This window comes from Lonchura striata, chromosome 2 (assembly GCF_050655825.1).
Source record: "Lonchura striata isolate lonStrDom1 chromosome 2, ASM5065582v1, whole genome shotgun sequence".
NCBI lineage: Eukaryota > Metazoa > Chordata > Aves > Passeriformes > Estrildidae > Lonchura > Lonchura striata.
The window spans coordinates 87,220,260-87,508,617 of record NC_140704.1 but is presented as its reverse complement, the minus strand read 5'-3'; the positions used below and the strand labels follow the sequence as shown (position 1 = coordinate 87,508,617).

General features: G+C 38.2%; 5 protein-coding genes across 13 annotated transcripts; all 5 read right to left on the bottom strand.

The window, feature by feature from the left end:
- Positions 1–48,601: 48,601 nt before the first annotated feature.
- Positions 48,602–224,064, bottom strand: ABCA13 (ATP binding cassette subfamily A member 13). The gene is made up of 55 exons (XM_085571713.1): positions 219,647–224,064; positions 214,991–215,084; positions 213,741–213,864; positions 204,845–204,993; positions 203,953–203,981; positions 202,637–202,800; positions 200,404–200,519; positions 199,237–199,370; positions 197,382–197,546; positions 195,712–195,914; positions 189,082–193,770; positions 187,803–187,909; positions 185,853–185,971; positions 184,387–184,559; positions 183,154–183,230; positions 182,805–182,926; positions 179,280–179,474; positions 177,341–177,505; positions 171,622–171,799; positions 169,248–169,387; positions 164,986–165,099; positions 164,275–164,365; positions 158,457–158,633; positions 156,121–156,421; positions 155,188–155,302; positions 153,639–153,968; positions 152,631–152,700; positions 151,460–151,594; positions 149,952–150,083; positions 147,068–147,254; positions 145,964–146,182; positions 143,692–143,888; positions 142,818–142,975; positions 142,190–142,420; positions 136,610–136,700; positions 119,642–119,888; positions 118,630–118,719; positions 117,974–118,046; positions 116,294–116,412; positions 115,217–115,304; positions 108,823–108,931; positions 99,238–99,292; positions 98,430–98,607; positions 95,770–95,885; positions 91,320–91,476; positions 90,155–90,408; positions 89,674–89,866; positions 88,351–88,460; positions 78,334–78,484; positions 70,827–70,961; positions 68,393–68,496; positions 65,768–65,860; positions 52,550–52,655; positions 51,542–51,679; positions 48,602–50,064 (listed from the first exon to the last, which is right to left on the bottom strand). Exons 1-55 carry the CDS (start codon positions 219,713–219,715, stop codon positions 49,975–49,977), a joined length of 12,366 nt encoding a protein of 4,121 aa, XP_085427839.1. The 5' UTR covers positions 219,716–224,064; the 3' UTR covers positions 48,602–49,974.
- A 2,990-nt stretch (positions 224,065–227,054) lies between these two features.
- Positions 227,055–239,039, bottom strand: UPP1 (uridine phosphorylase 1). 6 transcript variants are annotated; one of them, XM_021546888.3, is made up of 8 exons: positions 238,913–239,039; positions 236,356–236,421; positions 233,453–233,570; positions 232,797–232,955; positions 231,464–231,578; positions 230,799–231,008; positions 229,159–229,305; positions 227,055–227,717 (listed from the first exon to the last, which is right to left on the bottom strand). In XM_021546888.3, the coding sequence occupies exons 2-8, from the start codon at positions 236,406–236,408 to the stop codon at positions 227,578–227,580; spliced, it is 942 nt and encodes a 313-aa protein (XP_021402563.1). In that variant the 5' UTR covers positions 236,409–236,421; positions 238,913–239,039; the 3' UTR covers positions 227,055–227,577. The 6 variants fall into 6 exon arrangements, with proteins under 6 accessions (XP_021402563.1, XP_085427842.1, XP_085427841.1 ...); XM_085571716.1 differs by lacking the exon at positions 238,913–239,039 and adding an exon at positions 238,669–238,689; XM_085571715.1 differs by lacking the exon at positions 238,913–239,039 and adding an exon at positions 236,768–238,652.
- Positions 239,040–242,302: 3,263 nt separating this feature from the next.
- C2H7orf57 (chromosome 2 C7orf57 homolog) lies at positions 242,303–252,405 on the bottom strand. The gene is given in 5 exon segments (XM_085561453.1): positions 242,303–245,995; positions 247,073–247,173; positions 248,352–248,364; positions 251,996–252,104; positions 252,321–252,405. Coding segments are annotated over 5 exon segments (534 nt in total). The 3' UTR covers positions 242,303–245,769.
- A 3,271-nt stretch (positions 252,406–255,676) lies between these two features.
- Positions 255,677–270,223, bottom strand: LOC110479532 (myosin-7). Of its 4 annotated transcripts, XM_077789164.2 has the most exons (40): positions 270,189–270,223; positions 269,707–269,743; positions 268,663–268,864; positions 268,015–268,158; positions 267,295–267,451; positions 267,099–267,126; positions 266,894–267,002; positions 266,720–266,812; positions 266,534–266,597; positions 265,901–265,999; positions 265,658–265,761; positions 264,829–264,967; positions 264,475–264,743; positions 264,125–264,295; positions 263,678–263,987; positions 263,500–263,573; positions 263,276–263,363; positions 263,074–263,191; positions 262,869–262,992; positions 262,547–262,683; positions 262,332–262,458; positions 262,095–262,223; positions 261,766–262,008; positions 261,354–261,530; positions 261,108–261,253; positions 260,942–261,032; positions 260,288–260,677; positions 260,072–260,198; positions 259,851–259,969; positions 259,241–259,437; positions 258,857–259,040; positions 258,616–258,781; positions 258,414–258,538; positions 258,024–258,332; positions 257,743–257,946; positions 257,414–257,539; positions 257,036–257,311; positions 256,498–256,593; positions 255,896–256,030; positions 255,677–255,814 (listed from the first exon to the last, which is right to left on the bottom strand). In XM_077789164.2, exons 3-40 carry the CDS (start codon positions 268,861–268,863, stop codon positions 255,794–255,796), a joined length of 5,817 nt encoding a protein of 1,938 aa, XP_077645290.2. In that variant the 5' UTR covers position 268,864; positions 269,707–269,743; positions 270,189–270,223; the 3' UTR covers positions 255,677–255,793. The 4 variants fall into 4 exon arrangements, with proteins under 4 accessions (XP_077645290.2, XP_085427836.1, XP_085427834.1 ...); XM_085571710.1 differs by having other exon boundaries at positions 266,720–267,002; XM_085571708.1 differs by lacking the exon at positions 270,189–270,223 and adding an exon at positions 269,396–269,440 and having other exon boundaries at positions 266,720–267,002; positions 269,707–269,966.
- Positions 270,224–272,096: 1,873 nt separating this feature from the next.
- On the bottom strand, positions 272,097–286,481 carry LOC110479530 (myosin-7). Its single transcript, XM_021546898.4, has 41 exons — positions 286,471–286,481; positions 285,772–285,829; positions 284,958–285,175; positions 284,387–284,530; positions 283,865–284,021; positions 283,716–283,743; positions 283,376–283,487; positions 282,890–282,982; positions 282,702–282,765; positions 282,407–282,505; positions 282,215–282,318; positions 281,997–282,135; positions 281,795–281,913; positions 281,538–281,687; positions 281,195–281,365; positions 280,754–281,063; positions 280,603–280,670; positions 280,377–280,464; positions 280,143–280,260; positions 279,932–280,055; positions 279,603–279,739; positions 279,397–279,523; positions 279,155–279,283; positions 278,842–279,084; positions 278,312–278,488; positions 278,052–278,197; positions 277,876–277,966; positions 276,815–277,204; positions 276,599–276,725; positions 276,378–276,496; positions 275,879–276,075; positions 275,503–275,686; positions 275,099–275,264; positions 274,894–275,018; positions 274,504–274,812; positions 274,166–274,369; positions 273,837–273,962; positions 273,459–273,734; positions 272,895–272,990; positions 272,307–272,441; positions 272,097–272,218 (listed from the first exon to the last, which is right to left on the bottom strand). Exons 3-41 carry the CDS (start codon positions 285,156–285,158, stop codon positions 272,198–272,200), a joined length of 5,814 nt encoding a protein of 1,937 aa, XP_021402573.1. The 5' UTR covers positions 285,159–285,175; positions 285,772–285,829; positions 286,471–286,481; the 3' UTR covers positions 272,097–272,197.
- Between the last annotated feature and the right edge of the window lie 1,877 nt (positions 286,482–288,358).

Below are 288,358 nucleotides of genomic sequence, written 5' to 3'. Positions count from 1 at the left end.
CTCTTAGCAAATTAAAACTCTTGTGCATTTCAGTTTCTGCTGTGTTTTTTTTTTTTCCCTCCTGCCTTCCAGTCCCTTCAAGTCTCTTTAGAAGAAGTCTGGTTCTTTCATCTAGAAAAAAAAGAGAAACATCTGTTCATGTTACATAAACAAAAAGTCTCAATCAGTTGTAAATACAACAGGATCTTGATTATTGACTCTATTTCCAGAAATCAAATAATATGATACCTTTTTGTATACTCAAAGGTTACTCCCACTCAGAAAATACTCTAGTTAGTCACCAATGGCCAAGTCTAACTCAAGAGATATGCTTTAAATTAGGTAATTTGCCATGGCATGTGAATATTTTTTTAAAGCCTAGCTCCCATTTTCAAGTTACTATGGTCAAAAGTCAAGATTTCTTTAATCTAAAAATAGGTTTTCCCATCAAAACTGAAGAACGACTAATAGCAACCACGTCTGTTCTTCTTTTAAAAATAGTAATATTTTATGATTCTTATAATGTCATCATTTATGCAAACACTATAAGTATTTTAGATCTCATGGGCCTGAATCAACAAACACAATTATTTTATATACTGCTCATTAAACAGACTACTTTAACAGGAATTATAGTTATTATTTTTATGATTTCAGCAAGGAATTCTGTGAAAGTGTTATCTACCTTTAATAACACCTTTATTTTCCTTGTACAATTATATCAATTTTCAAATATTACTACTGAGAAAAAATGGCAAGTGGATTTGATAATAAAAAAAGTATTATAGCTGAGCTATATATATTTTATCATGTATTTAAAGCATAGAAAAACCAAGAGGAAATCTGAAGGGAATAGTTTGGGGGCAGGGAAAATGTGTCTATTTTTCTAAGGACAGAGAGAAAAAATTATTTCATCAAAGCTACCATAATTTTCAATTTTTATTCCAAACAGTCATTGTAAGGCATATTACAATTATGCTCTTATGATCTCTCTTGTAAAAAGCAATATAATATATACAAACTACAGAGATTTTTGAGGATTTATTCTACCAGTTGTCTAATTCTATAACAAAAAGGAAAATGAAGCTTGATTCAAGAACACTTGATATCAAAGTATAATAAATTAGAATTAGAAACAAAATATGTCACATTTTTAATTCTCAGAAAAATTATATACTATTTTGGAGTACTGAAGACTAGGGCTGTGCTGCAGACTTTCTAAATCTCAGATTTCACAATTATGAAAAAAAAAGATTAATTCTCTTGCAAGTCTTGTCAAGAGCAAATCCAAACTAGATAGAAATTATGTGCATTTTTATTATGTATCAGTTTAGATCCTATATTTTTTTCAGAATTTGTGTTTAGTGTATATTGTACCTCACATTTGGAGTCACGTTTTTATAGGTTTCTCTAAGAGTATCACCATGGGATGTAAAGAATGTTTATATATGGTGTTAATTTTCAATTATATGCTTACATGGTTTTGTATTATTTATAAAAAAAGAAAAAAAACAGACAGCATGTATTTTTTTACTTGGGAACAATCCTGGAGGTTGTTCCTGAATAAACTCTAGAGCATAAGGCAAAGATAAGAGAATATAATTCCTAGAGAAAATAGAGTGTAGTAAGATAACAAGACATTAATAAATTTCATCTAATAGAAGTAAAGATTATTTGTTTTCATTGTAATTCTAGAATAAAATTAAAGATTATCTATTTTAACTACACTTCTCCTTTGAAAATCAAAAATAAATCCTTTTTATTGGCTTCTTTGTTTATTACCTCCCACCAATTGATTTTCCTACTGAGAAATGATCATTCCACATACAAAATCTTATTTCCTAACTTCAAACACTCTCCATATCCAATCATTTTTTTGGTCCAAATACTGCTCTTATTAGTTAAGATGCAGATAAAAGGGCGAAAAACATTTGAGAAAATCTCATAAAGCTCATCAGAAAAAACTTCTGTGAATGTATCATTATTGGCTTTATACATCTTATATCACCATTCATTTAATTTCATTCTGTACACAAGAGCAGTAGCCTTGAGTGGGAAAATCATACAATGTTCAATTCCTAATCTATGTCATGAGTAGATTGTATTTTTTTTATCTGTCAACTATAGCCTCAAAAAAATAATTTCCTGTTACTAATTTGATTTGACAATGAAAATAATCCAATTAACAATACTCTTAGGGGGAAAGAAGTGTTGAAACCTGGTTCAATTTCAGCTTTGTTGTTTTTTCAGGTTTTTTGTTTGCCTTTTTTTAAGACAAAGACTGAAAATTAATTTCTGAGAATATATTTGCAAATTCATTAGGCAAGGAAAAAACTTACTTTTAAATGGGTGAGCATGACATTTGGTGGACACTTTTGTAAACTCTAGCACATTGTCAAATTGGGTGGTCTTACACAAGCATTGATGAAAGATGGGCTTCTCTCATAAAAAGAAGACTATTCTTTTTTAAAATTCTGTTTAAATATTGCCACAATGAATACAATTAAAATACTTCTTATAGTCAGCACCTATATTTCTTCAAAAGGCAGAACTTTAATATATTATTTGGATGATTCATTAGAACACTATTATATATAAATACAGTAGTGAATGTTTTACAGCCTAATGTTCTTGACTATTTTTTGAGATAATTGATTTTGCAGTTAGCTTCAGTCTTGATCTCACTTGAAAAATTACCACAACTGTTTAGAACTAGCTAGATAAAAGGTATGTAAATTTTCTCATTTAAGTTTGCAATATTCTCCAGAATATCTAAAAACTAGTAACAACATTTTTAAAAACAGTATAAAATATCTTTTTTCTGCTATATTTAAAAACCATTTTTCTTCCTTTGGGTTTAAACATATTAAGAGATTAATACTAGAATTTCATTCCCCACCAATGATTCAGATGGAATGCTTCTGAAGTAAAAGAAGGCCAAAGAGGAAGGATGTATTTAATTTGAACTTTAAGTGAACTGGACCACTGGCCTTTAAAGACAAAAAGGTTGTAAGTGAAAGTTTAAACTGAAGACTGGGGAAAAGCTGAGATATATAAAAGAGTGTGTCTTTTACACAGAACACCATACAAATTGTATGACTCGTAAAGGATAAGAAACAGTCCTATAAGGAATGACAGAATGCCATTTTAATGGAATGCTAAGGGGATCAAAACACATGATTTTACAGCACTGCCAAAAATCTAGGAAATATGACCGCATAAATGGAAAGTTTAGAATGAACACATATGCTGGAAACTTGGTGGAATAAAAACACTCAGAAATAATCAAAGTAAAAGAAAATTGAGAGTGGTCTGTGCTAGTGATGGAACCCTATCTCTTTAAAAGGCTGTTCTTATTATGACATGAGGACGGAGTGTATCTTTGTGCTGCTTTATACATCTACTCACATCTGAGGTTAAAATGAGAGAAGGGCTACAAGATACAGAGTGGCTGCTAAGAAGTAAATTGGGACTCTTTAAATTGGACAAGTAACAGCAGAGTTTTGCACAATCAGAAGAGATAGGAAGCATGCTATAGGATGGACCAACTTGCTTGTGCCCTCTTCAAGGACAAGAACTGAGAGCAAGCTAGCAGCCAGGATCAAATCCAACAGAAAGATTAAATGCTTCATGCAACAGGATGTTAGATAGAGAATATGCAGGGTCATGTTCACACAAATAAATCATTAATAGATAGAGATAAATACAGATTAAAATGAGGTAAGAAATCCAGATGATCATTAAAAGAAACATGCCTGCCTTATCTTATTTTTCCACTATGAGATGCTCATAACCACTGCTGGAAACAGAGTACAGATGGACATGATCATTTGGTGCAGTCTAGTAGAGCTCTTTTTTCAATTGTGATTTGAGGAATATTTTATTCACAATTAGGTACGTGCTATGTGTTCTTCATCGTTCACCTCACAGAGAGCATTGCCTCTGCTTATCAGATAGGTCCAATCTTATGAAATCTGCTTTTAAACTCAAATTCAAGTGTGACTGTAATATACACGCATAAATTACTAGAAACAAAAAATTTGGAACAGAAGAAACAGATGTGCCCACAATGGGAAAAGAAATAAGCTTGTGCACCTCTGGTGTGTGTTTTTTTAAAAAAAAGTCTTATTCTGTTGAGATTTTGATCCATTTCTATTCTTCTGAAACCTACTCCATGACAGCAGAGGGTGAAAAATAAACCAGTCAGAAATAAATGTCACTTTTATTTGTACTAAAAGTAATTTATTATCATTAGATACAAGAAAATTGGAATATAGAACCAAGTGACTGTACTTGTCTTCACTCTTCCTGAGCCTATTTAACCTACACCTGATTTAGCAAAATCAGTGTTTAATACACTATTGGGCATTCCACACAATAGCTCAGATCTTTGAAGGATGTAAAGGAAATCTGATCTTCTGAAGGCTGTGTGAATCAGAAGAGAGTTGTTAAAATCTACTCATTTTTTTAAAGAACCATTGTAATAGATTAGCTTTGTACAAAATTTTTTGTCTCTTATTTTAGGATTAAATACAGACAGCAATGATACAACATTTGTCCTGTCAGAGACTGATAGTTTAATTTTACTAACTATATATGCAACTCCCATTAAGGAGTCACTAAAAGAGACATCAAGCATGCTTTTTTTTAATGTCTAGGTCCCATATATTTGGGAAAATAGTATTATCTATAAGAGTTGCAGAAGCACTAATTGTAGACACCAAATATTACAAGTCAAAACACTGTAGCTGTTTAACCCGAGCCAGCAACCAAGGCCCACTCAGCTGCTCACTCACTCCCCTGCCATTGGGATTTGGGATAGAATCAGAAAGGGAAAAGTTTGAGAACTTTTGGGTCGAGATAATGGCAGTGAACTAGCAGATAATGGCAGATAACTAACAGTTTAATAGGGAAAGCAAAATCCACACACACAAGCAAAGCAAAATCACTGTTTCCCATGAGCAGGCATGTGTTCAATCATCTCCAAGAGAGCAGCACATCCAATGCTTACTTAGGAAGACAAGATCACTCCAAATGTTCTTTTTCCTCCTTCTTCCCCCTGCTTTATATACTGAGTGTGATGTCACATGATTTGCAATATCCCTTTGGTCAGTTTAGGTCACCAGCCCTGGCTGTGTTATGTCCCAACCTCCCATTCATCCCCCACAGACCCCTCAACAGTGTGGCAGTAAAAAAACAGAAAGGCCTTGGCTCTGTCTAAGACCTGCTCAGCAATAACAAAAACATCTTTTTATTATCAACCCTGCGTTCAGCAAAAATCCAAAACATAGCACCATCCCAATCACTGCAAAGAAAATTAACTCTATGCAAGCCAAAACCAGAACAAAAGCAAGACTCAAGGATCAAAAAGATCCAATTGGAAAACAAGCACCTGAGATTAGATAGATCTCATCTCTTTCATCTCCTTTATATTACAAAATAGTCTTTGATGTAAGAGTCACAAGCCACAGGGTGTCAGCTTCAACATGGCAAGAAAATATGTACATGAAAATAAAAACATTAGGTGGTCAAAGGGTGAAAGAAAGCCTTATGTCAACTTTCTGGTCCTGTAGCTCCACTTGGAAAGTCCATATCTGCCACAATCCTGAAAGGTAGAGGAGTACTATGGATTTTTGAATGGGTCATCTGGAGACATCAAGAATTATGAGCAACATGCCTTTCCTCACTCCATGTATTTCTGAGACTGTTGTGCTTTGAGTTTGCAATACCAGCAAAGAATATTCATTAATCTCCCTGAGACACCTTGAGGTGTACTAGTGTTTCCTGAATAACTGTCTTCAATATTGCAATGACTGAAGCATTTTAAATTAATAAATAAAATTTTTAAAAGGAAAATAATTAAACCAAAATCTTCTAAAACACAACCTCCTACAGCCAGGCCACTGAGCTGTTTGAGACCATCCTTCCACACCAGGACTGCAGATACTTTGTGACAAGTGTCTCATTTACCTGAAACTCCAACCTATAATCCCCATCTTCTTTTTAGTTTGACTCCACCAATATTTCCTGACTTGCTCATTAGTTTTCCTAGCTTAATTTAAACTTCTATAATCATAGGGAATAAGGGATGCAATTATCCCACTTATTATTTTCTCAGAATTTTTCTGAGTCCTTCCTTATAGGCGTCCTTAAACCTTCCTTTCATCTGCCATTCATAGTAGGTGAGACGTTGATACAATTATGGTGCCCTTCTTAATTTCAAAGAAAAATAATAACTACATCACAGTAAGTGCCAAGCTTTCCATCACAGGTCCAGCTACTCATGTACTCCTGGCTTTGTATGTTTTGATCATCATAAACCACAGTTAGTGTTGGTTTAACATCTATTCGCCTAGAAAACAATTTCTGAAGACACTCCTGAAAGCCAAGAGAAACTGGAAGAAGACTATGAATAGGAGGATTAAGAGGAGGCACTGAAATGTAACCTGTTCTAATAATGCAGTAAATCAAAATAATGCAATGATGGCTTCTGACACTGAGGTATTGAGAGGAGTAAATTCCTTCTAAGTCACTGTAATTGGTAAATGCATCAACATAATCTTGCTCCTAATGTACAATCACCCACAGAAATAACTGCAAACAATTTACTTCTCCAACTCTTCTAACTCCTCAGTATAAAAGTCCTATGTTTTCATCCTTTACAGACTCTGTTCTTGACCGCTGTTCTACAGATGACTTATTCTCTCTTTCTGTAACACAATCTTTTATTTATATGCAAGAGACTCTATTACAACAACTTGGAACAAAGCCTGATTTTTTTTTAAGTAGTTGATTTAAAGGATTTACATTTCTAAACATTCTGTATGCATTTTAATGCACTTAAATAAGAAAACCATCTGTACATTTCTTTCTTTATTTGAAACTATGCTTGGCAATCATTACAATTATAAGTAGCATACCATTAAGCATATGGTTAAATGACAATGTATTTGCTTATTTCAAGATCAACTCTCTTGAAAGCACTGCTTTGCTTAATATTGAAATCCATAAATCAGAGTTTTATAATAATAAAAGACATACACCTATAAAATAATGCTGCTCTGCCTTGGGAGTAAATACATGACCATTGTGTCTAGAGGTTTAGAGCTGTACATAAAGTTAGGTTGTTGGCACAGTTCAACATCCCACTTGGCCTCCTGCTCAAGGAAACATTAGTTAAATTCTGACAATCTCAGACACAGGACCTGGAAAATATTAACCACTTTTACATGAACTTAAGGAGACCTCATCTGAGCTGCAATATATATTATTGCAGTTCTTGCCAGCCCAAAATGAAATGCCACAGTCTCCAAAAGAAAGATACTGAATGAATATTTGCAATATCCCATTGCCTCACAGTCATCTTTGACTCCCTGCCATTTATCTGTCTTATCTTTAGAACAGATAAAAGGCAGGAGATCAGGAATTATTTAAAAAAAGGAACTGACATACAAAATTAAGCAATTTAGAGGCATAGGTCCCTTTTAAGATTTATTCCTTCTCACTTTTGCCATGGAAGATGATAAAGTTTGCTTGTGAATGCCCAGATAAAAAACATAATTTTGCATGATCTCTCAAGTAATGAAAAAAAACCTGCTTTAATTTGAATTAAAAATGTGATTCCATGAAGCTGTTTGACCTGCAAATTCAATGTGGGATGTCACATTTAGAGTACATGTTTTCTTGCTCCAGCATTACTCCCAGGCTAATATGTTAAAAAAATGAAAGAAAAACGGAAAGTTTCCAATACATTGCCTCAACAATACATTTACTCAACTGAATGAACATGAAAACATATGGAAGTAAGAGAGGAAAATAGATATATGACTGTCTGGTCTCAACTGCATATTTAGGATAGTATTGAATTTTCTTAATTGCACTCTTCACATGTAAAAAATAAATTAACAAAGTTATAAGCAGACATATCACCTTTGGACAGTGCTGAAGAAATTACTCTGTAAAACAGCTTGTTCTGTTTTACCAGTGAAGGTGTGTAGTCACAAACCACAAGGTGTTAGCTTCAATCTGGCAAGAAAATATTTACCTGAAAATAAAAACATAAGGCTATCAAAGAGTAAGAAAAAATTGTATATCATAGCTTTTTGGTCTACAAAAACTTCAGTTAGATCATACATATCTGCCACAATTCTGAAAGCTGGAGGAAGACTATGGAGTTTTAAAAGGGCTGTCTGGAGACATCAAGTAACATGAGAAACATGAGTATTTGTTAATTAGTTACTAGAAATATAAAGAGATCTGGTCCTGTTCTTTTGTATAATTTGCCACAGGAATAATGAGCACTTGATGCAAGCAGAGGTAATGCTCTCCATATTTAGGATTTAAAATCTAGTATGGTGAAGGGCAGTTACAGTTTTCTTTCAACTCAATGAACAGGAGCAACATAGGGTACAAAAAGATCTTCCCTCATGAGGAGGTGTTTTGTACACAGAAAGCAGAAGAAAATATTTTTCCAAGATCAATGCATGAGAGGCTGGAGTAGTCAGCTCTCCTCCATCAAGTAAATCACGCAGCTTTTTTACCTCTCTCTGTGCTTTTCATCAGAACAGGTCTTTGGATCCTCTCCATTCCTGCTCTGACCAATCTTTTAAACTTACTCCATAAGGCAAATGGATTTTTTATTTGTGACAGGATGAAGTCAGGGTATTGACTAAATCCATTTCTCCTCCTTTCTTGTCCTCTGAAAAGGTATTTATTTTTATCACTGGAATACTCTCAGTAGGAGAGTCCAAAAAGCCACCCTCAAACATTGCTATAACTAACCAGATTAGAACCTTACACTCACAGGTAAACCATGGGTTCAGACTCCTTATCAAATCCACTAGGCATCCACACTAAAACAAAACACCAGTATGATGTTTGATTAGATCTCTACCTTATGAACATCAGCAAAAGGACAGTAAATTAATTCTACAATATTTGGCCTGCTTTCCCTGTAATTTTTTTCTCTTAACCCACTGTAGCCTAACAATTGTACTATGCTGCTTTTCACTGCCCTGTCTACTTCTTCTCCATCGCCTCCTTCATAAAACCTTAGAAGAAATGCTATCTTACTTCTGGAGCCTTGATAGTTTTCATTTGTGCTAAATTACTAAATACTTCCACCTCACTGGTCACAAAATAATTCACAGGACTGCATACACAAGTAGTGTCATATGGCATACTTTTCCTGGTCTCTCAAGTAAATACACTGGGAGATGAATCCATGTAATAATATGCTTTATCATTCCTTCCATCTTCTTTTCTAATTCACTCCTGTGATGTTTTAATTTCTTTCTTCTGTGAATTCTGTGGGATTTTTCGCCTAAAAAATAGTCTTGTCTAAGTTTCTATAGGTCTAATTTTAGTTCTCTTCTAATGTATTCTTTTTATAGCATTCAGTATTTAGCTTAAATTCTTTTCATTATTTATATCTTCTTCTGTTGTTTACACTTTTCGCATATCTGTTGACTTTTATTCTTGACTAAATTGGTCTAGTGATTTTATACTATATTTAGTCAGAATTTTTCTTCTGCTGAATAGATATTTATATAAACTAGGATATTTATTACTGAGTCCTTCATATTTCACTCAAGCTCATTTCAGTCCAATAAGAACTTTCAGGTGCTTGTTATGTAAAGGAAGTAAAGGAAGAATACTAATGTCTTGAATCCAGAAAATTATCCAGAGGTTCCATCTCTCCAACCCCAAGTCCGTTTTCTTAGTATTCATAATTTCACTTTCTACTGTAAACTAATTAAAAAATTATTCAACATTTATTACTTCATCATCTCTGAAAGTGATAAATAAAAATATTGTGCCATTTGAATGAGCCAGGCAGGACAAGTAGCCTTCAGAACTATCTCTGACACAAGTTCAACTCCCTAATGTAGCATGCAGGAAGCAGGAGATTTGCAACAATTCAAATGTTTGTTCTGCCTTTTTTGCCACAGGCATGATTATGAGGAACTTGGAGCCAACAAAGATGCTCCATGTCCAGAATTATTCTCTGCACAGTCAGAATAAAAGGTTTTCAAATATACAATGGATCAGGTCTTGAAGGAAGATTTTATGCAAACTGTAAATTATAACAGTTTAGACCCCTTCAGGCTAATCTTTGATGTTGACCATTAGTCCTTTTCTGCTGTAATGTGAGCCATAATAGTTTCATTCACTTTGCTCTTTTAATTATACACATCTAATGAATATTATGAGGCTTTGTTTCCCTGTTGTATTCAGTCTTTTTGAAATATCACATGGCCTGAACTTAGGACCTTGGTGATGGATCTTTAATGATCCATAGGTAATGAGCCTCATAACTTCCTCTTGCCAAATAAGCTTTTATTTCAGGCAATTCTATTACTCCTTAGCAATATAAACACAAGTGTACCTCTTTTGCTTATAAAAGCTTCCATTCTTGGTGTTTTATCCATTCCTCACTCATTTCATTTCTACAGCTATCGCAGATTTTTCAGTCTAAATATCCAGCTAATACACCCTTTAGGATACCCTGTACAAAGAACAATTGAACTGGCCACTCACTGCTGACTCATGCAGGGCATTCAGAAGCAAAGGGTATGTGGATGATGATTTAAAGTGCTTAAAATCATCTTGCACTGAAATGAGCACATCAGTATCTTGTCTTAGCCAGTGTAAGGGTTTCTCTGCTCCCAAAGAAAAGCAAGGACCTTAATTTCCCTCTGCACATTGTGCACTTCTATAGGTCTTACCTTTGCATGTCTCAGGCTGGGAAAGGCTAGTACCCTACTAAGGTCTCCTTTTTGTAGTTTGTTCCCTTTCCCTTCCAAAGCATACACTGGTAACACAGATCTTGGGATGTTGACTTCACCCTATCACCTTCCATTAACTGGGAAAAAATTGTGATTAGAACAGGCAGGGTATAAAAAACAAACAGAAGTCTCCTTCTGAGCCAAAGGCTGAACCACATAGAGAGGAGGAAACATCAAGAATTTCTGTTGATTGACAATTTCAGTTAAGGCTGATAGGTGTGTTGGATATTCAGCAGAAAATCAGTGTTCCAGCCACACTGTGAGTCATAGGAGTGGATGTCATTCTATATTTGCAACAGGACTCACTCACTAAGGCTTTTAATGATGCCAGATATTGGATCCATGCATCAGAGTAGAATATGTGGGCTCCCAGAATCATAGAATATAATCATAGAATATAATAGAATAGACAAGCTTGGAAGAGACTTTTAAGATCATCAAAGCTAACCACCAATCCAGCACCAGCACTATAACCCCTAAACCACTAAACCACATCATCCAGCACCAGATCCAAATGCCTCTTAAACACCAGAAATAGTGACTCCACCACCCACCTGGGAAACTTATTCTAATAACCATCCTAATAGTGATTTTTTTTTTTTTTTTTGAGAGGATTATTTTGTCTGTTGTTTCAACATAAACTAATGACACATATGCAAATTCTGGTCCAAGCTGCAATATTCCATCTCACCTGCTTGAGGATGTTAGCTTTTGTGGTTAACTTGTTCCATAGTGAGCTAAAATATAATGCCACACAAATAGAACTTACTTTAGAATTTTTCTTTGCAGCTATTCTGTGTGTTTCTGTGCCATCATGCAAAAGAATTACACGGTGTACTCATAGTTTCTTAAAAGGGCAGAGAAGTTAATAACCAGATACCTCTCTATGTTCTATAAACAGACCTTTGAAAACAATAAAAGTCTCCCACAGTTCAATTGCAGAAACAGTCCTCACTGAATATATCTGTCCGCAGAAACCCAAGACTCAAGAATATTTGCAATAGCCCTTGCTTTCTTTTTAATGGAAGATTGTAGTACTGACTTTCATGAGCATCAATATATGAATAATACAGAAAAAAAAGGAGCAACAAATGGAGAAATACTGCTGACTTGCTATTGCCAGATGTCAGATTTGTTCTACTAGACAGGGAACAAAGAAAACAAGCAGAAAAATGTCTTTGATATATCTTGATTGCTTAACAGTTTGTTCCTGTCAGCAACCTCTTAGAAACTTCATTGCAGTGAGGAAGCTGTACCCCAGGGACAGATGGTAATATGTTTATTTGGTTGGGAATCACAAAGATTTTTGTGCTGTAGCTATATGCATTCATCCATTAGAGGAACTGCAGTATTGTCATAATCTACTGTTTGCTCTGATTACACCTGCAGCCCTGATTCCAAAATGCTCTGTATGTCTCCAACACAGACTTCTTTGATCTATGCTGCTGTAGGAAGGCACAGTACCATGGCAAAAATTTACAGCAAAAAATGTGTCAATACCCAGGGTATTGGTACAATCTGATACCAATACCCATTAATAGAACTGCTGCCTCCTTTTGGATGATGAATGTCTCTTAGATTAAAAATGTACCTGGATTTATACATGCTACATGAGAACTTTTTTACAAAAGAAAACACTGACTGAAAATTGTAACAAATCATGATAAAGTGAAATCAAAGTGAAAATAGGAAGAGAACACATGGCAAATCAGCCATAAATTTTGGTCACAAATAAAACTGGGACTTTTCATACCATCATCATTGATGGATCCATACAATTTTTCTTATTTATCAGACAGTACTACATCATGTATATGCATGCAAGGCCTTTTATAAAAGTGTTCTTTTTATTATAGATAATATAATTGCATATTTAGAAAGAAATCTACAGCTACATAGAGGAAGGCTAACTTTATCTGCAGGGGAAGAAGATCTACTTATTGTAGTTTTTCTTCTTTTACAAAAAAACTTGAGAAATACAGAAATAAAGAAATACTATAAGACCCACACAGCAGGATAATAGGATGCACTGTTACCTTCCACTGTTACCAGTGTTACTTTCCCTTACAAGTTCACTGAAGTTTAAACTACTATGCTACCTTTTCTGCACACCATCTTTACTGTCTACTGCTTAATAAAGATGCTTAGTAAACAAGAAACTCATTCTTAGACATGAGTTAGGTGAACAAGTTACTGGAGATATCATCAATCCAGTCAGGCAACTACGAAAATCTTTGTGCATACTCTTAACTGACTGGATGAGAGCTTGCTTTCCCTTATCTCCAACATCAGTGTTAGCACACCATTCCACCTGTGTTCCTTCAGGAACACATACTGGAGGCTGAAACAATAGATACATTTAATCATTTGAATTTAGAGTCACCTATTCTAGCAGGCTCCAACAATTCATACAGGTAGGAATCACTCAGCCAGCTCAACCTCAAACTTTTGAAAAGCTTTGTAAATAAACCTGAGATATTTGCTCTGGGACTGATCCTCTATGCAAGGTAAACATACAAATGAATATCACCACTGAAAACACTACTGCTGTAGATTTCACATGAATTTTTATATATCATATCAATCCCTGGAAGTGCTCAAGGACAAGCTGGATGGGGCTTTGTGCAACCTGGTCTAGTGGAAATTGTACCTGCCAAGCAGGAAGGGTGGAACTAGATGAACTTCTACGTTGCTCCTCTTTCAGATGATTATAGACAAAGATTTCAGAAAAAGAATGACCTCCTTCATTCCTCATTTTGTACCTGATGTTAAATATGTAGGTGTCCAGACTCCTTTCATTCAGTACTCTCAAATCTGATTTAAAAGTATTTTATTTCAGAGCTGTGTGACCTCTCCTACTACTCACAACAGGATTAGTAGAGAAATATATGTCATCTTTTACCACTCATCCCTCTACAATCCCTTTTCTTTACTGAAAAGCATTACTGTCACTTTCTCATTCAAGGAGATTATTCTCAAACATCACTGTCAGATCTCAGTTAAAGAAAAAAAAACCTTTGCAATTTGTGCTACCACAAAAAAAGTATATTCTGACATATTTTTAGTGAGATAAAAATGCAATATCATTTTTATAGATGACAAAAGAAAAAGAGCTTTCATTTAAAAGTTAAAAAAATCTGTGACACATAACCTGAAAGATTGAACAACAGTGTCTTCAAGAACATAAATCTGGGATTAACAATGCTTTTCTTTGAGCTTTCCAGTTCACTTTTATAAAAAATTTTTGAACCAGCAACTAGTGAAGTGCAACAACTACTCTGATTATTTGCAGACATCATCTACTGGGAGATGTAGTGATTTCCATGAATGTTTTCTCATGTGGAAGAGAGCATTCTTTTGACTGAACAGCCTCCTGTGAAAATCTTATAAATTTTTTTTTTAAAGATAACCCACTAAAATGATTAAGTATCTTGTATGGATAAAATGCACTTAAACTATCCAGAAAAACATTTTTCAACTATTAGCTGAGTTGTTTCTTGCACATGAATATATAGCTCTGGCCTGGATTATTTCACAGAATCAGAGAATGTTAATAGGTTGGAAGGGATCTTAAAGATCATTTAGTCCCAAATTCCCTGCCATGGACAGGGATGTACTCGACCAGTTTCCCAAGGGTCTTATCAATCTGGTTTTGCCTCACCCTCACAGTAAAAAATTTCTTCCTTATCTAACCTAAATTTCTCTTCTTTTAATTTGTACCCATTACTCCTTGTCCTATCACTTCTGTTCCTGATGACTCTCCAATTTCCCTGTAGGCTCTCTTCAAATACTGAAAGATTGCTGAGGTCTCCATACAACCTTCTCTGCTCCAGGCTGAACAGACCCCACTTTCGCAACCTCTTTTCATATTGGAGATGCTCCAGTGCTCTGGTCAACTTCATGGCCCTTCTCTGAACTTCCTCCCACAGTTCCACATCCTTCTTATTTTGGGAGCATTTTTTTTCAACTTTTTTGACTTTACATAGAGAACCTTGCATTACCTTACATACTTTTTGATGCTGTATTTTCATAACCTCTGTTATACAAACCACAAGACACAAGTGACCAATTTAATATTTCTACTTTAATCACATATGGGAGAACCATTCACACACAGCTGCTGCTAAAAATTCAGTGTCCAGTATGAGTTTCTAGGCCAGTAGTACCTGACATTATACCTTCAATAAGGCAGTTCAAGACAAGCTGGACACTAAAGGGATTAGGAGCCAAGCAGGACATTAGCTTAAGAAGCATTTCTGCTGTTTTCAAAAAAGTAAGCATTGAAAATCCAGTACTTCCCCATAATCTTTATGTGTTCAGTATGACAGCCCTCAGAGGTTGTCTGTCTTAAATCAATCAGCAACTCATAAAGTTGTTGAAAAGAAACAGGCAGCCATTACAAAGTGCTTGTACCCTCCCATGAGAAACCAAAGAATCACAAAAGAAGCTTCTCAAATTCTCTTTTCAAGCTGCAGAGAGCTACAATCAGACCTGCACATGGAGGACAGAGAATGCAACATAAGCCTAAACATATTCCATGTGAATTCAGAAATCCTCAGGTTCTATTCCACCAGAGAATACAAAAGAAAACCCTAGTGATATGAATCTGTTCAGTTGTGCGTGGAGTGGCATGCTCTCACTGAAAACAAAACAATGGTAGGAAAAAAGATTAATAGCTACTCAAAGATTTCAAAGCACTGAAGTCAGATCTAACTTCATGGAGATGTCAAACCATCCAATTGAAAGAGAAAGGGGCAAGTTGAAAACATGAGCCATATTTAGCTGTCAGTTTTTTAGTGATAAAAATGTAATTTTCTTTATGTGCCCTTGGGAAGCTGCAGATAGTTATTGAAGCACATGTTCTTTCCTGTGTAACTCAATTATGTAGAAACACAATATGTGAAAATGCTCTGATAAAATTCTCCTGCTTCACCAACATTCTTTTAGATTTAAAAGTTTTGTTAATTCATCAAACTGAGGATGTCCAAAGTCCAAACTGCCCTTCAAAATTCTGAGAAACCAACAGTGACATTTGTTCTTCCTCAGAATAAGTTTTTGGAGCAGCAATTCATCTCACACCTCATAAAGTCTATGTTAATAATGATCATAATTGTCAACAAGAAAGCACAAGAGCTGTGCATTACTGACTTTCAGGCTTGCAACTCTTACTTTATGAAAGACTAAGGCTCTGTTCAAACTGTTTCTTTGTGAATAAATTATTCTACCCTCACTTTTGATGTAGAGGCTTGATTCTCCTTTGCTTTCACAATTTCAGAACTGAAAATCAAGTTTAGAGACACTGCAGAAAACAATTATGTGAATATTCAAGGCCATGAGCTCCACAGTCAACATAAACCAAGCAAAATAAAAACTAGAGAAACCTGCAGTGAGCTGATGCATGTATAATGGTTGCAGTTTGCTAATGCCCTTTAACTGCTTCATTGAAAGAAAGAAACTTCCTGTAAAAATGCAAATTGCACCTTTCTTTTTGCTTCCTAATGCACTGGAACATCTGTATCTAAGGTATCAGTCTACAAGCAAAGACTCAATTGAATTACAAAGTGTCAGATTAGTAAAATAAACCTAAGATTATTTAGAAGATTATTTTGAACAGTCAGACCTGCGCCATGTCTGAGTTCAAAGCTGGTTTAGCTGCAGTGTTTATTACTGTGAAATTGAAGCAGGTGGTATCTTCAGACAGGGATAAATATATACAAAAATTGTTGATACCTACAAGCTGGAAAAGATATTTGTCATATAACATCTCCTGTTACATGATTCCAAGAGACAAGCAAGCCTGAAACTGTGTCTGGTGATAAGGCATAAAACATCATCCTGAGAGATGATTAATCAGAACATTTGATTCATGTTCTAGGTATCACTTGTTATTCCTGATTTTATCACCAGTGGAGACATCCATGTTTCCTCTCTAACTGCATGGTCCTGAGATTTTCAATATTTTCTAACACAGTAGATTTTCTCTGGGTTTGGGGTGGGTTTCTTTTTTTAATGTCTGGTTTTCAAATTCCTATATTCCTAACATTTCTGTTTATTATGCTTTCCCTCCTTTTTAAGAAGAACTATTACAGAAGACAGCAGCTGCAGGAGGGCAATCCTGCCAATGATTTGCATAATGGCAGCCTACCAGTCTGATTTTTACCTGTTGCTTTATGTTACCAAAGGCACCAAAGTTGTACAGGATGAGTCCATTTGTCCTGTTTACGAGAGTTTTTCTGTCCTCCAGGCTGCCCAAGATGGGAGTGCAGCCTTGCATGTATAACACGTCTGAACCTGCAGATGTGCAGTTTTGGCTGAGGAAGGTACAGTGGTACAGCAGAAGCTATAAAGCCGTCCTGAGAAGCCATGTATGTGTGTATTTAGGCAATCAGGCTAGGCCACACTGCTTCTAAGTGCACTTTGTTGGCACATGTCCAGCCTCTCATCCACCAGCAGCCCCAAGTCCTTCTTAGCAGGGCTGCTGTTGATCCCCTAGGGAACTGACTGATGCTTAGGAATTTACCCACCACACATATCAGGAGGATCCCAGACTGCCTACAGCTTGCCATGACACTTTTCCAGTAGACATCAGGGTGGTGGAAGCCCCCCAGCAGGACAGGAGCCTCCTGTAGCTGGAGCAGGATGGCTTCCTCAATAGGTCCCCTTTGTCAGGCAGCCAGCAGCAGACACCAGTCCCGAGGTTCCCTTTGTTGCAACAGTCTCTGATTCTTACCCACAAGCTTTCAACCCATTCACAGCTAGTCTTCAGACACATCCTCCCAACTGCTCATCCCCAAAACTCAAAAAAAACTCATTGGTGTTTGTACTGGAATTTCATTAGTTGTCCCCTTTGTGTTTCCAAAGATAACACTAACAACACACTGATTGATACAGCATATTTTTGCTTGCTTTGAATTAATTTGAGACAGATAGAAAATGTCTGATTTTGTTTTGGTTTTGTACCTTTTGTATTCAAAGAGTAAGAGCTGTCATTTCTGAGAAGAAGATGCACAGTGGGGATACAATTTCTATTTTAAAAAATGACAAAAAAAATCCCTTCTTTTATATCATTGTTTTGAACTGCTAGTTTAGGAAGTCAGCCTTGATGATGCAATAATAAACAAAGCCTCCAAGCTTAAAAGATAACTTCATCTTGTATTGAACAAAGCACAAACTGAATTTTAAAACAAAAGAGATGGGGCTATACAGTTGTATTGGCAACAAATCTAATTTCCAAGCTGCCCTTTGGCACCAACACTGAAAGAATATTTGAAAGGATTGTGCAGAGGATTATTGTTTGATCCCTGTTTCAAGCTCAGAATTTGCACTGTGCTCCATTCTGTGATGATGAACATCTCAGCTTTCATAGGCAAAGCCAGGAATTTTGCCTCACAACTCCAAATGCCTTCCTGGAGATTAGGTGAGCTTGCAGGGAACAGGATGCAGCTCAGAGGATGTCAAGCTGTGGAAAGGAAACAAAGAACACTTTTGTGCTATGTGGTTTCTTTTGGGTTTTTGGAATTTTTTGTGGTTTTGGTTGTTTTTTTGTTTTTGTTTTTTTTTTTTTAATTAACATTATTTCAGCCAGAAGCACCATGGAATTGAACATGGGGTGTGAGAACAATAGCAAGTCACTTCACCCAAATTTCCTGCATTTGAAAATAGGGCAAATTTACATTTAGGGAAGAAATGCCTGTGATACAAGGTTTATACCTAACTCCATGTGTTTAGGAACCACTGCTTTTGTAAATTTTCTACTATTCATAACATATCTCCATTGCTTCCATGATACCTTTCACCTCCCTTTTGTATTCATCAGGAAATGAAATATTTCTTCTCCAATACTGGTGTGAAGGGAAGGGGAAGAACTGGGGAGCTGGTCATATTTGTAACATATAACACTGGGGTTTTTTGTAAAGGATTCCTTTAGTTCTTCAATTTCAAATATTAGAGGAGACAGTGAAAACTTTGCAATTTTCAGATCAATCCCATGACAATCATTTTCAGAGGAGCACCATTAGTTACAGAAAAAAGAGAACACTAATGAGAAGTTAGCCCTATATAATTCTCATACACTACATAAGCAATTTTTTGAAAACCACACAAATTATTTTCCTTTTTCCTGCTTATTTTTAACAGTGGTTCATTATGGCTGGGGTTTTATATATTTTAATTTTGCACATAATTTTTGCTTTACACATATTTGAGATCTATATTAAAACAGTGCTACTTTGTTGCCTTAGGAATTAGTCTTAACAAGAGTAATCAATCAGTTAATTACTTTTTGTTCATGATTAAACTAGTTTCTATAGTTTATTCTAGCACTTACCTGTACTGCAATTTGAACTTAGACACCTATGAATATTAAATCAATATTTCAGGATTGAACATTTAAGAATAATGAGCAAAAGAATCCAGTGAATATTTTTCACCTTCCATGTTATGTTTAAAATGGAAGTGAATTGACCAGAGATGACCAAATTTGTCCCTTGTTCAGAAAAATAAGTCTGATTATTAACTTCAGGTTATATTTCAGCATTGTGCCATGCTGAGTCTAAAACCTAAAAGTCTTCTGTTCTCTCTAGCAGTATACAAACATTTTTGATTTATGCATACAAGCATGTAGATACATCCATACACCATTGTGAGATCTATTGCTAACTGGAAGACAGAAGGGGAAGTAAAGATTTTAAAGACTGTTCTTAATCTTCACTTTAAACAGAAAAATTCTCTCAGCAGCTGTTGCTACTCATTGAAAAGCACTTTTCATAGCAGTGAAAAGAACTGCTGTTCACTGGACATTCATGAGAAATTCTTTGTAGAAAACAGAATTGGCTTGTGACAAAAGGAGAAAGCTTACAGTAACCAGAAATGGTGAAGGCACAAGCAGGGTCTCCAGTAGCTTTCAGAGGCTCTAATAATAAAAATTACTTAAAAAGAAGCATACTTCTCTCCAAGTGAGCTAGGTCCAATAATTCTATGCTTACTGAGAAGATAGGCTTCATATTTTGTCCAAGAACAAAAGAGGATTCCTATAATAATCCAACTTCATGACATAGAAAGAAAAAAAATATTAGCCTGGACCGAAAAAAATGCCTATATAAAAGGACTTTCAAAGCTAACATAACCCTGTCTACCATAGATACAAACTTCACTGGCAACTCGAGTTGACAGTCACTGTAATTGAAGAGACACAGGTTAAAATCAATGATTGAAATTTAAAGTGCTAATCAGAGCTATAGTGTTGATAAATTTTGAACAATTTTAACCCTACTTATCAAGGTGTCTGGACTGACAATTAAGTAAAATGTTAAAATAATGAGTTCAGGAAGAAATACAGGGTATTGATTGGAAACTGGAAGGGAAAACAGAGAAGAAAAGATAGAACACATGAATTTCAGAAATGTTTATTTCTTAGGTGATGGAAATACAAGTTCACTGCTGCCTAAATATGGACAATAAACAAAAGCTTATTAAAAAAACATCTGTATTAAGTTTAGATGAATGCTGTAACAGAAGAGTGGCAATAGGTATTATTCATCCCGAATAATGTATTCAGAATTAATAAATGTTTCTGTCTGAACATAAATTATCCAAAAAGAGTTCATATATACAGACATTAGCTAGATATTTTTAGATTCAGAAGCCTTTGGAGCTCTGCAATGATATTTTCATGAGTTTTTTTGATATCTTTGACCACCTGTAGTTGACTGCTCCTATTGGGCAAATACCATGCTTCCAACACATTTTCCTGTGCAAATGGAATTCTGGGAGCCCAAGATCTGTCCCAGAAAAATGTACTGCCATTTTGCATTATTGAAGTAACTCTAAGCAACTGCAAGCATAAAGAGAGGGAATTGCCTTGATTTCCACTACCCAAGGAAAAAATATAAGTATGTTAAGCAAACATCTACCAGAGACAATGCAAACAAGTAATGACATCTGAATGCACATGGAGAGAAATTTAACTAGAACCACTGAAACTGCTCAAGTGGTGAATGAGCAGATTAGGACACTTTCTGTCAAACTGATGTGTGTCCACTTAACACAATGCCCTGACTGATGTTGTCCTTTGAAACAATAGGCTGTGAATACAAATAATCTCTAAATAGCAGCAGGTCTGGATTCTGGCTTGCAGACTGGGGAATGAGGTTTAAAAATACAGCCTTAAACCCAAATTAACTCCCATGAGTCATCCCTGTCTGCTCTAGCTAAAAACAGAAGTCACCAGCAGCTTTGAGGAAAAGATTTTTAAAATCTGCAGCACCACACCATATGAATTGCATCATTCTAATAAGACTCATTTTACAGATGATCAGACCAGCTATTTGTGGACAAACATCAACACAACTGCACTTTTGTCATCATATATACAGGAAAGTGACTGATTGAGAAGAGGGGAACAAATTGTCCAGCAAGATATGGTCCAACAAGCTATGCTCTGAATGTTTCCTCTTGTTGCAGTTTCAGACTCTTGACTGCAGCACATATTGCCCTTGTTTATCTCTCTGAAATACAAACAGGCTCCGAACCACTCAATGCTTCTTCCACTTTTAGCTCTATTTTTTGCTGGCTTTGTAGGATAAAGCTCTTCATGGAAATGACAGAGCCTTTAGTACACGCATCACTTATTCTCTGGCTGCATCAGTAGAATCATCCCTGACCTACTTTCCTTTATTTTTTTGCATCTGCACTTTTGATTATGTTCCTATTTACAGGACTGCAACTTGATGCCTTCCATTTCCTGTTTGAAAATGTCTCATATATGGGAACAATTCTGTACTACTGACCTTTCCAGATTTGATTACTTTGAGAATTCCCCACCTGTTATGACAAATAGTCATGCTGCTTAGGCTAGTGATTATAGCAAACCCAGAACAGGACAGCCCTGTAACAGACTATCAAACAGAAACAGAAAATATACAGTTGCCAAGTCTGAATATTTAGATATCAAGCCACAACAGAAATAATTCTCTTTAATATCCAATTTCAAAAGGAAAGGAAGGGACTATAGCTTAACCAAATGGAATACTGTGGGCAAGTTGTTCAGTACAGCTCTGCTACTGCAAAATGTTCTGAAGCAACTAAAAAGAGACATTGGCCTAAAGAGCAGGAACTAGTGGTAGACGCTGAATGGTACTTTTCATAAATTGATAGTAAATACACTTTCAGAATAAATGCCTTATTTTTCTTTTTTCTTTCCCATATCCTTGACATTTGAAACCACAGAGCCCCTTTGTCAGAGTTTAGAAATCACAATATCTGCTCAAAAAAGAACCGTTTGACAAAGTCAATAAAAGTAGATAGTCACTACAGACAGAATTTGGTTAAGTCAGTTTTCCCTTTCCAGTCTAAATTAATAATTTAGGCTTCCTTTAGAGATGACAGAGACATTCTACACCTTTCCAGAGGTTGATTAATCCTCCCTGTTTTATGATGGGAAGCAGGCATCTAGAGATACAATTTACTACAGGGGAAAATAATGTGATTAAAAGAATTTGCATATTCAGAAAACAAGGCAAATAAAAGAGAGAGAACCATAGATTATACTGCCTGAAACAACAAACACACAAAAAACCCCCAGTGCAACAACACCCATGGGAAAAATAAATAACTTTAAGAGTATTCTTGGAATATGGCATAGCCAATAACAACATCCCAATTTTTATTTACATATTCATTTAACACATAATGCAAAATCATCAGCTGTTATAAACTATCATTTTCCCATTAAAGTCAATAAGACTTCATTAATTTACACTAGTAGGATGTTTGCTTAATAAAATGTACAATCAGTGGAAAAATTAGAGCAGATGGGAGACAGAAACTAAGGGAATTTAACTCAAGAACATGAAGAAACAATGTCTTTATTCTTTGAAAAATAAACAGACCTCATTCAGAAAATGCTGAAGGAGCAGGGACAAATGTTTCAACATCATTAGAAAACTGTCACATGAAAGAACTCAAGGTATAGACTGAAACCTGAGGAAGCTTTAGGATTTAATATCAGGAAAGCATTCTTTCCTTCAGGGAACCATACAGAATACAAGTATATACTTGAGCAAATCTATACAGACTTTTCTTCAGCTGATTCCCATAACCCATAATCTCACTGTCCTTTTCGAACCCTGACATGACTACTACTGTACTTTCATGGGACACTGGAATTTTATATTGCTGTTTCAGTACCATGAATATTCACTGAAGAAAAGTTATACACTTCAATATGACACACCTTAAAATTGAGGAAGCAAAGTGCTACACTGCCAAATAATTTTTACAAACAAATTACTGCATAAACTTTTTGGCTTTCAACCTGTGTTTATAAAAATTTGTACAGTAGGAACTATTTTACTTGAAGAACACAAGAGAGTATGAATCTGTGTATCAGGAATATAAATAGTTCTAGAACCAGCTGTTGGCATTCTTGAAATACTTATAACTGTATTTACAAGAATAAAGCATTGTCGCCTGTATTTACTACATGACTTTGTGTACACTAACAAAGGTCTGTGTGAAAACTTGCTTTGAAAGGCATATAAGAAAGTTCAAATATTAAAAGTGCTTTGCTACCCTGGGGACATAGTCTGTTCTCTTCCATTGTAGCTGTAAATTACAGCAGTCAGCTTGTCAAGTATTCATCAGATATACCAACAAAGTTTTTATACAGCTATGCATATCTGACAAACAAGAAGTGTGTTTGTCATCAGCCTATTATACCAGGACTTTCAAGGGGTCACTGAAGTACTAAGGAGTTTTAGTGGTATGCATACTTACATGGCTGGGGCAGAGCTGTGGGCATAGTTACACAAGTATTTTTCTGGTCCAACTCTGAAAAACTCAATAGACTTGATATTTGAAAAGAATTTTAGGTTTGCTGTTTGCTATTATTCAGAAACATTTCTGATGATGCTACAATGGACTTAGGCTATACTTTATTTATCAAACTTTGAATTTAAGCCATTGTGGGCCCTCTTATTAAATCCCACAATACAGAAGGTAAAGATTTTTGCATATCTTTATGCTTTTTAATATATTAGAGAATCTCAAAATAAGTTGAGTTGTAACCACAAGGATCATCAAGTCCAGCTCCTGGCCCTGCACTGCACCATCCCCAGAGTCACACCATGCGCCTAAGGGCATTGTTCAAATGCTTCTTGAACTCTGTCAGGCTGGTGCTGTGACCACTTCCCTGGGGAGCCTGTTCAGTGCCCAAACACCCTCTGGGGGAAGCAACTTTTTCTAATATACAATCTAAACTTCCCCTGACACAATTTCAAGACCTATTATATCTTCCCTCTTTCTCAATCTCATGACATACATAATATGTAAATACGCATGTGTATATATGTATATGAAACTTACATAAAGGCTTCATACTTTCACTTCTATCCTACAAAGAAAAGCCCCAAGCCTACAATACTGCTCACACTAAGCTCCCCTGCTGCATGGTAAGGCCTCCATGTAGAGAAAGAGAGGTGACCTCTGCAGATCATGAAATGCATCAGGAATTAAGAGCAAAGAGAAACACACCCTTCCCATTTTATGTTCCTGAAAAGTCTTTGTATTCTGTCTTTAGTTTTCTATAGACTTTCCCAAAGTAAAGACAGCAACATAAGTCACTCAAACGTGGTCTCAAACTGCTGTGCTTCCACAGGTTTTCCTTGGGTTTCACCTCCTACTATCAGTTCCATCTTCCTGAGTCTTCACATCTTCTCTGTTTGGCAAACAAGACAAGAAAATACAATGTTTGTCTCTGTGTACTAGAGAAAAGTTTTCCACTTCCTCTTCTGCCCAATGGTGATGTTGATGCTCAAAACACAATTTCAAGATTAAAAACCCATAGAAAGCCAGCACACACTACAGAATTTCTGTTCTGTTCCAGAAACTCTGCAGTTACAGAGACATTTTCCCTTGCCATATCACCACTCACAATAGTATTTTTAATGGATCTGATTAAATTCAGCCAATTATTATGTACTCTGAATCTGCCAACAGCTGCGTAAAGTATTCTTTAAATGTTCAGAATTAATTGCTACTGCATATGCAGCGTTCTTGCATATGCAAAGAATTAAACTTTCAAAAACTTGTTATTAACCACCTTAAGCAGTATTCTACATTGACAAACAGAAAATCTGGAGTAGAAAATGTCCCTATGCCTAAGAATAGATAAATCATGCAGAAAAAAAAAACAAACAAAAACCCAAAAAAAAAAAAAAAGAAAAAAGATAAAAAACCCAAAAACAATGCAGTAAAAACTGCCAGTTGTAGGATAGGATTTCATGCCACATGACAAAGTATTGAAGACATGGTTTAAAAGAACATAAACTTAAACCATTGTAGATGGACTTTTCATTGGACTGAAAGAAAGATGTATAAGAGAAATAAAGGAGGATTCTTCTGTTACCTATAAGGTTTCTTGAGAACATATAAAAGCACCTAAACTGACAAGAAAGCTAGCTGAATGTTTATCAATTTATGCATTTGTCAGAACAGCTAGCAGGAGAAATGAGATATTCATCTATATTCTACCTTATAACTTTGTGATCTAGCCTGATGTCACATGGTTTCTTCCCTCTTTTTCATTATTAACTCTCAAGTGCCCTTTCCATAACCAGATTCTTGGGCAAGAAGAAGGTAGAGGTAGCAAAGATGCAGAAATATTTCTGTTTGCATAAAAGTATGGAAGGTAAGTACAGAATGAATTTATAATTAAAGTCTTTATGACATCTTTTTCCTTACCTTTCCTTACCTTTCCTTAGTATTCTTATAGTTTCTAAATACACTATTAACAATTCTGGCATAAGACCTTAAAAGTATTATATTTAAAAATAATAATTTATTTAGCATCAGAATATAGAAAAAAAAATTGCTTTCTCCAATTGAATCACTTCAAGAGGAAGGAATTATACCATTTAATAGAGCAACTGAGAACTGAAGAACGCACAGGCAACACACAATGCCAGAGGCATAGTTGCTGCCAGCAGAGTTCTAATGAAAACATTTCCTGAGATTTTCCACTCCTTAATATTAGAGTTTCTTTAATTTCATTTAAAGGACTAAATGAGGAAAATATAACTATGTCTTAGTGTCTTGCTTTCTTAAGTACAGCTGTAAAGAGAAAATAAAGAGCAATGTTCAAAAATTAGCCCAGAGGGAGGATGATTAGATGAGTGAAAAAAATTACCACCAGTAATGTTAAGCTGAACTCATTTAGTTTAAACCAAGAGGCTTTCTTTGTCATGTTGTGGGTATGTAGCCTGACACCACTGGTGCACTTTATGAGAAATATTATGCTTTCAAGTAGTGCTATGAAATTTGTTAAAATTTAGAATTTTTTTGGGTTTATCTTGGAGTTGAGGTTTTAAAAACAAATAATGCCCAGTGGTAGCTACTTGTATGTTATCATTGCAAATATTTTTTATGAAAAGCTATCCTATGTTCACAAGGGGACAGCTGTTTGTAGCATCTCTTGTGTTCTTCCAGTAAGGGATAACACAGAAATTCTGTTCAGAAGATAGTACTACTGTAAGGACTACTCATCAAGTACACTTGCCCTCTTGCAAATCCTGATAATTCTTGGGGCTCATGCAAGGAGGATTAGGGATTTCTGTAGGGACTTGAATTTTTTTTATTTTTTGTCCAAATAATTCAGAGATGTGCAGCAGCAAATAGAGAAACAGCATGTTATATTCACTTGTGTTCTATGAAAATATAGGGCAGTGTCAGATCTTGTTCTGTAAAAACTATTATTTTGTCTTTACATGACAACAAAAGTTACTCTATACATAAATATCACAGCTTATATTATAGCTGTGGCTTAAACTAGCAAGAGGAGAAAGAGAGCTATTTGCTGCATTTCATTTAACAGTTCCACAAGAGTATACTCTACATGACATTTAACATGCTCTTGCTTTCTTTTTGAATTCAGAAGCACAGCTTATCATGGCATTAAGAGGACTGGACAGGAAAAAGAAATGGAACCAAATTAGAGAAAAAACAACTTGCATTAGGTTGGGAAACATTCACCATTAGTAGTTGAGTAAAGAGATGCAGTATCCCATAATGAAGGCACAGAGCTGACCTTATGACTTTTCTTCAGGCTTTTCTGCAGGTTCCATATGGGATTTATCATAAACAGCCTAATACTGCTAGACTTTAATACATGTATCATCAGTATCCTGAAAATGACAGCTCTTCTGTACCTCACAAAGATATGAGAGCTGAAAGCTGGGTGATAATATGCTGAATCCTGGATATTCTTTTACATCTCCTGTTTCCTTCATTCCTACATTTGAACAGACCTGTTCTAGCTGTAATTACTCAAGAAACAACAAGTAACACCCAGAGACTGTAGTTAATATCAGCCTTGCCCTTCTATGATACACCAAGCATGAAAAGATGAGTGCAAATGTAGAAAATTTTGCCAGTTCAGGAGAGGCTTGCAATCCACACAGTGCCTACTCAAGTAAAACTTTTCTGCATGTAAGTGCTGTCTTTTTCCCTTGCCTGGGGCAGATTGTAAGACAACTTTCTTCTTGTGCAGGCCCCCTCTTGAAGCATTTTCCTCCAGTTGTATTCAGTAGTCTTTTGTAATAAATATCTTACCCATTCCTGGCTGTCTTTGGTTCCTGCATTAACATGGCCATACAACTAGAAATGATATACCTCTAAAAAGAGCCTGTGTCTGAGTAAGTCTGGATGTCTGCAGAACCAAACTATACCTGAAGGTCCATTGGTCCATCCTCAGTTGTTATCTTTTTTTTTTTCCACTCAGGTCTGAAGACAAAAGCAAAGCAATGTGAAGCCAAGGAGATTTGCTGAATTTGGTGTACTGAAGTGGCACCTTTAGGCCTCCTGGTATCCCCTTTTGGCCAATCATAGCTGTGCAATAGCTCTTGGTTTTGCACATTTTTGAAATTTTTGAGTATTGAGTGACTTCCATCCAGAAATTCATTAAAATAACAGAAAATTTGAAGTTGCTCAATGAACATTTTTCCTATCAAAATATAACTCCTACCACCACACTTCTTTCAAGAACATACTAAAAGGAGTGGAAAAAAATCCTAAATCTTTCAAGGGTCTGAAAGTGGGTGAAATAATTAGTAACACTCTGTTTGTAGCAATGTTTGCCCAAGACCGGGTGAAAACATGGACAGACACTTTAGTTTACTTTAGTGAGACAGCAATGTAGGAGCCTAACTGTCCCAAATTCCATATATTAGCTACAGAAAGACAAAGATGGGCTGAATCATTCCTGGGATATTCTTACCCCTTCATACTGATTGCAAGGCACGCTGAGGTGATCATACCTCTAACTCAAGCTTTGCAGCCGAGTGTGTCAAATTAGATTAGGGGAATCTGTGGCAGAGTAAGGAAAGATGTTAGGTTTTCTACTATCACCAGATTAGTACACAATCAAGAGGCAGGTAGAAATCCATATCAAATGTTTCTGATGTGTGTAGTCATGTGGAGCACAGGCTCTACTCCTGGTAATGAGCATTCTTTTGGTCAAGTGATTTAAAGCTGTACCAGCTGTGGAATGCATAAGCATGTGTAGGGTGAATCTACCGGGGTTTTTTGCACTAAAGATTGCAAAAAACTCCTTGGTTATGTAGCAAAGAGAGCATATATTTTTAGGAATGTGTTAGCACACAGTTTAATTTGAAATAGCAGATGAGAATCTAATTTAAACAACAGGGGGAAAAAGAAAACGCACAACAAAAAGAAAGGATTACTTTGTCAGTCAGCAAAATAAAGCCAGTATTTACCTTGCTGATGTGTCACACTGCTTTTTGCTCTTGCATTAGGCCATGCAGTCTCAGATTCATTATTCAAGGACTGAAAATTTCAGTTTAAAAAAAAAAAGACAGAAAAGGTAAATGTATAACATTTTTTCAGGACTCCTGCTCAAGTCATCTTGAAGGTTAAGTCAGATTTGACCCTCAAGCTGTCTCCCACCTACTGAGTTAAAATCCCCTAGTCTGAGTTTCAAGACACAGCTATCCTCCTAACTATTATGCACTAAAGGCAGTGTTTTTTACAGCTAGTTCATAATGCATTCCACATCATATGAACTTCAATTCAAGTGTATCCGGTGATAGCAGCTCCCAGGGCAAGACATCTTTCTTTATTATTGTTTGGCCCATGGGCTGTATTCTGACTCTGTCAGTGTTTTTGTAGTACTGCATTTTATTTTAATTTTCCTATTAAATTATAGTTCTAACTTAATATTTCCCACCGGTTTGCTTTCAAACCAGCAGAGTGAACTAGCGGATCAATAAAAAATGTCTAAGTGATCAGGCTTAGAGTGCCTTGATTAACAGATGATATGGAGCCTGAAGGCCAGAAACAAGCTGTCATGGTTTAGGAATGGTATTTCCCATCTTAGTGCTGCCACTGAAACCTCTCCAGCACTTGCTCTTCTTTTGCCCTACAGTTGGAAGCAAAAAAGTTAAAGATCACAGGTGGAGATAAGAAGAATTTATTGAGAATAGCAATGAGATGAGAGAACAAATAGTAACAGGAACAATACTAATAGCAAAAGTGTACAAAGAGAGGGTGATTTACATGCAAAATGCTCATCAATCCCAGAACAATAAAAAATAATGGTGGACAGACTCTCTGCCCTCCATTCTTTCTCTTCAATGGGAAAGGGTCACCCTTTCTTCTGAAAAATAAATAATCCTTTTCCCTGGCCCTGGCAATGATGTAAGATCAGAATAACATCAGGGTATTGGTCATGCTCACACAGCTCCAGGCTGTGGCAACAGGACATGGTGCTGAAAGGAAAGCAGTGAAAATGTGAATTGGCTGTAGTGCTGAACCAGCAGCTCCTGTGTGGACACTGCCATGGGGAAAGAAGCAGCTGGAAAGAAAGGAGCAACCTGTGCCAAAACTGTGGGTCCAGTGGAAGGCAGCTCAGCTGAACCCAGCTGAACTGGCCAAAAGGAGTGCAGCAGAATGGAAAGCAGCACAGCAGGACTGACCTCCAGCACAGCAGAGCAATAGAGCAGCTGAGGACCCTGTGCAGACCAGAGCTCAGTGAAGTGGTAATGGGATCTAATCAGATGAGCAGCTTTTGCAGGGTTTGTTTGTCATTGATTTTTCATTGGTTTTGGCTAGCAGGGTGGGAAACACTGTCCATGGAAGCCTCTTGTCCCTTTGCCTTTTGCCTTTTTTCTCAATTGCCACATGGGTGGCACATGGGAATAGTCATCCTATTTTCTTTCTCTGGAGAAGCCACTGGATATGACCTACAGGGACCATATGCCATCTTGTTTTTGTTCCCAGTGGTGAATACATTTTTGGGGATAAAATACCTCTCTTTTCATACTTTTGGTATTATTCTTGTTGTTATTTTGCATTTCTTATTCCATTTCTTTTTTTGTTTTCAGTAAATTTTACGTCAATCCATGGTCTCTGCTTTTGTTCCTCCTATATCAGAAGGAAGGAAATAGGAAGATGCTTATTTGGAGTTTAATTTCCTGCTGGCATTAAACAACTACCTGGCTTCAGTGGGGAGGATATCCCAGTATCTACAGGGAGGTCATCCAGGAAACTAATCTAGGCTCTTGATAACAGTGTGTACTGCAAGGAAAAGACACGTCAGGCACAAATTTAAATAAAAGAAGCTCAAACTGCCTATAGGAAAAGCTTTTTCACAGTGAGAATGCTCAGAGGTTAAAGCAAGGTGTACAGAGAGGCTTTTCAAACTTCATCCCTGGAGGTTTTCAAGTCCTGACCAAAACAGTCTTAAGTAACCTGGCCTGAGCTACCTGTTTCTGCTTTGATCAGGAGATTGGGCTGGAGATATCCTGAGGTCTTTTTCAACATAAATTAGGTCCTGAAATATGGATGCATAAAAACAAGAATAGACAAAGCAAGATAGGAGGAAATGCATGTCAAAATAAAGCAAAGCTAAAGCAGTGAAAATATAACTAAGAAAGCATTTATTAGACATTCTTTAGAAGTCTCATCTTCACAGGCCATGTTTCAAAATTTTATCTCTTGCACACATGAAAGGCTTCCCCCTCCCAAACCTTCCTTCTTCTACTAACAGGGATGCCCCCTTGATAATCAAAGGATTACAGAAAGGCAAACAGCTGTGATTCTTACTGACAAATTGAGTCTTTTTACTGATATGCACAAACCAGTAATTTTATCAAAAGTTAAGTTTCTCATTATAGTAGGAACTGTCTTTCCAAATATTTCATGACCCAATCCCTTGATAACTATTCTTCAAGACCCCTGCATAGGACAGGCAGCAAATCAATTACACATAGGGCTACTGTAAGAAAAACAGCTTTAAGGCATTAGTCCTGAACAGTGCTTCCAAGCCTTACCTTTCTGAGGTTTGATCTCTGTTATCTCCATTCACACATGCGAGTGTGAAGTTTCTCTCACAAAGGAACTGTCCATTAATTTCTCAATGCTTTGCTTTGTAATAATAAAGCTGTTTTGAATGTGGAAGATACACTAAGTCATAGAATTAATCAGGTTGGAAAGGACCACAGTGGGACTTGTGGTCCAACCTCATGTCTCAAGCAGGGTCCTATCAGAGCACATTGCACAGAATTGCATGTAGACAGTTCTTGCATATCTCCAGTGAGGGAGACTCCACGACCTCTCTGGACAGTCTGCTCCAGTGCTTGCCCATCTGCACAGTAAAAAAGTTCTTCCTTATCTTCAGGTGAAACTTCCTGTACATCAGTTTCTGCCTGTTGCCTCCTGTCCTATTGGTTGGCACCACTGAGCAGAGCCTGGGTCCACCCTCTTGACCTATTTACCCTTCAGATACTGACAGACACTGATGAGGTCCCCTCACAGTCATCTCTTCTTGAGACTGAACATCCCAAGTTCCCTCAGGTTCTCCTCAAAAAAGAGATGCTCCAGTCCCCTATTCATCTTCGTAGTCCTCTGCCGGACTGATTCCACAAACTCCATGTGTCTCTTGTACTGAGGAACCCAAAACTGGACACAGCACTCCAGATGTGGCCTCATGGGGGCTAGGAGGAGGGTCAGAATCAACACTTTTTACCTGTGAACAATGTTCTTCCTAATGTACCCCATTGCATGCAGCCTGTGAAGGTCCCAAGTGGCACTTGGGATCATCCCTGCTCATGTCTGTCTCGCACACTGGAGATCAAAAAGACAATGCTATCAGACTTAGCCCTGCAAGGACTCATGCAGCATCAGTCAGGCTTCATAGATATTTTGTGAGTGTCATCACTCTTAAAATACTTTGCTTATAGAGAACAGCAATAATCCTCTTGAGATGGACGTGAGAGAGTGCATCCATGCCTGTCAGAATTGGTACTTTTCAGAGAGGATAGAAAATTACTCTTTTCTTAGTAATCTTGTCCCATTATGGAGAAAAGATACTTGAAAAACACTTTGACAGGGAAAGCAATTTCATATCTTCCAACTATCTTCACGTTATTGAATTTTTTTTGCATTATCCTGTATTTTCTCTTTCATATGCTGGTATGGTTTAATTTCTAGTCTTTCAAAAGTTTATTTTTTTATTTATTTTCAAATGACCTCCATATACAAAGTCCTATAAAAAACTTCACAATATTCTGTTTACTACAGAAACAGATAACATTTAAATTGAAATTGTAATGGTTTATCCCAAAAAGTTCTTTCAAGCTCCCACTCCATCTTTCTTCAATTAATCTCTGAGTTTTTTCAATTATTCTGTTTTGAAATTTTGATCAATAAAATTCTCTTATAAAGAGTTCAAATTGTCCTTCTCAGGTTTTTTTCTTTTACAATAACAAGAAGAAAAATACTCTTAAAAGTAAAATAGTTCATTTAATCATCAAGGTGTTTTCTATGTTGCATGTTGCAACACAGTTCACTTTGTTGCTCCTTTACTATGTCAGTATCATATAATTGACAAAGATTTTAGAGATGCAGCAAAAATATCTTCATCATCTACACAGCATAAGTGTTAAACAGATGGCAAAATTGTACAAATTCCAGGTAGCTGTTGCAAAATAAAAAATCATGGGGGATTTCCACACCATACGTTGTTGAGCATTGTTTGGCATATTTCAGATTCTAAGATCTGAAATCTAAGACATGAAGAGAAAAGATAGGTGCATGGATGGAGTATGTAGGTAGTCAGAATGCAGGTGTTTTTGGAGGCAATAAACCCATCTGAATATTTCCACAGTAATGTAGAAATTTTGGAAAACACTGCTAATGCCAGGAAGGTATTTTTTTTCAAGACATATCTAGGCACGAAATAAAGATAATAAAAGCAAAGAAACAGCTCATGTCCTTTATCCAACTAATTCACATATGGAAACACAAAAAAGAATAATGTCCATAACTATTGCAGATTATTTAACAGTGGGATCAATGCATCTTTTAAAGGTATGAAGTAATTTTTTTAATCTCTAAAACTCTAAGTACAGGGAAGCAAAAATAAGTGGAAGTCCATATTCATCTCTCATACATAGACCTGAATTCTTCATGCCTCTTCATACCTGTAGATGCCTAAATGCACCAAAACGCTTAATTGTGCAAATCCCTAACAGGTAAAGTAGTGAGCTAGAGAAATCTTACAGGAGAGTCAGGAATCTGGTCATCTAATCTGGCCAGTCCCTGGCACTGTAGCCTTTTTAAGGTTGACTGAAATCCATGGTTATATTTAATACCTTAAGAACATGATTCTTGATATCATTATCATCAGGGAGTGGTTATCAAATTCATCACTCCAGCCCATCTGAAAAGTCTTTTCTGGGCAGTCTGTAGACAGCAAGTTGATACATGAGCTTGTACTTGATCATCAAAATTCAAGATGCTCAGTTTAGCTTTAATTAAGTCCCACAATTCATTGTAGCTAAATGCATTGCTACTGGTCAGTGAGGGACACAAAGAGTTTCAGATTTGCTCTGATATGCTGGGTGAAAAATCTGGAAGGATTTACCGTTCCAATTACTCACATGCCTTCAGTGTAACTACTCCCACCCTTGCTAGAATAACTGGAGAGAGGAAAAAATAGGCTATTGGGAATTCTGATTTGATTTACTAAACCACTGGAAAAAAAAAAAATCATTTTCTATTGGAGGGCGGTCCATGACAAACTATGGTAAAAATAAGTAAAAAATCACATTCCAAGAACACTGATGTGACTTCAAGCTATTTGCAAGCAACAATACTATCATTTCTTTTCTACAAATTTATAAAATACATCATTTTTTAATCACAGCTAGGTTGCTAATCAATTATATGCAAAGCAAACTTTTGCCTTCAACTATAAACTTAAGATTCCAGACATCTTCTTTTTTGAGAAGCCTGTTTTGTAAAAGCATGCATGAAAATATTTTAAAAAACCCTGACACTCTGGGTTTTCATTTTCATTGCAATCATTAAAGTAAACACAAATTTTTAAGTTTTTCTGCTAATGGTTAGATGTTATCTTATGCTAACTTGATGGGGCTTTGGAAATATGTGATGAACATTAAGAAATCAAAGGTCTTAGCACCAATTTTTAGCAGAAATGGGAAAAAAGCCCCACTAACAATCCTGGTAGAACTGAAACCTTTACTTTAGTAAAAACACTTCAGACTGTGCCTTATTTGATGTCAAAATCAGAGTTCAGGAAAAATTGCTAGTTGCTTTTTTTGTCAAGGTAATTGGTGCATATTGTTTACAAAATATTTATCAATGCTTCCATTGTATAGTGTACCATCATGAGAAAGAGAAAATACAAAATATAATATAAATTACCAGCAATTTCGAGGAGTTGTGTTGGTACTAGATAAATAATAGGCTATTACACAACAGCAAAAGTAAGTATAATATATCAAAATCCCTGCCTACACCTACAAATCTTCATAGCTACTGGAAAAACACAGCACCCAGTCCTGACTCACTCAGAGGTCCAGCTGGGAGGTAAAGCTATTCTTTGTGCAGCTGAAGCACTTCACTCCTACTTTGCAGAAATTTTCACTGGGGTATGACCATTTGCACTTGGGCCTTGAACATCTCATTCCACTTGGGCATGCTGGCAGAGCTTAGAGGCTAAACAAAAATACAAAACACCTGAAGTGTGATCCAAATTAACCCCAAAGCTCGCCTGTTTCCTATGATAAATAGTGCAAATCTGCAGTAATGGCTGACACAGCATCTGAAAGCCAAGGTAGTTCCATGCTTTACAACGTGGGTATTGCACAGACAAAATGTGCTTTTGACACTTTGGGAACAGCTTAAACACTACAGCCCACATTATCCTGTGACTGGTACAGATGAGCCACTTACTTAATTGCCATGAGCTCAGCTGACCATAGAGGTCTCTGCATTTCAAATGAGAAGCAAAGCTCTCTCTCCAGGGAGCTCTGTGCTGCACATGTCAGCCTCTCACTCACTTTCACTCACTCCCTTTATATATCAAAAAGAGGGACAGCAAGTAAAATTTTTACAAGACATACCCAGCTATTGCCTCGAACAAGACAGCAGCTAGAATACTTACCTCGAGGATCTTGCTTACATAAAAAGGTATCCATTTTCCAGCTTGTCATAAGTAGCTGCCAGAGGAAGGCACTACTTCTGACAGCAAATATTCAAGCAGAACTAAGCTAATCCTATCTACAGCTATCTATATGAATACAAAAGAAATCAAGACCTCTTCCTTTCTCTTTCAATAAGTCAAATGGGGCACTGCGCTGGATCTTTGAAGTTTGTTGCAAAACTTTATTCAATATCACATAGAAGTAAAATGGCTGAGCATGTACTTTCTTTGACCACAGATTTACTGCTTGATTTTAATAAGTGCTAAACACCTGCAGCTTTTATACCAATGGAGATTGTCTCTGACAGTAGACACATAATTATTAAAACAGCAGTATATCTGGAATATGAATATGGTGAGCTAAAATACTGCCCAATTTTAAGAAGTCAAATTCCCTTAATCATTGCTCTGTTAGTACATAAAAGGATTACAGAAATCCACATGTTGTTTACCCAGTAGATCTATTTCACTTAGTGCTTCTATGGCTTCTTAGCCCAAGCAGGGAAGCAATAAATTGAGGGCATATGAGCAGGCCAACTTTCCCAATTTCTATTACTTTCAATAAAAATAAATTTCTTAATCTCACAACTTTTATTTTCAGACTTTTCCAGTCTTCAACTTCATGCAAATGCAGAATTACTCCAGAGTTAGCAGCCATGAGCTCATACCAGGATAACTGAAACTCTTCTGTTTTTCTTTTATAATCAGAACATATGAAAGTAAAATATCGTTCTTTTTTTTCCTATATAAGAAATATATAATTTAAAAAGCCCTGCACTTATGAAAAAATATGCAATTAAAATTCTAATGAAAACACATAAAGAAAATGTATTCTCTGGCTTTGAAAAAAGTATGAGAGTCTCTAACTATATTCAAGTAGAGTGCCGTTAATTCTTACCCTGGATAATACACAAATATTGAGACCTATTGCATCTAAGACTTCTCATCCAATGATTTCAATTATTTAATTTTGAAAACTGCTAGGAAGCTAAGATACCTTTTACAGCAAAAACATATGCAGCATACAAGTATTTATAGAGGTTGCCTCCTAGAATAGTTGGAATTCCAGACCTTCACAAAATGAAAAAGAAACCACAAATATTGCAAATTAAAATTCTTATCATTTTAGCTGCATCAAGATTGCTGCCTCCCATTCCAGAAAGAATGGAAGGCAGCAAAAAAAAAACCAAAAAGCAGCACAAAAGAAACATTCATAGCCTATGTTAAGCTGGTCATTTGAACACAGAAGGTAATTAGAGATTGAGAGAGCTCAACAGCTTGGCTGATCCTTTACTCCTAATCACTGGACAGTCAGACATCTTCTTTAGCCTATGGCCTTCTCTGACTCAAAAAACTACTATGGGCTTGGGGTGAAAGTTGAGCTCTGACCTAGAGAAGCTAGATAATGTGATCAAAATAGTCTAAAAACCAGCCCACAGCCTCTGAACCTGGGGCAACTTTGGTCTCTTACTCTGAGAGTTTGGCTTCAGAAGGAGACAAAGGATGGGAGTTAATGTGTCTGGAATCTTGCATCCAACTAAAAGCCTTCCTCATTCACTGAAACATTTTAAGTACATGTAAAATTCCAGGTGTGCATGAAATACTTATTGATCTCAGTGAGATTTAAGATTATTATTGAATATTACTTTCAGTGCTGTCTTCAGGAGCAATATTTTCCTAACCTGGGATATGTAGTGACTAAGTGTCCAGGTTTTGTCCAGAAGAGCATTAATTTTATGCAGTAACCAGGATGGGGGCATGGCAAGGACACAGGGTTTGTTCTGTACTCCCTCATTCATTTTCCATGAAGGGAAGAAAGGGTCACTTTGGGTCAGGCCAGGTGGCAGAGCGAGTGGTCAGGTAATGCTGGTTTCTGAAGAGTGAACAATAATATTTCTTTCCTTATACACTCAGTCATGACTATTGTTGCTGTTACTGTGCATTTTCTTACTTATTGCTGTTTCCAGCAAATTGTTTTTACCTTTTGCGCCCCCAGTTCTCCTCTCCAGCTTACCACAAGAAGCAGAGTGGAGGCATGAAGTAAGAGGGATGGAGCAGAGTGAGCGAGAAATGTGTGTGGTTTAAAGTGGCTTCAGTGGGAACACTAAATTGGAGACTACAGTTCCTATACCACAACACTAAATTAATCTTTAGGGGCAATGTTGTATTGTTAGACTACACTGTGGAGAAATATGCTTCTGTACAAAACTTTCATTGAGTGTTAACAGTAATGCACTTTGGATAAGTAGTAAGAGTAGTTATTCTGCTCTTAACTTCTCAAACAACCCTAATTCAAGAATAGTTTAACCTCAAATTAAGCTTCAAAAGTCTTCTTGATGCCTAACCTCCCACAGATACCACAGATTGGATTTTCGAATAAAGTTTTGTTTTCATAAATAAGGATAATGAGAAATCAATATTGAAGTGTTAGTAGAGGAAAGTTATTAAGGATGTCCACCAAAAGTTTGGGCATCAGAAAAAGTCCTGTAGACTGAATTTCTAGTTCAAAGGAAGAACTCTGTTTATAGGAATGATTTCATCAGTCTGGCAGCTCTCACTCTGCAGCAGGAGCACCCGATTCAGTATATCACTGCTTCACCCAATCATGGAGTGAGCTATAGTAAAATCAGAGCACTGATATAAATGGACCTATTTTTGTCTGTTGTAAAAACAACAGCAAAGAAAACTGGGCTGTAACAAAGATATTAGCAAATATAATCAAGAAATAAACTGAATTTTATACAAAGGGTTGGCACTTCTTTAATTGTCAAGAGAGAATATAATTGCAAGGCAGAAGATATTATAACAAAACTACAAAAGGTGCACAAATATTGAAGTAAAATGTGCTATCATGCAAAAGAGAACTATTAAACAAAGCTCCACATCTCACTGCACACTGGTTTTTCATGCCACCATTATACCTGTGGTTGGGAGGTGGCACTGCTGCTTGACACCTTGTTGGTATATTTAGAAGAAATAGTGCAAGGCAAGGGCCAAAACAATCAACATGGAAATCTTGAAGTGGCTATGCCTGTGTACATAAACCAGATTAAAGAAAGCAGGCGCTGAGTTTCTTCCCACTTCACCTTCAAAAGAGGCAGCTACATATTGGAATTTGTCCTGCCTCTTGCTGGCAGTGTTATAAAGTGCAAACAAAGCATCTCTTGGCAAGCTGGGAGAGACAGAAGTCCAGTTCTCTGTATTGGGAACCTCCTGCTACACACACTCGGCCTCTAAGAGCATTCTGTAGCAAGGGCTGCAGCCACCTGCCCATCCACAGCTCCCCCTAAGCCTTAGGGACAGGTGTCACCTCACACTGTCCTCAGACTGTGCATGAGTTGGCAGATGTCCTAGGCCAAGAGTCTCCAAACTTATCCTGCTCTTCATTTATCTGAAGCAGTGCTTAAAGTTTCCAAGAATCACAAAGGAGAACAAGAAAGAGAGAATTTAAATTATTTACCACCATGACGCTTCTAGTGCTTCATGAAAAACAGGCTTTTTCAGCACTGTAGAATTGTATTTAAAATTCACTGTGCTGCCATTGTTGTTCACAAATCCCAGGAGGAGTCAGCCAGTAATATCCAACATACAAAGATGAGAATATTCTCCCAAATATCTTTGACTTTCCAAAGCTAGTGGCAGATTATAATTGAGACAAACATGCAAGTGGGCTAATCCATTTGGGTAAAACATCTATTTATTGGCTCAGGGTCAGGTCTGTGAATAAACAAAATGAAATGCTGTGTTCACCAGAATGTATTATTTTCTTCTAGAAATAGTTAATATGAGTGGGCAGGGGGACACTAGGGAAAATATTCTCCCATCTGCAATAGTATTTATTGCATATAGTCTCTTTTTTCCATTTTCTTCTTTTTTTTTATTTTTTCCCCTTAGGACAGAAAGATCTAGGTCAGGAAATATTTTTCGTGGAAAACAACTAGTTCATTTGCAAATCCTCCTTGGAATGCACATGCTCTTGGCAGGTTAACATTTGCCTAAAGGGGTCTCTGATGAGGAGAAACAAGGTCTTCTGGTTCTGTTAGAGCCAGCCCTTAGCAGTAGCTTAGGTCAACACACACTCAGCATTTAGAGATATGAAAACAAAAGCATCCCCTCAAAACAATAAACAAAAAAGGAAAGGGGGGTGGGGAGGAGAAGGAGAATGCTGTTATTGTGTGTATGTGGGGGGAAAACAACAGGAAAAAACAATACAAACAAACCAAAGTAAGATATCACTTCAGTTTTGATTATGGTTTATGTTTTGTTGGGGGATTTTTAATGATGTATTAGTTTTATTTACCTGAATGGTAGGGTAGACTTCATCTTAAAGGATTCAACCTCCAAGTAGTTGCATTTTTGAGAACTTTTACCTTCTTGCTCCCTCTAGTGCTCCAAGAAACCTTGCACAATTTTACATTGTTCTAACAAGAATGTTTTCCTCATTATTTCCTTTCCCAGAGTGAGCAACCAAAGCAACTAGATAGGAAAGGACCAAGACTGAATTTCTTGTGGCAATAATTTGAAATATAAGCCTTCACTTGGTATTCTACTATGTAATCCAAAATGTTGTGAGGTCCTTTCCATTGCTTAGATTATTATGGCTTATCTTTTGCAGACAAAGCAATATTCAGATTTGAGGCAAGAAGTACAAATATGCACATCCCTACAATTGCTTTTGAACACTTTTTGAAGTTGATGACGTAGACCTAAGTTGTGATCATCAATTAAACTTTACTATTACCAAAGGGAAAAAAATTGTCTCCACATTGTACTTAGTAACTTGTCTGCATCACAGTGCAGAGCCACTCTTCACTTTAAGCAAACAAGTTAAATAAGTTCCTACAGTTAAAGGAAAAGCCAACTTCTACTAGCTGTCACCATTAATATCTGCCACCCTACAGGCTGCTAGAGATGGCAACAAGCCTGAACTACTTGATTATACATGAGAAGCAGCATTGCTGTGTTTGCACAGGACAGCAGGTAGCAAATTCATCCTATTCCCCAAACACAACTTTAGGAAGTTCAGCTTTTTTATTTTTTTGTTTTAAAGAAAAGTTCTAAAGTTTGGATCTGAAACATGAACACAGCACAACACACTTACTGCCCAGAACTGCAATTGGCCTAAGACAATGCTGCTTACAGGCACCTCAGTGGAACAAGTTAAAGTCTGAAATGCCAAGTTAGCAAGACAAGACAGTGATAATTAGCTTCCTAAGGACTAGAAGCACTTACATTATAGGCATCTACACAATCTGCTGTGGAAAACATTATTTTGTCATCTAGACATGGGCAGAGCCTAAAAAACTAGTACTTCTGTTTTTTCCAGTCTGACTTTTGCCAGTGGCAAGCTAGAAATGTCCTCACAGCAATAGAGCAAAATGAGACCAAATCATCTGCTGCACCAGCACACTCCTGCCATTGTGTAAATTAGAGAAGGGGAACAGTTAAAGCCCTTGGTTCCATTAGTTTTCAAAGACATTTTTAAAGCTATTTTTGCTACAGACAGGAATATCATGCATCAAAACAATATTAAAATAAAATATTTTCTTCTTTTTTTTAATATCTACAGATTACTGTGTCAAGCTTGCCATAGACACAATGGTCTTGATATATAGACATTGTTCCAAGTTTCCATGTCAAATAAACAGTCATATTCTTTAATGATGCATCAAGAGGCCAACATTTTTTGTTTGTATGGATTCAATCGAAATTCTGTCTCCTTCACTATGCAATGTACCCAAGTCTTTGAAGGCAGAATTAAGCCAACTGCTATGTAGAAGGAAAAACTATAATATAGCAATGAATATTGGAGAAAGTTTTATTTACATGTCTAATGTTGATACAATGGCAGATGCTTTTGAACATCTGCCACAGGTATACTTTTTGAGAAATCAGCCCAAAACATTTTAAATGGTACATGTAATTCAAAGTCATATTCCTTTCTTTAGAAAATCAGTTCAATGTGAACCAAGAAAATGAGTCATCCTTGTTTCCTCTAATTCTTTAATGTTTCTGGCTGCTCAGAATTTGGTTTCAGATCAAAGCAAGATAAAAGTGAATTAAAGATTCTTCTAATCTGTTATTCATATCTGATGAAAATATACTTCCTTTTACCTATTGCATAATATGTCATATATTGTGTTTTACTGTGTTTTGGCAAGAGAAAATGGAATATGTTTGAGGAAAATAAAGTTTTATTTAAATTTAGTAAATCCTTTTTCTGCACTTATATCAAAATGTATAAAATCTCTCCAGAGGTAGGTAAATAAGTTAGAACAATCATTAATAAATCTGCCACCAAAATAAATGTTTATACTTAGTTGATCAAGATTTATATGGTAAAAAACAATAAAATTTTCAAAATAATCTAAGCGATTAAATGTCATTTAGGAGACTGAAAAAATAAAAGTATAGGTTTAAGATAATTTAAAAAAATCTACTATATAATTTGAAAAAATTCAGAGCCATAAGTATTTTCTTCATCCACTTGTGCTCCTGGCCATTAACTTTCCTACATGAAAAAAAGAAGATAAAAATTCTACATAAATCCTACACAGAATAAAATATTTTGCTATCACCCAATTAAAAAACCCAAACCAAACATAAAAAACCTCCAAATCAAAACAAAAAAAAAAAAAAACAAAACAAACAAGAAAATACACACACACACATTAAAAAAAAAAACAACCAAAAAACAAACAAACAAAAAAAAAAACCAAAAAAAAAAAACAAAAACAGGAAGAGGAATAGCAAACAAAACCAAGAAGGATGACTTGTATTTCCCTGCCCTCTTATCAAAGACTATTTGCTATTCTTACTGAAAGTTAACTGTTGATGCTTTTGAGTAGATAAAATTCCATGACTGCAGATAATATGTCCCTATAAAAAGAACTTACTTCAATAGAAGGAAAGTCCACATAAGGATTTTTTGTTTCCACAAACCAAACAATAGGGAAAAAGTTCTAATATATCCTCAGTTACAGTAGTATCTTTGCAGCACTGCTAGTTGACATGAATGCTTCTGCTGGAAGAAACTGGATGAAAGGACAGGTCCTTGGTTTTCCATGCTCTCTGGTACACTGCCATTGTTCTCAGGCATTCCTCTATCTATGTTACACCCACCAGAGTGACTTTTCTGGGCAGGTATTTTCTTTGAGATCGCTCTTGCCATAACATAATTGACTTGGACTGCTGCACCCATTCTGGGCTTCATTAATGCCAAAGGACAACATGTAAACATACTATTGCTTTTATTGCTTTATTGTGATGTGTATTAGTGTCATAACTGGTTTATATGCTTCTTGGCAACAGAGGCACAAACTTCAGCAACTGGGGTCACCTTGCAGCATTTTGTATATGTCTCCATGTCCCATTCAGTTCAGAAGGAAAGAGTGGACCTGAGGACACCTGTCAGAAGTCAGACTGGCAACGGCAGCCTCACTATACTAGTATCAGAAGATTCAAACATTGAACAGAAAAAAAAAAAATTGTATAGATTTCCCAACTTTGTTTGGACACACTGAAAAAGCCCTAAAACCTGACCATTGCTTTTGAGATACTTTTACTCTTTGTACCCAAGGATCTCTCTGTAAGACATCCGCATTTTTCACCACTTTCAAAATGACATGAAGAAAGTGGTACAGCTTTCTTCAGTGGATGTGGTAGTCAAGATGATATTTTTCTCTAGCCATGAAACCAAATAAAACTCTAATTTGTAGAGTCAATGAAAAATAGTTGCCAAAAGCCTTCCATAACTTTCTGCAATTATTGAAGAAACATTTTCAAACCTCAGTACTGATTAGGCACATAGAGAAAATCTCACTCCCAGCCTTGAATACTGAATGCTGGCCCAAATAGAATCAAAAGTTGCTTTCTTGATTATTATCTAATATTTTAAGCAGTTGTTCTTGTGAACACAGCTGCTAGGAAACCTTTAATACATAAACCCCCACACACATATTTTTGTAAGTGGTAAAGAGTGTCTGTTTTCTTTAAGGTCTTCCTGAAGCAGGTATTTTTCACCTGACACCTACAGATGCACTCTCTGATGGAGGACATGGAACTGTTGGAGCAAGTCCAGAGGAGATCCACAAAGTTGATTATAGGACTAGAAAATCTCCCTACAAAGACAAGCTGAAAAAGCTGTGGCTGTTCAGCCTGGAGAAGAGAAAATTGTGTGTATACCTCATAGCAACCTTCCAGTATCTGAAGGGGCCTATAGGGAGCCTATTCTTTATCAGGAACTGTAATGATAGACCAAGAGAAAATGGTTTCAGACTGAAAGAATAAGTTTAGATTAGGTATTTGAAAGAAATTCTTTATGGTGAGGGTGGTGAGGCACTGGAATTGATTGTCCCGGAGAAGCCACAGATGCTCCATCCCTGAAGGTGTTCAAGGCTAGGTTTGACCAAAGCCATCTGGTCTAGTGAAAGGTGTCCCTGTCCATGGCAGGGGGTCTGGAACTAGATGATATTTAAAGTCCCTTCCAAACCATTCTACAATTCTAAGATACCAGATAAGTGCAACTGTGAGTTCTGGTAGTGAGGAGAATAGAGGCAAGACATCACTGGTGTCTTTGAACTCTCAGTTTATTTAGAGAAATTGCTCTGATGATTTAGCAGAAGTGAAACAAAAAAAAAGTCCCAGCTCTTCAATACTCCCTAAAGTGACAATTTTGGAGAAGCTTTTCACATCCAAGATCTGGCAACCAATATAGTGAGCAAAAAGCAAAAGATGGACCAAGGGAAATATTTTCCTCAGATGATGAAGCTTTTTCAGCTGGGGTCTATTTAAAGACCTGTGTAACATACAGTATCAAAAAAAATCATTAAATTAGCTGTCACTTTACAGCAAGAGGTAAAAGCCAAGGCCTGAAAACACTGATTGATAACTAAGAACACAAAAGTCTACTAAAAGAATAATCTTGAGCAAAGTCATAGTAAATGGAACTGTGGTTCAGACAAAAATCTTATCCTTCCTGAAAACTTGTGGCAGTTTCTCTGCTACATATAGATAGGATGGATGTATGTGCATCACAGGTATTTATAAGGGATCAAGCCTTGCAACAAGTAGTTTTTCAGTTCTTCCTGAAGTCAATACCTTGAACCGGTTAAAAAGAGGGTTCTTCAAACTTTGTAGAGACATGCACCATTTAGGTACGGAGTTACAGAGTCTGTTGCCAGTCTCCATCCCTGAGATCAGACACACAAGAGATCTTCACTGCTCCCGCTCTTCTCAGCTGAAGGTTGTTGGTTAAAGCTAGATCTATCCATTTCACAATTAGAAACCTATAATTATGGACACCTTTATTTGCACTTAGATTTAAGGTAGAAATCCAAAGAGAAACTCAATATTCTCAAACATTTCTGCAAAGACTATTTTCAAAATTTACTTAACATGTTATATATAGAAACACTTAAATACTTCTATTTTACCCAGTTGCTGGACACTCAGAAAAAACTATTTTTAATTCCACAGCTTGCAAAGACCTCAAAATATAATTTTATGCATTCAATTTAATTGCCAGTTTGTCTACAACATTCAGGTAGTAAAAAAAAAGAGAGACTACTAATTGATCATCATGTAAACAGCCTGAGCTCTGGGCTCAAATAAGCATTTTCAGTGTGTAGCTGACCACTGACAAGTGCCAATTCTAATCATTTAGCTAACTTTGAAAGGGAAAATAAACCCCAACAATACAACACTTCAACATGCTGTGTATGACCTTAATTCTTATCTTTCATATACCGAGAATACTCTTTTAGCTAGATTCAATCTGCTTTATATTCACACATTGCTAACAGAATTATTTATGATAGCAGACTCCTAAAAAAACAATTTCAGGTTCTTCTTATTAGACAATTATCATTAGCTACAAGTTGACTACAACTCCTCAGCTAGAGCATTACATGCATATTCCATTTGGTTCAGCATAAATGTCACATGCTTCTTCACTGACACACTCAACTGTAATTATATAAGTCTTAAAGATCAGTTCTCCATAAAATCTAAGGTAAAAAAACTTCCACAAGCGTTCACATTCTGTTGAATCACATTTCAAAACATTTAGGAAGCACTGAAGGTTTTTGGGGGTCTGGTTATTTCATATAGTAAGGTAAGTAGGCAAGGAATTCGGAGTGATGCAAAAATTATCTGTGAAATAAAGTTTGCATTTCCATGTTTCAGCACACACTGAGGACAAAAGTGTTTCTGATACTTTTCTTGAATTACATGCATTATAATTACTATTAAGCAGCATTTATTGCCTCAATAAGAGGGTGAAAAGGCTCCTGTTTGATCTTACCTTGTACCACTGCATGTTAGAGTATCCTAGCTTTTTCTGCTGGGCACCTCATAGCCAGTTAATCCCAAGGCACTTATTTAAAATTGCCCATGGCATGCATTGGCAGCAAAATTATGTACATAGGGTGTTCTACAGCTGGAATAAATCAGTTGTACATGGAAATCTCACCTAATGCCTTTTCTTTACATAGTTTACAGTTCCTCTTTCTCCACTTGTATATCATAGAAAGCAGATATGAACCTTGCTGCTTTGATCAGCCTAAGCTAAAGATGTGCATACACCTCTACAGTGCAGACTCTGATCATGGCTTTTACAAGGCCATTGTGAAAGGAGCCAGAATTTATCACAGCACATAGCTCCATGTATCAATAAGCATGAGAGTACTGTTGGAACAATATTCGCATGTGGTAGAAAAATTTAATAAGGAAAGATGCTTTGATTTGTTTCAGTGATCCATATCATTATTCAGCATGGAGAACTCATCTGCTAAAACATTCAGCAGTACCTGGCTCGTTGATAGCAGCAGATTGCTGCTTTCTGTGCAAGAATGAGACAGCTGTGATTTCTGCTCTGTACCTGCTGCCCACCCACATTGCACCTGCAACAGCATCAGTTCTACTTGTAATGTAAGGATCTAATACACAACTCAGGAAACATTTTCTCTTTAGCTGTTGTTGGGCTGAGCTAGTCATCTCTCAATCACTTTAAATATGATCTTTTTGCTGCTAGCTTTGATCTCCCTATAGTTAAGAAAGAAAAATTGAAAGTGCTGACATAAAAAGATTAGATAATATTAAACTGAATCAAAGAAAGTGTCAGCTTTACTGCTTACTAGGAAAAGACCAGGAAAGCAATATCCTCACCTAAATTGGTTTTAGACAGATCTAGGAGTTAAGCAGTTCCAGTAAGAGTTCGATTTTGCTTCCAAATTTATGTGATTTCAGACTCCAGTGATTCAAATTTCACAAGGACAAGCAAGCTCAAAAGGCACCCAATTCCTTTCCTGAAAATCATGTTATATGTCTTTCACTACCCTGGGCAAAATTTATCATCCATGGCCATGACTGAACCAAACCAGAGAAATAAGTTCTTTCTGTCCAGAAGAAAAAATCTGCACAAAAATTTAATATGCAGCCATATTCAAAATGGTGATTTGTGAGTTTTGGTATCCTGTTCACTAATATTATCACTCTTCAACCCCCACCGAATTTGTGATACTTTGAGTTAAAGTTCAGACCTACTGTTAATTTTTGGTCACATCATTCTATTACTGTATGAAAATAAAAAGAGGGCCTGAAACTATCTGCTCAAAGGTTGGCCAAAGCCCTTCTTTTGACTTGGGCTGTGGAATAGTCCTTTAGTAGTTTTACTATCATCTGCCCAGTTTTAGCATTGAGTATTTCAGATATTCAGTTGATTTTATAACTTTGAGCTTAATTCTAGTTTATTGTTCAGGGTAAAGGGCTTACTTTCAGTCAGAGAAATTTCCAGCTGAAATAAAATGAAACTTTCCTAACAAGAATCACACAAGAGAAGTATTGTTAAAATCCTCAGCTCTGTTTAATTCCAAATCCAGAGGTGTTAAGAGATATTTCTTCATGAATTATGAATTCAAGGATTCTTTCATCATTAATGTATAATTGACCTTTTCTGTCCAGACTCCTATTTTAGTGATTTATTTTGATAAAAAAAAATAAATGAATGAAACAAACATCTTCAAAATACTTTTGTTGAAACTTGCATACATTAGGAATGCCACAAGTTAAAGAAAGGGAAAATATCTTCTGACATAGAACCTGGTACACTGGCACTCAATTAGATTTTGACCTTCTTTACCTATAAAGGATTGGTAGACAGACATTGTTTGCTGCTGGCCTGAATTAAATTGGGTCTCCTGAGATGCATATGAAGTAATTTTAAAAAACTTGTTAACTGAATTTACTCAACCATCAGTCTGAAGCAAACATTATTTACTGTATTCATCTGTTAAACTAATATAATCTTTCATATTTTAATCAGAAAAAAGTGACATTTAATTAGTGTTACACAGCCAAGACTTGAAGAAGCTCCCCAGTCTGAGCACTCAGCTAGGCTATCATTTTTCAGTCTCACCATAGTGAGTCTTGTATGTTTTATGCTTCCCTTGGTCAAAGCAAACTGCAGGATTGTTTTATTAATTCAACTGCCCTGACACCCTATCTCAGCAGGAATAAGCACTCTTTTCACTATTTCATACAAATCACATATTTTGGCTCAATTGCCTTGCACCGCAAGGATTGGAACCATCTACTTTCCCAAGTCCTTAAATTTACTTGAGTACATTTCATCATTTTTTTAAGAACTTGTGGTGGTTGAGACAGAAATATTAGTTTATAAAAACAAAACAAAAAATCAAAGAAAATCAATCAGTCATAATATCAGTGATCTACAGGTCTAGACACACCAACAAAAATAAAAGAAAAAAGGCAAAAGCCCTGTGCATGTGACTATCATACCTTCCCTTCTACTTTTTCAGTTAAGAGCTATAGAAATATTCTTCTGTTGAGTGGTTTCAGACTATGACTCAGACATCCTTGGCTGTTCAGTTTGCCTGAATGCTCAGTTTCTTCCATCCTGAAGTGCTGAAATTAAGCAGGTTACTTCAATGATGGCATATTTCTATTTCTGCCCAAATTTCCTGTATCTGTCTTCTTTTCCCTTCATGTCTGCTACTTCTCTCACACTCTGCTTTGTAAAACAGACTGCTTTTTGTTCTAATTGGGGACTTTAGAAACCCTCCACTCTCAGCCCCATGAAAAAAATTAAAGATAACTGGTTTCACATCAAATTTGGACAGCTCTTTGGGCTATGGCATTTCTACCAGGGTGGTGGCTGTTGGAGTTTAATGGTTCCTAGGTGCTTTGTGTCCTAAGTAGCTTGGCAGAGTTCTGATACTATATCAAACCCATTCTAATGATAAAGCACTTTCATAAGCTCACTCTCCCATATGCAAAAGCAGACAAAGACTGCAAATCTTTAGGGTTTTATTTATTTTTCAAGGATGTAATTTCATCTTTTATATAGGTAATCTGAATTCTTGATTTTAAAGTAGCATAATGGGCCAAAGCAACATGAAGAAATCAAGCCTCAGTAAATGGTCTTCTGAGTCAGCTTGCAAAGCATAAAACACAAATATATATATATATATTTAATATTTTATCATTGTACAGCAGGGAATGTAATTGCAGCTCTGCAATATTAGCCATTTAAAATCAAATTCTCCCATCTCAAAGTGCACTTCCCTCACCACTGCCTAACCAAAATCATACTGCAGCAAATAACTTCTAAGTCACTGATTCTACAATTTCAGCTATTTGACAGTGTAGTCCAATAAAAGTGGCATGAGCTAATTTCATAGGAGCCATGAAAAAAATTTCGCACATTTTCTTCTCCAAGCACAAAATACAAGGAATTTTTATCCATTAAATATTAATTTATTTTACACAAGTATAGGCTGAAAACTGTGGCCTTGTCTGAAGTATCTAGCATCATAATATATTTATTGAGTTTATTGATCACAGTCTGATTTTCTTATCTTATTTTCCTTTAGCATTCCCATTAACCAGCATTTTGACATTCTTTTTGAAGAAAAAGGAAATAAAAATATGAGAAAAACAAACTAGGTCATTATAAAGGTACTTGAGAACACTTCCAGCAGCAACCTGCAGGCTTAGGATCATTGTCAAGTATGATTTATGAAAATCTGTTAAATTTCCTTAAGGTAACTGGGAGGCAGACTAGGCTAGTAGACTAATAACCTCTATAACATAAAACTTATGGAAAACAGTACATCCTTTATATAATAAAAAGGTTAATTTAGCTTGTCACAACACATAACTGAATTAACAGAGAAGTTGAAAGGCTCTCAATTTGTGTGATTAAATAAAAAATACAGGGTGATAGCCAAGCTATTGCTACCATTCAATTGTTTTTTCTTGCCTCATCATGCAAAAATTAGACATTAAGTGTACATACAAGAAAGTAATATAATCAAATGAATGCAGAGCTACCACCAAAAAAAATCTGCTATACACTCAGATTTCAGATCAGCCTTTTTTTCCTCTGCATTAATTAGGCCATTTGTATTTTAAAATACCAGTTAAATTAAGAAAACATTGCTTTTTTGCAGACTTTTGGTCTGCATATAATCAGTTTCTTGCTTTACCAAGAACTGGTCCCATTCCTTCTGGCCTACAGATGAAAACTCACCTCTCACCTTCTACTATTTGTTGCTCATGCACAAATTGTTCAGAGTTGAAAAGTTATTGCATGTAGCTTGTGTGTACATATGCAAACACACACATATATATATATATGTTATGTTGGAGCTATATCCTGTTCTGAGCCTAGACTGGGAGATGATCATGATGAACAACAGGAGATCCTTGTGAAGAATGCAAGACTCCTTGTTGCTGTGTTGCAAAATTAATGAATACCTGTAAGACATGATAAAAAGTAGGGTTTTCAAAATAAAAGTACTTGACTTTAGGGATATAGGCGATGGTATTTCTTAGCTGCTCTCAGCTTTTTTGACAAAATAAGTAATAACTCATGTTGAGGGAACACCTCTAAAAACATATTTTTATAATCTCTAGAAATAATCCCTCTTCCCCTCTCCAGCTAAGACAGGGTCAATAAATGATAAAAATTATTAATTATTTCATACCAAGGTATGAAAAACACATTTTATGCACAAGTAAATATGAAACAATGTTTTAATTTTCTTTGAATGACATACCTAAAGAATCAGAGTTTGTTGTTTCTGCCAATAAATATTACAGATGAAGGTGCAAATATTTCGAGGTGAAAGCACACTTCTGATTCAACAACTAATGAGCCTCCCTGAATTGGTTTGGTTTTTTGGTTTTTTGGTTTTTTTTTTTTAAACACAGATCTTGGTATGTAAAGGCTTGTTTCATTTTTAATGACACAACTATTTCACAGTAAGTCATGTAGAGGGAAAAATGGCTCTTCTTTATTCAAATAGTCCTCTTCATATGCAAGCAAACTTGGGGTGTATTAAGTGTGTTTGTTACTGCAAAGAACTATTTTCCTGTTTAAAACTGACAGTGAGGGAGAAGAAGTGGTGGTAGGTAACTGAGGTGATGCATCACCATGAAAAATGGAGAGGAAGTAAGCCTGACTGAACAATGCCTGAAGAAACAGGCTGAAATTATCTTATATGCAGTCACTCAGTGAATAGATAATTTACAAGTAGTTAGTAGACCAGCACAGAGGATAATACTTCAATGACTTGCACATGGGAAAAAGGAACAAATTCACACCATCAGTCACAGAAAATTAGTATTTTGACTAGATGTGCCTCTCAGTTTGCAGAACGAATAACAAACAGTTGCATATGATGATGTAACACATCACAATCACCCAGAAATCCCATGCTTGCCATCAACGCATTCTCTTTTTTCTCACAATAGGATTTCACGGTCTTTAGCAGTTGGGTCTCTTCTGTCTGTCTGGGCATTTAAAATTATCACAGGAAAATGTTCTGAAGGTCTAAGGTTTACCACAATTTACAGAGGCCAGTTCAGCCTTTTCAAGGACATTGGTAAGATCCCAACTTTTGGACTGTGGAGGTGGCAGTTCACACTCCCACCTTGTCATCCCACACAGCTCCAGATTCATCTAAGTACAGATTATGTTTGTGCACACTTCAAGTATGTGGCTTGCTGTGTTGCTTTTACTATGCTCACCTCTGGTGTAAAATCAGTGTGGGACATGGAATCACTGTGTGACCTGAGATTGCACACATTTGGGTAACCCAGCAAATGATAGAATATTCCACTACATCAAAACTACAATACATAGCACATTTAGATGACAAAATTTTAAAAAATTAAAAAAAATTAAAAAGCAAGTATGGGGGCAGGGAAATAAAAGAAAATTATAAAATACCTGCTCTAATGTGGTTTGGCTAATGGAGTAGTGTTTGATTTGGAGAAAAGTTTTGTGATTCTCTAGGACGCTGAAGAGCTCTGCTAAGCATCCCAGACTTCTTGGTACATGGTACTCGAGCAGGTTAAGATGTTGTCCCTGAAAACAAGCAAAAATTATAAAAAACAGATAAAAGTGAACGTACTTTGTGATGAAGCTACACTTGCTTATAATCAGGCTACCTTCAATAGGGTCTTATTGCAGATTAATATGGGAAATATGAGCTTTTAAAAAATAACATATTTTGTCTACATTCATAGCACAAAGAGTGGTTCATACTTAGAGCACACATTTTGTGAGGTGATGGTTTGTTAATCTCATAAAAGATATAACACTTTAGGGCAATTTAAATCTAACAGACTAGTGCTGTTTCAATGCCATCTGGGAAAAGGCTGAACATATACAGATGCACAACTGTCTGAGCTCAATACAGACTTATACCCACAAAGAGGTTCATATCTAAGATAGACATTGTTTCCCATGAGTTTTTCCTAAACAAAGTTAAGGTAAAAGCTTTTAAGAGTTTGCATTGAAATGTAATTGCTATAGGTCATTTATAAGACTTTGTATTAAATCAAACAATCTCAGTAAAGTCTGAGACTTATTAACTCTGGGCTTTATCAGAAAGCAATCAAAGCAAATACTCTTAGTGACTACACTGTAGTTCTATTTCAGATGAACACAGATTTGAGTCCAATTTCATCAATAATAAAAGCAAAAGGAAATTTTCAGTCAGAGAAAAGGCCTTTTTATTTGCATTGCCTAAATTCCTGTTTGGAGTTGATTTAAACAACATCACAAGCCAAATTTTTATTAATTGCTTAATAGAAAAACAAAAGGGATTTTTATATGTACTTTTCAAATGTACTTACAATATACCCAAACATGTAAAAATCCAAACATACATACTGTTTTTACCAGCCCCAAATTAATCCTGCCATATACTACAACATGGAATTTTATCTGTACCTTAAACTGTGTTCCTGGAAAATGCATTTGTAGACAGTCCAAAATCATTCTTCCATAACTTATTTCTTTGCTAAGCCACACCTTGACAGAATAACCCTCTCCAAACCTGGGAATGAGACACAGAAACTTAAATCCATAAGAACACTTTGAAGACAAGGAGAACATTTGGTTCAATTGATTTTCCTATAATTATATCAAATATCACACATGCCTACTGCATTATTGCTGTGATTTTACTATAATGCTATGGAACAACAGAACTTCAATGAGAAAGTTTTAAAATTAATAATAACAGAGACAATAGACATGCTATACCTAATTTTAGTTGCTAGCATATTTCACTACTTAATATATCTGAACTTTTGTTAAGTAAACTATGTTTTAATTGCTATATTGCTTTGAGCAGTCAGTATAAAACTATTAATATTACCAAACACATATATAGAAAAAGAGAAAAAATCCTTCAGTTTTTCTAATGAGAAAGAAATGGGCACATAACATTATTTTTCAAATCTGTTAACAAAGCTGCACCTTCAAAAGAAGATTTCAGAAGTGTGAGTACAATGGTATTTTAAAGATATGCAAAGGCAAGTGTAGGGATATTTAGGGATATGGCAAAGTTAACAAATTTTCTTTGACTTCTATGACCCTGCAATCTCTCTCAGAATAATTTAGGAAAATAACTTCTCCTTCTTAATACAAATGTGATAAAATTTAAATACAGGCAATCTCACCAATGCTATATTTTTTTATTAGCTTTACTCGCTGCTGATTGTTATTTGGGAAAGTTGCAATAAACCAGTGAACACTGAAATGACAACTATGTTCTTATGCACATTTCTTACACAGTGGACGTTGTGCTGCACCAGTCCCCTGACTGGGGTGCAGAGACATGGGACAAAAAGGGGCTTTGCTGCACCCTTTCCCTCCTTTGCAGCTACATGTCCTCCTACCTTTGGGTTCTCCTTCTTGGTTAATTGCTAAGGAAAAACATCAGCATGAGCCACATCAGAAGAGCTTTCCATTGCTGTTCCCTGCTGCCAGTGAGCAAGGGAAAGGCAGGGTTGGAAGGGGGACAGGGAGCCTGGTCAGCACAGCCCATGTCTCCCCAGAAACCTGTCACTTCCTCTATCTTTCCACTGACCACCAGTCCCACATCCTTCATTCCAGCATAACTCCCTTCTATTCATTCTCCAGTGTGGCAATTGCTCATTGCCAAACCTTTTATTCCAGTGGTTTGGTTCCTAGTGATTACCTCTGTAATATGCCCTTGTGCCAAAACCCTCCTGCTTTGTGTCTTTCCTCTGTGCAACCCATGATTCAGAGCAGCAGCTGGCTTAATTGGGTCTGACTGGTGAGAGGCACATTTTCATGTCATCAAAGCAGAGGATATCTCACAGCACACTCTACAATGCTGCCCTATTTCAATATATTAAGAAGTGTCTGCAGATTATCAATCAAAAGGTAAAAAAAAATAGAAAGAACTATTTTGAGATATATGTCCAGTTTAACCAGTGCATGAGTGATTCCAAGCAAAATATTCCATATTAAACACCACATTTTCCGCACCTATATTAAGTATATAGCAATGTAAGAGCTTTAACTTTTATTTTGCAATGAGTCAGAAACTCTATTGTTATAAAGAACAATTGACATTTATTTAAGAGCACTGCAAGTCTCCAAAATGAAAAAAAAAAATAGATTGTAGATTTTATTCTATTAAGAATTTCACATTAATTCAAAATACATTTTCCAAGTATCTCAAAAATCCTAATTTTTTATGTAGCACAAGACAGTGGCAGCTTCTGCATAAAAATGAAAAGCCCCATTACAGATATATGAGAGTAGGGGTTTTTAGCTTTTGTTTGCTTGTGGGTTGTTTTTTTGGTTGTTGGGTTTATTTCTTTGGCTTTTTTTTTTTTTTTTACAGTAGTCAAATGCAACCATTGAACTACTTGAAATGGAGTAAGAAACATTCTGATTCAGTGTCCTGTGTGTTAATTCCTGAAAGATGCTTCATGAACTAAATTGTATTGAGTCCAGATAGCAGAGTACTAACTATTTCCTGGAGAGTGTAGCCTGACAAACAAACAGTGCTGATTCATCAGAGATCCAGAATTAGGTGGAATCCAAAGCAGTGTTTGGCAGATTTGCTTTGCAATGATTTACTATGTTTTAACTAGATCTCTAATTAAATGTTTTAAATGCATAGCAGCATCCCTGAAAAAAATACATGTGACAATAAAAAAAGTTGTTACAAAGATGGATATAGTTAACAAGGGTATTCAATTTAGTTGACAGCTAACCCGAGGCCACATTTTACAAGAGATCATTGATTCTGATCAGTTTCTTGGCATTTCTATACAACGACCATTGAATTACAGTTTGAAAAATGCTGGTTTATTGAGACATTCAACAGTCTCATAAAATGAAATTGCTGTATGCAATGAAGTTTCCAAAGAAAATGAATCAAAATTCTGATTAGCAAAGACAGAGGAGTCTGTGCAACTTTGGTTTAGTTCTAAATTATAAATGGCATAAATGCGAGCATGGCACCAATAAAAAACTATAAAAGATTTTCTTCTTTTGGCTAGTCGACATATGATGCTTCTATACCTTGATTTTATACTTCATTTTAGTAGAAGAGCTCCCCATATAGGGTAAGCTGATCAGCAATAAACATTTCCCCCTGCTATAATCAGCAAGCTGCTTTCGGCAGTGCACTGAGGAAATGGAAACTGAGTTGGCCATTTTGTTCACTCTGTTTTCCTCTCTGATTCAGACAATTTAATTAATTCAGAAACCCAAAGTGGAATTACAGAGAAAACCACAAACTGAGTTTGATTAGCACTGTTAGAAACAAACCTTTAGTACCTGATAATTCAAGACCTACAGAGGAAGACATTATTAGAATGGCCTTAGTTGAGCCAGCAGACTCATTCAGCAGCCATCTGCTGCAAAAGATTCTTCATTTCTTCAAAGCTATTCAACAGAGAACAGATTGTACACTGCCATGTTACTTTAATAACACCTGCGTTTCTATTTTTGCATAAACAAACACACAAAAACCACATATTCTGATAAAATTTAATATTTTTCTTCTCTCTATCCTTCCTCTTCCTTAGTCAAACTACTAGCTCATGCTCTACTTTCAGCTTATTAGTGGTTCTGGGAGTACAACTTATTGAGTGTTTTTCTGTTAAAATCCCAACATGAGACTGAAGCTAAAATATAAATTTTCAAATTGACTGTAAATTAATTAACTTGACTATTTAAAGACAGCATCAGCTGCAGAAGCAGGAACTTAGCAAGAACTACAAGTCCACACTTCTAATTTACATAGGTCCTCAAGGTATCTGAGCACTCAGATAACAAGGGAACAAAAGAAACATAAAAAGGTAGCAAGGAATGGAAATATCTCCATACCAGGAATTACTAAATAGGCTAAAATTATTCATCATGAAAGAAAGATGACACGGTTGTCAAAAGGTATTTTTATGGAGTCCAGAATCATGGCTAAGCAACTAAAATAAGAAATAATTCTTCACTCCTGCAAAAGCAAAAGGACATAGAGTTACATTATAGGAAAAGATATGCCGAGTCAGTAAGATCATGTAATCTACCTTACACTATTAAGAGAAAATGTACAACTCGTTGACATGGAATGTTCTAGATGTCAGAACTTGAAATTAGTTCAATAGACACCAGAAAAACTCATGGTGGGGATCCACTAAAATCACTTCTGACTTAAGAAGCCTCTAAAAAGGAAACTGCTGAAGCACTTGAGCAATGTGGTAATGTAACTTCCTGCGCTTAGCTTGCTCCCATTTTCCCTCTTGATCACTTTCAGAGAGGGAATACTGTGCAATCTGATCTCAGGCTTCTTTTGATATAAATATCCCCAAGAGGAGGTAATCTCAGGTAAATCACCCAAATGGTTCCTCAGTTCTCTGAAGAGTTTTGCAGCCCTACAGCCACACTGCCAGCAGTACAAAAATAGTTTATGTAAATCGACTTCAGATATGTTTCTACACAAGCTCCAGTCACACACTGAAATAAAGTGTAACCAAATCTATACTGAGGAAGTCCCCTGGATGCTTTTCAGATCCTCTTTTAACCTTGCAATGGTAATGGGAGTGGATTTAGTAGCCCAAAGGCTGAAAATTCTCATGAATATCAAGGAGAAGAGCTGCCACTTGGGGCAGGGTAGCTTCTCAATGTTCCTTTCTGCCCATTCCTTGGAGGTCCTGGTTCAGAGGCTTGAGTGGGGACAAGAGTTCCTGTTGAAACACAGCTGAGCCTGCATTTGGCCACAAGGAGTCCCTAGAGGAATTACCCCAATGTGTTTTCTTAAACTTGACCCATGAAAACCTCTTTTGTGTGAAGGGTGAAAAAGAAAGTACACTATCAGCAGACTTCTATTTGCTTAAAAAAAAATAAAAATCTGTGTTTTCAATTAAAAGGCTTAAAAGTTTACTCAAATGAACAAAACCAAACTTTGAAACTCCTGTTTTAAGTTACAGCTGGTCCAGCAGAAACAGCTCATCAAATCACACTCTTCCCAAAGCCTATTTACCAACTCTTCTCTCCCCCAGTAAAATTTGCTGAATGTAACCTCAGGAAATGAAGAATATGGCCCCATTTCCTAAACTTTGAGGAATAAGAAAAGCATCTAATCACCCATATGCTTTTCTTCCCCACTAATCAAAAAGTACATTTCCTGGACAATGTTGTGCTATATTTATATATATATATTCACATCAAAGATTGCAGCTCACAGAAAGTTTACTGATTGAAATATAATGTGATACTTTGTATATGCACTAGTTCAATCAAAGGATTGCTTCAAAACAACATTATTGGATAAAAAAAATAAAAATAGTAAAGAGAACATTGGCACTTAATGTCTGCATCTTTTAGAATATGTGCCATAAATCAAAGAGAGGGAATAATATTCTACTGTGCTGTTTATCCCTCTGCTGTGGTTTACATTCATTTGCAGGCAGATATGGCTCTGCCTTCCCTAAGTGAATAGAATCATGGAATCATTTAAGCTAAAATAGGCCTCATCTAGGCAAGATAACTTAGTTACACCAGTATAATTGCTGAAGCATGGGATACATATCCAGGTCACTCCTCTCCCAGCTCTAGACAGAAATGCAATTTACAAACAGAACAAATCTTGAACAACATTGAAAACAAAACACTTTGAAAAACATTGGGGGAAAAAAAATTAAACAAAATTATTAAAACAAATTAATTACAGTTTAAGATAATTTTAAATAATGTAATATATGTAATTGTTTCATCTATTTAAAAAAAGCAGTCAATACTGAGGAAAAAAGATAATTAATTTTTAAATACTTGTTTTTTTAAAAAAAAATGCTAAAATCAAATGCAAATACTCTGTCACTTTTAAAATGGGATTTTCTTTTGCATTTATTTAGAACCTCAGACTTGCTGAACAGATAAACTTGATTAGATGCAAACAAACAGACATAAATAAATTATAAAGTCTCTCTTCCGTGTACTATTCATAGAGTTTGTTTCACCATTTTTAAGTAATCATGACTTTTCCAGGGTAACAATAGAAACACAAAAACAGTTATTAAAATGATGACTAACACTTGTTCAGGTATATTGCACATGCACTATTTGTTCATGTACACTCAGGCTTTCATATCAAACCATCTAAAGTTAATTTCTGTATTCAATAATTTTCATAACAGTGACAATCCCAGATTGTGAGCAGTGCAGGGTACAACTTTGCCTTGCTCTCTGTCCACTTGTAAAGTCTTAGATGTGATTTTCAAATATGTGGTGAAGCCCTCAAAAAAATCTCAATAATTGTTTATATAGGTGCAGAGAAAAAAAATATCTTCATATTTGAACTTTTTTATCTGCCAAGTATCAGAGATTTTTTCATTCTCGCATTATTTATGTATTTCACTCCCAGAGAAACAGGAGCTGCAGTGCTGTAATCCTGTGTAAAGATGATGGTACAGACTATAAAGAACTTAAACTGTTTTCTCAAAGTACTTTCTGGGCTCAACAGTGAAAAAGGCAGGAGTAAGTACCATTGTCATTATGTTGCTATGACTGGGTTTGCATGTACCATTTTAAATAACATAATAACCGTGGTATTACACACTAAAATATCTATTGAAAAACCTTATCAATACCTCAAGGTCAAATCTCAAGGTAAAAAGTTTTTAAAGGAGACAAGACATAAAATTAAAATTTAAACCACAGTTATATTTGCTTTATATAATAAACATTAATTACATTATCACACAGCACCTTGTCCTGAAATCCCTATTATGAATGCCTCACAAGATACACTGGATGTACCTGCTCAGACTAGTGGTCTTATTTACTGCAATGCCTAGAAAATGTTAGAAATAAGACAGCAGATTGATGAGAAAAGGGAAGGAAAAAAAAGGCAAGAAAGTGCTTCATGGCTCTGGACCACCCTGGGGAGCCAAATCTTACCCTTTCATCCTCATACATGTGTGGTCTGTGGTAACTCAGACCACATCTTTCTTTACTGCTTTCCTGTCTTCTTAAGAGCCCACCTGGAGACCAAGGGCTCCAGTTGGCAGGAGGAATTCACAGCACCTTCTGGAACACCTGCAGCTACAGCTGAAGTTAACTGGAGTTTTGATTTGAATGCAATGTTGAACAAATGAAAAATATTTAGTCATAAATTGCTCAAACAACCCAAACCCTTTCAACTTTAACACCAATCTTTCGTTATTCCTCTAAAAAATGGGAATAATTATTTCAAATTAAGTTTCCCAGAGGTGGAAAATAAAGATGTTGATGTTTGTGAAGCCCTGATCCAATAAATTCTCATAATACTGTATTTAAGGACAGTTTTGAAAAATTCCTAGTAAAAAACATACTAGAGAAAGAGGAGAATATGAAATCTTAATTAGCTGCTGATGATTTAATGATTTATTCAGAGATAGAATGCAGCATGCTGTGGAAAACATAGTCTAAAATGACCACAAAAAAAAAGGCATTTTAATGCACATGCACAGTAGGGATGAATTAATATTGTATAAAGCTTTAGGAGAGTCAAATAATTTTATTAATTCCTGAACTCTCAATCTGTGTGTTTCTTAAGTTTTAAGAACTCTTTTCTTCAAGCTTTCCTCTTGAGAGTTAAACTAATAGCTATATTTCATGATTATACATCCACTGCCTTAATACAATTTTCATGTACAAGAGCAAGGCTTTTTTTGGTCAAGAAGAATGAAAATTATTTAAATTTTTATATTTTATAGCATGTAAGAAGTTCATTGCTAGTATGTCAATTAATAACACTGTGTCTACCAAAGGCTGAAATATTGATGAGACCTTTAATTTTAATCCTCTCTTTTCCATTTAAGAAATCTACATGCGTAGATTGAGGAAAGCAATAAAATATTTTCAATCAACCTTTAAAAAAAATGTAAACTATGAATAGTCTGCCAACATATTTTCCATTCTTCCTCTTTCAGTGCACAGATAAGACTTGCAGACCCCTTTAATCCTCCCTTGGCTGAGAGAAAAGGACAGCATGAGAACACATAGAACAACAACATGAAGACACCGAGGTCAGTGAAGGTAGCCCTATAGAGGAGATGCCTTGATTTTAGGGCTGAAATCCCCTTGAAGTCCTCTTTTAAAGCTATGGAGAAGAATGTAATTGATACATCAGACTCTTCTCCCCTGTAACTCATTGAAAGTATGAGAAGATGAAGTGTTCAAATTGTAGATATAGGCAAAGGTCTCCATGCTAAAGTAAGTAGATGTTGAAGCACCTGTGGTCCCATGAGAAGTTTGAACAGAGAGAGAAGAGTGATGAAGACCCTTTGTCCCCAGGGAGAGAAGAAGACCTCTGTTCTCAGAGATGAAGTTGATCTCCAAAATAGATAAAGAGAACCTTTGCTCTTGAACAGTTCATCCTTAAAATAGTACCTCATAAGTTGACATGGCCCATAAAAACAGCTGTGGGAAAGCTGTGAAAGATGGGAGGGACTTTACAATTGCAGATTTCAGGTGGCTGCTATTAGTGGAAATTAAAAGCCATGAGAGAACTGTTTTCTTGTGGAGAAATCTCCATAAATTTACAAGAGAGACTTCCCTCCCCAGATAAACTGAAGGAAAACTATTCTAGAGATGATAAACTGACTGAATTGTTTCTGTACATTGTTAGTGAAAAAAAAATAAGGGAGAAAGGAAGGAGAAAGGAAGAAGTGTTCTGAAGATTTTATTCTAATTTTTATTATTCTTTTAGTTTCCATTAATAAAGTTTTCTTTATAGCCTTCTAAAGTTTTGTGCTTGCTTTACCTTCCTCCTAATCCTATCTTACAGCAGGAAATGAGCAAGTATATTCACTGTTGTTTGGCCAGCACTGAACCCACCAGATTAATTGATGCATTGGGGCTGGGAAATCTCAAATTGGCAAATCAAAACCACTACACAGCTATAGCAAATGAATTAATTGTTGGGTAATTTAATCAGATGGCTTGCTGATAAAATTTGAGAAAAGACTTGATGTCCAGCACCTGACAAATTGGTATGGTTTTTTCTGATATGAGAAAAATATCTGTCCAGATGGCCTTAGAATGAAGGATAATATTCAAAAAGTTGTTCCCAGAGAACTGGCCAGCTGTATCTCACATGAAAATGCTTCTGTGAACTTTTAGATAAAGCATTAAGTATAATGGAGAATACTGAAGAGAGCATTTAAATGTAATCCATTCACAATTTAGAGTAATTGACTCTGTTGGCAGGAGTTGTCTGAAATTAGGTTTTGATGGGCACAACTGTTAACACATCAATCTCAGACAAACTACATCTAGAACTAAGATGATAACTTTTTGAAAATAGTGCTTCATTTTTTTTCTTCTACCTAATAAATTTATTGATATTTTTTATAAATTTGCCACCTACAATAAAAAAGCCTTTTTAAAGAAGCTTTACCCTTATTATTCTGCTGATAAACATCTGCAGATACTTTAAATCTGTTTAAACATATATAAATATAGTCAAGGTTCAGCAGCTGGGAGCAGAAAACTCAAACACTGACATTTGTAGTAAGAAGACATTTTTGGAAAAGCATTTTCTAACAGGCTTACAGAAGGGCCAGAAAAATGGAACAAGTCTCATACATTAGAAGCAGCATCACTTTTTATATCCCTATGAAGCATTTATGTTTCACATTAGCATCTTCCTGGAGTTTACCCATACCCTTCATAGCAGAATTTTGTCCTGCCATCTGATAAAGCTGTACTCAGTCCAACATTATGATCTTTCACATCTGCCAAGGGCTGCAAGTGTAGCCAGAGAGAAAGAGCTGAATCCTTGAACTCCCCACCCAGCAAAGAAGCAAATTTAACAGGGCTCAAAGGAAGACTCATTAAACCTCCATCACATATCCATCAAAAAGGTGATCATAATCTGGACTCTGTAGACTGGAGCAGTACTAAAGAATAAACAAATAAAACAATTTTGAGGACTTCCATTGAGACAGAATTCAACAAGACGGGAAGAAAGAACATCATTTTACAGTGTGTGTCTACCCTTAGAGGAAGAAAAATCTTGAGACATACTAATAGAATAACATGCAATATCAAAATATGCTTCTATTTCTTACAGTATTTGATTTAGTTTTTTATAAATAAAAGCTATATGAAAGTTTTCTTTGGTTTAAGTATTCATATAGTGGTTAGATTTCTCTCCTTGCAATCTTCAAAACCAGACCAGGACACTGGTTGGTTTTAAAATATTTGTTCAATTTGATTTGTAGAAACAAATTGAAAACAGACTTAAGGATGCTTATAAATAAGAACATTTTTTAAAAAAACAAGCTGTAAAATCTAACAAAGAAACCCTGATAATCTACAACTATCACCCCATTAATTTATTTTAGTACCATTCTTCCCTGTTAAGATGAATGTGTATATTACTAGTCGGATTCATTCACACACATAGCAAAAAAATTAAACAAAAAAAAAGATGATCCAAAAATACAAAATTTTAGGGTATTGGCAATTAAATCAGATGCAACAAAACCAGTTTTCTTTATGCTTTCCTTAAATTGCTTCATGGAACATGTTTTTTTTTAAACAAAATGTAAGAGGTGATGGGTTTTTTACTGTGAGATGGTACATGTTCAAATATGATAGACAGTGCTAATTGCCAGAAAACAGTGGAACACTAGGAAAAGACTCATAAATATACCAGTAGAGGTGGCTGTTAAGGAAAGCATCTTTCCTTCCAGGTAGATATTTCCTAATAGTAGCTTAGATTTACTAATTCTTGTGGTCTACCACTTTAGAAGAAACAGTATTTTGCTCTGTATGGCAATGAGAATAATAGAGCTATTGAATCGCAGGAAGGGAAGAAAAACAGGAAGGAAAGTATCACTCAGTACCCCTCCAAGTCCTGGAATCTTTTCAGGATGTTCACAGATGGACCAGAAAGTGAGAAAATTAAGATTTTAAGATTATTTAAAGCTTAATTATTTCAATTTATTTCTTTGGAATTATGCTTCTCTGTTCCTTCCCCATCTCATGTAGATGCAGGAATCCTCCATACCAGGAAATTGTCTTCAAGTAATTTTGGGATTTAAATTGCACAGAACTTACAATGTTTTTTAATCTCTTAACAATTACTTTAAGTGTTAGGTGTGTGATAGCCTGGGTTTTAAGACAAAGGATTATATTTGCATGTGTTGGAGTGATGTTCGAAAGCTAGACTAAGCAACAAAATAACAGGAGTACAGGAACAGTCTTTGACTTCTCCCCAGTACCTGTTAAAAGATTTCCAAAGAAAAACAGAAATGTCTTTTCTGAAAGCTTTAACAGATGTATGTGTGTGTGATGCTTTAAGACTGCACTTTCTACAGTAGTTTTGTTTCTCCAGCCAAGAAAATTTATCAGGCAGAGAAAATTCAGAAAACAGTATGATTTTAATTAAATCCTTTGATAAAGCTCATGGCTATATTTTCTTAAAAATGTTTCTAAAGTTTTTTAAAAATTCAATAGATTCCTGAACAGTTAGCATGGAAAATTTGGAGACCAAAACAATCAATAAGCTGGGAATTAAAGGGATTTTAGTCCTGCCTTAAATGAAAAATCTTCATGCAGCTTGAGCTACACAGTTTGTGTAAAAAGTCTCATCAATATCGATCTCAAGTGAACATATTTTCCCATGTGAATGTCAATGATGGACATGCATTAAAGAACTGCCTCAGAACACAAACCTGCTGACAATATGAAATATTCTTAATATAAAGAAGGTGCACTTTTTACAAAGTTACAGCGATGTTAAAAAAATAATTGCTATGAACATGACTGCTAAATATTTTTAATATGACCTTGCTTTAGAGAATTTGAAAGAGGCCCTCATAAAGCCTTGATCCTGGAATGGCTGATCTGGGACTATATAGTAATAACAGTACTAGTATACATACAATAAGAAGTAATATGATGATACTTCCAGCAGGATACTTCTGCATTGATTTGCTAACTGTGATCTGAAAGAAGTTTATCTACAGAGGCAGTGCAGCAAATTGAGAAATAACTGCCTTATTTATATGAATACGGTGCATACTTATGAGTATGCTTTTGATGTCTTGTTTCCATAAGAGGGAAGATAAAAAGATATTGCTAAAGGAAACATCAGAAGTGTCAAAAAAATTACAAAGTCACTGATAAGATAAAGGGGAAGGTAGCCTTCATGGACTGTCTGATTTTGCCTTCTCAAGGTCAAGCTGACAAGACAGGGACATGTACTTACTCCAGAAGTTCTGAAACATAAAAAGGGAAGACTCAAATTCATCCAGGTAACTTTATACACTGAAATGAAGTTCCTAAGTAAAACTATTTTTTTCCTGAGTGAGGGGACACCTATCTACAAAAAGTATTTTCACCTAAGATCTGCACTGTCCTCTACGTATTATCTGTTTCTCATACAAAAGAAATAAAGGATGACTTCACACTCACTAATCTACTTCAGCCAGTGAGATAACAGGCCATTCTATGCTACAAAATTTGGGAAGAGACAAGATGGCAAAGACCTAGATATGAAAGAGGCAGAAACTGCTGCTGATCAATTGACTTCTCATGCCTCCAGAAATTGAAGCAAATAGGCACTGAAAGGTGTGCACACATGAAAAGAAGCCTACAATCAGACAGAATTTGATCATGATGCAGACATCAATGTTTTTTCCACTATCTGGATTGTAATATCTCTAACTTAAAGTTTATCTTCACAAAGAAAATTTTAAGTAGGGAGATAGTGTGGGTCAGACACATCTTGCTAATGCAGCTGCGAAGCAAGGATTTATGGTTCTACCCAAAGGGGAGGCCAAAAGGGTTGTCATGGCACAAGAAGTTGTCCAAAGCACATAACTTCTGCCTTATAAATATGGCAGACAGTAATTCCAAAGCATTTCTGTAGGGCCTTTTTCCCAATATCAAGTGCATCTGCACTTAAGAGAACTAAGTGCTGAGCTAGTACAAAGCAGTGTAGCTTCACTGCCTGTAAATGAGCGGTATCAACATACACGGCTGACTCTGTGTCCTAACAATCACATTTACAACTGAATATAAATGTTTTAGCTATAAGTTGCAGCAACTTTCCCCTCAGCTTCCAATGCTGTTTCCTTTATGATGGTTTGAACACATCCTCTGAATTAAACATCCTCATTAATAGGGAGTAAATTAACATATGAGCAGAGTTCAAACAGAAAAGAGGCTTATGCACACCAGGAAAAGGATGCAGAAAACAGCATAAATATCTGCAATTGTCAGTGAATTTGGTAGGGAGCAGACAGAGTTCAAAATAGATGCTCTTACTGGCTGCTGACCTGCAAAAAATGTTTCTTTCTGTTATGAAAAACCCTCAGAAGGAACCAAATTGTATTTCATTGCCATGGTGGAGACTCACAATGTATTCCTTAGGTTATGTGCAGAAGTGCTTCATTTTAGATGTAGATGTGTCTCTTTCAATTACCAATGCAGACTACAAAGCATTTTAGCAAAGTCACATGCCAATTTAGCTTGCTAAGTTATCCTAATTGGCTCTTTTTCAACTTCAGTGACAGCAGGAAAAAGATGTTCTTAGCAGTCGTAAGTGCTTATACCTTAGTACTACTAAAGCATCTAGCCAGCTCATGGATAGAATAAACATGCAAAAGATTTGATGTTGATGCATAATACCTGTTTTTAATGTGCTGGGGAGAGCCAAGACACTTGAAAGCTCCATTGACCATAATAGCAAGCCTTGTGCAGAGAGCTTCACATTCTTCCATACTACAAAATAAATTGAGGGGAAAAAACCAAATAATTAGCAGTGAAAACAGAGAACATTTTTATACCTAACTGTAGTTAAAGTGGAAGAATCTGGACAGATGCAAAAATAGGTACACAAAACCTTTGGCTTCAAAGGCTAATAGTCAAAATTGTAACCCTAATCAGTATACACCAGCAGTTATTACCACATGGGAGCTAGAAGAGAGCCTTAAACCATTATTTATATTTTTAGTCCATAACTATTTGGACAATTCTGGTCAGAATATAAAGGTATCATTACCACAGGCAAATGCCTCATAAGCAATGTCAAGAATGTTACTGAGGAAGTCATGAACTCTGTTATTCCCTTTAATATGTGTTTATGATTATTATGAGCTAAAGGATAAAGGATAAAGGGTGAGGAATGAAAATCTTGCTTAGCCTTTCTTTTGCATAGTACAAGACCTTGAAAAAATGTTACCCTTAGCCTGATTGCAAGATAGAAGCCAATCCAAAACACTACAATCTAAACAGAATTTAAGAAATTGAAATGCATCTGAAGAGAAAAGCAGAGTCCTCCTAGATGTGACTTCTTCAGAGGATAAATAGCTTTGACTTATGGCAGATGGGCTGCTACCCTACACATTATGCAGAATTGCAGCTCTTTCAAAGAAGCACTTTAGATATAAGGAACCACTCGGGATGAACTCATCATCCCAAAGAGGACTCAAGGATGTTTGGTGTTCCTACAATTCACTGCGTGCCCTCCCCAGCCCTTCTGAGACAGCTAAACAAGAGATGTCTTGTATGCCTCAGCCATGGACCAGTCCAAATCAAAGTGCGTTGACTGAACAAACATTGGCAATTAAGTACTGCCTTAGGAACAATTTCTTTGTAAAATGACAGGGCTGTAGTGAGAATTGCCAAACTGCTGTGTCTGAGAGAGACAGGGAGAGAGCTGACATGTCTTCCCACAAATCAGGAAATTCATTGAATAACTCCTAATGCTCCCCTTGGCAAAATGCTCCCTAGATGTGGCAAAATTACACAAATTTAGGGCTCTAGGGACAACTGATAAAGCCTCACTCCTCCCCAGTTAAAACAGAAGTTTTGTCTCAGATATGCAAGTAAAAAATTGCCTCAGAAAAGTAGGTAAACAGTCCTCAAAACCTGATTTTTACACAGCAAAACCTTTCTGTACCTTACACATGTATTCACTGACATGTATGAAAGTTCACTTCATATGCAAAATTCCTGTACTTCTAAAAGTAAATAATCTCAAAGCCCCAGTGGCCTTCAGAAAATAGTATAAATAATATAAAATAATTTCTCCTTTCTTCACCCTGGCACAACAATGTGAACAGTATCACTGTACTTTATTGTCTGCTTCAAGTCATTCGTTTGTAGAGCTAAATGTGCAGTTAATGCAATTGGATGAAGTTTGTTTGGTTACGTCATATTAGTAATGGGATCACAGGTCTCCTCTATTTAGTTGGTGTTTGACAGCTAAGGGTTCTTAATCTGGGCTGAAAAGTCAAAGCATATTTTTTCCTGAAAATCACTCAGTTAAATTCACAATGCATAACCCACGGTCCCTAAATGAGTGTGCTGGTCAGCACTTGGCCATCAAACACAGGTATGTAATTTTCAAAATTCAGTTTCCATAAATAAAAAAACTAGAAACCTTTTGGAGAATTTTTTCATCAATAATGGATTGGGACAACAAATACATTTTAAGAATATCTAAAAAAATCTGAAAATAGAAAACATTGGAGGAAGTTTGGCCACATTCCTTTATTAATTCACCTATACTTCAAATTTCATTTGGCCAAAAGTTTGATTGCTGTTTTGATTTTTGAATTTTGTCTTCTCTGGACATGTTTTCATGATATCTCCCTCATTTAAATAAATTTTGTTATATAATTACACATACCATATAGATATAACCTAAGGGAACATTTAATTTATTTCATTTCACTATAGATGTTACAAAACAGAATTGATGTTTTCTCCATTGAACCACTATACCAGTGACCATATCAGAGAACTGACAAGGTATTTAATGTAAATGGAACCTTCTAAGAGGATGGGGTCTCTCCTACTGTTTCCAGTAACTAATAAGAGAATAGCTGACACATCTATTTCTAGGATGCCACGGCTTACTCTTTTCACATACTGATTCAAAGCAAAACTTAATAAAATCAAAAGATTTTTTCACTCATACCTCCCTTTCTAAGGATTTTTAAGGTAGCCAGATACAAAAAAGTAACCTGATGTTCCAAGTAAGGAGAGTAAACTCTGAGTAAAAAGAGCATGGGAAAAGAAGAATCAATTGCATCATCTTTGCTGTGCCTGAAGATCCTTGAGCAACACTCCATTCTTTAAAAATTAAATATGAAAAATATTTAGGATTTTACTAGGTTCCTTTTTTATGAATAGGAAGGAATTACCATAAAATTTCAAGACTTAATTTGTGTTTCACAACAGAGTGAGCATGTCTTCAGAATATACTCCTCTGCAGGAATATGCTGGCTGCTGGGATAAGGGTCTTACCTGTGGGATGTCAGCACAGCTGCACAGCCATCTTGAACTTCCTTCAGGATAGCTTTCCAAAGGTAGCGTTTAGAGCAGGGATCCATCCCAGAGCTGGGCTCATCCTACAAGAAAAATGAAAATGACACAGCAGCATGGAAAAAGCAAACCACAGGTTCTGCCCAGCATGAAAAATTAAAATAATTCACAATAAAATCACATATTTTTCTCTTTAAATGCCACATTTTCAGAGGGCCATATAAGTGATACCCTGAACAATGTTTTGCTTTAACACATACAATTTAAATGTCTAAATTTATGGAAGGCACATTTTAGTAAAGAAGTATAATATTTAAATATAATCTATGCGTATTTATAAATGCTTATCATGTATATAAATTTTATATATCATATATGTATAGCTATAAGAATTTATTATATTATATCTGTTTCCTTATATACATATACTCTTTTTTATAAGAAAGACTTGCAAGCAGTTTTTCTCTTTCTAGAAGGGTTTGGTGACTGTTTCTGATCTGCATACACATCTGTCATGAGCGCAAACAAATGGAGAAGTCCTATAGCTCCCAGATGTCTACACTGCCCATCCCATATCCAGATGTCTGATAAGATGTTAGGATTTGACATCCTATACCAGTTACTCCCACAGCCCTTCTAAGAGGAATTTTCACCCACAGAGGAAAGAATTCACAGTATTAACATTAACTCAGTGCAAACCAACTGGCAAATCCATTTCCTACTTGGATGGCTTTCATGGAGAAAGACATGTTACTAGAAAATGTACATTTCCCCTTCTTGTTTATTCCTCTTTTCCTCCCTAAATCAAAATCTTTACTTCATCTACTCATGGAAACAAAAAGAATTATATTTTATTGACAAATCCAGTCTCTGTCACCACAAAACTGGGAAGAAGAAAACTCTTCTGGTTGCTTTTTATCCAGTGGAATGGGTACTGTCAGCACCTGTTAGACAAGTGTGGCTTTGACCAGAGTATTTTCAGCAAGGAATCCCAGTTGAAACCTGGAAACAAAGTTTTCAAGAAACAAAGCAAAAAAAACCATCCAGTTTGCAGCTAATTTTAGTGCTTTACTACCAATGTCAGAGGTTAAAAAATTCAGTTCAGTCTCCCATTAACTGTGGATTGCTAAGAAAGAAAACATAAAAAGCAATAAACATAAAGCAACCCACAATGTTGCTCAAATTAATAGCTATGAACCTGCATGTAATTTAAAAGCAGATTCAGTAGTTTATATTGCTGTCTTTGCTTTAAGAAAAAATAATAATAAAAAAATCTCCTTTTAAAATGTTGAAAAACTCCTTTAGCTTTCCAAAGCCAGCAAATGTTTTAAAGAATTTGACGTTTAGATAGCTTTCTTTCTTCTTTTTATTCTACATGCAACAGTCTGTGCCCTGCAGCAAGAAGTAGGCTGAAATGGATACTTGCAGTAGTACACTGTCATAAAGGCATTCAAAACCAGTTGGAGCATTTCTTAAGATCAGGAAAACACACTGATTTAAGATAGTCTCCTTTCACTAGCTGAACCAGGGTCAGTTAAAGCATAAAATGCAAATTAAATATCTTCTCTTAGAAGTGAGGCAATGGCAGGCAGTTAGAAGCAGCAAAATGTGTCTAATCTTCTGGAACACAAACCCTAGAGAACATCTATTTTATCTGGTCCTGGTTTACCTGCAATCTTTTCCTGGAAGCCCAGCTATCCCTCTCAGCTCTGAGGAGCAGCTTTCCTGACTGTTTTGAAAGGTTTATTGCACTGGTTTAGCTCTTCCCAGCCAAGTTTTACTAAAGCAAAGTTCAATATTCTCTAGTGAAACAATGGGCAATGGTATGAAAGAGAATGTAGTGTTGTAATGATGCAGTTCTCAAAGTTTTGTCTCTCTGATTTTCAATACAGAAGGAATTGGATACACTGAAGTGGCCAGTGTCAGGTCTAAATGGCCAGTAGTATGCAAGAACCAAAACAACCTGAGATAAGTAATTAAAATTAATATAATTCATAAGTATTGTTTGATTGGGTGACTTGTGAAGGCAAAAAAATATATGAACTACCCAGATTTATGAAGTAAATATAACCTAATAAGAATTAGGAGTATCCTGAAAGAACATGGGTCAATCAAACACATATTTGGACTGTGGAATACTACAATTTTATTTGTGTTGGGGGTTGGTTTTTTTTCTGCTCACCCAATTGCTCCAAGGAAGAAAAAAATAGGAAAAGAAAAGCAATTTAACTTTTTATTTTTGTAAGCACTGGAGAATAAAATTAAAGCCATTCATATAGCAGAACAAAGAAGACAGTTGTACATCTACGTATCAATTACTCCCTGACTGATCAGGAAACTATCTTTAGAGCAACATACATGACAATAAAATTAAATGTAGCCCATTTTTCATAAGCACAATATTACTTTTACTCACCAGTAAAAGTATTTGGGGTTTACCAACTAAAGCCACAGCAGTAGAGAGCTTCCTCTTTGTGCCAGCACTGTACATTCTCACCAGTTTGTCAGCATGGGCGTTGAGGTGCAAGCGGTTAACAAGGTCCTCTGCAACCTGTGGTTTGCAAATTCGAAGGCCAACAAAGATGAGCCAGGTTAGATAGCATTTGTGCACAGATTGAAAGAACATCCTGTTCATGCATGTTAAGAAAATGCACATTTGTTTCCTTATTTACCCACACATGCTGCAAATTACTACTTTTGAATATTCAACAAAGACAAAAATCTGCTCTGGGGCCCCTTTGTTCTTCAAAAATGATAAAGATTTTCTCATATAGAAGTCTGCCTTTGTCACTGCTCAGCACACTCATTTGTATTTGGTTTGTGTCCATGGGTCAATGATCTAAAATGTCTCTCATTTCAACTTATTCTCCACTATTGATTTGGTCAAATACCTGAGTAACTGAAAATTCAAGTTAAAAAGAAAAAAAAAGAAAAAAAAGAAAAAAAAAGTCAGAAAAGTCACATTTGTGGATTTAGAGCTTCTTTAAGACAAAATATAACAGGATTACATTAATACAACTTTTTAATAACTGAGAGGGGTAAGTTGATCCTAGCTGGATTGGTTTTAATTGCTTTAACAGGAATTTATGATCCAAGCAAGCTGGGAAGGCATGTGAGCACAGCTGGAGACAACGCTCATGCTGTCCCCTATGGCCTTTTTCTTTACCCTGTCAGAGACAATCTGACATATAAGGCTCCCTAAAATACTGGTGCTAGAGAATATTAAATGTAGCAATAATATTAATCCATCTATATCAGCTACTACTGCTAGACTGTCCAAGGAGATTCAAAACCATGAGGGACACAGCAGCAACTTTTCTGCTTGCTGCTGGCAAATGCACCCTGCAAAGGAGCAGGTGATTGGCACAAACTGCTGGGGGACTGTGTCATCAAGGAGTGATCAGCTTTGTAACACAGCAGGTGTGCTTTCCACATGTATGTAGGACAGCTGGAAGATTCTTGGAAAACAAGGAGTTGCATGGTGCTCTTATAGCCCAACATTAACTGCCAGAGCTTTCCCAGCAGTATGGTTCATTCTCTTTGCTTCCTCTACATTCCTTCAGCAAAAAGCAAGGAGGGACTTGAAAGCTTAATCATATCAGATGGACAGTCTCCACTTAACTCAAAATTCCAATTGAAGAAAAATTCAATAAACAACATTGTGAATTAATATTCACTCTCCATCATAAACTAACTGCCACAAGTATAACAATACTTTCTATAGAAGATTTTTATGCAAACACCATTGGAAATGATTAAGATATTCATGACCCTTTCAGCGAAATTTTTCAAGTGATACTTATAAAAGTAAGAGATAGCTCTGAGAACAAATTGTCTGTAAGATGGAACAATGCTGCAGCAGTGAGAATTTACAATATTCTTGTGATGATCCTTCGACTGATATCCATAGCCACTGTATTTGGGGTATCTGGATGTATAAGCTGACAGCAGTGCATGCTCTCACACAAAAGCCACATTTCAAAAGTATTGCTCTTAATACATTAGATGCAGAGAGGTTTTCTTTAAAAAAAATAGTCATAACAACTGCAGAACCAGCCACAGGTAATATTATATTGAAAAGTTCAAGGCTTCTGCTGTATCAAAGGTAATTCACAGTAACTTACTTCCAGTTAGATGTTATAGCTGTGGCTTTAAAGATGGTTAATCACCTAAACTATATCCTAATATAAGACAGCTGAGCTTTGCTTTGCTATGTGGTTTTTGTTTTTTTTTTCACTTCCAAGTAAAGGTCTCATTATACACCAAAGCAAAACACAACACTTTGTATTTTGTCCTCTAAAGCATGTGGTAGGCACCTTATCCTGACTTGGCTGCTACCACTTGGAATGCATAAATGTTAGTGACTAAAGGATTATCCACATACATATTCCCCAACAGTTGCACAATTACACAGAAAATCTAAGAAAAACCAGAAAGTGAAAATATATTCAACCCCATGTTTACACCAAATATGTTTTAAACTACAATAAGTTTCAAGAGCTATTAAAAATAATGAAGAGAGGACCTACATTTCAGAGAGCTGAAATGTAGTCAAAGCTATCCTTTAGCTATGACTATAACAATTCTTTCTAAGACTGCTTTGAAGTGTCATCTAAAGTCAGCAAAATGTCTTTTTTTTTTTTTTTTTAAAGTTTTTTGAAGAGACAATGCATGCTGCATGGGGAAGCATTTAGAAGGTCAAGGAACAGTGCCAGAGAGAGAAGAAAGTAACTATTCAAGTTAGATGGGTCTTCTTGTAGTCTATAGTCCCCAAGGAGACTCAGTCATGTCTGGTATGAACATAAAGCTCTTTGTAGGAAGCAACAGTAAAAAGAACTGACTTTGCAAGATTTTTAATTCCTCACATTGAATTCTCCTCTCTGGTGTGTGCTCAAGCATTCATCATGACTCCACAATCTCCCGTTTCATACAAGGAGATAAAGCCTGGCAAGCATCCTGCTATAGAAATCCTTCAAGACAAGGTTTAAAAGTTAAATAGGTAAAAAGAGAGGAGTGGGAATCATTTCATAGTGCCCGCTTTGCTGCTGCTTTAAATGTGGAGAGCTTCCAAAATAAACCTTGCACAGCACAATCTGACTTGATATCTAGATACACTTCTTTGGTGCAAAACATATCAAATTAGAATGGATTTAGAACTGAATCATATCAGCAACAAAAAGGCAGAAGGAAGGGCCAACTTTCTTATTCCTAAATACTTCCCAGTTTCACCTAAAAAAGTCTCTATTCCTGCTTCCCACCTCAAATCTCATATTTTAAAAGAGCAGACTATGGTTCAAATATAACTAAATATAAGAACATAGAGTTCATTATTTCAAGAGATGACCTCAAGACTTTTTTCTTTAATGTATATTATAAGATTTCCAGTAATTTTTCAGCTTTATTAATAATACCTAAGCAACAAACAAAGCAGTAGTTTGAATGAAATTAGAAATTACATATTAGCTATATTGTAGAGGAGCCTGAATATCTCCATTATAACTTCATTTTTCTGTATAGATAGTGGTTTTCATCATAGTACACTCTAAAATAAATACAAAAATCTCTCTTAAACTACTTTAAACGAAAGTCATAATTGAGCATGTGATCAATCTTCAGATACAGATACACATAATTATGCCAGAGAATTACAGTTCTAATGATTTCCTTCCTATAGTGAATGCAATATATTCACAAGCACCTTCTCTACTTCCTTGTCATATTCACCATGATGCTCTATTTGAATACTGTTTCATTGACATTCAGCAGCAAAGAGTGAGGAAATACTTCAATTTATTTAACAAGTTGATAACACTGAAGCCAAATCAAAATATAAAGAGTTATATGCAAATATATACATTGTGAGCACACTTGAACCATGAAAATATTTAATGTCTATTCATGGCTGTAATAATGTATTTAAACTTTTTTCCTTCCTCCCCACACCAGCAGTAAAATTTACAACAGACTTCACATCTATCAGCTAGCTATTCCCTTATTTTCAAATGTTTCTTAAAACTGTTTATTTTTTTCTCATCAACTCTAATATATTTAGCAAAAGATGTTTCCCAAAATTAATTTGGGCTAGTGCATCTAGCTTTAGAACAGGTATTGGAATAAGCCTTTCAATCTGTAGCATCTAAACAAAAATCCCCCAATACTTTGTGGAGTTTCTAAAGACAATATTCATTCCAGAAGAGGCAATAAGATAACGTTTTGCACACGTGCCAATATCTGTGGGAGTAAAGGTCAAAACGGGAATGGTCTCCTCCATCCACCAGAGACGTAAGAGGTACATCCATTCCACTGAAAAGCAGTAATTGTGTAACCACTAATGCCTATGGGCTTCCACTCCCTTTAAAAATTACCTCTAATAGACAAGTAAAACATTAAGTGGTGCTAATGACTTTCAGTCTGTGTGTCTTCCAGAAAAACTTGGAGTTATCAATCTATTGAAAGACTAGAATCAATCTATTCAAAGCTTAGAAACATCATGGTATGTCTACTTTGACTTGAAAGGCTGTATCCATCAGTGCATTAGTTTTCATCATCTCTGACACAATAAATAAAATGAATAACTTCTTGCTATTTATTTAAACAAATCCTAGTAAAGCAAATCTGACCCAATACTGAAAATGTATACCCAGTATAAATGATAATAAACATGGATTGAATTCTAGAGTCATCTGAAAAATAACTTTTTATGTCCAAAGCATTAATTCAAAGTGTCAGTTTCTAAGTGGATATAGTGTAGTTTGAACATCCTAAATAGAAATAATTCATCAATTCCACACAAAACACTATTTATTTGGCTTTCAAGTAAACAGAATTGTTAGATTTCTTACATTTGAAAAGTGCCATGGTCAAGTTTCTGGGGAACAATATTTTTTATCCCAAAATCTCATAAAACTATACACACTAATTTTGCTTGGGGTCCAAAAAAATGTAACATACAAAGAATACAGGAATAGATTCCTATAGAATCTATAGATTCCTATTTCCAGCACCTATAGAATATAACATGTAAGGAAATCACTGAAATTCTAGAATCAAAGCAAAATCTTCCTGGAGAGTTAATGAAAAGAGAAAGGATACTGGCATTCCAAAAAGTTACCTCAAAAGACCTGATAAAGCTTCTTTTGAGATTTGCAACAGAAGTTTTAATGCTAATGAGGCATGCCATTGATTTTGTGTTAATAATTTTAATTTTTTAACAAGCTGAATGCTGTATTTTGAAACAAATTGAGATCTAAGAAGTTGATATATTAAAGAAATAAAAATTAAAAGTACTGTGCTTAATCAATATCCTTCTAAATACCTAAAAGCTTTACTCTATTTTTTTCCAATTTTTAACAAAAAGAAACTTTCAGAGCAGATTTGTAAGGTATAAAAAAACTTCACATTACATGTGAAGCTTAACACTGACAGTAAATGACCCATTTTTCTCCTCCTTTCCCATTCATTTAATTACTGTTTTGGAACATTAAGTGCACTCAACTTTATGTCAGGCACTTAACTCCTGCTGCTGATAAATTTGTCTAGCAAAGGATTTGGTCCTTGAAGTTAGCGCTTCAATAGAAAACTTCAGCAGCAATAGAACCTGTGGGTCACCTGCCTGTTCACCTATTTCTTGAAAAACAAAGTGAATGTACATTTCTTTCCTTATCAAACCAACGTACTCTCTAGAATCTATGTGTCTGTGCATATTAAGCGTAATTAGTTTCTGGTAAATATTCAGAGGCAGACTTGGAGTGCTGTATCATAGGCAGGAGGGAATGATGAGAAAATAACAGCTTATGGTTCCATACAGCTGCTCCTCTAAAGCATTCCAAAGCCTTATTTTCTTTATAGGCAGTTAAAATGCTCACTTTCTCCAGGCACCAGCCATTTCTGAGTTGAAGCACAGCAGCTGTTGAGCGCCTGACAGCCATGCCACACAGTCAGGAGAGCCCGCTGACAAAAACATTTGTTTTCCTCTGATAGCTGCATTTCAGTTCTTGGTGGAGGAAAACCAGAACAGCTAAATTCTATTTGCAGGAGTGCTATGATGCCTTGGTCACAAGCACATGGCAACAAAGTCTGCTCTGCAACCCATGCAGACAGAAAAATTAAGACAATTGAAAAGACAAATGATCTTTCTTTCATAAATGTGATGCTAAGGCACAGAAGGCTGACTATAAAGAATAGTCTAGGCCTGTACCTAGATCATCTGAGATCCAGGAAGGTTCATGTTTGTCTTCTCTCAGTGCACAGAGTAACATAACTCATATCTATATGAATGATTTTCATCCATTTGAAGAGGGACATGTATGTGATGTAACATACCACTTGAGGAACTCTTCCCTAACTGCTATGGAGGAACTGACACTTCATGGAGAAAACAGGTAATTAATTATAGTTGAGTGCTTTAGTGCAATAACAACCATCCCTTAATATATTTCTTTTAGATCAATGGAAATATATGCAAGTTTTCAATACTCTGCTACTAGTCTGAAGTAAAAATTAACACCAATAAGTTATGAAGGGTAAACATTCAAACAAAAGACTGTATAATAATTTCTGAGCAGTCTGCAAGTAACATATTGTTAAAACATGTAAAAGTCCAGGCTTTGTCCTGGACAATGGATACTACCCAAAACAAGGGGCAAAGACATGCAAGAATCACTTATTTTCCCCAGGCTTTCATCCAGAAATACCCAAAGTATCAGCTTAAAACAGTAAAAATTCAAAATATTGCCTGTCCTGATGAATACTCAATGTCCCTTACAGGAATCATACTTATTTCTGAAATAGCACTATTCTGCTGAGGGAAAAGGAAACCCTACAGAGGCTACAGAGAACCAGAAAGCAGCCCTCTCACATACAGTCAAGGAACTGGTTGCAAACCACTTATTAGACCCTGACGCAACAGTCAGAAAAAAAAAAAAAAGCAGCACAGCAGCTATTTCAGTTCATGCAGTTTTGCTTCTGGAAAAATGAAAGGAAAACAACAGGTAGTGTTCTCGAGGTTACAAGGGCCGTGCTAGAGCAATAGCTACTATTTGGGACCAATCTATGCAGCAGGAATTGACAGATACCAATTTCATATGACAGTATAATTTTCTCATGTTAATAGAGATGTAATTAAAGCAGAAAAGACTGAAAGCTCAAGACAGGTCATATTGTAAACTTCCATCCGCTGATACAGAAAATCCCCCCATATTTTACACTGTATCCATTTTATACTTAATTTCTGGTATCAGCTGACTTGTTGCCTCATTGCAGAAAAAAGGTCAGCACAGCTGCACCTGCATCTGTAAATCCGGGAGCTCCCAGTGATATTCCCAGATATTGTCAACTTCTATGCTGGTAAGCCCTCAAGGCATTTTCTTTGGCCTGTTCTCCCTGGACAGCCCAAGCTTTGTGTGGCATCTGGAGCATCTAAAAGACTGCTCCCATCTTGTGATATTTAAGACAGCAGAGTGCTGACAGCTTCTATCCCAGCACCCAGGTGTTTCTTTTATTTATACAGAATCATACAACAATTTTTAGTTCCTTCAAAGTTAAAAAGTATCTCTGAAGAAAAGAGTTTTTCAGAGGTGCAAGACTCAAAGTGTGGTGTTCTCTCACAGTACTTTGTGTGTGATAGTGAAGGCATTGAGTCATTCATAAATTTAATTTATTTTAGGGGTTTTGTGCCCGAGATTTCATTTGCAATAATGTTATTTTACTATCTGCAGTGATGTTACTGTGTTTTGAACCAGCATAACGGACAGAAAATAATCCACATTATTTAAATAAAACTGTGGTAATCAAAAACCTTATTACTAAAGTTGTTAAGGTGAAATATTAGATAGTTTCTCATGTTAAAAAGGTACAATTGTTCTATAAACCCCACAGACTAGCCAGGCAATAGCTCCCCCTGCAAATCTGTTCTAGATAATTACCTTATGGATATTCTGCTTTGGAATTCCACGCAGTGTGCAGTAATAATAAAGATGCTCCCAACCTGTTAAAAGTTCATCCAGGGCATCTTGTTGTGGACAATATCCAATAAGAATACCTTCAGAGCTAGCAGAGAGTATATCCATTTCTGACCTGTTTAAAGAAAAAGAAAAAGATTTGAATGTTGCTTAACAAATCCACAGCCCTGGGTTCCACACTTGGGATACAAGACAAACACACATAACCTCAAGTCTAAAGATAAAGAAGTTTGAGTCTCTTTGCCATGGTTAGTGCAATGCCACTCACAATGCACACCACCCTTTTTGTCCCTTTTGAGTTAGTGCAGCCATCAGCATGTCACTGTTTTGACAGCGTGTGTGTCAACAGACCAACCCATGAAGAAGAGACATCCATGAGAATTAAACCTCACCAGTTTTATTTCTCATATCTTTTTGGTAGTACTTGCTCTAAGGAGACACACTTCAAACCATACAGTGCTCATATTTTATATTATACTATATACAATATTATATTAGTATCAATCACATTGGATATTCAAGAGGAAGGACTCTAGAGACAGGGAAATTTTGCTGTGTATTCTTTGTGTGGCTATGACCACATGTATGCATGCATGCATTCTCTAAACAACAAGAGTAAAAAAATAAACCACTGGATATTAAAGCCAAAAAACTTAAAAGACAATACAGGAAAAAGTATAAAATTATCCTGATTTAAGAGACTTTGGCCTTCACTTTGTAGCTCTACAGCATTACTTGAAATTACACTCATTGCTAAGAAGCAAGCTTGATTGCAAGGGTGTCTCATTATCCATAATAACACTAAATCTAGCCTATTTATTCCAACATCTAATTCAACACTCAACGATGCTGATTTACATGTACAGAAAGACCTATCAAAATGAAGATACTTAATAAGAAAAAAATCTGAGCTTTGAAAGAAAAGTTTTCAAAAGATTCTGAGTAACAGAATGTTTTTCATTTTAGTGGTTTTTCACATTTCTGATTAAAATAACTAAATATATGATTAATCATTTAGACACAAAGTAAATGCATTAACTGCAGGATTTACAAATACTAGCACTAGTGAAAATATAAATATGTATCCCCTGTTAACAAGATTCAGGAGTCTGGGGAGAAAAAAAGTTCTGCATTTTACATAATGAACCACAGCATGAAAATATATTTTAATCCTATCAAAAGATAAATTAACATGATTATGACAAACCTTGTCATGGATTAATTAGAATGTTTCTTTGCTTTTAATGGCAAAGATATAAAATCATGGTATCTTGTCTGGTTTGGATGGTGTTATGTAAGTTGTCTGCCTGTAGACAGCTCTCTAAATAGTTAACAAATTATAGAAGGGTGATAGGGGAAGGAGGGTAACTGAAGTGTTCATCATTAATTTATACCCACTTATATGACATCTTCAATGAAGAAAATACAGAATTTTTACTGTCTCCGTTTCCAACCATATGTGTGGAAAATTAAATCTTTTTTCTATAGCCATCTTTACCACAAGATATGGATTGAATAATGCAGATCTTTTTGTATAACCAGTCAGAAGCAGTGGATTCCTTATTTAATTATTTCTAACATAGCAAAATACTATACACAATGAAATGTTATCTAGATGCTGTTGAACATAGAGACGTGTCTGAGGTTTGTTTTGCTAGGAAGATTCATGCACAGGGTATTCTTTTGGTGCAGCTGCTGTCTTTTGAGAAAAAAAGAGACTGAGCTCTTGATCATATGCCAAGCTCAATCAGAAAAGAACAAATCACACTCAGGGGTAATTTCAGGGACATTTACTCAGCATGAACCCTGTAGCTGGATAGAAACATCTTGTCTGCAATGGGCTCCTACCATGAAGAACAAAAAGTTAAATATGGACAGCTGCAAAAAAACAACAGACATCTAATGTTCCTTAGCTAGAACTATATTAGAGCATTCTTACTCAGTTTGCATCAGGAAATAAAAAGTGTCCTCAGTGCTAATTGTACATACAGGATACTAGTACTCTGCCTATATGAAGCACCCAGCCCTAGGTGAACAGTACCCCACCTACTGACCTTTAGCTTTCATAAAGTGAGGACAAAGTGAGAATACATCCTTTAATATTCTTACTCAGTTTGGTCCCACACCTTGCAACTTTATCCATTAGTGCTGACCCTGAACAGTTCGACTTCCCATTAACTCAGAGATTCTACTGTATTCACTAAAGAACTCATAGACCTTTCCACCTCACTCCTCTCCCTCATCTCTGTATCTGTTAAATTTAAAACAATCCAACCAGAAGATTAAAAAAAATAGCCATATTGGGATTCTTAGCTTTTAAAAGACTCTCTTCTTTTTTTTTTTTTTTTTTTTTTCATAATGGGCAGTTTAATGTCTGATCTTCCCTCATCAACATCACAGAGTAGATTTCCAAATCAAAATTCTGGACATTTTCATTCAGTTTTGTTTAGCCAGCTCCTAAGTTCCTATGTTTTTTCTGATGGCATAAACAATATAAATAAAAAATAGATGAAAGAAAAACACATTATCCTTTTTAATTATAGGAGGTATAGTACAACAGAAAACAAGCTCCTGTCTTAGGAAATTGATTTTCCTTGAAATTCAGTTAATCCATCAGATTTAATTTTTATGGGTCTTAATTAAATTAACATTTTAAGTAGTGATGGCTTGATACCAGAAAATCTTCTCAGTAAATGATACACTGTAAATATTTTTCTCTTTTTTTTAAAATATCTGATTCAATTCTTTAAGCTAATTATAATCCTCTTCTTCCTTAACAAACATCATATTATCAGAACCAAAGTTCAAATATATATTTTTAATATTTTCTGAAATATAGATTAGTATGCAGCAAAATGCTGATTCTTTTTATTGTCAAGCAAGAGAAAAACAGTCATTTGTTTTCTGCCCTATTATTATCAGGATACCATAATTTTTCACTAGACTTCACAATAAAAACAAGACATGCAGGAGGAAAAATCAGCTCATTTTGTAAACAGAGAGAAGAACATGTAAGTATGGATTCCAAGCATTTTAAGGTTATTGTCCATAGTACAGTAGACATAAAATCTAGTGTAAATCTAAAAACTATGGGGAGTAAAACACTTTTACACTAAGATTTTACACTAATACACAACTGTCTGTATCTTTATAATTACACAGAGTACTTGTTATCTTTAAATTATGTTAGTAATTTTGATTACATCATCTGATCAAGTTAAGATATAGAACATATTTTCTCCTTCATTTTTAGACTACATCCTTATGCTCAGTCAATACTTACCCTCATTAGTTATGTTTTCCTTTTGAATGAACAGCTGCAAGAAATGACACCACCAGAATATTTCCAGAAATCTTTATGTTTTAAATATAGTTTTAAAGTTACAGAATTGCATTTCTAGAACTCCTTTAGAAATGGTCAACAGAACATTTAGCATCCTCAAGAAAAATAGTGGAGTCTAGTACTTCAGGCATGGAAGATTTTCTCTTCCATCCCTGTCTATGTACTTTGGTGAGAATCATGATATTTTGGTAAAAGACATCTGGAGAAAATATCCAGGACTCAATAAGAGTTTCCTCACTATGGAGTGTTCATCTTATAGGTTTGTACTATTGAGGAAAGAAATTGCCAGACTTTCAAGATACTGGAATCATAAACTAAAATCATAGTATAAAAAATTCTTGATTCAAAGTTGTTCCTCCACTGACCAATGCAAGGCTTTTTACATTGATCTGTTTATTCTGAGTGCTTAAAGAAAGCCCTGCAATCTAATTACAGGCTATATGAGGGTGGCATGGAGCAGTCCAGTCAGAAAGCCTCTGAATCTGTTTCCTTCTCCTGTATAAACAGGATCTGCAGTTTCCAGAAGGCCAGATCCCAATCTAGTTTGCAGAACTAGATTTGGATCTTGTTTTTTACAATGGTTACTACCAAAATTGCTTATAGGTGGTTGTGGGCTGTAATTCAAAGGTAAACCTCAGTGTTGGGGTCCAGAGACAACTTAGTCCCCCTGATATCAGTCTTATGGCTGGTTTTTGGAAAAAATGTTTTGCTTTTGGTTCCACTGTGCACTTTGTTTCACTTTATGCTTTTCCTGCAGTTTTTAAATGCAATTAAAAGCAGTGATATGTATGGTACTTACAATACCACACACACACATATATATATCTGCTTCTACAGAGAGATAAATTCCATTAATTTGTCAAAATGAAATATAAATATACAAATTGCAAAGTACTTAGACAATTCATTGTACTCATAACTGCATATTCAATTCAGTGCATACTAATGCCCAATTAACATTACAAAAAATCAAGGTTAAAATATAATAAATGTAACTATAGTTTCATTATAATTAGACTAATTATACTGATATACAGTGCAAAAGCAGCCATTTCAGCCATTATATTTATGTAAATTTACTCTTCCTTCCAAGTTAAGCTATTTGAACTACATTTTAATTATTTATCAAGCTGAACATCATACCTATCAAAAGAGTTGAAGTTCTAGCTATAAAAAAATATTTTACTTTTCCCTCTCTGAAGAGTAGCTCTGTGGTCCTATGACTTTGTAATCCAACAGCTGAGATGACTGACACAATTCAAATAGGATGGGGAATTGCTGTCATGGAGGATCTCTGAGCAGAAGGAAAATGGAAATTCATGGGACATAAATTAATTAAATTAGGAAGAGTGTCAAATGTTTCAGTCCTTGATGGGGCAACTTATGAACAAGATGTTACCTGGTTTATCTGGTATTTTGCATATGCATCCTACTACACTCTAAGTATGAACTTAAAGTCATCCCTATTCAGCAAAGTACAACAGAAAAGATTGCAAACTAGAGGGAACCAAAAATGCAAACAAACCACCAGTCACATTATTCATTATTTTACACTGACTTTGCCATGACACTTAAAAGGCTTTTGACACTTTCTCTTCAAAGCTGTGTTCATTTCTTCACTTTAGAGAGGTTTTGTGACAGAGTCACTAAAGAGAGTTTAAACACAAGCATAGAAAGGGAAAGAAAACAAAGCTTGGCCAAAGTATACACAAACACAAAAAAGTGGAACAGATGTACAGTATTTGCTGATATATTAGCCCAGCAGACATTCAAAGACTGTGAAGACTCACTTTGTTCTACTTTGTTATACCACTTTGTTAACTGTCAGCTTTTCTTTGTACATATTTAATGCAGACTTTACTTCTTCAAGCTGTTTGACAGGAAAACTAACTACAAAAATGTTTACAGTTTCATACGCTACCCTTCATTTAAATAGCTCCCACATTGGTGGCAATTAGTTATGGCAGTAGAGCCAAGCATGAGATAATTTTAGTCCATTTTTACACTTGTAGAGCAACAGCTGTGCTACAGAGAACACAAAGAACTCTTCTAATTGTCAAGCAGATCATGCAGTTAATTATTAAACATATTTAAGCTCTGCAATTCTTTAAAACCCTGTTGGTCTCTTAATGTCTTATAAAACCATACTTTCTAAATACAAGTAAACAAACCTTATTCAAATAATCTACTTTCTAGTAATTATTGGGTTTTCTTTTGATATTTCTGCCCTTTATGAAAGGTACTCCTGGAACTTTGCTATCATTATTTTGTTTCCAAGCCTTCTGAAGTAACTGTTTCAATGTTTCTTGTTTCTTTGTCAATACTGAGGTGGCAAATATCCCTAACACGGAGACACACTCTCTAGAAGATAATTACTTCTCTGTTTCTCTTGCACAGCTATGTCTCTGATAGCAGCAATATTAATGAGGCACACAAAACAATAAAAAGTAAAATCCCCTGTGAAAGGCATTATCTTCACGTGATTGGCTCTGGTTGGTGATAAATTCCTATTACTCATCTAACTGGACTGTTTTAATCACATAACAGTAACAACTAGAATGGGTTTACAAAGGTTATATAAATTACCTAAAACATTTTCTGCAAAGGGAAATGAAAATTTAAAAAAACAGGTTTTTTGTAGACCACTCAGCTTGTGTACTATAAATGTGTGTTGGTCACACTAATTGTAAGATACACATTTCAGACATATAATGCATTTAAAATATCTACTTAATTTGTAGTGTATCATAAAGAGAAAACCCCAATTAAAACAGATCAGAAGTCTCTCCACCCTCAGAATAATTTCCCCACCAAAGAAGTCCTGGAAAAACCAATTTGCAGAAAATTATTTCACAAATATTCCCACTTAATGATACCCTGAGTTATGAATCCCAGTGATACTGAAAACTAACATACATAATATTTATCTTCTATGGATTTTATTAGCTTTTGTTATGAAAACAGACACAGATCTCGCTCAGAATCTTAAGAATAAGCTCTTTTTTTTTTTTTTTTTTTGTGGTAATAAGAATTCAGCAAACAACCAACCTAGAGGACAACAAATCTTTAAAAATACTTGAAGATGTGAATCTGCTCTTATGCCCTGTTAAAAAGGGACTTACTTCTCAGAAGCATATTTTTAAAATTTCTTTGAGACTATAGCAGAACTTCCTTGAATACAAGTGATTATTGGTGTGAGGCTCTTTGTCTATAAATCCCTGCACTTCCACGATGTTTTAGGATTACCTTTCGAAAATTCTACTTTACCTTCAACTCATAACTTTGAAAAATTCCATCTTCCATTTCTAGAATTCATGTTGTTCCAAAATACAACAGCTATTCAATAAAATTCAATGTATTATCAGTGCACCTACCTCAAAAAGACATTCCCCATTCCATTTTAAATTCAGTATCAATTAGGAAACTCTGTGCATAGATTTTTGGGGGGTTTTGTTTGGTTTCATTATTTTTTAATTTGTTTTTAAGCCAAAAAACTTTGAAGCATATTTATCCAAAGAAATTGAATCTGTTATGAATTAAGGATTTTCTGCATGTAATAAAATTAGTTAGGTTCTGGAATGTTCATAATAGTAATTTTACATACTCATTTAATTATTTGATCATGATCATCGAGATAGGATTAAATTAGATGCTAGGGAGAAATTCTTTACTGTGAGGGTGGTGAGTCATGGGAATAAGTTTCCTTGAGAAGCTGTGGATGCCGCATCCCTGAAAGTGTTCAATGTTAGATGTAGCTTTGATTAAGCTGGTCTAGTGGAAAGTGTCCCTGCCCATGGAGGTGGGTTGGAACTATATGATCTTAAATGTCCCTTCCAACCCAAACCATTTCATGATTCTGTGAAGGATCCATCAGACTACAGTATCTCATCCTTTCACAGTGACAAAGGACAAAAAACGTGTTCTTTCCAGTCAAACCCAAAAGAGGTGGTATCTACATTGAAGATGCATTATTTATCAGGAATCGGTATCAGAGATAATGTTTTTATGGAATCTCCTTCGCTATGTAAATTTTAAGCAAAAAAATCTAGTTCTATTGACCAAGAAATGTTATGTAGCTGTGATCAGCAGCTGCTTTCTTCTGCTGACTGTAGTCTCTCTGCCAGGAACACCAGGCTTCTGAATACACTACCAGAGTAAGAAAAGGAGAAGCTTGCTTACTATACCTTCCTCTTCATTTATCTGAATCATAAATGAAAATCAATCCACCTAAAATTCCCTGCAATTAGTAATTTTAGTCATTCTTAGGTGTTGAGGAAGGGCTGTCCAGATCTGTTGTGAAGCTCACCCCTGGAAGAGCCAGCAAACTTGTCTTTTAGTAATTTTCAGGAGTACAGCAACACAATGCATGATGAGCTGCTTCAACAGCAGTTTCCAAAATATGAAGCAAGGAATAAAGTCAGGAGGGACAAAAATATCTTCTCACAATCTCAAATTGTTTGTTTCTCTAAGTTTAGCTACTGTATAATAGCAGCCTCTTATTTAAGGTTGCCTTCTTGAATTAGCTTTACATTTTGAAATCTTGGGAATATGGGATTTACACTCACTGCAGCCCCTACAAACACTAAAAATCCACTAACTCGATTGACACCATATTACAGGGTGATAATTAATGTTGTCACGGGTATTTTGTACACTGAAATTCAATTGTCTAAGGCTTTCTCTAAAACCTCCTAAATGTGTCAAATTTCATTACTTATGTTTTAGTATATAGTAAATAACATTGCATCTTAATATATGTTTTCATGTTGGATTTATAAAACACAGTATGGGAAATGAAAGTGACACACACAATGTGCAGGGACAGCATTTAGCCTATTGTCAAAAGCCAGTAGGTGACTAGTTGACCTCAGAATCATTTTCATCCATTTAACCACAGGTACATAGCAACACAACTGACAAAAGGAATCCAGGCATTGATGAATTGTTTTGTAATTTTTTTTTTAATTATCATAGGAGGTTCTAAAAAAATGTAGTAGTCAGCAAACCTACTGTAAGTGTCAATATATATAATAATGAATTGTATTCCTATAACTTTATATTTGCTTTCAAGTAGCTGTTAAAATTATGGAATTTTCACACCAGATCAAATAATTTTCCCAAATACAGACCTGCAATGACATTGCACAGGGATAATCATGTGTGATCCATTAATGCACTGGTGGGACACAAGACAAGTCCCACTAAAATCTACAGCAAAATACTGCTCAGAATCAAAACAAAACATGTGAGTTTAAATGTCCTGATGCCCTAATGGCAATATTTTATTTAAGAAAATTATATAACAGATAATTTTATTTCTCCAAATCTCAAATCCTCTTCCAACTCATGCTATAAACTTCTGACCTCCATCATATTCTCTACCAGGAGGCATAAAGCCATCCATCAGTTGCAAAGAATAATAAATTTTGATTTTTATCTAATTTTAAATCACTTATGTTACTTCTAATTTTGATCGATGTCTGAAAATAATTGTCTTCTGTTTAAGACAAAAAATTATAAAAAAAATGTCTGGAAAATTATAAATGAAAACAACCATCTAAAAGTCCCTCTAACCATTTTAAAGCCTCACTCACACCACTTCTCTTAAGAATAACTAGTCCAAAATCGTTCTTTTGTTAATGTTTTTTAAAAATAGTTTCTGCTTTATGATCAACATTTTTTATAACTTGATATGAAAGATAATGAAAAAACACAGTGAAGTAAAATTATGTTTGATAGTGGTGATATTGTCATTTCAAAAGTGCAAATTTTTCAGAAAACTGAATTTTGCAATGACTGAAGCTACTTGTCTTTGAAGTTAAATCTGATGATCATTATCTTTGTAAAGAAGTAAGGAAACACTGATCTATGAAAGCATTTGGTTTCTAATCTAAAGAAATGTAACTTGCCATTTTGAAAATTCAAAAATGCTTCCTTTAAAAATGTCTTAATGAAACTCTTGACCTGTCCTTGTCCAAAAAAATATTTTGAAATGTACATCATTGAGGACAAGAAAAGAGTCCAAAAGCCATTTGTGTATTTGGATATACATATTTACTACTGACTGAAAAAAAAAAACTTTCTTTCCCATCCAAGTTTGCTAGAAAAAATGAAATGTATTGGTTGTATATAATCCAAAGTCCTTTATTCATCACTTCATCAGAATGATAAATCTCACCAACATTACCTCTTATACATAGCATATTGATCAAGTAATTAATTCATGACTCTGAAGTACATTAGTGTAAGAAAACATTTTAAAATTACATACTTGAAGAACTGCTCATCTACCTAAGCCTGGAAAACTCTCAGTGCAGAACTTGTAGGGGGATATACGTCCATGATTTCAACATATGTTAAGATTTTTTAAAATGCTTTAAAAGTATATATATTAAGTCTTCCTAGAGTTCCTCTTTTGCTACCAGACAAGTTTATTCTCAATTAAAAGAGCTGTCAAACAGAATTAAACAATGCTAAAAAGCTTTTCAACAGAGACTTAACAGAAACAAAGCAATATACATTTAAAAGGGAACATAATAGGTCCCTAGGGTACAGTATAAAGGACTGAAGACATGCTGAGTCTTTGATCATGTGCATTATCAATTAACACTATTCTGATCAAACCCTGTGTTATTTACCCAGTAGGAGTCCTGATAACAGCACATCCTGCAGATGGGATGATATCTCCAGTCAGCATCTTAAATGTTGTGCTTTTCCCTGCTCCATTTGTTCCCAGGAGTCCAAAACACTATCAGAGACATTGGGGAAAAAAAATCAATATGCTATGCTGAAAAAATAAGAAATATTACCCCTTTCCACATTTTCTATTATATGTCTGTAAGAAACTATATATGGATATGTGTGCAAATTCCCTTTCCCACAGAAAATCAGTTTTAAAAAAAACTAGTATATATCATATTTTGATTACCCTTTAATTATCAGAAGTGACTTATTTAGGATTCTAGCCCTCCTCTTAGAACCCTGCCAAACAATCAAACCCATTATTTATCCATATTATTAGTAAATGCTTATTTTGAACAGGAGGATTTTAGGTCCTGCTTCCAAACCCTGGATATCAGTCCATAGAGTGAATATTTCCAAACTTCTCATGAGTTGCTTCACCCTGTACAAGTTAATACCAAACATCCAAGAGACACACTTGAACACTTATTTCTGGTCCCTAGCTGCAATAACTTAATGCTTAAGTCCTGATAGGATTCATATTAAGTCTACACTTAGCATTTTATGATTTCTAAATACATTTTTATTAACTTTCTTATTGATTTATAGGCTATAATCAACAATAACATCTCCCTGGTTGCCTCAGTTACCCAACAGCTGATGGGTAAGTACCAGGAACATCACTGCATCTCTGCATCTACTTTATATTAGTAACCAAGAAAAGTTTTTGCTTTCTCAGTAGTTTAAAAATTAATATCTGTAATTCCCCAAACCATCCAAATAATGAATAAAGCCCCCAAACACAAACATGTTCAGCACTAAATTTCAATTTATTGAAATAGGTTTTTTTGTATATATTCAAATGTATTGTGATGATTTCAGCATGGAACCAAAAATGTACTGTGGTAACAAATTCAGGATGCAGTCCATAGTTTGCTGTTGAGTTGGGTATTCTGTTTTCTCTTTGAACACTAAATTGCTATGCTACCTTACTTGCTTTTTATGTTAGCCTAAAGAACAGTAATTTGGTAAAGATAAGCAAGAAGTAAAAAAATTAAGACTCTCATGAATGTTTAACCAAAAAATAAATGAACAGTTGCTTCTCCAGCACCTCCAGAGTTTCTGCTTTTATCCAGCTATTAATTTTCAGAAATTACTACAACTGATTTTTTTGTGCTGCTATCTGCAGGCCTTTCACTGTGGACACACTGAGTATGTCTCAATAATTGCTCAGCATAAAGCATTACTTTATAAAAGGGGAAAAATAAAGACTCCTTTACCTCTCCCCTTGGTATGCCCAAGCTTATGTTTTCCACAGCTGTGTTCTTCTTACTGAAACCTCCATAACACTTCCTGAGGTTGTACAGAAGTAGGACATCATTACTAGTTCTTCCACCAAAGAGTCTCTGTCGCTCCATTTCTACATCAACATCTTCTGAAGGGCTGTCCATGTTGTTAACTGAGCAATGACCCCTACAACAGAGGATGATAAGTGATACATGGAAAATTGGTCATTGCTGCACTCTGCATAACTCTTATTTTCCTGGTTGTAATCCCTTAGCACTTGGTGATCAATTCTCATCAGAATACAAGGGAAAAACAACTACTTGTATTTTTTCTGTAGTTTGTATTAATTCAGGGACATCATGTTATCAGAGGAATTTATCTTCCATTGTTCAAAGGAACATACTTGAACACACATTTTCTTTCTCCAAAAATTAGTTCAGTGCCCACTCTGGCATAATACAAATGATAACACACCTTGGTTTCCAGAGGAGATCCCAATGAAGGAAAAGACGTAAAAGAAGTAGTAGTGTTCCTTGAAGGGACATCGCCACAAAAATCCAGCCCAGGAAATCCATCTCAAAGGGGCTCACATAAGAATCTATTCCAAAGTTCCTGGTCAAGTCAAACTTGATTTGATTGTATGAAAGCTCCATTAAGCCTTGGCCTAGGCAGAATTGTGGGAATATGATGAATGCCCATTTGAGGATATTGTAGATGTTCTGAAAACTCTGTATTAAGACACAAAAGATAAAACAAAAAAAAAAAAATTAGTCTTCTCCAACAGCCTAATGAGCAGTCTTGCAAAGCTGGATACTGCATTCAAATCTCACTCATGGTAAACTGAATTCTAAAGTGCATATTTTGAGCTATTTTAGGGACAGGGTTCACATTTTATTGCATTTTAGACTTTCTACAGCCACGGCATTCTAATCTTAGTTGAAGTTCACAGATGGTGTCAAAACACATGTAGCCATGATTTTTCTATTTCCTTAACATTTTAATATTCAAATAATATCAAATTTAAATCACCAAGTTAAACCCAAGTGAATACCGAATTTGCTTACACAATTGCATGACAGATAATCCAGATTTGATTTTAAACATCAAGATGTGACCTGTACATAAATAAAGAGTCATACTCATTCTGGAACTCCTTTCCATCAAGTTGTTCAAATACTGTTATAACTAATTAAAAATACATACATGGAGTGAGAATGCATTACATAACTTGCTATTCATAGAGTGCATTAAGGATCCTAGGAATATGCAGCTTATTTCTTATGTCAATATTATTCAAACACATTTTACAATGCATATAATCTCTTTAATCGACCAGAACAGCTCTCATTATGTGCCAATTACAACTTAATGGTCTAGAAAATGTCAAAGTTTCAATTAACACTGTTTTTCCATTATTACAGCATGCTTTTTTGGGTTATAGACAAGTTAAAATTCAAGACGGTAACAGTGAACATAGAAAAATCATGAATATTTAAAAACCATATGTTTTTCTTCCAGAAAAATCTTATCTGTATAAATATATAAACACACATATGAACATTCTTAAATATATATATGCATATATATGTATGTATACATCTCAGTTATGAAAAAGGTAAACCAAAGATTTTATACTGACCTGCACTTTGGAAATTATAGCTAACAAGCGAGGTAAGAGAGTCACCAGCATGGTACATAGGCCAAACACAAAATTTAAGGAGATGTAGGACATAAAAGCTACATCTGAACTTGAGAAGAATCTGGATGCAAAATACATCCAAGGTAAAGTTGCATATCTGAAAGTTTAAAGAAACAAAACTGTCAAAAAAAGTTATGCTTTTCACCCCAAAAAGGTCAGTTATCACACTAGATAAAACCCACAATTATTGTTCCTTTTTTCTAAGACAGGCAAACAATTTTTCAGAGCAAGTGATTTTAAAAAGGGACAAATTTGAGATACATATTCTTTTGCTTATACTTCATAGATATACACATATCTGCTGCCATGTTTTGTGCAGATAAGATCCATTTTTGAATATATCAGCTGCAGATGTTTACTTTGACTGTTCCAGATAGCTCGCAATCCTGATTTCTGAATGATTGCAAATCCATGCACCTTAGCAAGCCTCTTACACAGATATAGAATTAAAATAAAATATTTGAAGCTTAAATCATGGACGCTGAGCAGTTTTTTTTTTTCTGAGAGGCTTTCATAGAAAGAAAGAAAAAAAAAAAGGAAGAAGAAGGGAGAAGAAGGAGCAAACAAAGAGAAGAAAAATAAGTAAAAACCCAATAATTTTCAAACTGAATCTAGTATTTGTGCAGGTGATATGTGAGAATTGAAATATCCTACTGACCATGTTATTACCTTAACCAGGCTGTCAGTAGAGTAATAGCTGTTCAAAAATGGGTGCATAACACTATGAGTATAAGACAGCATGTCCATGGCTACATCATCTGCAATGAGAATCTTTAAAGGAAGGAGGAAGGCACCTCCATTATGAAAAATCAAAGGACGTCTATCAAGAGTGGAGCACGTACATGTTTTTTATTTAAAAAGAGATGTTTATAAAGATTAAAACAAGGGCCAGGTAATCAGTGAGTGCATGCCATGTAAAGAAAACTTCTTTTCCATTCAACATAGTGCAAGATATATCTATCAGACAAGCAGTATATAGACTGCAGGAGCATATGTATCAGCATACAGAATTGCACAACAATAAGTATATATGCAGTGTATATATAAACACTTCCTATATAATTTTAATATGTATAACTGGTTTCATAGTGAGCTCAGTGCAAGAGCAACTAGCCAAAAATCTGTGAATTCCATTCTTCATTGCCTTAAAGTGTAGTTTAGATTACTAAACTAAGTCATAAAAATCATTTTACTAAATGACTTTAGAATACTAAACTAAGTCATTTCCTTTCAAATTCAGTGTTCTGTACTTTATAGATTAATCTTTTAAGATTATTGAGGAATTGAAGAATGCCAGAATCCTTTACCTTAAAAAACAAACTTGCAAACCCTGCTGGAAAGTAATAATAATGTTATCTTCAGTGTACAGGAAGATAAAGGTTAATGACTCAATGTTTGGATCTCAAATGAAATTCTAAGTATTCAAGATCCCACTATACTTTTCAGCATCCTTTTGCCAGTCTTAATCACACAATCTTTTCTTCCTTTGATGCACATACCAAAATCACTGTTCTCAGAATAACAATATCATAAATACAAGTTCATCCTTGGAAACAGCTCAAGAAAGATACATGATTTACAGTGCTGTTGCTCTGCTGTAAATGAAAGCAAAATTTGATTTTTTTTTTCCTTATAGCTGCTAAGAAATAAGTAAGGCTTTCAGAATCCTAAAGTTATATGATGTTCAAATACAGCCTTTAAATTGTGGCTTGTCACACCTACATTTCTATCCTCTTTCTCTTCCTTCAGCTGCAGTTGCAATTTAGTATTTTCTAAGTATAAAAGAGAACATTTTGGACAAAACTGCTTAAGAATTTGGACTAGAATCATCTGCAATCATCTAAAAGAGAAAAATATCTAGTTTAGTTATATTTTTAAAGAAAATAACTTTTAAAGTAGCAAACTAAGAAATTCATTACTCTTTCAAACACACCTTCTTTAATTTTTTGTAAAAATAGGTTAATTTTATCTTTGTTCTAGAGCTGAAATTCTGCACAAATGTACCCTGAAGAGAAAAAACATCTTTTAAGGAAAAAAAAATGCAGATGCTGATGGCATTCAGATGATTGAGGATTATTTGTATAGTACTGAGGGGAAAAAAATGGCCACAATGGGCTTCATCACATTTACAGTACAGTTAGGCTGAATAAAGGGTAGATTAAGAAGTGTGGAAACTCTGAAGTTTATCAATGTCCTTGAGACATGTTAAATTTACAGACAGCTATTGGATCTTTAATATATGTTAATGCACATTGAATACATAGATTTCCTTGTTAAAAATCACTGCAACATCTGTTATGTCAGCCAAAGCTGAACAGAACAGGAGGGATTATATTGAGCTGATTAAGATGCATCTACAGTCAACAAAATAAGACCCATTTTTGTTCAATGACTTTTTTTCTGAGATACTCAAAGTTTAGCCCAACTTTTGGTTAAAACAATGCCAGGATAACTGGCACTTGATAGTACACTATGGGCAGGGTCAAAGCCCATAGCACACTAGAAAAACCCTGTCATGACTTCAGTAGACATACAGGTTTCTACTGTGTGCTTCAGTTGCTGGCTTAGGTTTCTGTAGAAGCTTATGCCTCGCTAATATGACAGCAACTGGATCACAAGAAAGATTCAGTGGTTGTAAAGCTAATAAAAACGGTGTGAGATTCCATAGTGTGAAATCTTTGCTCTAAGACTGGTTAGAATTTGTGCCTTTAACTTGAAGGAATAACTTGATGGAAGTGCAGAAGAAAAGAAGTGAGGGTGGTACCCAAGAAAGATACAGAGAGGAGGAAATTATGAACTTTGGATGCTTCATGCAAGTTATTTACAAAATCCTAGCATCATGACCTCCACAACATTTCATACTAGTTTGGCTATTCACATCCAGGAAAGAGGAGCTCAAACTGGAATTATAAGAAAAAATTATAAATAGAATTATGCAAAGAATTTGGAAGGTTTTACAAGAGAGGACTTGGCATGTTCTGGCTTTCAAAATGCATTTGATGAAGGACAATTCTGAAGTATGGTTCTGAATAAACTTAGGCTAGAATTTCCAAGAAAAGATCCAGCTTTGAGGATACCTAAACAGTTTCCAAAAAATGACTTGCTGGAGGCACAAAACCTTAATCACAGTTTTTAAGGTGCAATATAGTAAATTGGTTTTTTGAAGGGTTTATCTGAGACTCTTCCTGGAATAGAACATATACTGGTCCTAGAGAAGGTCCTTTCTTCTTTCCTTCTTTACCATTGTCTCATGAAGCACCTATATTTCATTATCTAAACATCTCTCTTGTGAGATACACACTCTCCCCTACAAGGGTAGCAATAATTAGTTGCTTGAAATAAGTAATAAACTTCTCAGATGCCTTTTCCTTTAACAATTCATCTTCAGCATTTCTAACATCACTTTAGACTGCACACAGGAAGAGTTATGAGTCCCAGTATGAGTTGAGTCACAGTATGTTTCAACAGACCTGGGGCTTCTCACTTTATATAAATAAATAACTTTAAAGTCAAGCTTTATCAAAAATCTTACCCTGAAATCATGGTGTATTACTAAAGTTGTACATGTACAGCAAAAGAACTTTAATTTTGCCCCTCGAGTGACACAACAGAACGCATTATTAATATGCTTGATCCCAGGACTGAACAGACTTACATTTATAGAGCTATCCTTTGTCAAACCAGTAATTTTAACCTCCTATTACAGGATTGCTTTTTGGTTGTTTTTGTGGTTGTTTGGTTGGTTTTTTCCCATTGGTTGCTTGGGGGTTTTGTTTGGTTTGGGTTTTTTTTGGTTTGGTTTGGTTTTTGTGGGTTTTTTGGTTGGTTTTTTTTGTTGTTGCTGTTGTTTTTCAGGTGAAATTAAGCAAGAAAGTAGCTTGGTAGAACTTTCCTCTCTCACAGTACTATTAGGAGACAAATCTTTATCCACCTGAGTATTTAATATTGGACAGACTTCTCATTGGAAATATACATTCCTGAAGCTATGTTGAATTACAGAAAAAATAGAGCTGGAATAAAAGCTGTTTCTTACCTTCTTGATGAAATTCTGCACAGCTAAGCACTGAAATTCTGACCTATGTTAATATTCCTCATTTTCTAAAAGATAACATACCATTTCTAATAGTAAACTAATGTTATACAGGCTGAGTATCTTCTGAGATGTTTGCACTCCATTTTTTTTTTAAATGTGTGAGTAAATCTCCCTCCATTTTTTGTGTTTAATTTTCAAATTCACGTTTCAGCCTGTTTTCTCACTATGCTTTGCTGAATCATAATTGCTTACAAAGACAGAAAACCATGCATCCAGCAGCAGGTGCAAACTGCACCTAAAGATTTATATTTGTTTCTTGGAAGCTGTAATTCCATAGTAGCATTTCCAATCACATACCCAAAGAGTATCAGCAGGAGAACAGTGGCTGCCAAGTTCTTTCGGAAAGTGAAGGCTGATAGCTGGAAGGCACTAATAACACCAACACACAGGGTGACTGGAACCATGTAAAACAGCTAGAAACATGAGGAAAAAAACACTGAGCAGGTGAGCATCTCTTACTGGTCTTACCTGGATTGCATAGAGGGGTTTTACAAATTAACTTCTTCATCATACTTTCAATACAAATATACTATAAATTAGGAGGAAATAGGCAGAAGAGCTTGGAGATTTGATAGTCTGCACATACTATGAAACTTCCCCATACAAATGAAAAAACTTGACAAGATAAAATGTGACTACAGACTACCCCCCTTAACCCTATTTTTATTGACATTTCCAATACATCCATTTAACAAGCTAACACTTCCAGATAATGAGTCCATGTGGGGCTATTGCTCAAAAACATCAAATTACACTGTGAATACAGAGGCTTGGTTTCAGAAACAGCAGTTTCTCTGATTGGTGCTGCATTCATGTAGGAGAATAAAAATGATGCAATTTTAAAAGAGATTTTTATGAAGGACCATGTGTGCTGATGACACAAATTGCATCTTTTATTTGGAATGGTAAAAATACGTAAAAGCATTACAGCCATTGGGTAACGGGGAAAGCAGTTTCTCTCTTTAGTCTCTTGACATAATGGCAAGCAATATTTAAGGGTCGTAAGGTGTGATTGGTACAGGAGATTCATATCCAAGTATTCAAGAGAGAGGGGTTCTGCTTCCAAAAAGCAATGTCAGAATGTGAAGACCTGTGCTCAGCTCCATTTTCAGTGTCTGCCTGCTCTGTGCATTGAACCTGAGCTCACTAGGGCACTGACTGCCTCCAGTTCTGCTTATGTAATATTTAGCTTTATAGCTTTAACCTAATAGAACTGAGATTTTGAGATACAATTGCAATAGAGGCAACAAATCAAGGTCTAGCTAAATATTCAATGTAGAAGAACAACATACTGTTAAAATTGGACTTTCATACTGAAATACAGGGAAAAACCAAATCAAACCAGAGGCCATCATGTCTTTGCTACTGGGAAATATATTTTTTTAAGAGAAGAGCAATGGAGCAAAATGTAGAAGGATGCAATGTTCCCATTCACAGTGTAACTTTTCTTTACCATATACAAGTATCATAACATACCACCGACAGATATATGTTTCAGTTATCCTGAACTTGTTTAAAAATATTTTAGAGAAGTCACAACACATTTGAATCCTAGTATTTTTCAACAGACCTGGGGCTTTTGTCTAGAAATAAATCAATAACTTTAAAATAAAATTCTATTGGAAGCCTTACCCTGGAATCATGGTATATTACAGAAGTTTTGCGTGTACAACAAAACAGCTTTCATTTTGCCCCTCTGGTGACACAAGTGTAATCTGAACAAAATTTCTTTCTCTTTCAATTTTCCTAACATTTACAATTTTTCCATTTGTTGAACATAGTAATGAATATCATTCATGCCTATAAATACAGTAAGAGCAGCCTGATTCTCATGAGAGCAATTTCATAAATCAAATACTTCTGCAGGCCTAGTAAAGATTCTGCTACCAGTAATACAGGATACAGCCTGTAATATTTAAAATATGTAGAGGGATTTAAAACTTAACAGTTCATATATTCATGTGTTCAGTGTCTCTAAATGATCTGTATCACAATTAGCATTTAAAGCAGTGTCTATTCTTTCCGACATCATGATCGATCATACAGTACTGTGTTGAATTTGTGAGAACATTTTGAGAGATTGGGAGAAAATAATGAGGAGTTGACTTTGCTCACAAGGAGAAACTGAATGATGGACTGTTTTTAACCAAGCCTTCTTATCTGAAGCAGCAGCAAAAAGAAATACCAAGATTGACTGGCCAAGCAAATAACATTTGGAAAAATGTGCTCTTACCTCAAGATTGCTCAAGCATGGATGGGTAAAGATCTAATGTTTCAGAATTAGAAACATTTCATTTTCTAAATGAAAACAGAGTGTTCCAAAAAATTTCTGTTCCTGACCAGGGTGTCATACAATCTAACCTAAATGTTGGAAAGGACCTTAAGAACATCAGGCCCAACCATTAATCCACCACTAAACCATGTTCCTCAGTGCCATATCTATATGGCTTTTAAATACCTCCAGGGATGGTGACTCCACCACTTCCTTGAGCTGCCTCTTCCAGTGACACAAATAAAAGGTACCAATCATAAGTATCATATTATCCACAACAACTCATAACATAATTGTCCCTTAAAGTAGCTGACTACTATTTTCAGTTTTCTCCACTAATTTGTAAGGTTTTGCCAGTGCACAGCAAAATTCAAAGCATAGAAATTCCTGCTGATGTGTGGAAGATTCTTTCTGTCTAGGCTGATTAGCTAACTTTCTTTTCATTGTAAAATAGCTAAAGCTAGCAAATAATTTACAATTCACCTTTGGGAAGAAAGGAACACAATCCCCATCCTGCATTCAAGTAGGAATGGTGACTTAATGCTTGTTGGCATGTCAGCCAAGAGCTGTCACTGTGCCATTCAAATCTTATTCTTTATCTTGTGACCATATCTCATTTTGCTCATTTATAAGAAACTAGCCTAAAATGTACACCTGAGCACGTGCTGCCTCACATAATACATACCATATCACAGCAGAAGTTGGCAAGCCAGTAAGTTTTGTAACCCAGGCCTGTGATGTGTTGCAAGCGCTTTGTCCCAGACACTCTGTCTTTCACTATGGCAGTTCCAATGGATGCAGTAAGGATAGAGAAACCCAGCATGATACACAGTGCTACCCCACACTGGCGAACATTCTCCATTCTAGGGTAAAAAGCAAAATAGTGCAGTGAAAACACAATGGGGAAAACTCCCTCAAATGTTAGCATTTTTCAGGCTAATTTCTCACCAAAACACTAGACATTAGGACCTTAATCCTGATTGCAAACACTGTAGAATCACTGAATGGTTTGGATTGGAAGGGATCTTAAAGATCGTCTAGTTCCAACAGCCTGCAATGAGCAGGGACACAATGTCCCTTCACTGTCAACATCTAATTAAAGAACAGGAATAAAATGTGTTAAGCTACAAAACTATAGGTGAGTTACAGAGCACCACACGTGTCCGAGTTGAAAAGTGAAGCTTATGCAAATATTTCCCTTTTACAGAAAAATAAACTTTAAACCCTTGAAATAATTTGAAACAGTTACCCTGTTTAAAACTCTCATGACACAATCAGCATAAATTCAGTCTTTTTCTTCACGAAATACTGGAACCCTTTTTGGTATAAACAGTGGACTTTACAGACAGACCTCTCTAAAAAATGCTTTACTCAGTAGAACTGAATTGGGCCTATCAATTCACAGCATCTATTCCAGGAAACATATATTATTTAATTGATAGTTTCAATTGTTTGCTGATTGTTGCTGTGAAACATTTTAAGAGGTTGCTCACATTTTGTCCTCATCCAACAAGGCTCCTCCATATGGTTGGCTGTAGAGTGTAATCCCTGTGAAAAGAAAAATAAATAATGAAATATTAAATATTATTAAGGACTTCAAGTTCTGGAGTAGACTGTTAACACTTGTTGCACATATGAATAAAAAGGCTAAATACAGACAGGTCAAATACCAGTCTGCAAAACCAAACACTCTCCCATTGAGTCATTTCCAGAGTCTAGAACCACTGAAAACTAATGAATGAACATAAGTAGTAGTTGTTTTTCTGTGTTCTGAAATTCAGAAATTGGTTCATCAATGCTGTATATTGCTACAGAATCTATATCACAGAAGAGATCAAATATAAAACCTATAGTAGAATTTGTTCATATACCTAATCTTCTGGGGTTAGGTAGATAGTTACTGCAATTTATGCACTTGGCTTAGATTTTAGATTAGATCTTTCAGCAATTTTTAGATTAGACATTTCAGCAATTTTTAGATAACTGATGTTTTGCTGAGAAAAACTGTTTAGCTAAATTCACAGAAGAAAAAATATGTCACACCTTTGATTGAAACTATAGAGCTCTACAATAAAAGAATACCTAGTTTGGGAGACCTAGAAAAATCCTGAGCAGGCAATGAATTCTTAGGCATATTTTGGTTCTTGGTGCAACCAACATGCAGCAATCTAGCAAAATTAACTTTGGAATTGGAAGGTAGTTTATTAACAAAAACTGTGTCTTTTTGCTTCTTTTCTTTTCAAACAAAAGAAAATTTGTGAGTGGGGGGTGAAGGTGCAAAACATTGCCACTGCAAAATTTGCTGTTCCACTGGACTTAATGATGTTTGTGACTGATCACTGCAGGTGTGCCTGACAGATGTGCCAGCTGGGTGGAATTCATTTGCTTCACAGTATGGGGGTATGTTTTGGATTTGTACTGGAAAAAAAATGTAGATAACACAGAGATGTTTGTGCTGCTATTGTTGAGCAGCACTTGGAGCCAAGATATTTTTTGCTCCTCTCACACTCCACCAGTGAGGAGAATGGAGGGTGCACAGGGAGGTGGGAGGGGTTACAGTGGGACAGCTGACCCCAATTGACCAAAAGGACATTCCATACTATGTGGCATCATGCTCAGTATGTAATATGGGGGAAGAAGAGGAATGGGAGGGATGTTTGGCATGATGATGTTTGACTTCCTAAGTCATGATGGGTCCAGCTCTCCTGGGATTGGCTGAACACCTTCCTGCCCACAGGAAAGGGTGAATTAAGTCCTTGCTTTGCTTGTGTGTGTGGCTTTTTTTCTTTATATTAAACTGCCTTTATCTCAACCCATGTGTTTTATCACTTCTAATATTCTCTCTCACATGCCACTGGGGAAGACTGAGGAAGTGGCTGAGTGAGTGGGCCTTAAGATAAACCACACATCAGAACTATTTGATTAGTGTCTAAATAAATCTATGCTGTTCCAAATTAAAACAAAGAAACAAACTTAAGCCTAACAGCAATTAGAATTTTTCCAGTATCTTTGGTAAAGACAGAAATTGTTGGTAGTCTTACATTGACTCTGTGAGGCACCACTTTATTGAATTTGTTAAAGTCCAGATGTATAAAGACAAAAAAAAATTCATTCTAGTAACCAGTGCAATTTGACTAAGAAAGCATTTATTTTGCCCCTTTAATTTTTCATTCCTCATCTTCAAGCCAAAGTAATCTAAATATCACTAAGCAACTGCATGGTAAAAAGCTGAAAAACAGGATGCAGGATGATGATTAACTCACACACAAAACTTGTACAAGGTAGAGATTTTTCAAATAACAGCTAAATGCAGTACACTGAAGCCCAATGTAAAAAACAAAAGAAGATTCAAGCCAATAACTTTTTGATGTATCTAATAAATACCTTGCTACTTGTAGAAGTCTTTCATGTCATATGCCTTCAGGGACTGTTTAAAATTTTCCTTTCTTTTTCTTTTAAAGTATTAATTTTTTAACTAATTGCTGCTATTTATTCTGAAGCAAAACAGGCATATCAAAGAAAATTACTTTTTCCCACTGGAACCACAGAATTTCCATTTATGTAAAGGAGAAGAAGGATGACAGAAAAAAGTTCTGTTTAGTTCCCATAAATTTTTTCTAGGCTTTTCTAATGCTTGAATAAAAGTGGGCATATTAGAAGAAATAATCATAGAATAGGCAGAATTGGAAGGGATCCACCTGGATCATCAGCTCCAGCTCCTAACCCTACACAGGACATTCCAAGAATCACACCATGTGCCTGAAAGCAGTGTCCAAACACTTCTTTAACTCTGTCAGGCTGGTGCTGTGACCCCTTCCCTGGAGAGCCTGTTCCAGTGCCCAGCCACCCTCTTTTCCTTTAGGATATCCAACCTAAACCTTCCCTGGGTCAACTTAAGGCAATTCCTCAAGTCCTGTCACTGGTCACAGATGTGAAGGGATCAGTGCCTGCCTCTCCACTTTCCCTTGTGAGCATGCTGAGCACTGTGCTGAGGTCTCCCTTCAATTTCCTCTCCTCCAGGCTGAGCAAACCAAGTGACCTCAATCTGGTTCTCATTCCCCTCCCAGCCCTTCATTATCCTTGTGGCTCTCCTTTGGGTGCTCTCTAATAGCTTAATGTCTTTTTTATATTGTGGCACCCAAAACTGTATAGAGTGTTGAAGTTGAGGCCACTCCAGTGCAGAGCAGAGCAGGACAATTCCCTCCCTTACCTGGCACCAAGATCTCAGGGGGGAACTAACAAAACTCTCAGATTACTGCATTGGTATTAAACAAAAATCTACAGTAGCTGAATTGGGTTCTATATGTGGAAATGCACTGCTTTAACTTTCTTTTCTATTAACATACAGAATAAAGGGAAACTATGGAAAAGAGATAATTGCAGGGGGAAATAAAAACAATGGCATTAAATAGTATAATGCTTCTTGCAGTATTGTATCATACAATACCAATCAAAAGTCAAAGTCACACTGAATTAACTTCCTTCTATGAATAGTCACAAAAACTAATCACACTTCTTAAGAGTAGTATATATTTTTGACAGTCAATTTCCATTCAAATCATGTATATGAAACAAAAGATTACATTTTCTTTTAACTCACACTCACAACTAAAATTAAATTTCACAAGGTTGTGGATTACAAGTAAGAAAAGTATGACTGTGCTAAACTAAGTTTAATTGTGTTTAGAATTCAAAAATCTACCACTGCATTAAATGTAATACTTGCCTTTTGTTCAGTATTTTAAGTTTCTTCATGGGGCATGACAATCTCTGAATTTGCGACCTTTTTAGTATAATAATTTCTTCACCTCATTGTCAAAAAATAAATGATTTTTAGATAGAGCCCACAAACTGAGCAGTAATTCACAGAGAAAAAAGTTCCCTTGAACTCAATAAATAAGTTATAAATTACCTTCAAATACCAGAAAAAAACCCAACAGAATTAATATATGGTATTTGCTAGTATATATATGTTTTTTATTAAAAAAACCTCTTCCATGTACTTCTATAGCCTATCTTTTCCAACATTTCTTGTAACAACCTAGACTATCTTTTTTTACACACATCTCTGTCCCAATACAGCTGTAAAAATGCTGTAAAATGTACTTATTGATATTTTCTTGCCTTTATATGCCTTTTTACTAACCAAAGCTGCTATAATGATGCTCATTAAGTTGAAAACTATCTGCCATGTTTGAGGACTTAAAAACTATAAATGACAGATAAACTAAGTTCTAAATTATAAAGCTCCTATTAAAGATCCTCCTGATGTTTATGCAAGGATTTTTTTAAGGACTGTACTTGCAAGCCATGTGTAAACAGCCCTCAAGGCAAATTTTACCATATCAGTATGCACAAGGGAAAAGCAAGCCAGGAAATAACACCAAATATTATATGATTCATCACTAACTCTATCTGCTCCTTTTTACAAATTTCTCAGTATAAAAATTATTTCTTCTTCGTCCTTAGCATGCAGTTGGTCATATTATTTTTACAGTGATTACTTGGGCTTTTTTATGGGCAGAGGTGAAAAATTTTAACAGACAACAATTCCAACCTTTCCAAAATCATGTAAAAGCAATTCAGGAATGGGAATATATTTTCTCAGATTTTTTTCAGCTATGAAGCTTCTCTTTCTTTCTTAGTTGTTTTGCCTATAGTTAACTACATTTTTTGTGTATCTCTTTTTTTTCTTAATTATATCTTTCCTTAATTTAAAAGCTCAGTTGTCATCTCTTGTATTGCTCGATGAAATACTTTGTTTTATACAACTGAGAACAAGGGTATTTTTATCAGTCCTGTAAGCCACATTACTATGGAAAAAAGAAGAAGGATGTAGTCAGAGTTTTACAGTTTAACTACAATTTTCAGGAGTAGCACAGTTGGGGCCTAGGCAGGAGAATGTATTTACTTTGAAAATGACACTAGAAGCCCCATGCTACATGCTTAATGTAGAGGTAGTAAACTATTCACTGTACCCTCTTCAGTTTCTCTATGATTTTCCTTTTGTATTCTGCCTTCCAGGTGCAACAATCCTACTCCTTTCCTTACAATGTTCTTGATTAAAAAAATTTTAGATTCTAATTTGTTAAAAAGACATTTCTAACCTAGTGAAATAACTTCTTCATAAAATATTAGAAGGATTGTAACAATTCCTACAACAAAACACTATACTTTTCCAGTCTGGATAGGAAAGCTCACAGGAATAAGAAAACTTGCTGTGAACATTCTGCATCCTGCCCTGCTGCCATTCAGGAGTTGTACAACTCAGGACACCTTTCTCTATACCACCATCTTATTAATGGTCTTCAGTCTGTGCCTTCAAGAGAAAGTGCTCTAGATCTGTTATCTTCCATCTATACTAGTTGGTCCTCTGTCAGAAAATAAAGGCATGCACAATTTGGCATAACTTTAGAGAGCTGGATGTTTCCATCCTGTACATGATAAAGAACAGAAGACATTGGTAGTCCAGTCGATCCTACTTGGGTGCAACTTTCCACATAAACATACTTCAAAATCTGTGGTTTTTCAGTAAAACTGAGAAAAGTGATATGAATCCAGCAATACTTTTTCAGTATCAGTTTGAGAAATCTAGATGAAAAAAAAACTAAAGGTCTTCAAGCTTGTATGCCATCACAGTAGATTAGCCAGAGCTATCCTTTGGTATATTTTCTGGTTCTGTGCTGTATTTTGAGTGTGTGTCTTGGCACTTCTTTGTTCACTGTCTGTTATGTCAAGCTGAATCTTGCGTACATAGCTCAGTTTAGATCTGTGCTACTGATTCTAAATATCATTATTGTGGTAGACTTGAATATAGGATCAGTCTAGCTTTCTTTATTCCAGACATTTTATTTCAGACTAAATAAAATATTATGTATAAGAAAAATAGAGGCAGTACCTATATATGTATGTATATATATATATGCATATATATATGTGACAATATTTCTATTTATATAAAATGAGACATTACTACTAACTGAAAATTACAATTTATATTTTATGGAGAATTTCGCAGACAGCACTATCATTAATGGTTTCTATTTTAGTTTCCCCCACTAACTAGACATGGTTAAGAAGGCTCCACCCAAAGGCCATCTCACGGTTTCCTTTGTAATAAGGTTTAAAGTTATAATTTGCACAGCATTCAGGAAACTGTACAGCCCCTCTCCACCAAAATTCAAAGTTGAAAATTACTCCCTTGATCCCTTCTGCTCTCTTGAAGAATTGAATCGGAAATAAATGAGGATGCTACATGAAAGCTACAATGAATCCTAGTATGAAAGCTTTTTTAAAAAGTCACTGACTTCAATAGGAATCCTAAGATGGGGCAGCTGCATCACAAAAGGCCCTTCTATACTGAGACATTTTTGTTCTTTGAACAATGATGTAATAACTTTTTTTGACCGCTCTGCTTTTCAGACAAAGTTATAAATGACAACCCCTCCTTTTTTCTTTATATAGCCTTACCCTAAGAGCAACATTATAGTCTTTCTCCTATACCCCAGCATAATAAACACATTCTGCGTCAATATTATACAATTAGGTGTGAAAAACAACATTTTTACTTGATCAAAATTTCTATCTTAAGCTTAAGCAAAAAAAAAAAAAAATTGCCTTTTAGTTTTTTATTCTTCTTACTTCATTACTGCATTTTTATTTGCTCACAATTATATTAATTAGTTATAAGAATGCAGCATTTCAGAAAGAGAGTAAAAAACATCATTCATATAAGCTTGAATACCAGTCAGAGGTGAATGGTTTGGACAAAAATCCATCATATCTTACTTTATTTGTTGAAGTGTCTTACTAATTTTTTTTTAATTCATTTATTAACCTGTTCATTTTCATCATCTATCACTGAATTTATAACCCACTAGAAAATAGAATGTATTTGATTTCTTCCACAGTTGAGGCAGATGACTTTTTCCCACAATGGGATCACAGACTTACATGATGTTGAAGGTAGGGGTGAATATCCATGTGATAGACAAAGTGACATATTTTTATACAAGAAGTATTACTGAACTGCTGTTCCAAAAGGGACATCTGATTCATTTACTACAATAAACTGACCTCAACTGATTGGGCCAATTTCTGTTGCTCAATCTAGTTACATGCACCTCCAGCTGGGCACACACATTTGCTTCAACAGACACATCAATATTTACATGAAAATTACAAGAAAAAATATTGTAACTTTCCAAGTATCCTCACAGAGAAATTTACCAATAATCCCAAATTGTTAAGAGATGGGGTGAGGAGAAATCTCTCTACTTGCAGAGAAAGTATCTGAAGATCAGATTACACAATAGCAAAAAGGACAGATTTTTTTAATCACTAAATAGACATAATTTTCTGTTGCTGCATACTGAAGACTCAGTAACTTGGACTGACAGAACAAAAAGCAATAATCAATTTTTTTCAAAGCTTTTTGAACAGATACAAATCCCTAGGGATATAAACCAGTGCAAAGCAGCATACACTTGGGTAATTTCTTTTCCTTTAAACTTCCATACCAAATCATAAGTCTATATTCTCTGTATCCTCATGACTGCAGAAAATACTTTAGACAGAAGCAATTAGTCTTCTGCTCAGCTCCTTTTTATCAAAACCTCTCACGAACTTGGACTAGTGCTACTGATCTTCATTGAAAGTTACTGGATCTGCCCTTGTGGGCTAAGCAGGTAGAACTCAGCATATGCTCTGTGAGAACTCCTACTGGGTTCATGTTCAAGAAATACACATAGGATATAACTGCTAAGTCAAAGGGTTTCTTAGCTTTTGCATGAACACTTAAACAAGTGGTTGATCTTGTTGACCTTGCTCAAGGTTATTTCGATATCGTAATTGCTGCTATTGTGTTTACATCCATGGCAATGCTCTACTCTATTGTAGTAAGCTTCTTCCTGAAAAACAATACATATGTTTTCTTTTGTGAAAGAAGACTTTGTCCTTACAATCCCTTTTAAAGCACCAAATTATTTGTATGTGACTTAAAAGTAATACAGAAGCACTGGTTCTGTTGGAAAAAAAGTTGTTCTGTGAAATAACATGTCATTAATGCGAGGCAGAACTACAAAGCCATGTTTCTGCAACATCTTAACAAGCTTCCTCACAGCAATTTCCAGCAGCATTCTAGAAATGACCTTGCATATAAACAGAGTTTGGAAGAAGAAGAAAAAAATCAAAAATAATAGATTTCAGTCTTGGAACACAGTATGTGGTCTTCTGACTGCTGACTTACAGGACTGCATATAACAATTTGAATAACAAAAGCATATAGTTCTTCTCTGAATAGTTCTTCTCTGTTAGAACTGTATCATTAAATAAGAGAAAGTTAAAAGTCAAAGTGAACTGAATGCCAGTGGCCCATACAGCACTGGAAAACTGTTGAGGTTTTTAGAAGTAAAATATACATATATATTGGTCTCCAAAAACAATACACACACAGACATGTGTGTGCACACACAAACACGAGTACAGAAACAAATACACGCATACAGACATTTAGGTAGGTAACTAGACCCATCTTCCCAAGATGTCTGTGACAGCTCCCTCTGCATTATTCCTCAAGAGCATGATCAGTCCATCTTGAGTGCTCTTGTCCAAATGAACAAATAAATAAATTACTTTCTAGTTCTTAAGCTCTACTTCTGCAGGCAGCTAGCATATTCTGCCACAAGATCATACAATGGTACTGACATACATGATGTCAGTACCAGACTTGAAGTATTTCTTAAGCACTGTTGTGCTTGCTGTGTTTCTGTGTCATGCAGTATCAAAAAACAAATCATTCTCATAATCTTTGGGATAGCTAGCATTTTCTCTGAGTGTAAGGACAGCAAACCCTGATTCTCCGTGATAGATATAAAGGTGAGGGTAAGAAAACATTTAAGTTCCAGAATAGGATATCTAATGGTGTAGTAAAAAAGCTCACTTACTTAAAAAATTAGGACTCATAAAGTGCAGGGAAAGTTGATTAAAAATTTACTTCTATTAAAAATTCTCATTAAAATATCTGACTTCATTTCATTCAAAGTTTCTATGTAAACATATTACCTTTGACCTATTCTCATAATTCATTTAGAAAAATGAAACCCCAGTCATCTTGAAAGCAAGCCATTGCTCCTTTTTCTTGGACATGCCAGAAAGTTTTCTTAATGAATCTCTGGTTTTAGATTCTCAGCATTCCTTCCCCATTTTCAGTGATTTAGTCTTCTTTCTTAATTATAAAACACTTAAAATCATTTTACCATTACAGAAAACTATCCTAAGTTTACAAGAACCCTTAAAAATTGGTCAAAAACTCTTTTTAAATTTCCCTAAACCAAATTCCTATTTAACAGAATTTTTAAGAATGAAAGAAACTGGAATGGATTGAAGTTAACATGAACTTGTGAAGTTAATCAAGCCCAGATTTCAAACTAGATTTCCACATCCTAAAAGTTCATCTGTGTTAACAGCTTAGTCTTTGGCAGCAGTCACTTCATTAGATGTCGGTTTATAAAATTTTTACTTTAACAAATTTTTATAAAGTTCAGGATATATGAATGAGAGCATTCACAAGACAGATATAATAATTTATCTTTTGTTTTGCACAGTAATAATATATAGTAGCCTTTCCTGTTCCTTGAGTAACAGGATGCAATGAAACACACATTGCTCTGTGAATTTACAGGCTAATCTGGATTTACCCTGGATATTTATACAAGGCGATATAGCAAAGTGCCAAAGAAGTTATAAATCCATAGTCTGTTGTGCCTTAGTCATGGCATTTTAGTAAGCCCTAGCAGCAGTTTCAGAGGGACTAATATTCCAAACCAATTTACACTTTCTTATTTCACAGGAATGTCTTTGTAAGGAACTCATATGACATGTTGAGTTTTAATTCAAATTTTACCTTACTGTGTACTATATTCTCCACAAAAACTTTATTTGTAATTAAAATTTTCACTTTTAAGTCCTCTGGAGAAATGGATCTCTGAAATCCTACTGTAAACTGAAAAGTTTTCATACTTATAATAGTTCATTTAAAAACTACTTTCCAAAACATATGAATAAATACAGATTATTACCATACTGTCTCCAATCCACATTAGAAGGTAAATTCAGCCACAGAATGAAGTTATTGAGTTCATTTAAGTAGGATGGCAGCGAATGGAAACCTTTTTGGTTATACCACACCTGGAAGAAAGAATGGAAATTGTCAATCAAAAATTAGTTCAATCTGCATGCTGATCTGAAAGTTCACATACCTTTAAGAACTGCATGAAGGATATCTAATTATTTTGTTATGACATTTATTTATACAAGAAAGTCAACCAGGCAGAACAGAATTTGTTGATTTGCATAAGCCAACAACACGCAGCAGTTTTCTCTTGTTGGAGCTGTACACATATGTTCATTACTTAATTGATATTCTCTGATTTAATGGAACACCGTGTCCCCCTTCCTTTACACACATGGTTGAACAAATAGAGGGATAACAATGTGAAAATAACAATTACCAGTTTGATCAAAAATACAAAAAGATGAGTAAAACTAATGCTAAAATTGGAAGAATCATTGAAATTCAAAAGAGACTTCTTGAAATAATACCTCCAAATGACACACAGCATAAAGTATCTAGGACCAGAATATTCTAGAAAGAGGGGGAAAGAAAGAAACAAGGAGGCACTGTTTACAAGTATGAAGATGTTCCATAGACAAAGTTCTTCACTTTGCATGATGATTCAGAATCCAGCATCAGTGGCTTGTTGATCATGGAGAAAATTGATGCAGACAAACTTTAAGGCAGACAAGACAAGCCAATCTATCTGAAGAACACAGGGAAACAATGTTGTTGTAACATATACTTTTTCTATGCAGATTGACCCTGACTTGAGAAAGTACTTTTAATCCACATTTCCACTTGCTAGAACCATTCTTGAGAGCTTGATATGTCCCAATACCAAATATACCAAGGTTTGAGTTTCCTCTGCAGTTAGAAATTTGTTCTTATCACCCATTATAGTTAATCATAGTGCCTTTGGATCTATATTATCCATACTGAAAATGAAGTCAAATTATTATGGATGTTTGTTTTCAGTCTCAGTGGCATTTAAAACCATCTGATTACTATCCATTTCTCACACCAGAGCACCCTTTCTTCTCCCTTTTTTTTCATAACAGTTGAAAAACTCCTAACCTTTCTGTCTTTGATAGGGCAATCCTCACCATCTTTCTGTCTTTCTGGATTCTGAATCATTATGCAAGGTGAACAGGATTTAATATACATTTTTATTGCCTTAACACTCCTCTCCTAAAATTCCATAAATGCTATAATTACCATCTATACAGTTACATCTTAGAAACTTCCCTAAAGATTCTCTTATCTCTCTTTTGATGCTGTTCTCATTTACTTGCAGATAATTCTGCCCTTTTTTTTTCTGATATTATCCAAATATAAACCTTACTTGGACCCTAATTCCACACTCTGACTGTTTTTTTTCTGACACATTCTCCTCTATATTTTCTAGTGTAGGCTGTCTAATCTTCTGTTCTGTTTCCCTTTCTTAATAATTTTTTTCTGATTAATTCTCGTTAATACCTACTTGTCTGAATCTCCACATTTTTGGGAGGTGAGGTTTACAATACCCTGACTCCATATTATTTGCTCCCATCTATCCTTGATCATGATTCCAAGAACCACTCTGAGGTCCACTGTCATTTCTTCTCTGCCTGTCACCCTTCAATTGTTTTCACCACAAGCTCTGTTAGCCATTTTGAAAAAAATAAGCAGCTTTGACCTGCCATTATGCTTGCCTGCATCACCATTCACATTTTCTATTGTTCTTTATGTGGTATTCACAATTGCTTGAAATCTCAACAGCATCATTGAATCACCGAGGTTTGAAGAGACCTTTAACATCATCAAGTCCAACCACTAACCCAGCACTACCACTGTAACTCCTAGAACAATAAACTACGTCACCCAACATCAGATCCAAACACTTCTTAAACACCTCCAGGGATGACTGCACCAACTCCCTGGGAAAGCTATTCCAATTCCTGACACCCCTCACAGTGAATTTTTTTCTAATAGCTTATCTGAATCTCACCCGTTTCAACTCAAGACAATTTCCTCTCGTTCTCTCTTCAGGCTCAGCAGAAGAGACCAGCAACCACCTCACTGCAGCCTTCTTTCAGGGAGTTGTAGAGAGGAATGAGGTCTACCCTGAGCTTCTTGTTCTCCAGACTAAACAAACCCAGCTCCCTCAGCCATTTCTCATAAGACATGTTCTCTAGACCCTTCACAAGCCTTGCTGCTCTTCGGATATGCTTCAATACCTCACAGTGTTATTTTCAAGTGAGGTGCCCAGAACTGAGCAGAGTACTTGAGGTACAGTCTCACCAATGCTGAATATAAGGTGAAAATCATTGCCCTGGTCCTGCTGTCTATGCTATTCTTGATACAGCCCAAGATGTCATTACTTGGGCACACATTGGCTCATATTCAGCTGGTGGTCCACCAACACCCTCAGGTCCCTTTTCTGCTGAAAAGCCCCCAAGCCACTTCTTCACCAACTAGTAGCACTTCATGGGGTTGCTGGGACACAAGTGCTAGACATAGCATTTCACCTTATAGAACCTCGTGCAGTTGTCCTCAACCCAATGACTGAGTCTGAGAAGCCTTCCTACCTTCAAGCAGATCAACACCCCCATACAGCTTAGTGTCATCTGCATATTCACTGAGGGTGCACTCAATCCCCACATCCAGATCATCAAGAAGAGTGTTACGTAGGACCAGTCCCAAAACTGAGCCCTGGGGAGCACAGCTAGTGACTAACAACCAAAAGGATGTAGCACGACAACTCTCTTGCCCAGCCATACAATCAGATTTTTAGCCATCAAAAAGTCAGCCACCCAAGCCACAAGAAGCCTATTTTACAATGTCAAATGCTTTACTGAAGTCTGGACAGACAAAATCCACAGCCTTTCCCTCATCTGGTAAGCAGGTCACTTTGTCATAGAAGGTCAGATGGGTCATGCAGGACCTGCCTTTCATAAATCCACACAGACTGTGCCTGATCCCCAGGATGTCTTCCATGTCCTAGGTAATGGTACTCAAATGTCTCAAACCCTTATGTCCCCACATTTAAAGAAAAAAAGAACAAACCCTAACGTCTTCCCCTTTTTGCAAAGTCATGAAATTACTTTATTCTTCTCCAGTTCAGTTCCCACAAATTATTCCACAAACTAGATCTCCCATTCATTAATCAACAAGAGCGGTCTTTAACAAAAGGTAGTGAAAGAAAACCTAAGATTCACAAGGAAAACTGAAAATCTTTGCACTGCAGGACCTCCTATGCAAATAGCAATCAGGGCAAAAAACCAGAAACAAGTGCTCAAGGGTAACCTGTCTTTTCACAGCCCCATACAACCATCCCTAATTCTATCAGTTTTTGAAAGTTTATCACAGAACAGAAAGTTTCACATACATATATACATAATGAAACTCCACTGAAATTATGTCTGTTGTGTTGGGGAAAAAAAAAGGCAATTAAAAACAACAAAGCAAAATTCTGACAACACAGCCTCATTTAATTTAAGCAGAGGAAAGGTTGCAAATGTTCAGAGAGCACCTTTGAAATAAAGTAATGCAACCACTATTCAAATGAATAGCACAATAGAGCATTGTGTGTAATGATATATTTCAACATCCAACATGTTAATTTGAATTATCCTCCAAGCTGCATTATGTAACTGAATCAAAGTGTGAGGAAATAACCAAATGGATATTTAATAAATAAATTAAAAAAATAAACACGAAAAAGACTTTTAAGGTTTTTCACTTCACCAGAAGGTATATTTAAGGTCTTTTTCTAAAGACTTGTTTCTTGTTCAAAATTATTAGCAAAGGTAAAATATTAAAAATGGAAATGTACTAGCTCTAGCTGAAACATCTTCCATATTTCTTTTGAGCCACACAGGTAATTATTTACAAAGGGCAGAAAAGAGCTGAGGAACAGAAAACTATATCCATCAATATAACTAATTTTTACTTTATATTCTATCCAGAGTTAGGAAAATTCTTTCCCAAGGAAAAACATAACCCCTCACCACACCATATTGAAGTCCTGTGAAGACATGTTTTACATTATTACATAATCTTTTACTTGCCGTTAATATCCCAGAATAAAGCTAGATTGACATTTCAGCTAACATATGGCCTATCAAGAAAAAAGGATGAGAAGCAGAGAAATCCCTCATAATTGCTGGACCAGATTCATGATTGATATTAAAGTAGAAAGATGTAATTTTTTTCCTCTGGACACTTATACAATTACTGTACTGTAAAGCCTCAAGCCCCACTCTTTGGGATTGAAAAAATGTACTCTTCCAAATGGCATGTGAACAGTACAATTTGCCTTTCGGCAGTATTTAAAATTACCACATATTCTTCCTATATTTCATTATGCTATAAAAAAACAGCAACTCTGAAGCTATTGTGGAACAATTTTTTTGGCCATATTGCCAAAGGAAGCCAAATAATACAATAAAGAATACAGTCAAGAAAATACAAAAATTTGAGAAGTAGTGCTTTTGCTACATAGCACTGATCATCAATGACTGCCAATAATCGATGTTTTTAATTAGCCATATTTATCACGTCATATATATATTTTCTTTCTTATATGCATTCTTCATGTTCATGCATATACCATGCATGTAGCATATACAACACAGTATGATTAGGTACAGTAAACTAGTTACTAAATAAATATTTTTAATTTGAACAAGAAAAATTGTTGGCTTTTCAAGTACTGGAGAAGAATGCATAAAGATTCAGAAATTTTCTAAAATTAAGTGAATCACACAGTAATTCTCTTCAAATGCAAATTTCTTATTTTATTTCATACCAGACTATTTAAATGGCACATTCACGGTCTCATGAACAGACCTGAAAGGTCAAAGTAGAAGTCTGGTCATTAGTTACTGAAAGGTTAATGCAATAACTTGACATTGCATCCCCTGAAAGACATTTTGAGGAGATGCTTTAGCTAACACAGTGCCCTTTATAAATTTACTCCACTATTTGCTTTGGGTCTGAAATATGAAGCTCACTTACTAAGAGTATAACTATAATTTATCCCTGTCCTGATGGCAGGTGGTTCTCTATACCAAACACACTAAAAAAAAAAAAGGCCACAGTGCAAGCATGTCAAAACAGGAATCTAAAATGATTGAAGATACACAGGAAAAAATGGAAGTCAGAAAAAAAAATATTGCTGAAAACTTTCAGGTTTCTCATGAAGGCATGATGGAAGTGGAGTCCAAACATATAAAATACATGGGACTAGAAGAGAGATTACAAATGACCAAAATAAAAGTCTGTGTATGATCAGATTTGTTCTTAAAATAGGGAGATTTCTAACAAATTATATGGGAAAAGCATTAGAAAGAGGAAGTGATTTTGCAAAAGTAAGTATGAAATTGCATTGAATTGGATTAAATCTGTATTTTTTCCTAACACTTTGTCTCAAAATGGATTTTGGGATGGAGCTTATTTATGCTGTTCCTTGTTTTCTCTTTTTTATAAGAGAGAATAAAATATATATTTACTTTAAAAAAATTTAAAGGTAGAAGCATCTTTCTTTCGTGTCCTAATCTAGAATGTAAAAAATGCACAGCTTCCTCTTAACAAATCTTGTTTGCCTCAAATACAAAAATAGAGACCACTCACTGATTTGCATTAATGCTTCTCCAAGACTGCTGTTCCTCTACTTGTAATGCATCTGCATTTGAATGGATCCCAAAAATCAATGAAGGATTATTCTAAGCACAACTGCGATAAAGGGCTTTTCCTTAAGGCCTTTTGGTATGCAGTGGAGAGGTACAGTATCTCCATATTGTGAAAACTTGGGATGAGACCCGGAGGCTAAGAGGCACTTAACAATGTAGGCAATTTTATTTCCCTTGTAACATTTTAAAAAGGATCTTTTGAGAAAATAATAGTATATTTGTTATGCAGAAGGAGTTGTTCCTGGAAGATGTCTTTACTCTTAGGGGGAGGACGGTGAGAGAAATGAAGCAAAGTGAAGTATCCCTTGTAGGCATGAAAAAGCATCAACAGCAAGTCATTACTGTGATGCTCAATGCACTTTAGCCAATTCTGACATCAACTTTTTTGCAGAATACAAACAAAAATATTATTTGGCTGACTATCTAAAAACAACTTTTAAACTTAGATTCTAAAATTAGTTCACTGGGGGAAAAAAAATGTTATACAATTTTACTCATTTAAAACAGTTTATCAAACACAGGAGGTTACTTCAAGAATTACAAACAGAGTTAGACAATAAGAGATTATTCAAGTGCAGGAATTTAATGTAGTGATTTATTATTTACTAAGTGTTTTGATGTCTGAATCCTGAAAAAGTAATCAATACATAAATACGGATGTGCACACATACATGCAACTCTTACCTTAACCAGAGGCTGAGATTTGGTGTTATTCAATTTTTTATCCTGAAGTTCAAATGTTTTTGTCCCTCCAAAAGACCAACCACCATATCTGATAATAAAAATTAAACAAAAAGTTATCTGCCTTAAGCTCTGCAGTTTTCTTGCAAGGGTAAAGTTAAGATAGCTACACTAATGCTTTATTTTTCAGCTGAAAGTAAAACTTCACTCCTCACAAACTCCTTCTTTGTTAAAAAGAAGGGGGACAATGTAGTTTTTAATCAGGTGAATATTACTGGGGTTTTTTCCAGGAAAGGTATTCCCTTAGATAAGAATTATTGCTTTCTGAAAGCTGAAATCTTTGAGCAGCAGGAAGAGTTGTGAGTAAGTGAGGTATTACTGACTTCAGAAGCATCTTGTACAGCTTTATTTCTTCCTAAACCATTCATATATTAGCTCAAATCTTTAATCCAAAGATGCTTGCCTCTATCAAATAAGATGCCCCTTCTTTTAATATATAAGTGGCTAACACTTTCTTCTCCTCGATAAAATCATACATGGTCTAATATTTCCACTTACATTATCAGCAGTGGTTGAGTTGTAAAGGCACATAAACAAATTTCAAAATACAGCAGATAACCTCTATTGCTGATATCACAGAATATAAAGTATTGCCAGGGGCATACCAGCCCATTTTACTTCAAAGAAAATATTAATTGGAGCATAGCCACCTCTATTTGATTGATTCTCTGAGGAATGAAAATTGTTCACCTGGTTTAGATATGCATCTCTGAGATGCTGATATAACTCACTATGTGAAAGAAACTCCAGAGTCTGCCTAGAGGAGATCATCATGCAGCTGCTGGAGGAAGTTCTGAGATGTCACCATTGAAGGCCTTTCACATTACCTTGAATCACAGCCTAACTCTACACCTTGATAACAACCACCAAATAATACCAATGACCCTTTGTATTCTCAGTGAAAAATATCTATGTTTTGGATCAGGAAGGACTATGGGGTTTATACACAAAGTTTAAGCAAAGTTTATACACAAAGTTTAAGCAAATTTTATACACAAAGGTTAGACATTTTAAGGTTACCTTGTTTTGTTGGAAGACCTCACTAAATACTCTTCCACAGGGAACCCTGAAAGATTATGCAAAATATGTCCTTTCTTATTCTTCACATAGGGAGCAGAGGTATTGAAAGTTGGGCATATCTGAAAAAAAGTATACATAAAATAAGTAAAGCACTTCCTAAAAGTAGTGGCACTACATTTGGCCTTATTTTTAGATTCTGATGTAGATTTTACAGTACTTTTTACCTTAATATGCCTTTCCCAGCTTTAGCAGATTTTCAATAAATTATGAATATCTTTATCTTTATAAGGCAGCTCAAGAGATTGTGCCACCTACACATTAGAAATCCCTTTGATTTCCCTTGCAACCCTGTCAGTCAGTTTGTTTTGAAAACATCAAAACTTGTATATAAGCTTAGGAATGTTTACAGCAATGAAAAAGGCAAGACTGCTTTTTATTTGTTTTCCTGAGAAGAAACACAAAATAGGCATCAGATAAATATGAGATAAAAGCAAAATTCTAATTAATATTATAAGCTTCTAAAAATCTCATTGATGAGGTGAAGAGAAGAATAAAGGAAGATGTCTTCTAATGATTCATTGGGGCATTCTCACAACCAAAGAAAAGGTGACAGATATTAGACTCAAGTATATCAGAAGCTTTACAAAGCACTTTATGCCAATCAAATAAAAATTAATGCTTATTTGATGTCTTAAATCTACAGCAAATAAAAATTCACTCTCAAAGATTGCTGTTACATAGCTCACAGATAGAAGTTCTGCCTCTGCTGTCAAGTGATTTCTTTCCGTTTTCATGGTTAATAAACCTCTCTGTGAAAGTTCCCATTTGTATTTTATTCAACCTTCTTGTATTTTAAGTCTCTTTAGTATTAGAGGCAAACTTAATCCTCATCCAGAAAAGTAAAAAATAAGCTTCCTCCTTCCATTTTTCCCCAAATTGTATTGCTATATTTCATATGAAATTCTTATTCTAAATAATTATATTTTTTTAAACAAAATAAACTTCTTTTGGTAGGCTATTCCCTTTTGGGGAAATACATTTGTCACCTCAGACACAGTTTCATATTTTTGTTTATTACTCAACTCAGAGCAAGGCAGCAGGAAAAATAATACATTTAAAAGGTCAGAAATTCTTTATGTTTTTCAAAATCAATCATTTATTGAAGTCTGTTGTATTTTGAAATCCAAAATCCAAACCAAAAGAAAACTCCAACAATTAAATCTCATTTATGTGTAAATTCCCTACTAGGTTCTATCAGCTAGGTTCACCCACCCTTCCCTTTGAAAGTAGGTAGTCTTACAGATGTTATGGAAGTGTTATGTTATAACCATGTTTTACATGGAAGTGTTTCTTAATCAGAGTCCTATAACATATTTAAAGTAAGTTGCATCTGCTGAAAACAGTTCAGCTGTCTCTGATCCTGTTATTTCAGATCAATCTATAGTCATTTCTAGTGCACATATGTATATAAGCATATATTTATATACATATAAACAAGAAAATTGTGTACCATTTCATTGGGTAAAACAGAAATAAATCTCCAATCATAACAAAGTTGGACACTTGAGGATTTATTTTCTCATCACTTTCACCAGCCTTTCAAAAATAGCAGCCAAGGAATTAGAAGTAATATGCACACATACATTTTTCACATACATAAGTAAATATAAAATTACATACCTCCTGTTCAGACATACATCTACATGAATCCTCAGGTGACATAGATTCTGTCTGCCAGCATGAATTATTTTTTCTAATGGGAATAAACATAATAAAAATTATAACTAGGAAATGAAAGGGATATGTCACTTAACAAAAGAAATCCAGAGTAATGACCAGATCTGGCATTGTAACACCTCCTTAGCATGTGATCATAGCAGCAGCTGTGTCTAGAGTGATACAAATTTTACCCACTTTTATCAAAGTTGATTTATTAAAAATATTTATATAGGCATCAAATGAGCTTCATGTCTCATATTTGCAGGAGTTATTAAAGCATTGTCACCACTTCATTCCTGAATTTGGAAATCTAGAATGCTTCCAAACAAATATTTTATTTATTGTATATTCATCCCTCATATGGACACCAGGCTTGATCAAAATCATCCTGAAATTAATCAGAAAGCTGCCACTGACTTTTAAGATGTATGGATCAGACCTTTAACAGTAAAGCCTACTTTGTTCTTCACCTGGATGCCAACTCCTTTATCAGAAACAATTTGTCACTAACTCCATGCTGCCAAAAAAAGGCTAAGATAATCCATTACACAGAAAGAAAAAAAAAATGTAATGTTCAATATTCAAATTAAGGAAATAGTTACATTAGTTACAATTACCCATGTCGTGAATGCATGCATCTGTGGTCCCAATCAGAGAAATATCCCAGTAGAACCTGAGAAAGTTTTCCTAGGTTACCATCTTCAGTGCTGTTTAGAGGGCCATAGGGGTATAAGGAGTGAAGGGGAAAGAAAAATAAAAAAAGAAAATAAAGACATGTTAATATATCAAGCTGTATTAACCTTCAGTCTCAAGGTCCTATGTATTTTCCAAGAAATTAAAGGCCAATAAAATCTATCCATAGGAAACACACCAAAATAATCTCAGTTAAAAAACACTGTGAACATGTAAAGAAAATTCATTACAATTATGGCTAAACAAATCTCAACATCTACCCATAGGCATCCTTCTCCTTATAATCATGCATTTCAAACGGTTAGCATTGCTAGAGTGTTTTTATCTTATACACAAATTTATATTATATTTATAAATTCAAACAGCATCTTGCTATGTTCATCTGTATATTTGCACAGTAGAGAAAATGACTTATATGTATGATTAGCACTGTATATAGATTAGCTCTATAGATACTGCACACTAAAAATATAAATAAATAAATAATCTAGTTAGTTTCAAATCTGGACATATAGAAAATAGGTAGAGTAAAAAGAGCAGCAGTCTTTGTAAATACTGTGCAGCATTTTCAAACCCAATAATTGTTTTGAGAAAATAACTTGTTTTGAAGCGTGCAAAGGCTCGTGCAAATATGCATGTTAAATACACTTGTTCATTTACATATAAATGGTCATGGCTGGTATTGATTTCAGTTCAATCTTCTCCAAAGTCTTTGCCCTTTCTTCCAGAAAATCCTTCACACAAAGCCTTTCTAATTTTATCTTTCCTTATAGTAATCTATAAAAGTGTACTAAACATCTATAAAAACCCCAAATAACTATTCTAAAAAGTAACCTATCATTCTTTCTAGAATACAAGAAGGTCTTTACAATAGGAAAACTCAAGGGTAAAGATCCCAGAACCCTGGATATTGGTGATGATGGAAGAGCCCTTTACCTAAAGAAGGATTCTGCATTGTCATAAAGTCTTGGTGTCAGCTTGAGAGAAGGATAATCAATAGCCAGAGGCTTCACACTAAACAAGGCCATTGCCAGTGCAACAAAGAGGATGGGCAGTAGCACATTTGACAGGCTTCCTCTCCAGTCTCGCCTTGTATGGTGAAACCTCTTCATCAGAAGGGCAACAATCTGTGTGAGAACAAGGTGGGCTCCACGCACACTTGAGGCTCCCGCAAGTGAAATATCTAAGTGAGACAAAGAGAACAACACTTTGACAAACACTAGAAACCAAACTGAACTTTTACATGCTATTTTGTCAAATACAGAACATAATATTCTTTTAGCTCTTATAAAAATCAAACTACATAAACCTAGCATGCTCTCCAGAATGGAAGAGAATAGCCCCATACCACATCGCTTTCAAGTATAACCAATTAACAAATTACCTCTTCCTGTGAGGGAAAACAGATATTCAATTAACACATCTCTTTAGGTTCCCATGCACAACTAATAGCTTACTGAATACTATTTTCCCTATGTGTTGGAAAGGATGGATAAATATAATTGCCTGGCAAAAGATTTACGATAGTACAGCCAGGATGAAAACAATCCCCCCTACTGGCTGGACAATGCCCTTACCTACAGATAGGTCCAAAGGTCAGATGGACTGTTCCATCTCAACCCCCAGAATCTATGGTTCATCCCACACCTGTAACCCTCCCCTGAAACATCAGGTGTCTGTGACCCCATTGACCCAAGTCTTGTTCCAGCCCACCTTGAAGCCCCCTGATAAAGGGTCTCCAAGGAGCCAGAGGCCCTCTTGGAACTTCCCCTCCTCTTGGAACTTCCCCTCTCTTGGATCTTCCCCCCTCTCCTAGAGCATCCTCTCTACCCCTTGTCTCTCCCCTCCCCTGTCTCCTCAGGCCTGGTCACGTGCTGTGTCTGGCAGCTCCAAGCAAGACCTTTCACCATCCCTAATAAACCTGATATTCTAAGAGCAGCCTTCAGAGATCTCTCGTCTCCATTCATCAAAGCCATCCTGGAGCACAGTGTTCTCCACACCTCGGTATTCCCTATGGTCCTGCACTTGATTTGTCCTATGGTTTGTCCATTCCTTGTGCATTGCCACCTTTGTTCCTGGAAAAATTACTCTGATAAACATGGCCTGTATTCACACTAATGTCCTGATCTACCTTGACTGGAATCAGCAGCAACTTCTCCACAGAAATTTCAATGGATCCTATTGAGAGCATCACAGTTGCTAGGCCCATTGATTCTCATAAAAGCATTCCATTTATTTCCCAGCTCATATGGGACTGATAAAATGTTCATATTTGTTAGTCAATTCAGTTTTCAGAGGTCATGGGCTGTCCTTCAGATTCACATGGCAGGGTGTCCACCGCTTATTAACATCTCAAAAATCAATTGGTTTCCAGATAGACTCTCCCTTAATTTTATTTTCTCATTCTGTCAGATATTTGTGAATCACAGCAATCACTCTGCCTCCATTTTAGCCCCTAATGCCTTTTAGGTATGTGCAGGTTCTTATCAAACTCTCTGGCCTGTGGCCTTGTCCACTTGAATGTCCTTCAACCTCTTTCCTTCTTCACATCATAACAGTGTCTGACATATTTACTACCACAGGCATTTGTACCATTGCAAGACTGAACAGCCTGTTTATTACAGTGCTCAAAGTCATGCTATATTTTATGAACACTTGTGATTTGACTCTTATTACCTTCCCTTCTGAGTATTGACAACACTCTAACCATTTAAACAGTTATGTTTATGGAAGTTCTCAAGTAACCTCAAATTAATTGTCCTTAGAACAGTTTTTTTCTGAGATAACAGAATTTTAATCCCAGACCCTTTGTATTGTTCTAAAAAAGTATTTTTAGCCAAGAAGTGAGGCAAACAGAGAGAAAAATTAACCAGATAATAAGCCAAATTTCTGACCATGGTTATTGAACAAACACCTCAAATTCTACACACATTACTCCAGGTAAATTCAGGTTAATCACCCTCAGTCCTGGGAAGGTCACACACCTAATGTGTGATATGACTCCCAGGATATGAAAATTACTAGCAGGATATGAAAAACAAGAAATAACCAGGAATAAACATAATACATTTGAACTGTGTTACCTGAGAGCTCAGCATGAATACAGGACTAGTTTGGTGAATGAAGGATGAGCAGTGTGTGCTGTTTATTTTGATTTAACAAAGCCCGTGACATGATTTCCCACAGTCAAATGGAGTGTGGAGGGGAACAAGGACCACTGGCTGGACCGACAGTCTCTGCCCTGTAGGCTGGGAACAGGGATCCTGGATCCAACTGAGGAGCAGCTAGTTAGTTGGGGTGTCTCTTGGGGGCAAAGATGAGCAAAACACTGACTAACAATACCTTTTAATACAGGTGTGTGTGCAAACTCACACCTGGAGGGGATCCACCCTGTCTGGAGTCACCTTTCTGTCAGGCACTGGGGACAAGGAGAACCTCCTGGCTCCAGAAGCAGCTCTCTGGCAGCACTTAAGAACCCTAGTAGCATCAGGTAGCAAAATCTCTGCTCAGGGAAAGGACAAGTTATAACAGGCACCAGCAAGTACCTGAGAAATTCTGATATCATAAATCAGGAAAATAAATTTCACAGTGAAGACAACAATCAAAACTCAAGACTGGTCTGGACATTGCACTAAGTAACCTGCTCTTGACCTGCTTGACCTGTATTTTCAGCATTAATATTCACTGATTTTAACAGACTATAATTAATTATTTTGAGGGTTATTTTGGGGGGAAATTCCAGTATTTATTCCTTTAACTCTGCAAATTAATTTTATTTCTTTTTTCCCCAGAAAATCCCAGTGAGCAGAAATTCTCTCTTTAAGGCACTCTAATCACAGCCATAGCTTGCTAATTTGACAACTAACACAAATGGGATTTAAGGTTTTGAATCTGTAGAGAGTAAAAGTAGCTTCAGAATTCAGAATCTGATTCAGCTTTCAAGTGCTGTGATCAAGAAGAGTTACTTTAGGCTTGAAATTTTTTGTTCTCTAAATTGTTCTCCAATTTACAGGAGTAGGAGACACTCTTGTTAATTTTTTTTTTTTTTAAGAAATCTTCTTAGGAATGTATTAAGTTCTTCACATTATCATGGTAAGACTATCACAATACAGAAATTGAGACACTCAGAGGCAGAAAAAATTTCAAGGTATGAGTGTCTTTAGACTAAAACACACCCAGTAAGTACTTCCAGCTTAACATTCCTGAAACTGTAAAGTATAACACGTCTCATTTATCTAAGTAGCAAAATGCCAGAAAAGAAGCACAGAATTAGATATTTTTTGTAGTCCCAGACCTGCTTATAGATCATTAACAGGAGATGTGAATGAAAGAGTCTTCAAAATATTTGACCCTTTGAATCTCTGAAAGGCAACTATGACATCTACTTTCTGGGGATAGAAAGGGAAATCAGAGCTGCCATCCATTCTTTTTTCTTGACAGAGCAGAGATAAATTATAAAAACTTAATTCAGCTTGCCAAAGGAAGGGAAATTGCCACCATGAATATAAATAATTGTTTATTTTGTCTAGTATCCTGACTCTTACTCAATATTCATAATGCCAATGAGCCAAGACACACCTCAAGAAGAAGCAATAAACTATTATAGTGGAAGTATATGCTTAACTGCTTGACTCAGGCACTTTAAAGTGATTTATCTTTTCTAAAATCTCATATGTTTACTGTTAAAAATTCTAATTGAAAAGGGTGCCAAATATCTTTATGAATTATCTTAAATTTCCATCTTTGTGACCTTGAATTCTGTCATTTCTTTGTGTTTCAGGTACAAAACAAAATTCTTGTTTATTTGTTTTGAATTTATTCTATTTGATGATACCGGATGAGCTCTTAAATCTTGCTTTAGGAGACAGGTTATAGAAGTTTTAAATCCATCTTCTGCATAAATAATCTCAAACTTTCACTCTCCTCTTATAAAAATCTTTATACTCCTAATCAACCTTGCTGCTTGTCTCAAACCTTATATTGACACGGTATCAGTCTCAAAATATAATGTGTTCAGTGTAGCTGTCTATCTGATGTTGAAACACTACTGATTTATATTATAGTATTATACATGCTTGTACTGATCAATTTGTTTTCTTTATGCATCATACCCCTTCATCTGACTGCAGCCACACTGTGAAAAGTAGCCTGCATTGGGCTTTACATAATAGATTCAATACGGCTTTCAAGATTCCCAAGCTATTAAATCACTCTTTCAACTAGAATCTAAAGAACTAATTTTTGCTCCATAAAGCTTGTAAGTAATTCACCACCTACCTCTGGTATGTATGTCAGGGTGTATAAAACCAGCATACATTTATGGGAAAACAGCTTCTGATTATCACCGAGAATCATAAAGGCTAGAAGACAGGACCAGCTGACCTCTCTGTTATGAAGTCAATTTTTATGCAGAAAGCTTATGAAAATATCCTCATTAATAATTTAGATCACAGAATTAAAAACCTGACCCAAGTGTTAGAAGCTGTCTTGCTTGACTTACAATTGCAATTATCCACCAGAAGTGCAATTATGTCCACAATTAATTTGTACTTCCCAATTCATCCAGACTCTCCTTTGTATTACAGGCAAGACTTTTGCTAGTTTCCAATACATATAGGTTAATATTAGGTACAGGGAAACAGAACAAGGCCTAAAATCCAGAAACAAAAATTATCAAAATCCTTGCCTATAGACTACTCTAGAATTAGGAACAGCAAAAATTATTGTATAAGTCTCTAACTTGGTCTTAGATTATCCTTTTCTCCTGTATATTTCACTTCTAGAAAACAATGTAATTCTAATGTTTTTCATAGTGCAGAAGGAAAGATGGATTATGCAATAGATAAACAAACAGTCAGGAGCATACATTTTCAATTCTACTTCTGTCACTTTGGCTTTTAGGCAAGTCATTTAGCAGAGGTCCAGATTTTGGGAAGGTAATACCTGGAGCTGCAATACCCTGGCAAAACAGTTGAGCTAGCTCATACAAAACTGGTTGCATTCAGAGGCAGCACGTATTTATTGGTTTATCAGAAGTTTTGTGCCGACAAGTAGTTCTAAGCTGAGCAAGTGAACTGACATCATTCTGCATTTCAGCACACACCATACTTGGCCCAGAGGTGGTGTTAGCCCACCAATCTGTGCACAACATTTCATTAGAAGATAAAAAAATGTTCTTCCTCCTATTTCACATTTTTCTACTCATTATACAAACTATTATTATATTTTTTTTTTTTCAGAAGGATGTAGAAGACAGATTTTAATGTGGGGAATGTGAATAAAAGGCACTTTGATTGTGTAAAGTATAAAGGGAATATATCTGGTCTGTGTTTCATACAGTGTCTGATTCTTGCTTATGTCTAATGGAGTAAAGAGTCCTCTCTATCCAAAACTGATCAGAAAAATATTTATTTTGAGGAGAATTTCATGAGAAAAGTTGCCTTGGGGCATTTTTAGATATAAATCCTCCTATTTCTCCCCTCAGGCTATTTTTAATTTTAGGCATTGTGAATATTTCTTTTAAAACATTGATTAAAATTGTTTCTGTTTTAATAATTTCCTGTTTAAGAGTTTCTCCCTACTCCACAGATATTGATTAATCCAATTAAGTAACATTTTTGAATGGAAAACATATGGGGTTGTAATTAAAAATTTAGCTTTACATTCTGAGTGCCAGATCCCAAAATAGTATTCCGCATAGGCCTAAAGACCTTTTAGACAGAGTAATAGAGATCTAGGCAACTGTAGAGTTTATCAATAGAATTAACATGTTTTAAAGCCAAGGAATTGGTGTCTGTCACTCCCCAACCTTGTAAAGAACCCCCTTCACAACTCAGAGCTCCTAAGCTCTTTTCCTCAAGCCAGACAGTTGACTGATTAGACAATTTCCTTCCTTTATCTAAGATAGTATTCTTGTTCAAGATTTGGCATGCTTAATATTTTATTGTACTGAAGACCACTGAAATGATAGTGTGAACAATACATCTGATTCCTATTGAAAAATCAAGAACCAGTGTAACCAAAAAATGTGCTGTATACTATCACTGAAGAAGCTCCAACATCCAAATCTCACAATCTAAAAACCTGTCCCTAGAAAGAATTCTAGCAAACTCATAAAGAAGCCTCTTTAAGCTTTTTATTATTTTTTATTTCCTAGAATAAGGGGTATGAACAAAAGTTCATTCACTTCGGAAAAGAATGGGGCAAAGTCCCTTCAAACTTTTCACTATATTTAAAAGAAATACATCCTAAAATCAGGCCTAAACAGAGTAGGAATTATCTACTCCCAGCAATGTGTAAGGGGGTGAAGAACTGGTGGGATACAATTGCACTTAAATCTTAGAGGGAGAAATGCTTTACAGTACCCTCACACCTGACATGTTGGAGGGGAGATATATCTGACTTTCACTAGTTAAATGAAAGAAAGAAGTGTAAAGTGGGTTTGTGCAGAAGAAAAGTTAAATATCCAGGTGTTAGAGAGCAAAAGGCCTTCATCCATAAAATAATTTTCTTTACTCTTACTTGCTACATTGTTATTCAACAGTGACAGAGGTGTATCTAAGCAAGATTATTTGATCCTGGACATCACTTTGCAGCCAAGATTTTCATTCAGGTTTATCACAGGGTGTAGACGCATTGTACAAATAACATAAGGCACATTATTAAGTGGCAATAGAAAATACAAGTCCAAACAAGGACAATGAATCTGATGAAGGGCCTGGAGCACAAGTCTTATGCAAAGTGGTTGAAGGATTTGGGGTTGCTAAGCCTGCAAACTAAGGAGGCTCAGGGGTAACCTTACCATTCTCTACAACTCTCTGAAAGGAGGCTGTAGCCATGTTGGGGTCAGTCTCTTCTCCCAAGAAACCAGTGACAGGACAAGAGGAGTCTTAAACTGCACTAGGGGAGGTTTAGGTTGGACATTAAGAAGAATTTCTTCACAGAAAGTGTGATGAAACATTGTAATGGGATGCTCAAGGAGGTTGTGGAGTGACTGTCCCAGAGGTGTTTAAGAAAAGACTGGATGTGGCACTCAGAGCCATGGTCTAGTTGATATGGTGGTGTTAGGTCATAGATTGTATTTGATGATCTCTGAGGACTTTTCATTTCTAAATGATTCTGTGATTCTGATTTTGTAAATTTATTAACCAAAATATGAGCTCCACTCTTTTCTTATTATTTTGTTGGGAGAGGAGGGACTGTTAAAACAAGGAATTTTCAGCTTAAAGTTTCACATGAAATATGACTCATACAAACACTTCAAGCACCAACCTAAAATACTCTGCTCCTCTTGGACCTTAACCCTACCATGGGATAGTTTTGGGATAGGTAACTAGCATACTGGGAAATAATTAAAATTAGGACTAATTTTTGAGTACTGAATAACCCAATTGAAGGGAACACATAAGGATACACAACAAGATAGCTCTCAAAATAACCTGAATAGAGTACATGACCTAGATCCTCAAGAGCTCATTAAATGCAGCAAATGACTATTCCTGTCCTCCAAACTCTCCAACTTTTATAGCATTTACAATGTGAACTTGATCAGAATCCCTACCTGAATCTACTTTTTCAACATCCAACCACCATCACATATGCTGCTGCAAAGATCTACAAAATAGTCAGAACAGATTTTAAGTGTAAAAAATAATACAACTCAAGGTCTTTATTTTGTCTCAAGGCATAACATAGCCTCATTCACATTATGAATATCATCCATTAATTTCAATAATTTGCATTTTCTCAAAGTTAGCACATACTAGAGATATGAACAATAGATGAAGAGATGAGCACCACAGAATGCAAGGAAAATATTTCTTCACAATTATAAAAAGTAGATTAAAACAAAAAATTAGATTCTAGTTTTCCCTTCCTTTATATGTTTACAATCACAGCTACTTATAGCCGACATAATTCTATTATATGAAATATTAATTTAGGTATGTGAAACACCCATTCAAGTCAGAAAGAATGTAATCCAGCCTCTTTAATTAACATATAACTAATACTCACATGCCTACAGAATTGCCTGACTGTTTTAACCCTCTATTTAATGCAAGAATACTCAATCTCATATCAATGCAAAAAAAAATAAATATTAAGCTTTGTCATCACTCATATTAAATAACAGAAAATCTTCTAAAAGTAAAAGTGCCACACCATGTGTGGTAGTAGTAAAAGTGTAAAAATGCCACAACATGTGTGGTAGTAGATTAGAACAGATGTGCATCACAACCATACTCTAAATGTAAATTTTAGGAAGCAAGAAAGTCCAAATGGAATTTAGCAAGTAAATAAAATAGTCAGGAAGACAATGATCTGAAATCTCTGCTTTTAATTTGTGGACCTGCTTTACACTCTTGCCTTCCCAAACCTATTTTTCTGTTTTATCTACTCATTGCATTCAGTCTTAAAACTAGACTGCAAGCTGTCAGAGGTGGTAAGGGCCTGGGTTTTTATTCTCACTATTAGTCTGTAGGGTGTCTGGAACAACAGGGCATGACTTTAGATTGGGTTTCCAAGGCACCATGGCTCATACAATAAACAATAATAGCTACCACAGCAGCTAGGAAAAAAAAACACACATGTTGCTGCTCAAGTATGAGCTGGTGTCAAAACACCCCTTGTTTTCACTAGTGTGGAAATAGGCAGAAATGTAGCCATAGCAGAAACCTGACTGAGCATATATTTATTTGGAAATGTAACACTTCCAGGTTATAAAAGCACTGCCATTACTTTCAATTAAGGGAATTAATTTTCTAGTGTAAAATACTGTTTCATTGCCTTCTCCAGCCATAAGAATACAAACAGTACATGAGCATAATGAAATGGGAAACAATGGTGCTGTCTTCCTGTCCATCACCCTACAGACACCGCGGAGAGCCAAATACAGTTGGTACACTGACAGGCAAGCTAATCTGGTGAATGGCCACCTAAAATAATCTGGGTCTGGTGGAAGAGGAGCACACACTGCTGAATGCCCCCTTACAATAATTCATAAATAGAGGGTTTCAACTGTTTCTACATTTGTGATGCCTAAAACAATCTCTTTTGTTACATCTTCAGGTTTTTTTCCCCGCTTTGCCATAATTTATATCTCTTCATCCTAGTTGAGATGTTTGCCAGCTTAAACCATTCTGAAAAAAAAAAGTTGGAATTAAACACCAAGTATTTTTTTAGACTTGTGTGGTGAACTCTACTGTGGCCAGGACAACTTCATCATTATGGGATGGGAATATTCTTTGGAAACAAACAAACCAACAAATGAACAAAAAGACAAATGTTCAGTCAGGTAGACAGGCTATCATGTCTTGGAAAAGAAAATTCCTGCAGATTTGAAAACCCTAAGTCTCTGATTTTGAGTTTCTGCATGGTTAACTTGCAACATTTACAACTATGCTAATTTCAATTTACAGGAGATAATTTTGCAAATAGATGCCCTTTTATTGCAGTACTATCTCCCCTGCAGTGATGCACCTGCAATGAATTGCCACATGGAGGAGGAGGCAAATAAAGGAAGAGCTGAAAAGCACAGACTGTGGCTACAAAAGGGAAGCCTATTTTCACATTCTGTTTGTATTCTTTGAAAGTACAACAGTAGAAAAGAAGCACAGACTATCAGAATTGCAAAAAAATATCCCAATTAATTTCATATGTATCTATATATCTATGCCAACTTGGCCAAGAGAAAGAATACATTTGTGTATGCACAGGCAAGCAACCATCAGATACATCTCGTGCACTAGAATATACCCTCTTATTACAATAAGCAGCACACTTATTGAGGTTGGTTCCTCTTCTTTCTAAATCAATTCTCAGAAAGTTGTTAGAATTGAACCCACTGATTTCAACCTACAGATTCATGTTACAACATTTCAACATTGAATCTGATGCAGACAATATGGCTACCACCAACAGTAGTTTTGCTGTGTTTGGTGAAAAACTGGTGAAAGGGCAGGACAGCAATAAAATCTGAACTTTGCTCTACCACTTCCCATAACATTATGTGTGAGACTTAATGCTAAGTATCTTAGCATTTCCATCTAGACAGATTAAATATAGCAACAGAAGAAAGAACTATATATTCAAACCAGATGTTCCCAAACACTTCCCACTGGTTACTCCCACAAAGGGACCTTTTAAATAACAACTGTCCATTGTTGTACTGCAGATGACTTCTGTCAGCTGCTCAGTTTGCCATGAGTGGCCTTTGAAAACACTGTGTACAGCACACTGGAAGAAGCCTCTTGGAATTGCTCTGAGAAAACTCACACATTAAACAGAGGAAACAGCTTAAGCAGGGCCCAGATTTCATCATGATGGACAAGGACATTCTGACCCACTTTAACTTTCAGAATTTTTGCAAGTATTACCTTAATACAAACAAAGTACTTGGTCTAAAATACTGCAGCTCCCATAATCAGGAATATTTTTAGACCATTATCTCTACTGGAATTATTCTATTAATAAAAAAATCATATCAAAGTTTGTACAGGGAAACAATTCAAAACTGAAAGTTCTGCAGAAGGCTTGTTTTATTCAGACCTGAGGCTATAGCAAACAACTGAAAAATGTGTTTGATGAATAATCTCATTCCTCAGGCATTCAGGTATCTCATAAATAGTAGTATTAAACTGCTTCAAGGATCTGGATTAGCAGAAACAACAGCTCCACTTTTTCTAATGTCTCCAATAAATATGGTAAACTAAATAAACTGTAAAATAGACCTAGAGACAGATAGACAGAGAAAAACTTACATGGCTAAAAATTTCCACCTATACAGAAGTCCAACACCAGATCTACTGTCATGAAGTCCACTTATATTTCAAATTAAGAACTGGTTAGCAACAGTGTAATATAAGTCTTGTATCACCTTGTAACAAGTTTACCATATGAAAAATTGGCAAAAAAGGGTAGTCCTAAGTGCTCCACATACTTCCCTTCATACTGTACTATCTTAAATGTTGTCTCTGTAACTCCTAAACCAGGTTTTTTTGTTTTGAGGAAAATAAACAAACAAACAAAAACCCCAAAACAAACAGAAAACATGTAATACTATAGAAAGTTGCTAGTATTGAGAAAAAAAATGTATGAATATTGCTGAAGTCTTTATGGGCTTTTGTTGCCCAGAAGGAATGTTTTAGCAACGGAGCAGAGGCAAGAATTTCACCAAAGGAAATACTTCTGAGACTGAACTGGACAGGTGAAAATCTAGTTTCATGTAGAAGCATCAGCATCAAAGAGAGTCTTACCAGCACAATTAAGATGCATAGGACACCTTCTACATACCTAGAGTATTTACTGAATAAATGAGGCAAGACGTTAGGAAGATTTCATGAAGCCCCTTCCCTAATCAATGCTCCCTTTCAGAATGAAAAGCAAGCATCTTACTGTTGATAAGCATTTCTTTAAAAAACTCGTCATTTACATTACTTACAAAATTGAAGTTAAAATACGTGTTGCTAGTGCAACATCATTAATAAAGCAAAACTTTTAAAATACTTGTATCCATGTATGTGCATACACACACACTTTCTTCATCTGTAAATATATATATATACAAACACAAAAAGATCTATAAAGTATACACTCCACTTGTAAACTCAAGCAAGGCAAGAAACCATCAGAATTTACTTTCCATATAAAACCTAAAGACTAGCTATTAGCAACAACTACTTTCTCACACCATATGTTTGACTTTGTGTTGATTATCTAAATGAAAATTTTGTCCAACACATAGGCTCCATATTATGAGGGAGAGAAATAACAGTTTATGTAGAATATGAGGTGTGAGGAAGGCAGGTAGGGTTAACCTCCCTTCATGTCTGAAATAGTTACTCCTAAACAGAGAAACTGATGCTTCATGTCTATAATATTCTTCTCATAAATCAAGTTACATTTTGCAAGGTGGAGTATTGAAATAATTCCTAGGTTATTTTATGCAAATTTTACAGGGAATTGAAAGAACTGAGCTGGATTAAAAATGGATGTTAAAATACAACTTCAAGGATATTGCAAAAATCAATGTCAAGACTTTTTATTTGTAATTACAGTTAACTCAATTTGTCATAGTGGATTAAAATATACTGTTTAAGAATAGAAGAAATCACTTGATCACCTACCAAAAGATATCAACTTCCACACTGCAGCTCATGTGAAGAAATCAATAACACCCTTTACTATAGCATATTTTCTGCAAAGACCAAAGTCTTGTGTCAAATGCACCAAGAGAAGCAACACACTTCCCTGGGGAGAATAACTCCAACTGCTAACTAGCTCTTGCCTGTGTCCAAATTACAGCTATTTGCTTACTTTATTGCATTTCTCTCTTCTGCTCGAATAAAAGGTAGAATTTTAGTTTAACAGACAATATTTTCCATGCATTAAAAAAATAGTAGGATTTTTAAGCAAACCACTTCTCTATCTTATTTTTGATAAACTATGTTAAAGGGGCCCTGATGGTGCCTTTATAAGGGCTTCACTGCCAACCTCCTAATATTAATTCTTCTCTGCTCACTTTCTGAATTCTCAATTTCTCCCTAAAGTCATTCAAACTTAAAATTGTGGGCAAAAAGATTGTACTAGTATTGTAGCATCAGTCTCATCAATTTTGAACGGATAGTCAAAATGACCTCTTCACATCATTTTGTACATTCAGCTCAAATATAAATCACCTTAGCTGTCTTAAAATGCTTCTCAACCAGGATCAGCAGATAACTCTGAGTCAGTCCTTTCCAGAATATTACTTCCTGTTACAAAGACATGCCTAGCATTTGGCTTAATTAAAATACCCTTTATTTAAAATGGATTCAGCTTTTCAAGTGATCTAACTCAGTCCTTAGGACTGGTCTTACTTATCACCTTTCAGCAGTTGTCTTTCTTTTTCATCAGCAAGGTTATGTTTACTTCAGTGTCAGTCATGAAGATAATTAAAAGGCAGAGTTGAAACAGCTGAAATTCACAAAAGCTCTTCATTTTGATATTTCACTATTAACAACTGCTTTTTGTCAGCTACGATGTCTTAGTAAATTAGGTTTCAGCTGAACTTTATGAGTATCGTATATTGTTGAGCTCACCAATCCTAACAGGAGCAACATCCCATTTGGCCCAATATGGTTCAAAATGGTTAACACCAGCTGGTTCAGAGAAAGGGTTAAGCAACATCAAAAAGTAGTTATGCATCAACCTGCTTCCACACCCACACTTTCAGAGGCTAACTTATCCAAGAAGTCCAGAGGTATATAAGTTTTAATAGCATTACTGTTACTATAGATGTTCATATTATACATCCATTAATAACCATTCTTTGGCTTTTTAAAATGTATGGCAATACTCTAAGTCTCTGTGTCTGCAATTGTATGACAAGAAAATTCAAATGTTACGTGTTACTGTGTGCAAAAATATAATAATGAATTTTGCATTTTCTACAGTTTAGTTTCATTTTACCTCAAGGTTTCCAGCTGTAGTTTACTGCCAGAAGGGACTAGATCCAAAGTTGGTAACTCCCAGAAATGTCTAAGACAATAAATGCTAGAAAATTAAATAATTTGGCTCTTCAGGAAAACATCTGAGTATCTTAATTCAACAGTATTGCTCCCTGAATGAGCCAATGAGACCACTCCCTAGCCTATTACCTCCTTTTGCATATGTTCAGATTATTTTGTCATTTATCCATGGTTAGCTACTCATATCTTGGACATGCCCTTAGTTCTCCTGATCATTTCTGTATATATATTGCCAGCTGTGTATTATGATAATTTTATTTGCCTCCATAGAGTTGGTTTCTCCATTTTCTCTAGGCTATTTGGCTTCAATGGTCTTGTCAAACAGTCATTTCAAGCTCAGTCTAGCCATTTTTCTGCATGCTCTGTATACATCTACAAAACAATAACTACTGTGTGTTCCAACTGTGTATAAATGAATAATGCATGACTGTATTATATCTATTATAATATATCTATGTACTACGTTTGCATATGCAGTAATCCCTGACTTAAAAACAAAATTTTAACTGTTTTCACAAAAAGATGAGTGTTAGTCTAAGGTTTTTTCATTAAAATAAAATGAAAAATTTTGAGAAAATCATTCACAATGGAAACAAACTCCTATATATTACAGTGTACTTTGCATCTTTAAAATTACCAATATTACAACTGTTACAGCTAATTTAATTAATGGATTGCTACTTACCTATAACATTTGCATTTAGAAATGCTTAAATAATTGAGTTTATTTGCATTATTTTCATTGCTGACCTTAAGCAGCAGCCAATCACCAAACTCCTGCTCGCCTATATTCCCCCTCCCCCAGCAGGATGGGGAAGAGAATAGGAAAAGAGAAAGTGAGAAAAATTGTGGCTCAGAATACAGGCACTTTCAGCATTAAAGGAAAGAGAAATAAACCCAAAACAAAACAACTAAAAACTAAAAAAATCCAACCCAAATAATGCAAAGACAATCACTCACCACCTCCACATGTAGACATGCTCAGCCACTGGTAGCATCAGCTACCTCCTTAAAAAAGCTTTTGTTGCCAAGCATGGCACTCTGTGACATTAAATAACTCTCTGGTCAATTTAGTTCATCTGTCCAGGTCGTGTCCCCTCACACCCTCTTTCTCATCCTCAGCTTACTCATAGCAGGGATGTGGGAAAAGAGAGTGCCTTGGCAAATACTACTCAGTGATAGTCAAAACATTGGTGTACTATCAACACTGTTTCAGTCACAAATCCAAAGCACAGCACCATATAGGCAGCTATGAAGATATTTAACTCAATTCCAATCATACACAGTACTCTAAGACACTAAAACATAACTAGAAATTATCTCAGCTCTGACGTTGTGTGATACTGTCATATTTTGCTGAAATAATGTGTCTTGCATATTTTTGGCATTGGTGGTCAGCCTAAATTGTGTACTGATTTTCTGCAGTTTCATTTAAGAAGAGACATACACACCTCTCTGCTACACCTCCTAGTCCAGAAGATATTAGACAACATTTTGGTTTCTGCACAATCCTGACACCTCAAGGGCTCAACAGCATTAAAGAGTAGACAGCACCCCTGTTTGAGCTCAGATCTGTGCTTTGTGAAAGCATTTTTCTAAATGTCTAAATTCTTTTACAAATCAAATAGCAGCATCCTGTGATCTCAATAATCCCAGCTGCTTGCTCTAAGGGGTTTTGAAAATTCATTTGACTACTTTGACAACAGAAAGTTGGACTGCCTTTGAACCTGCTTTCAAAGACAAAGTTATACAAGTCAAGCTATTACCCATGGAATATTCTGGTTGACTTTGACAATGATGGATACCTTTCATGACCATTTTCCAGATCCCTTATGCCTACACTTCACAACTGTCCTTAATGATGAATGACAGTCATCTGCAATGAATGACAATTGTCCAGTACTCTCATCCTCAAAGAAATGGCATTATCATCACATATTCTCACTATAATTTATAAGGGTGGAAAAATAGAGTCTCTGATTGCTCAATTCTTTATTAATGTAATAACTTAAACAAATACTACTTTATACATTTTGAGATGCAGATGGAAAAGTATGTCAAGTTCTTCAGTAGAATATACTGTCTTCATTACTTTAGTAACTGTAAATCTTACTCTTTAATGAAAATGCAGTGTGGAGAAGACAGATTGTTATGATTTGAAACTAGTTCAGATGTCCTAGCTGAGTCTTGAATAAATAAATTGACTGTCATAAAATAAGGGATATTCAAAACTGTGTTTTGAATAGAAGTCTCATTCTCACCACTGACAAAAGTGGCAATTTTATTTGCTTAGTGAAGTTGTTTTAATTTTATACACTTACATCTTCACTGATTTAGATGGAATAGCCCAGCAAACACACCCCCTGGAAAAAGCCATCTATTCAAGCTTGCACTTTGTGAGAAAAGGTCTCACCTTAGACCACCATTATTGTCAATGATTACTTATTACTGGCAGTATCAATTGAATTTCTCTTAACAAATAAAGAAAGCTTGGCTGAAAATTGTTATTTTTGTTACAGTAACATTAAAGGTCCACAGATCAGGACTTCCCTGTGCCTGTACTTTATAGAAACATACTGAAAAGTAGTTCACATAGAAAAAAGTGCTTGACATCTAATCAAAATGTCAATCTTCAAATAGAAAGAAACATAAGTATAGAAGCATGAAAATCCCAGAACCAATGTGAAAACATTAATCAACTTGATGGGCACTTTCATTAAAGAACTTCTCTTGTATTTTGTAATGGCATCACCTTATGATCATTAGTGATAATTAGTGATTCTTCTTATTAAGAGAATTTTTTAAGACAAAAATCTTCCTGCGTTTTCAGAAGCGTACACAAGGTCCTCCTCCCAGACTTGCAGGGCAGAAAAAGAGAAAGTATGAAGGGTTTTTCTTTAAAACAAGATGTAAAGGAACCTAAAATAACATGCCATTTAAGAAGACAAATGATCTCCTACTACAAGGGGAACCAGCTTTTTTTTCTTCTTTTGAATTTTATGTGGATGAACATGAATGTACTTTTCTTAGAGTGTAGAGATTTTATATCTGTGGTATATGTCTGTAATGTTCATCCATTTTCAGTATGAGGCAAAGAGGATAATTAGTTTCCAGGGACTGGTACAAAGCAGTATGTCAGTGCTGCTGCAGTGAGAGAATGCTCATGTACACAAAAGGGTGGGAAGATGACTGTGAAGGGCTAGAGGTAAATCACAGCAGACATATAAAAACTACTTCCCAAGGCAGACACACAAAAAAGAAATTACCAGATGTTAGCAAGAAGTATTCTCCATTTGCTTGTGCATTCCTCACTTTGGAAACTTTGTGCATGCTTACATTAATGTTTTTGACCTTTATAAATATAGTTGCTTCAGAAGGCACATCAATTTTTACTTACAGACTGACTCAGCACCATTTGTATGGTCCAGGTGTCCTGCCTGTGGAATACAGGACATCTTCTCTGAGTCCTGCAGCAGCTTCAGAAAAACCTTTCATGAAAGTAGAAAAAAGTAATTTAAAATCAATTTTCTAAAACTATTATATAGAGATAGCTATAGATATATACACAGTCAAGAATATAAGCCATTCAGCATGTCAGAAATTACTACTGACTGCTCTAAACACCTTGCTGGAATATGACAATAAAATTAGTCAAGCTCTCCAGTTAAAATCTTGGGGATAAGGGAAATGAAATAAATGTCAATAAATGCAAAAACACCCATGCAAAACATTGCTGACCTACAAACACTACTATCTGCAAAGATTTTTCAAAAGACTGTCTGCCCTTGATTGACTTTTTATGCTTCTAATCCTTGGTATGTGCTGGAACTCAGTTACTGCAGTTTTTATCAAGGAAACAGCTTAATCTCTTCTGATGCTCCAGCTAGAAATCTATGGGCACAACTAGAACTGTTACCAAAGAGTTCTAGTTGTACTAGAACATCTAAATCTAATGAACAAAATCCTACAAAGCTGAGAACCTACAATTTCCAGGGAATTCACAGTGTCTAGGGACACTCAGGAAACATGCCTAGGTATGTGCAAGCACATGGACAATAACATTACTGAAAGACATTGAAAGGACAAGGCAATTATCAGAGATAGCCAAGATAAACGAAGTCTTATAAAACTAATGCTACAGAGAAGATCGGGCAACAATGTGTGTTTTGTAGCAAAACATTCATGTGCATACCCCAAACTGGGTAGAGATGATAGGAACACGTTACCTAAAATCACCATGAGAAAACTGAAATTATTTTTTCATAAAAGCAGCAATCTAAAAATATGCATTAGATTGATGTTGAAAAGATTGAATTTGCTAAAGTAGGGACATGTCAGAAGGGACTTATAGTTAAAATTATAAAACCTGGCAGAATTCACCAACTTCATAATCATGAGGTCTATTTAAATGGTATATACACTTTGCCAAACAGATTTGTGTTCAAACTACTATTTCTTCCTTAAACATGTTTCACAGTTATGTTGTCATAAAGCCCTTTGAATTTCAGAGATGCATTTCATTTATCTATACCAAAGCCTTGCAGAAACTTTCATAGTGAGCCTTATTCACACACTCTCCACTTCTTGTAAGCTTAAACCAAAAACACAATAATAGTTTCTTATCTTAACCTGAACTGCAATTTAAATAGTGATCTAAGAACCTTAGATAAAAATAAATAAAAATTTACAGAAAATACAGGCACCATGAGCATCTCAAATGACACAGAAAAATAGCAACTAAATTTTTCTTTGTCTTGATGAAAGTTTTCTTTTGCTCTTTCCTCTCTGTTTGGATTGAGCTGCAAGATAGATTATACCCACAGTGCAACTTTCTGAAATCATTAAGAAACCATTTATTTCTTCCCACAAAAGAAGATATCAGCTATAACAAAAAATTCCTTGTTTCCAAGGAGCTCATACAATAGACAATAAAAACCAGTCAATGTGAAGTGCTTTATAGCTCTTAAAAGATACTTCTTGACTTTCTAAGGCCTGACTGTTACAAAACCCTATTTTGCTTAGTCAATATAATTGCCATTTAACAGTTATTGATTATGTTTGTTACCTGCCAGCTTTCAGGGAAAAACTTTAGCCATTAACAATTGCAAGGCCTGATATTTCTGTATTAGACCCTGGAGGCAGATCCTGACAGTCTAAAGCCACATTCTAATTTGTTTTCTTGGACCTGCTTGATGATGGCTCTGAACACCAATTCTGTCAAGCAAACCAAAATAAATTGCAACAACTGAATCACAGAATCACTGAATGCCCTGTGTTTGAAGAGACATTTAAGATCATCTAGTTTCAATCCCTCTGCAAACACCTTCCACTGGACTGGATTCCTCAGAACTCCATGCAGCCTAGTCTTGAACACTTCCAAGGATGGGACACCCACAGCTCCTCTGGACAATCTGATCCACTGCCTCACCACCCTCAGAAAATAGAATTTCTTCCTAATGTCTAAATTAAACTTATTCCCCTTTGTCGTGTTACTTCATGCTCTTGTAAAAAGTCCCTCTCTGTCTCATAGGCTCCTTTTAGGTACTAGAAAGTCACAATTATGTCACCTCAAAGCCTTCTCCTCTTACAGCTGAACAAATCTAACTCTCTCAGCCTTTCCTCATAGGAGAGGTTCTCCATCCATGTACTCACCCTGGCGGCCTCCTCTGGACTCGCTCCAACAGGTCCCTGTCCCTTGTGTGCTGGGGACCCCAGAGCTGGGTGCAGCCCTGCAGGTGGGGTCTCACCAGGGAAGAAGGGCAGAATCCCCTCCCTGGCCCTGCTGCCCATGCTGCTTTGGATGCAGCCCAGGACACGTTTGGCTTTCTGGGCTGCGAGTGCTGGGTCATGTGCAGTCTCTCATCCACCAGCACTCCAAAATCCTTCTGAGCAGGGCTGCTCTGATCTGTTCATCCCCAGCCTGTGTTGGTACTGGGGGTTGCCCTGATCCAGGTGCAGCACTTTGAACTTGGTCTTGTTAAACCTCATGAGATTCCCATGGCCCCAGTTCTTGATCCTGTCTAGCTGATTCCAGATGGACTCCTGTCGTTCAGGTCTGTCAACCACTTAGTGAAACCACAAAGTAACTACACATCTGTGGCTAGGACAATGCCTACAGCACAAAACGTTGCCTGCTGATGTTTACTTCAGTGCCAAAATAACAGCAGACAAATTTTCTTATTTAATCTCATTTAGTCACTGTAGAGAGGATGTAGTTATACCTTATAAAAAAAAATCAACAAACCCATCAAATGCTTTTCTAATACATCCTATGTCTGTTGTCAGCTTCATTGACACATACTCTGATACAGCTATAAAGGTAGAAGGCCACCTGCATTGCCCAGTCCTCCCCATGGTATTCAGTTTTCAAACATCCTTTTAAGAACGGGAATCGTTAGGGACTACATTGTACAGAAGATATGACAATTTACTTGATGTTGCACCAGATATTGTGGACAGAAGTGGTATTAGCCTAACAATGTTATCAACAGAGTGAGTGCCCTCTGAAACACACAGCTATGGAAAAGACAGGATTAGGCATCATGACAAAGAGACAGTATGTTCTTGCTACATCTAAATGAAGGTGTGTACTAGACCTCACCAGAGCATCCTTTCCCCACATGCCTTAGTAAATCCTGCTTGCTCAGTTATTCAGGGCATGGTGTTAATGACAGCAAGGTTGTGCGTTCAATCCCCATGTGGGCCATTCACTTAAGACTTGATGACCCTTTTGGGTCCTTTCCAACTCAGAATGTTCTCTGAAATTCTGCAATACTATGAAATTCTGTTTAATTTCTGTTTTGACTAGCAAGTTTATATCTGACTAAGGACTTGTCCTTGTCAAGGACAAAAAGTGATTTTTGTTCTTGAGGAAACAAATCTGGACAAATGACAATATTACAGTGAAATAGATTAATAGTATTGTGCCATCACCAGAATATGTTGGAGCACCCTGCATCTCCCTAGAAGGTGCCCATCATTTCAAGGAGGTATATGGCTTTCCCTGGAAAGTTTTGATGAAAAATCTCAGGTAATTTCAAAGACAATAATTTAAAAACAGTACTCAATTAACAAATTTTGACACACCTTATTTTGAAAAGATGTTGCAATTGTTTTGTTCTCCCCTCAAAGAAAAGCAAGAAAGCAATAAGCTTTGAATCCCAAGAGCTGCCAGAAAGTGAAACAGCATCCTCCAGAGATCTCTTAGTATATGCTGAATTTAATTAACTACCCTTCTATTCTCCTTTTGGTTCTATCAACACTTTGGACTACAAGTATTATAAAATACACAAATACAAATAGTTGGAAAAGATATCTAAAGCCTAAATTTGAGCAAATATAATATTAGTGAGATTTAAAGATGCCAGAAACTGATTCGTTAGAAGTTCAAGATTCCTTTGAAATATGAATGGAAGTCCATTTTCCCTGAGTGAATACAATTTTTAGAGAGTGTTAGTGTCCCTCAGAATGAAAAAGACTTATAGTGAGTGTATAAGAGAACAAAAAGAAAGGATAAAAAAATTAAAATACATTTCTTTCTTTAAGGCCAGGGTTCTTTGTTTCCAGATTGAATTGCTTGAATAGATTAAATAGTGCTATTATGTGCTATTCTTTTAGTGCCCAATGCAAAGAGGCATCTGATAAGATAATAGAGAATTGAGGTTGTAGCAACAACTAATGATGAGATGCAGAGATGACAGAAATCAACTCAAATTAATGCATTAAATCTTCAAGCTGAAGAATGATACATTAATATCTAATACCACATTTTAAAAAGTTTTAAACTTCTTCACAAAACAGCTAAAATCAAACTCTCAACTGAGTCACAGATTCAGCTCACTGAGGAATCTTCCTCATATCCATGACAACTTCACATTTACTTTATACATGTCAGTTCTGGAAAGTCCTGTGTTATCCCATGGAGAAGTAACCCAAAAGTATTCTTAATATATACATTACCTCCAAATCTCTAATGTTTGTCAGTGAAAAATATTCCTTATACCATGTTAATCATCCATCTTCTATAAGAAAATAAAAGCTTTTCAATAATTTTTTTACTTGCTTCATAGAATTGTATCGCAGGAATCTAATTTACTTCATAACATTAAATAAAATGTTTATTAAACTTGTAAACTATGTATGATAGGAGATATTAGACTCCTATCACACAGTTTGAAATCAGTCTCCTACCATCACTTGAAGTTAAAAAATGTATTATTTCTAAAGGATCTATAGTACAGTACTTGGGTAGTGGTGGTTTAGGGAATCTTGTTATTTAGAAATTATAGATGAGGCAAAAAGAGTCCAAGGGAAACAACCACTTGCTGACACGGCTATTTACACAGAGCTAAATTCAGAATTATGAAGATGCATAACAGACTCTCTTCTTCTGATCCATTTAGTACATACACACACACATGTACATATATGTGTGTGTATATGTTGATGTATACATATATCAAAGACTTTCCTGGTACACACAGAAAATATTGTTTAAGTATTTCATCACACAGTTTGGCTAAGTCCTAATCTTAGAACTAGTAATTTGGAATGTGTTCTTAGCTTTTTTTTTTTCTGTCCAAGAGCCACCTGAGCTGAATCACCAGACTTGAAAGCCCAAAGCTTGTTCCAATGCAATGAACCTAGGACAACACTGCTTCTCATAAAGTCAGTGACACATTACAGTTCCCTTAAGTTAATGCAGAAAAAAAAAAAAAAATAAGGGTTACACAGTTCATCAGGCTTCACATTAGATTGTTAAAATAAAAAAATATACCATAGTAAAGTGGGTGCTGAAATTAACAGTAAAGCAAAACTATATGGTATAGATTTTACCTGATTTGGGAGATTTTGTTTGTTTGCTCACTTTTATTTTTAACATGTTTTGCACAAGAAATTGTGCAATATAAAAGACGCAATCATACAATCAAAAGTTTCTAACCAAGAAAATGTCATTACACAGAAAAACTACAAGTACCTCTTCCAAAGTTGTGTCAGAAATGCCATAGCCAGTCACATGTAGATGCTGAAGGCTTTGGTCTAAAGCTTGGAAAAGACCTTTAAAAGAGGTCTTATCTGCCCTTTCTGGGATCACATAGGTCAGCTCAGTCCCACTGTTATCTTTCAAGAAGGCTTCTGGAATGTGGGTCTGTACCAGAGAAGTGACCTGAACAATGTGCTTATGGTCCTGGATTTCAAACACAGAGGGCTATGAAGAAAGAAAGATAACAATGCAGAAAAAAATTTGCAGATTAACAGAAGTATTTGTCTTAATATTAGAATACATGCAGGAAAAATTCTACTGATGAAGATGTATCACAGCAGGGATACAGAGACTACCTCCCAAGAACCAAGGATAGTGAGACAAGCCCATTTTCAGCTAAATACTGATATTCACTATTTTCAAAGATGCCACTGTGTTCATCTAAATAGCAATAATAATACCACCCAGCCAAAAACAACCAAGAAAGCTGATAAAAGCATGTTTTGCTGGTTTTCTAATAATAATATTATTAAATGTATTACTTCCTGGCAGGGACATACACCTTCTTTAAAATATACTCGGCAGGCACGGTCCAGTTCAGTACAGTACATTCTTAACTTACCTTTTTTATGAGTGTTAGACTGTGTCCCTGGCCATATGTCTCCCTCAGGTAAGAGGGAGAGCCACAGCACCTCAACTGGCCCCGCTGCAGGATGGCAATGCGATCACTGAGCGCCTCGGCCTCGTCAAGATGGTGAGTGGTAAAGATCAGTGTGCAACCTGCATGACAAAGATTGGTACATGTCTACAAAACCTGGTTTCTAGAAAAACCCCTCACAAGGATCCTTTAGCCCTAGGGAAACATTTTCAGAACTCTTTAAAATCTTAACTACAGGATTCAAACAAAATATGCTGTCAGAACTAGAACTTGAGTTAAATTTAGTTCTTAAGTTTCTTTGTCCTGTTTTATACATAGCAAACAGTATTAAGGATTTAGAACCTCCACCTGTTTTAAAAGCTTAAGAAATTCCTTAAAATTACATAAAAGCAGAGTCTCTTTCAATGGATAATTCAATGTGAGTTATTACAGCTGAGTGCTCCCCACAATCAATTTTAGAATTAGTGTAGCAGACCGACTGATGAATGTATTTTCATTATAAGTGTGTGAGCATATATATACAGGAATATGCAAAATGGGAAATGAAAACCAGATAGTAATTTTGAGAAGCTGAAGAGAGGGGAGAAACTTTAGCACAGGACTTCAAACTAAGCTCAATTTTTTTTAAGATTGGGTGTCTTTCTGTACAATAGCAGATAATTCTTGTAATGCCATTTGACTTGCCTTAAAGTTACCAAGGTCAGCTTAATGTTTCCTCAGAAATTAATGTATTTAGCTTCTGATAATATTTTGACTACACTTGGACTATTAAATTCATTGAAATAAAAGAAATCCAGAAAAGAAAAGAAGAAGCAAATTATGTGCATAAACTTTGTACCAGCTTTGTACTTCAGAAGAACAGCCCAGATACTACGGCGAGAACATGGATCTACTCCACTTGTGGGCTCATCCAGAACAACTGTCTTTGAGTTTCCAATAAAGGAGATGGCAATTGACAGCCTCCTTTTCATTCCTCCAGAAAGGGTTCCAACAGGTTTGTACTGATGTTCGGATAAATCCACTTCTTCCAGAACTCTGAATAGGAATACAGAAACAGGACCAATTTTGAAGTGGACATTCTAGTCACATTCTGTCCACTCAGAGAACAAGTACTGAAAAGTCACTGTAAATGGAAAGCGATAAAATCACTACTCTGTCTGATTACATACTTTAGTATTAAAAACAAATAGGAAAAAAAACTCTCTACCTACAAAGCATAAATGCTTATCATGCTCAGATGCACAGATTTTAAATAATATTGTAAAGGAATATTTTAAATTAAAGATAATAAAATTAATACTAGTTTGTCCAACAACTTCAGCAAACTACAGATTATAACCCCTTTAAATAATGATAAAGACTGCTAGGTTCATGAAATAAACTGATTAGAGATCCCTGGGTAGAATAATACTATCTAAGCAAATCTAATCTAATTCCTATGTTAAGGACTGGGAGATATCTTACAGATGTTTCCAGTTCAGCCCTTGCTCTTGAAAGATGCTGGTCTTGCATGTGAGCATGGTATGGAAACATGATTAATAAAGGCAATAATATAAGACCTTTAACTTATTTTTCATCACACTGAGCATACAGTCAGTGACCTAAGAGCTTCCAGCTGCTATCAGCTTGGCAAGCAAGACATAGAAGGTTCAACAGTCCTAAGTTAAACTTTTTAGTGAATTTCAGTGAATATGCAGTCTGAGTGAAGAGGCGATGCCATTTACCCTTCTCATTAGAAGCCCACTTTTTTAATTAATAAAAAAGTTTTGCTTCATTCTTTTGTTGCTTTTCTAATTTCTCTGAAGTGCTTTAAAGCATTTGTTGCCTTTAAAAATAATTTTTCTTCGTAGCAAGGCCTGCAGAACTCTGTTTTCACATGCCATTAGTATGACAGACTGCTGCTAGAACTACAATATTCTGTATCTTCAGGTACTTGAAGATACAGAATATTATTTTGTATCAATTCTAACCATTTACTAAGTTTGTTTTGTCTCTGTAGTTCTAGCCAATTCCTTCTGTTGTTTCTGGAGAGAACAGAGTGTCCACACCTGAGTTGGTTCAGATCAAAAAATTTAAAAGTAACAGGCTTTTATGACACTACCAAGGAAAGCCACTTTGCCACAAATGCCTCTGCCTGATTGTACACTTAAGGAGAAGTCCCATCAACTTGACATTTGTTTCCATTGAAGCATGGAAATGCCCAGCCCTTCATAGAGTCTAGCATGAATCAAAAGGTAAACACGATCTATTTACACTGCCACACTGTTTGAAAAGCATACCTTTTATGTCTGAAGTAGAATAAATGCAGTTGGCTATTAATGAACCAGATCTCAGCTTGTACTGTTTACTAGTTAGTTTTATATACTCTAGGAAAAAGCAACATCTAGTCCTACATCAAGGAAGTGTCAGCACAAAAACACTAGCAAGTGTTTTTAACCTGACAAGTGGCAAATCCTCTGCGTTTGTGTCAGAGATCTGACTTATTTTTGCTATTGTATTTTTCGGTTTTAAACCTCTTCATTTATTAAAAACATTTCAAGGCTGGATTTGGAAAGACAAATGAGGTGGCTTATTTTAAAATATTGTGGCAATCACTGCTTTTACTTGGATTTTCTGGTTTTCTAACTTTCCTTCTGCTGCAGGTGAAGGAATACAGGATCACAAATATATAAAATCATTTTGTTAATTTATTTTAAAACTCAGAGCAAGCACAGCAGTTTTCTTTCTATCTGCTTCTCCAGGAAGGATAGAGGTAAGGCAGACAGCATGAGGCAGAACACCTGCAATTTCTACAAGGCCAACCCCCTCCACTCCAGTGAAAACATCATTATTTGATGATTTTGTATACCAGGTTTTTAAACAGTGACAGTTCTCACTACAAATATATTCGAGGAATAGTTAGACACTAGGAAATCTATTTTCAAGTCATGATTTCAGAACATATGTGACAAAAACTCATAAAACCATGCAGTTTCCATTGTTTTTTTCTTGCAAGTTTTGCATTTTCTCTCTCTTTTTTTTTTTTTTTTTTTTTTTTTTTTTTTTGGGTGGCTTGCAACAATCATTACCAATTTCTTTGACAGATTTCAAGAAAAGGAAGGAAAACTTACCCACTGACTCGCTCATTCAACTGCTCTTTTGTCCACCCTGGTGCCTTCACTGACCCGTAAAACAGGAGATGCTCCCGCACCGTCAGCGTGCTGAACAGGACATCGTACTGGGGACAAACACCCAGCTCTGTCCTGATGGCAGCCAGCTCAGTCCGTATGTCCTTCCCATCAACAATAATGGTACCAGAGCTCGGTGGATACAGACCAGTCAACAGGGATCTGATATAAGAAAAGAAAAAAAGAATTCAGCAAGATAATATGCAATTAGCTTTCCCCTTAGATATCCTGAGGCAAGGTTTAACATCCTTAGAGTAACATCAATTCAGTCAAGTATAGTTATAGAGATATCACTAATGGTTTGGGTTTAGCTACTTTTTGCTTTTGGTGGCTTTTTTGGGTTTGGGTTTTGTTTGAGTTTTTTTTGGTTGATTTGTTTGTTGGTAGATTTTTCTGTTTTTGTTTTTTGAATATGATCTCTAGAGTTCTTCATTTCCCTTCTTCCAGAGTAAAATCAATATTTTTTTTCCCAACCAAATCTAACAGGTTATTGTTTCCTTCTTCACATGGGTATTTTGTGAGGAGTATTTCCCAGTTGGTCCCATCCTGTGTCACTGGCTTGATGAAAGCTGATTATAGCTAACAGAAAGGTAGAAACATAGACTTCTTAGTTGAGACATTTTTAAAGGTCATTTTTCATTTTATTACTTTCATTTCTGGTCAACTGCCAAGAAAGAAGTCCCCTGCAACTTCTAGGGACAAAAACACCATAAAACTCCACACTCTCCATATGATAGGTTGCCAAAAAAGAACACTCTTTCAAGATGTATTCAACTCCACCACCAGACATGCCCAAGTCCTACTTAAGCTGTTCCTGAGATATCACATCAAGGTTTCAGTGGCACAGAGGATTCAGTTCTCTACTGGTTACATTCCTTTCATCATAGATATACAACCTTCACTTTCCATGCGCTTTGAGGAGTTTATCAAATATTTATTGGGGAGTGGGGGGGTGGGAAAGCAGAACAAATAGTTCACATAATTTTAAACTGAAAAAGCATAGCAGAGATCAGAGTGGACAGTAACAGTAGCAAAAGTTGGGCTTACATAACTGTTGTCTTTCCAGCTCCATTAGGTCCCAAGAGTGCTGTTATCTGGCCCTTATGGAAAGTGAGGTTGAGATCTTTAACAGCGGCCTTCTGCCCATCCACGTGCTCTTTGGTGAGGGACAGCAGCACGACACCAACGGTGGCTCCTTCAGTGCAAGGGACTTTCCAGCCCTGAGGTGATGGGTCTGCATGGGGGAGAGTAGCAGAACAAGCAGGTTGCTAAATCTAAACACGTGTTTGTGCATAAAAGGAATAACAAAATAACTTCTCCTACCATTTACCAAAGCCTAGAACACATGTTCAAATTGACTAAACTGACACAAACTACACTGAAACGAAAGATACCATGCCAATTAATATTTGCTAAGAATTTGGCCCATTTGTGACACCAAATTATGTGCATGTCTACATATGTCTTGATAATGCCATAAAATAGTTGCTATATTTTATTTGTAGTAAAAAAATACTTATAATAACATTACTTGAATCATTTTTTATACCCATAAGCATTAGAAAATTCTAACTGTGTAAGCTACTTCATATATGTCATCCAGTTTCAGGCACACAATATTGATGTACATTTACAGGTAGTTAATCTCAATTCTCTTCAGTCAACTAAGCAAAGCAGATCTCTAAAATGATTCAGAGCAGCAGCCCAGTCTAAGCATAACTCAAGGTGCTCAAGGCAAGCAGATATCTAACAATCTTCTAGTTGTGAGGTAACATCCTCAGGAAACTGAGATGCCAGATTACACCAATGAAGTTGCCTTCCTTTCCATATCTGGTTTGTACTACTTTCCAAACATGAGCACAGTTTACCAACAGCCCCATTACCTTATTCATGTTTAATATTTTATTGACTCATTACTACTTAGAGATCTGGCAGTGAGTTGGTTTATTTTTAAGCAAAGGCAAGCCAGATTGGAATGTTAGTCCAAAGAAACAAACTTTTATGCCTGAGAATTATGAGAAAAATTATTCTTATGAATATGTGTATACATAAGATATTTATGGTTTATAGTCACATTCTTTGTAATACTTTTTTGTAAATAAAATGCACACGTTACAAGAACAGAGAACTATCCTATGCATAAAAAGCTTGAATTGTACAAATCAAATTAGAAATTAAAAAATACATAATTATTTCAAAGATTGGTTTGTTTACACTGTGAATGAAGAAAATGTTTTGCTGCTTTCACACTCAATTTTAAGCTTCTGGCAAAAATTCTTTCTAAAGTTGAGGTCATTGCTAGCAAGGCACTACCAGCAGTTGGGACAGTACTGAGTTCTCCTAGCCATACACCTCTCTTTTAGGTACCTTTCTCCTGTTTCCGAAATATACATCCTTTAAATTAACAAAAAATCATTCAAGTGCAGAGGGGTCTCAGACAATCTAGCTCAGGAAATTCTCAGAGGGAGAGCTCCAAGTTACTTCCAACTACTAAACTGATTACCCTGGGACTTCTCCAAAGCGGAGCTCCAAGTGGGTACGCAGCGCCCTGGTCACTGCCAGCCCTGATGTAGTTTTAGTTCCAGCAGGTAGGACCTACACTCTCAGCTTCTCCCTCATACACCTCCGATTTCCTAAATGTTCTCTATGCCTCTGGGACCAGCCCTTAACTGGGCTGTATAGAACAAGTGAAGAAATTGCCTGGAAGCAAGTCATTATGCTGTCCTAAAAAATCCTTCATGGCTGCATTTATCCCATCGTCAGTACAATTGCACACAATTCTTTTAAAGGACAGCAAGCTCCTTTGCTGCAGACAGTTTTAGCATTCACACACAGGCAATTTGCTATCAACCACATGACATGAGGAAATCACTGAAATAATTTGAGCCAGACACCACACTAAAACTGGTCAGGCAGAGAAGTTTATGTCTTTGTTTTCTGCAGATTATGTGGTGAACCCAGAGAGAAACACTGGAAATCTTCATTTTATGTAAGGAACAAATGCAATTGTCTTAATAAAATAGAGTTGTTCCAAATTGCAGAAATTCAGATAAAATTCATACAAAAACGTTTTCCCATGAGTGTTTAAAATTAACCTCAAGATATTTTGAAATCTGCTCCAATCTAGGAGACACCTGTATGTAAAACTGCTGAGTTGTTGAGCTTCTTCACCTATGCCATAGACAACTGGATCATTTCTAAGATATTGTACTTCCCAAAAGAAGCACAACACCCCATCATGTTGTTCTAAGGCCCAAGATGGAATACAGGTGAATACTCCTTCATTTTCAAAAAGTAAACTAAATGTGGGAATGTCCTTAAAGGGACTGGAGAGGGGGAAAAAGGTAAAAAAAATCTGAATTAATTATAAGCAAGTGAACATACATAGAAGAGCAGTGAAATTATCTGGAGGCTGATAAAAAATTAGATACAATAACAGCTTTCTAGATAAAAGGCTAAGAAGTAGAGACAGAAAGAGCAGTAATTATAGAAGAGGGAAATTAGAAACAGAAAGGAAAGAAATTAACAAAGTTAATTTTTCCACTGAAACAAGAAGCAAATTTTTTTTAAAGTTAATAAGGTCCAACACATTTCAGATTCATTGAGAATATGAAAGGGTTCAGTGAATTAGAAAAGATCCAAACAAGACAAAGTGGAAATATACTGGACAGGATGAACCCAAGAGATATTTATTTTATATCTTTCAAAGAGTTTTCTTAAATTTTTCTGTAGAGTAGCAGTTTTCACAGAATGAATCAGTCATTACGGGGTTAGCAAAATGTAACAGATATTCATAGTATATACTCCATAATGAAAGAGAGAAAGGGATAAGATCTAAACATATAATACAGGACCAAGCTATGATAGAAGCACATTGACTATGACTAGCACACCATTCAGAAAAAAAAGTTCAAATTCTATTACTGCAAACCTTTTTCTTGGAAGTTTTCATTGAAGAAAAACATATTCGGATAATGTCTTTTCCTTCTTTCTGTACCACACAGGTTCTTCCAGTAGGAAACAGTAAAGGGAAAGTACCACCGGTTCTTCAATCCAAATTTTCCTATATTAGAATTATGATGTAAACTGTTGAAAAATTTATAGTAGTTTTGCATCTGTTTGTAGACTAAAAATGTCCTATTATTGCTTACAATAAATGGTTAGGCCCTTTAATTAGCCCAAATACTTTTCTCTACCTAAAAATTTTAATTAAGTGCAAAAAAAAGTTATTTGGTAATAAAACCAGGTTCTTCATAAAATAATCAAGCCTCAGTTATGCTTTATCCTGTCTCCAAATCAGCTTTTGATAGACCTAATATAATCTGATAACCTATAGGGAAGAAAATGCACCAAACAGCCTGCCAAGAGAAAGAGCCTATTTTTTTTAATTATAAAAATAGTCCATTGCACCAATTCTTCCATTAATATCTGCAAAATGCAAACAAATCAGCCACCAAAAGAAACACTGATTGTGGCACATAAACAAAAAGTGCAAAACCACACTCTTATATACAAACTAATCTTTGGCAGTGCCTGATCTTTTCAGGCATTACTTACCCATCACATAACACACACACTCTCTGTTTGGAGTGTCATTACATTGATTAAAGGGCAAGTGTTAATTGAAGATAAAGTTTTTAAAATTCAGTTGCATATTCCATCCATCCCTATCTTTCAAGGTAAAATTAATTACAATTTAATAAAAAAAAAAGAAATACAAAGTAGTCAGAAGAAAAAGTGACATATGCAAATCAGGGGAAAGGTAAATCATCAGAGGAAAGGTAAAACTACAGTGAGGCATGAGGCTATGATTATAAATACATCAACCAACTCAGTAAGACTGATAAAACTTGTTTCATTAAAAAATCTAAATAAACACACCACTACTTTCTGAAAATATACTTGAAAATCAATTTGTTTTCTCTGTACACTGGACTGTAGACTGACTGAGAACAAGATACAGTTACTGTGCTCTCTGAAGTTTTTTATCTGAAAACATGCTGCTGTTCGTGGGTGTCAGCCCAGGTACTGACAGGAGATTCACCATTTTCCCAGGAAGTTTTGCTATGAGATTACGCTCTCTTACTGTGAAGATCCAATAAACTCCTAATTCTATCAAACATTTGGCCTACCCATCAGCAAACAAAAGATATTTCATGCCTGGCTACAAATTCTAGTCCATGTGTTAGTACTAGTCAGTATTCATATATTTAGGAAGATGTTGTTCCCCAGTCCCTAAGGAAAGTCAGACAGTTTTGCACAACAGAACTATAACTCAGAAAAATACATATTTTTGGTTTATTTGCATAAAAACAAGAAAGACAATGACACAATGTTTCTTATGGTGGCTGAATGTTTATATTGTGAAGATATTAATGGATGAATGATATTAAATAACTTCTTCAAAAACATGAAATAAGAACAAGCCCATGATCTTACCAGGAATAATATTGCTGAAATACCAGCCACCTACAAAATATAAAATGGAGTCAAAGAACATCATCCAGCACATCCATCCAAAGGTCATGTATCCTCCTTGTGCTGTTGACTGGTAGACATTATCCCACTGAATTCCTGGTAGTAATAATAATGATTTTTTAAAGGTCAAAGCTAAATCAACACAGCATTAAAGATCACAAACACATCAACACCACACACTTCTGGGTATTAAAGCACTGGCACAAGACAAAGCATAGTTAATAACAGTAATCCTAATGAACAGAAAAAATTTCTATGCCTCTACAAGCCTGTGTTTAGAACAGCAGGTGGCACTGCTGCTGGGAAAATATAGAGAAGCTGTTGTAGAAAGGGTTGTTTATCAAGTTTTAGCTGGCCCCCTATTTTGGCAAAAGGAAAAGAACTACAACACTGACAAAAGGGGGCACTGACCAGTGAAACAGGCTTTAAGCCATTCTGCTGATATAAAGAAAAGGATTATTTATACAAAGTTTAATATCATTTCTATAATGCTAAATCTGAAGATTTAAATCTGTGAATTCTAACCAAGAAGCATTGTGTACATTGCCTGCATTCAGAGGTAAACATGAATGAACTCACTGAATAATTGCTTCATAAAATTATTACATTGCAGAAGACATGAAAAAAAAAAGGTGCAAACACTAGTGCTACAGATGCTAAATGGAAAACAAAAGTAACAAAGTTGTAAATTTATTAAAAATATTACATTTAACTAAAAATGCCACTTTGTTTGCAGTACAGTGGATCATGATATTACTTATACAATACTTTTTCCACAATTGTCAAGGAAAGTATTTTTTTCCAAAACACATTTTGCCCTTCCTTCAGTAAAGATAAGTCATTTTGATGAAGTGTCTAGTAGGAAATGTATGTAATATATTCTGCAATTGTCTCTTCTACTCTTATAAACTGTTGTACCATTATGACACATTTTCAATAGTTTGAAACATCCACAGTCATCAATATTGGTCTTGCTATAATAGTAAAAAAAAAAAAGATTATATCCCCTTATATACCTGAACTTGATCCAGCTTATGAATTTATTAGAGATAGTTTCAGAACAGATTGAAAAACTTTTTCAATGTTTTTGAAATAATAATTACAAAGCTTTTCTCCTAACCAAAGAGCTTACCTATTTCTTGGCCCTCAAAATATGTAATGAAAAATATTCCTTGCCCAAAGGCAGTTGTAGAAAGAAGACACTACAATATCAGAGGAGAAAAAGTATGTGAACACCAAATAAAAACATTCTGTTAACAAGTTCCATGAAATAAAATATATTGTGATGATAAAATCAAGCACAAACTTAATAGACCTTATTTTTTCCCCTCCACATAGGCTAATGGTTGCTATTTCATTTTATGTTTTAACTATACTCCCTCACAAACCTTAGTAGTATTTGCTCCACCTAACAAGAGCTCCACTGACCTAGTTACTAATACTGGAAAGTGTTATTTTATCTGACCAAATGACACTGAAAAAATATGCATTTTTTAACAGTATATGAATTATTCCACCAGCTTAATTTAGAGAGTTATTTTGAAATAGTGAAGCCAAAATGTGTGAAATATGGTTTTCTTTATATGATGGTGATACTTGATGTCACATTCAGGGATGTAGTATTTTAGGACAAATGTATAAAACAAAACAACTTATGGAATACATAGAACAGTGAAGGACCTGAAAGAACCTACACCAAAGAAACACATACCTCAGATTATATGGTTGAACAAATTTTGGAGCTATTCCCCAATTATATTAACAGAAAATCAATCACTAGGTTTTTTTCCAAACAAATAATGACTTGGACATGTGGCATGTCATCAACTGATCTTGAAAATACACTAATGTTACAAAAATTTTGAGGTCAAGACATTAAGAGAACTCATGAGTATGAGGAATGCAACTTCCTGATATTTTCTGTGGCTTTATAGAACTGCCCTGAAAATTTATTTTTCTTTCCTTTCTAGCTTCTAAATATTTTCTCAGTTGGAGATTTATTAGTGTAATTTATTTCCAATGATCACAAAAGCAAACAGCAACATGGGAAAAAATCAATACATTATGGTCTGAAATTCTGAAACTATAGAAATTCACAGTATAGTTGAAGGAGAAAAATTAGAAAAGAATAAATATTTACCATTATAATCTGGTTGGTGAAACTCAACTGGTTCTGCAAGACCAACAAAACTATGTAGGGTAAAAAGCTGATCATATAGACAAGGCTGGCACACAGAGCTGCTGTATCAGCACTGCTGAAAAATGCTCCCAAAAAATAGCTTAACATAATGACTGTAACTCCAAATTCCAGGAGAAAAAGGAAGACAAGGAAGCCATTGCTATAAGCAAAGATACCACTTGCTTTTAAAATGGTGGCCAGAGCACAGCTGCTTACTGTGAGCACAATGACATTCTCCAAAAACCAAGCAAAGAAATGAATGGCTGGATACACACCCATTGTCCTCATATACTGCAAGACAACAGAGCAGAGAGTTAAAGTTAGGAAACAAACTTTCTTTTTGTTTTTCTGTTTTAAACAAAACATTTTGTCACCAAGATACTGCCAATTTCCTGAAGGATGCAATCTTCCCCTTAAATTTCTTGTTTCTTTGTCCTTGTGCTGTGCTCTCTCCTAGATCAGACATGTTATTGAGCAGGGCAGTCTCTAAGATCATCACACATGATTACAAAGAATCACCATGCTCAGCAAAGCTCTCTTTTGCATAGGGTTTCAAAAACTGAAACTGCTGGTTCTTCCAGCTAGGATTTTGCCTTTTTATACTCTAAAAAACACCGAGAATATACACAGCAACTTTATATACAATTTTGTATACATATAAACATTTTTTTTTCTCAGCCTGTTACTCTTCTGAAAGAGGCATACAGTTTTTTACCTTTATGTATTATCAGGCAAATTATTAGCCAGGTATGAAGTACATCCTTTTTTTTCTAAAACTATGCTTTTAGATACAATCTAATAAAACCTTTGAAGCAGTTTTTATAACATAATCAAAATTAATATTAAGCTGACTTAATATTTTGGAACACTAAAAAGGTTTACCTTACAACAGAAAGATTAGAGAAAATAGATAATTCCTTAATAATTCCCCAAATTAAAAATATTACTCAAGCAGTAATTCTGCTGATACAGTGAAATCAGTGTAATCCTCCAAAATTGCATTTATTACTATAGAAAATGTATCACAAGGACCCTGTCCTTCCAAATGCTTAGCACCTGTGAAGACTAGCTGTTGATAGAAGCAAATAATTGTTTCATCTTTTGTTGGTATAAAAATTCCCTTTTATTTCTGATAATTACACAGTTCATAACAAACTTGTAACAAATTCTTAACTTATTTTAGGTAGTTTTATCATTACAGACTACACAGAGCAAAATATGAAAAAGAATCCAAAACAAAAATCATTCTAACCACAAGGTCTCCCAAATAACACTTTCCAGCTTGAACTTTTGCTAGTTGCTTTTTCTCTCATGGACAGTATTTTCATACTGATGCTCAAAGAATGTTTTGAAACTGAGTTGGCAGCTAGAACTAGAGCCTACTGCCTAGAGGAAACAAGTGAAAACAAAGCCATCTGGATTATGACTACTTAAAAGTACCTCACAACTTTTGTATTTCAGTGCACCTAAAATAATAAATTTTCTTTTCAGAGGTTAATCTGCCTCTTACCTCTTCAAGATTAATTTCTCTTTCATAAACCAGCTTGCGAACCATACCAGCAACTGAAACCATCCATGTTAACATCATCATAAGTGGGAAAAAAAACCCTATGTTATTCAAGAATCTATAAAAGAACAAATATGAAGAGTTGTCAGCCCACAAAGGTAAACTATTTTCTAGAAGAATGTACTGGAACTGTTCTCAAAATATCCAAAAAATATGATCTGACATGAACAATAAGATTTATACCTGTTCTGGTTAGAATTCTTTTTTATGTAACAAGCTAAATGCATGTATTGGACGATATTATTATTTTATTATTACATATTATAATATTTTAAACCATAAAACAGATATAATTATGCTTTAGTGTTCCATTTAAAGTCAAACAAAATTCAGATTTGTGTCAATGGCAAAGAAATCTAGTTGGACAACAAGGAATAGCATGACCCAGTCAATTTTCACTCCACTTTAACAGATTTATTACCACTGAGTAATTTTAAAATTTAGTAGTTGGGATGTTTTGATGGTTTTACAGAGAACAACCCCACACTTTTGCTTCATCAACTTCAACCTTCAAGGCACCAATTTACAGTTTGTGTACAGGACAACTAAGGATTTAAAAGGGATCAATTACAATAATTTAAGCTAAATGCACACTATGTTAACACAGCCTCTGCCCAGAGGACTACTTCACACTATGGCTTCAAACATTTTGTAAGGGGCCTTTTGCCTACAAACACTGTACAACATGTTACGTTAAACACAGCTCTTGGGCACTATTTGCTATGCTGTAATACCCTGGTATTGGATGTACTTGTTTAAGCCTGTGCAGATATACATTCACTCACTGAAAAGTGGGAGCCTAGTAGGATCTCAAGTTCTCTAGAACTAATCTAACAAGGATTATACATCAAATTAAAAAGATGAAATTTTACTTACAGATCACTGGTATGGCAAGGGTAAGGCATGGCTTGCACCTGAATTGATGTATCTGAGATGTCTGTCCCAGTCTGTGCTGAAATAATTGCCCTTTCAATCATGTCTTGAAGAGGAATAAAGACATGGTTGTATTTAAACCCATCAGCTGGCAACTTGTGGGGATGGGATTTCCATGTTGGATTTTTAAGCAAATCTGTTCTCATGCTGTAGAGAACACTGGTTCTAATTGTATATGAAATGTGTCTTGGAAGGAGATTACTAGAATCTTGCTTCTTGTCCTCTGGTGTACTGAAGATTATACCTGACACAATAAGAAAGGAAGCTTCATAACTAATCTTATATAATTTATGCTATTTCCATAGCTAACTCATGGCTAATTACAATGTGATATAGGATGCATTAATCTGTCAGGGCAGGCCTCCAAAATTTCTTGAATCCAAGCCCAAAAATGGCAGGTTTCAGAGACACATTTTTCACGTTCATGAATATGAAATGTAAAAGATGATTCACATGATAAATGGGTTCATAAAAATCATTTTTATCTGAGGTGATTTGTCTTTTTTTGAGCTGCAGTTTTCTCTTTGCATCCACATTTAGCCCTGTTTGAGGGATTGATATCAGTTCCACAGTAAAAGCAAGAGCCATAAAATTTGTGCATCAAAGCATAACAGCCTTCATAAGTAGATGACAAAGTAAACAGTACCAACCCACTAAAATTTATTCTGATATTAATCTTCAAGTCAATTGCAGAACTTCTACTTTAGCACAGTAGAATTTGCATGTTTGTTTTCTCTAGCTCTGTATAAAGGAAATGAAAACCCAACCAAACAGGTTAAAGCTAAACATGTAGCTGTAAAGATGAAGCCAAATACATGAAACTGCTTGTGTTCTCTTTTTATAGGTTCCAGACCTTCTAGGACCTCCAGATAAATGTTAAATGTTGCCCTTTTCTTCCTTGGGAAAAGGGAGAGATATCTTACCTACCATCTGGTTCTGTGAAACATAATAAAATACATAATACTTTACTGCAAACCTGATTTCTTTCAACCAGCCAATCTCATTTTTCCATTTACACAAACAGTTGATTTTCTAAGACATTCCATGAAGCTATGAAGGCTCTGAAGACCACAAAAAAAAAAAAAAAAAAAAAAATTCTATTCCAGTTTAACATCTTTCTATGGAAAGGAATGTATGCCTACATCAGAGAATGTAACATTGACATGTTGGACACATGGACACATTACGTTCCTTAGAACGCATCTTCTTGCTCTCTAAGAATGTGAGGAGATAATAAGGCCAGAGTACTGAAAAATACTTGACTTATATTAGCATATGACCCTTCCCTAGGTAAGTGGAAGAAAAATGAAACTATAATTTGATAATTCAGTTTCCTGAGGGCCAAGACTTATCAGTCCATTTCTTTCCTTAAAGAGACAAACAGCTTGCCTTCTCCAAAGTACTCCTGAGCAATTTTCCTTGTCTCAAGGTATAGCCCGTTTGTTTCATACTGATAGAGGGTGGAAATTGCCAGGGTAGTGTGCAGATCACAAAACAAGCATGAGATTCCAGACTGAACAGTTTCCTTCTTTATAAATGCTCTCTCATGTCTCATGTTGTACACTTATAGGCATAAGGGGAACAAAAAACCCCAAAAAGACAGTGGGAAAATGTTGTGGAACACTTTGTATAGACTTAAGGGGGCCTCTCTTCTGGAAACAATATATGCAATCTACAGCATTTTCTGCAAATCAAGTGTGTATGTTAAGGAAAATATTCTTGCCTCTTAAAGGCTTTTGTAAAATTAATTGATTTTCAGCAATAAGCACATAATGTGGGAAAAAGAGAAAAAGTATAATCCCAGGGAAGAAAATAAATTCCTTAAGAACTTATTTACTCTGAATAAAAAAGCTAATTATTCTGAGGTAATAAGAGTAAATCTTAAAAAAAGCCCTTTCTTTCATCCTTTTTGAAAAGTCAATAATATAAAAAATAAATTTTGAAATTATGTAAACTAGATCATCTTGTCATCTCGTTAAGTTTCCTCAGTATTCCATATTTTTTTATCTTTTTCTTCTTTAAATATTTATGACCATTCTTTTAAACATTTTGATATAAATAAGAGACTCAAAGGATTCATTTGGCCATTCCACAGGTAAAACAATATAATTAGTCTTTCCAGCTTACATTAGAGCATTGAAATGTGCTTTTTGTTGACTGTATTATAATTGATATAATGTATGCATTAAAACTGTGTAACCTTTACCTACCTTATCAATAAACACAGACAACGAAGTCCAAAATTTTCTGTAAAAATACATTTTACATGAGGTACTTACTAGCCAAAAGATTATTTTCCTGCATGAGTTCATGAGCCTTCTCCTCTAATTTCTCTACAGAGTCAAAAGGCTGGAAACGGTCCAGTAACACACAGGAAGAGATATTTACAACAAGCTGTGTCAACAGGTCAATCTGTTTACTTGCTGAGCTGTTAAGCATCTTGTTCATCATAGTTTCTAAGATGAGGAAATAAATTGGACTTGCTTAGTTTTAATTATCAGTACAGAAAGGTTTGTTGTCACTTGCATATCCTAGAAGAGTAAATCCTCTTTGTATTAAAAAAAAAAAAAAAAGGAGTTTAAAAAATACAGAAATTTTAGTGTGAACTTGTGGAAGTGCAGTTCATGTTTCAGTGGCTTTTACAAGCCCTCAGCCAGTCTTTACTTCATTTTCAGAGGAATAAAAATGTAACAAATTCTAGCAAAGTTCTAGAAAGAGCCCATACCCTGGAACATTTTCTTATGTTTCCGTAAATACTCCCACAAATACAAGGGAATTACTGTACTCCAGACATCATTATAGATATTAATCTCTCATTTAGCAACATATTATCCAGTTCTTTTCTCCTTGATATTGTGAATATTTCAAGAACCATGTTAGAGTATAAGCATCTGGACAGGAGTCCTACATTTTAAAAGAATCTGAAAAAAGCTTAATAATCTCTACATTTTTACTTCATATATGGATCCAGGAGGGATATATACCTCAATCAAAACCTGGTTTCTAAAAAAGTCAACCTTTAGAGGAATTCAGATCTTCATCCATTGAAAGAGAGTGTAGGGATAATGCTATATCCTTATGTTAGAAAGAACAATCAGAAGGATAGCATGAGCTAGAAACATGTTATCTAGATTTAATAAAAAACATCCGAATTTCTCAGGTAATAATGTTATAAAATATTCAACACAATTTTCCATCTTAATTTTTTCAGCATTCACTTGAAGATATATTCTTTTAAAAATGATAGGTGATGACCTCCTATGATAAGAGTAGTGACAGACAAATCCTGGATCAGAGACATTACTCAGCATCAGCACAGGAATATTATAATAGGAAGGCAGATAAGTGGAAAATGTATGAAGCAGCCTGAAGAAGAAGCATGATTAACAGTGAGAAGGGTAAAGTGCACAAGGAGAAAAAGCAGGGGAACTGACAGTCTAGAACTCAAAAGATAGGCAAACAATGACAGCGTGAATTCATAGGTTGAAAGAAACCATAACAGAATAGAGATAATAAATGTCTTATTTATGTCTATCCTTGAGTAGGACAATAAAGGAAACACCCATGCTGCCCCTTTTTTTGACAGCATTAGAGAGGAGAGAATATTCCTTAACATTAAGCGTGAATGCCAGGGTTTTCATATACATTTTATATATGTGTATGTAATTATATATAACCCTATATGCATTATTCTGTATGAAGGCAAGCTGAAAGTGTTGGGGTTGTTCAACCTGGAGAAAAGAAAGCTCCAGACAGACCTTATAGCACTTTCCAGATCTTACTGTGGGCTGAAGGGGGCCTACAAAAAACTGGGGACAGACTTTCTACAAGGGCATATACCAGTAGGACAAGGGGGAATGCCTTTAAACTGTAAGACAGTAGGTCTAGATCAGAACAGGTTTCCCAGAGAAGCTGTGAATGCCCCAAGCCTGGAAGTGTTCAAGGTCAGGCTGCACAGAGGGGTTGGAACTATGTAATCTTTAAGGTCCCCTCCTACTGAAAGCATTTTATCATTGAGTGATATATAGACACAAAAGACCTTAATTTGAAATCAATAATTAGCTAAGAAAAGCTTTTCTCAAAGTTAAATTGTTGAATATTTTAGCATAAGAAATATTGCTGTTGGCTTGGAGTGTGGTATAACTAAATATTTCTGGAAAAAAATATTGTCCTAATGTGCATGAACTTCTGTACTCCATTATAGAAATAACACATACATGAAAAATGCAATCTACATTAATATTTTAAAATCAAAATCTGTACAGTTGACTATTTTTTTCCCCCTTTATAAATGTAGCAATTATGAATGAAAAACTTGGTCAATCTGTGTTCAATATTATTATCTTCATATTTCATTAAAAATCAAGTCAGCCCTCATCTTCCACTCAACTTGTTTAACCTATCATTAAGTAACTGGGAGGAAATACAAATGGTTTATGTAAAACCATTGCATAGAAGTGCTACTTAAGTAATAATGAAAACTTGCTGGAAGAATAAATTAGGATAAATCAAGAATAAATAAATTTAGGTCAGAAATTAGAAGAAAGTTTCTAGGTATAAGAAGATTTGGGTGGTGGCACAGTTTTCAGTGATGGCATTACAGCTATTTGTTTCCTGCCTTCTAAATACACACAAAATTATATCACTACAATGAGGGCAGCAGAGGGGTAGCACAAAGGAAAGCTGCTTGTTTTGGTCTTGTTTTTATCACCCTGGCTGTCATACAGTGTCACATGTAGCCCTCTGTAAGGGGAGCCCTTGATAGTGAAAAAAGAAAATGCATGTCTGGGAGAAATCACAGAAGAAGGACAAGAGAAAGACTCAGAAAGCAAGAATTTAAAAGAGGAGCTTGCAGCTCAAATGCCTTCCAGTGCCTCCTGAAGGTTTGTAAGGACTGTGCCCAGCAAGGAGCTCACAAGTTCCAGTGGGTCAGGGTTTATATAAGATCAGTAGGAAATTATTCCAAGTTCCTGGGCTGCAAAGCAAGCATAGAGGAAAACAATTGCTTTGCCCACACACCGCTATCTTAGAAAGTAAAGGGATTAAAAAGAAAACCACAAGTTTTTAGTCATCAGCCTAAATATTTGCCTTGCTCCACGTGAGTAAATATGACACAGTAATCTTGCTAAACAGTTTTAGAAATCTATAACCTTGCAAGCTCTTGCAGCATGATGATTTTATAGAGACATTGGAAGAGTTCTACATCTATCCACTCTGTCCATGACACTTTACAGCAGGAGTAGCACATTAAAAAACATCACTAAATCTGTTAACATTTTTTAATATTATTGTAGAGAAATAAAAAAAAAATACAAAGACAAGCACCTTGTATTTGAGGATAATTAAAAGTCATCTGTATGAGAGTGTAGATGTGATAAAAGAAGATATTTGCTTTAGTTAGAAGACAGTCACAGAGCTCAGGAGATTTTAGAAAGCTGGAGTTTTGGATGAAAATTAAAAAGATTGTGACTGGTAAAACCATTAACATGGATATATTCAAGGCTTTAATTGGATGCAAGCAGGGTAATTACAGGACTGAACAGCTGATGCAATATAATATTAATGAAATTTTAAAAAAAACAAACATAAGAACAGACATTTACAGTTAAGTTACATATGATTATGGTCTAAAAAATGAACAAAAAGTACACAAGCTAAGACAAAAATAAGAGTGCACATAATTTTTCAAGAAGTAAAACAACCAAGTGAATCTATACAAAGAGGCATAATGAATGCAGAGGAGTGCTCTGGTGCTTTGGAAAGATCAGTTTCACACAGGCATAAATGCTCTTGTGATATATAGCCCCTATTGATTTTCAGTTTTTATATGATCCTAATTTTACCAATTGTATTCCCTTAAAATAAGGAAATCCTAGTTTCACAAGCTACACTCACATTAACCATATTCTTTCTTGACCATCCAAACTATTAACCATTTATTGCATATTATCACATGTCCTTAAGTTCTGTGAAAAAGCTATAGCTTGAGAAACACAGGTACAGATTTCTTTGATGTTGTCTGCATCAATAAAGATGGATTTGATAATTCCAGAGATCATGGTATCTATTTAATGGAATATTGTTTGTCCAGAACCTATCACGTAATTCTCAGTGTTAGGTCCACACAAACAAAATCCAGATATTACTCAACTAATAGATTGAGATAGCTATGTTTCCAGCACACCCTGAAGTTTAGTCTTGCTCTTTCTTTCCTCCATCCTGTCTTTCCAACAATGTGATTCCGTGGGCTTGGTATTTAGCTTTATTGTGATCCACCTTCACCTCAAAGGGTGAGCCGTGTACAACTCAGACTAATGAGCAATTCACTGGTCAAGAAAACCATCTGAAGAGAAAGCATATTCATTTGAGTCCCTTGCCTAAGGAGGACACAGAGCCCAGATTCTTTCCAGTTTGAATTCCAGATGCAATTTCTCATTTTTCTTATTGAAAATATGCACAAGAAGTCCTAGCCTTCAAAGAAAGCCTTCAAACCCAGGCCAATTTCAACTAAATCTCACAACCTGTCAGCGAAAGAAAAGCCACAGCAGCTTACATCAGCCATGACTGCACAGCTCAGGGCAGTAGTACAAGTTAAGACTGAGAGCTCACTTCATTTTCGAGCTCTCTGTGGATCTTGGCAGATACTGAAAACCAATAAAAGCTGTATTTCAGGGACATTTATTTATTTTAGCTGTAGTCTTAATGCTTTGTCTGTAAAGCAGACTTAGAGACTTACATTTCTGTAAAGTCAATTTTTTCAAAGCAATTATGGTCACAAAGTTCCTCTGTGGGGGAACCTGAGAGCTCATCACTGCCCTCCACCAGAAAGTGACTGGAACAGATTTTTGTTTGGCTCATGATTACCAAATAGGCACTGACCTGAAACCATACAGATCTGTCCTTTCTACCACAATCCTCCTCTGGGAAGCACTCTGCTCCCTTTGTCCACGATGGCACACTGTCTGTTATTACATTTTATCCCATTTTTCTCTCTTTCTGATTCTAAAAAGCATGAACCTTTCTTAAATGACATTGGAATCTGCTTCAGTAGATTCAGTAGATAAAACTCTGTAGTTTTCCTTCTGGCACATGCTGGCAAGCATTTTAATGATCATGCATCCACCTTACTGACAGCTGGGAATACTGATTTTTTTCCAATTATCAAATTCTTGTAAAATCACTAAGTAACATAAATTTACAGCACAATCCTTTCTCTTCTCCTACTTAAATCCTCAAATATCCCAAATTAGTCAAAATAATAATTCCCCTTCTCCTCCATTAAGAACCATCCCTGTTGGGCTATCTATCTAAGCCTGGAGGCTCTGTGCCTGACTGCCAGGGCTCACCGCCAGTGCAGAAAGGGAGCAGCCAGGGATGGCTGTGCCCAGCGGGAGGCTGCCAGGCAGACCAATGAATCAGGGCCACTCCTTTCCCACCAGAGCTGCACTAAGCTGGGCCTGGGCCTGCTCCTGCTCCAGGCTGCAGCTCCCACCATGTCACACCTGGCTGTGCACCTGGGCCCACACTGCTTCCCATGGGGTGGTGCTCTGCCCTCAGCATCATCCCCGTGGCCCCACTGGGCTATCCCAGGGTTGGGACTGACCCAGGTGCTTTCTTTTGATAGTGCAGCTCCCTGGTTATAATCCTCCCTCAGGCTTTTCTGAGGCTGAAGGACACCACACACAACTGATTCTGAATAAATGGAGAAAAAAAGAGTTTTTTAACAAACACACTGTATCCAACCTCATTGTCTATTTATTTCCATCAAAATTTACTACAAAAATATACTTCTACCTAATGGAACTGTGTCTACAAGGTTTATATCTCCCTTCACTCCTTTTAACTATGGATGATATGTTTGAGACTCTCCCATGACACTTTTCCACTTCTGACTTGTTATCAATATTGTTTCAATATTTGAAATTCAAATTATCCAGTCACTCAAAAGAAAACGGACAATTACATTTGAGACTAACTCAAGAGGATAAAGTCTCTTATTACTTTACTTAAGTATCAGTGATGTAAGTAAAATATTCAATTTCAACTAGAAGTTAAAGTCTGACAAGGCTAACCATTACATGTATTTCATATACGCACCATATGCTTGCATTTTTTTGAGGAGTTTTTCCATGTTGATATCCAAATTACTCTCTATGAAATGCTTTACAAAATTGTTTTGCACTGTTTCCTGAAATTAAAAGCCATAGATGTTACTTCAGGTTTATCTTCTCTGAGAAAATACAAAATATACATATGTATTAATCTTCAATTCCATTACCAAGATTTCCTGCATGACACTGCAGAAGTCATTTAGCTTCTCCATTTCTTTGGTCTTTCCCTGACACATTTCAAATAAATGGGAGCGGGGAGGGGAAGAGATTTAGGAGACGTGACAGAGGAAGGCACAAATATGTACAATGGAAAAACCCCAGTAAGAAGAATGCCTTTCTTGTATAGTCAATATTTCCCTCATCAGTTTTTTGTTTGTTTGTTTTTCATCAGTTTCACATCTTCCTGGCAAAAATAAGCAATGAACAAACAAGTACCAACATAATTGTATTTTCCCTGTTGTTCAGAGGTACTGGAGCAATACTGGAGATAGTAAGGCAACATTACTTTTAATTATTTTCATGTCAGAATTTTCTCAGCATCAGTCTCTAAGTTCATAACCTAAAGCTAATATGCCTCTTTTTCAGCTCTTTTAAAATCTGAAGTCATATATATGGGCGGTTTTGCATGTGTAGAAATACTGTCTAGATCAGACAGCAAAAAGCTGGAAAATAGAAAGATCTCCCACAGTTCACCAACCTGCAGTCGTGAGACTGTGAGAACATTTCCACTGGTCTTGAAAATCTCAGACATCCTAAGCCATGTCTCAGAATAACTCTTCAAGTTTTCCACCAAACCAAAAGTGAAATTAGCCTAGGGAAAAAATACACGAAAACAAATGAAGTGAAACGTGTGCACAGTAAATTTTAAGAGAGAAAAAACTGGCATGCTTTAGATCTTCTGCAACTCCTTTTCATTCCATTTTGATAATCAGCAGAAAGAATATGTTTTAATTTTTTTACCTAAGAAATTAAACATATTTTTTTCCACATCAAAGCTTTTCTGTCCTTTCTGTATGTTTCCCACCTGAAGTATCAATAAAGACTTCTTTATTTTATAGTGTCACCTTCATAGAGAGTATCATGGGGGTGGCTTGAGAAAGACAGAAAAAAGAAATACAGTTTCAAAATAAACCTTCTCAGTTTTGTGTCTTTCATTCAAACTAGTTTGACTGAATACATAACAAAACTGAAATGTGGAAGAACAGTTTGGACAATAAATATAACTGATCAATCAATCTGTTTCAAAATACTCTCACAGGGAAAGACTTGACCTGAGTAAAACAAAGTATTTTCTGTCCCAGTCAAACACAGGTTACAATTTCTCTCTTAGTAAACAACTAGCAATTTTTTCCACCCTGTTTTAAACAGACCATAAGTATACTCATATCAAAATATTGCAGTGTCTTTTTGTTTAAATTGGTGTTATCAGTCACAAAAGTGCATTTAAGAACAATCCAACACAGTTGTTATGATAAAAATGGTGACATTTTCCAGCAAAGAGTGTCTGCAGTGAGCTGTAAACTCCAATTTGGGACCACACTTTTTGCAATAATTCCTGTTGAAAGTATACAATTTCTACCATAGTATCTTAAGTGCCTTTTTCAAAATATCACTTTTAGTACAACATGAGAAAACAATTTCTGGTGGCTCTTTCTTCCTCTTTGTAACACAGTACACCCTAAAGAAACTTTGCACATAATTTTGTTTCCCTGAAAAACATTGTGCATTTAACTTCTATGAGAATCCATATTCCACTTTAAATCATGATCATTCATTAGGATTAAAGAGAAAGTGATCGTAAATGTTAAACTAAATCTGATGTCAAGTAGACTAAATAAGTTCTTCTGGTCAGAAGTAACACAAAAACCTCATAGACTGAAACCCCCAGACCAAGCATTATGGTGACAAGGTGAAGGGAGACCAGGAATGCTGCAAGGGTGGCAAATAGGCAGCCTGGGCAATTGCTTTCTCCCCAGGACAGAGCAACTACAAGTCACACCAGAACACAAGGAGATCAAATTTTCAGACATCGCTAGAAACTATTATACCAAGCAGCTTGTAAGATCTGGGCTCAGTATAGCTTAGTGCTTCTTAAGTGGATTCTGCACAGCACAAATGAATAATAATAATAATAAAAAATGAGTTTGTTTAAAAGTAGTTTTGCTTTTTCACTCATTCATTCATGACCATAGGCATTTGGGAAGTTCTTGTCTCAGAAGCCTTTGGAGAATCTGTCTCTTATCGAAGCAGCAGTAAAAAATAAAGTCCTACAACTTAATGAAGTGAACAATAAGTAGTTTCCTGGAAAAGATAATGTCTAGACAAGAATTTCAAAAGTACTAGAGGATTAAATAGCCAAACTACTCACTGTAGTGTAACCTCCTGATTAAAATTCACTGGTTATGAAGGAAGTGGAAAATAACAAGCGCAAAGTTATTTATAAAGATGCTACTAATGCAGAGTAATAATTCTGAAATGTAAGTTTTAATTTTTTTATACTAATAATAAATTACAATAAAGAGTAGTAGTAAGCAGAAAATAGAATAACTACAGCTGGGACATAAAAACAGAGTATTAAAATAGAAGGTGCCGCAGTCTGAAGCAGAAGAACAAGCAAGTGAGGAAGAAGTGGTTGATGCAGAAATCACCACAGGCATAATAAATACTAGAAATTCATATAACCCAAAAAGCAAGTAGACAAATTATAGCAGCAAAGTCCTTGCAAGCCTGACCCCAATGTTTTTTGGAAATAGCAGAAAATTATTCAAAACTGATTATTGAATATAAGATCAACTCTGAAAATCTTCTGAAATAAGAAATATTTCTATAAGATCAGTTCATCAATGGCAAAAAAACTTAGTTGTGAAAGCAAAAATCAAAGACACCACATGTGGCCTTTGAACTCCTGGATGCAGTGCCTGGTTGGCACTAAATTGTTTTACCCTCAATCACCACCACAGCCTGTTTCTGTGGCTGTCACCACCATCACTCCACACAGTAGAATTACTGCCTTCTCTGAAACTCAAACCCAGCAACTCACAATTTATCAAAGAATGGTCAACTACATGCTTTCAAATTTAATAGTCCATGTGGAAAACTTAGAGAATATGTCAGAGTATACAATTATTGAAGCTGCAATCTGCTACTTTTTTCTTCTAGTAAATAGATGACATGTGGCCACATAGTCTAAAGGAAACTAGAACTGTTCCAGTTTCAGCAGGAGATCAGGTCTGTAAGAGCTACAGGGTTGGGGTTTAGTAGCAACATTTGAGACACTGAGGACAGTATTTTGCATTTAAACTTTGTGTTCAAGCAATAGCTGAGAGATTTCTGTAATAAAAACAATAAAGTTTCCTACTACTTTCATATTTACACATAAACAGATACCCATTCATAACTGCTTGTTAGATTTACAGCTCTGGAAAGAGGGGCGAGAGTGTATTTACAGAGATTTCTGAATAAGCTGATAGAACTTTTGTGAGCCTGAGAATATATAAGTAGAATAAGAGTTTCTACCAAAATCTTTTTATCAATCCAGAGCACTAAACCCCACCATCAAAAAATCAACCAATCAACCAACAAACCGAAAAAAACAGCCCAAAAGCCAGCTTCTTTCTGAACTGTATTACTCAGTCCAGATTTCACTAAAAGGTCTGTGGGGGAATATATTGTATGTGAAGATATTAATTTTTCCTACAGATGTTTTAAGAATGGAGGTTTAGCATATTAATTTGTAAAATAATGCGGAAATATTTTAAGTGTTATATTCTAAATGTCATTGCACCATAGAATATAAGTTCAAAAATATATGTAATATTTATCTTTTTTTTCTAACTCATTCTTTATATAATTTCTATCTAGAAACATCAAGAACAGCTTTATTTTTAACTGACTAGAAATTTTTAATTAATTATACTGTATTCCAGAGCGATAACCGATGTTCCCCAAATTAATTTATTTAACTGCAAAGCATGAAATCTCTCATCTTTTTTTCTGATTCAGAACAGAAACTATAAAGTTACATAGTATCTGCTATCTACAGTGGGGTTTTTGGCTTAGTTTTTTGCTATGTTTTAGAACACAAATCTTAATACCACAAAGTTTTCAATTTACAGAGAATATAGTTACCATCACATTTGAAGTTATTATGGTCTTTTTGTACACTACTTACAAGCTGCATTTTTTTTTTCCAAATTTCTATTCTTGCAATAACTAATACTGCAGGTTAAAAGTCATATATTTAGAAGATCAATGCAAAATTTGCAGAGAAATCTAAAACAAATCATAAACCCTTCATTACAGAAGTGCCTCTAAGCTAGGCATGAAGATACATGTCATTGTCAATAATCACACTCAAGAAAGAACACCAACCATAGTAGAACTGCAGAGATCATAAAACTCTTCAATACCATCATCAGCATCCACACACAGCACCTCAGTTATGACTGGTGCTAGAAACAATCACTGAGAATGAACTACTGATTAAGATTTTTCTTTTTAATTCAGCTCAGTGACTCCCTAAGAACAGGCTTTTTTTTTCCCTGGGGACATCCCTTCCCACAGGTCTCTATGCCACCCCATTACAGTTCCCATGATAAGAAAATGCTGAAGGTAAAATCTTCCCTAGAATATGTGCACCCTACACCTCGATTCAGCATGATTCACAGGACACTTCTGCTATTGTGTTCTTTTTAATCTTTCTATACTTGCTTTAAAGGACTTTGAGAAAGATTCTGCTTTTCACACTGAGTTTGAACCACTGTAACAAGTAGAACAGAAGTTAAGAGAAGCATTAAGTTTAAAGTGGGGACAGGTGAGGCCTCAGGGGGCAGCTTGGATCTATTTTTCTGAAAGGCAATTATCCAATTGCTTCTGCCTACCCTGAAAAAGGTGGACCTTTAAAACAAATTACAAAGACAAAATCAATACCCAGAAATAGTGGCATTTCTTGATACTCACCTTCTCCATCACCAGGTCAATCATGCTGATGTTTGAATTGTACAGTATCTTCCCATGTAATAAAGGTTTCAGGAAAGTCCATAGCAATGCCCCATTAGGAGCTTGCAAAATCTCTTCATAAAGCTTCAAGCAAAAAGGAGCTGCAAAAACAAAGATTCACATTTAAGACTGACAAGACAGGTGAAATTGAAATTTGTTTATTCAAATAAGAGCTTGAGTTTAATTTTGAGTCTACCACAGCACCATGCCAAAAACTGTTACCAGTGCTTTGGTAACACCACCATTCAACCACCACTAAGCAAACAGTACAACCAATCAGTTTAAACACAGTCTATGATAGTGTTGAGGATGCAGAACTCTAAACACTGAATAGGAAAAAGAAACAGAATCTTAAAAGTTCCTCACATTTCTGAAAAGCAACCTGTGAATTCCATCTATCCTAAGTGTTACATCAGTGCATTTTAAAGCAGAAGGATATATGCAAAACCTCTGCCCACACAAGTGAATTCAGAAGGAAAAGTCACCTTAAAAGAGAAAAAAAAATAAATTCCTTCCACATCCTGCATTGTTCTGTAGCTTTGGATTCATATGTAAGAAAGAAGTAGAAATATACAAAATCCTTCAAAAATACAGACTTTTCTTTTTGTATACTCTTACAAGAACCTACCAAAAAAACAAGCAAAAAATTGTTATAACACCAAACTTCTTGATTTGAAAAATCTAATCAATTGTCTTTTCCATTCCTTAATAAAAAGTATATTTCTATATCACATGGGGCTACTAATGCATTAGGGTGTATGTCCTTCAGAACTGAGATCTAAGGAATAGCTTCCAAGATATCCCACTGCAGCTGTACTCATGTAAAGGCAATGATTTCCTATAAGAAACATTAAGATTTTTATTCCCGACTCATGTTTTTGGGTTTTTTTCAATTTATTACAAGTGTTTTCAAAATATCCTGTTTCTAGTACTCTGAAGAAATATTAAATAATATCATTAACTCCTCAAAGAAGACAAATCTTTTTACATAATGGAAAACTAGGCCAAAATCATTTAAACTCCTGACAAAAATTAAAGAAAGAAGTGTCAGAAATGTTTCATCAAGAATGTTTCTTTTCATCACAAAACAGTTCTTTACCCAAATTTTTACTTTCTTGAATGGAACAATCACCAGTAAACATGATCCTTGCTAAAGAACAGCAAAGAATTAAGAGGCTAGAAGCTGGCCAGATATAAATGTCAATAGACTAAAGACACAGAAGATTTGCTAATCTGGGTTTGCTGTGATCTTCAGAAAGTCATCAGGAAGTGTTTGGTATACATAAAATACATACAAGTTAATAACTGCAGTATGAATCAAGTAAGTGGCTTCCAATTTTTTTAATTTTCATTTTCCATTGCCCCATTTACAAATTGGTAAAATATGGGCAACAGTATTAATTCACTCATGGAAATGTTGGAACTAACTTATGCCTTAAATACTGCAGAGTCCCATGGCAAAAAGGTCTCACACACAGCAGAGTTGTGACAACTTGAAAAAAAAAAAAAAAATCAAGAGTGCTTCTGGCCTAACCAGCTTTTAAAGAGACTAAGTTCCAAACAATCCATCTAATCAGCCATCCAGCTGACTTCATTCTTCCAACAGGAAAGAAAAGCAGAGCTGCCTGCTTACCACTACATCACACACATGTAAGTGAAAAGGCCAAAGCAGAGCTCTGGCTCCCTCCCAAGGGTCCCAGCCAAGCCAGGAGCAATTTCTGCCTGTAGAAACCAACAGATGACAGAAGCTTCCCTAGTGATACTCTGTCACTATATTCTTCTCTTGCACAGGGCCACCTGAGGCACTAACAAGGTTATTAACAATATTAAAATTAATCAGGGTAAGTCAAATGTGTATTGAGGAAAGGGAGCAAAGGTGAAACTATATGAGAGCTAAGGGATTTTTGTGAGCACTAGAATAGGAATATCAATGATTTTAAACTCATTCTATCCAAAATAGAATGTATATTTGTATATTTTACTGCTCAATAATATTACAGCTTTGTGCTCACCAAAGAAAGATAAGCAGCAATAAATTCTCTATTTTGTATCTCAAATATATGTTTTTAATACCAAGTGCTTTAAAAATGTTAATAAAACTGTCTCAAACACAGGAATGCTCTTATTTATTATGTGCCAACATAGAAAAAGCAGGATCTGTTATGTCTCACCCACAATTATCTCACAGCCACTTAACATTTATTGATCAACACTTTGTGCTCAAGATGACAGTGTCAACTGAGATGTCAGTGAGTATATAAACATTTCCATTTAAGTGGAAAAACTTCTCTTAACTCTGAGATCATACTGCAACTTGTCAGATACTTTTTCTTACTCGAGTCTTCAGGAATGCCATATTTTGCCATATTTTCTTCCAAAAGTCCCATGATTCTGGGCATGTCTATGAACAGGTTTGCATTGCTGAAAAATGAAGATTCTTCTTTACATACTGCCTTGATTACAGACTCCAGGGATCCAACAGCTGAACTTCTGAACTGTCCACCTTGCAAAAACTAGAACAAATGAATAAAAATACAGATGAATCAAGTTGCTTAAAGTAGCTTCAAGGAGTAGCCCTGGTGTTCTGTCAATATTGACATCTAAGGAGATTGACAAAATTAGGCTGCTGAAACAGCCTATTAGAATGAAGGCCCACTGTGTTAATTTCTTTTCTTCTGATCACCATTATTATGGGGAAAGGTAGTTTTAATTGTCAGGATACTCAATGAAAGAGAGCAGCATAATGCACCACACTGAAACTAGAAAAATACTATGTACTAGATAGGAAGAAAAGGACTGAAAATATCAAGACAACTGGATGACAGATACCCTGATTCCAATGCAAGTTTTCACAAAAAGTGCTTTTCTGGTCGATTATTCCTGTGTCACAAAGGCAGCAGAAACAACTAAAGACATTTTGCTATAAACATTTGCAGTGAAGACAGTTGTTAATAAGAAATATATATATATATTCAGATGCCCTAAAAGCTTATTTTTCAAGTACATCTTTTAACTAGTTAGATGTGCTTACAGTTCTTGCACATCTTGAGTCATACCATCATTTATTATTGCCATTTGTTCAAGACTAGCATACTTATAATGAGGAGGGAGAGCAATCTGACTGCTTTTATGGCTTAAGCACCATCATTCACCACACTCAAAAAAGAAGAAGAACAACAATAGTCTCATCCTCTGTGCAGCTCCACTTTTCAAATAATGGGCTTCGATTGTAAGTGATATCTTATGGAAGGCAGTACAGGTGCACAGCTCTAAGAGGACACAACTGCAAGACATCTTGCTGCCGTGGCACAAATGAAGAATGCACTGGCTCGCCTGATACTCATTACTGCAGCAGATGCCTGTCAAGAAAGGCATAACTAAACTATCAGACATCATTTGAAAACTCCACAACTGGCAAGTAGAAAAAACACTGTGCTATGTCAAACACACACATTAGGCACAGAAAAAAATTAGCATTTTATCACTGGGATTTTTTTAAACAGAAGAGTCAATTTTCAAAGTAATACAGCACTTTACATAAAGACATAATCACAGACAGTTTGGAAATTGCGCTGCTAGAAACAGTTTATCCTGATCAATGCATTTGTTGAAGTGCCAGGTGCTTCTTTAGTAATCCTGGAGGAATATTAGTAAGTGTTGTTTAAAACTCAGTGTTAGTTTCTCCCAAAAATCTTACTTTTAGCAGAGAGTTTCAGCACAGAGAAAAATAAGTAATACCCATATTTCATAATAAAATCATCCACAGCCCTTGAATGAATCTGCTGGCATGGACTTCACTGGAAAAATAAACTTTATTTATACACAATGCTGTATAAAATTGGTTATGAATCTTTATTAGTGACTATTTGCACTAGAGGGATAAATGAGGCTTCTTTCAGTCAAAGAGCACAAACGTGCTAATTAATTCCAGTTCCAATCAAATAATTTGAAATTGAAATAATGAATATTTATGCGGTAAGCTGCCACTACCAGGCTGAATCTACTTGCTGTCTTTAAACTAAATATCCACTGACTCAAAAAGATATGTTTCTTAAAATTTGGCTTTGATAAAGTATGAGGAATATATAGTATGGCTTTCACCAATAAAAGAGTTATCTTTGATCTAATTTAAACTGTATAAAATAGGGCTGTAATTAAGACTGATGAATCCAAACAACCAACCTCCTACAAACTAATCAGTCAAGCAAGTCACTGTAACAAATTCATGGACGAGAAAAGCTGATATGGAAGATTAAAAGGTTATCTGGAACTGGATTTTCAAATCGAGGCAAAAACCTCATAGCATAGGAGCTTCTGACCTAATGGAACAGCTGTATGCCAAAAAAATATTATTAATAAAACCAAATTCACATGGAAGAGAAATACCAGATACTCAGAAAAAGAGAATTAAAAGTCATACTGGGCTACAGCTTGCACATAAATCTAAAATACATTCTGAATTATTACATTAGAGAGAAACAAAGAGAACAAATAATGCAGTTTTCCTGGAAAACTACAAGGAGCTTAAAGATAATTCAAAATTTGGTGAAACCTAAGGGCTATTCAGAGAAATAGATAATCCTAATTCTTGGGAAAAAAAAAATAAAAAGAACAAAGTATTTTTCATCCTGAAATTGACAAATGGGGGGAATAAGAGCAAAATTTCTGATTTGATTAAACAGTTTTCAGAAGCCTATCAAATTAAGATGGCACTATTTGAAGAGTAGAAAAATAATATATGCTCCAGAATGAGAAGTATAGTAATCCAGGAAATAATGGATATCTGATTCTGATGTTTATTAGAGCAAGATATACAGTGAAATTTAAAGGGGAGAACATTAAAGCAAAAAACATTTGAGAAGTAAAATTTAATGGATTCTCGAGTTATCATTCCTGGCCAACACAACATATTTACATGGGAGGGCAAGTCCTTTCTCCACAAGAAAGTTACAAGCTGTCTCAAATTTAGGTGAATTCTAACAACCAATTAATGTCCATGCTCTAGAAAATATTAATCATCAAGTAATCCAATTGATGATTATTAGTGGTGAAGAAAATGGCATTAAGAAGATATTGCAGGGAGTCTGTTAACAGGAAAGAAAGCACAGGATTACAGAGTAGCTATTAGTGTTATTCCTGTGAGCCCTGAAAGAATCAAATTGCCTAAATTTGCCTATCATTGAATATCAGAAGGCATTGCAGGAGAAAAGATGATGAGAATGCAATATGGAAAGAAACCAAATACCTAATTCAAAGCAAATTGAATAGAAAGATACCCAGTTCAAAATCTTATTTATTAACTGAAATCATGAGATGTTGCTATAAAATGTAGTATATCACTATAGTATACATATATAGTGATATAGTATATCACTCATCCTTAAACATCTAAGAGACAAAGCTGTGTGCAGTTCATGAAAAAGTTGAATGCAAGTTTAGAAAAGTCATTTTAGTAGGTATAGGCGAGAATGAGCAGGCTACACAGGTCATCAGTTGCCATTCCCCTCAAGCACTGCACATATTTCTTCTTCCAGACATTCAGGATTAGCGTTAAACCAGCATGCAAAAATTATTCTAGGGTATCTTAAGCAACTGAGAGCCTGATAGAAAAAGCTAAAGCAAAAAAGCAAATGCTAAAATAAGACAGTCCTATCAAAACAGAGGACTGCAACTGGCCTTCCACACACATATGGGTAAGACAGAGAAGTTAAAAATGCTACAGAACACTTTTGATACAAGAATAAATACAGTAGCCACAAATAAACCTAAGTCAGAATTTTATTAATTTAAAACCCCAACAGGTTGTTCTACAGCAATAGATTCAACAGAGCATTTATTCAAGTTAGTGGAAGGATTACTGGCCATGTCTCACAATTAACAGCATTTAGCAACTAAGGAAGTTACTGCAGCTTATCTATTGATGAGTGACAAGCATCCAAAAACATAGGTATGAAAATATAAGTGAATAATTTCAAATAGCAAAACTCAAGCAAAAATCATTATTTAAATCAGCAATGTTTTTCTTCAGGGAGTCATCCATTCACGCAGTGTTTTTAACAGTAGAATCTGACACCATATTCCAGTTAATGCTGATGGGTAGATAATGAGGTTTGACATCATCTTTTATTACAATACATTTACCTTTTCAATTCAACTTCACATTTTACAGATATATTAAAATTAGATATTCCTTTCAATTTTTCCTTTCAGGCAGAAATCTATGTTGATTAGTATGAAATACTTGGCAAATACTTTATTACCACTTTCATTATATAAATAATTTTTTTAATTAACTTCAATGTCTTTCTGAAAAAGGTCCACATATTTTACCCTAAAAACATTTACATTCTTTATCTGATAATTTTTCAATGTCACTGAACTACTTTGCTCTTGGTAATTATGAAAACAAAAATCCATAAGGTTGTGCTCTTTTGGAAATAGAAGGAAACATTTAAGAAGGGAAGCGTATAATCAATATATGCACTTCAGTGGAGCACTTATTCAATAGTACAAGTCTGGCCACTGTAGAAAAGATGTAAAAAATAATCAATAATTAAAACTTATTGGAAAGTATAAAAAAAACCAATTTAAACAACAAAAAGGACACACTTTTCCTAGTCTTCAAAATTAAAAAAAAAACCAGAGACAGAAGAACCCTTGAAATCAAAAATGAAATTTATTAATAAAAGAACTAGGCACTGATTATTTTAATCCTCCACAAATTATTAGGTGACCAATAAGTCCCAGCAATCTCACAAGAAAAAGGGATTTAGCAAAACATTAGAAAATAAAGACTATGTGGAGAAAAAATTGATCTAAAAAGGTTAGAACTATAAAAGAACAAAAATTCCAAGGTTAAATCTATGGTATATTACAGGATAATAAGGGTGGCCATCGAGCAAAGCTTAAAACTTTGAGCAGATGGCCCTCTGCTGTTCCAATTGTTCCTTTGCAAACTTTTTTTAAACAGCACCCTTTGAGAGGTTCTTCTATCAAATAAGGAGCTTTGGGATTGTAGTCCAAAAATAATATTACATTAGCTGAAAGGAAATTCTGACACAGACAGATAGTTTAAGGAAAGTAGAAAAAATACAAGTGTCTGATAAAAGTCACCATTAATTGCAGCAGCCACAGAGCTACCCCAAAAAGAGAAGCTCAGAACCAAAACTGATGGATGCACCAGAACAGCATTTTTCAACATGTCTCTATCACACAGATTAGAAGATCTTGAAGAATGTATCACTAAGGAAAATAGTACTTAAGGCAGTGTTTACTCTGTACTCTAGCAATAAACCAGATTGCACCGTCTATCAGTGTAGGATCTTTCAGAGATTTGCAATTTTAAACCAGATTCAATCCTCAGGTTTCCACAAAGGACAACAAACCCAAAAGGCAATGTCATGGGGGTCAGCAGGTCTTCCTATGGAATTGGAACCTGCTTAGAGACAGAAATCTTTCTGATGATTCGTTTAACACTAGATCCACCACTGTGCTAGCTGTGTAGATGTGCATACAGCAGCTGCCCTTAAAGGCAGGGACAAAAGAAATACCCGCACTTACACTTTTTTATGTCAGAACTATCCCACAAACCCCTTAGGTAACATGAACAGAAACACATGGCAGACAGAAGAACTGCATAGGCTGTCTTGAACTCATATTCTTTAAAAAAGCAAATCTATTTCTTGTTAAAAAAAAAAAAAATGGTCTGCTCTTAAAAACAAACAAAAAAATGCTATAAGCAAAAAACACCAGGCTAGTTATGTCCAAATCACAGATGATAGACACTGTTAGTTGACAAACACTGAGGTAATTTAGACTAGAACCTCATAAGTTAACAAAAAAAGAGATGACAGAAACAACACATCGCTAGTCTCAGAATTACCAGACTGCTTGAATGAGACCAAATGAATCTTCCTAGGCTTTATGGACTCTTCTCAGCATACCCTACTTTTTAGGAAATAATTTCTAGTAGTGTGCCTCCTTACCAAGCACATATCCCTACCTAATGACCTCACAAGGGGAATTAATTTTGTATATTGAAATCCTACCCATACCTGCTGCAATGCAGAGACATCAAACACACCAATATTTTCAATTCCTTGGAGGAATACTGGAAGCTTTTCCATGACATGGTGGACTTTATTGAGAAGTGAACTGATACTAGAAACCACATCCAGTAGCATATTTAATAAATTGCCTATCTCAGGTGGTATCTGGACCTTGGAGTAGAAGGGGAAAAAAAATTCCGGTTAGAAATATTAACCTTTCAATGAAACACTCAAAATTATTCAGTCTTTTTCTAAAACTGATTATACAATGTTCTTACCAACCATATTTAATAAAACTGGTTTTGATATAACTCTCCAGTTACTGTCAGATTAAACTGAAGATAAGTTCTCTGTAATGTAATGTTAGAACTGACTTATAACAAAACAGAAATTAATATTCAGAGAATATGTTTACACCTGCCAAGTTTGAGAGCTATCCAACCCAAGATGCTAATGGTATCTGGAATATTCTATCCTTTTAGAATCAGTGTAAATAGAAAATCTTCCTTCACCAATTTAAAAATGTTCAATGCAATAATTTCATATTTTAAAAATAATTTGTAAGTTAAATTAAATCTAGAAACCATTTTCATTGCTTAATATGACCCCTAAAGTAACTAACTTTCCTGCCACACTCTTCTTGTCTTTAAATTTTTCATGCCCAAAAGTAATTGTATGCATTTTATTACCTACTTGACCCAAGTTCAATTGTCCGTTTGCTATTTCCACCATGCAAATTTTTCATTATGGATTTTCTCTCTGTTCCCTTTGCTTTTGGGTATTAGTTAGATGATACAATACTACAAACTGATTCATTGTTTCCTGTCTATACAAAATAATAAAATCACTATAATCTCATTAAATAGTTTCAGTTCTTCCTCTGATTATCTATTTTATCTACCTTTGTCTTCCTACAAGCAAGACAAAGCAAATGTTTGTGCTTGATTTTCTTCTCAGCCTTACATAGTTAAAAAACAATTGAAAAGACCCATAAAAATCTTATTTGGCTAAAAAAGTAGCAGAACTTCCATTTTAATTTAGGATGACATGGCAATATTTTTTTCCTCTTTGCTAGGATTTCATTAGGTTTCCATAAAGTTCGGTAGAAACACTAATCAGAACAAGCACTGGTTTATTTTCTTATATATTTTTCCCTTGTAGGTTTGCAGATAATTCAGGAAGTCTTTTATTTCCCCTCTGGTATCTTTACCCACTGTGGAAAATTGTCTTTTTTTTTAAGATTCTATTTCTAATCTGCTTGACAGAGTGTGCAGCATCCAGAATACAACCAGACCCCTATGGCTTTAGAACAAACCATTTTTCCCCATGATGTTATAAGGATATTTCAGCTATTCATGCTCACATTTCATGTTCCGTCAATCAATTACCCACAAAAGATCTGAACTAAATGTCTTCTAACTATCCCATTCAATAATTCTGCTCTTACAGATAAAACCATCATCTCAATGAATAACCATACTAGATTCCAGATTATCTACAGCTGTACAGATAATACAGTTGTGCTATAGACATTTGCATCCACAGTGCTATGAATTCATCCTAGAAAATAGTTTTGTCATTCTTGTGATGTGAGCTCCTATGCTGGTTTTTGTTCAAATGTTGTCAGATCAGTCTTCTACCCTTACAAATAATGAAGTGACTAAATGCTTGAACTGCAAGCTCTGCTAAAGATTCATAAAACTATGTCTTTGACCTCCTGTGTTTTTTTGCAAAGCTTTCATAATTAACTCCTCAGTGATAATTTACCTGAGGAAGCACCTATCAGCCCCATTCTTCAACTGTTACATTTTAGGAAGACAAACAAAGACAAATATGCCATATGCCCACTGTTTGCTTTCATGCAGAAAGAACATCTGAAGAAATAACAGAATTATTAATCTATCTACCTCTATGTTTCATACCACCTTCCAATGAAGCATCTTACCTTGTAAATGATGTGACGTACATTCAAATTTTGTATAATCAATACAAACATGTTATACAAGTCCAGTGCTGGTAAAGAGCATAATTCTTCCACTACCAGGGAAGTTCTATTGTTTTCAGGGAGCTTTAGCAGCAGACTAAGTACTTCTTCATCACATCTTCCAGTTAAAGCTACCACAAAGGCACTGTAAAGAACCTATCACAACATATGTGTATTAAAAATGTTTCTCCCTAAAATGCATCACCTTTTCTTATAGTCGAGAAGGTGAAAATTTGTGTCACAGTAACATGACAATTTGAAGGCACCAACAGACCTGAAATAATAAACCATACAGCTTTATATCAGATTGCTATGTTCCTACTTTATACACCTTGTACATATAAAAAGGATGAAGTATATTTCTTATAAGGATTTGCTTTCATTTTTCACAGGTCAGTCACTCATTCTTGAGCATTCATACCATAAGCAGACATATTTACAATGCTGAGCATACTCCCAGCAGATATACACCTCTGCTGCAGAAACACCTGTAGATCAAAATCTAGGCGTGTGAATGTCCTGGGTTGTAAGATAAGCTTGTATTCCATTTGCCATCTGTTGAAGGCAAACCGGTTGGACAGGTTTTTGTTATCTCTCTCAGAGACAATGGTTTGCCCCGTAGAGGCAATGGTTTGTTTATACACTATTGACTGACTCACTGCCGGGCTGGTAAATGTAACACCATCCCATTGTGAGGGGTCCCACCCAGAGGGGGAAGCCAAGCACTCTATTATTGTTTAAAAGGGGTAGCTTTTGGGGAGAGAAGCAGCTCGCTCTCTCTCTTCGCAGGATTCCCAGAGAAGCAGCTCTCTCTCTTTTTTTCGCGGGATCTCGCAGCGAAGCAGCCGGAGCGCGCTGAGGCGATGGCAGCGGAGCTCAGAGGCAACCCCGGCGCAGAGGAAGACCGGCCCCACTGCCACCAGATCTTCAGAGGAAAACTATACCCTTCTAAAGATCACCACTGCAGCTGCAATTCATCAACCACTGCAAGGGGATCAAACGTCCCAGCAGGACTGCTACTGGCACCCCGAATCCTCAGGTTCTGGACTTTTTTCACTGGTTTTGTTTGTACCGATTGCATTTGCCTTTTTAAATTGTTGTCTAGTTTTCTCCTAGTAAAGAATTGTTACTCCCATTCCCATATCTTTGCCTGAGAGCCTTTTAATTTAATTTAAAGATCCTGGTAATTCAGAGGGAGGGGGGTTTGCCGTTCTCCATTGCACAGGAGGCTTTGCCCTCTTTCACAGACTCCTGTCTTGTCGAACCAAGACAGTGAATCACTAACATCAAACAATACAGTCCTTCCTTCTTTCAAAGGACACACAAATTTAACACTTGGGGATGCCTATATGGCATAACATCTACTCTGAGCCAGCACACATGTCTCAGTTAAATACTGCTTTAAGGTATTATTTAATAGCAGATGAAGGGATAAATGCCTAAGCAGACCCTGGGTGAGACTATAATAAAACCATATTGGATAATGGCAAGTGCTTGAAGTCCGCATATCTCAGGAGTTCTTAACTACCCATTCTAAACAAGTCCAGAAAAATCACAAGTTTTTTAGGAGCCTGTAGGAGCCAAAAAACAGGGCTCCATTGTATTGCTTAGAGCAAAATCTGCCTTTACTGCCTCCACTGAATCTCTTGCTGCTAACAGTACCCAGTCAGGATATACAATTTAACTCTTCAATTCCTATGAACATTTTCTTTTCCAGCTTAATAATTTGGTTTTTTGGATATTTATTCTGGAACAGAATTTTGCCTTTGTTATCTACAAGGTTTTCCGTCTATTTAAAGATTCACTTTTTTGTGTGTGCATTCAAGGAACAGAATACAAACATAATTCTCTGAGCAGCCTAAGATGATACTGATTTGGACTTCTTGCTGGGGAGGAAATTTGTCTAGGATGCAATTTAAAATTTATTTCAAATGTGCCTCACATGAATATCACACTTTCAGTGCAGTTTTAACACATTCTATGGTTTAACCCCTAGGTTAAGTTCCTCTGAACTTTTCTCGTAGCTTTCTGAGTACCAGCGCTAATCCAAACTACTACATTCAGTAAATGAATGCTTATAGTCTTCAGGTTACAAGTTTTAAGTGATTTCAAATCACTTAATCACATGGCAATGAGCATGGCCAGCACATAATATCATGGCAGAAATTATGGGTAAATACAATAAGTACAAAAAAATTCCCAGGCTTACTCTTACTGTTCCAGAGACAAGCACAGTAGTAGTATATAATCACAGGAATATAGGGCTACAATGAGCTTATAGCTATCATTAAGTTATCAGACAGTGGCTTTATAGACGATAAACATAAGGGGAATGCCAAAAATATAGCTCATAGAAAGTACTTTTGAGCTAAAATATAGCTCATAGAAAGTACGCCCATCGCTCTAGAAAGCATTTGTGCAGCTTCCATGATCAGTAAGAGGCACATGCCGTTAATGCTCCAGTTAGACTGGGGGAGGATTGAAGCACTAAGCAAACAAAAAATTCTGTATCATTATCCAAACATGAGATGTGTATATGTCTAAGCTCTACATAAGACTGGCAAAAAGTAATGATAGAAAGTAATTTGACAATTCAGCCAATTAGCATTATTCTTCCAAAAGATCAAAGGTGCACTGAATCCCATTTAACTGAATTGCTTTCAGAAAATTTCTCTCATTACCATTTAGTGGTATCACAATAACAAGCTAACAATAAAGGCAGTCACACTGCCACAGAAGCAGAAGAACAAATCATCTATAAGTAGTTATGATGCTCTGAACTGCCTTTTTAATGCTGTACTTTTCACGAACAGAGCTTGCAGCAATTTCTGCAAGCGGAGCATCACTGACACCCAGTGGCTGCTTGACTGAGCTGATCAATCTACACCAAATGTACCTCCAGTTCTTCAACAGACACTTGCAACAGAGAGAACCAGTTAGCCAGCTGGCATTTCTCATGATTTCAACAGATTACTGGGATCACAGGAAAAAGCAATGGTAACACACAGCCTTTCCCTCAAAAAAATTACAACACTCAGAAGTCAACATCTCAAAGTGAAAGTAAAGCAAGACAATGGTAAGATAATATGAGTGAGGAACACAAGCAATTTATAAAATATATACATTAGACAATTCCATACCACAAGGAGCACAGGTAGTAAGGTACAAAATGATATCCCCAGAAACCCTCATCTTTTCTACAATACCAAGACAGCAAAGCTCCAATTCTGTGTCAGTACAAGAGGGTAAAACACTGCTTAAATTAATGAAGCAGTGCCATTCAGACCAGAGGAATAGTGCTACTATAAATTGATCTCTTAATGCATCACATTATTACTTTGAAGTCCTAAAACTCCCAAAGTATTTCACATAGAAGTGATAAGTGAAAATACAAGATTCCACACAAACAATATCACTTGTTTTGCTTCAGCTGGCACACCATGCTATAGGTTGACCCACTAATTTGACACCTCTTTGATCTTTTACCTTTGAATGAGAGACACTGGCTTCCAAGAGGGTATTGACAGTTTCTTGAGAAATATTGACAGAAGAACCAATGTCCAGCCTCAACTGAGTAATATTCTGCACAAAATCTTTGATTTTCACATCTGGAAGAGAAAAAAAATAGTACCAAAATAGTACCAACAGCATCAAATTTATCGATTTCCTACAGATTGTATCCTTTCCATTCAATGCATTGTGAGTGACAATATTGCCTTATGTCAATAGTCCTTAAACAGTGGCCCTTTGAAGTTGAAAGAACAAAGAAACTGTTTTATCCTACAAAATTACACTAAAGTGACTTATAGAAAAGGTGAAGAAAACTGGAACCCACCATTCACAGGATTAAAATTGCTGAGGAAAGCTGCTGCTGGATTTTCCGACAATTGTAGCTCCAAATTTTCAGTCACCCTGGAATGATAGTCTTAGTTTCATAGGTTATCAGAACCAAGTCATTGGCATTTCGATGTAAAAAGACAAACATGAACAAACAGAACTGAAAGGGGTGATAGGGTCCCACTATGCTCTGTGTGCACACACTGTTCATGCAGTCAGCACCTCTATAGACCTGCTCATGCAGTATTTATATGAAGCAGTGGTCATCATATTTCATGCTTAAATGAGGCTGCATATACAGGCCTACACATGTCCATATCTATATATACATATACATATGTAGAGATAGATTCTCAGGATGACTAAGGGTTCTAGCAAACAGTAACTGATAGAGAAGGACAGGTCTAGCAACATCTCACTTCCATGTTTCTTACTGCACACACATTTTTAAAACCTAGAGATACAAATCGCTGCAGTTCAGGATAAGAAAATGTCAGTCTAATTTTAAACTAAGTAGTAAAGAGTATGCCCACATTAGATATGATTTTCTCTTCAAAACTGAATGTGAGCCCATGGTATTTAGGAGTAGCATCTAGGCTCAAGTTTTCTGTACTATTATTGTAATTCACAGACACTATTCAAGCCTGTTATGAAAACAATCCAACAGTCAAACCAGTACAGCAACAATTATAACAATGTCTACTTCTAGTTGATTGCAAATTTGAAGTACTCTGTAGTAGCAGCTTTGCTTAAAATCAAATATTTTTCCCCATGCAAATAACTTTCAGAAGTTGTTTGGACTTCAATCCCATCAGTTTACAGTCACCATACTGTGTTTCTAACTCTTTGAACTTCTGAACTAATCTGAATGCTTAATATTTCACAAAAAGATATTCAGCTATTGAGATGAAAAGCCATATTAAAAGAGCTATATATAAAAAATTTGGATATCAAAATTTTGACCTAACTAAAATCACAGGAAATTGAAAGTTTTCTTTAGTGGTGATCCAAAGCATTCATCTGGCGAAGCAGCAAGATCTGCTGCAAGTGCTCGGCAAAAATTATAAGGGTTTTAAGAAGTATTCAGTTATTCTAAATTACTTAAATAATTTGTACATTTTATCCACTCAGTTCTAAGTTAAATGAAAAAATCCTAAAAAGACTGACATATGCACAGAACATCACTAATGATGAAGAACCATTTGGGGTACCAAAATGTGAAAGGCTTTACATTTGCAGTCGTCTCTGGATGCTCCCCAACATTAGCTGGCATTCACAGCTGTCACTGCTGGTATTCTGCAAGGCTCCCACAAAGCTCTCCAAAGCATTGGAAAGTTTTTGGTTTATATATATCATACTCTCACAGTCCCCCTTGTTGAAAGCTGGCAAATATCTTCCAATATCCTGCAGAACATGGTGATCACATGGTTAGTTAATTCATGAAATTGTGTTATAGTTTGAAGTAGCAGCCCTTGGCAACTAGATGATTCATAGTTTCAAATGATATTATGGGTAAGGTAATATTCTCTTAGTCATTGTATGATTAACTGAAACAAACATTTTCAAGAAGCAAGGAATTTTCAAATATTTGAGTTTTGGAAACAGTCAGATTGGGAATTTGAACTAGCCTGTCAAGGAAAGTCATCCAGTAATAGAAATGCCAAGCTTTTAAAATTTGTTTCAAAATAAAATGAGCTGTTCTTTTTCCTTTTTTTTTTTTTTAATTTCAGTCTAACCATTTTTATCTCTTTCAAAAAAAACCTTGTTTTGAACATCAGTTTTGATTCAACAAACCAAAATATCTGGATGCACATATCCAAAGCTTTTTATGCATTATGCTGTGTATAGTGTACACTTTTTTATTTTATCCTGAATATTTACAATTTTGATTTTGCTAAGTTTTTTTAATATTTACAGAAGTAGGTCATAGAAGGATGGTGACTACACAAATGCATTTGGCCTGCAAAAGTTTGCTCCCATATATTGAGTGATGCCACTTGTCATCTCTTTACCACATTGCTGTTTATATCAGAAAAATGTCCAGGTAGACAAAGCAGAAGAGTTATTTGATAAAGAGAAGACAGATTCTACACGAAAAAGCATGACTTTAGGATTTTGTCTGTGTACAGCACGCTGATCTGTGTACACACACGTGTGCTATCCAAAGGCCTGCTTCCAACTCTGGGCGATTCTCTATTTGCCAAATATTACTCTCACCTGTTCGCAATTCTATGTTAAAGAAAAACAGACTGAACCTAACTGGAATTTATTTTAGCTGGAATTATTCTGGCTAAGAAGTTTATTTGTTTCTAGTTTAATTTCACAGATGTTCCTGTGAAGATTTAAAAGTATAAATGTACTATAACTCATTAAATTAGCAGAACGACGTAATTTAAAGAAATTAAAAATTGGCTACTGTTTCACATTAATTGACAATCCAATTATCCTAGTTATAGGACTTCTCATAATTCCAAGTCACACTTACAGCTTGTAAAGCTCATCAATGTCTATTTAAGGAATTTCTTCTGTATATCTCTATCAAAATTGTCAAAGCTATACCTATTTAAACCACAGGTTTGGATAGCCACTGTGTAGACTTGTCATTCAGACAGTGGGGAAAAAAAGAGAACTTTCATTAGTTTCCAAAGTTTAATGTATGCTGTAAAGTACACTTGTAGGTGAGGGAATAATTCAGACCTGATAATGATCTTGAGCCACAGCAATCCCTTCAAAGACTGCAAGGAGCAAGTGACTCATTAATCCATCTTTACACTTTCTAATGGCACAGAAAACGTTGTTAAAGACAGTGGGTTCTTCTGTAAGAGAAAATGTCCAGATTTAATCAGATTTTTTAAAAAACAACTTGAAATCAAATTTAAAGCTAGGCAACAAGTAAGGGAGAGAAAAATTTTTAAAAGGAAGGAACGTCTGATATGGTAAGGCACAGAGAAATATTTCTAACTAAATTTAGGTATCGTTTCAGAGGACAAGAAAGGCTGGTTTGATTCAATTTCAGTTACACTTCTCCATAATATTTTTCTGATCAATAATAAGAGCATCCCTACCTGCTACAGAACCAGAGAATAAAATTTCCTATTTGCTCTTCATGAGCAAGAAGCATAACTGAGAAGCTGAGTATATTAACCAGATCTACCTTTCCCTCAGGCTCCCCTGGTGCTATTTCCCTTTAGGAACACCTGGATGTTACTAACCCTCCAGTGAATAGTAACTTTCAAATCCAAACCACAAAGGGAGTGAAACAGCATTAAAGAAGCATTTTCCATATCTTGGGATAATGAACCCATATAGGGCAATAATATTATCCCCTTGGTCATCCATGGAGACTGTTTCTACCCAAGCTTGCAGCCACCATATCCTTAGAAAAAGCCTCCTTTCGGCTGTCTGCAGTGGGTCTGTACATGAGATAGAAGTGAATAAATTTGTCTTGATTGCTGAATTCTCATTCAGTATCAAGGTAATTTTTTCAATTATGGGCTTTTTTTTCCTTAAGTTTGCTTCTTAACTCAAGTAGGAAGAATAATAAACATTAAACACTGCTTCTAAAACAAGCAAACCTTGATCTTGGTCATAGAAGTAATAAAATACTATTCCTCAAATCAAACCAAATCAAGCAGTTTTCATCTTTTCTCATTCGGTTTCATAATATTTTCTGTAACAAATGAAACATTGTGAAACATTCTCACAAACAGAGGATTGAAATGAGAAGGACAGAAATTTAGTTCCCTAATCTCCATTCTCTCAATAAACAGACTGTTCTTCAGAGGTCAAGGACAGAACACAGGTACCTGGCTACACAATTTCAGTATCACTTATTCTAGCTCAACATCACTACTGTTTGGAACTACATCCATCACAGAAGAGTAGTGATCACTCAGTGGTTACTGAGTTGTAATCAGATCTTAAGCTCTTTTGGAAATTAATTTGGCATTAGACATGACAGATTTTACCCCTTGCCCTAGAAGGGCAGGTTAATGTCTCCTAACAACTTTTTGCAAACAATTCTGGGCATAGTTGGCTAAAATATGAGCTTTGAAAAGCATTTGCTTTTGTTGCCCAGATAAAACATAATATGAAATTATACTCGAGTCACTATCTACATTGAGGGGTTCTAGCCTTTCTTAAAGTGCACAACTTGGAAGCAGATACAGGAGAAATAAAACAAGGTAACACATTAAAATTTGAACAAATTTTTGAAAGTGAAGTTTTTCAGCTACAGGTAGCCAATTCACTGGCATGACAAGGCCAGAAGTGGGACATGCTATTTCCTTTGAATATCTGCCCCATTTTTCCTTACTGTCAGCTATACGTTGTCCTGTGGCAAGTCTGGCTCATTAAAATAAAACCCTGTGACTTGACTCGGCTCACTAGCTGAGGAGGAGCAGCATCTCCTGCTTTCACTTTGATTTTAAATCTATGTGAACACTCCAGAAAGAAATCATCCCTTTGTATGATCTCTATCAGATTTCTTCCTGTGCCTCTGTTGGTTTAATTTCCAGACAGTCAGTATGCTTGCTTTGCTTGGCACCACCCAAATTACCTTATTTGTACAAAAGCTTGCTTAGAGTAAAGCCTTAACTTAACAGCACTAATGCATGGGGACTCAGAGTCACTACTGCGGTAACCAACCTGAAAAGGTTCTGAGAATATTCAAAATGGTAAATTGCAATTTCTGCAATAGTATGACACTATCAGGGTATAAACGTTCCTGAAGAATGTTGCAGATTTTAGATGTTCTGTAGAAACAACAATAAGAAAATATTATTTTCATTCCAAGGGTGCTACAGAAAAATTTCAAGAAATTACAATGCACAAACGCAGTCTTCAATGAACCACACAAGGATTTCAGTATCAGTAGTTATTACATTTGTTTGAACTATTTCAAAATCAGAATATAATACTTCCATGTTAAAAAAAATATACCCTAGGAATGTTTTCACAAAATAAGCAAAATTGCAATAGCTTCAGAAACACTGAGAGCCCACAGAATATACTGACTTGATGGTAAAGAGCAGATAATCAACATGTAAGGAAAATAAACCACTTTTCTAGTAATTGCTTTTGATATTTTTCAACAGATTAGGATAATACTTGGCCCTGAAGGACAATGGTTTTATGTATTTACATAAAATTAATCATAAAGGTCAAAATACCACATCACAGCATCAACTTTACATTGCCATTTCTCAGCTGGTTTATGTCAGTAGGACCAGTAGCTCCACCAGCAAGATACCCTTGTGGTTAAATCAATTTTGTTTAAATGCAGCAACTCCAGTCTAGCAGCCTTTTTACTAAGTAAACCATCTGTAAATCTGAAGCATTTTCCTCTGCTTCTGGATTACATCTGATCTGAGTAATCAGGCAAATATGATTGTGGGTTCAAGATTCCTTCAGACACTGCATTTGTTAAACTGAACAACTTAACACAATAGCCATAACACATCAACAAATTTAAGTTAAAGAAACTTTATATAGCTGTATTTGGATATAGAAAAAAAACTCCACATGCATCACAAAGCATTAGGCTCAAGCATTCCTTAACATTTTGCTCCAAAGATAAAAATTACTGTTGCCTGCCAATTAGTGGGGGTTCAGTATTCAGACCTGCAAGAATTTTAAAACACAAGTACCTTTAAATAATTGTTTTATTATAGTTCCAAAGAAACCAAGTATCAAAACATGGGACCTAAGCACATACCGTAAGCATAAATTAAACACAATAATCTGGTCCACACAATGTGTTTTGAAACCAAATATAACTGGTCTGAACAACATAAGTTGGAACAAATCTGAAATGAAACACTTAATAGTTAACTTAATAAAAGTTTTGATTGAGCTGTTCATAAACAGAAAGCCCTTCTATCATTGTCAACAGACTTCCCAAAATGAGTACATGGAAAACACTTACCTCAATTCTGCCAATACATCCTTTTGCAAATTCATTAGTAAGAGTTTTATTTTATTCATGTCATGCTCTGCAGTAGACTGAAATATTATTTGCAAAATCTCTTGCATGATCTCCAGAGTTCTGTTTTGGGACTGAGTAGAAGTGTCTCTATACAGTGCATTATAAAAAAATGAATCAATAAAGTCAACTTTATGAAGCTCAGTATTGTTTATATGCAAAGCTTCTTCTACAACATCAAGATCAGCATTTATATGAAGGAGGCTGTTTAGTAAAACTGTAAAACCAGGGTGAGTATTATTCAATTTCTCTCTGCTAAAATGACTGTCACCAAACAACATACCAGTATGGTCCTTCTTAGACTTATTTTGGAATAGCTCCAGAAAGGCAATAATATCTTTGACAGCCAGCAGTAGACCATTTGATGAACTTTCATTAGTCATAAGGAGAATTAAGGCATGCATTAGTTTAGAATAATTTTTATCATTACAGTTACATAGAATGATCTTCACAATGTCTTGTATATCTTCAAAATTTCTTGATATAGCATCTTCAGATGATGCCTTAAACTGCTCTAGTAAAACATCAGGTGCCATTGAAGAGGACTGTCCAGTGGCCAACTTTAGTAATTTAAACACTTGATCCACCAACACAAGTAAGTGTCTATCACTAAAATTTACCAATAAATTTTCTATGCTTGTAACTACAGGAAACAAGAAGTTCTCAAAGTTGTCAGACACACTGATGTTCCCACTTAAAGCTGATATTGTCATAAGCATTGCGTGTGTCTGGTTTCCAACAGATGACAGCGTCATTAAAGGCTGAATTACAGAAAGAAAAGAAAGGACAGCTTCAGTATTCAGGAGTTTGGAAACTTCACTGGTCACATTCTTAACATTAGTAAGAACACTCTTAAGTGATGTTCTTGACTCTCTGTTCCAACTTAGGCCACCATAAATATTATTCAACTGTTCAAGAAGACTTTTGGCCATCTCCATTTCTGACACTGAAATGCTGCCCAGAGTTTCTATGATTTGTAAAACCATTTGGCTCTTTGATGTGGAGGAACAATTGATTGCATGTGTATTATTCACCTGCAGTGGCACAGCATAAAGGGATAGCTCATTCCAAAAATCTAGCAGTTCTTTGAGAACTGAACTATTTATATGATGGAGCTCAGAAAACTTCAAAATAATAGAGTGCCATTCTTTAATCTGATGAAAAAAGCAAGTCAGATTGCGAGTGATATCCATCTGAATGTCTTCCATAAAACAAGCAAAACTGTCATCCAGAGTGATGAGTTTAAGCTCCTTAATGACTTCAATGACTGCATTGTAATGAAGAGTAGAATTGGTGTGCACCGAGTCACAAGGTTTAACAGTGGGATCACTCTGAGGTGTTGCTGTGGTGAAAGTCCAGCAGAATGCTGCAGAAAAACAAACAGAGGCCTCTCCAGGTTCATCAGAGATGTCTGCTAATGTCTCCAGCAACATTAGAAGATCTTCAATTTGGTTAGAGATCTCGTCATCAGTAAACATTTGCATTTTTTCTTCCTGAGTCAGTATGAAAGTATATATTTCAGTTAGTGCTTCTGTAATGTTTTCATGAGCCAATCTTTCTGTAAGGCTGATGACATCAAAGAGGAAATTAAACACATCTTCTGTACTGTAGAGCTCATCTTGTTCAAAAAGCTGTGTTATTTGGAGTACACCAGTCATGTTCCAGTAACATGATATGTTCTCAAATGCATCCCACCAGTCTGTTAAGGTACCTAGCCCAGAGTTCCCAAGGTTAAAAGGTTTGATATTTTTAAAGAAATTTTCTAGGTTCTCCTGGATCTGTTTGAATCTACTTATCAAAAACTCAATATCCATGTTTCTCATGTTTTGCACCAAGGCAACTATATGCTTTAGAAACTCCGTTTCATCTCCTAATGAAAAGACAATAAAAGCAGGGGACTTGAAAATTTCAAGTGCCTTCCTTACCAGTTCAATATCCAAACCTGCTGTTTCTATCAGTTTCTGAGGAAATGTTTTGTGTTCATTCTGCAAGTTTGAGTCGAGTTTTCTAATCATATATTGAAAGAACTCCATCAGCAAACTGATATTTTTCCCATGTAAGAAAGGTTCAATCTCATTGTCCAAATGAGAGGAGCTGTTTTCTTGGAATTCAAAACTGTTATTTTTCAGAAGACTTTGAATTTCTGACAAAAGTTCCACTGATATAAGATGAATGTGGTGAAAAGGATTAAGGAGCATTCCTGAAGTCCTGTTAAAACCACGGTTTGACTGACTAAAATGGGTCTTATTTGATATATACAGTGAGCTCCCAACTAAATCACTGATAATGGTCTGAATTTTCTCTCCAGAATTATTTAAAAGTTTAAAAATAGATTCAAGCACATTAATGTCATGTTTTACATAAAGTTCGGGGAGAATAAGTTTCAAAGTTTTTGCTACGATATTGAAATAAGCACTTGCACAAATCATATTAGATGCACCTAGGGAACATTCAGGGAGTGTCAAATTAAAAATCAAATTAACAAAGTCCATCACATTCATTAGCTTAGCATCTGTCTCAGCATTTCCCAGAGATTTCAGAAGAAAAAAAATATGTCTTGCACTTTCAAGGTGGGAAGGTGACTTGTATTTTTCAGTGAAATTACTTAATCCATATATCCATTTACAATCCTCTGCTTCATACATTGTACTATGAAAGTTCAGAAAGGAGTTAAGATGAGATGAAAAATTTGTTTGTAAGTAGCTTATGTCTTTCAGACTATTACCCAAAATTAGTTTGGTAATATTCTGGAAAATGCTGATACAAACCATATATTTGTCTCGAGGTACGCTTTTTAAAAAAGCAGATGTGTAATTCATCTCCATGAGAATAATTTCAAGTTCCTCTTGTGAGAGCTTAAGAATAGTAGAAAGGGACTTTTCAATGGAAAATACACCAGCACGCTTATCTTCTCCCTCATATCCTCCTGAGATGAAAGCATCAAGCCAAGAATTCAAAAACTCTTCATTAGCAATCTTCAGTATAGATTTCCGCATTTTAGTTATCACAGCTCCCATTGTCTCTAATACACTTTCTAAACTGCTATCTTTAAGCAAGTTTGTGACTTCAAATGCATTGTTAACTACCCTTTGAAGATTAACAAGGAAAGCCTCAAAATCTTTCAAGTCATTTAAATTGCCAGTTTCCTGAAATACAGATTTTAAAAGCTTCATTGCTGCTCCTGTAGCTTCAACAATAGCCATAGCTGTATTATTGCACAGTTCATCTTGAGTTACATTTAAAAAGTTTTCAGAGAGATATGCCAAATCATCTCTTAGGCAGACAAAATAGGTTGAATTCAAATTCAAGATTTCCGAAGCCTCTTCAAAAATCTCTGTCCATGCCTGAAGCCATGTAAAAGTGCAGTGCAAAGCAGAAGGCACAGATACCTTATCTCCCCAGTTTGTTACATCAGACAGGACACTGTCCAATGGAAGCAGAAGTAAGTTATAAACTTCTGCTGAATGTTCTACTGAACTCATGTTTGCTAGATAGAAATCAGTGCATCCATCATTTACCAGGCATCCTGGAGACAGGTCAAGAAACTCTTCCAAATAACATAAGAGAGCGCTTTGGAACTCTTCATCTATAAATAAAGTTTTAAGGCAGCTCAGAGTGTCATAAACTACTTGTATATCGTTTTTTCCATTCTGTGCAAGAAACTGTGCCTGAAACTCAGTGTAGTTGTAAATTAATAGTAATTTTTCACAGAGAGACTTATTGGTGAGGTTCCAGAGAAGATCAAAAGTTTCAAACAGAAAATCAAAAACTAGTTCCTTATTTTGCAAATCATGCCATACTTGAGAAGATGACATACTTTTTGAAGCCTCATAAAGAAGTTTTAACAGAGTGTTATTGCTCTTAATATTTAAAACCATATCATCATTTTGATATAGAGAGAGAATTTTTGGAACAAGTGAGGCCACAATAGTACTGTTTAATTTTTGGATATTTCTGAGGAAATCATGCACAATTTCTCCTAATTCTTGTACCTTATACATAAAAGATGCATTATTACTCACTCCAGGAATTGTGCTAAATGAGACATTGACATGATCACCAGACAATGATTCAGCTTCATAGAGATTTCTTTGGAAGTGTCCACTGAATTGTTTTAAATGGTCCAAAGCAGTAATATTTAACTCTGGCCAATCAGTCAGTATCTTTATGAGCAGGACTATACTTCGATTATAGATGTTATTTTCTGTAATAGAAGATAAAATTCCAGATAAGGTCTCAATTACCTCTTCCTCTTCTACTTGACTCAAGAGAGAAAGCCTAGAATCTAGTTCATGGAATATAATTTCCACTATATGCCAGAAAAGTTCTGTCTTCTTTTTTGTCCAGATGCTCTTAAGAGGCTGGAAATTTTTTTGTAGGTCATTATGGAGTTCAGAAACTGCAAGTGAGAAATTGGTGGCAGATTCCTCCCCCTCAACAAAATGTTTTATCCATATAATTGCATTATTCAAGGCATTTTCAATTAGAGACTTATTTGAATAAAATGAGGAATCAAACATTATAAATTTTTCTATGACTTCTACAAGATAAAAAAGAGAATCCATTTTCTTTTCACCAGAAATCCTTAAGTTTTCTTCTGTCCTCAAAAACTCTTTGAAAGACGTCAAAATCCTGAAAAATTAATCATAAGTTTTTTCTTGTTAGTTACCTAGCAGGTAGACACGAATTTTTAAACTATATATTATTTAAATTTTAGAATCTAGGTTTATTTACTTAATTCAAGGAAATTTCAAATATAATTTAAATAGCAGTCACAAATTAATCATCACAAAATCTGAATTAGCAATATTCAACAATTGTTTTGGTTTTCAAAAAATGTGAAAAAACCCTACTGAAAAGTCACAACCTCATTCAAATCAAAACCTGACTGTAGACAGCAGTTAAATAATTGTGCATTTATCAGTACTTATAATCAAGCTTGTAAGCTTGATTTGCGTAAGCCACAAACAGTCCAACACCTTTGAATACATCACATTTTCAGATGCTGAAAAGAGCAAAAATTTTATGCTCCACAGACTAATTATTTTACAGAGAGGAATGCATTGATAAAATCAATCAAAACCTCTAATTTTCTATGAATTCTAAATAATATTTTTGTTTTCTCATAATTATTGAAAGCTAAAACATTCCAATTGACTGCCTGATAGCTGAACACTGCTATTTTAATATCTACAAAAACACAAAATTATTGTGAAAATTAGAATGTACCCACTGATGTTACTATTGTGTCACTATTATTTATCAATATAAAAATTACTAGCCCCATAAGATTGGTCAAAAGGAGGTGCATGGAAAAAAGAGCCTTTGAATGTAACGGCCTCAAGTTGAAAGTATCTTCTGCTAAAATATATTTTCTTTCTCTCCAGACTCTGCAATCAACAGAGGTAGAGCACACAAAAACATGGTGTACTGCAAATAAAAGAGTAAAACAGCTGAAAAAATACTTCATTGTTGCTTAACAACTGCAGCAGCACAGCAGTTTCCTTTTATAAATTAGAACCAACTTTCAAAATACCCACTAAATTTTTGAACAATTTGACTGCAATCTCTCTCTCACTAGTTGATAATGGATTGTTTCTTTCAGATGTATCCTCAGATGTTGACTTGTATAACATGAATCATATCTCCTCCAGTTATACTGTTTGATATGAACAAATAATTACAAGCAATGAGAAACTGAGGCCAATATTGTAACTCCCAGAAATGATGCAAGTCATCCAGTGTGCCTCTAGAAAGATGGAAGTATCAGTTCCTGTGCTCTGCCATAGACCTTTCTTGAGCCTCTGCTGACAAATATTTACTCCCCTTATGTACAGCTTAACTCTTCTGTAGAACCTTCCAGATCAGAAATATTTGAACATCTTAAAAAAACATATAATTCTTAATAAGTACAGGGCTTACAGCCGCATCTTCATACATTTGCATTAAGTCATGAACCAGAGAACTTGAAACTGTAAGGAAAGTGCAAAAACATCAAAAGAAATCATAGATTTAGAGTGCCCTAGATGAGATTGCAAATTACATCATGTACAGCTAATTCTATGTGTTTAAAATTCCATTTTCCATAGGCTGTAGCTTTTGCTGAAGGCTTCTGTTACAAGATCTCCTGCCAAACTGTGTTGACTTTTACAATAAAAATTCTAAATATTTCACATGCACTGGACTTGCTATACATGAGAAGTATTATTGAATCACACCAACTACTTGTGGGAATCCAACTTTGTTCACAGAATAAGATAACTAATTTGTATCCTATTTCCAAATGCCAATTTTCCACAGTTCCTGATTCCTGTGAGTCCCGATTATGTAGTAGTCATATCCTCTGCTAAACCTGTAGGAAGCTCTATTCTGAAGCACAAACTTAGTTTGTCTTCCAGAATATGTAAGCATTAGCACAATTATTTGACTGTATACAAGGTTTTGAACTACAGAATAAAAAATAAAATCACAAAACAGACAAAAACCAGAAAAAAATTAAATGCAAAGTGAAAATGAATATTCAGCTGGATCTAATTTGATAAGAAAAATTGCAGAAAGATAAGTACAATTTACCAATCATGAGATGAAACATATCCTTTTGAAAAGTAAGTGTCTGATTTCTCATTCCATTGATGGATCAGGGTATTTATCTCTGAAAAAAATTTCCAGTCTTCCCTGTCATCTAGAAATTGAGACACTAAATTAGCCATGATTCTTCTAAAATCCAGAAGGAGATTCTGAGAGAGACTGCTGCTGTCAAGCCATTGCTCAAGTACCTAGTGGATTGAGTGCAAAACAGAAAATCTCATTAATCAAAGCTTTCTTAGGCAGTACACAAAATTTGCATGTCTTTAAAAAAATTCACACAATCAACAATGATACCAAAATTTCTCCCTAACAACCTCTCTAGACTCTGAAATGACTGACGCGACAAACATTGATTTTCAATACACTTTTGACTGACACTCAAGCTGACAATGTAATGGGCTACAGCCCACAGACAACTGACATCCCATGTGGTGCTGACCTTGCCTAAAGACCCAAGAATGGAAAAAAAGATGGACTTAGGCAGAAATCAACCAAAAGCTGACCTCCACAGCCAATTACTCAGGCTTCCGTTACCAGACTTCTGCCTACACTGCCAATACAATGGAAGATAGCAACCTTAATGTTTTTGGAGTCCCTTAACACAGAGATGATGAAGAAGCCCGAACGCTCCCATTGTGTAGCCCAGAAATAAACATAACAAGGCTTGGCCAAAACTACTGACTGCTCTCCTTTCCTTCACTATTACCTTTCTTCTTATTGCCAGATTTACTCTAAGTGATATTTTGATCACCAAGATAATTCACAGTGGCCAGCAGCTTACAGTATTTATGGTTCCCATAATAAGATTGTTAACCCATGCTAAGAGTTTTAAAATCATGGCTGAGATTATTACTGGATTTTATTACAGCAAAATTAGTGCATTAGTTTTGACAATCATATTGACTTATTACCTCCTACATCATCATACAGCAGGGAAACTTTCTCAAAGATTACATTTTTGAGGAAATACATTGGAAGCTCTACATGTTCTCTTTAAATAATATTGCATCTCCAGAGCAGATTCTTAAATACATTATTTTTTTTATTTAATGGAGAAAAACAGTATGTTTCAGTATAAAAGCAAATACCAGTGTTAAGGTAACTGGGTGTTTTTCTTTGGAAATATGTGAATGTTTAATTCTTTCATCCATGCTACTACACATATGTCATTACAGAGAATGCATGGCAAGCTATTCTGCCAGGGTAGAATTTTAAGGGTCCCTACTGGAGGTATACTTTTATCTTGCTTCAGCCACTATTGCCGGAGACAGTGAGGGGGAAAAAAATTAATTACATATCAATGGAGGTGTCTAGTCAATTTTCAGTTTTGTCCAACATTCAGTCTCAGGTGGAACAGTAAATGTTACTGGAACAGTAGGCAGTTTCCTCTGACAGGTCTCTGCATTGCAGTATATTTCATTACATTCCCTGTTACATTTCAAATCTGAATCTCCGTTAATGAGAAAATCTGATTAAGTGGACACATGATGATAGATTATACTTCCACTGTAATGATTCTTTATAAGGATTATTTCATTTTATTATCAAGAAAGTTCATTAAAACAATTTTATAGATAACTTGGTTACTACTAAGTTACTGCTGATAACCTACATGCAAAAACTGGGAATTTAAACTATTAATTTATTAAAGTTACCCATGCATAGAGTTTGAACTTGCTGACAGCATGAACAAGATACAGTTTGGCCTCATGCTGTGTAGAATTACAGCCCTCTCCATTGTTCTCTTTGTTTGCTTCATCTTCTGGGACAACAGCCAGAGCAGAGCACACAAACTGCTCCAGTGTCTCTCCTGTGGGAATCTGACAAGGACACAAGGAATTGATGAGTATTTCAAGAGCATTGCTGAGTGTTATCTCTCCTATCAATTTACTTATCTAGTGAAAATAATAATAACAATAGCCTCTTCAGCAAGAACAAATCCCATTTAACCTAGCCTCACATTCCCAGGCACATACTTCAAAGTACTCTACATGCAGACTGCTGTATAAAATACCAGTGGCCCCATTAAGGTGCTCATACACACTGGGCAAAATAATGAGAGTTGTATATGGAAGGAATTTTCACCTTAGCTACACTGGTGTTGCTACTTCTACAGTAATTTGCATGCTGGTGCTGAACTAACTTGATTATGATATAGTACCCCTCAGTAGCATAACTATATTGAAATAACCTCACGAGAAAAAAATTACTGATATAAAAAGCACTTAGTACAATGATGCATCTCAACCAGTGATTACATGCATCAGACTAGTTTTAAATTGAGGTTGGTGGGTTTCAAGAGATTGGCCAAGAGAACAGAATTTTTTCCTTATAGACTAATTTTTAAATTCTGTGATGAATAATTAAATACTCCCAAGCCTATAAATATTATTAAAGCTTACAAAAACAATAACACACATTTTAATTCTGTTGTTGCCTTTCTGAGATACTTTACATCCTTGTTCCTTTCAACTTTGACCAGAGAATTCATAAGATTTTGCATGTGCTTTGACACCAAACAAAATGGGACATTAGATACAGAACTGATGGGCTCCAAACATACATTATCCAGGTTTCCATATCTGCTTTCATAGGTTTTTATGGTCTTCAATATTCTAACGCAAGCACAAAATATTGAGATACCAGTTTAAATAGTTACCAAATGACTAGCCTGGGATTTCATAGTCAACCACAGCTACCAAGCTGCAGTTGAATGTAGTTCACTTGCTCAAAAACGCCATTACTGATACTTCATTAAAAGGTCATTAAAAAGTCAGGTTTGTTTTTGTTATTTTTTTTAATAATTTATCCATTTGTTTAAATCAGCTATTTTTACAATGAACTCTTCTGGAGTATAGAAAACTGTACTGCTCTGTGAAGAACAAACTGTGGACTTCAGTGCAAATTCAAAAGATGTTTCCATTTTTCTGCAGTCAAACCAGACCAGCACAGACCACTTTGGTCTAGAGGGTAGGTTTAGAATGCCCTATCTGAAGAAAGATTTTCTTCTAAATGTGATGCATCACCAGCATATTTGATTAAGCACCACTGAGACATTCATATCAAGACTGAGAAGAAAGGACTCCTGGTCTCCCTTAATTTACACACAGAAGAGACAGGCATTCTTTGTCCAGCAAACAAGATGAAAAATGCTACCAGACAAACTAATCCTGTCAGACTCAAATCAAGGATTTGGTTTAAAAGCTCAGTGAAGCAATCCTCAGAATTCTCTACAGGTTTGGATAATAAGCACAGGACTCTGCCATATACAGTTGTGACTTCAGAGAAGCATAAATTCATTAGTGTATACAACTAGACCTATCAGTATCTTCATGTGCAGAGATTTCAGCTCAAGCTAAACATTTATTTGATGGGAATGAAGCCAGGATATATAGTAACCTTGTAGCTTCTTAACAAAGCTAATCTTCTGTAATGCAGGAAAATACATTCAAGGTACAAATTTTAAAAATATATCAAAGAGATAGACACCAAAATTTTTAACTGATTTACCTCTGTTAATTGTGCTGTGTAACTTAACAGCTTCTCAACACGAGGGCCATCAAAACCAAACCTGGATTCAAGTTCTGCTTTCACAGCAAGCGGATTCCACAAAACATCCCCGAAAGAAAGATTGTATTGAAAAGCTGAAAGAAAGAAAATCTTTTGTTTATGTAATTAATGATTTTTATTCATGTCATTTCTTGGTGGTTCTCACTTGTTGAGATCCAAGTATCATGTTCCCAGATTTTTGGGGACAGCAGAATGTGTGCACCAGAACACAAATTTACCTAGGCTAAAACCCATGATTGCATTAGTGGTAAAGTCAGTTAATGTGATGGAATTTCAGCACTTGATATGATGATGGTGGGATGCACCTGCATAGCAATTGCCAGGAAATTCAGTAGGGTACCATTCTGAACTGCACAAAGGCATGCAAAGGTGTGTGTATGGACTGGGTGCGAATCACTACTGAGAATGAGAGCAACAGGATAATACTAGAAGTTCCAGAGAAATCAAGTTCATCCTCTGTGCAAGGGCTCCAGCACATCACCTTTGTCCCACATCAGCCTTCACTTTTGTAGTTGAAGTGGGATTTAGACTGCATATTACTCTTAGCCTGACCTTCCACACCAAGCAGTTGCACCTATACATTGTGTGCTTCAGTTTCCCCATGAAACTTGCTCCTGACCTTCTCTTGTTTTCCTGGGGCCAGCCTACCTTCTCCAATTCAATTCATCTTCCATAGTGAAGCAGCAGATGGAGAAATGTAACCCTTCAGCTGACAGTAGAATTTATAAAAACAGAAAAATGAAGCTAAAAGTAAACAAGTCATAATGCTTAACATACATGTCCAAAATAAAATTCTCTCCCTTCCATCAAATGGAAGAAATTGTCCCTTGCATTTATTTAGTCTGTCTCCAAAATTCATTGCTAAACAATGACTTTCTAATGTATTAGACCAGTTTATTTGATTTTTTTTTAATCTGATAGTTGCCAGAGTCTGATAAAATTTAATTATAAGTATTTAAAAAGCATACCAGTAAAGTGGGTTATCACTACAGCAATATAGTTTAGTATCTGCACGTCAGGAACTTAGCAGAAGGTCCAAAGTTACTATCATATATTTCCAGCATGCTTATTAGGTAGTTCAAAGAAAATCTGAAGCAAATTTCTTACCTTCTAGGCTCCTATCCTGTAGTGATGCAGCAGACAAATTCAGCGTCATTTTCACCACTTCATAAAAACTTTGGCCCAGTGGCATCATAGTTAAATCCTTCAGTGATGCTAAGGTACTGAAAGTGGAAAATAAAACAAAAGTCAAGCTCTATACACCCAAAAACCTGAAAAGACTTGCTAGAAAGAGACAACCTTCAAGCAACTGAATAATAAAACACTTTTTTTACTGTTGAAAAAGCAATGTTTTTTGAAATTAGAATTTGTTTAATTGAACAATTAAACAATTGAGATTTTACAGTTAGAGGATCAACCAATTTCCATCAAGGAAATGTGTCCTGAGGGGACCAATGTCCTCTAACAAAAAAAAAAAAAAAAAAAGAAAATAAGAAAAATAAGAGCATAAGAGCAAAACTATCACAAAAATTCTCTGTTTTCCCTACAAGAAGGCAGAATCAACACAGAATACTGACATTTTACTTCCCATCAATCTGCAGGAAAAATATTTTTTAAAGCAACATAATACTTGTTCTCACAAGAGGTTAAACAAAGTGCATTACAGAATGCATTGATAAAAATATACCTATTGAATTTCTAACAAGTCCCTGTCACCTTAGCTGTGAAAAAAATTTCTGTTAATATAACTGCAACTTACTTAAAATTTATGTCAAATTTACTAGTCATTTCTTACAGAGTAATCCTTTCTTATTATCCAAATAAGAATCCAGTTTTCCAGAGTGGATAATCAGTTTCCAACATTCATAAAAAGAAGGGGAAATAAACAACAACAAAAAAAAATTCCCACCCCTACCACAAAACCTCAAAGCCAGTCATATAGATGTGAAAATATTTGTTAAGTACCTCTGAGAGACACAGCAAAAGATGGTACAGACCTGGAAGTGGAAAATGTAAATTCAGAATCTTTCTACTGGCTTAATTCTGCCTTAGAAAGGACCACTAGAATGTTATATAGTAATATGAATCTAGTCAAGAAACAAGCACTGTGTTTTGTGGTTTGCTTTCCAAATTGCATTAATGAGGGTAGACTTGATTACAGAAGGGCACAGAAATCTTAAAAAACCCTAAGCAAATGAAAACACCAAAACCCACATGTAAACATCTGAGTGTCCTACGTAGTTTTGCATGTTAATAGCTCAGAGAATAAGCTGAAATAAGGTTACAAATTCCTCAGGCATAAGGGAAAAAATAAATAAATTCTAAAAATCAAGTGCCAACATAGATGCAATCCACATATTGCAAGATAAACTTATTTCCCAGTTTTAAAAAAAATGGTATGTCATCATATCCTTCTTATCTGAGTGGGGAGCTGTTTCTATTGGTTTTCTTTGGTTTGGGGTTTTTTAGTCTAAAAAAAAGACAATGGGATGATAAAGGATGGTAGAACAGCACAGTATTTTCTCATTCATGATCTTTGGGCCCCTGCTTCCCCATGGCCTAAGGCTTGTGAGGTACATGGCCAGTCTAGCACAGGCACACAGGTGCAGAGGGCTTGTCTTGCTTTATGATTATGTTATTTGACTACAGTGACAATTGCTTATCAACCTACTACAACAAACTGCCTACCCTGGCAAATACATATCTGACTTTCACCTAACAATTACATTCTTTTACTGAAAATTCCTGTAAATATATGTCTTGGTCTATGCTTTAATTCTACGTCTTCCTCTGAATCCAGCTGTCCTTTACATGATGCAGAATACAGTCCCTGAAGTGTTTTTTCTTACTGCCTCATTTCTTGCAAGAGAACACCTAAAGCTATTTTGACAGCAAGAGGCTTAAGAAACAAAATTGAGTAATTTTCCTTACTGACCAAGTGCTACATACATTCAGATCTGATTAGGATCAAAGCTATTATTTTCTTATATTCATATGTATATGTTCTGTCTTTCAAAGACCCCCAAAGTACATTGCAAGGTTCAAAGCCCTATTATGTGATGGGCTAATTTCAGGCATTGCTAATATGGAAGTGCTTATCAAAGATTCCTAGGGCATCTCTGTTGAGTCTGGCAGGGATGCGAAACATCATTATAAAGGAATCAATGCAGGTGAAAATTCCTAACACAGTTTTATAAAAGCAAAATTTGGTAAAGAGAAGAAAATGTTAGCCTCTTTACAGTGTAAAGGATGATTATTTCATAAAATAGACAATGAGAATAACAAAAATTGCAAATAAAATTTTAAAACAGTGCACTTTCAAGAATGTGAAAGTACTTACGTTTGAATATCTTCTAGAAACTGTGTTATGGTAGCTAACTCATCTTCTGTATAAAAGCTGTTCAGTTGAAGATGAGGGAGTGAATGAAGAAGGTTCCAGAAATATGGTTGCTTGTACAGATTTTCTGCTCTAGAAATAATTTTCTCTGCTTCATTCAAATCCATCTTTAGGTGGAAAAAAAGAATTACATGCTACACTTCCAATAACAGAAAAAAAAATAAATAAAAAAAATGAGATACCTATTATTTCCCTGACCCTCTTGAATTTTGAACCATTTTTTCTGAATGTGAAAACATACCTCTAGACTTGGCAATATACCACATTATTTTGGTGGTATTTTGACCTCATGGAAGCTTTGTTTCTGATATGTCCCTCTGCTCCAATGGAGAAATGGAGCTGAAAGTAAAGCTAAGACATCTCTTTCTGCTCAGAGGTGCAACTAAGGGAAAGATTCTCTTTAAGTTCTCAAGCCCACAATGAATTTCTAAGCTTAGACTTAGAAATTATATAGATCAGGGGACTGCCTGATGGCCTTACCATCCTTGCCTCACAGCTCTTTGCAGGGCTTGTGGGGGCCTCAAATAATAACAGATAAGAATGGCTCTTTAAAGATTATCTGCCTGGGATAAATCAACATCTTTCATAGGAGTACACAATATAATGCCTATGCAAAACAGGATTTATCACACTTTTTTATTATGCAGTCCTTGCTGCTCTAAATTAATGTCTCATTAGGGTTTTTTTTGCATAATGGTAACATGAGCATGCCTTATACAAAAATAAGTTTGTGTATATACAAGCACTGTTTCTAATAATGATCATCTACTGTCAATTTAATATTTTCTTAATGTTGAGAAAAACATTCTTTCTCTTCTATGTTACATTCAAGAAATTAAATTTCATATTGATATGGCTCCTTTCAATCAATGAGATCTTATGAGCAATTAAAAACTACCAGCTAATTTTAAGTTATAAACTGGAAATCTAGGTTTCATGAAGTAGCAGTAACAATCAATCAAATAGGGAAAAAATACATCTGATAGATGCACTTTTAAATTTTTCCTAATAATAAACATCCTTCAAATTGTTGTGGATTTTAGCTACTAAAAAATAAGACTGGTTTAAGTAAGAAATGTAGAAATCATTGAACATCTATTAAATTTATAAAATTTATAAGACATCATTTTTTCATTCAAAGAATTTTTTTTTTAAGATAGTCTATTTAAACTTGACAGGATACAAATTTCTAACCATTATAATAAAGACCCGCGTATCCCAGAACTGTAATCTAGAAATTGACTGTAAAAAATACTTACAGTAAGAAAAGTGGTGATGTTATGGAGCCCTGTAAAATTAAATAATTTTTTTAAAGAGAAGCATTATTAGCTTTAGAAAAATCAATATTATAAGTAAGAGCAAGCAGTGCACAAAGGATGTTTCTAGAAAAGTAAAGACGTATGAAGCAACTAATATCCCAAAGATAGGTCCATTTGATTTTCTGTGCTTCCCAACACTTTTACTGTAATCACAAAAACAATTTAAAGAACGTTGCTTACTGTTCAATTTTTAAGTGAGGCAAAACCAACACTACATGAATGTCCTAGCTACCAGACAGCCAGGCATGCAAACTGTGATTTCACCTAAATCTTTCTGCTTGAAAACTCAGCCAGAGACACAGGGTAGTGTCTCTGTGAAGACACAGGTCTTCAACGGTACAGCAACAAGGCTGTGCACCGTGGGGGAAATGGAACAGAAAACTCAGACCCTGCTACTTCCAGTCTCACTCTTTCAGTGCAAGACTGAAGGTCACCTAAGGTCACCAGGTGTGAGATTTCGTTGTTTTCCATTCCTATACTCTTTAGTACAACAGAAAAATACAGGGAGGGAGAGCTAAATCCTCATAATCTACTTTTAAATGAACGTTAGACCAAGCAACCTTGTACTCTGATTTTAATCCTTATCTTTCAAGCTTTCCTCTCAGTGTCTTAGTAACTCAAGTATACAAGGGCACAGTTTTAGAAACCTAATTTTTTTCTCTGATCACTTTGATGGCCACAGTGTTGGTAATGATAAAAGTTTTTTTTTTTTTTAGATCAGCTAAAATTTTAGTTGCCTAATTTTATTTTTAATACCAAGCTATTCTTTTGTTTGATAGCTATAACTAACCAATAAAGAAAGAAAATAATTTTTAGAAAAATCACAGCTTACCTGAGAGCCTTGAGTTTTCTTCCCATAGCTTTTCTAAGGCCATGGCTTTCTCTGTAGTATTAATAAATTCCTTTGCAAGTTCTTTTATCTCTTCCATGAAGTCTAAATCAGGTCCAGTGGCTCTCTCTGGACCACTTTGGGGCCTTTCACTATTTTTTGACAGAAAAAAGAGAGACAGGTGAGGTAACACACTGAAATCAAGTAGCTGAAAACTGTGTATATACAGCAGTATTCTAATATTTTTTTAACAATTATGTATTTATACAATTTCTACTTAGGTAAATTCATTAGCATTCAAGTTGCAGCACTGGGTCTCAAAACCTCAGGAAAGTGGGCAATGAAAAATTGCTGAGGTCACCTATGCCAATTCTGGCAGCAGCCAAGAAGAGACACATCCAAAAACTCTTTAATATTTTTGAACACACTAAACTTTTTTCCCCTGGATTATCATGTGTCCTGGTGGCAGTTTTTTGATGAGAAAATTCAAGCTTTCCTATTGCATCTAAGGTAACTGGTTTTTTTTCAAATACATGCAGCAACGTATAAAAGCAGCATTTTATTCTTATTACTGGCTTTTTCCTGATTTTAGCTTGCAGACATACCACTGGTAAATGTTATCTCTATCGCATTGCTAGCTGGTGACTACTCAATTGCACAATTTTCTAACAATACTTTTAAATGAAACCAGAAGTCAGAGTTACTCAAATGCCTCTTTACAGGACAAAATTACTTAGACCCTCCTAAAACACCATAAAGAAGGGAAAAATTACATTTAGCACATTACTAGGCAGTTGAATTCTGTTTTATCTAATAGAACATTCAAATTATCTTAAGATCTACATCCTGCCTAGCAAAAACTTTGCTATTTTGAATCAAAACCACAATTAACTGTTACAGAATCAAAGAATGGTTCAGGTTGAATCGGCCACAGTGGTCATCTGCTCCAACCTCCCTGCTCAAGCAGATCATCCTAGAGAACAAGGCACAGCATTGTGTCCAGATGGTTCTTTACTACCTCCAGTGAGGCAGACTCCACAACCTCTCTGGGCAACCTGTTACAGTGCTCAGTCACATGCACAGTAAAGTTCTTCCTCATATTCAGGTGCAAATTCTTGTGTATTAGTTCTGCCCATTGCCTCTTGTCCTGTCCCATTCACAAAAATACAATAAAGAGCTACAGTGCTTTCCCATCAAGCTTATATGCCAATACTTGATGTCAGCACAATTTTTACCTATTGAAAGAAAAGCCTAATGAGATCAATTCACAAGCCAAAGAAAGCTATCAGTCACCACTTTCTCATTCTCTTAATTCTCTTTTCCTCCCTCCCTGACACTCATTTGTTTAGACACTCACAGAGCTGTTTGCAACTTCAGATTAAGGGAAACAAAATTTCATCTTAAAACAATCAAGTTCTGAATTGTTTCAGTACAGTTTATTTAGATTCTGACTTGGCTAACAGAAAAGACAGCATTTTGGAAAATTCTTTCACCATCCTCAAACTTCAGCGGGCTAAAGGCAGGACATTTTCTCAACACATATCTTTCCCTTTTAAGTGGAGTTTTAAAAAGCAGCTTTCTGTTGTTCAGAAAGTGGCTTTTAGGGTGACTAGAAGTTGCACTGTAGCTATTGCCTTTGAAAACTACCTCATAAATTCCAATATTACTGAAACTCCCACTGCCCAAAATTTTAGACAGCTGAGAATACTCGTGTTTGGCAAAGAACCAAAACACTACCTACATACCGAAATCTTCCTAGCACTCTGCTTTTTGAGCATGAACAAGCATGTTATTCTGGTCAAGCCAAAATAACACTTCACCAGAATAACAGCAGCCACAGTCAGAACATTAAAAAGCCAAAACACTAGCTCAGTTTCCATGGGATTTTCTACAGGTTTTTGTTGCCTTGGGGTTTTTGTGGGGGTCTTTTTTGTAGGGAGTGGTGGTGTTGAGTTTTGTTGGGATTTTTCGCAATCCTTGCTGAACTTAAAATTGAACACTAAACTTTTCTGGAAAGGTCATTTAAAATAAAAAGTATTCAGAGGACTACATTGCTTGCCCTCCAAACTAGATCCAAGCCTTGCATCTCCATCTACAAACCTCATGGTTTTAGAACAATTGCAAACAACAATGCACTGGGAAAAAAGGCCTTAATCACACAGGAGCACACAGCAGGACTCAGTCCTGTCTCCAGTGGCTGCTGGGGCTGTCTGGCCTTCTGCCAGCAGCAGGGGTACAGATAGCAGTGACAGAAGGAATCACTAATTCTTTCCACTCTCTCCCCATCACCATCTCTTCTGCACCTTGGATCTGCAAAGCTTGGGTTGATAAACAGTAGGGAAACACAAAAAATCATCCTCTTGGCATCTAATTTTATGTGCTTTAGCCACTTGTTTGATGCAGAGCAGAAGCACATTAGATAACACAGGCTGATCTGACAGCATACTCAGCAGGACTGTCCTTTCACTGCTCCTAGGCTGGAGGACTAAGGATACAAGCTGCTGCCCTGTGAAGTCCCACAGAGCACACGGGGCTGGGGAAAGGAGACTGGGAGGATACAGACTAGAAACATTAAAGAAAACAGCAGACAGCATTTGGAGCATGGTGGCTCTGTGTGGGAATCCAGAGCTTCCCTCTGGCTGCCCTGGAAGGCCTGGGACCCTGGCAGGGGGTCAGGAACCCCCCTGTACAGAGCCCCAAGAGACACTGCCTCTGATCTCTGTCCATGGAAAAGAGTTTTCAATCTTATAGGATTAATTACCAGCTCTGAGTGTTTGATATGAGTAATAATTAAGTGTGGCACAGGTGCAAAAGTAAAATCTTAAGTTTCTAGATTAGGGGTTCAAAGGGGAGAAGATGGAGGAAATTGGGTGTGTCTTGTCCTTTTTCTCCTTCATGCTCTCCATGTTTCACTGTGGTTTAGGCTGCGGACACACTGCACAACATAGAGGATAGATATTGGCACATTATTGTAAATATAGCACACGTAGTTTCTGGTATATAATGTTTGTAAATCCCACTGAAGGCAGAGCCCCACACGCTGCCCTGCAGGACAGACCTGCGGCAGGGCAGCAGAACATGTTAGAGATAAACAGAATAAACAACCTTGAAAACAGCACAGACGAATTATGGCTTCTTCTTTGGCACCGGAGCAGAAAGACAGAGACTTTTTTAAATCTAGAAATCATCAATACCACAGATTCCGACAGCTCTGAAGAGCTACAGGGCAAAGTGCAGGGAAACCACATTGATGGTAAAAGTGGGGAGGGAGCTGAGAAACTTTAGGGGGATGTAGATATTTAGGGCATGGCAAAAGGAGCAAATCCAAGGCATAAGGCCCAGCTGTTACAGAAGAGAAGTCACATTTCAATCTGAAAGACCCATAGAAATGCCACTTTCCTAAGCACAAGCCTCTCAGCAGTCCAAAAGCAGCTGTTTGGACATGCTGGCTGTGAGCTGTGAGAGCTATTAGCTTTGTGGGGATTTCCAGGTCAGCAGCCATGTCAGCTAGCTGTCATTTGTGACCCTTTTTTGCCATCATTGCCACAGACCTGCCTCTTGCTGTTCTTGGATCTGAGCACAGCCTCTTTTTGAAGGGGAAGTGGCAGCAGGTATGACATTAGTTATCAGGCTCAGTTTTACGAAATACATTTTATAATTACAGAGGTCTTATTTGCTGAATATCTATGCTAAGATTAAACAATTTTATATATTTCCAACATGGTAATAGAGGACTACATTTATCTCCTAATAAGAGTATTACAAGTTACTACTGATCTCTTAATTCAGCACAGGTAACAGAAAAATACAGGAAGATGTCACCATCTTGCCAGAAAGATAAGAAACTACACTTCAAAACCAGATGCAAAGACAGTCAAAGCAAAAAATTTTCAGCTAGTATGCCAATAAAAGTACTTAATTGCTGTACTGCTACTCTCCCAAAGAGCCTTCAAAGTGTATTTTCTGCAGCAGAAGGCTGCATTAACTCATTTGTGTGAGAATGTGTAAAGGAAGTCCAGCAGCTGTTCCAAGGAAATTCCTAGCAGCAGTTGCTAGGAACAGTAAAGAGGGGAAGCAAGGGATAATAAAAAGGACAAAAGGAGGAAGCCAGAAATTCGTGGGAGAGGACATACATAATTAGAATTAGGGTGTTAGAAGAAGTGTTTGGGGAATGTGCATATAAAATTTCATTATCATCTATGGTAGCTCTTCCCTCAACAGTAGATTTCCACAAAGTTCATGAGAACAGAAATCAAACTATAGACATACATTGGTACAAGCTTTGATTGTGACAAAGTACTGCAAAAAGATTGCGTCTCTTTGAACATGTAAAAGCAATTGTCATTTCCTAAAGCCATGACTCAGAAACATTAATTCTGTCCAAAGTACTCAGTTACTCAGGATAACAATAACAACATTTCAGAGCTCATCTGAGAACTCAGCCATGATGCGAAATGCCTTTTAGACTCGTGATTTTCATAAGCATCTCAGGAAACTCGTCTCAACCTCACCCCTGTCACCACATTAATAATTTCTCTCTAAAATTGCAAAGCCCCAGCTGGCTTCCATTCTGCACTATATCAGTATTATAAGCCAATACCAATACCCACGCTGGACAACAACATACTGTGTGTCTCTCACAGAAAGATCTTTCTCTTCCATGTTGTTACAATTATAACCTTCCTAAAATGTAACGGATTAAACATTTATAACAAACTGAAAAAATATATTTGTCTTAATTTGCTCTAAAATTAAGAAAACCCATGTTTAAATTTCCTTTTCTCCTCAATCTGGCAATCTATAAGCAAGGCCACAAAAACTGCTTCTATTTTTCAGCTACACAGCCTGCAACTACAAAAGTTGCAGAGTTAATACTGCAGAAAGTTGCTGCACCCATAAGCTATCTGGAAGAACTATTTCTCATTTGAAGATATATGTCATTAAAGAAAAATCTAACCCTTTAAGCAATTCTTACACAGACTTTTGCTAATGCTTTGACCTTCCTTGATTTTATTCTTTCACACCTGCTGTGGTGCATAAGCTCTTCTGATGCTCCTCCACTGGAGAACCCAGGCCAGGTATGGATAAAGCAAAAAGTTTAGAACAGTGAGAAGATGAGCAGAGCTGCTCCAGGAGGGGGCCAAGCTACAAACTGGGCAACCCTGGAAGAGTCCATGGCCTCACCAATGAGACACTGTCCCTCAGGACTCCAGCCTGTAGGAAGACACAGGGGTGTGTTACAGGCTCCAGAGACAGCCCCAACAAGGCAGGGAACCCAGGAGCCCAGTCAGGTGCAAAAGGAGACAGAGCTACCATGTGGGTAGGAGTGGCACATCCAGCACAAGTGACAGACCTGGACTTCTATCACATCTACTGGGTGAGGCTGCTCAGGCTGTTACTACTCGTAGCAAAACAAAGAGAAATAACCGAATGTGCTTAGAAATAACATTTTTAGAGTCTTGTTTTAATGATATTTGCAGTTCTAAGTCTGAGACTAGCTTAAATTTCTTTTAGGTATTGAGAAGTGTAACTAACATAGATCAAGGAGTCTAAACTGCAAGGGCAAATCCCACCGTGTTCTGCAAGATTTGCCAGATAATCCAGAGTACTGGGAAATTACGATGTTTCCATCCACCTGCATGGCTGTAAAGCCACAGGACCCCTGGGCTGCGTGGTTTTTATCTTATTTTCATGCTCTCAGTTTTATGCTCCACTAAGATGAGGTGGTGAGTGGAACATTTGGAAAGAACAGGGAAAAAAGTCCTTTGCCATGGGAGCTCTTGAATATTTCCTTGTTCCTCTGCTCTGAGATACCAGTGGGTGTGTCAGGCTAGGGAATCATATCAGTGAGCTGCCAGCCAGCAGCTTTTGCAGTGGCTGAAAAGAGAAGCAAAGAGCAAGGCCACAGAGCTCTTGCAATTGGATGTTTTCCAAGGCATCAGAGGAGGGGGCAGATCCTGCTACAAATCAAAGTTAATGTGGTTGTAGACTTCACCTGGCTCATCTTCTCACCACACCACAGGCTGTTGCCTGAAGGGACAGGGACACATCTGTGAGGGCACAGCCTGCACCAGGTTAACTTCACCCTGGGCTCAAGCCCCATCATGAGGGGTGCTGCTCCATGACAAACAGCTATTGGTAGTTTTTGGATTCCATGAATATTCCAACAGTAGTCATAGAACTACTTCTTCCCAAAGACAACTACTACATTTCAAAGTGATAGCATCAAAGTGTTACATACTGTGAAAAAAAATAGCTGTGTCCATGCAAATTATGCAGTCTCAGATTCACTTTTAATAAATGCAATATTATTGACAAAAAAATGTTCCTTTATCAGACTTATGGCTTGATATAAAACCTTGAAGGGAAGATAATTGGTATTACTGTTCCAATGACACCCCATCTCTCCAGTCAGCAGGGACTGGATTCACTTATGTTTGACTGCTCAAACTGACAGTCTATATTCCTAAGGCTGTTGGCAGCCAGCATAAGTCAGAGCAGCCCTGAGGTTGATTTAATTTATACTGATGGACCTGGTGGAACAGGCTGACCTCAGAATGAACTTCATCCTACCTTTTTAGTCTTTTTCCTTACCTAAGCTATATGCTACTCACTGCAGCCTATTGAGTGCCTAAATATGGATACATGCGTACATTTTATTTTTCAGTTGGATAATTGAAAGTCACTGAATAATTCTTAAGTAGGTCTAAGACTGCCTCAAGGAAATTCTTTCCTGATTTTCTATTGAGCTGGAACATAATTTGGGCAGTTCAGTCAAAACAGTGTGAATAATCATGTAGAGCAGTCAATATAGTTTATAGTTTCTAGAGATTCAACACATTTAGATGGCATCTGAACTCATGATGTAAATAAAAGCTATACCTTTAGGGAACAATTTTTTTAAAGGGTAGAGTTAGGGTAACTCTTTAACCCAGTAATACAGAATTGCTACTGCAAGTAAGAGGCTACAGGCTTTGTACTGAGTTTGAAAGACCACAGCACAGGGGGCTTGCCATCTTTAATTTGCCCAAACTTGTCTTGTTTTCATTTTTACTTGGGTTTGCTTTACCTTTTTTCAATTTTCCTGGCCAGACAACTCTGGCTATTTACTGTATTTTCACTTGTCATTGCATAACACCATCATAGTTTTATACAGATAGAAGTAGCAAGTAACCATTCAGTGCAATATGAGATATTTATGGCTAACAAAGCAGTGCAGAAGAACATGGGCTCAGCATAATAGGTGAGGCCATGAGAGGTGGGGAAGAGATGAACTGTACTGGAGCATCTGGGATGATAAGAGGTGGGGCACAGGCTGGCACTGAGGGCTATAAAAAAGTCACCAGTGTTTAGTTAAAATTCAGAACTGCAGCTGGACAAAGTCAATTTCTAAGTATCAAGAAAAAATAACAGGTAGCTAACCTGTGTAAAAGGCACCATATATATTCAGGTGTAACACATAAACTTGAATGTATCCCAGAGCTGCAGGCCAATAGAAACAAGCAAAGTAAAAAAGCATACTAGCAAACACAAGTGATCCCAAGTGCATCCTCAAGTGAAAAAAGGAGCCATCAACACCACATTCCTCCAGATATATTACTGTATATCATGACTTGCCATAACAACCCCATCTCCATCTATCTGCAGCTGTTTACATGACCCAGAGCAGCAGTGGAAAGGTGAGCATAAACCCAGAGGAAGTACTGGAAACTCAGTGGTCATGTAACAATTTTAACTGTATTAGTGGGAGGGGGAGGAGGCAGAGGAAGAATTTTAATAGGGGTATTTTTGTCTATAAGTATCTTGTGTAATAACGCATCTTGACTAATAGTGGCTTAAATTGTTAAGAATTCAATTCTAGTAACAAATTCTACTTTATGTAGAACGTGTTTGCCCATAAACAAGGTTTATTTTGTATGGTCTAATGTTCAATCAGCAGTTCTCTATATGTACAAATAACTGAAGCAGACATCTAGATCAATAGATAAGTATTATGGCCTATTACTGTGATACTGAAGCTTTCCAACTTGCTGTATGCTGAATTTATTGCTACCTATAAACCTCTACAATAATAAACCATAAATATTTGATGCTCTGACACACCTGGCTCAGCCCTCAAAGATCATTTGGTAGATATCATTTTTCTAGGAATAAATATACAAATATAAATCTATATATTCTGATTAGCTGACCCTAATTTGACTTTATTTCTACATATTTTGAAAAGCTGTTTATGACTATACCCTTCAGCCAGTTTGCATTAGTGTCTTTGCATCTCAAGCATTTTTGGAGTAGATGAAATGACTTTATTTCTTAAAGAAAAAAATCCAACTTCAAATCAATATTTTTTCTTCAGCATTCTAGGATCCTGTGACAAGGACTTCTTATGGGTAACTTCTCCAAGTTATTTCTTATTAGAGAATTTTTGCTATTCCTTGTAGGCCCTTTGTGGATCTTATATGAAAGTTATTTTTGTTTTGCTTTTCTAGGTTCACTTCTCCTACCATGTCCCAGACTATTCAAAGTTTAAATCCACATATAACTTTAGTGCTCAGCTTCACTCTCATGTAATAAAAGACTCTCTAGTAAAGGATAAAAACATGCTTTCACATGGTAGCAGCAAAAGGGAAAGAATATGACAAGGTACCTCTATAATTTTACCCCCAAAGAGCATTCAGTATCCAAAACTAGCATGAAATGGCCAAAAAATGTAAACAAAAATTAGCAAGAGGTATGAATCAGGCTTTAAATCTTTTGCAACCTTAAGAACACTGAAGGAAACTTTTAGCACAGAATAACACCGCTCTTATTTTTCCTGTCTACAAGGCAGTATGAACCTTTTCTGTTAAAAAAAGATGCACTGTGATGGTGAGAGCTCTGTCAAAGTCACATAACTCACCTAAAGCGGCTGTGTCTCTGTGCTGTGGAACTGGCATTCCTGCATCTTGAACCAACGTTACAGAAAAGGGTCCGTATGAAAGGATAAAGGCCCCGACTTGGTAAATCACGAGCTTCTAAGTAACCTAAAACCAAGCAGCAGCAGAAATAAGACCAGTAAGATTGCACTAGCAAACTGTACCATCACACTGTGTTCCCTTGCCCTAAAAAGCCTCTTTGTCACCTGCAAGCAATGAAATTGCATCAATCTCAGGTGTCTCATTTAAGAAAAACTCAGTCACCACAGAAAATGAGTAGCCTCTGCATCAGATTGTAACAACAAGCTACATGTGACATTTGAGAGCAATCTTTGAAAAGCTAATTTTCCTGGTAATAACATTATTGTAGCATCTTGTGGTTGCTGGCCCTTCTGCCGAAAATCATGTGACCTGGACTGGAATATAGACTTCTGCACAAAGTGGTATTTCCTCTTTTCTCACAGGCTTTCAAAAAATGAAGGAACTGGTGTTCAGCAATGTCTGAACATGCATCAATCAAGACTGTCTAAAAAGCCACTTTTCCATATCTCTGGAATTATCCACAGTTCTCCATAAAGTAAATATATATAATGCAGGCTACATTCTCTCCAGACTCTACAGATCTAGAATTGTTTTACCAAACTGATTTTTAATGTAGCTAAAGCTGATTCATCCCTGTTTTACTGGCATTAGTGAATAACAAAATAAAAAACTGAATAGATTATAATATCAAAAATAATTCTTTTCTAAATGAAGTTATATTTTGACAAGATAAAAGCAAAATTGGCTTTGTGAGGTGGAGGGAGTCATAACAAGTTTTTAAGCATTAAAGGAAATGGAAGAATTTAACAAAATATTAATTCTCAATCCCAGGAAGTGAGTAGGGGTAAGATTCATCTTGTCTAACTGAAAATAACCACCTCTGAGGCAGTCATCTAAACTCCAATACTCAATAGAAAGCAATAAATACAACTAAAACCCAAGTAATCTCCCTTACTTCAAAGCTGATGTTTAAAAATTGTCTTACCAATCAGATCTTAAACTTTGCATCTCTTTCCCACATAAATAACAGCTTCCTCAGATCTTTAGCTGGACAAGACTGAATCCCACTGTAGGACTCTTTCCATTGACTCCACTACATTTAAGTTCCCCCTTCTAGGATGTCTTTAGTGTTTGCTAAATACTTCTACAAGTAGAGGCAACCAAAATAGAGCAGAAGTGAAACAAGACATACAGTTTTCCTTGTATTTTGGGGGCTCCTGGAAGCGAATGGCAGCTAGAATCAAGAAAAGTACACATGGCCACAGTATTTCAGTGAGAGAGAAGACCTGAAAAAGGAAATTAGAACATCAGTCTATAGAACATAGGGTTTGGGGAAAAAATCATTAAAATTAACGTATTTTACTTTAAAATAAAAGCATTAAACATCCTCTCTACAACTATTTAAGGAAAAACAAGACCATTAAAGCAAACTAACAACTGACACTTCTATTTGAAATCCTTATAACTGTGAAATGCACATTTTCAGAACAGAAAAGTAGTTTTTGTTTCAATTTATAGTGTTTGTAGATACTTTCCTGAGATCAAGACAGAGACTCTGGCAAGGTGATGACAGAGACCTTCAACTTTCCTATACCTGAGTGTCCTAAGAAGCCAGCAGCATTCTATACCCTGATGCAATTCTTCATGCTCCTCTGAGCCTTTCCTGGTAGCACACCTTCTTGCCCTTCCCTGACTCCCTGGCTGCTGCCATTACATCCTTTCTGTCACCTGCACTCAAATGCTCTCCAAAAGCCACCCTCATCATCTTCAGGAGGGAAGACAAGTGAGACCAAGCTAACAGGCCTGAGGCTGCCCACAGCCACACTTCTCATATCCCAGTGTTCCCATTTCCAAGGCCACAATGACAAGGCACACAAGCTAATGTGCCATGCAACTCAGATTTTGAGTGTCTTCTCTGAGCAGATCGCACATGCACAGTGCACATTCATGCCTCTGCAGAGAGGCAAATTTCCAAATGGATTGGAAGGAATAAAAAAAAAAACACCAAGAAAAGCAATTGTGTCAGTTTGCTGCAGCGGAAAGGAAGAAATAGTCATTCAGACAAGTTTCAAAAGACTTCTAGATTCACTGATAACAGCATTAGGAAAGGGTGAATAGGGACAGAAACACAGTAGAAGTAACAGCCATACTGAAGACCCCCATTAGAGGCTGTTAACTTCTCTGGAGCATACAGGGAATTTTATTTCTAAACTGTCAAAGTTTAACCAAATCCCATCACAGAAGTAAACTTGGGCATGTCAGAAAAATGCCTAAAAACCATAACAGAATGCTTAAGACCAAAATCCAGTGGCAGAGTCTTCCCTGTGGAGAAGGACATCTGTGCTGGACATGAGACAGCTAAAGGTTTCCTGAAATTTAGGGAAATCACCATTTATCTAAACTGATCACACTCAAAACAATACAGGAGCCAACCTAATAAAAGTGAGGATGGTGATTTCAATCTTTTAGGGATCAGCAAGGGTTGGCTGCTCCCCAGGGTGCAGGGATCTGTGTGTAACAGGGTGCAGGGATCTGTGCCACCCAGCAGGGCAGGGGACCCATCCAGAGACACCAGAAGGGGAGCAGGGAAAGGCTGCTATCACAACCAGCCTCAACCAGGAATCCACATCCTCAGTCGATGACACAGCAGGTCAAGCCAAAGAGTTGCAAAGCACAAGGGCTGAGGCAGAGTGCAGTGTCTCTTGGATTTGTTCCAGGCAGCAGGGCACAGAAGCCCAATTTTGGTTTGGGCTGCTCAGAGACATTAAACTTAGCAGAGGCCCAGAAGCCTGACAGCATCCTCTCCTCGGTATATTCATCCCCATTCCTCCTGTCTGGGGTCAGATGGAGGGCCTTGCTGTGGAGCAGAGCCATTGCTGCAGAGTATCCGTGGGCTCTCTGTAGGAATGGAGCCAGCTGCAGCAGCTGAGGGAAGGGGCACTGCAGAAGAGGCTTGGGAAAGGATGTCACCAGGCTGCCTAGCAGGGCCTGGAAAAGGTCCAGCCGTCCCTGGGGGCACACACACCACCATAAGAGCCCACAGGCAGTGCCTGGGGGAGGTCTCACAACAAGTTCGGGCGCAAGGTGGGAGACCAGAGCTCGAGGCGTTGACAGGAGAAGGCCGTGGGCAGCCCCAGGCTGGGCTCCCTGGTGCCGCCTCGGGGCACAGCAGGAGCCAGCTGCCCCTGAGGGGCAGGAGCCAGCTGCCCCTGAGGGGCAGGAGCCAGCTGTTCCTGAGGGGCAGGAGCCAGCTGCCCCTGAGGGGCAGGAGCCAGCTGCCCCTGAGGGGCAGGAGCCAGCTGTTCCTGAGGGGCAGGAGCCAGCTGCCCCTGAGGGGCAGGAGCCAGCTGCCCCTGAGGGGCAGGAGCCAGCTGCCCCTGAGGGGCAGGAGCCAGCTGCCCCTGAGGGGCAGGAGCCAGGCGGGGCCAGGGCAGCGGGCCCGTGCCAGGAAGGGCTGCCCGGCAAGGCACCGCTGTGCTGGGAGCCCGGAGCTCCCGCTGAGCCAGGGCTAAGGCTGAGCCAGCAACCCAGGCGGCAATCAGGGTCAGACACAGCCATCTCTGGCACAGCCCATGGGAGGAGGGTTCAGCTGGGATAGGGACTGCTGCTCCTGATGACGGGAATTTTGGATAAGAACTGAGAAGAGAGCTGCAGATTAAATAACAGGCTGGAGGACACAATGAACCACCAGCATGCTGTAGGCATTAAGCATGAAAAACTGATCTTAACAAGTTATTTGTTATAAATATGGGAAAGTAATGGTGCTGTATAAGGCTCACTTGTGTTCAAATAGGAAAAGTGCCCACAGAAGATTAAAAGGAAAGAGAATTTGCAACATTGCAGGATTGCAGTCTTTGCACAGCTGCTTTGCCCAGGCACTGAGGGGAACTGGAGCATGAGAGCTCATTAAATTCTGGGGAGATGGACCTGGGAGGAATGGTGAGTTTTGAGAGAGATTTAGGACCCAGCTGATTTTAATTCCAATTGTCTTCTAAATTAGGGCATCAGAATTTGGGAATCACGTTTCCTCCTTTACCTAGCTACAAATCTGGATGGTAATAAACATTGTTTAATGCAGTGATGGAAAACTAAAGTAGCCTGGTAGTGTGTATGTCCTGAGTTCCTAGAATCTGTAGTTCTGAAGTAAAAGCTCCTGAAAACAGAAGTGAGAATGCGTCTTTGGCACAACTTCAATTTCAAATGCCAACAAGACAAAATGTACAAAAGAACCTGTCGTGCCTTTGAATCATGTTGATAGAAGGTGATGACGCCAACCTGAATTTCAGTCCCAAGACCTGTTCTTTACAGAACTCTTACATCTGTCACAACTCCTTCACCCTACACAGTGTAATATCGACTAATGTCACATGGCACTCAGGACACTTTGCTAGTTCAACAGCCCTCACTTGTCTTCCAGCCCTAACTGCTGATAAGTAGCCATGAGGAGAAAATTGTCTCACAGACAGCTCTGCATCATATGGAACAGAGCTGAAACACATCAGATCATCATGATTCTCTCTTCAGATTCACAAGGATCTGACCACCTCTGCACAGGTGGACGATCCACCTGGATTTCTCCTCCCATACTGTAGATGGAGCACCTTCACAGCTCAGTGTTTGCACAACAGCACACAAGGAGGTTTTGCAAGTTCCCCAGGGCACCTTCTGCCTCTCAACAGACAGAACAAAGTTTGCTTTGGATCACCCTTGTAATTCCCAGCTTGGAGGAGTTCTCTATTCAGGAAATCTACCAGTTAGACAAACTTACCACTTACATGAATTAAGATTTTACTTTTCCTTCAGAAATATATGAGGGAACACTACACAAAACAAGAGGAGAAATAGATCCACATGCAGGAAAACAGGAGATACAGAGAAGCCACTTGATGCACACCAATTGAACATATAAAACTGTTCCTGCATGGAAAAGAATATGACCAACAGCATCCTTCCCCCCAAAAGTATATTTTATATTAGAAAGCATCAGTTTCGTTACTTTGGGGAAGAAATTCCTCTCTAAATCACTATTTTATTGAGGCTAAATATTTCTGAAACTGAAAGCTGTGTGTTTATTTAATTGAAATAATCCTATCCAAAGCAGCCAACATGCTTCACTGTACATCCCCAGATCATAATAGACAAGTGAAATCTGTGTGAAACTATTAATTGAAGTGACCTTTTTTCCCCACAAAAATGTTCTCTCACTTGAGAAAATTAACTTCCTTCTATCCTAAAAAATTGTTTCCAACACAGTAAAGATAAAAGACATCTCATATCTAATTTTCATCATTTTGATTTTGACTTCTGTTGAAGTAGCTGCCACATTATTTTGCATATTGGAATTTGAAAGGTTAAATTAGGCTTTGGAGAGCAGATAAGAAAGGAAATTAAGAAGTTTATACCATTTTAATACACAATACATTCCTTGTATCTAGACTTTGATCACAGTCATGCAAGCTTTCTTACATTGCCTATAAGCACCTGTAATGTGTAGAAAATTGATTTTTCTCCCTCGACAGTACTTACCAGTACTGCTAGCATCTCATGTTAATTAAAAGATAAGCAGTGGCTCTTCAAAACTTTTATGACACTTGTCTCGTTTTCAAATTGAGAAGCATTGCTGTATTCAGCCATTTTAGAACTGAACACATTCTCTACTTTTGTTTTCAACAATTAGGCAACAACAGGCAAAACAAGAACCACTTGCAGCCAGCCTGTCCTTAACAATCTGCAGTGAAAAGGGAAAATCGATAGACACACTCTTTCCAATACTAAATACTAATACTAATATTCCCAGATACTAAAAAACATTGAAATATTCTTTTTTTTATAATTTCCAAACACTCACCGGTTGCCTCACACGGCAGAGCCAATTTTTCCAAAACAGAGCCTTGAATTGGTGTATAGTGTGCCCCATATCTTCTTTTCTTTCCTTCACCCACTTGCAGAGTGGCTTCTTAGGGACTTTCTAACTCAGAATCATCTCACCAAGCAGTCCAAACGTATTATTCAGAAGCTGATTAATTCCAGGACTAGTGGATAGTGCAGGAGATTTGCCTGCTTCCTGAGAAAAGATGAGATTATATTTCTGCCTCTTGTTTTGCTTTCATTGGGAAATCTCATCTTTCTGTTTTTCTTCTCAGTGCAATGAACAGTAAGGGGATGGGTTTATAGAAATGCCTTCAGGCTGCTTTAATCCACAGCATACATTCTGCACTTGTTTCTGCTTTTCTGGAATAAAAATGGATGCAAAAAATGAAGTGGGAGGGTGTGGGGGGCGGGGGAAAAAATATGTAACCATATTTGTCTTTTTTCAAAGCTTTGTGACATTTTGTTACTTTAGTGTTTATGTATTTTTGCAGATGCTTACATTTTTGAAAAAGAAATAATAGAAGGAAAATAAATAGGAAAATAACTCTCTTTCACCACATAGCCCTGAAAATGTCAGTATGTGTCTAGAACATCCATGTAAGTACAATGTAGTGATTCCAATGCATCATCAGATGACCATTGGATTTTCTCTTGTGGAAGGTGTATGTTTGACATTTCATTCTCCTTTACCTACATAGAGGGGGAATATTCCAACAATAGAAAACTCTGTTAATTAATTACCACATGCCACCTGGGATAAAAATCAGTCTTACAGCAGCAGTTCCTCCAGCAAGGAGGTGGGAGAGCAACTCCTTCTGCAGACAGGGAGCATGTGCAGATCTGTAGTAGCAGAGCCAGTGGGAGACCCAGCAGGAATCTGGTGGTGCAGAAGATGACCACCCTACCTATCTGGAATGACACTGTGAGCAGAGGATTAAACTTTCTGGGTTTTTTGTTCTACACAAATGAATTGCCTAAGAATCTGATCCCCAAAAGCTCTCTCTATGGTCAATAGAGACCATAATACATAATACAGCCATTATATAAGGTAATTCAAACCACCTAGAATCTGTAATACGTAGTACATAATACTAATACATAATACTAAGAATCTGACCCCCAAAAGCTCTCTCTATGGTCAATAGAGACCATAATACATAATACAGCCATTATATAAGGCAATTCAAACCACCTAGAATCTGAGTCATGATTCACACACACACAAAAGACAGCATGATGCCTGAACAAATATCCTTTATTTCTTACTATTGCTGAGTAAATTGCATCATTGCACTTTCTACTTTTCTGTACTCTTACTGAATGAAAGACACACCCTAACATCCACAGCTATTTTTCCCCATTAAGAATAAAATCCCCCAAAATATAAAAACTTTTTGGATACAGACGTCATCAGAGAAGAATCCAATTTCCATTAAATTTAAGCCAAGGCAGCAATGCTACTTCTTCAATGAACAACTGCACACCTGCAGGTCTAATTAGTTGTGCCAGTTTCTATGGGATGAAGATCAGCTAGTGTTGAGTGCCTTAGCTTTCCTTTCCCAGCAGCAGTTTTGGCCCTTCAGAGCACATTCTAAACTTAGTTACTCCACTTCCTGGGAAACTGACTGATTAGTCTGTTAAAATGTCTCTATTTGAAATGGAAATTTCTGGTTAAATTTTTATATTTTCCATGGTTCAAGGAATAGAGAAAAAACAGACTAAGTAGGTGTCATGAATTCATCAATTTTACATAGTGGTTGAAATCACCTCCCAAAAAGCAGAAATCACAGATGAAGTCATGGCAGAATACTACTAGCTAAACACTTTAATTTTTCAAATATGGTGGGATTTCCTTTTATATTATCTGATCTGAGACTGAAAAATTACTGAAGTAACCATTTAGTTCAAGTAGAAATATGAAAGTCCTCAGGACATACTAAAAACTAAATAGTTTAATGTTTACCTGAATGACATTAAGCACATATGTATCGTTGAGTCAGAATTAATTAATACCTTATCAAAGATCTCCACTTCACACTTGGATGGCACTCCTGCTTTCAGTCAAGCAGTGCTAAAATGCCTGCCATTTCATTTTCTCACTAGGATCAAAGGTGACATTCTGGGATAGCAGTGATGCAGATTCTGTGCACAGCAGAAGTAAGCATTTTTAAACAAATATTTTTTTCAGAAACTGAAATTGAAATACTGTTAATTGTTAATACGTGTGGAATCACACAGCCATTCTGGAAAGCCAGGGAGCAGAATCTATAGAATGAGATTTGTAGGAAGTTATAAGTTACTCAGCATAATTAATTACAAGTAGTTTTTTACTTATCAAAGCTACTGCTATGGAAGACTGTTCTGTCTGTAAGTGTGTGAGCTAAAGCAGCTCATGTGAACCATCTGCCAAATTATTTTGAACAAGCCTTTCTGCAAAATCTCTGCTCGTCCGACTGTGACGTGTTAATTTATTATGCTCTATATAATTACGTTCTCATAAATGTGGCATTCTATTTTCATGGTAACAGGAAACAACTATTTTGTATGCAATTAATGACCAGTACTAATGAACTACTGAGTCCCCATTCTACTATATAAAACAAACACCTTTCACCATCAAGTTACATTGACTTCATTAGTCTCTTACTTCATTAGAGAAGTCTCTCACTTCCTATAGAAATTCAATCTTGCCTTGTTTGGTATCCTCCAGTGGCAGACCTGTTTTTTCTATAATGAAATTTAGGAAAGTAAAAGATATCCTATGAACATTCCCTCAAGAACAATTGCTGCAGTGACATTCTGGGAAATTACTTCTCAAAGTAATTTTAGAAGACACACATTCTATGAGCTTGATTGCATTATTTTGAATGTCATAGAAATATGAGAATTATTAAATAAAACCATCACCCCCCAACCCCAAACAAAACCCTTGGCACAAAAGATATAATAATATGAGAATGAAACACAGAGACAGGAAAATCAAAGGGATAATTAGTAATTTTGGAAAGAAGTATCAGCTATATTGCTGCCATCCTGGAAGCTCTTTTGAATCCCTAGGTTTCATCAGGACAGCATCAAGCAGTATCTTGTGCAAGTACCAGCCTTAAATATCTGCATTAACTATATAATTATTTCACTATAAACAACTAGCAATATCTATATTAACTGAATGTTTTCAGGGTTCCTTTGACAAAACAGCTGTAGTCAACAGCAACATCTTGAGTATTGCAGGGCAAATTAGAAGGGCATGTATTTCATAATGTGCTCGACTCACTTCTTCTGGAATGAAAAAAAAAAAAAAAAGAGGCTCAGAATTGGGTCTTTGAGTAAGGACCCTGACCTTTTTTGCTTCTGATTAGCATTAGTATGCTATGCCTCAGTTTTAACTTAAACCTTTACTTTTTGTAATATAAAAGTTATCCAAAATTACTGGGGCTAAAAAGGCAGTAAAGCTCCTGCTAGTATCCAGCTCTGGTTTTAAAACTTGACTGCTTTATAATATCATACCATCAACACGCCACGTCTAGCCTATAGTTTTGATAAAATGTAATTAGAGTAGGCTGGCAAGCACTTTCAAAGAAATATAATTTTATATGTTAAATAGGTTAAAGCCTGTGAGCCAACAATACTCTTTGGTATGGATAGGAATGCAGTCAAATCATGTGATAATATGGCTGGGAATCTGGCAAACCAACCTATTTTCCTATCACCACCCACCACTTTTTTCACAAGGTTTATTAAGTGATCACAAGGCTTTCCTTTTATTAAATGTAAATATTTACATGGGCCAGACCTGTGTTCAGACAAAGTGCCTGCAGGATGACAACAATTAGTAGCATCTTTCCTGGAAGACGGTTTGTGTGTCCAAAGTTAGGGCCTGATGAAAAATGTTAGTTGTGGGCAAGGTCAAATAATGGGCCTGATTAAAATGGAGCTATGTGTTAAACAAACAAAACAGACACAATCTCCCAAGGAGACCAGTAGTTTGTTTGAGCTTCTGGGGAGCTCTAGGACGTTTACTCTTGTAAAATGACAGACTGATAGGAAATTGAAAATTTTCTCACAGCTACAAGCTCAGTGCCAACATGAAGCTCATGTGTCATGTAAAACCAGGTCTTGTCTGTCTTTTGCTGCTGCTTCACTTTGTTTGTAGACCATGAAAAAGCACTGTACCTGTCAGTAATACTCTCCCTCTTCTATTATTGTACCACAGAGTTTCAGGTTTAATATTGCTCTGTTCAGTGACCTCCTTTCTCTTCAGCAGAAGACTTTCTGGACTTGTAATCTAATCCATACTCTGGAGTATAATATTAAATGGTAATTATTTTAGAAAGATAAAACATGACTTTTAGTTACTCAAAGACTGAGAAACTTTCAGGAAAAGCAAACTTCAACGTTTTGTACCAAACCATAATAGTAACATCAAATCACACTACTGTGCCTTCTTGTATTCAGTTCTTGCAAGCAGATCCAATCCCCAAAGTCCAATTTGCAGCTTTGGTTTTCTTTCACCTGTCTTGTCAATGGAAATTAAAAACACTCCTGATTCAACCATATAAACATTTTATTTAGGAGTATATATTGAGATCCCAAATTGAAAAAAATCCAGTTCTGTTACACAATGCACTGAAAATCCTTTACAAAGAAGAATGTTACAAAAAATATGCTGCTTATTACATGCATATATTTCAAGAAATACTGAAATTATCAAATTATTTCACTTGGTTTTTAAAGGACAGATAAAAAATATGTTGTCTAACCACTTCTGGACATAGGTCATTCCATAATGTTCCTTTTCAGGATTTCTCACACCTTCCTTTAAAGAAAATCCTTCTCTGAAATATATCAAGATGCCAAAACTAAAAATCCTCTGCAAATCACTATCTGTGTTACTGCTCTTTTTCAGTCTCTTGCAAATGTAAAACCATTGCATTATAGCCTGTCTTCATTATGATCTCAACCATTTCTTTAACAAAATGGTAGGAATAGGCCAGAACACCATAAATCACAGAACAAACCACTGGTAGGAGCAACTTTTTTCTCCCTTCCTGCTTCCACTCTATTCATAGCTTCTGTCTTCCTTCTTTGCTTTTATCCCTTCTGACCCTTGTATTAAATGGATTGTACAGTATTTTGTTAGGTATAGGATGGCACAGAGAACCACAGCAGGCCCTTGATGATGGGTTTCTGGAGTTTGCAGGATTTGTAATCTACTATGAGACATTGTATTATGTAATATTGTATATGCAACACCACATATGTTTTCTAAAATATCACCACTCCAAATCTTTATTCATGTTCTACAGAAAGAATGATAATGTGTATATTGAACAATTGACTTGCATATAAAACCTGTAAACTTTCTGTAAAACTTACAGGAAGGTAACTTCTCAGCCGGATGCACACAATTGACTCACTTCTTTATCTCCCTGTCCAGTTGCAGTCATAAGGGAAAATACAATTGTTCTTATCAGGGTAACATTCTGGCAAGTTTCCTCTGAAGTCAGGAAAGGTATTTTATTGCATATCAGATGTGTCTGTAGAGTGACCTCTTGCATTAGGAATACAGCATCAGAGGAGGAGGAACAGCAGAAACAGGAAGATACTTGGTATCCTTTGACTTCTAATTTTAAGCTTTCATATGTCCCTTCACTCCATCTGGTAGGAAGCACAGAAGTAAATCTTTTAGCAGAAAGAAATGTACAGTGTCCTAAGGAACAGTGGGAAGGACAAAGGACACACAAGCAAAAGGTTAATGGCTCATCTTTCAGAGGTTTCTGCCAGGGTCTTGGCTATTGATTTAATGCAATAGTTGCCGTATCCCATGAATGCATGACCCTTATCTCCAGCTCGGCCAGGCCACAATACCATTTATATTTTAGCATCTAGTACATAAGAGTTTTTATATTAGTTCTCAGAATAGAAGTACCAGCACACACTGTTAATATAATTCAAGAAATTCTTTTTAACAAGTTTCCAGATTCATTCTGTCCTTCCTTTAAAAAGACAAATCACATCATTTTAGATTCATACCTCCAGGACAACTGTAGTAATATGCTTCCCCAGAGCTTCACAGAGTCCCATTACATGTCTGTTTTCTAGGTAAAGCATTTTTTTCTTCTCTTTAGGTACTTCTTATTAAGTATTTCTTATAGAACAGCAAACTGTCTCCTCCAAAGCCATACCAGTCAATTTGGTGTAAGACCCTTCCCCACAGAGTGCAGCACACACTGAAGTGATCTCAGTTTTTATTTCCTTGTTTCAAGAACAGGACCTTGAAGAGAAAAGATGCGCTTTGTTGCATGTTTCCCAAAGGGCCTCAAAGACTTCATGCAATGCCTAGGCAAGTATCAGTCATAGTTAAACACAGATTTTTTTTATTATTTTTTTTTTTTTTAATAAAGAAGAAACAGTTAAAAAAAAAAAATGTGGAGCCATTCCCACTTCTCTTTTTGCCTTAAGCTTACGGAAAAAAATATTTTCTCTGAAAATTTACCTTCACTGTATATCCTGATCATAAATAAGAAAATGTGGCTTTAAAATTAAAAGAAGACTAGATTGTAACTTTCTAAAAGTTACTAATATGTTTTCCAGCTGAAAAACCGATCAAATTAACGAGACTGGTCATTGCTGGCAATTTTCTGTTCATTAATTACCCTTCTTTTTTTAATGTTTTCATCACATTGTTTCCAATCTCTGTCACTTGGTGACTGTGCCTAGTACTCACATCCCTCTCTTATAGTTCTAACTCTTGTGCTTGTTAACAGCATTGCAGACTGCAATCCACACAAAGAAAATCTCATTTTGCTGGGTCAACCACAGCTGTTCTGAGAGCTTATTCAGACTTGCTGACCCGTGACCCCTGCTAGGACTGGACGCTCCCCCACTGCAGTAGAAAGAAGGAAAATACAAAATAAAAAAAAAGATAAACACATTTTCTTTAAGTGACCCATATTTACATTCAAACCACAGCAGCAAAGCAACAAGGAGTATATGATAAAAAAAAAAAAAAACCACTTAGGCCAATGTTAGTGGAAAAAACTGGGAACCATTGCAACAGTGAGTGTTACATCCTGAGGATGGAGATGAATACCAATTTAAAAAAAAAGAAAGTAAAAGCAAGGGAAAAAAAGGGATAGCATAACACAGGCCTGTGTTATGCAGTCTCCCGACTGCCTTTGGTTTCTCTTCATAAGCAGGAATCTTGCTTCAGCAAAAGATTGCTAGTACTTCAATGCAAAATTACTTAATGCAGAAATATTTCCTGGGTATTGATTCAATTCTTTAGTTAAAATATTGCCGGATCAGTATCTAGGCAGTACAGCTATTCAACAGCTCAGTGTCAATTCCTTAAAGCTTAGAAAATTCAGTCCCACACTTTGCAATTTCATGAAATTTTAATATATGAAAATAGTATTGTTTATTTATCAAAGTCTGCAAAAAAAATAAACTGCATTCACTTCAAGTCTTCTTTACAAGTGAAGCAACAAAGACAATTATAACTTATATAATATTTTATAGCAACAAGAAAATTATTTTAATTTTTAAGTTAGTTTTCTGGTATGCACATACTTGGACATAAAGTTTGATTTTCTCTCTAGTTTTTCTTTGACAGCAGACATAAATAAAGCTTTTTCATGTATTATCACAGGCTTGTCCTTCACAACAGATCCACTTTCCAAATCATTGAAAAGTGAGTTTTCTGTCCAGCAATGCATAACTAAGCTAAACTTAAGTCCTTCAGCACATTCAGTTCCCAAAGAACAATGACATAAATGATTAACTGCCACTGGCACACGGAATGCTGTAAGTTATTGTGAGGCAAAAGACCTGTAATGCACAGAAGTCATAACTGTGACCAGATCTGTACAAGGGCCTTCTCCTTCCCTAAAACACCAGATGGATATTTCAGACTTTCCCAAGACTTTTCTTAATGAAATATCCCACTAACTTCTGCGGCCTCTGCTGGTACTCCACAAGGACATCATGCGGGCTGCTGATTTGATCCCCTTCGAGTCGATTCAGAAGAGTGACACACACTACAGCAGCTAGAAATTAAAAGACAGCATTTGTTAGGAATGACATATTTTACAGTCCAAAAGTATAAACATTTGAACAAACCACTAAAGGAGCAGAAATACAAGAGAAAACAAACCCCATAAAAGGGTGTGCAGTACCATGAGATGCTAGGGGACTAGCATGCTATAGAAATAGTTCAAGGGAACTGCTTGCTACACTAATAAAGCCAGAACTCTCAGGCAGCTGCAGACACTTATTGTTATATCATGATTTGTATGTTTTCCTTGATAGGAAGTATATTTCACAAGTACCCAGGATATGATTGATAGGAAGTGCCTGACACACTTCTAGCAGAGACACAGTTCTAGCAGAGCCAGTTGCAGTCCTCCACTGAGTGCCTGTGCTGTAGGTGCCACCCCTCAGGAAGCAGCAGGTAAGCTGCCTCCACATTCATGGACAGGGAACACTGCAAGCACATGAGGACCTCAAGGATCATCTCAGGCTCATATGCTGTCTTTCAGTAATCAGAGTCCCAAAGGCAAAACCCCTCCTTTCACTCAAGCTCAGGTCTGTCACTCAACCCTGTAACTCTTCTCTGTCTGGGGTTTCTGCCAGTGGCAATTTGCTGACCACAAACAATAAATATTTATTACAGACCTACAAAGCAGAGACAGCAAAAGGCCTCCTGAATTGCTTAGGGATAGTATTGGTTGGGTTTGTAATCCCTTTCAGGCCAGTAAGAACTGAATGTGTTTGATATAACCATTGGCCATTTTGCTTATATTTCATCATTTTGACCTCCTTGAGCTTATAGGAGCTTGAGAAACATCAGTGTTTTAAATTGGCATTTTCCTTTCCAAGGAAATTGAGAGAAGACAGTTAATATGATAAGAAGAAATACACTGTATTACATTATTTTAATTTTCCTTTTTTATTTAGCATGCATTAAAAGAAAACTTTAACTCATTTTATGATTTGGAACAGTTTATGATGCTACTAAAAATCCTTAACTGTTTAAGAATCATAGTCTTAAGTCTACAGAAAACAATGATAAGTTCCATTTGATATGAAAGTATAGAAATTGAGTACAGTTACATTCATATGGATCTGAGAATCAGCTGATTGCTTAAACTAAGCAGTTGCTTTCTGTAAACTTCAAAAGCTAACTGGAGAAAACAAATGAATGCCACAGGGTATTAAGGTACTTTAATGATTTACATGGTTGCCGTGGGCTGGAATAGCAAATGATAGAAGTAAACTGTGTAAAAACTGCATGAAGAATTTACGATAAATTGTGACAAAACTGACACAAATCAAAAAATCATAGCAACAAAATTATAAGCAGAAATATCTTTTATATGTATGTATATGTGCAGAAGGTATGTTAACATTGCTTTGCCCTTTTTAGCCACAAACCTCCTGCAACAGAAAATTTCCTATAGCCTGGATAAAGAGACTAAGTTAGTTTACCTTTGACACCACTGAGATTACACATTGCAGCAAATACAGAAGACTCCATCTCGATGTTTCTGACACCAGACTCATAAGCATTCTTCAAATATTGCAGTTTTTCGTCTTCATCATATAAGCAGATTGCACCATCCAACCTCCCCTGTCCTAGAAAGTAATTTTGTAGAACATTTCAGAGTGATGAAGTCACAGAGCAAATTCAATTTTGAAAACACCCAGTTATTACAGTCTCCTCCATACAGTGCTCAGCTTTTACTACTACTCTTTATTTTTGTGCACAAGACAAATAGGACAAAGTGATTCTTAGCTATTGCTAGAGTGTATACATGGTATATTTATTCTTTATAATCATGGTAACTTAATGGTAATTGGTGAATCATGGTAACATTAGTTTTCTTCAGCTTCAATTCTCAAATTCATAAAGAGGAGAATGTATGTCGTACATTCCCACACATTCAACAAGTACCAAAATTCCACAAGAAGCTTTAAGTTGTATGAAAAAGCTGCATTTTTGACACAGTTTAATCACTGTCCAAGAAAACCATCAGGCTTTCCTGTTTCTACTTTAAAAGGATGAACATCTTGCTACTTACACTTTCCAAGGTAAGAGATGTAGTGTCTCTTAAGCTAACTAACTAACATTACTGTAAATTTTGAGAAAATTTTTACTCAAATTATTCAAGAGTAACACCTACAAGACAGTAGCAGGTTAAGTACATTAGAGTTGAAATACAGTGTATTTTACTCAGTCTCTTCTTGGGTTTGGGAGATGTACTCCTAAATTAATGTCCTCAAGCCTGTTCTCATATATGAGTTGAAAACATCCCTGACACATTTTTTAGTGTTGTTTGCACCTGTGGTTGGTGCCTGAGATACACGAACTGACAGCTTGTGGTTCTGCCCAAGCTGGAGCACTACAACGAAGATCATTTGTCACCTACTCAGCAACAGACTCATTTGTCACCTTTCTCTGTCTGTCACCTACTCAGCAACAGACAGAGAAAGTAGGATGAGGTGCCACTTACATTCTGTTTTCACAATGTTTGAAAGGTGTTTCTGAATGAACATCTAGATTTGGGAGATCAGAAAAGCACCTGAATGCCTATATCTTTATCTAAAATAGGCTTTGCGTCTCCTACATAGCAGCACTGACACAACTCAGCAAAATATTATCTTTGGTTGTCTGATCACTGCTTTGCTTAAACTGAAACAAGCTCCAACCCTTTTTTTATAAAATATTTACTTTTAGTACTTAACCAGTGCATGGAAAACCAAACCTAAACAAGTCACAAATAATTCCCACTCCCCTAATCCCCTAGGATGCTTCAATAAATGACATAAATTTTGTGACAAACATACCTGATAGGTACCTGAAAAGTGTATATAGACTATATGAACTTCAGAGGATCTATTAAAGTTGGGGAGAAATCTCCCCAAAATTAAAAGTTTCATACATCCAACTGCTAAGTACAATGCTTGATTTTAAGTAGATCAAAAATAGTTTAATTGAGATTTGTGAGACAAGCCAGAGTAGGGAGCACATTCTGTTAGTGAACTGGAAGCCAAATCTTAATATATTATTCAATAGTTATCTATTGCTGCTTACCAATATTGTTCTGTTAGTCTATCACCAGTCTTACCTTCATAGAAATCCAAAGTGCACATGGTGTTTCCAATGACTGTATTGAACTGACCAATTTCTTTACTGCACTGCATCAGCTCCTTAGCCAGCTGTTCATCCAGGTTAGTGCTGCGAATTACAGTCTTTCCCAGAACAACCTGTTCCAGCTGAGGCTTGAAGGTGGCATCTACAGACTGCCTAGTTATAACCACTGAGCCTGGCTCCAGACCTGCAGTAAAAGGAAATATATATATCTTCACAATGCAGTTAACTAGTGGTTTCCAGACACATAAAACATACCTCTTGACCCAACCCTGCTTCTCTTAAAGGGGAGAATTTCACTTCTGAATCCACCAGGGGAATTTTTTGTCCATGGCTAGCTGCTTCATTTAATTATTACAAATAATTTCTGAAATAATGGAATTTTTCCTTTTTCACTTCTTTCTTATATTTTCCATACAGGACAGGAACATCCTTCTTCTAACATTGTCAGATCTTTAAGTGCATTTTTTCTATGCAAAAGCAGACGTTGCCTTTACTTTCAAAATTACAAAAGAAAAATTATGAATCTCCTGTGGAAAACTGTTCTGACCATTAATTTCTTGCATGCAGAGAGATGCTTTACTCTCCTGCAAATATAATTTGGTTTACAGAAAGGGAGAAAGAAATCAAGAGGGGAAATACCTATTCCACCAGAGGTGCCAATACGAATGATGGTTATGTCAGAACACTTGGCATGATACAGCAGTTTGATCAGCTCGTGCAACATGATTGAAATAGAAGGAATGCCCATACCATGCTGAAAAGGAAATACAAATTAATATTCCACATTCACATAGAAAACACAAAATATCTATGGAAGAAGCAGTAGGACATTATCTCCTGCCTGATACTGTTTTCCCAAATGCCACCTAACTCACTCCCACAAAACCCCCACGATCTGGGCCTACAGAAAGATACTGAAAGGGCCTACAAATAGACACCCACAAGCTTTGGCAGACTATGGATGAAATACAGTATTTCTAAAAATCATGAATTACAGAAAATTTACATTCTCAAAGGTATAAAGAGTGTCCTTTCCAATAGCTAACGCACTTTATCATGGAGCATTTCCTAAATGCAATAAAAACCCCACTCTGATTTTTCACTAACCTGAAGTACTAGTTAGTTTAGTATCCTGATCCACCAGCCACCTGAGAAGGATGGGATGATTTGGGCTTTATGGACAAGCACATACTAGATTTCTGGCAATTCGTCTTACTCTGTCATACAGACAGGAGGCAAATACCCTATGGCATGAAACTGATAACTGATAAGGGTACAGAGGATCTGAAACAGGACAGAGAAAACTTAACTAATTAGTTAAGCTAATTTTTTTCAAAACACAGACACCATGGTTTAGTCTTGATGTTCAGCAAATATAAATCCACATTAGCTTGCACAATATTGTGGTAATTACAGCTCACAAGAAAAGGTGCAAAATAATACTACAGTTTTGCAATTACAATTGAAGCATGTAATTCTATCTACAAACTCAAGCTACAAATTTCTTTAAAATGCATACATGGGTTGGCAGCATAAGTCCCATGGAATGCTACTCTTAAGCACATTTGACAGTGCCATTGCAGATACATAGCTCTGGGTACATATATCTGGATACAGATATATTTTCCAATACCCCACATTCACCAAGTGACCTTTTTTGCCCCATTTTTCAGGGCACAGAGCAGGGATAAGGCAACAATAACTGCACAAAAAATCTATAACGCCATTCCTGCAACACCTCAGCTCAGTGGTACACAGAGGAGAAAGGGATGCAAGAAGGAGCAAAGGTATTGGAGATTTTCCCTCTTACAAAAAAAGAGGCTAAAAAGGAATCCTTAATTAGCTGACTGCAATATTTTGAGTAGCCTGATTAGGACTGTGAAATATTTAAAAGAAACATGCATTCAAATTTTATGCTTTGAACAGCATCAAAACTGAACCGTGCCCTGTGTAAGACGAGGGAAGTACTTACACTGACGGACAACACGGGCCCCACTTTGTACATGGCGTAGCGGTCGGTGCCCGCGCAGATGTTGGGGTAGTCACACCCAGGGCTCCCCAGCCCCAGCTCCTCTGCTATGTAGGCAATAAAAGCTTTCATCCGGGAAGGACTTCCCCCAACACACACAAACTGGGGTGGACAGAGTTCAACAAAGCAAAATCAACTGCATGATTCCATATGTCAAAGAACAACATAAATATGCAAACGCCTTCAGTAAGCACAGATTTATCCACAGATATGGTGCTTCTCATAATCATTCTAAAATGCCATGAAGAAGAATTATGGGGAAAAAACTCAGCTGTCTACAGCACTCAAATACCTTCACCCTGTTTAAACTAATGAAAGAAAAATATTGACATGAAGACCCAACAAACAGAAGTATGTTTCTGAATAGACCCTATAGCATTTGCCTTTTTACTGGATGAAAAGAGACAGTCCAAAACAATTACTCTCAGCTTTGTTGGATACCAGAAGTGACAAGAACCCACAAAATTTTTCCCCTTTTGCATGTACTCCTCAATAGCTGGTAGGCTGACACGTTTAGTGTCATATTTATTCTGAAGACAGCTACACTTTCACCTTCTGCAGCAAAGCTCAGGCTTGCTGAAAAAAGCAAAGCACCTTACCTTTACATCCCCAAACAATGATGGAAAATCATGGGTACCAGTCCCAAGAGCAAAATGGTACAGGATGTCTTCTTTCATTTTCTCCAGGTGAGGGTTGCAGAGATGAATAAAGTTCTCTCTACCAAGACAGCAGCATTGTGAAACATGTAGAATATATACAAATATATATAGAATATATACAAACATTGAAGAGATTACAATTCTTCAAAGTCAAGCAGTCAAAAGCTGGGAAATGCCACATGTGCAAATGCCTGTCCAACCTTATTTTGGTTCCTTGTGCATTGTGTAAAAGAAACCCTAAATTTCATAACTGTTTTATGTCTTACAAAATATCGCATATGACATTTCACGTTACATTCATCGCACAGGACAAAAGAGCTGAAGAAAAGCCCGGATCTCCAGATGCATTTGCAACAGCACAATCTTTATCTTAAACAATATTAAAGCTGGGGAACCACAGTGGGTCTTCATGGTGAGCAGAAAAATGGGAGCAGGACCAGGGAAAATTCAATAGCCCACCATATTACAGAGGCAATCTATAGCAAAGCTGAAAAGCAAAACTCTACCAGCCACCTGAGAAGGATGGGATGATTTGGGCTTTTATGGTCTGAAACAGGACAGAGAAAAATGGAGATCTGAAGCAAGGAGAAAACCATAGAAGTGAAAAAAAAAAAAAAAAATTCAAGAAAAAAGAATTCAAGAAAAGGGAAAAGAGAGGAAGAGGTAAAAATAATTCTCTTCTTCCTAAGTGCTTCTTGTAAAAAAATTATACATCTTAAAAGAAAAATACAAATTAATCTGTTTGAAGAGAGAGAAATGACAAGGCAAGGAGAGAAACCTGAACTACTTGGCCTGTGGGATCACGTTCATGGAAAATTCAATAGTGGACTAACTAAACAAGCTGAATGCTCTGCCTTCTGTGCTTGATGTTTTAAGTTCAATTGAAACAGGTAGGAAAGACTAGCCAATAAGCACAAGCTTAAGCAGAGCACTGGCAAGTACTTCAAAGTAATTTCTGAGAGATGGAATCAAGTACTAAATAGCTTCCAGACACAAGAAGATGACTTAATAAGTTAATGAAGGCTAATGAAGCTTAGTGGAGACGCAGCATGGCTCAGCAAATTCAAACTGCTTTGTCAGAGGAGACAAACAAAAGAGTTCACCTGGACTTCATTCAGAAAATTGTTAGGATAACTCAAGAACAACTCTGTAGCCTAAACAGAGGTGTTTAGCACTATTTCCGATGGTCTAGGTAACTAGGTTATCTTGTCTACTTTTTAATGCCTCTCCAGAAAAGAGATAAGGCTGAAAAGAACTATGCTTTCCCATAATTCCTATGCCTTATCTGCCTGTGCAGGATGAAGGAAGTCTACAGTGGCCAAGATGCCCATGCTGAGGGTACTGAACTGTTCCTCAGAAAGCAAATAGTTACAACCCAGATATTCTGAGTATATAGTTACAACCTAGATATTCTGAGTATAGGAATTTCTTCTCTTTCTGATGGTCTTTCTCCAACATCAGTAATTATCCAGGAACAGCTGCACAACCAAGGAAAGAGGTGTAATCCCAACCCACCCTATCTGTCCCTGCCCACCGCAGAAAATCACCTTCAGCAACTGAAAGAGCTGCCCATCCAGGCAGCCAGTCCCCTTCAGTAGGAATTCCCTTCCATATCCCATGATCTCCATTTGCCTCCCTTCATACAAATCCTGCCTGAGGTGACATCAAAGGCTTTGGGTGCTTTTATTCTTCCTTCCAAGAGATCTGTTTGACTCTGGGAGAGCTAAAGAGCAGGTTTATGGCCTGTCATGAAGACACAGACAACCTAGGAATTCACCAGTTCATATTAGAAGAATTTCTACGCTGCCTCCCCTGAATTATTCCTGTTCAGTTTTGTCGGACTCTACATTTATTTACTGGCTCACTCAGTAATGCAGATTCAATAACTGTCTGTGCTGCTGTCCATTGGAATGGTTGTCACATTAAAATAGGATAGGATATGATTTGAAATCATTTTATAATCTATCCTCAGGTGAGCAAAAAATGTATTTCCTTCTTCATACGAACCCTGGCAATAAAAGCTTCTCTTCAGGAAATTAACTGGGGAAAGGCGAGGTCTCTATTAAAGTGCAAGGAAGTCCATGTGATATGTGCCAACACCACTGTCCTCATGCCTGACCAAAACATTTCCTCCTTCCTCATCAGTAGCCATATTCCACCCTTTTCATCTCACAGCCCACCAACAACACTCTCTGACCCACTGCCTCAACACAGTGAGAGGCTGTTATCAACTTGCTCAGGTTATCCACACATCTGATTGCAGACTTGGACCCTGGGGTAAAATGAGCAATAAAAACTAGCATATTGTTATGTGTACATAGGATCAATGCCATGGATTTACAGGAGAGGCAAAGTTTGCTGGATAAAAATCCTTGGCATGCAAAGCTAAGGAGCAGAAATTTTATTTCCCTAAAGGTGTTGTAAAGCACCTGCAACTTCTAAGGGTGTAAGTAAAATACGAATCGAAAGATAAGCATGTAGCAGGTTTTAGTAAAATAAGCTTAAAGTAAGGATTAGAGAAACAAACTGAAATATTTGTTTGAACTCTTGAAGCAGCAAGCAAAGTCAACATTCCAGCAGCTCACTGGATTAAAATAAAAATAAATCAAAACATCGCCCTGCTTTGAAATATTCACTGTTGAGAGAAGTTCAAGGGGCTGGCCAGCAAAATCCTCTGTATAGGGGTGGTAAAGCAATAAAGCATCCAGTTGTCAAAAAAGAGCTGCTACTGGATACTTGGCATTATTATCATAAACTTTATTTAAATGAAATGAGTGTGTAATTAGTTTAGGGAGGAAGTTTAAGTGTAAACTTGGACAAAATAATTGATTTTTCAATCTTACTTTGAAGCCTGTCCATCATCAGTATTCTTCTCATTTGAGGAACCAGGAGCCATGTATGTTTAATACCTAGAATTATATTTTTTAAAAAATATATATAAGTGCATCAGAATAGTCCCATCTACAAAGCTGGAAGCATTAACAGAGAGAGAAACCTTCTGTATTGATGATAACTACCATGAATATTAAATTCCCCAAATAATCCAGCCACACTACAGTTTTTATAACTGGAGCAAAAGCAGCAAAATTAGCATCTACAATTTTTACAGCTGAGCATCACCACTTTCAAACCCTCAAGAATAAATTAATCCCTTGCTATTGCAACCCCCACCTCACCACTACTTCTGTTCTGTGGGATGAACAGCTGCAGGTTCAACAGCCACAGAGAGGCAAGTCTCATTGCTAACTAACTCACCCTCTTCCATACCTCCCACACCAACAGCGACTGCCATACCAGCTTCACTCCCCTTCCACCTTTGGCTCCAGAAGATCTCCAAAGCTCAGCTCTAGCTGGGACGCCTGAAACCCAAGTCCAGGAAGCATCTTACTCATAATATCCTCTTCATTAAACTCCTCCTACTGACCTTAAGAGAACTTCTTTCTCCAGCATAAAGCAAGGCACATGAAACTAAAACATGACTTCAAAAAGCCACAGCTCTCCAGTTTATCATCTATCCTGAATACCTTTTTTCTGATCCATTACCTTAACCTATACGCAAAACCTTCTCACTGCTGCATTCTTCTTTAAATTTAAATAGACAAATGTATCACTGAGGCTTTCATGCTGGTCCAAAGACAGAATTATAATTATAGGATGACTAATTTATTATTATTTTCAGAAGTGACTAAGGCTACCTGCCGAAGTTGGTACTTTCTGGGAATGCCCTTACGGGAAACATTGAATCATAATGTTTCACTCTACCCTCCATTAAGAAGGGCCTGACAGCACAGAGATTATAACAGAGACAGGACTGTAATCCTTAAAAACCTCAGGATTACACCACAAGGAAACAGGAAGAAATCGATCTTGCAACAGAATTACATCATATGTGATTCTCCAGCAAAGTGCAAAACCTAACAAAATAAACAAAAGACCTGCCTGTTAAAAGCCATTGAATAATGGAAATGTATTAAAATTTATAAGGACAATTAGTTTTCTTCATTTAAAATATCAACCTTTATTAAGTAGACCCAAATTCACAGGTATACTAAATGTTTAGAACCATCTATGGTCAAGGAGGGGAAGTATAAAAGTTGCATTTATAATCAACTACACTTCCTTATGGTGGTATGAAGTATAGTCAGCTACTACTGGGCATCACCATTATACCACACACACTACAGGAAAAATACATCATTTCTTCCTACAGTGCCACGAGTCCTGATAAAGAGGAGTTAGAAGCTAGGAAGAAGAAGCCAAAAAGTGATTTATATGCAGCAAGAAGAAAAATGGCTGCAAATAAACCAAAGGATATTAATTCAGCTCCTCTTCACAGTATTAAGCATCCACAAGCTTTTTAAGTGTTCTGGGTTCTGATCACCTAAGTAATCATAGATGATACACTTCAAAAAGCTGAGGACAAAGTTCTGACAGTCCAAAGGTCCAGCTTACCCCCCCTTAAGAGCACCCAGCTGCAGGAGTCTTGGCAGGAATTGAAGGAAGGAGCATAAAGCAGCTTTCCCATGGCAGACAGTGACAGCAATCAGGTAGTAGCTGACAAGCAACCAGTTAATGTACAATCACAAAACTCTCATGCTGTCTAACCAAATGGAAATTTTTACAGACATGTCAAAAGTTTCTGCAGTCTTCTTCAGCCAAGGTTAAAACTGGCATTCAACTGGCATTCCACTGCTGTGTTCCCAGCAGGACTCAGATAAAGAAAGGGTGCAGTTTTATGGTGCATGCGCATCCTAGAATGGTTTAGGTTGGAAGGAACCCTAAAGATCACCTGGTTCCAACCCTTCTGCCATGGGCAGGAGCACCTTTCATTAGACCAGATTGCTCAGAGCTCCATCTAGCCTGTCCTTTAACACTGCCAGGTATGGGGCATCCAAAACTTCCCTGAGCAACCTATTTCAGTGTCTCACCATCCTCACAGCGAAGGATTTCTTCCTAATCTCATCTGAGCATCTAAATCCTCAGACTGGTGCTTTAAATCCATGCAGAACCCACTATAATTGCCACCTCTCATTTCCCCCCGCAATCTGTCATTTTTTGAAGGAAGCCCACAGTCAATGGTTTCTGCAGGGAAAAGCTCTTGTTGGGTGTTCGTCCATCATCAGGAAAAGCTGACGTAGCTGCAAAATTTATTTTACCCTACAGGTCCCGTCGCTGCTGGGGGAGCGCTCCCCCGGCTTCACAGACAGAGCAGGCGGCCTCGTCCGCCGGACGCCGCGGCACCGCCGACACGAGCGCTCCACCGCACCGACGCTGCCCCGCCGCCCCTCGTTCCCTACCCACCCTCCGCCCCGCGGCCCGGCCCCCGGGGCTGAGAGACCCGGCAGGCACCCCACCATCCACCCGGGAGCGGACCGCGGGCTGCCGGGGCGCGGTTCTCACCGGGGCAGCGGGATCAGCCGCTGGGAAACGAGGAGGGCGGCTCGCTGTTCCCGGGCGGGCTGCGGGGCGGCCGGCCGAGCCGCCTCCCGCCAGCGGCGGCACCGCCCCGCCCCGGGCCCGGTTAACTCCCTGCGCGCCGGGAAGCGCCGTGCTCCGCGGCGGGCACGGGGCGCGGCTGCGGCAGCGATGCCGGGACCGGGGGGGATGCCGCCGGCGTGCTAGTGCGCGGCGCTCTGGGCATCGGCAGGAGAGCTGCTGCCAAAGGCACGGACCTTATCACAGAGATAGAGACGACAGATGAGATAGAGATAGCTAGAGACAACAGATACAGACGCAGGTGGCCGAGTCGGGTCGGTGCCTGTGTCTGCCCTTGCGTGTGTCCGTGCGCACACACCGTGTTCCCGCTCTCATGGGCATGTGGGCACGGCAAACACGGCGCGAGAAAAGAGCAGAGATGGTTTCAGCTACTGGAAGCATAAATTTAACATTGTTCATACAGTAACTAAAAACACCAAACCCACAATCCTGCAATGCAATTTTTAAAGTAAGTTTTCGCACCAGAACCACACTGTAGTTTGTCATAGCAGGGAATACTTGGGAGGCAGGGAAACTAAAATCTTCATGGTAGAGAACTTTCCGTTCCACAGGACAGTAAGCATATTAGGTACAAAGCATTGCTGAGATGTATTCATTACAAAATCATGAATTGAGCATTTAGAGTAAAATTTATTCATACCCTGTTTCACACTAAAGGACTTTGTATGGGAATATAGGAGAGAGAGATCCCTTGCACAGATGCATTTCTAGGCATAAACAACATGCAAGAGGAATTGCTTAACAAACTCAGAAAAATGTCACCTGTTCAGCTTGTTTAGATTTCCAGTGGGTGAAACACAAGGACAGGTTCCTAATCCACTTCCATTTTCCCGTTCTTTAAATATTTGTCAAGAATTCCAAACTATAGTAGTGGACAAACACCTTAGAGAATGTTTAATTCTGTGGAAGAAAGTTTTTCTTTAAACAGGAATATTACCTACCCCTTCATCTTAGGATCTAGTAAAAAGTCTGCTTTAGCTTTCAGGTCATTTTCTATCCAGCTATAAATCAAGATAATCAATTTCAATTGTTTTTGTAAATAATAAGGTTACTATAGTTACCTTGTCTGAAATGTTCAATTAATTATGCATTTCTTTGAGTCTAATAATTGGTAGCTCTCAGTTATCTCCCTCAGTTATCACTAAAAAATTTAAATCTCCTTTTAGATTCCTGGTTTTGTAGTGTAGGTGTTTGAGTTTTCATTCCATTTTGTATTTTAGTGAGAAGGTTACTAATGTTGTTTAGAAGGGTGAAAAATACACAGCAACATACTGCAGTAATAGCAACAATATGCAACCGGTGTTCCTTTTCAGGTTTTTTATATTGCATGAATGAAAATGTAAGCTACGGAAAATAAGGCTATCTGTCATAAACATAATCTCCCTTGTGCTCACCATAAACCATTTTCACAGTCAATTGGTCAAATAATCCAGTGCAGCTGTTGTCCCCACTTCATTTTGATTCTTCGGCTATTCTGAAGGTTTTGTATTATGACGACTATTAATAGAAGGACAAAATGTGCTAAGACTGAACTTCTTTATTTCTATTTCTGGCTTTTTCTCCCACATTATAGCATGATATGTAACTACATTCTGAAAAAATATCTGCAGAGAAGAGCAAGAATATGAAGCTATTTATTTACAGAAAGAAATTTGGCTTCATCCTACATCTTTTACAACTCAGCCTATATATTCAGCACAGACCATAGTATTTAAGAAATAGGTAAGCTCAAATCAAGAACATTTTAGATGCTTCAGAAGCACACAGGGCAATTGAATTTTCATTTGTATTGCTACACAAAGAAAGTTAATGCATATGTAGCCGTGATCTTTGGAAGCATGTTTATATTTTAGTCTAGTCCAAAAAGACAGAAGTGGTTAGAATTATGTATTAGATATATATTAGACTTCACTACAGTGAAATGGCTATATATAAAAGGAAAATTACTCTCTGGTTGCTAAACTGCTGAGTTGTTGAATCTTAATCTGGAATTGTCTTTTAGAAACATTCACATGCCCAGTATCTTGGATGCAATTTATAAAATGTAACAGCACTTTTGTTTTATCTTTGGACTTGTAAAGCAATCAGCACTCCAAAAAAAAAAAAAAAAATCTCACTACTTAAAGGCATTCAGGGCAGAAATAGAGCACAAGACAATGAAACAAATGTTTCAGCATTTAAAACAATAAGGCAAGATTTTGTAATAAGCACCCAGCTTTTGACTTTGGCATTTCTCTGAAAAACAGAAATTAAAACCCAGAAGCTTCCACTGCTTTTACATGGAACTGCTGATGACTTTGACTTTGAAAAACTGCTGGAGCTTTTTGATTTGTTACACCACTTTGATTTCATGTCCCTTGGAGAACAGGCAAGTTTGCACGTCTGCTGCAGCTCTCTATTATTCTGAATGTGCAGATTCCACAATCACCCCCCTGCTCTTGTGAAGAAAAACCTCAGGCTGTTAATATTTTAACTTACAGTATTCAAACTGTGATCCGTTCAGACTCAGTTGACCAAAAGTGCAAACCTCTCCTTGGCTTGACTAAGGAAAGCTGAATATACATTAATTGCCACCATTTAAGTCGGAAAAGACCACCATCATCATCAAGCTCAACCTTCAACTGAACACCATCTTGTCAACAAAGCCATAGCACTGTCATGTACGGTTGCTTCTTGAACACTTCCAAGGATGATGACTCCACCACTTCCCTGGACAGCCCATTCCAATGCTTAACCCTCCTTTAAGTGAAGAAATTCTTCCTGATGTCCAACCTGAATCTCCTCCAGCTGTTTCCTCTCACTCTGCCACTGCTTGGCTGGGAGAAACCAACGCCCACCTGGCTACAGACTTCTTTCAGGTCCTTTTAGAGAGTGATAAGGCCACCCCTGAGCCTCCTTTTCTCCAGGCTAAACAACCCCAGCTCCCTCAGCTGCTCCTAAAAGGACTTACTTTCTAGAACCTTCACCAGCTCTATTGCCCTTTACTGGAGTCACTCCTACGAGTTGTGTTCCACCTTATTTTCTCTCCCCTATTCTGCTGGGAAGGGGACTAATAAAGTGGCTTGGCAGGCACCTGGTGTCTAGCCAAGGTCAACTCACCACAACTGCTCAGGTTTTAATGCTATGAGCTCCAACTCTGGCATCCCCTGATAAGGGTGGCCTAGAAAACTGGATTTCCCCAAAGCTCTGCCTTCACAGCAAAATTAATGGTTTCAATGTATCTGGACATAATTCGCAACACAAATTGAAAGTGAAAACAGATACAAGGTAAGTAATCTCACACACCACGAAAGTTACAGCTTCATGAAAGCTTTTTTTATATTTAGAGAAATTTGCTGAGCAAACAGTAACTGTACATGTAAGCATTTGCATATGTCTTAGCCTTTTATTTTTTTAAATACAATTTAGTTGAATTGTTCAAAATATTGGATAGCAAAGATGGACTCAGGTGCTAGGTCTAACAACATCAACAGCAAATTTCTAGTTTGCTGAAAATTTTGAGGGTTCAGATTAGCAATGGTTTACCTATTTCCAATCAATTTTTACATCAAGGTTCTAAAGGAATAGTGTTAAACCAAATACTCTAAACATTCTGTTCAAATAAATATATATTTATTAATAAATTTTAGAACCTTCAGGACTTCGATTCAAAGGTGTAAAACGTACTGAATGTAATCTGAAGAGGAAATTCTAAAAATTAAGAGTTTACTTTTCATAGTATTTGCAAAAAACATGGCAATGAAATTGCACCCACTTTCTAGTGGACTTTATAATCAATATTTAATTATTAATAAGATTTCAGGGATATATCCTAATCCAAGTAGATAAAATAGCAAGTGTTGAAATATCAGTGTATCTTAACTTTTTCAAAATATTAAAGTACAAAGTACAAACTTCTGCTGATGAGAATAATCACAATGATCTAGCATATAATATTTTTGGTTGTAGTCAAGACTTCAGGATAGATTTTTTTTCATCTAACAGCTGAAAGTGCAGACATCACAGATAGCTGAGTCCATAGAACTGTTAACCAACAATTCAACTTCTACACAAGACTATAGCAGGAAATGCCACCAGGTCTTTAATTATGTGGCTGAGCACTATGACTGATCAACTAGTTCTTGTGCAGCAGGCACAGCAATAGAACTGTCCAAGAAAGCTGAGTTTCTGTTCAAAGTAAATGAGCTTTTGGAATGAAGAAGCAGTCTTTTCAGTGAAGGCTTAACGTTTTTACTGCAAGTATCCATACCAGTTCAATTCTTTCTGTCTGCATTTCATCCCACACCACACAGTTCCCCTTTACCTTTCTTTATGGCACAACTCATGAGTGCAGCTGTACTTAATGGAAGACACTTGCTGATTTGGACACATCAATAGCATGCCTGTGTCTAGTCAAGTCAGCAGCAATATGGTAATCCTGCAAAGCAGCAGGAGTCTTGTGCAGGAGAAAACCTCAGCTTTGCTTTATTTTGGTCTAGGACTAAGCATTGACAGCTGTTGTCTGTTCTTTAAAATTTGCTGTAATAAAGCCCAATGAAGTTCATCCATCCTGCAAACATCTCAATCAGGTATGAGTTAAATTACAAAAATAATCTAGCCAACATGTAAATAGTACATAATAGTAAATAGGGATATATAAGGAATACGGAGTTTTAGTCTCCCCAAGAATCTTTCAAGTTACTTATTACATCCCTGAAACGGTGGCTTTAACTCATTGCTTGCAGATGGTGATTCAGATCGTTCTGAATCTGCAATAGGAAAAAAAGATTAAAGTTTACAGAATAACTTCAACCATAATAATAAAAAGGTAAAATTGTTGATTTCCTCCTCATGTCAAAATACACCTAAATTCCACTATTTTAATTTTGAATTTACAAGATAAACAAGCTACATAAGAAATTTGCAATATGATGCAAATCTGTATCCCAAAACAAAGGGATTATAGATTTACATATGGAAGGGGATTTATCTCCTTCCTGATGTGTCTAGGGCTTATTCTGTGTAAGCAAGAACAGAGAAAGCTCCATCTCAAAAGGGAGCTGCAAGGTGCTCATGCTGCCAATTGCTTTGGATGAACAGAAAAAAGTATACAAATGGGGAAAAAAAGTAAAAGCACTACAGTCAACTATCACCTAAAAAATGAAAAGGACAAGGTCAAAACTTGGAAGATACACATCTGGATGAAACCATATTGTTGAGAGCATTTAAAACATTCTTTTACACTGTGATACAGAACCAATCACCAATCTCAATTGGAATAGCTATGACTGCAAGCAAAGGCAACAGAAGCAAAGCAGGTATCACATTATCCAAAAAATTGAAAAAGAAAAGCAACTCAAAAATTAGATGTATCTATATATCAACCTATGCAGCACACTGACTTTTCAGCGGCCTTTACATTGTACCCATATTTTTCTTCTCCATTTCCTAACTGGTATAACGAAACCAATTTCCTTCTTACTCTGAAAAATCTTAAAGTTTTCTTTATATCTCAGATGTCTCACTTGAGGCACACACATTAAAGAAATCAACTATCATCAAATTAAGGAAATTGAGATTTTGAAATCCTCTTTAAAAAATTTTACTCAGAGTAATGGGGGAAAAAAAAGTCAGTATACAAGAAAGTTGAATAGAATCTGAAAACAAAGAAGAATATTCAAGGTTTTCTTTCATGAAGAGTTAGAGCACTTTTAACTTCATGGTTGAATTGTTAGGTCACTGAACCTCTTAAGGCAGCATCCTCTGCATGATCAGAGTTTGGATACATAAGTTAAATTGAAGAGTGGCTTCTAAGGTTACGCATTCTCCTTCAGATGCAGACCGAGATCTGGCTTCATCCTTCAGTTTTATGACATTTTTTCTTCTGAACAAAACCACACAACTTTTAGTTCTCTGTTTTCTCCTGATACTCACCTGGAGTAAGAGGTTTTGTAAACACACACACAAAAAAAAATACTGTAAATACATTAATGGAAGACACAAAAAATAATTCAAACAGAGCTGAAGTACCAGAGAAATTAAAATACCTAGCCCCTAAGACTTTATACATTAATATATCAGGGTCAAGGGAATAATGACAATGCCAGTGTATACAAATGGATTCCCTGACACAAATTTAAAAAAAAGAAATTCTGGTGCATACAATGGGAGGTCCAATAGCATTTCCAAACATTGCTATGGAAAACTGATAGAGCCAGCATACTTACCAAATCAAAAGGTTTTTGACAGAAGTAAGAGAAATTTTTCCACCCTTTAACCTTTGTATTTGTTTCCAAGTGAAGCTATCCATAGCTATCACTATTGTGCATGATAAAGTAACATTGGATAACTTTTTTCTCTTAAACTGTTGAAATTCCACTGCCTTCAACAATGTGAATATATTTATTTTGAAAAATTTCTACAAGCAGTGATCTATTTCCTAAACACAAGTATCAATGACACTTGTGTCAGAAGTGTTCAGAAAAATATTAGGAGCAAAAGAATATTCATAACAATGAGGCAACACATATTTTACAGTCTGCTTAAATTTGGGCTGGATGGCTGTCTCTCTGCAGCATTATGGAAACACATCACAGAGAAGCCCCTGGATCAGAACACAGAAGCCCCTGGATTGGAACAGAGCATACTGCAATTGTAGAGATGAAAAAAATCCATGACAGCACCTGCCTTTGCTGACTGACTATAAACAGAAGCACTCCTTTCTTTAGCTGGTCATAGGGTATTGCAAACTAAGCACAATAATTCAATGTGTCTCAACATATTCAGAGAGCCACACAAATATTGAGGCTGCCCTCTGCTGTTACCTTGAGAGTCCAGCTCATTTTAAAACAAACAGCTTTCAGTAACATTACCTTCAGAGTGCTCACTATTTTCTGATGTTTTTCAATCTTTTTTTCCCATCCAGTACACTGCTGAAACAAGTCAGTCCCATAACCATTGGTTATTAATTTGCTAAAATTTACTGCTTCACTTTTTCTCTGAGCAGGCCTGTAAATGCAAATATATTAAAGAAAAACAAAAGCAAAAGTAAACAAAAATGGGGGCTAGGTGAAAGATAATATTTTACATAGAAAAGGCCTCATAATATATTTATGATCATAAAATTTAAAATATAACCAATTATAATTCATAATTTATTTATAAATAAAAAAACATATATTCTACATGTAATCATCTAAGAAGGAAAAACAAAAAATAAACAAACAAAAGCACAGAACTATGCCTGATTCAGTACTGTGTAAATTTACATGAGAAGAGCCATCTGTTTCATTGGAATTTGCATGTATAATGCTTACACAGTTCTGGTCTTAAAGAGTCCAAAAGGGAAATCCCACAATGTTGAAAAGTGAAAAAGGTTGACAGTACTAATTTGATGGTGCACAAAAGTGAAATTATGTCAAAAATTTTCTCTTAAATTCATTTGACAGTTTAATCACTTATTTGGCAGCATTAACATAGTTCTAAAACATACTAGGACTACTGATGACTGAGCAGTAAATTTTTAAGACAAAGTATGTAGAAGCAATCCAGCTGTGCACACAGCTGATGATGTGATAACATCACATCACATATGACATAAAAATTTGCTTAAAATTCCTCTTTCAGGTGTTCATCAGAGTATTTTTGCTCTGTATGACCTTATAAAGGCTACAGTTTATGTCTTTCCTTGAAGTGTCAGTCCTAGTTGTTTCTCTGTAACCTACAGTGACAGAACTAACAATGTAAATTATCATTTTCACCTGTTCACTGGTATTAAGACAAAACCCAATTTAGAATACCAAAAAGTTCTGCTACATGAAGATATGCCACTCTATGCTTAGTTTCCTTAACACAAAGTTTTATTGAATAATTTTCTGAGTTAAAGTACTGTTATTTTAGTTGCTTTAGACACTTTTAAAACTATTTTAGCATCATATAGGATAGCAAATTTAACAGCAATAAAGATCCAGAAGGTCCATACACATATCTGCGAATTCCTGCATTTTCACAAGGATCAATTTTACTTGTACACATGAATAGTTGCAGGCTTAGGTGTTCAATGATTTTCATAAATGTACTACTTACATGGGTGGGAAGGAAAGCTTATTTTCTCCACTAAATTCCTTGTTTGTAGAAACAGTTGGAATTCTGCTTGTATATTTAGGGCTTATAGGTGGAAGCTTTACCTGTTAGAGAAATCTTAGCTCAAAAAAAGGAGTTATGAAAAAAATAACCAAGAAAATTATATTATATCATAGCCTTCAAAAGGGAGGATGATATTAAAGGGCTAAATATGTTCAAATTTCCATGTCTTATCTACCTTATTTCTGTAAGTACTAGTAATATATCATTGAGGAATAACAGAAGATAAAGCAGCCCCTTAGTTATTCTACATGAGATTAGCTGTTTGCTCTCTCCACAATGTGCTCTGCAAGCCTTTCCCTCACAGTACACTTCAAGTTAAGCTTCAAATTCAAACTTATCCATGGCAACCTCTCATCTTGGTCCATTTCTCTATATGCAGAATATGAAAACAGACCAGTCTTACTGAAGTCAGGAGGATGATAAATTAAGGTTTAATTGATGCTTCTTTTTTAGTTTGTTTGATTTTTGTTTTTCAATAAAAAGTACAAAACATCCTATATAATAAGAAAACTATTGTGGTATATTTAGAGGTTTGATATTCAAACAAATATATATATATATATATACATTGGGGGAAGCCTACAACAGAAAAATATATTTTACTTTTATCATCTTTCCAGTGACAGGTAAAGAAACTCAGTGCTGACTAAAAGACTGAAAGATGACACCTAGGAAGGCAGGGAAAGACAACACACATTGCAGAGCTGAAAGTGCGAGAACCAGTAAGTAGTGGAGAAACATGAGCAAGACATACTTAAGCTCTTTAAACTTTGATCAAAATCAACAGCTACTGAAGGTCAACTTACCTCCCTCTCAAATAAAATCATGAAATTAAATATTCTTAACAACTCCCAGGTATTTTTGACTAATAGTTGCTAATAAATTCTGAGTTTAAAAAAAAAATCTTTAAAAACTACTTACAGCTTCCATCATTGCACAAAGTAAAGTGGACAATGAGGAAGTTCTGAAGATAGCACAAAATTTTCAAAGCTTATTAACAAAGTTTTTGTGTTACACTAATATATTCTTTTAATTAGAACATACATATTATTTGACCATTTTCTTTTTTAAACATGCAACACAGGAGAGTGGCCCATGGAATAGGAGATATTACTTGAAGGTTATTTAGAAAAAAAAATCAGTACAGGGTAACTAAAAGTGAAATGTATTGCTCTGTAAACTTACAAGTACAGTAAGGATAACAATACTTTCCACCTACGTGGACATAGCTACTGCAATACAGTTAACAGAGCAAAAAAATATGAAATGCCAAACTTAGATGCATGAACAGTAGTCACACTTGGACTGTAGATACTATAAAACACCTATGAAAACCTCTATAAGGAGAAGATTCCAAAACGTAAACACACCAAGGACTTCTCAAGGAGTTTGTGCACAGTGAGTATGGAAAAAGCAAACAAAAGTATAATGGCTTTTGAATACATCTAATCAATGAACTAATTAGGAAGCACAAAGAAAAAGCAGGCCTGGATGTTCAGAGAATATAAATTTTCTTATTATCTGGAAGAAAGTGAAGCCTGGACAGAGAGTTGTACTGATTCTGAGCCAGGATGTCAATGCAAACGTGTAAAGTCAGTCCTGAAACCACTTCAGACTTCAGTGGAGTCAGACTGGGCCATTTGTCAAAGAAGAGATGACATTAGCAAGAGCATGGAGTGATATCAGAGGCAGCTATGTGAGATGAAAAGCGGGGTCTTTGTCCAACCTGGAGGTTAAAAACCACATTAGCTGCTTAGAACTGCTTTTCAAGTTTGTTCACACTGTTTGCTGAAGCAGCCTATTTGTGCTTTACATTTCATAAATGCATCCCAATGTACATTCCCTGCCTTCCCTCTATCACTAGACTGGGCCACTTCAGATTTAACATGCAAGTTTCAGATCCAGGACACAATTACCTACAGTTTTGACTGACAAAAACAACCTCAGGTGACATTTGCCACATGCTGAGGGCAGGATGGCACACATAGCAACACAGAAACCAAATTTGATAGTCAGGATACACAAACAGCAGATGAAGAGAGATGAGATTTTCTTCTTGGCATCAAACAGAAGCACAAGAAAAGGAGGTCTAGTAATTAAAGAATTAATTAAAGGACAAAGGCAGAGCAGAAGCTAGAGATATTTTGACTAGAGACAGAAAAAGGTTCAAACTGTCCAAAATAAAGTCAAGATAAAGAAAGGGGAGAGGAAAGGCAAAGAGTAAAGTCTTAAAGTTTGTGAGAAAGAGCATTGTTTTAAATGTTACCTTTCTTGGCATTAAATGAAAGGCTAGAATATAATGCAGGGATCAAAACACTCCCTTACTGTTCAAGTAAACTAATTAATGACAAAAGCAGCAAGGGAACAGATCAGAATTTGGCTTTGGAGGCCACCTGCAATCTGTTCAGGTGCTATTTGTTACTTTGCTGAGCAAATTCAGCATTAAAAGCACTCTTGTGCCACTACACTCCAATGATTACAGCTGATGGGGCTTTTTCCCTTTGACAAGTCTCTATTTAGTAGCAGCCATGAATTTTCCCAGCTAAAACAAACTACACAGGGCATTTTTTTACAAACAAACTACACAGGGCATGTTCTTGGTTTAAAATGTTTTCTCCCTCTGTGAAGAGACGGCAACAACATACTCTAAAAATCACTATTTTTAATAATGGGTTTATTATATATACCCATTTATTAATCTTGGATTCAAGAAACATGACATAGAATATGTACAGGGCCTGGCTAGTATATGAAGAACAATGAATATCTGCAGCCACCATGGTAAGATAAAAGCCTTTAGATTAAATCCTGGCTCCTGTGTGATCAAGGACAAAATTCTAGACTATATTTCAAACCTCCCTCTAAGGTAAAATCCTTAAAAGCCTTTAGATTAAATCCTGGCTCCTGTGTGATCAAGGACAAAATTCTAGACTATATTTCAAACCTCCCTCTAAGGTAAAATCCTGGCCTCAGATAAGCAACCATTTTGCTACAACACATACATGCTTAAGTACAGATGCATATATACACAGACATTTCAGGCAAGTGCCTGAAAGAGAGGACTTCAGAAACGAAGGACTAAGTGTTACTGGTGCCACAGGGATATTGCCAAATACTGATATAAACTCTGATGACACCTCCAGCAGACCTCTCACCCATACCTGCCACTCTCCTTAAGGTCACAGCTCTTTCATAAGGGCCATAAGATGCACAGGCAAAAGGATCGCTGAACCACAGAATGGTTTGGCTTAAAGATCATCTAGTTCCACCTTCCCTGCCACAGGTCACCTTTCACTGGACCAGGTAGCTTTATCCAGCCTGATTTTGAACACTTCCAGGGATGTAGCATCCACAACTTCACTGGAAAACTTGTGCCAGTGCCTCACCACTCTTACAGTAAAGAAGTTTTTCCTAACATGTTGTCTAACCCTCCTCTCTTTGAGTTTGAATCTATTCCTTCTGGTCCTTTCACTACATACCGTTATAAAAAGTCCCTCTCTACCTTTCTTGCAGGGTCCCTTCAGGTAGTGGAATGTCACAATTAGGTCACCCCAAAGCCTTCTCTTCTCCTGGATGAACAATCCCAATTGTCTCAACCTTTCTTCACAGGAGAGCTGCTCCATTCCTCTGACCATCTTTGTGCCTTCCTCTGGACTCCTCCCACAGCTCCCTGTTCTCCCTGTGCTGGGGTGCCCAGAGCTGGGTGCAGCTCTGCAGGTGGGGTCTCACCAGAGCAGAGCAGAGGGGCAGAATCCCCACCCTGGCTCTGCTGGCCACGCTGTTCTGGATGCTGCCCATGTTTGGTTTCTGGGCTGGGAGTGCCCACGGCTGGGTCATGTCCAGCATCTCATCCACCAGCACTCCTGAGTCCTTCTGGGCAGAGCTGCACTTGATCTGTCCATCCCCAGCCTGTGCTGATAACAGGGATTGTCCCAGCACAGATGCAGGATCTTGTACTTGGTCTTATAAAGCCTTGTGAGATTTCCATGGGCTGTTTCTCCCTCGGCCAGAAGTCCATTACTTTGACATGAGCACAAAGGCTAAATCCTTCATGCACTAATACTCTTTGCTGATTTGCAATATTCCCATGTAATGGTCCCCTGGATCTCCAGTCCTCCTCTACACAGCAATAACCACAAGGAACAGCAGCGATTTTAATACTTCAGAACAAAGCAGCATAAAGGCTTAAACCTGCAGAGCAAAGGCCCACTTGGGAACAATGTTTTCCAAACTGAGCAGAGGCAGTACCCTTGGAGATTAAATGGCTTTGCACTTGCTCCTAAATGCACCCTTTGGGATTTAACTCCACAACTGCATCATGTATGTCTCTTCTGAATAACTGCTTAGTCATCCTGGACTGAAAAATATTTTCAATACATTCAACCTCATACTACCAGAAACACTTGAGGTAGCTTGCTGCTGCAGTGTCATCATGTAGTCAAATAAATAAATTGAATATTCCTTAGAAATTTTGGTAGTATTTTGCAATACATTATTCTTGCCTTTCAGTATACCAGATGTATTGTGAAAAACTAAAATTCAGACCCTTTAATAAGGCTAGTTCCATTGTCTCACTTGGAAGACTCTTTGGGAAGGTACTCTAAGAGCATGGGATAGAAACTTCCCAAAAGAGGATATTCAAGAAGTAGCTGTGAAAGAAGCACCATGTGACATTTCAAGATACATTATATGCTTTTCAATGTACAAGATACTGTGAAGTACAGCCAATGAGAGATGGTGGTATGGAGATAGAGCTAAATGTAGCTTCACAGGCACCTAATAGTACACTTTAGTACAGAAGAATTCAGAAATGTTAATAGGTAAAGAGAGAAGCCAAGATGCATTGAGCCTCAGCTATCTTACCGTGGCTTCTCAATCCCTGCAGGATTGGCATAGTTTGAGTACCAGTCAGGTGCAGCATATGCTGCTGGAGGGGACTTCATTACCACAGGAGTGTAGTGCTTCAGTAGGTCTGGAGAGAAAAAGACAAAAGCCAGTACTTTTCTAACTTCTTATCTAGTTTTTAGATTGCTGTTTTGTCAGGAAGAAATTAATTCCCTCATTTTTTCCATGAGTTTATTTCAAAAGTCCAGAGGATCTTTCTGTAGCATCTATGAGCACTTTACACCACACTCAAGCAAAGCCAAAGAAAACAAGGAAAAACCAAAGAAGCAAGACAGATGCTCACCAGGTAGGCCTCCTTACTTTGCCAGCCTCACTGAGGCTGAATCAATCTCTTTGATCCACTTCCTGTGGCACCCAGACAGTGGCATTTCATGGGGAGTTCTTGAAAGGTCACTGACCCGGAATCTGGGAGGGAGATGGGCTATTCTCTATTTCAGTGGCAACCAGAAATCTGGTATTGCTGACCTGCAATAATGGAAAAGAAAATATTTATGGTAAAAGTTAACTGTTAGCATCCCTTTTTCAGGCAACTTAACAAATTGAGCCCACCTGGAACATTAATGAGGTGCTACATTTCATCGTGAAGACAAAAGACCAGGTTTGCTCATTCTGGGGGATATAGCACAAGCAATTTCTAGAGAATTAGATACAAAACACTTTTGTTTCAGTTCTGAGACAGTATTCAAGTTTTCCTGTAAAGTGTATACCAACAATCGTGCCTCTTCATTCAGAAAACTATTTCCAAGGACACATCAAAAGCAGGCACGCGAGACAGCAGAAAACAGCCTTTGGTTTCTTTCCTTAACATGCACTAACTAAAAGCAAAGACAGTAGCTGTCCATTGGCAGGTCTTTATTTGTAAAACAACCAAACCCGATGCCCAAATTAAAAAAAAAAAAAAAATTAATAATAACCAACAGCAGACGCCCTACTTCTCCATACCTTACTTTCTCAACTTCTAGTGAGCAAAAGTAAATAGAAACAAATCCTTCAAAATGGGAAAATGGACAGCAGATAAATAAGAAAAGGCCATTGCGAGGCACTGTGGCGATGACGGGGCAGAGGCACTCAGCGGAGCGACTCCAGCGGCAGCTGATGCCGTTCCGTCCGTGTAAGGACACCGCTTCCAGGCAGCAGCTCGCTGAGGCGCTCCTGGCACACACAGGCGCTGGCTGTGCCCAAACTCAACTCCAAGAACCAGCCCAAAGCGCTGCGGCTCCCCGGGCTCGGGACGCAGAGGCACCAGCCGCGCCCCTGCCGCCTCCCGGGCGGCTCGGTGCCCCGGCGCTCTCCCGCAGACGATGCTCGGAGTCCCCGCTGCCGCCGTGGTGGCTGCTCAGAGACCAGAGGGCGAACCCCCGAGAGCTGACCCGCACCACCCGGGTAATGGGCGGGACGGAGCCCGAACGGGAGACGCGGGCGGAGCCGGACCCCGTCGGGGGCGGAGCGGGACAGCTCGGCCCGCGGTACCGGCCTCCTTCGGAGCTTGAAGGTAGGCGTGTTGTTGGCCAGCGCCAGCAGCAGCAGCAGGGCCGCAGAGCGGAGCTGGGGCGACTCCCGGCGTGCTCCCGGCTCGGGAAGCTGCGGGAGTCGTGCCGGGACGCCTTCCTCCCAAAGAGGGGAGGATGTTCTCCCACTGTGACCGCCCGTCCGGACCTTGCCCCTACTGGGAATCTCCATCCCAGCTGAAACGAGGACCAAATCCATCCTTTATTCCATGGCATTTACCATTCTGTACTATTTAATTTTTGCCTTCTGGCCGGTCCATATACTGAAAGCCTGCTGGTACCCTTTTGGGTCCTTGAAATACCCTCTTCTGAGATTTTCTTTTATGTTCCTGGAGCTGGCAAGCTACTTTATCCACCAATGCTGCTTCTTCATCTTTCCATGTCTGGGACCTGGAGAACATGGATGGATGATGGGATATAGTGGGAGAACATGGAGGGATGGAGGGACATGAAGAAAATGGTGGGGGGATGGAACATGGCAGATGCAGTGAAACATGAAGGAGATGGAGGGCCACATTGGTGGTGGAATGGGAGGATGATGAGTCATGAAGGTGTTGGGATGTGGAGAGGATGGACAGTGGGACACACAGATTGTGGGAGGTGTAGAGACACAGAGGAAATGGAGTAGTAAAGAACATACAGGGATGGTGGGATATGGTGGGACAATGGCCCATGGAGGAGCTGGAGGGACAGTGAGAAGTGGAGGGTAACAAGTTGGAGGAGACGGGGCTATTGAACCAAGAGATGGTGGAACGATTGATGGAGAGGCCAGACAGATGAAAGCATTTGGGACAGAAGCACAGTGGGACATGTGGGGAAATGGAACATGATGGGTAGTGGGACAGAGCAGTTTGTGGCTAGGGGAACACTGAGGCCAGAAGCAGCACAAGCTGCAAGTTCATGAACCAGGAGGTCCCTGAAGGGCTCACCCAGGCTCTGTGCTACATGTGGAGGTACCAGATGCTGCCCTTCACCTCCTGGGGACCCTCCCTCCTCAGTCCTGTATGTGCCCCGAGGTAAATCTCTTCCCATACACATATATGAATTGGTGTGAGGCAGGTTGAGATACCCTGTGAGGCAGTTTGAGGGTGAGGTACACCCCATAGGTGAAATCATATTGCACTGTGGGGTGAGCTGCAACATCCTGTGGGGTGCACCAGGTCCACATGTGTTGGCAATCCACAAAATTTTTAGGGTTGGAAGGAGCCTCAGAAGATCATCCAGTCCAACCCCTCTGCCAAGGCAAGATCACCTAGAAAATTTACACAGGAACATGTCCAGTTGGGTTTTGAATATCTGCAGACAGGGAGACTCCACAGTCTATTCCTGTGCAGCCTGTTCCTGTGCTCTGCCACCCTTAATGTAAAAGAACATCTTTTGTTTTAGTTTATATATATTCCTTCTTGTCCTGTCTCTGGGCACCACTGAAAAGTCTGGCTCTATCCTCTGCACACCTGCCTTTGAGATGAATTGATGAGATCCCCTATGAGTTTTCACTAGACTTAGGCCCAGCTCCCTCAGTCTCTTTTCCTGGAGAGATGCTTCAGATCCCAGATCATTTTCATGGCCTTCTGGACCCTCTCCAGTAACTCCTTGTCTTTCTTGTGCTGAGTAGCCAAGAACTGGAACCACAGAAGATGTGGCCTCACTATGACCAAATAGAGAGGCAGGATCATCTCCTTCGATCTGCTGGTCACACACTTCCCAATGCACTCAGGACACTATTGGCCCTCCTGGCCCCAAGGACACTGCCAGCTCATAGTCAACTTGTTATCCACCAAGACTCCCAGGTCCTTCTCCACAGAGGTGCTCTTTCATCTCATTCAGCAGTGGCCTCATATTTTCCCTTTTGCTGCTGATATATCTGTAGAAGCCCTTCTTGTTGTCCTTGTTATCCCTTGCCAGATTCAATTCCAAGGTTACTTTGGCCATCCTTGCTCCATCCCTGAATACTCTAACAATGCTCCTATAATACTCCCACGTAGCCTGTCCCTTTTTCCACATCCCATAAATTTCTTCTTCATAAATTTCAGATTTACTAGAAACTTGTAAGGGCTCCATCCATATTACAGGTGCCATACAATAGGATAACCCCACCCTCCCAACACAAATTCAACCCCACACAAACAGATGCTGCTCAATGGATTTTATTAGCTTTCCAAGCGTGTGGGGCTAGAGGGAGTTGGGCACTTGGAAGTCTAAATGGGACAGCTGCAAGTTCAGGTAGAATACATGGGGATCCGGATCGTCACTCTTCATTGAGTCCCTTCTGATAGAGGAGAAAAAGAGACTGTTGTGGGGCAGCCATGGGGTGGCCCATGAGGCACCTGTAGGCAGGGGTAAGTCCCACCTTGGCTCCAATGTCACGGCTCTTGGCCCGCAGCTTGTTGACCTGGGACTCGGCGATGTCAGCACGCTCCTCTGCCTCATCCAGCTCGTGCTGAGCCTTGCGGAACTTGGCCAGGTTGGTGTTGGCCTGTTCCTCCTGAGGGGGCAGGGACACCAGTGATGCTCCCACACAGCTCTGTCTGGCCTCCTGCCACCCCATCTGCTCTCCATACATCTGACTATTTTATTGCTCCATCTGGCCTACAATAGAAGCACCTGTTTCTTCAGACATCCCATTTTCAAGCCACTCAACCATCTACTCAATGACCCATCCATCCATCTATCCATCCATCCATTCATCCATCCATCCAATCTTCCACCCACATAAACTTCAAGTCATCCTTCCTTCCTTCCTTCCCTCCCTCCCTCCTTCCCTCCCTATCTAGCTACATCCAACCATCATCTCTCAAGCCCACCACCCACACACCCTCCTCAGCCCCTGACACCCCCCCCCGCCCTTGACAATCTCATCTCAAGGTTGCTACTACTCCCCACATCCCACATCCTAAACCCATGCTGTCCCATCCTGGGGGGTGGTCCCATAGCTTCCCGCCTAAAGCTCACCGCCTCTTCTGCTTGTCGCTTGTAGGCTTTGACCTTCAGCTGGAGCTTGTCCACGAGGTCTTGGAGCCGGACCATATTTTTACGGTCCTCCTCCGTCTGTGGCGTGAGACACACGTGGATCAGGACCTGACCCTACCTGCGCTTGGAATCACCACCCAAGCTGCCAGGATCAGGATCAGTTAATGATGTTCCTGGGGAGTGGAACCTCTCTAAATCTGTGGGTGGCCGCAGCTGTGGGAGCAGGAGGTGGGATGTCTTCTTGCCCCTGATGAGGTCCCATCTGAGGTTCTGGATCATGCAAAGACCTCATGGATGCTGGGACACTGAGAGGTGGCCTGGGTGGCTCATGACCCAGACAATATTCTTGATCCCTCTGCAGTATCAGACATACATGCAGTGGGTGGTTTAGTATTGAACCTAGACAGCCTGTGTCTCTCTGGCCAGCAAGTCAGCCATGTTCCAGGTCATGTACAGCATGAGATAAGAGACCCTATGGCCAAGGGGCAGGAATTGACCTGGGCAAGCCCAGGAGCCCTACCTGGTAGCTGAGCTCCTTGACGCGACGCTCAGACTTGCGGAGACCCTTAATGCTCTCAGCATTGCGTTTCTGCTCAGCCTCCAGCTCATTCTCCAGCTCCCGCACACGGGCCTCCAGCTTCTGCAGCTGCTTCTTGCCCCCTTTGAGGGCCAACTGCTCAGCCTCATCCAACCTCATCTGCAGGTCCTTGATGGTCTGCTCCATGTTCTTCTTCATCCGCTCCAGATGGGCGCTGGTATCCTGCTCCTTCTTCAGCTCCTCTGCCATCATGGCCGCCTGTCCAAGGAGGGAAGCAAGCAGAGAAGGAGGACCAAAGCATGCTCTCCATCATCCTCCAGTGGAAGGTGTCCTAGATGTAGGTCCCACCATGGCACTCACATCAGTGATGGCTTTCTTGGCTTTCTCCTCAGCATTCCTGCACTCCTGGATGGCCTCTTCCACCTCTGTCTGCAGCTGGGAGATGTCAGCCTCCATCTTCTTCTTCTGGTTGATGAGGCTGGTGTTCTGGAGTTAGAGGAAAGGATCTCAGGAGGTGTCTTTTGAACTGCTGACCCATCCTTCTTCAACCCCCCAGGACTGAATGCCCCTCTACTCCCTGCCAACTCTGCAGACTTAAAGGATCTGGAGATCTTGGTAATTCAACCCATTAGAAGGCCACATCCATGGATGGAGGTGACCTCTGTTCTTGAAGGTATGTGATGTCTTACCTGTGAGTGGAGAAGCTGGACCCTCTCGCTGGCCTCAATCAGCTCCTGCTCGGCCAACTTGCGAGCCCTCTCAGTCTGTTCCACCACTGCCTGCATCTCCTCCAGCTCAGATTGGAGGAGGTTGTTTCTCCTCTCCACAATGGCAATATTCTCCTTCAAGTCTTCATTGGCTCTTACCACATCATCCAGCTGCAGTTGGGTGTCCTGTTGGGATAAATAGAATGGACATCAGACAGCAGCTCGGGGGCTAGGAAGACTTCCGTATTGGTGGGTAGTCCCACCTTGAGGTGAGCCTGGGCTCCTTTTAGGTGGGACTGAGCTTCAGCAGCCACACGGTTGGCATGGCTGAGCTGAATCTCCATCTCATTGAGGTCACCCTCCATCTTCTTCTTCAGCCTCAGGGCCTCATTGCGGCTCCGGGTCTCAGCATCCAGAGATGTCTGCAGTGAGTCCACCACCCGCAGGTGGTTGCGCTTGGCCTGTTCCATCTCCTCATCCTTCTCAGCCAGCTTGCGCTCATAGTCTGCCTTGACCTGGTTGAACTCCAGTTGGGCCCTCAGGATCTTGCCCTCCTCATGCTCCAGAGAGGCCTGGTGGAGACAGAAAGAAATTAGAGAGCCACAAAGAAGACTAGGACAACATGGGACTCATGGAGATGTGATTTGGCTCACCTCAGCCTCTTCCAGTGCAGCTTGGAGCTCCAATTTCTCGGCATCCAGCTGCTTCCGGACTTTCTCCAATTCATGGATGGTCTTGTGGCTGCCACCCAGCTGCTCCGTCAGGTCCGAGATCTCCTCTGCTCAGATGAAATCCCATCAGACTTGGTAGGAAGAGGTGGAGAGCAAGAAGTGAGGGGAAGTACCACGGTCTCACCTTGGAGGTTCTTGTTCTCCCTTTTGAAGGTCTCCAGGTGCTCAAGCGACTCCTCATAGGCATTTTTCAGCTTGAAGAGCTCAGTGCTGAGGGACCTGGCCTCCTTCTGTGATGCCTCCAGCTCCATTTGTGACTCTTCAAACTTCTGTTTCCACTCAGACAAGATCTGGAACAGAGCAAGGGGTCACCCTCTGTCCCCATGTCTCCCATCTGCTCCTGACTCACCATTGTGTCCTCCTACCTTATCAAAGTTTCTCTGCTTCTTGTCCAATGCAGCAGCTGCTGCATTTGATCGCTCCACATCTGCCATCAGGTCCTCAATCTCATTTTGCAGCCGGTGTTTGGTCTTCTCCAGGGAAGAACACTTGGCATTGACCGCCTCCACTGCCTCCTCAGCCTCCTGCAGCCGCTGGGCCAGCTTCTTCCTGCCATGGTAGGAAACCTGGCTGTGGTGACCCATGGACTATGTGGGCCAACTCAAAACTTATTCTAACTGTTCATTGGCTGGGGCTTTGGATTTCTACCATCTCCAGATCTCTAAACCTTCTCCAGATTCTTCTACAGTAGAAGGGTGTACACTCTTCCTTGCCTCATAGAGGCTTCATTACATGGGGAGATGACTCACTTGGCTTCCTCCAGTTCCTCAGTGCGCTGGATGGCATCTGTCTCATACTTGGTCCTCCACTGTGCCACCTCAGAGTTGGCCTTGGAGAGTGAGCGCTGGAGCTCAGCCTTGGCCTCTGTCTCCTCCTCATACTGCTCCCGCAGAAGGTCGCAGTCATGCCGGGCTGACTGGAGGGCATGGGCCAGTGCATTCTTGGCCTGGGAGGGAGAGGCAAGGAGTAGGTGAACTTGACCTATGTGTAGATCCTCAAACTCAGGAAGCACTGGTATTTCTCAGCCAAACCTTCTCTAGATCATCCCAACCAAATTCAGCACATCTAGACCCAGAGCACTCTAAAGATGGGTATCTCTAGTCTGGCCCATAGACCCTTTAGGCTTATCCAGTACCACCCAACTGCCCATAGACCAACCCAGCTGCTTCAGAACTGACCTGCTCAGCCCTACCTCTCAGCTCTTAAACCAATGCAACCCAACTCAACCACGCTTAGATGCAACCACCCCACTGAGCTGGCTTGAACTTGATTTCCATTTGGTGCTACCACCATGAGTGTGAGCGACACCTTGTCTTGTGGCCCTCCTGGAGACCCTGCCAGTCACCCCAGAAACCTCACCTTCATCTCCTCCTCCAGCTGCCTCTTCAAGTCCTCCATCTGCTGGGTGTATGACTGCTTGCCCCTAGTTAATTGAGAGACAAGGGCCTCCTTTTCCTCCAGCTGGCGGGACAACTCTCCTGCAGAAGTAGGGCAGGTTTTCAAGGGTGTGGCAGGGATTGAAGATGTGGGGCAGGGGCTAAGGATGTGGGGTGAAGGGTGTGGTGGGTCAAGGTTCGCACCATTCTCAGTCTGGAGCTTGGCCCGTTGGGTGCTGGTGTCATTGAGGACTCGTTGTGTCTCCTCCAGCTTGGCCCGGTGTTCAGCTGCCTGGTCCTCCATGGTGCGAGAGATCTTCTCCATGCCCACCTTGGAGCAAAAAAGAATGGAGCAAAGGTATGAAGCAGGAGAATTATGCCCATGGTGGAGATAAGATGCCCACCTTGGCCTCCTTCTACCTTGGCCTTTATCAGTTGCTCCATGTTGGAGCTGAGGTCATCCAGCTCCAGCTTGAGGTCGCTCTTCTCCTTTTCCAGCTTCTGCTTGACACGCTGTAAGTTGTCAATCTGCTCACTGAGCTCGGCCACGCTGTCGGCGTGCTTCTTGCGCAGCGCAGCAGCCGTGGCCTCGTGCTGCAGCGTCGCCTCTTCCAGGTCCCGCCGCATCTTCTGGAACTCTGCCTCCCTCTTCTTGTTGAGCTCGATCTGCACTGAAGTGGCACCACCTGCCTCCTCCAGCCGCTCACTGATCTCCTCCAGCTCTCGTGACAGGTCTGAGCGCAGCTTCTCCACCTTGGCTCTGCCTGTCCGCTCCGCTTCCAACTCCTCCTCCAGCTCCTCAATTCGCGCCTGTGCTCCAGGGATGGAGGTGTTGTCAGCAGACTTGGCTCCACCTAACTCCTCCACTCAACTCGACCAATGGAGCTGGACACTTTTCAACCCAACTCACCGCAATAAGCTGAAAACTCTTCAGCTCATGCCAGACATCTAAACATTTGTAAACCAAATGGAAACTCCTAAACTCAGCCTAATCAGATAAAGACTCTTCACCTCAACCCAAACAGACAAAAGCTCTCCAGTGCAGCCCTAATAAGCAGAGAATAGATCCCTCACCTGCAGCTCTTTCAGCTTCTTCTGGAGCTGCAGAGCCAGAGCCTGCTCATCCTCAACCTTGCTGTTCTGCTGGTTGATCTCAAACTCTTTCCTGGAAATTAAAACAGTTAGCAGCGAGGTCCCTGCCCTTGCCCCCAGTTTATACTGGGGAAAAGAGTATATTTACTTCTTGAGCTTCTCCTCCAGCTGCTGCTTGTCATTCTCCAGGTCCATGATGTTCTCCTGGGTCAGCTTCAAGTCACCTTCTAACTTCCTTTTGGCCCGTTCCAGATCCATACGGACCTTCTTCTCCTGTTCCAGGGATCCTTCAAGCTGTGTGGAAACATGGAAATGGGGGGAAACCTCAGTTTTCCATCATATCTGCCCCAGAAAGCGCCTTAGGACTATCGTGGTAGGACCCGACCACACTCACATCATCCACTTGCTGTTCCATCTTGAGTTTGGCCTTTGTCAGGGTGTTGACTTTGTCTTCCTCTGCCTGCAGGTCATCCAGCGTCTGCTGGTGAGATTCTTGCAGGGCCTTCTTCTCCTTTGTTAGCTTTGCAATGGTTTCATCCAGCCCAGCCATCTCCTCTGTGAGGTTCTTAACCTGAAGGAGGAGAAACGCTAGGCCTCCAGCTTGGTACCAGAGGTAGGACAAAGCTGGGTGGCACTGCTGTTGTCCTTGGCCAATGAGGCAACTGCAGTGGGGTAGAGAACCCAAAGGATGTTGAGTTTACATGTAGCCCAGATCAACTAACCTTGGATCTCCTCAACCCCACACAACCAGGTTGTGTTGACCCAAATCCCCACAACTTAAGGTCAAGGCCTCTCTCCACCCTCACCTTGTTCTCAGTGGCATGTTTCTCCTTCTCCACTTTGGCCAGAGTCAGCTCTAGATCATCAATATCCTTTTTCAGCTCCGAACACTCATCCTCCAGCTTCCTTTTCCTAGCTGTCAGCTCTGCATTCATCTCTTCCTCATCCTCCAGTCGCTCTGTCAACTCCTTCACCTTGGCCTCCAGCTGGATCTTGTTTTTGATCAGCTGGTCACAGCGCTCCTCAGCATCATTGAGGTTGTCCTGCTCCTGTATTGGAATGGTAGATGAAGTAGGTTGGCCCTGGAGGGCTGCTGGTCCCTGACATGGTTTTTTGGGGCAGCTAAGTCACTCACAGCCTGCACTTGGAGCTGAAGGTCATTCTTCTCCTGCAGCATGGACACCATCTTCTCCTCCAACTCTTTGCGCCGGGTCTCTGACTTCTCCAGGGCCTCCTTCAGCCGCCCAAACTCTTCCTTCATGTTCTAAAGCAAAGCCCAGGAGACTAGTAGCCACATCCAATCCCCTCCATCTATCAACAATACCCAACTCATTTTGGATCCCAAGCTGCCCGTCTCATCACCTCCTCCTACCTGCATCTCCTTCTCTGTCTCAGCACTCTTCAGCAAGGGCTTGATCTTGAAGTAGAGCTTCATCCAAGGCCAGTTCTTCACCCCCATGAAGGCCCTGATGTTCCACTGGATTACCAGCAGTGAGTCCCTAGAATGGTGACACAGATGCCACTACACCTAAATCTGGTGACCCACTAGATGTCCCTTTTCAAGGAGAAAGACCCTTCCCCTCTCACCGACGCTCCAGGATCTTCTTGAACTCAATGCGCATGAGCTGCCCTCGGGCCTGAGCCTGGATACGGGTGATGATGCGGGAGAGGCGCTCGTCCCGCATCTCCTCCAGAAGTCCCAGCAACCCAGCCTTGAAGAAGACCTGATGGAGAAAGGAGGCAAGTGAAAGGGTGATTTGGTTGGGAAGAGTTTGTGGGCAGATGGATGGGTTGATGGGTTGTTGGGGGAATGAAGCAGTAGGTGGTGGGGTGGATAGGCAGGTGGACACATCAGTGGTGAGACCATAGGATCCACATGACCCCATGGGTGGTAGGACCATGGAGACACCTTGGTGTGTCCAAATTTATACTGGTTGTGGTCAATATCAATGGATCCCAGGAGCTTTTCAGCACCCTTGCGGCTGTCAATGAACTGCCCCTCAGGGATGGCAGCAGGGTTCAGGATGCGGTACCTGGTGACCAGAGAGAACATGAAAACCCTGAGGTCAGCCCCAGTTGCATTGTCCACCACCTCCCCATATCTCTGTGCCTACCGCTGGCGGAAGTCCCCATAGAGGATGCGATTGGGGAAGCCCTTGCGGCAGATGCGGATGCCCTCTAGCACCCCATTGCAGCGCAGCTGATGCATTACCAGGGGATTGTCCATCACACCTGGCAGTGGGTTAGAGGTGTGATGTCAGCCACAAGCCATACCTACCACCCTTTTCCCTGCCCTCAGCCCTGCCCTTTGCTCACCTGGCTCCTTCCGCTCATTGGGGATGATGCAGCGGACAAAATGAGGGTGAGTGGTCTTGAGGTTGGCCATCAGCTTGTTGAGGTTCTCCTGTTGGGGAGGGAGGAGAGAAGAAGCTGACTAATGACAGAGCAATAGAGGGTCTGTGGGACTGAAGGGCTGATCCACCACTCAGGAGATTGTCCTCCCACTGACCCAAACTGGGTCCACTATGTAGGTCCCTCACCCGATGCAGTGCTGAGACGGTCTGAAAGGAGGAACCTTTCTTCTTGGCTCCTTTCCCCTTTCCTCCATCACCACCTGGAGAGAAGAGGGGTAGGGTAACACAGGAAAGAGGGTGACTGATAGACAGTAGTCTCCTCCATCAACTCATTCCTCCATCACCCCATCATCCATTCACTCACCAGCATCTGCCCCAGCGTAGTTGGAGAAGAGGTTGGCTAAGAGCTTCAGGGCTGATTTCTGGTAGAGCCCCACCACTGTCTCATTGAGAGGGTCCTTGTTCTTCTCCAGCCACCCAATGATGTTGTAGTCCACCGTGCCAGCATAGTGGACAAGAGAGAAATGGGCCTCTGGCTTCCCCTTGACATTGCGTGGCTTCCCAAAGTTGGCTGACTTGCCCAGGTGATTATCAAAGAGCTTGGCCTTGAAGGTCATGTCTGAGGCTTTGGGAAACATGCACTCCTCCTCCAGGATGGACATGATCCCCATGGGCTAGGAAGAAAAGTAGCAGTGGAGGACACCAAGCACAACCCTGCTGACCAACTTTGGGGCCCCTGGCAGGCTCCAACTGAAAGGGCCATTCCCCCAAAGTCCCTTCAACCCCCACAAGACCCTAAGAGAGGTGGTACCTTCTCAATGAGGTCAATGCAGGCCTGGAGGTCCATGCCAAAGTCAATGAACTCCCACTCAATGCCCTCCTTCTTGTATTCCTCCTGCTCCAGCACGAACATGTGGTGGTTGAAAAACTGCTGCAGCTTCTCATTGGTGAAGTTGATGCAGAGCTGCTCAAAGCTGTTGAACTGGGGTAGAAGAGAGTAGATTAACTGGATCAACTCAACAACCAGAATTCCCAATGATATCCATAGGTGAACCTGAGTCCCAAATGGGTCAACAGAATGCCCAGTAGTATCAATGAAGTCCAAGAGGATCAACCCAACCCCCAAGAGGACAAATACCCTGCCACCCCCTCAGTCCTCACATCAAAGATTTCAAATCCAGCGATGTCCAGCACACCAATGAAGTACTGCCTTGGCTGCTTGGTGTCCAGGGAGTTGTTGATCCTCACCACCATCCAGTTGAACATCTTCTCATATACAGCTTTGGCCAAGGCTCCAATGGAGTAGTACACCTGCTGGACATTCTGCCCCTTGGTGACATATTCGTTGCCCACCTTCACCCGGGGGTGACACAACCCCTTTAGAAGATCAGCTGAGTTCAGCCCCATCAAGTACGCTGATTTGTCAGCATCTGCAGAGCATCAAGAAAAAGACATGGTGTCAAATTCCACCTAACCTGGTGACCCCAAGACCTATGTCATCCTGTACCCACTCACCTTCAGTACCATCTGGTTCTGCCTGCTCTTCCCGTTGCTTCTGCTTGAACTTCATGTTGCCAAAGTGCATGATGGCGCCTGTCAGCTTGTAGACACCAGCCTTCTCCTCAGCCGTGAAGCCCAGGACATCAAAAGCACTCTGGGTGATAGGTGGAGGTGGGTGGGAGAGGGTCTTGCCACCAGCTGTGGTCATGGCTCTGCTGGCCACCATTTGTGTCTCTCTGCCCTTCCAGCTCATCAACTCCTCCATCCATCTGCAGACTCATCCACCCATGGACTCAGCCATTATGGATTCATCCATCCATCCATCCATCTGAGGACTCATATATCCATGGATCTATCTGTCCATCCATCCATGGATCCATCCATCCATCTGAAGACTACATCCATCCATTTACCTATCCATGGACTTTTCTAACCATGGATCCATCCATCCATCCATCCATCCATCCATCCATCCATCCATCCATTTATGGACTCATTCATCCATGGACTCATCCATTCACCATTAACTCCATCCATGTATCCACAGACTCATCTATCTGAGGACTTGTTTACCCATGGACACATCTGTCCACCTAAGTACTCCCCCACCTGTTTTTATCTCCACCCACAACCACCTCCACCCCCTGCCTCTGGTCCTACCTTCTATTCCTCACCCCAGATCATCCCACTCCACCAACCCTCCGTCTTCCACCCTTCCTATCCTCCACCTTTCATCCCTATGTTCCTCCTCTCATCCACCCATCTTCTACTATCTCAACCATCCACCTGGCACTTTACCTTCAATTCATCATGGGGATGTCCACCTGCCCACCCCACCACTTACGTCGGTTGCCAACAGCTCTTCAGAGTCATCAATGGATGCCACAGTCACCTCTCCTTGGGAGACATAACTGTAGTCATAGGGGTTGTTCGTGATGAGAAGCATCTCTGTTCCATGGGCCCAGGATAGAGAAAAACTTAGCATTTGCACTGGCTAAACAGCCCCAAATCATCCTCAATTGCCCCAGGAAGGAGCAGAGAATTGGAGGAGAGGAAGTGAAAGCTCAAGGCCAAGCACCCTACTCACCCAGCAGCTCTGGCTTCTTGTTGGAGAGGATCTGATAAAAGATGTGGTAGTTCCTCTCAGCCTTCAGCTGGAAAATTACACGGGATTTCTCCAGGAGGTCTGAGGTGGGTATGGAGAGAGGAGGATGGAGGTTGGGGTGAGGAAATGGATTGAGATATGGAGAGATGGATGGTAGGATTAGGAGATGGAAAAGGAAGGGTATCTGGATAGCAGGATGAGGAGATGGAGGGAGGAAGAAAGAAAAATGGAAGAGCAGATGGATAGTGGGATGAGGTGATGGATCCATCAATCATGAAGACAGATGAAGGGATTGACATGGGTGAAAGGGAGGCAGGCAAGGAAGGAGGGAGGTAGACACAAGGAGATGGAGGGACAAAGAATTGGAGTTGGAGGGTCAGGTCAGTGGTATGATAAGGAGATGGAGATGAAGAGGTGACTGGATGGAGGGAGGAAGGGAGATATGAATGGATGAATGGAGTTCCTGGGTGGATGGATGATGTTCATGGGTGGATGGAGGAGTCCATACATGGATGAGTCCTAGGATGGATGAATAAATCCATGGATAGATAAGTCCATGGATGGATGGATAATGGACTACAAGACATCCTGTCACTGGGCTCTCAACACACTCACAGGTCTCAATGTCAGCTGATGCCAACTTCCCGGTGGCCCCAAAATGGATCCGGATGAACTTCCCCTGGGAAAGCAGTGGCAGGAGGTGAAGGTGGCTGCCTTCATGCTTCTGATCCCACACCATAGACCCTGTCCCACAAACTGTTCCACAGACCCTTCTTCATACAACCCACTCCCATCACTCACAAATCGGGAGGAGTTGTCATTGCGGAGGGTCTTGGCATTGCCGAAGGCTTCCAAGGCAGGGTTGGCCTGGATGATCTGGTCCTCCAGGGTGCCCTTGATGGGGTGGGACAATACAGGGTGTGGATACCACTGGGGTATGCTCTCTGCCAAGGGTACATGAACTGAGGAACTCACTTTGCTGCTATTTGTCGCCTCCTTCTTGCGGTCGCCAATGGCAGCAATGCTGGCAAAGTATTGGATGACTCTCTTGGTATTGACTGTCTTCCCCGCTCCGGATTCTCCGCTGGGGGGGCAACAGTGAGATATTGGATAACCACCTGGTAGGTCCTTCATCCCACCCCACTGCTGTGGGGCAGGGCTGGACAAAGCAGGGCCTTACGTGATGAGGATGGACTGGTTCTCTCGGTCTGCCAAGAAAAGAGAGGAGTCAGGGGGGATGAAGTCGGGAAACATACTTGGGGTCTTCGGGTTGAGGCTGAAGTTCTCCATCCTCCCAGGGGAGAACTAGTTCTAAGTCAGGAGCCATTTTTTGGAGTGGAGTCTTCTAGTTTGAGGTCCTCACAGGACATCCTTACCTGTCAGCATGTTCTGGTAGGCATTGTCAGAGATGGAGAAAATGTGGGGTGGAGCTTCACTCCGCTTCTTTCCCCGGTAGGCAGCCACCACCTCGGCATTGTAGACAGGCAACCACTTATAGGGGTTGACAGTCACACAGAAGAGCCCTGAGTAGGTCTGTTGAAAAGGGCAAGTGGGTCAGAACTAGGAGGTGGCACCCCATCAGTTTGGAACTTCCTAGGTCTAGGTGGCCCAAGGGATGTGGTGACAGGATGTCCTGATCTTGATTGTCTGAAAAGGGGTTCAAGAAGGGACATCTTGGGTCTGGGTGGCCCGTAACATGCAGAGATCTTGTGTCAGTGGCCCAAGGGGTCTGGAGATGTGACATATTATGTCCTGTCAAGGGGGCTATTGAAGTGACATCTTCGATCTGGGTGGCCAAAGGAATCAGGGGATGCAAAACGCAGATGTGGATGGCTGAGGCAGTCTAGAAATGGGATATTTGGGTCTGGGTGGCCCAAGGGAGCTAGAGAAGTGCCACCAGGTTCTAGGTGTCCCCAAAGTCCATGAAAAAGGCAGACCAGCTTTTAGGTGGCCCATAGATTCTCTGGAAGCCCCAACAGGTACTAGGCATCCCAAAGAGCTTTAGGGAAGGGTCACTAATTTATATCCACCCCATAGGCTGTGAGGTAGGCCTCATCTACTTCCCAGGTGCTCCAGGGGCTTGTGGGAAGGCTCACATAGATCAACCAAGAGGCATAGCGCTCCTTGAGGTTGTAGAGGACAGCAGGTTCATGGAGGAAGGTCAGCATCGCCATGTCCTCAATCTTGTCAAATTTGGGGGGGTTCTGCTGGTGAATGTCAGCTTCCTTCACTGTCACCGTCTGGGGGGAATGGGGAGACATGGGGGTGGGGGTTGGGAGATGTCCATGGCTTAGCAGGGGCCTCGTGGGGTAGGGGATGCTCCATTGGTAGGATTTCTTCCATGGTTGAGAGGGGTCTCCTATGGTTTGGGGGTACCCCCCATTGGTTATGATACTTCAATGCGTCAGGATCTCCATCACTATCAGCCTGGTTTCCCCCTCCTGCACTTGCTCTCCCCCAAACCTTCAACCCCCCTCCCTCCTTTAACACCTCCCCCATTAATTTCATCCCATTAATCCCTCCCTCCTTAACTCTTCACCCCCCAACTTCCCACCAACTTCTCCCCCATGATGCCCAACCCCCTCTTTTTTCCCCCAATAGTCACCCCTTATGCCCCCACTTGCCATCAACCCTTCCCATCCTTAACCCCTCCCTCCATTACCCCTCCGTTACCCCCATTAATCCTTTGCCCCATATGGCCCCTTGCCCCCCTCCCCTCACCCCCTCATCCCCCAGTTGCCCACCTCTCCCAGCTCAGTCTGGACGGTGGCCTCCCCTCCTTGCCGCCCTGTCACCCGTCCCCGAACAAACTCCTCCCGAGGGTGGGGGATGAAGCACTCGCTACGGGGGTCGAAGGGTCTGGTCTGCGCTGCCAGCCGCTCCCGCTCCCCTGGCCGCAGGAAGGGGGCTGCCGCCCCCAGCGCTGCCAGCACTGCATCCGCCATCCTGCCCGACACAGACCCTGCATCACCTGGGGGGCTGTGAGGCTGTGGCCACAGGGTCTCACCCCTTGATCCATGGCTCCACAAAACCCCATTGACCAGAGCCCATTGCCATGCATGGGCCCCTATAGCCATGCCCAGACCCCTATGGCTGTGGCAGACACTAGGGCCAGACACAGACCTTTGCAGCTGTGCACAGCCCCATGCATGAGTCCCTACAGATGTGTAGGGAGCCCTACAGCCCTCTGCACACCCACGTAGTCATGCACTATCCCATGTACAGACTCCTGTAGTGATTCAGAGACTCCCTGCAGGGACCCCTATAGCCATTAAAGGACCTCTAATAGTGATGCACAGGACCTCATAGTTGTGTATGGCCCCATGCACAGAATCCTATAGCCATTCATGACCCCATGTATTGAGCCCTACACAGTGCACAGATTCCCTATAGCTGTAGGCAGACCCCTGTAATCATGCAGGGACCCCAATACCCATGCACAGCCACATGTACAGACTCCTGTACTGATGCAGGCACCTCCACAACCAAGGACCACCAACCCCTGGAATGGTGCGTGGACCCCTGCAACACAAAGACCCCTATAGCCACGCACAGACCCCCAAAGTGATTCAGGCATCCATAAAGTGATGCACAGAGACCCATAGCAGTGCAGGGATACCTATAATAATGCAGGGACCCTTAGAGTCCTGCACAGCCCCACATGCAGACCCCCATAGCAAAGTATGGATCCCCTGTAGTTCCATGCAGACCCTATAGCAACACATACACCCTATAGCACCTCCCTCACCCCAAAACACCCATCACCTGCCCCACAGCATCATCCTCACCTGGAGTCTGTAGATCTAGCAGATAAGATGAAGGGAGCTGGAAGAACACACAGAAGGTCAGCAGGACTACACCCTATGCCCCCTATAGACCCTCTTTGCCCTATAGACCCTTTATGCCCCATAGATCACTTTGCCACATAGACCCCATGTGCTCCATAGCCCTGCTTGTGCCACATAGGCCCCCTGGGTGCCCCACAGATCATCAGTGTCCCCTAGATTGTTGTGCCCCCATAGATCTCTTTTCCCCACAGTTCCCCTCAGTGCTTCTTAGGTCCTCTGTGCTTCATAACCCCATGTGTACCCCACAGGTCCCCACACGCCAGAGAACCCCTATGTATCCCATATGCCCCCGGTTCCCCATATCCCCCCACAGATTCCTACACCCTATAGATCCCCATATGCCCCATAACCCTCCTGTGCACCCCATAGCCCCCCATATCCTCCCTTCATATCCACATCCCACATTCCCACTATGCCCCCACCCTCTCCCTCTCTGCCCCACACAGACACCTATGCCAGCCCCACAGCACCAAGGCCTTTATAGACCATCATGGGATGGGGAGGAGCATTCCTGGGGAGGGGGTGGCTGATAAAGGAGGAGGGGGGCACCTCCCCCCCCTGCTTCCTCAGCCACAAGATGGCATCTCTCCACTGATTCTGGCATCCAGGACTGAAATATTCACCCCACAGGATAATCTATGGGGCAGAGCTATAGGGGTGAACAAGGGCTGTCCAGACCCCTTGTAGTGGTGGGATGTGGGGTGGGCTAGGGGGCCTGGATCCCTTGTGTAGAAGGTATCTATGGAGCCCAGAAGTCTGGATTCCTTGTGGGGGGGGGGGGAGGGGGGGAGGTGGGAGTGGGAAAACTAGGGAGCCCAGGCGCCAGGTCCCTTATGTGTGTGTGGGCGATCTATGGGGATTAGGGTGCTTTGGTGGGGTTTGTGATGATTCTATGGGTCTCAGATGCCCGAGTTTCTTGTGTGTGTGGGATCTGTAGAGCCCACATATCTGGGTTCTTTGTGCATGGAGGGGATCTATGGGGCTAGGACTCCAAGGACCTGTGTGGAGGTGTGCCTATGGGGCCTAGATGCCTGGGTCCCTGGCCAATGTCCTGTCACCCATGGGGTGGTGACAGCTCTACCCTGCCAGGTCTATATTGGGACACGGCTGGAGAGTGGGGGGGAGGGGGGAGATTGTTATCTTGTTCCCCCCCCAGTGAGGCGCCATGGGGCCGCCAGGGGTCTGAGGGACCAGGACCGGGGGGGAGGGGTAGGTGTGGTCTGGCAGCCGTTCCCGAACACCATGTCCACTTTGTCATCAAGGAGGTGACATGTGTTCCCGCAAAGTGACACATTCCCACGGGCGGGAGTTCCCCCCCTCCGCATTGTGCCCCACACATCCCTGTCTCCTGCCCCACAGACCATCTCCTCTGCCCCACAGAGCCCCATAATTGCTCCATGGAATCACAGAGAGTCTCCACAGATCCTCATAGAGTCTTTTTAGAGCCCCATAGACTCCACATAGGACCCCACAGAGACATTACCCCACACATCCTTGGCCCGCGTTTGGCGGGGGAGGGGAGCTGCCCGGACGCCGGGGTCCCCTGGGGTCCATCATGTGGTGCCGCCAGGACCAGGAGGGATGGGGCAGCGACAGATGGACTGCGAAAGGGAGGGTGAGGGGGGAAGGGGGAGGGACAGAGGATTTGGTGGGGAGGGACAGGCAGGAGACAGAGGGACAGTGGGACATAGAGAACTTGCAGGGACCAGGGGGACATGGAGGAGGCAAGACTATGGGAGATGGAGGACACAGGGCTGGTGGGTGAAGAGTTAGATGGACAGCAGGTCCAGAGCAATGGAGGGACAGGTCAGTAGGGAATGGGGGGTTGTGGGACATGGTGTGCGGTGGGATGGAGCAGCTGGTGGTTAGGGGAACACTGAGACCAGGACAGAGGGACCTCAGCACCTGCAGCAGGAGAAGGTGCAACCTCAGGAACCAAAACATGCCTGAGGAGTCCACCCAGACTCTGTCCCACATGTGGGGATCCCAGATGCTCTTCCCCACCTCCTGGGGTCCCCCTGTCCCCACCCCTACTTCTGCCCCCAGACATGTGTCTCCCCACATGGATCTAGGCTGGTGTGGAGCAGGTTGAGGTTACAGAACACCATGGAGGAAATGGAATATCTGCCCCACAGCAGATACACTGTGAGGCAGCTCAAGGTTGAGCTCATGGTTCACATCTCATTGTACTGTGGGTCTGATTGCATCGTGCTGTGGGGCACTCTATGCTGTACACTGGTTGGTGATCTTGTGTGGGCTACAGACATCTTGTGGGTGCCATGCCATGGGGAAACCCCACCCTCCCCACACAAACACAGCCCCATAAAAACTGATGCTGCTCAATTCTTTTTATTGGCTGACCAAGGTTAGGGGGCTGGGAGTCAGGGTGGGCCACTTGGAGGTCCTGGGATATTGTTGGGTGTCCAGAGCTTCACTCTTCATTGAGTCCCTTCTGACAGAGAATGAGAAAAAGGGATTGTGAGCATGAGGAAGTTGTGGGGCAGCCATGGGGCAGCTGTAGAGCAGGGGTAAGTCCCTACCTTGGCTCCAATGTCACGGCTCTTGGCCCGCAGCTTGTTGACCTGGGACTCAGCGATGTCAGCACGCTCCTCTGCCTCATCCAGCTCATGCTGTGCCTTGCGGAACTTGGCCAGGTTGGAGTTGGCCTGTTCCTCCTGAGGGGTATGAACACCAGTGAGGCTCCCACACTCTGTCGGGCTTCCTGCCAGCTGTCCTTCCATCCTGTCTTCTTATTGCTCTACCTGCCCCCCCTGTCCATCCAGACATCCCATATTCCAGGCACCCAGCTATCTCCTCAACAAGCCATTCATCTAACATTCCATCCGTCCGTCCATCCATCCATCCATCCATCCATCCATCCATCCATCCATTCATCCATCCATCCATCCATCCATCAATCCATCCATCCATCCTTCCCACCCAACATTCTCCACATCCCACCACCCACCCACTTTCTCCACTTTCTTTTGACCTACTCTGTTCACCCTCTGACACCCCACCCCTTGACCACCCCAAGGTCCCCTACTACTTCCAACATTCTCTCCCACACCCCATGCCACATTTTCCCCTCCTGTGGGTGGTCCCACAGATGTCCCTCCAGTACTCACTGCCTCCTCTGCCTGTCGCTTGTAGGCCTTGACCTTCATTTGGAGCTTGTCCACGAGGTCTTGGAGCCGGACCATATTTTTACGGTCCTCCTCCGTCTGTGGGGTGAGACATGTGGGTCAGGACATGACTCTGTCTGCACTTTAAATCACCACGAGCTCTTGTGGGTCAGTGAGGGTCAGGAGATAGTTAATGATGTTCTTGAGGAGTGGAGCTTCTCTAAATCTGTGGGTGGCCTCAACTGTGGGGCAGAAAGTGAGTTGTCTCCTTGTGTGAAGGTATCTGCTTTCCCCTGAGGTCCCATCTGAGGTTCTGGATCATGCAAAGACCTCATGGATGCTAGGACACTGAAAGGTGGCCTGGGTGGCTCATGAACCAAACAATATTCTGGATCCCTCTGCAGTATCAGACATACATGCAGTGGGTGGTTTAGTATTGAACCTAGACAGCCTGTGTCTCTCTGGCCAGCAGGTCAGCCATGTTCCAGATCATGTACAGCATGAGGCATAAGGCCCTGGGGCCACAGGCAAAGTGGATGACCTCGAGCGCCACCTCAGGCAACCCACCTGATAGCTGAGCTCCTTGACGCGACGCTCAGACTTGCGGAGACCCTTGACACTCTCGGCATGGCGCTTCTGCTCAGCCTCCAGCTCATTCTCCAGCTCCCGCACACGGGCCTCCAGCTTCTGCAGCTGCTTCTTGCCCCCTTTGAGGGCCAACTGCTCAGCCTCATCCAACCTCATCTGCAGGTCCTTGATGGTCTGCTCCATGTTCTTCTTCATCCGCTCCAGATGGGCGCTGGTATCCTGCTCCTTCTTCAGCTCCTCTGCCATCATGGCCGCCTGTCCAAGGAGGGAAGCAAGCAGAGAAGGAGGACCAAAGCATGCTCTCCATCATCCTCCAGTGGAAGGTGTCCTAGATGTAGGTCCCACCATGGCACTCACATCAGTGATGGCTTTCTTGGCTTTCTCTTCAGCATTCCTGCACTCCTGGATGGCCTCTTCCACCTCTGTCTGCAGCTGGGAGATGTCAGCCTCCATCTTCTTCTTCTGGTTGATGAGGCTGGTGTTCTGGAGTTAGAGGAAAGGATCTCAGGAGGTGTCTTTTGAACTGCTGACCCATCCTTCTTCAACCCCCCAGGACTGAATGCCCCTCTACTCCCTGCCAACTCTGCAGACTTAAAGGATCTGGAGATCTTGGTAATTCAACCCATTAGAAGGCCACATCCATGGATGGAGGTGACCTCTGTTCTTGAAGGTATGTGATGTCTTACCTGTGAGTGGAGAAGCTGGACCCTCTCGCTGGCCTCAATCAGCTCCTGCTCGGCCAACTTGCGAGCCCTCTCAGTCTGTTCCACCACTGCCCGCAGCTCCTCCAGCTCAGATTGGAGGAGGTTGTTTCTCCTCTCCACAATGGCAATATTCTCCTTCAAGTCTTCATTGGCTCTTACCACATCATCCAGCTGCAGTTGGGTGTCCTACAAGGCGACATGGGGGGAGAGGGTGAGCAGGGATGGTGGGGAAGTGGCTTAAGGTCTACTTTTCTTCCACTTTGGGGTGGTGGGACCTCCTACATGTCAATATGCTTATGCAATGGAAGTCTGATGGATACCTTGAGGCAGCCCTGCAGTGTCTTGACTTGCTTCTGAGCTTCAGCAGCCACACGGTTGGCATGGCTGAGCTGAATCTCCATCTCATTGAGGTCACCCTCCATCTTCTTCTTCAGCCTCAGGGCCTCATTGCGGCTCCGGGTCTCAGCATCCAGAGATGTCTGCAGTGAGTCCACCACCCGCAGGTGGTTGCGCTTGGCCTGTTCCATCTCCTCATCCTTCTCAGCCAGCTTGCGCTCATAGTCTGCCTTGACCTGGTTGAACTCCAGTTGGGCCCTCAGGATCTTGCCCTCCTCATGCTCCAGAGAGGCCTGGTGGAGACAGAAAGAAATTAGAGAGCCACAAAGAAGACTAGGACAACATGGGACTCATGGAGATGTGATTTGGCTCACCTCAGCCTCTTCCAGTGCAGCTTGGAGCTCCAATTTCTCGGCATCCAGCTGCTTCCGGACTTTCTCCAATTCATGGATGGTCTTGTGGCTGCCACCCAGCTGCTCCGTCAGGTCCGAGATCTCCTCTGCTCAGATGAAATCCCATCAGACTTAGGGGAAGGTAGTGGAATACAAAAAGGTGGGCAGGGAAGGACCACAGTCTCACCTTGGAGATTCTTGTTTTCCCTCTTTAAAGTCTCTAAGTGATCAAGTGACTCCTCATAGGCATTTTTCAGCTTGAAGAGCTCGGTGCTGAGGGACCTGGCTTCTTTCTGCGACGCTTCCAACTCAACCTGTGACTCTTCAAACTTCTGCTTCCACTCAGACAAGATCTATGACGACACCACCTGGTTTGCTGCTGCTTTTCCCATGAAGAACCCTCTTTTCATCCTTCTCCTCCTACTTTCCCCAATATTCTCCTGAAAGGGACCTGAGGCTCTGCTAAAACATGGCTCTTGAAAGTTGTTCAGCTTTCTTCTGGACCTCTCCTGCCTTTTTCTGATTAATGGGACCAACATTTATCTACCCCCTTCCCACCTGTCTCCTTCCATCATTTCTTGGTTCTCCCACCTTGTCAAAGTTTCTCTGCTTCTTATCCAATGCAGCAGCTGCTGCATTTGACCGCTCCAGGTCTGCCATGAGATCTTCAATTTCATTTTGCAGCCGGTGTTTGGTCTTCTCCAGGGAAGAACACTTGGCATTGACCGCCTCCACTGCCTCCTCAGCCTCCTGCAGCCGCTGGGCCAGCTTCTTCCTGCCATGGGAGGAAACCTGGCTGTGATGACCCATGGACTAAGTGGGCCAACTCAAACCTTCTTGCACCCTAAGGCTCTGGGTTAGCTGAAGCTCTGCTCTGGATCTCCTCTACCATCTCCAGAAACATCCTTGTACTGTAGAAGAGTCTCCCCTGCCCCATAGCAGCTCCCTTCATGGGGAGATGACTCACTTGGCTTCCTCCAGTTCCTCAGTGCGCTGGATGGCATCTGTCTCATACTTGGTCCTCCACTGTGCCACCTCAGAGTTGGCCTTGGAGAGTGAGCGCTGGAGCTCAGCCTTGGCCTCTGTCTCCTCCTCATACTGCTCCCTCAGAAGGTCGCAGTCATGCCGGGCTGACTGGAGGGCATGGGCCAGTGCATTCTTGGCCTGGGAGGGAAGAGAGTTACGAGGTGAGGAGAAGTTGCATCTATATCAATTTGAGCCATATTGGCATTCTCCAACTCCAACTACGTAATTACCAACCAGGAAATCCAATCCAACCCAACCCAACCTAACCCAATCCAACCTCCTTGTAACTCACCAGCCCTAGTGAATTTCTGAGGACCTTCAATTAATTTTCTCCTACTGTGAGGGCAGGCTCATGATGTACTTCTCCATCTCAAACCAACCACATCCTTGGCATTAGAGGTTTATTTCAGTCTCACTGACCCCCCCCAGCAAAGTCCTACCTTGACTTCTTCCTCTAGCTGCCTCTTGAGGTCCTCCAGCTGTTGGGTGTAGGTGAGTTTCCCTCGTGTCATCTGGTTTATGAAGGCTTCCTTCTCCTCCAGCTGCCTGGAGAGCTCACCTGTCGGGTAGAATGGCAGATAATCAGTTGCAGGGCACACCCCAGAGCCACCCCACTGGGCAAGAATTAGGCAATCGGGTTAGGGAAGAGCAAGGCCCTCACCATTTTCTGTCTGGAGCTTGGCTCGTTGAGTGGTGAGGTCATTGACCATGCGTTGAGCCTCTTCGGACTTGGTCCGGTGCTCATTCATCTGATCTTCCATGGTGCGGCACATCTTCTCCAGGTTGGCCTACAATTAGGAAGGGCAAGAAGATGAAAGGGAGCCTTGAGAGGGCAGTGGAAGTGTTGTTCCTTCATGGCTAGAGACCTATTTCCTACCTTGGCCTTTATCAGTTGCTCCATATTGGAGCCAACATCATCTAGCTCCAGCTTGAGCTCACTTTTCTCCTTTTCCAGCTTCTGCTTGACACGCTGTAAGTTGTCAATCTGCTCACTGAGCTCGGCCACGCTGTCGGCGTGCTTCTTGCGCAGCGCAGCAGCTGTGGCCTCATGCTGCAGCGTCGCCTCTTCCAGGTCCCGCCGCATCTTCTGGAACTCTGCCTCCCTCTTCTTGTTGAGCTCGATCTGCACTGAAGTGGCACCACCTGCCTCCTCCAGCCGCTCACTGATCTCCTCCAGCTCTCGTGACAGGTCTGAGCGCAGCTTCTCCACCTTGGCTCTGCCTGTCCGCTCCGCTTCTAACTCCTCCTCCAGCTCCTCAATTCGCGCCTGTGCTCCAGGGATGAACATGTTTTCAGCAGACTTGGTTTCACCCAAGTCCTCCACTCAACTCAGCCAATTGGTCTGGAGAGTCTTTAAGTCAATTCAAGTCAACCCAACCAACTGTGGACTGTTCAGCTCAACCTAGACAGCTGTAGACTCTTCATCTCAACCAGCCTCAATACCATCCAGTTCTTTTCAACCTAGTCAAGATCTGAGCTCTCTAGACCAACCTGGCCTTATTTGAAGACACTCCACCTTCTCAAATTATCTTGAGATTCTTCAACTCAGCTGGTCTCGAGGACATCCCAATTGGTCCATTCTAATTGCACTAACAGACAACTCAGCACAAATTTCTCTAAGGATATTGGAATGAACATGATTTAACCCAGGTGGTCTGCTCAGCTCAGATTATTCTACCTTAGATGCTCCCCATACCTTGAATACTCCAAACCCATTGATTCAGCTCAACCCCCATGAAAGCCAACCTGTCCAGGAGCCCATGAGTCATTTCAAGGCAATAAATGACAAAGAGGTTCTGGGACAAGGGATATTCAATGGGCTTCTGACCTCAAGTGGGTGTCATATTTGTTTAAGTTCTTCTCAAAAAGATATGAAGAAGATAATGGGGAGGACCAGTTCCTCCTTCTGCTTGACCCCCAAGCTGAAGCCCACCTCACCTGAAGCTCTTTGAGCTTCTTCTGGAGCTGGGCTGCAACTGCTTGTTCATCCTCGATTCTGGCATTGAGGGCATTGAGCTCAAAGTCTTTCCTAGGTGTGGGGAGAAACACCAGTAAGTCATTCTTCTGAGCGCTCAGCAGAGGTGTAAAGGACAAGCAAGCGTGCCAGCCCTCACTTTTTCAGCCTCTCATCCAGTTGTTGCTTGTCATTCTCCAGGTCCATTATGTTCTCCTGAGCTAGCTTCAAATCACCCTCCAGCTTCCTTTTGGCCCGTTCCAGGTCCATCCGGATCTTCTTCTCTTGCTCCAGTGAACTCTCCAGCTGCAAGTGTGGAAGAGACACACCCATCAGCCCTCATAAACACACACTCCAGAAGGACTTCCCATATCACAAGGGACCAGCTATGCGCCAGTTGTGGGAGTGGCCTATACTCACGTCATCCACTTGCTGTTCCAGCTTAACTTTGGCCTTTGTCAAGGTATTGACTTTGTCTTCCTCTGCCTGCAGGTCATCCAGCGCTTGCTGGTGAGATTCTTGCAGGGCCTTCTTCTCCTTTGTTAGCTTGACAATTATCTCATCCAGCCCAGCCATCTCTTCTGTGAGGTTCTTGACCTGCAGGGGGAGAAATATCAAGCCTCCAGCTTGGTACCAGAGGTAGGACAAGAGACAGGAGGTTGTTTTTGCTCTTTGTGAACCTGTGTTTAAGTCAGGAGATGTAGGAAAACACAACCAGACTTGATTCTTGGTGATGCAATCCAACCAGTCTTGGATTATCACAACTCAACCCAAGCAGTTTTGGGTCTTCATGACCCAACTCATCCAGCCTTGAATTTGGCAACCTAAACAGCCTTGATTCTTGGGAATCTAACCCAACCAACCTTGGGTCTTAACGAGACTCTATTCACTTTGTCTTGAGTCAGCTCAGTTCCCCACAATTTGAGGTCAAGACCTCTCCCCACCCTCACCTTGTTCTCAGTGGCATGTTTTTCCTTTTCCACCTTGGCCAATGACAACTCCAGGTCATCAATGTCTTTCTTCAGCTCTGAGCATTCATCCTCCAGCTTCCTCTTCTTTGCTGTCAATTCAGCATTCATCTCCTCCTCATCCTCCATCCGCTCAGTCATCTCCTTCACCTTGGCCTCCAGCTGGATCTTGTTCTTGATCAGCTGGTCACAGCGCTCTTCAGCGTCAGCCAGGTTGTCTTGCTCCTGGAAGGGATAAGCTTGGTTTGAGGTGAATGAAAAAGGAGTGCGGGACTGAGACATCTAAGTCACTCACAGCCTGCACTTGGAGCTGAAGGTCATTTTTCTCCTGCAGCATAGAGACCATCTTCTCCTCCAGCTCCTTCCGCCGGGCTTCTGACTTCTCTAAGGCCTCCTTCAGCCGCCCAAACTCTTCCTTCATGTTCTGTTGGAGGCACAAAGGTGCCATGTAAATCTCATTTCTTCCCTTTTGTCCCCACCTACCACTTCCTCTCTCCATCCGCACACCCACCTTCCCTACGCATGGCTCTGTCCTACCTGCATCTCTTTCTCCGTCTCAGCACTCTTCAGCAAGGGCTTGATCTTGAAGTAGAGCTTCATCCAAGGCCAGTTCTTCACCCCCATGAAGGCCCTGATGTTCCACTGGATCACCAGCAATGAGTCTCTGGAGAAGCCCCATCAAGATGTGAGTCACCAGAGGCTTCCACTCAATATGGATGCACCATCTCCATCTCACCACTTACCTGCGCTCCAGGATCTTCTTGAATTCCTGACGGGACAGGAAACCACGGACTTGGGCCTGCAAGCGGGTCATGATCCGGGCCAGGCGCTCATCCCTCATTTCTTCCAGCAACCCCAGCAGCCCAGCCTTGAAGAAGACCTTTGAGGAAATATGAAGATAAGTGCTGTTGGGATTTGGAGGTGTGGTGGTGGTGGTAAGCAGTGGTGTGGATGGAGGGAACTCAGATGGGCAGGTGGACAAGTAGATGATGGAACCATACAGTTTGTCTGGTCACCCCATGAAAACCTTGTGGATGGTGGGGCCACCAGAACAGAAACCAAGTTACCTCACCTTGGTGTGTCCAAATTTATACTGGTTGTGGTCAATATCAAGGGATCCCAGGAGCTTCTCAGCCCCCTTGCGGCTGTCAATGAACTGCCCCTCAGGGATGGCAGCAGGGTTCAGGATGCGGTACCTGGTGACCAGAGAGAACAGGAAACCTCTGAAAACAGCCCGAGTGGGGTTGTCCACCCCATTCCCACATTTTCTCCTCTGTGCCTACCGCTGACGGAAGTCTCCATAGAGGATGCGATTGGGGAAGCCCTTGCGGCAGATACGGATGCCTTCCAGCACTCCATTGCAGCGAAGCTGGTGCATTACCAAGGGGTTGTTCATCACACCTAGTGGGTCATCAAGACTGGTGAGCCAAGGCCTGCCCCACAGCACTGCTCCCCACCACCACCTTTGGCCAGAGTCCAGCACTGTCCTCTGGATCAACCTTCAGGGATTGGCTCACCAGGAGACTTGGTCTCATTGGGGATGATGCAGCGGACGAAATGAGGGTGGGTAGACCGTAGATTGGTCATCAATTTGTTGAGATTCTCCTGAAAAATGGAGGAGGAGGTGATGAAGGGAATGAAGACACTCCCCCAGCCTGTCCCACCAAGAGTCATCCCTTGCTCTGGGACATGTTTTCCATACCCACACACCCTGGGGTCCACCAATAACCCTTGGACTCTCACCCGATGCAGGGCAGAGACAGTTTGGAAGGAGGAACCTTTCTTCTTGGCTCCTTTCCCCTTCTCCACAGCTGTTGAAGAAGAAGAAAGGGTGAGATAGGACAGGGACAGGGTAGAAAGAACCCCAGATGCTAAGGAAGGGGATTCCTCTTACGTGCATCTGCCCCAGCATAGTTGGCAAAGAGGTTGGCCAAGAGCTTCAGGGCTGATTTCTGGTAGAGCCCCACCACTGTCTCATTGAGAGGATCCTTGTTCTTCTGCAGCCACCCAATGATGTTGTAGTCCACCGTGCCAGCATAGTGTATAAGGGCAAAGTGAGCCTCTTGCTTTCCCTTGATGTTGCGTGGCTTCCCAAAGTTGGCCGACTTGCCCAAGTGATTATCAAAGAGCTTGGCCTTGAAGGTCATGTCTGTGGCCTTGGGAAACATGCACTCCTCCTCCAGGATGGACATGATCCCCATGGGCTAGGAAGAAAAGACTTTGTTGGCTACAGTGAACACCAAGTACAAGCCAACTGGTCAACTTTGGGGTTCCTGTCAACCTGAAACTGAAAAGGCCCTTCCCCAGCCCCATGAGGCCCTAAGGGAGGTGGTACCTTCTCAATGAGGTCAATGCAGGCCTGGAGGTCCATGCCAAAGTCAATGAACTCCCACTCAATGCCCTCCTTCTTGTATTCCTCCTGCTCCAGCACGAACATGTGGTGGTTGAAAAACTGCTGCAACTTCTCATTGGTGAAGTTGATGCAGAGCTGCTCAAAGCTGTTGAACTGGGGTAGAAGAGAGGAGATGTCCAGTGGGGTCAACAGAACAACAAATATGTTCAACGGGATCAACCTGAGCCCCAACAGGGTCAACACAAATAAAAACAGTTGTCTGACCATCCAGTAGGACTAATCTACATCCAATGGAGTCAACACAACACAGTCAACCAGGGCTTACATCAAAGATTTCAAAGCCAGCAATATCCAGCACACCAATGAAGTACTGCCGTGGCTGCTTGGTCTCCAGTGAATTGTTGATCCTGGTCACCATCCAGTTGAACATCTTCTCATACACAGCTTTGGCCAAGGCTCCAACAGCATAAATCACCTGGAAGAAGGATGTCCCACCAATGAGAGGGCCTCCTAGTGTTCTCCTTGCTGGAGATGGCACCATGTCACCCCAAAAGGAGGACATTTTGGGGATGTCCTACCTACCTGCTGGACATTCTGCCCCTTGGTGACATACTCATTGCCCACCTTGACCCGAGGGTGGCACAACCCCTTGAGAAGATCAGCTGAGTTCAGCCCCATTAGGTAAGCTGACTTGTCTGCCTCTGAGGATGAAGAAGAGAAAATATGAACCTGGAAGAATTGTGGAGTTCACCCAGTTTCCACTTCGGCCTTGACTGGACCCAACCTTCTGTGCCATCTGGTTCTGCCTGCTCTTCCCGTTGTTTCTGCTTAAACTTCATGTTGCCAAAGTGCATGATGGCCCCTGTCAGTTTATAGATGGAGTTCTTCTCCTCTGGGGTGAAGCCCAGGACATCAAAGGCACTCTGTGGAGCAAAAATGTGGTCAAGATTTTCTCCAGCCCACAGAAGCACATACACACTGCCTGATGGCCTCCCATCTCACATCTGTGGCGAGGAGCTCCTCTCCATCATCAATGGATGGAACTGTGGTCTCTCCTTGGGAGATGAAGGCATAGTCGTAGGGGTTGTTGGTCACCAGCATCATGTCTGAAATGAGAAAAAGGGATTGAGATAGGCAGGTCCCAAAAGGGATGCAGGATCAGATATTTGCAGATAGGCTGGGAAAATGGCTCACCCAGCAGCTCTGGCTTCTTATTGGAGAGGATCTGGTAGTAAATGTGGTAGTTTCTTTCAGCCTTCAACTGGAAGATGACACGGGACTTCTCTAGGAGGTCTGGGGTGGGGATGAACAGAAAATGGGTGGAAGTTGGGATGAAGAGATGGAGGGTCAGATGGATGAATGGAGGAAGGTTTGAGGATGTGTAATGGTAGATGGATGGTGGCATGACGAGAAGGATGGACAGTTGGATGGAGAGATAGAAGGGATGGTGGACAACAAGATGCCCTCTCATGGACATCAGCCTACTCACAGGTCTCAATGTCAGCTGATGCTAGCTTTCCAGTAGCCCCAAAATGGATCCGGATAAACTTCCCCTGGAAGAGTATTGGAAGGAGGTGGAGGTGGCCACCTTATCCCAGATCAACCCAACCCACAGACCCTTCCCCACGTACTCCACCTCACAGACTCTTCCTCACAGACTCCACCCCCAACACTCACAAATCGGGATGAGTTGTCATTCCGGACAGTTTTGGCATTGCCAAAGGCTTCCAAGGCAGGGTTGGCCTGGATAATCTGGTCCTCCAGAGTGCCCTGGGAGGAGTGGGACAGTGTCAGGGGGGTTTTCACAGTAAGGGGCAGAGGATGTAGGGTGTGAGGTTGAAATGGATGGCTGGGAGAGCACAGCAGTCCATGAATGTTTTTGTGTGTGGTCAGATTGATGGACAGGTATGTGGGTTGATGCCATGGGTGGATGGAGGGACGGTTAGTTGGTTGGATTGTGATGGGACAGATGAATGGAAGATTGGATAGATGGTTGGTTGGTTGGTTGGTTGGTTGGTTGGTTGGTTGGATGGATGATTGCTTGGATTTTTGGGTGTTCAGCTGGGTAATTGTTTGGGTGGTTGATTGTGTTGTTGGTTGGACAGACAGGTGGCAGAATTTTGGCCAGCCCCTGGGTGTCATTCCCCCACTCACTGTCCTTACCTTGCCCGGGGCCCCTGCCTCCTTCTTGCCACGGTCACCGATGGCAGCGATAACGGCAAAGTATTGGATGACCCTTTTGGTGTTCACAGTCTTCCCCGCCCCGGATTCTCCGCTGAAGGTAGCCAAGGAGAGCAATGGTTGGATACTGGTGCTATGGTGCTGGGGGTGGGAACTCACTGGGGAGGGATGGATAATGGACCTCCACAGGCAAATCCATGCAGTGATAAAGGGTTGGCCTGTGGGCATGATTTCAAGAGGGAAGGGGAGGAGCTATGTGCCAGGTTGGGGGATCTTAGCTGTGAGCAGGATTAAGACAGTGTTTACAGATGAGACTACTCACGTGATGAGGATGGATTGGTTCTCCCGATCTGGTGGGATAAGGAGAAGAAACATGAGGTTCTGAAGCCCACCTTGGCTATGCCCCACATCTCCTGCTCCCCAAAAAGGATCAGGGAAGATGAATATGGGGTCCCTGCAGAAGGTCCCTACCTGTTAGCATATTCTGGTAGGCATTGTCAGAGATGGAGAAGATGTGGGGTGGAGCTTCACTCCGCTTCTTTCCCCGGTAGGCAGCCACCACCTCGGCATTGTAGACAGGCAACCACTTATAGGGGTTGACAGTCACACAGAAGAGCCCTGAGTAAGTCTGGAGAAAGGAGTAGGTGGGTCAGAGTAAGGAGGTGCCACCCTACCAGGTGGTCCAAGGGGTCTGCCGAAACAACCTCTTGTGTCTGTGTAATATCTTGGGTTTAGGTGACCCCTGTGGTCTGAAGAGAGGATGTCCCAGTTCTGTGATCTGAAGAAGAGACATCCTGGTTTTGACTACCCAAAGGGTCTGGGATACCTTGGATCTGGGTGGCTTAAGAGGTGTAAAGAAGGATCATCCCAGTTATGGGTGAGCCATGAGATCTGGAGAAGGGTCATCTTGCACCTATGTGGCCCAAGGGGTCTACAAAAGGGGCATCCAAATTCTGGATGGGGTCTGAAGGACCTCATGGGCTCCCAACTCACATAGATCATCCAAGATGCGTAGCGGTCCTTCAGGTTGTAGAGGACGGCGGGCTCATGGAGGAAAGTCAGCATGGCCATGTCCTCAATCTTGTCAAATTTAGGAGGGTTCTGCTGCATGATCTGGTCCTCCTTGACCGTCACTGTCTGCTCAATGTAAGGAAGACCCAATGGAGCAGGAACACAGGGCAAGGAGTTGCCCCAGTTGTTCCCTCCCAAAGGGCTGGGAGTTGGGCATCTGGGTGTTCCCTTGAGAGCCAGATGAGGTCTAGGTGTCCCTCAAGTGATAAAGAAGATGTTTTGGGGTCTAGGTGTCTCTGAGGTAAGAGAGGAAGTTGGATAGGGTCTAGCTGTCCAGTGGGTTCTGGAAAAGGTGGATAAGGGTCTAAATATTTCCTGGGTTCTAGAGAAGGTGCTGTGGAATCTGAGCATCCAGTAGGTGTTGGAGAAGGCGTGTTGGGGTCTAGATGTTTCTTGGATTCTAGAGAAGGTGGGTTAGTTCTTTGTGTCCCAAGTGGAATAGAGTTGCTATTTTGAGGTTCTGGTGTCCCAGGTGTTGCTGGGGTCCCCCCACCTTGCCATGTTCGGTCTCAGCAGTGATCTTGGAGCCCTCACGGCTGACAATGGTGGCCTTGACATACTCCTCCTTTTCATCAGGGACGAAGATATCCTTCTTCAGGTCGAAGGGGCGGGTCTGGGCAGCTAACCGTTCCTTCTCCGACTTGCGGAGATAGGGGGCAGCCTCCCCAAATTCAGCCATCTCCACATCAGGCATGGTGGCGCTGGACAGGGCTGAGTGGGGTAGGAAGGATGAGACCCTCCAAATGCTGTCAGTTCCTCCCACCTGACCCCATTGCAGCTCTTTCCTTGGTGAACCCATAATTCCCTGTTCTTCTCCACATCTACCACTTCCTCCTGGTCAACCCAACTCCATTCCTTCCCAGTGCTCCCAGTTCCTCTCCAATGCTCCCACTCCTCCCAGCTGGCCCATCCCAAGTCCATCCTCAGTGCTTCCATTATCTAGAATTCCCTCTCAAAGCTTACAGTGCTCCCAGTCAGCCCCATCCAAAGGCCATCCTTGGTGATCTCATATTCTCCCATTTTTCTCCAGTGCTTCCAGTTTCTTTACAGTGCTCCTAGTTCCTGCCTGTCCTCATCTCCATCCCAAGTTCCTTCTTGGAAGTCCCAGTGCCCTCCCCAGTGCTCCCTGTTCCTTGCAGTGCCTCACTCTTCCTGCCCACTCCAGCACCTCCCAGTATTCCCCAGTACTCCTGCATCCCTCTCAGTGCTTTCCAGTTCCCCTAGACCCTCCCAGTATCATCCCAGACCCCCCCAGTCACCCCCAGTCTCCCCAGACACCCCTCAGCCCTTCCACTACTCAGCCCCACCTCTTTCAGTAGTCTCCAAGTCAGAGGATGACAGTGCAGACTCAGGGCAGTTCTGGTCCTGCTCCGGGACACAGCAGCCCCCCCCCCCGCACACACACAGTATGTCCCAGTATGTCCCAGTATATCCCAATAAGTCCAATTACATCCCAGCATCCCAGCCCAGCCCCACCAGTACTTCTCCAATACACCACCACACAGACACATACACACACACACATACACAGAGTACTGCTCAGTAAGTCCCAGTATCCCCCAGGATTTACCCAGTACCCTCCCTCATCCCCCAGTCCCTCCCAGTTACCACATAAACTCTCCCAGCATCATCCCAGTCCCACCCTATTTCCCCACACATGCTCCCAGTATCATCCCAGTCTCCTGCAAAGACCCTCCCAGTTCCTTTCTAGATCCTCCCAGTCCCTCCCAGTCCCTCCCAGTTCCCCTATAGACCCTCCCAGTATAATCCCAGTCCCTCCCAGTTCCCCTATAGACCCTCCCAGTATAATCCCAGTCCCTCCCAGTTCCCCCATAGGCCCTCCCAGTTCTCCTATAGACCCTCCCAGTCCCTCCCAGTTCACCCACAGACCCTCCCAGTTCCCTCCCAGTTCCTCCCTGTTCTTTCCCAGTCCCTTTCAGTTGCCCCTAGTTCCCCCACAACCCTCTCCCAGACCCTCACAGTGCTCCAAGTGCCCCCTGCCCCACCTGCCCCTGGGTCTGCAGGCACTGGCTGGGGGACCCCCCTTATATCCCCCCCTCCCCCCTGCAGCTGCGTCACCGGCGGGGGGTGGGGAGGGCATGGACAGACGGGTGACCTCAAGGCCACCTTACTGCCCTATAGGGACACAGTGACCCCTATGGATCTACAGGACACTCCCCAAATCCATAGGGCCCTCCCTCTGCTCTGTAGTTCTATAGCACCTTCACTGGCCCAGACAGTCCAGTGACCCCTATGGACCTATAAAGCTCCACCAACTCCATGGGACCCCCATATCTCACACTCAAAAGGACCCTATAGCTCCCCCATACCTCATAGGACCTACTGCCAGCTCCATACAATTCCCCCAGCCCCATAAGACACCATAAGACACATAAGACACCACTCCAGCACGTGCATAGAACCCTTCACAGCCCCACAGGGTTCCCATTACTTCCTTTCTGTAGGATCCCTGTAAGTGCACACAGCCCCATAGAACCCACTCCCAGACACCCCTCCCCAGTCCCATGGTCCTATAGGACCCATATCCAGTCCCATAGGACCATTAAATATTTCCCTATAGGACCCTCATATTTTCCCCCCCTTACCACAGGCCACTTCCAGCCCTATGAACTTTCCATACAACCCACTCCTAGCCTCCCAGAATACCCATAGGCCTCCCCAGACCGATAGGACCCCCCAGACCCACAGGATACCCCACTCTCAGCCCCTGTAGGAGCCCCCTCTAACTCCCCTTCCCCTCCACCCCCCCCCGCCCCATCCCCCCAGTTTATTACAGGGTAGATGAGGCAAACCAAAAGACACGCCTGGATGCTTGGGTCCCCCTGGGGTGGGGGAGGGGACAGACAGACAAAGGACAGGTGTGACCCCCCCCCCTTCCCCCTCCAAGGGAACTCAGGCATCTGTGCCCCTCCTCCCATCCCTTTGTTCCCTCTCCCTCCCCCCACAATGGGATATTTTTGGGACATCCCCCTTCACAACCCCTGACATCTGATCAGCTTGTGACGCCAGTGGGGCTGTGGGCACCTTCACCACATAACCATATATGGGGCTGGCCCCACAGGTTCCCCTTCCCCCCCTCGACCCCCAAAGCTCACCTAAGAATAGACAGGGGCACCCAGGCATCCAGGCCCCATCAATCCCATTAGATGCCATATAGAGGACCAGGTGTCTGAATTTCACCCAGTTTTCCTGATTCCCCCCAAAGTTTCCTGATTTTTCCCAAATGTCCTTGTTTTTTCCCTGATTTCCCTAAATCTCCCCCAGCTTGCCACAAATTTCCTTGGTTTCCCGCTGCTTTCCCTATATTTCCATCAATTTGTCCTGAACTTCCTTGGTGTCCCCTAACTTTCCCAAATTTTCCAGATTTTTCCCCAAAAGTCTTAATTTTTTTCTGCAATTTGCCCCAAATTTCCTTGTTTTCCCCAATTTCCCCCTAATTCCCTCACTTCACTAATCTTCCCTCAATTTCCCCTTATTTCCTCTAATTTTCCTATTCTGACTTTTTACACTTAAATTTCCTCTTATTCTCTCTGAATTGTCCCTAATCTTCCTCAATTTGCTCCACTATTCCCAAGTTTTTCTTTATTTCCCCTACACTTCCCTAAATTTCCCTGATTCCCCTAAGGTATCTCATTTTTCCCAAATTTCCCAAACTTTTCCATCAATTCTGTCTGATTTTCCAAAAATTTCACCAGAATATATCCCTAATTTCACCTAACTGAAATTTATTTCCCCAATTTACCATTTTTTTCATATATTTTTCCTAATTTTTATTACTTTCTCCAGATCTCCTCTAAGTACATTGTACTTTGCCCGTCTCCCCCAGTTTTCCCCCATTTCCCTGAATTTCCTCTTTATCTTTTCGGTTTCCAC

Bases quoted from the DNA above. Each gene is read 5' to 3' on its own strand.
- UPP1 (XM_021546888.3), bottom strand. From the start codon at position 236,408: ATGGCTCCTGGTTCCTCAAATGAGAAGAATACTGATGATGGACAGGCT. The intron at 233,571-236,355 runs GTAAGATTGAAA...CTGTCTTGGTAG, and splicing joins GATGATGGACAGGCTTCAAA to AGAGAACTTTATTCATCTCT. The intron at 231,579-232,796 runs GTAAGTACTTCC...TTTCCTTTTCAG, and splicing joins GGCCCGTGTTGTCCGTCAGT to CATGGTATGGGCATTCCTTC.
- LOC110479530 (XM_021546898.4), bottom strand. From the start codon at position 285,158: ATGCCTGATGTGGAGATGGCTGAATTTGGGGAGGCTGCCCCCTATCTC. The intron at 278,198-278,311 runs GTGAGTATAGGC...CCACACTTGCAG, and splicing joins TGGAACAGCAAGTGGATGAC to CTGGAGAGTTCACTGGAGCA. The intron at 275,019-275,098 runs GTGAGACTGTGG...TCATCTGAGCAG, and splicing joins GGAAAACAAGAATCTCCAAG to AGGAGATCTCGGACCTGACG.
- ABCA13 (XM_085571713.1), bottom strand. From the start codon at position 219,715: ATGGGGCACACTATACACCAATTCAAGGCTCTGTTTTGGAAAAATTGG. The intron at 213,865-214,990 runs GTATGTCTTGTT...GCTTGGTTTTAG, and splicing joins CCCAAAATACAAGGAAAACT to GTTACTTAGAAGCTCGTGAT. The intron at 158,634-164,274 runs GTGCGTATATGA...TCCTCATCTTAG, and splicing joins CAAAAAAATGCAAGCATATG to AAACTATGATGAACAAGATG.
- LOC110479532 (XM_085571708.1), bottom strand. From the start codon at position 269,828: ATGGGGCATAAAGGGTCTATAGGGCAAAGAGGGTCTATAGGGGGCATA. The intron at 262,224-262,331 runs GTAGGAGGAGGT...GCTTTGCTTTAG, and splicing joins AGACAGAGAAGGAGATGCAG to AACATGAAGGAAGAGTTTGG. The intron at 257,540-257,742 runs GTAAGACATCAC...CTCTAACTCCAG, and splicing joins TCCAGCTTCTCCACTCACAG to AACACCAGCCTCATCAACCA.